At 38.4% G+C, this 288,358-nt stretch overlaps 28 protein-coding genes across 48 annotated transcripts; 15 read left to right on the forward strand and 13 right to left on the reverse strand.

Annotated features, from left to right (window-relative positions):
- Positions 1-1,682: 1,682 nt before the first annotated feature.
- RB195_008450 (uncharacterized protein) lies at positions 1,683-14,299 on the reverse strand (the record flags this gene model as incomplete). 3 transcript variants are annotated; one of them, XM_064194958.1, is made up of 6 exons in its annotated part: positions 1,683-1,766; positions 3,522-3,703; positions 12,660-12,812; positions 13,198-13,331; positions 13,398-13,532; positions 14,184-14,299. In XM_064194958.1, the coding sequence occupies 6 exons, from the start codon at positions 14,297-14,299 to the stop codon at positions 1,683-1,685; spliced, it is 804 nt and encodes a 267-aa protein (XP_064046103.1). The 3 variants fall into 3 exon arrangements, with proteins under 3 accessions (XP_064046103.1, XP_064046104.1, XP_064046105.1); XM_064194960.1 differs by having other exon boundaries at positions 14,184-14,227; XM_064194959.1 differs by having other exon boundaries at positions 13,198-13,337; positions 14,184-14,227.
- A 5,303-nt stretch (positions 14,300-19,602) lies between these two features.
- On the forward strand, positions 19,603-24,701 carry RB195_008451 (uncharacterized protein; the record flags this gene model as incomplete). Its single annotated transcript, XM_064194961.1, has 5 exons — positions 19,603-19,663; positions 19,715-19,859; positions 20,156-20,247; positions 21,459-21,605; positions 24,577-24,701. 5 exons carry the CDS (start codon positions 19,603-19,605, stop codon positions 24,699-24,701), a joined length of 570 nt encoding a protein of 189 aa, XP_064046106.1.
- On the forward strand, positions 21,597-25,132 carry RB195_008452 (uncharacterized protein; the record flags this gene model as incomplete). The annotated part of the gene is made up of 3 exons (XM_064194962.1): positions 21,597-21,605; positions 24,577-24,632; positions 24,931-25,132. The coding sequence occupies 3 exons, from the start codon at positions 21,597-21,599 to the stop codon at positions 25,130-25,132; spliced, it is 267 nt and encodes an 88-aa protein (XP_064046107.1).
- A 16,756-nt stretch (positions 25,133-41,888) lies between these two features.
- On the forward strand, positions 41,889-48,631 carry RB195_008453 (uncharacterized protein; the record flags this gene model as incomplete). Of its 3 annotated transcripts, XM_064194964.1 has the most annotated exons (17): positions 41,889-42,245; positions 44,955-44,987; positions 45,064-45,271; positions 45,411-45,528; positions 45,590-45,677; positions 45,739-45,859; positions 46,046-46,144; positions 46,203-46,323; positions 46,712-46,780; positions 46,839-46,956; positions 47,011-47,154; positions 47,214-47,355; positions 47,461-47,563; positions 47,670-47,829; positions 47,888-48,001; positions 48,392-48,466; positions 48,524-48,631. In XM_064194964.1, the coding sequence occupies 17 exons, from the start codon at positions 41,889-41,891 to the stop codon at positions 48,629-48,631; spliced, it is 2,178 nt and encodes a 725-aa protein (XP_064046108.1). The 3 variants fall into 3 exon arrangements, with proteins under 3 accessions (XP_064046108.1, XP_064046109.1, XP_064046111.1); XM_064194963.1 differs by lacking the exon at positions 44,955-44,987; XM_064194965.1 differs by lacking the exons at positions 41,889-42,245; positions 44,955-44,987 and having other exon boundaries at positions 45,076-45,271.
- RB195_008454 (uncharacterized protein) lies at positions 42,679-45,067 on the forward strand (the record flags this gene model as incomplete). Its single annotated transcript, XM_064194966.1, has 3 exons — positions 42,679-42,793; positions 43,744-43,933; positions 45,064-45,067. 3 exons carry the CDS (start codon positions 42,679-42,681, stop codon positions 45,065-45,067), a joined length of 309 nt encoding a protein of 102 aa, XP_064046110.1.
- Positions 48,632-49,286: 655 nt separating the features above from the next.
- RB195_008455 (uncharacterized protein) lies at positions 49,287-51,630 on the forward strand (the record flags this gene model as incomplete). Its single annotated transcript, XM_064194967.1, has 4 exons — positions 49,287-49,360; positions 49,448-49,457; positions 49,505-49,641; positions 51,624-51,630. 4 exons carry the CDS (start codon positions 49,287-49,289, stop codon positions 51,628-51,630), a joined length of 228 nt encoding a protein of 75 aa, XP_064046112.1.
- Positions 51,631-52,974: 1,344 nt separating this feature from the next.
- RB195_008456 (uncharacterized protein) lies at positions 52,975-54,882 on the reverse strand (the record flags this gene model as incomplete). Its single annotated transcript, XM_064194968.1, has 4 exons — positions 52,975-53,048; positions 53,876-53,977; positions 54,641-54,700; positions 54,864-54,882. The coding sequence occupies 4 exons, from the start codon at positions 54,880-54,882 to the stop codon at positions 52,975-52,977; spliced, it is 255 nt and encodes an 84-aa protein (XP_064046113.1).
- Positions 53,863-58,470, reverse strand: RB195_008457 (uncharacterized protein; the record flags this gene model as incomplete). Its single annotated transcript, XM_064194969.1, has 4 exons — positions 53,863-53,977; positions 54,641-54,700; positions 54,864-54,979; positions 58,363-58,470. The coding sequence occupies 4 exons, from the start codon at positions 58,468-58,470 to the stop codon at positions 53,863-53,865; spliced, it is 399 nt and encodes a 132-aa protein (XP_064046114.1).
- Positions 55,406-62,359, forward strand: RB195_008458 (uncharacterized protein; the record flags this gene model as incomplete). Of its 2 annotated transcripts, XM_013439909.2 has the most annotated exons (4): positions 55,406-55,426; positions 61,035-61,129; positions 62,117-62,215; positions 62,281-62,359. In XM_013439909.2, 4 exons carry the CDS (start codon positions 55,406-55,408, stop codon positions 62,357-62,359), a joined length of 294 nt encoding a protein of 97 aa, XP_013295363.1. The 2 variants fall into 2 exon arrangements, with proteins under 2 accessions (XP_013295363.1, XP_064046115.1); XM_064194970.1 differs by lacking the exon at positions 55,406-55,426 and having other exon boundaries at positions 61,038-61,129.
- A 3,712-nt stretch (positions 62,360-66,071) lies between these two features.
- Positions 66,072-75,270, reverse strand: RB195_008459 (uncharacterized protein; the record flags this gene model as incomplete). The annotated part of the gene is made up of 9 exons (XM_064194971.1): positions 66,072-66,190; positions 66,250-66,342; positions 66,541-66,702; positions 66,766-66,918; positions 67,904-68,100; positions 69,578-69,673; positions 70,424-70,725; positions 71,222-71,525; positions 75,188-75,270. The coding sequence occupies 9 exons, from the start codon at positions 75,268-75,270 to the stop codon at positions 66,072-66,074; spliced, it is 1,509 nt and encodes a 502-aa protein (XP_064046116.1).
- A 3,493-nt stretch (positions 75,271-78,763) lies between these two features.
- Positions 78,764-81,799, forward strand: RB195_008460 (uncharacterized protein; the record flags this gene model as incomplete). Its single annotated transcript, XM_064194972.1, has 14 exons — positions 78,764-78,875; positions 79,019-79,141; positions 79,211-79,314; positions 79,391-79,508; positions 79,757-79,822; positions 79,898-80,042; positions 80,149-80,269; positions 80,385-80,509; positions 80,566-80,677; positions 80,831-80,984; positions 81,115-81,245; positions 81,319-81,468; positions 81,542-81,649; positions 81,725-81,799. The coding sequence occupies 14 exons, from the start codon at positions 78,764-78,766 to the stop codon at positions 81,797-81,799; spliced, it is 1,644 nt and encodes a 547-aa protein (XP_064046117.1).
- Positions 81,800-82,106: 307 nt separating this feature from the next.
- RB195_008461 (uncharacterized protein) lies at positions 82,107-93,135 on the reverse strand (the record flags this gene model as incomplete). 4 transcript variants are annotated; one of them, XM_064194976.1, is made up of 24 exons in its annotated part: positions 82,433-82,504; positions 82,563-82,645; positions 82,753-82,792; positions 83,702-83,791; positions 83,851-83,971; positions 84,062-84,165; positions 84,222-84,283; positions 84,834-84,846; positions 85,084-85,222; positions 85,296-85,394; positions 85,663-85,772; positions 85,850-85,963; positions 86,014-86,079; positions 86,154-86,332; positions 86,461-86,548; positions 87,374-87,443; positions 87,730-87,833; positions 87,910-88,092; positions 88,312-88,405; positions 88,662-88,868; positions 91,465-91,568; positions 91,971-92,107; positions 92,877-93,027; positions 93,124-93,135. In XM_064194976.1, 24 exons carry the CDS (start codon positions 93,133-93,135, stop codon positions 82,433-82,435), a joined length of 2,442 nt encoding a protein of 813 aa, XP_064046119.1. The 4 variants fall into 4 exon arrangements, with proteins under 4 accessions (XP_064046118.1, XP_064046119.1, XP_064046120.1 ...); XM_064194974.1 differs by lacking the exons at positions 82,433-82,504; positions 82,563-82,645; positions 82,753-82,792; ... (6 more) ...; positions 92,877-93,027; positions 93,124-93,135 and having other exon boundaries at positions 84,772-84,846; positions 88,662-88,867; XM_064194973.1 differs by lacking the exons at positions 84,222-84,283; positions 84,834-84,846; positions 85,084-85,222; ... (13 more) ...; positions 92,877-93,027; positions 93,124-93,135 and adding exons at positions 82,107-82,188; positions 82,316-82,354 and having other exon boundaries at positions 82,411-82,645; positions 84,062-84,150.
- Positions 93,136-94,909: 1,774 nt separating this feature from the next.
- On the reverse strand, positions 94,910-99,229 carry RB195_008462 (uncharacterized protein; the record flags this gene model as incomplete). The annotated part of the gene is made up of 10 exons (XM_064194977.1): positions 94,910-95,063; positions 95,688-95,763; positions 96,871-96,976; positions 97,033-97,111; positions 97,227-97,305; positions 97,366-97,484; positions 97,539-97,654; positions 97,803-97,857; positions 98,717-98,851; positions 99,207-99,229. 10 exons carry the CDS (start codon positions 99,227-99,229, stop codon positions 94,910-94,912), a joined length of 942 nt encoding a protein of 313 aa, XP_064046122.1.
- Positions 99,230-110,905: 11,676 nt separating this feature from the next.
- Positions 110,906-117,808, forward strand: RB195_008463 (uncharacterized protein; the record flags this gene model as incomplete). 2 transcript variants are annotated; one of them, XM_064194979.1, is made up of 15 exons in its annotated part: positions 110,906-110,918; positions 112,089-112,374; positions 113,420-113,603; positions 113,669-113,758; positions 114,138-114,311; positions 114,497-114,618; positions 114,688-114,793; positions 115,293-115,460; positions 115,724-115,817; positions 115,933-116,032; positions 116,092-116,190; positions 116,257-116,398; positions 117,394-117,474; positions 117,556-117,645; positions 117,737-117,808. In XM_064194979.1, 15 exons carry the CDS (start codon positions 110,906-110,908, stop codon positions 117,806-117,808), a joined length of 1,821 nt encoding a protein of 606 aa, XP_064046123.1. The 2 variants fall into 2 exon arrangements, with proteins under 2 accessions (XP_064046123.1, XP_064046124.1); XM_064194978.1 differs by lacking the exon at positions 110,906-110,918 and having other exon boundaries at positions 112,091-112,374.
- An 827-nt stretch (positions 117,809-118,635) lies between these two features.
- Positions 118,636-127,356, reverse strand: RB195_008464 (uncharacterized protein; the record flags this gene model as incomplete). 2 transcript variants are annotated; one of them, XM_064194980.1, is made up of 10 exons in its annotated part: positions 118,636-118,783; positions 119,573-119,686; positions 119,745-119,903; positions 119,962-120,071; positions 120,660-120,780; positions 123,647-123,759; positions 123,820-123,938; positions 124,007-124,076; positions 126,852-126,986; positions 127,267-127,356. In XM_064194980.1, 10 exons carry the CDS (start codon positions 127,354-127,356, stop codon positions 118,636-118,638), a joined length of 1,179 nt encoding a protein of 392 aa, XP_064046125.1. The 2 variants fall into 2 exon arrangements, with proteins under 2 accessions (XP_064046125.1, XP_064046126.1); XM_064194981.1 differs by lacking the exon at positions 127,267-127,356 and having other exon boundaries at positions 126,852-127,004.
- A 9,974-nt stretch (positions 127,357-137,330) lies between these two features.
- Positions 137,331-141,393, reverse strand: RB195_008465 (uncharacterized protein; the record flags this gene model as incomplete). Of its 2 annotated transcripts, none has more annotated exons than XM_064194983.1 (5): positions 137,331-137,498; positions 137,596-137,829; positions 138,723-138,851; positions 138,926-139,119; positions 141,312-141,393. In XM_064194983.1, the coding sequence occupies 5 exons, from the start codon at positions 141,391-141,393 to the stop codon at positions 137,331-137,333; spliced, it is 807 nt and encodes a 268-aa protein (XP_064046127.1). The 2 variants fall into 2 exon arrangements, with proteins under 2 accessions (XP_064046127.1, XP_064046128.1); XM_064194982.1 differs by lacking the exon at positions 141,312-141,393 and adding an exon at positions 141,255-141,279.
- Positions 141,394-156,385: 14,992 nt separating this feature from the next.
- RB195_008466 (uncharacterized protein) lies at positions 156,386-156,616 on the forward strand (the record flags this gene model as incomplete). Its single annotated transcript, XM_064194984.1, has 1 exon — positions 156,386-156,616. The coding sequence occupies one exon, from the start codon at positions 156,386-156,388 to the stop codon at positions 156,614-156,616; it is 231 nt and encodes a 76-aa protein (XP_064046129.1).
- A 5,389-nt stretch (positions 156,617-162,005) lies between these two features.
- Positions 162,006-176,618, forward strand: RB195_008467 (uncharacterized protein; the record flags this gene model as incomplete). 3 transcript variants are annotated; one of them, XM_064194985.1, is made up of 11 exons in its annotated part: positions 162,006-162,194; positions 162,273-162,430; positions 163,315-163,419; positions 164,199-164,308; positions 166,151-166,277; positions 167,787-167,901; positions 168,821-168,947; positions 173,409-173,575; positions 173,636-173,793; positions 173,988-174,092; positions 176,588-176,618. In XM_064194985.1, the coding sequence occupies 11 exons, from the start codon at positions 162,006-162,008 to the stop codon at positions 176,616-176,618; spliced, it is 1,392 nt and encodes a 463-aa protein (XP_064046130.1). The 3 variants fall into 3 exon arrangements, with proteins under 3 accessions (XP_064046130.1, XP_064046132.1, XP_064046131.1); XM_064194987.1 differs by lacking the exons at positions 162,006-162,194; positions 162,273-162,430; positions 163,315-163,419; ... (3 more) ...; positions 173,988-174,092; positions 176,588-176,618 and adding exons at positions 165,121-165,749; positions 165,808-165,853; positions 165,965-165,992; ... (1 more) ...; positions 167,916-167,986; positions 169,386-169,483 and having other exon boundaries at positions 167,787-167,853; positions 168,821-168,858; positions 168,915-168,947; XM_064194986.1 differs by lacking the exons at positions 162,006-162,194; positions 162,273-162,430; positions 163,315-163,419; ... (3 more) ...; positions 173,988-174,092; positions 176,588-176,618 and adding exons at positions 165,121-165,749; positions 165,808-165,853; positions 165,965-165,992; positions 166,037-166,087; positions 169,386-169,483.
- A 10,585-nt stretch (positions 176,619-187,203) lies between these two features.
- On the reverse strand, positions 187,204-198,676 carry RB195_008468 (uncharacterized protein; the record flags this gene model as incomplete). Of its 2 annotated transcripts, XM_064194988.1 has the most annotated exons (11): positions 187,204-187,345; positions 187,410-187,564; positions 187,625-187,672; positions 191,213-191,318; positions 196,718-196,872; positions 196,933-196,980; positions 197,036-197,142; positions 197,988-198,099; positions 198,159-198,290; positions 198,358-198,504; positions 198,590-198,676. In XM_064194988.1, the coding sequence occupies 11 exons, from the start codon at positions 198,674-198,676 to the stop codon at positions 187,204-187,206; spliced, it is 1,239 nt and encodes a 412-aa protein (XP_064046133.1). The 2 variants fall into 2 exon arrangements, with proteins under 2 accessions (XP_064046133.1, XP_013298852.2); XM_013443398.2 differs by lacking the exons at positions 191,213-191,318; positions 196,718-196,872; positions 196,933-196,980; ... (3 more) ...; positions 198,358-198,504; positions 198,590-198,676 and having other exon boundaries at positions 187,625-187,642.
- Positions 198,677-200,583: 1,907 nt separating this feature from the next.
- Positions 200,584-209,474, reverse strand: RB195_008469 (uncharacterized protein; the record flags this gene model as incomplete). 2 transcript variants are annotated; one of them, XM_064194990.1, is made up of 6 exons in its annotated part: positions 200,584-200,685; positions 206,426-206,489; positions 206,546-206,700; positions 206,775-206,822; positions 206,897-207,003; positions 209,375-209,474. In XM_064194990.1, the coding sequence occupies 6 exons, from the start codon at positions 209,472-209,474 to the stop codon at positions 200,584-200,586; spliced, it is 576 nt and encodes a 191-aa protein (XP_064046134.1). The 2 variants fall into 2 exon arrangements, with proteins under 2 accessions (XP_064046134.1, XP_064046136.1); XM_064194989.1 differs by lacking the exons at positions 200,584-200,685; positions 206,897-207,003; positions 209,375-209,474 and having other exon boundaries at positions 206,354-206,489; positions 206,775-206,792.
- On the reverse strand, positions 202,049-203,500 carry RB195_008470 (uncharacterized protein; the record flags this gene model as incomplete). The annotated part of the gene is made up of 6 exons (XM_064194991.1): positions 202,049-202,178; positions 202,238-202,392; positions 202,453-202,500; positions 202,557-202,663; positions 203,203-203,314; positions 203,372-203,500. The coding sequence occupies 6 exons, from the start codon at positions 203,498-203,500 to the stop codon at positions 202,049-202,051; spliced, it is 681 nt and encodes a 226-aa protein (XP_064046135.1).
- Positions 209,475-214,941: 5,467 nt separating the features above from the next.
- Positions 214,942-221,851, forward strand: RB195_008471 (uncharacterized protein; the record flags this gene model as incomplete). Of its 2 annotated transcripts, XM_064194992.1 has the most annotated exons (10): positions 214,942-214,980; positions 215,443-215,522; positions 218,363-218,474; positions 218,818-218,910; positions 218,978-219,124; positions 219,230-219,337; positions 220,242-220,357; positions 220,417-220,585; positions 220,876-220,938; positions 221,681-221,851. In XM_064194992.1, 10 exons carry the CDS (start codon positions 214,942-214,944, stop codon positions 221,849-221,851), a joined length of 1,098 nt encoding a protein of 365 aa, XP_064046137.1. The 2 variants fall into 2 exon arrangements, with proteins under 2 accessions (XP_064046137.1, XP_064046138.1); XM_064194993.1 differs by lacking the exons at positions 214,942-214,980; positions 215,443-215,522 and adding an exon at positions 217,630-217,778.
- Positions 221,852-222,300: 449 nt separating this feature from the next.
- RB195_008472 (uncharacterized protein) lies at positions 222,301-223,745 on the reverse strand (the record flags this gene model as incomplete). The annotated part of the gene is made up of 5 exons (XM_013443396.1): positions 222,301-222,358; positions 222,434-222,594; positions 222,673-222,762; positions 222,937-223,014; positions 223,701-223,745. 5 exons carry the CDS (start codon positions 223,743-223,745, stop codon positions 222,301-222,303), a joined length of 432 nt encoding a protein of 143 aa, XP_013298850.1.
- A 617-nt stretch (positions 223,746-224,362) lies between these two features.
- RB195_008473 (uncharacterized protein) lies at positions 224,363-241,359 on the forward strand (the record flags this gene model as incomplete). 3 transcript variants are annotated; one of them, XM_064194996.1, is made up of 50 exons in its annotated part: positions 224,387-224,467; positions 224,681-224,795; positions 225,078-225,125; positions 225,196-225,277; positions 225,846-225,980; positions 226,087-226,156; positions 226,632-226,771; positions 227,024-227,117; positions 227,201-227,351; positions 227,687-227,802; positions 228,109-228,227; positions 228,284-228,335; positions 228,416-228,506; positions 228,823-229,055; positions 229,113-229,194; positions 229,267-229,427; positions 229,663-229,737; positions 229,812-229,880; positions 229,932-229,991; positions 230,205-230,291; positions 230,491-230,604; positions 231,019-231,142; positions 231,208-231,293; positions 232,034-232,135; positions 232,225-232,324; positions 232,373-232,435; positions 232,502-232,664; positions 232,725-232,800; positions 232,859-232,940; positions 233,016-233,065; positions 233,258-233,304; positions 233,891-234,134; positions 235,286-235,369; positions 235,430-235,511; positions 235,626-235,643; positions 235,673-235,691; positions 238,146-238,307; positions 238,469-238,582; positions 238,795-238,867; positions 238,934-239,009; positions 239,292-239,389; positions 239,451-239,533; positions 239,635-239,787; positions 239,930-240,021; positions 240,161-240,326; positions 240,388-240,496; positions 240,737-240,824; positions 240,891-241,072; positions 241,130-241,257; positions 241,338-241,359. In XM_064194996.1, 50 exons carry the CDS (start codon positions 224,387-224,389, stop codon positions 241,357-241,359), a joined length of 5,061 nt encoding a protein of 1,686 aa, XP_064046140.1. The 3 variants fall into 3 exon arrangements, with proteins under 3 accessions (XP_064046139.1, XP_064046140.1, XP_064046141.1); XM_064194994.1 differs by lacking the exons at positions 235,286-235,369; positions 235,430-235,511; positions 235,626-235,643; ... (13 more) ...; positions 241,130-241,257; positions 241,338-241,359 and having other exon boundaries at positions 224,363-224,467; positions 233,891-234,149; XM_064194995.1 differs by lacking the exons at positions 224,387-224,467; positions 224,681-224,795; positions 225,078-225,125; ... (29 more) ...; positions 235,626-235,643; positions 235,673-235,691 and having other exon boundaries at positions 235,292-235,369; positions 238,157-238,307.
- A 3,809-nt stretch (positions 241,360-245,168) lies between these two features.
- On the forward strand, positions 245,169-246,753 carry RB195_008474 (uncharacterized protein; the record flags this gene model as incomplete). Its single annotated transcript, XM_064194997.1, has 3 exons — positions 245,169-245,231; positions 245,282-245,394; positions 246,591-246,753. 3 exons carry the CDS (start codon positions 245,169-245,171, stop codon positions 246,751-246,753), a joined length of 339 nt encoding a protein of 112 aa, XP_064046142.1.
- A 6,840-nt stretch (positions 246,754-253,593) lies between these two features.
- RB195_008475 (uncharacterized protein) lies at positions 253,594-253,815 on the forward strand (the record flags this gene model as incomplete). Its single annotated transcript, XM_064194998.1, has 1 exon — positions 253,594-253,815. One exon carries the CDS (start codon positions 253,594-253,596, stop codon positions 253,813-253,815), a length of 222 nt encoding a protein of 73 aa, XP_064046143.1.
- A 1,563-nt stretch (positions 253,816-255,378) lies between these two features.
- Positions 255,379-278,559, forward strand: RB195_008476 (uncharacterized protein; the record flags this gene model as incomplete). 2 transcript variants are annotated; one of them, XM_064195000.1, is made up of 28 exons in its annotated part: positions 255,379-255,656; positions 256,838-257,030; positions 265,226-265,360; positions 265,801-265,887; positions 267,267-267,380; positions 267,477-267,556; positions 268,778-268,901; positions 268,981-269,133; positions 269,194-269,330; positions 269,408-269,522; positions 270,010-270,180; positions 270,402-270,508; positions 270,648-270,722; positions 270,821-270,917; positions 270,982-271,104; positions 271,191-271,286; positions 271,451-271,591; positions 272,371-272,472; positions 272,540-272,641; positions 272,702-272,805; positions 272,980-273,123; positions 273,179-273,332; positions 273,405-273,513; positions 273,568-273,670; positions 273,793-273,883; positions 274,800-274,868; positions 276,082-276,116; positions 278,418-278,559. In XM_064195000.1, 28 exons carry the CDS (start codon positions 255,379-255,381, stop codon positions 278,557-278,559), a joined length of 3,381 nt encoding a protein of 1,126 aa, XP_064046144.1. The 2 variants fall into 2 exon arrangements, with proteins under 2 accessions (XP_064046144.1, XP_064046145.1); XM_064194999.1 differs by lacking the exons at positions 276,082-276,116; positions 278,418-278,559 and having other exon boundaries at positions 274,800-274,895.
- Positions 278,560-283,109: 4,550 nt separating this feature from the next.
- Positions 283,110-284,929, reverse strand: RB195_008477 (uncharacterized protein; the record flags this gene model as incomplete). 2 transcript variants are annotated; one of them, XM_064195002.1, is made up of 5 exons in its annotated part: positions 283,110-283,145; positions 283,692-283,794; positions 283,865-283,903; positions 284,489-284,541; positions 284,783-284,929. In XM_064195002.1, the coding sequence occupies 5 exons, from the start codon at positions 284,927-284,929 to the stop codon at positions 283,110-283,112; spliced, it is 378 nt and encodes a 125-aa protein (XP_064046146.1). The 2 variants fall into 2 exon arrangements, with proteins under 2 accessions (XP_064046146.1, XP_064046147.1); XM_064195001.1 differs by lacking the exons at positions 283,110-283,145; positions 283,692-283,794; positions 283,865-283,903 and having other exon boundaries at positions 284,455-284,541.
- Positions 284,930-288,358: the final 3,429 nt, after the last annotated feature.

A 288,358-nucleotide genomic window follows, 5' to 3' on the forward strand; every position in this document is an offset into this window, starting at 1 on the left:
CCGACTTTCTGTGGTGTTGAGTCCTTCGCTCGCCATCAGTGATCAATGAAAATTAGTAGTAGTGGAATTTTCAACAAATTTAGAATTGTGTTTTTCTAACAACGTTTTCTTTTTTTTTTTATAAGCTAGACGAAAGACTTCGCAGTTTTCTTTCTTTTTTGCGTCACTTCTACATTCGGAGAACATTCAAACTTCAGTTTCAAACACTCCTTCGACACCAGTATAATATAAACACAATTTGAAAGCCTGATTACCCTAAGTATGGATGTTCTTCCTGTCTTTCCCCTAACAATTATCACAGAAAAATATTTTTTAACATAAAATTACGTGAACGAAATCATCCTACTGATAAAAATAACGTTGACGTCAGATCACGTAAGCTGTTCGCTACTTGTTTAAGCAGCCGGTTTCATTCCGGTTTCCACTTTCCGAGGAAACCGTCGTATCGATCCCCAATGGGTCCACAAACATTTACTTTTCTTAATCTTTTCATTGAAGTCGAATGGGTTCGCTCAGTTCAGAACGACTCATTTACTCTAAACCGCCCAATTTTCTATTCTTCAAAAAAAAAAAAATCCTTCAAATTCTTTAGAATCAGAAAAAAGAAAGACAAAAGATAGGTTGAAAATGACTGCTTGTTGTCAATTTCAGCTTTTCTCCTACTCTATTTACGGTTTAACCTTACGGTTGGAATGTAGATCAATTTTTTTTTGTCACAACCATTCTATGTCCCATTTTTTTACCATCAATTTAAAAAAAAAGAGAAAGTAGAAAAAGTAGAAATAAGCACATTTATTTCTACACTTCATAGAAAACAGCCAGATATCAAATGTACAACAGAGAACAGAATTCGGCTAGCGATCGTCACACGTTTTACATTTTCGTTTTGAGAAAGAAAAAATTGAGAATTTCCCCGTGACGACGCATGACGATGACTACCTTTATCAAAAAAAAAAAATCAAATCATCACACATGACAAATAGAAGAACTCCGAGCTGGATTTGTAAAAAAAAAATCGCTCAGTTACCGGTAATTATGCGCTTATTAGACTGAACACCGCGACTCTTTAAATATACTCAACTACATATCACTGAGAATAGGGGCAACGCGGGCAACGATAGTGGTCGCAGTTCACGTATCCTTTCGCACGAGAGGAAGGACCGCAGGAATTTTCCGGAGCGTACACACTCCGATTGAAACTGTAGAAATGGTCCAGATCTCCCTCTTTTGGGATTTGAGGCTGCCCGCGCAAAGGAAACAACCGCAGCAATCCACCACTTTCGTTGCGATGCGTGCGAAGAGATGGTCAAGGATTTACCGCTCATGAAACCAAGGATACATCGAAGGGAAATCGAATAGAACTAATCGTGTATAGGGGCATGGCCGACAAATATCATCTACAGGAAGAGCTCATTGGTAAATTCGAGTAAATTTTATAAATTGAGCAATGGTCATGTGAATTGGAATAGATGTGTGTGTACGTATGTGTACGTGCAGCTAAAATAGTTCGTTTATGGTGAGCAACCAGAGCGTGTACGTACAAAACTATATCCAGACACGCCGCCGTCGAGCACCCGGACTTAGAGAAGATGATACGGGCGATATAGAACGATCGCAGCACAGTTAGTATTAACCTATTCCTGAATGAACTAATTCCATCCGAAAGAGAAAAAGAGGGAGAGTTATTCCTCTTTCAGCATCATCACACAACCAGCACCATCCACAGTTGCACGTTGTTTCACTTTCTTATCCTTCATTCGTCGGTTCTGGAAAAAAAAACGTATAAACTATTGATAGTTGTGATTCAATATTTTAACACCAGGCCACATTATCATATTATATTTTTACAACATAATTACAATACTATGTTATTCTAGTTCTTTCCGGTTTTTTACCACTATTTACATCATTTTTTATTTATTTTTTTTACCATTATTTTTGCAACATTATTACAATACTATGTTCTATTACTTTCCGGGTTTTTTCGTTTACTCTATAGTTCTAACAGGAACGGGTGTAGCGCAGTCGGCAAGAGGTTCCACTGCGTGCACCATCGATCGGAAGTTCGAATCCGCCCTAGTGCCGACCAACCCTTCAGACTTTCATCTGGCGTCGATAAATTGGTGCCAGACTAGTCTGGGAGGATAAAAACACTGACTTGATCATCGACTGGATTGATAGTGACTTTATCCTTTTTGGAGTTTTAACTGGGGTTTGAGAGGATCCTGAAGGCTTCGGGGTGCTTTATGAAATACGCAGAATTTCTGACTGTGTTTTCATTCTCTTCACTTTCTTCCTTTCTTTTTTCGTTGGGACTGTTGAGTTAATAAGTGAAAAAAGTGAAAAATATGAATGATATATAATAAAATTTGTATCTAAGACTATTCATAGATAGCATCAAATGTGTTGAATCGGTGGAGAGCAGGTTAAGCCCTGGATTGAAGTAATGGATATTGCCCGTTAACAAATACGGTACATATATATTTGGTGGATGTAGCGCATTTGGCAAGGAGTTCCCCAGCGATTGCACGGTCAATGGTTCGGAGCCGCCCTACAGCCAACCAAGTCATTCGTCTCCTCGGAATCGATAAATTGGTACCGGACTTGTCCGGGAGGATAAGCGTACAGTACTGATATATCATCGCCTAGCCTTCGCAACTCACTGTAAAGGCTGCGCTAACGTTCATAAACTTCAAACGATTCTGAACTGAAGTCAAATCGAACTGAACCGAGGGTGACTCATCCGAAGCGGGCTCACTTGCACCAAAAACTTTAGACTATAGCTCTATTAATGTAATTTTTCAAATTATAACTATTTAAACTACCATAATTCATTTCTAACCTACTGTGAAGAGTGCATGAAAGCAGAAATAAATAGTCATATTGAGATCTTGAGAAACCCAGTAGTAATTAAAGTAAAATAAGGTTCTTTTTATAATAAAGCAATAAATAAGTTAATGAATAACTAGCACTAAATTTCTTAATGGGGCGTGTGTAGCGCAGTCGGTAAGAGGTTCCGCTGTTTGCACGATCGATTGGAGGTTCAGGTCCGTCCCAAGCTCACCAAGCTCTTCATCCCTCCGGGGTCGATCAGTTGGTACCAGGCTTGACTGGGAGGATAAAAACGCTGACTTGACCCGTCGGCGGGCCCCCGCAAGTCATTGTATGGGGCCAGTTACACGTTCGTAAACCTCAAACGATTCTGAATTGAAGTGAACGTGGTCGCGCAGGTCCCAAGCGGATTGATTCCCGCCAGATGCTTTATCCTTTATCCTTTACCCTTTTAAATTTCTTGACACTATTCAAGTAAATTGCTCATTTTCACTGAAGGCAGCACTTTACGTACGTAGATTATTGAATAATTTTCTGATCGCTCTAGAAACCTAATTTCTTCCCGTGCCAGAAATTCTTATTTTACTTTTTCAGGATAAAACCCTGGAATTTCGGCCACGTTTACAGTCGGCAGCTTAGCAAGCTTTTTTTTTTTAAAAAAATGCCGCAGATTTTTAAGTGAATCTTACCTGAAACCATATTTTCACTTGTCGTTCGGTGAGGCCAAGTGTTCGTGCTAATTCCCATCTTTTCTGTTTACTAACGTACGTATTATAGAGAAACTCTTTCTCGAGTTCCAACGTCTGATATTTTGTGTAGGGTTTTCGTTTTTTTCGCATCGAATGATTACCCGTCCAATCGAGGGAAGGTTCTGAAACAGGTATTTATGGTTAAATTACAAATTTATAAAGAAATTTCAATAAGAACACAATAAAATCTACATGTAAAACAATTTATCATATCCAGGATATAATATAATGTGTTGGTTAATTTAGGATCCCTAAAAATCTAATCGAATTGACTTTTTTCAGGAGGTCGGAGATGTAGAAGACCCTCTCCTAAGCATTTTTTTCCTCATTCATACGCCCAACTTTTCATCATCACAGTCATCCGTTCCTATTTATTCTCTTTTTCTTAACTCCCAATGTCGATAATTCTCATTTCCGTTACTTTTAAAAGCTGGAGAGTTCCCTATTTTCAACGAAAATTTCCATGTAAATAATTTACGGGGTACACGTGAAGAAAATGGAAATTCTCTATAAAAACGGAATATTTTATTTAATAAAATGATGTATATAGTACAAGTTTAGTATTGGTTTTTAGTAAAGCTTATAATGTAACAGAATTTATATATTTATTTATTTGAAAACACCCATAGGTGTGAAAAGAAAACAGAAAACAGAAAACAAAAACAAGAAATATATAATTGAAATATAATAAAAATTTTTTTACAAAAATTCTCTTTTCTTTTTTTTTTGTTTTTTCTTGAACCGTTTAAAGCGTCAATCTTGACATTTTCAGAAGGATTTTTTGATTTTAAGAAAATTCCAATAATTAAAAAATTGAAAATTAGATAAAAATTGAATAAAGTATCAAAGTAAAATTTAAAAAATACGGGAATTATGTATAAATACACTATGGACAAAAAAATTGTGCTGTTTGAAGAATACGAATCCTGGAACTACAGGATGAAAAACTATGAACTACAGGAAAAAAAGTCCAAGGACATCTGGAAAAAAAGTTGTGATGAATAGTGGAAGTTAGGAATTCTAGTTCACTGTTGCTTTTCAGGACCAATTTGAATTTGATTCTGGTCTCTCTAATTCTTTACCCGTTATATAAGTAGATCATAGCAACTTTTCACCATCTACCAGGATTTTGACGAGGTTTTATTGCCAGCACCCATATCAGACATTAAATATTAATTAATTAATTAATTGCTAAGCAATTATCTCTACATAGGACCATATTCAAGACTAACAATGAACAATTAAAGGAGGTAACATATGCCGAAAAGGCAGCTGCACTACGGTGGTGCTCCTCGTGATGGTGGCGATGGTTGCAACCAGCAGAAACACTCATAAAACCGAACCGTCTAATCAAACAGGGGGTTTACGAGTCCCAGAAGCCTGTGTGCCTGCCTCGCAAACGTGCTCCATCGCTAATTGGATCATGTTTTGCATCTGCTACCGTATGCTGCTGAGGTGGGCATAGCGAGGCGAGTGTGTACGTGGGACGCGCGAAATGAAATGAGCTCAACGAGATCCCATGCGTTACTTCTAGCATAGCATTACAGCATTGGATATGGGTTTCTGGATCTTATCGGACTCGAAACGTTCTTCCTAAGCGGTTACCCCGCTAGTCATACGTTTGAATATATCTCCTTATTCAAAAATGTTCAAGTGACATCTTGAACATTTCTAAAAAAAAATACAAAATAGTACTGTAACATCAAAAAAAATCTCAACAGCTGCTTCTAGAATTTTATGCTGCGTCTCCACAGGGTAGGTCAAGGAAAAAGTCTCTTTTACGTTAGGTTTTGATTAGGGTACTAAGATATTTGTTCACCTACATCGTACCTCCAGGGGTTATAAGAAATACAAGGCCCTTCCAGAGATTTTTTAGAAGAAATTCCTAGTCTCTAGGAAATTTTGGAAAAATATGCCCTATAAACATTACATTACTCTCGTTAGGTAAATAAAGAAGTCTCTCAAATCTCCAAATCTTCAACTCATCCTGAGAACTTTTTTTTCGGGAAAATTTGGATTAAGCCGGTGTGTTGTATATTTTTCTAAAAACAGTCACCTATACGGATGAACCATCATGCTGGATAATCGGCAGGATCTTTGCAAAAAGAAATCTACTTGACTTTTGGCATGTCTATCCGACTTCCATCCCGAGACTGTCCGAAATTTCTTAAAGCACATTTTTTTAAAGCACATTTTTTTAGCACTATTTATGTTTTTTGGGAGTTTGAAGTGCGATGAGTAGTGACGACCATTTTTGTCTCTCATATGTTTTTTTTTTAATTGAAAGCCTTAGGAATTTTTTCTAGGCGCAATGGCTTTCTCTCGCAAATAATTTTACCCGAGAGCAGAAGGAGAAGCAAGCGACCAGAAAGGTCCCAATCCTTTCCAACAATCAATTAACGCTTCGAATGAATTGTTTGCATTGAAAGAGTTGATTAAAATCGGTTTGGACGTTTCGACGGAAGCCCGTCTGGCTTCCGTCGAAACGTTGTGTTGGTCCTTCGGAATCGATTCCACCGCCGGTCGGTGAACACAACAGATAGGTGTTGTTTTGCATCAAATGTCAGTTCGAATGTAATTGTCGGCAAAGATCAAACGTTTTGATTCGTTACATTTATCAGGATGATTCAGTCCGAGCGAATGAGCGAAAAATTCAACGAACATGTGAGAAAAGATGTGAGAACAATCAATCGGTGAACGTGCACTTGCGATCAAGATTTGAGGTTCAACAAAGTGAATCCATGTTTATGATCGGGAAAATCAAAACATGTGTTGTTTAATTGCTCTGCACAAAAAAGTTAATACTCAATTAAATTGTAAATTGTTCTCAAAGAAAACTTCCAAGAGTTCCGAACCGATATTTTCAAGATTCCAATGAAATTATTCGCATTTGATCGATGCAAAAAGTCCGGGAAATAAACTTTTTCTTGTGGAACTTAGCATCATTTTCACAATGAAATGAACTTTGTTTTCTTTTTTTTGAAAAATTTAACAATTATTACCCATTTTAATAAGTGGAATTAAACCGATATAATTGGTTTTCTCCTATTATTTTATTATAATTCCTCTTCTCCCAATTCCTAATATTCTTATTATTTTAAATAATCAACAGAAAAACGCTCCATTTCTTCCATGCCCTCAAGTACAGGATACTAAATCTTCGATGACTATTCGTGAACGTCGCTGTTGCGCTGACGAATCGATATCGAGTCTTGGAAAAAGAGTAAATTATTATCCAGAAGAACCGTACCATACCCTCACAAGACCTTTAAAGGTAACGGATCACGAAATTGACAATATTGTGACCTTTCCATGGAGGTGAGGGGTGTACTTCACAATTTCGAGCGTGGCTACGCTCAAATTCCTTGCCGTAATCCAGAAAAACCCCTGTGAATCGGCCTTCTGTGATCCATCTCCTCAACGATGCAACTTATTACGCGATAGAATACGGGCAACTTCGTCGTCGTCCAATTTCACAATTCAACTAATATACACTAAACATTCAGATACAGCAGTTCCACAATTTGCAGAATCGTAGGCGCGCTGCAGATTGCTTTCATTCTATTAACCGTAGTGAGTTGCATCGTTGGGAAGAACGGATCACGCAACGGATGCTTCATACGCTTTTTATGAGCTATTGATAACAAATAGAGCGCGTTCACGTTCATTGCCGAATAAATAATAATAATAACAGCTTATCAAACTCGATATTACATTCGAATAGAAATTTTAAAAAAAAGTTAAAAATAAAATTTAATAATAAAATTAGAAATAATACGAAAACTATTCGAGTAATTTTTTTTGAATTTGTAGCTACACTCCTACCGCGAATCCACTCCTGGAAAAATCCCAGGATCGCACATTTTGTGATACGCTGCTACCTTTACGAACTACCTCCGATTACTCGGTCTCACCTTTTGACAAGTTGTTTTGACTTTGCCTGTACTCATTCACATTCACACCTACCGTATCCTAGGATATTTTATGGCCATTGGCCCGTCGGCAAGTTTCTTTGGCAACGATGCACACACATAGACACACGCGCACACCACACGTACACACACACACACACAGCCACACACATATAGAGACGGCGTCGGCTTCTCAACAGGACAGGAAAGAAGTCGGCGTCTATCTATCGCTGTTCGCCATCTGTCTTCCCATCGCTTGCAAGCAGTTTACGATCATCAAGCCCAAGGACTTCTTCTTCACTCAAACACACGCAGAGCACCCTTTTTTCAAAATCGACCGATTTCGCGGTATAATTAGAATTTAAATACGCTCCTTGAATCAGGAATGATAACGCTAATCGTGGAAGATTCGTCTGTAACATTTCGACGGGACCGTTTCGATGCCGTCGTCCCTATTGAACTGATATTGTCATCTCGCCACTTCCACTTATTTGCAGAAAAGTCATAAAATATTCGCACGTATTTGCTTTTCTTTACAGAAAACACCAGCAGAGAAGGAGCAATGACGAATCGAGGCCCGGGCGGACAGCGAATGAGTGTCTGTGACCGAAAATTTCGTAGCTATGACATACAGTATAAATTCTACAACTTTTCTTTACTAAAAAAATATTCCCTGCTCAAATTTTGTTGTCATATACCACTTCTGATGCGAAGATATGAATTTTATTGTTTATTTATATATTTTTATTTTAGAGCTTTTATTGTTTGGAGTTAATTCTATGTACAAGCGTCTTATTTTGCACTGTTTTTGTATTTTTGTTGTTTTTGTATTTATGCACTAGTTTTCTGTTGTTTCCGTCTTTACTTCTATTTTTTCATAAACATTTCATGACAGTCACTTATATGTACCTCCTTCTGATTTGTACGTTTACTTTTAACAGAAGTGATATTCACGAAAATTTACTGAGGAAAAAAAAGATATTTGAATACAATATTTGAATCTGATGTTTGAATTTGAATAATACAAAAAAGATATTTGAATATATTTGAATACAGTAAGGAGATGATAATCGAAAATAGGTTAAATCCAAACTGATTGTTACAGTAAGAACTGTGCTGATGGAATTTAATTACGTAAAAATTTGGAACTGAAAGGACAAAACGGATAATAAGAACAGCAATAACTAAATAACAACCAACATTTTTTATTACCTTTTGTTCCCATTGTTTGTAATTTCCTGAATTCATCCTTTCTTTGGGCAGCTTTCAATACATAACCTAACACCTTGAAATGTTCGAAGTCACCCGAAAAAATTCTCACGGGCAGTTAGGGATTCGAATTTGATCAAATAAGCAGTTAATAGCAGTTTTGGACTACTTAAAACAAAATTCAAATTCTATTCGTAATTTTAAAGGTCAAAATTTCTACGAATGAATAGAAGCTACATTTATATCCCCAGTCACTAATATCCTACTTGAATCAGTCAAATTTTACATTTTTCCACGTGAAGCGATGCTAATGACTGTCAGTCAAACTGATTAGGTCAAAGGATTTTGCGCATTCCTCTCTATCCAAGCACATTCCATTATTTTTCCTTCATTGTATACTGTATTTTAGACTACTTATTTACTGATTATTAACTGTATTGGTGACAAATGTGAAAAATCACTTGTAGAAACTATAGCAATTCATTTTTTGAAAAGACATGTTGGAAGGGAAGCATAAAACTACCCCTCCAGGCTTTATATTTCAATTTGTGTTAGTTTTATATTAGTTTTAGTTGCTAGATTGTTTTTTACTTTCTTTTTCCGTGCTAAAGTAATATAATCGTCAGAAATGTGTTGAAGAAAAACAAATGTGAGCGGAATTCCCAATAAATTTGCTGGATTTTGTTCCAGAAAAGACTTGGGATTAATCTCATTTAAGCAATCCAAAACGACAAAAATGCTAACAAACAAAGGTAAGAATTTTAAAAAAAGAATAATTATATGAACCATACGAAATTTTTAATGGGAAACGTTACACATTTGCAAGGTTTTTTTTTTCGAATCTAAAGATTTCTTGAGAAATTCTGGAAATAGAAGGAACTTTCCCAGGAACTTTTGGAAAATTAACAAAGCCCAAAATGACTATAGGCAATAACTTATCAAGTATAAGTCTGGAAAATACCGCTCAAGCCGATGGAGGACGTACAACCCTCTTTTTGGAAAGCTTAAAGCTCAAAAGAACAAAACTTTATCAAACAACTTAATAGAAAATCACTCTATTCATTTGTTTCCGTATTTATCGATTGGATACGAAAAATTATTGATTCGAAAAATTCTAAAGCCTTAGAATCGATTGGGAAATTTCTAAAACCGCACTTTTTTTTGCACATTTTGAAGGATTAGAAAGTTGCATTTTCCAGTAGCTGTTAGGAGGGTTTCCGCCGTTTATGGATACAAAAGACTACATAAACTAAGAAAATAGTGCAAGTAACACGATAGAGATCCCCATGACGACTATCCATTTGCCAATCTTCGTTTTATGACTATTGCTGAGCCGCATTTTCGGATTAAAAAGACACCTAACAATTAGCGCTGTTCCCTCTAATGCCTCGTATACGGTAGCCGTGGCCGTGGCCGTGGTGGTTTTTACCTCCAGCCTCCTACGTCTCCCGGTTTTCATGTCATGCGGCACCGTCCAGTCTGGATACGAAACGAATGTCAACTAATTTGCAGACGAATGCAGTGGAAACGAATACGGTAGTTGAGGAGAGTTTGGGTGGGGGGGGGGGGAAGTAGAAGCTTGTTTCACATTGAAATCGCATCGACTTTCGTGGAGAGGGACGATCCAGTAATTTTCCCGTCGAAAACGTTTCGGTATGTCGGTGCCGGATTCGCCTCGTTGCTATGCGCCCCTCGATGTCGGCTGGTTGAGAGGTTCAGCTTTGCATCCTACCGCATTCGCTGCGCATTTACAGCTTAATTAAATAGCACAGCGCTACTTTTATAGACCAGATGGCGTCTGTACGGATGCATTGCTGCTGCTGCTGCCGCTGCTGCCGCTCGTGCGGTGAGAATGAGCTGGCAGGTAGTGTACACAATCATAACTAGTTCCATCGGGGGGAGGCACCCGCCTGGAGGAGGTTGTACGCTTTTAACAAGGCAATTTCTCCAAAAAATTACCAAGAATTTCAAAGCAGACATATTTTTTAGAGGCATATCTTTTTTTCCTTTTTCTATACTAGAAATTCAACGTTTTTTTTTTAGCTTTTAAGCTTTTGCCAACTTGACAAAAATAACATTTTTGAGTTTGAGGAAAGAGGACTTAATATAAGTTCCATACATAAATGAATAGTTCCTATGTTCTCTCAATAAGAAAAGTCTGGAAAAAAAAACTTTGTAAAAAAGATTAGACTGCTGATGAATGATTTGCTCACCATGTTACTGTAATCGAATTGAGAAAAAATGCTGAAGTCATAGAACAACTGAAAATTCAAGTAATTTTTAGCAGTAATTAATTGTCTCTATCGTGAAATTACTAACAAAACCTGTTCTATTTCGCAATTACAGTACCAGCTTCCTTTTTGTTATCCGAAAAAGAAAAGATGAAGAAATAAACACAACTTAATTTGCATTCCTTAATTTGTGGACCCAAATCAGAAAATTAAAATCAGATGGAGAGCGTTTTTTTTTATGAGATTTGTCTCTCATTGGTTAATCTGAGACTTTTCTCTAATTGGTTGGAATTAGATCCGTCTTTGATTGGTTGACGTGCGAACAAAAGTATATCACACAGAACTTTTTCTTGCCTCATTTTATGAAGTCCCTTGAACAAAAATAGTCCTGTGATGGTTTAGAAAGTACTTTAAAGAGATTTAACAATCATTCTTAAAAATATTGACTTTTCCTCCTACTAGAATATACAGTTGATAACTATATTGCAGTTATAATTCAAACAGTTTTTATTTCTTCTCAAGAATGAAATCTTTTTTGAATTTATCTCCCCATTCCGACTTTTCTGTCCAAAAGGGAACGGTAATAATTACTGTAGCACTTCAGAAACATTCACCCTTATGGAAAAGCTGCCAAATGTAGTCCGCTAACCCTGGAACATGAGGGAAGTTTACATTAACAGTGAAACGCATATGCGTTCGGGAGTATATATGATTGGATGGGCGATCAGCAATGTTTTGGTATCGATTTCTGTCGAATTCAAAGGATTCGGGGGAAGAAAACCGACTATTCGTCAAATAAAACCCATTATAGAGGGAAAAAATTCTCCTAGAACTCAAAAATCGCGCAAATACAGGTAACTGACAATGGGGATGGGGACTTGAAAGAACGATGCCGAAATGTGTCGAATGTGTCGAACCCTAGACGACGACGAGACACGGTAGATACCGTAGTGTGTAGGCGAACAAAAAAAAAAGACCTTAGCACTAAACCGAACTGACTGACTAAGAATGACAGTGTGCGGTTCACGGAGAAAAGCTGGAAGATTTGACCGTGCCGCCGTACACTGACTCTGACTGACTGTGAACTTAGCCGTGTGACCGGTCAAGAACGGATACACGGATACGGTTGTGGTGGTGAGCGGTACGGATAGGTCGATGAATGAACGAATACGAACGAACGGAACCGATGGAGAACGATGGAACGAAAACACACACGTAGGCCGTTTTGATGCCTCCGATGGGCTGTTTCATGACCATCGTAAATGGTACGCCGTGATATCGATTCGCCTATTTGCTCGTCTCCCATCTCCAATGACGGACGTATGGTTTTTTTTTCTCGCCTCCCCTCCGTTTCAGGACCCACCGTTTTCTGTACTCACACATACATACGCGCATACTTCAGTTTCTGGGAAATTATGTATTGTGTTCTTGTGAAGATGGAACAAATTCCTCTGTCCTTTCTACCCCCCGTCAGTTACAGTAACCATTCTCTATTCCGACAATACAAATTCTGTATCCTGAAAGAAATTTCCAGGATCACGATCAAGATTTCTTCTCAGAGCTCAACGCTAGTTCCCCTGTCAAGTTACTACTTTACTTTTATTTCAGATATTTTTCTCTTTCTCTTAGAAATTTTAGTTTGAGTACAATTTTTGAGAAAAACTTATGGAAAAATAACTTCTTCTAACGATTTCCCTAATTTTCCTCATCGCTCATTTCTCACTAACCTGTCAATCCAGGTATATCCATCATATGTTGCGCATACGGTCCTGTAGCGAACGGATACTGTTGTCCGTATTGATATCCGGGCCACGTTATGCCGGGATGATAGAATTCTGACGGGCACATAGGGTTAACAGCGGCGGACATCATATCGAATCCTGAAAATTTTCGGGGATATTTTCCGGGAGCAGTAACCTCGGAAAACATTATTTTTCCTCATTGTTTTCTTTTTTAGAGGACACTGTAACATCTGATATAATGTTTCTTTCCTCGAAAAGGAAGAACCGCTGTTGCTAACATTGAAACTATTTCAAAATACGGTAATTTCCGAAAAGGTCCAATAAGAACGAAGTAAATCGATTTGAAATGTTGAAAAGTTCTTCGTTCGCCATAATCCCCCTGAAGTTTCAGGGTAACAGTTTATCCCCCTTAAAATTTCCTGTTTATACTTACACTTACATTGTTTACATTTTACACTTATACTTACATTGTTTATTACTTTACTGTTTACTGTGGAGTAATTTAAAGATGCTTCAGACATACCACTAGGTCCTGGCGGAAATTTTGCTCCAGCAGCCGCTCCATTCACACTTTGAGCAGCGGCGAATGCTTTTTGAGCGGCTTGCCATTCTGGATAACCTGGTGCATAATTGTGCGGCATATGATTTACTGCTGTGCTGAAGCTATATACATCTATCAATTCAATCAAACATATTTTCATCTAAAAATAATTAAAATTTTACCTTGTCGGTACTATTGGCGGCGATGCTTCACTATTACTTCTTTCCGATTGAGCATCGCTTGTCTGTTGTGGTGGTTGTGGCCAAAATGCACCGGTTGGTAAACTTCGCGTTGCTCCCGGATTCAGATTGAAACCGCTGAATAGGTTCTGCATTAGTAGAATTTGTGGAATAATGAAGTCGTGGAAACCGGGGGCATATTGAACGGCGAGGCGAGGTGGGTGATGGTGGTGGTGGTGGTGGTGGTGGTGAGACTGTAGCGGCAGATAGCACGCCACGAGTTCTGGCCGCTGGTGTCGATCTCTACGAAGTTTCATTGGCGACGGGGTGGAAAAAAATCCTACTCGTAAATAGAGCAATTACCCAAATTTGCGTTTATACTGTTCGTACTTTTTTTGTAGCGAACTTAATTTGCGTAATTGGCTTCAACTTTAGCGGCGGTGCGAGTTATTTTAAGCTTCTTAAGCGTAGAAAATCTCAAACATTCTTGCTTAGATATCCTGTCTTAAGGAATTTTATCCTGATGATTTCATGGAGGTTAAGATTCCCTCCTTTTCCCTCTTTTATATCCTCAAGGTTTCCTGCAAAGTTTTTGTGGTGCCAAACCGGAAAAGTGAGGAGATTCTGTATTGGAAAGAAGGAGAGAAGAGGAAATTCTCCTCTCAGAGAACATAAACAATATCCCTTCAGAATTTCAGGACCACTCACTTAGTTTGAACTTAACAAAGTCAAATTTTCATCCTTAAACTATGTAAATCCAGGTGAACAAAACGAAAACAATGCTCTTACCTGTTGTTTGGACCTTGGTTCATCATCTGCATCACAGAAATCATAGCATAGGGCTGTGAGTAGGTTCGGTTTCGTTCAGCAAGAAACAATCTTTTCTGAAATACATAATCATTCATCGATCGATCGACTGTTTATTGACTGATGAAATTTCCGGTCGGTCGGCGGTAGTGTTTTGACAAGATCACTCTTAATCCCGTCATAAATAGGAGGAATTGGGTGTTGGTTGAATGGGTTGTGTGCGGGGTGCGGCGGCGGCGGCGGCGGCGACAGCGGTGGCGACGACGAAGTTTTACGAGCGTCGGCGCGCTCCATTCGATCGATAACGCGCCAGGGGCGACGTCCGGTTTCTCCTGGTGGTGTCCTTTCCTACTTGTTCATTTTGATGGTACTGAAACTTCTCAGGACTATCCACATCTCATGAACCCTAACACTTGCATGAATCGCTGCTGAGCGCTTCTGGACGGAATGCGTTATCTCCTCGCTCGACACGCTTCCACCTAAGGCCAGCTTAGCAACGTCGTCAACGCAGCGAAAACTTCTCGTGTACCCCAAGAAAGCGCTGAAAAGCCGCCACAGCCGCCTCACAAGAACTAATAATTGGATCGGTTGAACGTAAATAACAGCACGTGCTAAAGAAATAGTTCGAGAGAAGTTTTACAACGTCCACCTCCCCGTCAACTACAGTAATCACGGCATTGACGCAGGCGTCGTGGGAACGTTGACAATCTACTCGTGGTAGCCGGGCACGCAGAAAAAAAATCTATCGCCGAAAACAAAAAAAAACAGTTATGAATTCGGATTAATGTGAGTTCGGGACCAGATTCTCAACAACAGAAAATCACGATCGAATTGAAAGAGCGATAGAGTGAGAGTGTATGTTCGGGAATGGAAATGGTATAAATGATGGAAATAAGGCGATTTTTGTGCAAATGCATGGAAGTGTATGGAAATATTTTCATTTTTTTAAAGGTAGATGTTTAGTATTTTTTGAGTCGGTTCTATAAAGCTGCTAATTTAGAGTTCACTAAGATTGTATTTTGAGTATTCCTACAACACTTGAACTGTCAGGAACAAGAAACGGAGGAAAACGTTTCGATGTTCAGAGTTTCAACATCTTTTTGCACTCATCCTCAGGACAGAATCAGTCCTAAGTAGTTATAAACCTTCCAAAGGACTAATACTATAATATGATTAGAATAAAGTGGTCCCATAGCGAAAAGCTCATTTTGTAAAGAACTGCGAAGAAAGTCCATTTAGTTAATATCTTTGGAGGAAATGAGTGGAAGTATTTTAGCCATTTTGTAAAAGGAAACTATTTGTAAAAGGACAATGTTTTGAGCTTTAAATTTGTTCCAACAGAGAACAAGGGTAACATTTATTTTATACCGAATAAACACAGTATTTTCTAAAATACTAAAAAAAGAAACAATGAGACGAAAACGTCACGGACATAATCACCGTGCTTCACGTTTACAATCACTAGCTGGCACCAAAATGAAGCGTTAATTTGGTTAAGATGAATATTTGACCTTGTTGTTGTTATTTAAGCATTATTTTATGATTTTTTAGACTTTTATGCTTATTTTTGAATGTTACTGGTGTTACTTATCTGCCTACTCCTCTACTATTCCTATGAGGTAGTTATCATCCTTTTAAATTTCAACAATATCGTTCTGATCTTATTAAAAAAATATTCTTATCTCGATGGCAGTTAAGTTTCAGAGGAGTTTGTAAGAGAAATGTAGCAGAATAATTATGAGACTGCTAAAATTCTCATGAATATATTCGGATGCAATTAATTCGCAAACTTTCACAATCTCTTAGAATGATTTCTATGGGTGAATAAGAGCCGAGCATATATCAATTCAATTTGTTACGTAAATCTGTTAAGAAGCGGAAAAATAAAACAGATAACAAAGATAGGTGGCGGAAATAAATTTTATTGAAGTGGTAGTAAAAGGTTGTATGTCGAAGAAATAAAAAAAAACCATGAAGCACTTAATGATACGTCGAAACGATAGCGTAATCGTTTGATTTGACTGCTCTGCAATATATTTGTAGTTAACGAGTGCCGTAACAATGCTTAATGGTTGTATGTGGGTGGTTAGATGTATGTATGCGTGTGTGTGTATGTATGTATGTGTGTATGTGTGTGTGTGTGTGTGTGTGTGCATGTGAGCCTCTCTCGTAAAGAGCCTATCAACGACGCGTATACGAACATCTCACCACCACCACCACCACTATTCGATACACGGCCAAATAGCCATACAATAAAACGCGCCACTAACAAAGTAAAATGGATAGTTAAAAAGTTTTATAAGGCCGCGCGATGAGCGTTGGGCCGTCGTGTGCGAGGCGCTTCAACGCCGGCACCGCCTCCCTGCAGCCGGCACCGCCCCACGGCTACCGTATCCGACCAATCAGTGCCGGCCACCTGCAGTGCACAGCCGCACCCCCCGCGACGAGGACATTTACCAAGGAAACGCCGTAATGCAACTATATACCATATATACGACCAACAACGATTACAACTCGACGCTTTTACGCAAACATCGTCGGGGAAGTATTATGAGATATGGACATAGTGTGTCTCATAGGTTACCGCACTCCATAAAAATGTTACTATGGAAAAATTTCAACTTACGCAATAAAACCAGAACTAAATCTCTCCGAAATCTCCACCACCTTTCTATCCGAAAAGAAAATCAATCTTTAAGCGAAATGTGTCCTCAGAATTTCTCAGATTGGTCTCGTCGTATAGAAATTGCAGCAAAAATTTCAATCATTTCAGGTAACGGCGCGTTTCTTCCAGACAATTTTCCCGGTATCTAATCATTAATATTAAGCAAACGTATAATTGCATGATTAGTGGGGTACTGAATCTGATTGATTCTCGAGAGATACGTAGAGCGGCGGCGATGGTCGGGGAAAAGTGCGCCGGAGCTGAACGGTGCAGATTTCATCCACTTTTTTTGAGCGATCAACTTTGAAAGAGAGAAATTTGCAGACTTTTCCAGGAACTGGTTCAACATTCACGAAACTTTCGAACGTAAAACCATGCGAAAGTTAGAAGTGACAAGGATACAACTACAGAAGTCACCTCAAATATGACATCATGAATGAGGACAAAGAGCAATTTTTAATTACGGTACAAATTTCAACGGTTCTCTGTGGAAGAATTTTTAAATCACCACTAAAATTTGTAAAATTACTTTGTTACCGACGAGTATATTGATTGGCATCGATTGGTTGTGCCACAATTCATTTTCCAGACCAAATTTGGTAAAATAGCAATATATAAAAACATTTTCTTCTTAAAACTTAGAGACTTACAGTACTTCCCCTGAATGAGTCAATAACGAATCAAACAGAACTTCGCAGTATTCCTTGTTGACATGGAAACGCCTTTTGAACCTTCACAACCGTCTCTCCATGGAAAATAACGATCGATTCGGGAAAAAATTGCTTGGATTGCGAGAAATCACCTCATTCTATCGAACCACAACAAAAGCAATCAGTGATTTTTTTTAATATCTACACGAATCTACGATAATTCATGCCACATACGGATATTTATACTTTTCGTGGCCTTCCGAATGAGTGTTGTTGCAACTTCTGCTAAATTCCCTCATTGTATATGCTGAAATTTGTTTTTTCTTGTATACCTTCACATTTTCTGAACAGCTAAAATCTTGTCTAAATCTAACTTTTTTTCTAATTCCCTTAAAGACACAGCGAAAATTTTTTCGAGGACATAGGAACGCGTAGTGATTCTTTGAATGGGAAAAAAAGACGAATGAGAAGATTTCTGATCGTCGGCTCTCTTTGAATTCGCTTACTTTAATGAAGTTTTCGTTTCGGTTGTTCAACATCATCTGCACGTATGTGAGGATTCGTCTTCGGTGTGTTTACATACACAAAGAAATTCTGCAACATTCATTCGTTGCGATCGATCAATAACACTTTCCATACATCCACGCTATGAGTATAAATTTAATATCGTGCACGAAAATCGTTAAATCCTCGTTATCGCCACGTATGTACAGAATTTCCCGATGATTTTCGTGGATTATCAGCTATGACGATAAACGACAGCTGACATGGTCAGCGTTACATCAAATGACAGAGAAAAACTGTCACCTATAGGTTCTGCTTGGTCCGCGTTCAGTAGAGACCATTTTTTTTTCGATTCCAGTGAAAAATATTATGTTCTCTGTATTTTCTGTTTTAAAAGTCACAAAATTATATTACATTCATCCAATTGAAATTTCCTCCAAAAAAAGTATATCCAATACCTTTTCTGAAATCAACTCCTATTTCAAGGATTTTTCGCTTCGCTTAAGGTAATTTCCAGCCGAATTTCTACTAGGAGTGATTAACACAAACACTAGTCCCACTAGGATGGAATTATTATCCCTAAAAATAAAGATAATATGAAGTCGATCAATAACTATGATCACCATTAGTCAACGTTAAACAGAGAGAATAACAAATAGTAATAAGTTTATAAGTAATCTAGCATTTTCTGCGAACACATAGACTTGAAAAAATCGTGGTGCTCACTCAAAAACGTTTTGAAAAAACTCCTAGCACCTTGTAATTTTCTGTTTCTTCAAATAGAAATAATCCAACTACTAATACATATTATGGGGATTTGAATTGATTTTCTGCCAGAGAACTCCGATTCCAATCATGAAAAACAAATTAACTTCTGTAGAATTGTTCTGTTAGTGGTTCCTGAGCGATCCAGTTCAGTATTACCTCAAATCGGGGTTTTGAAATATAGCGGACACTCTTTAAATAGATTGTTTCCGTTTTTCTGTGAGAAAATCAATGAAAAATTAAATAACATCTGTTTTCCTATTGAAAACTTATTAGAAGTATTCTTAACGTTCTTAATAATAGAGCAGATTTTTGTAACTTCTAAAATCCTTAAAGAGGAAGAAATTAGAACTAGAAGAGACTAAATTACAACATTGTGACGTAAAACGCTCACAGAAAAACAGAGAAGATTCCGGAATTTTAAGGAAGATCCTCGATTGAATAATGATGTTACTATGAGAAGACGTTAGAAGCTTAGGTAATAAGGAAATTACTCAAAAATCTAGAGAAACAAATAGATTTGACGTAAAATCGGACTATTTTCTCGGCTGAACCAAAAATCCACGAAGATTCCTAACTCTTTATTGGAATTCAACGAAAAATAAACCGAGAACAGAACGATCAAGAATTTTTTTTTCCTCAACAAACTGTATAGATCCGAAAAAAAATCCAAAGTGAAATGTGCGACATAATATATGTAATCAAGATGCCCATATAAGATAGTGAACACTTTCGGCTCCATCAACTCAAAGACATGCCGCTTCAACAACACACAAACATATGCCCATGGTGGACTTTAATAGGATCATCAGATTAGATGTATCGCTTAGCACCTGGTGCTACTCTACACTTCTGCTTCATTGACCGAATGCTAAGCGGTTAGGATCACAACACTTACAGTACTTATGGCTAGATCACCACACTTACAGTACTTATGGCTATAAAAGAAGGAGAATTTGTTGCTCTATCAGTATTAGAGATATTCCTAATGTTCGTAATAATAGAGCTGATTATTGTTCTTAACATTAGAGACCTTCTTAATGTTAGAGCAGATCAAAAAGAAGAGCTGGTATTGTGGGTAGAAAAAATAAAGTGCCGCTTTCGAATGAAAATAGCATTTGCCAGGTGCTTATCGAGTAAAATTATGGATGTAAAACTAATAATATGGGTGAAACCGTAAAGGATCAGCTCGTATTCCCATAAAATTCGCATAAATATAGATATGGGATCTGGAACGTCAGCAAGACTAATTTTATTAACTATTTTTTTTAGGTGTACGGTACCGAAAGTTTCGAATGAGACGGATCCCTTTTTCTCCGCAAACGAAGCACAAAGCAATATTTTTCGAATAGAAGACGTGGTGGTTCTAGCGATCCCGTAGAGGATACTGTACGTCCGTGGCGGAGTTGTGTGATCACAGAACGGACATGGAATCCGTCGTACACGCTTTATTCAACACTAAGTGAGTGTATATTGTGTTCTTCTCATTGTCCTTCTAATGGCAGTCGTTTAGAACACATTCTGGATGTGACGAATAGCGAACCCACGTTGGAATTCTTGTATGAGTGGTCCTAGCGCGAACGTATAGGAACTCACAGTCAGTAATTAAGAACAGAAACTCGTTAACAAGGAAGTTCTTCAGTATATTCAATACTATATTCAATATATTTTCTAGATATAATTATATATTTTGTGGAAAAAGTTGATGCTTTTAGTTTTTGAGGATCTTTTTCTTCAAATGAAGCTGTCGAAGCACGTTCAAGAAGCTTTAGTGACTGGACTACTAGGAAACAAAATATGCAGATGTGTGAAAAAAATATGTTAAAAATTAGAGCAATGACTTCACCGTGCAGGAAACGTATTAAACATTAGAACAATGACTTCAATAAACAGTATTTCTGTGACAGTAAACGCATCACTTCGGAAAACATTCAGTGATTTGGAATAAATCTTAAGGAAGAAGAAAACGGGACGGGACTTGAGCTCAAAAAAAAGTCCTGAATAAAAAAAACAAGGATTCTGGATACGTAAAAGAACAAATCAAAGCGATGTTCAGCTAAGTTCATCTAGAAAAAAAAACGATTGGATAAATTTACCGAACGTAAAAAAAGGAAGAAAAAGTATTTCTTTGAAAGAAATGGAAGAAAAACTTCCGTTCTTCCAATTGTTTCACCCATAACGCTTTAGCCTAGCTTTGTGGATAGTATTTGACGCTTTTCACGGACTTCTATATGTTCTCACCCTAAATCTAACATAAATCTACGGTTTTTTCACCACACTATTCGCGCACTCAATGGTACTTAGGCCCGGGTGACTGGAATGATGAATCGCCAGCCTAATGGCCGATTACGTTGACAGCTTGTCGTCGGGCGCTGCTGGGGGGATATTTCGGATTTTATACGTGGTTCTAGAAGTTTAAATTCTATTGAAATCTAGCAGAAATGCATGGATACGGCAGATCAAAGTAGATCAAAATGCTTTTTGTCACACAGCTGCTCAGAAATTTTTCTAGAGAAAAAAAATTCGACAAACCTCATTTGCAAATATATGGTGGAATTTTTTTCTCAAAAAAAAGCAAAAGAAGAAGAAAGGGAAGGGACTTGAAGTTTCTTTCTTTTATATATTATCTATATGTTATGTTGTTTTCGTCTTTTTGAGTTTTCTGTTCCTTAGTTGAAATCTATGAGAATTCTCAAGGAAAATTCCGATATCCACGAAGTATATCCATGAATTTTCCATATTCGCAAATCACCGCCATACAATCCGTGAAGAAAAATTATTCTTCCTCCAGAGAGCAAGGATGTAACTGTAATGGGAGCTGTGAGTTCTTTTTTTCCATTTTTGATACATCTTTGGTAATATTTAAATGGATAAACAAGTAAATAAATAGATAAATATTCACACAACTTGACAATTTGTTTTGAGAGTTATAGCAACAACATTTTTTCATGAAATTCTTTGCCCTGCTCGAGTTTGTTTACATTTTTCCTCTGTTTATTGTTTTCAATTCGTTGTATATACTGTAAGCGATGCTACAATAAAATAAGGTACAAAAATATCCATTTTACTGGTTCGGAAAATAAATAAATACTTTAAAACGTTAGGCTTCATGAAAAACGCCAACTAAATAGCTGTTTTTCGAGTTGAATGAAAGGTTATTGGTTGAAAAAAGTAGAAAAAAAAAACAAAATAAAACAAAAAAAAATTATGTGTAAAGGGTTCAAATGTTAGTGAAAATTTCTATCTCAAACAATAAAGCGGGAAATATTTGTGAATTTTACTTTAAGCTACAAATTAACCACAAAATTATTCTCTTTTCCATCAAAGATTTGTTTTTTAGTACCGATAAACCAACCGAACCGAATACCGCGCTTAGGTAGCGCCTCTTGGCCGCGCCACCTGAATAGAATTAACGACATTTGGTCGATTTTATGAGCTGTAAACTACACTTATAAAACGAACGTGATGAGGTGTTATATTTAGCCGAAAGAGGTTCAAAAGTGATGACAGTAAGCATATAAACTTATTATCGATTATTAGAAATTACCAAAAAGAAATAGTAAAAGAGTAAGGAAGTAAAAGTGTAGAACAGTAAAATGGCTGTGGGAAATAGAAGTTTTGGAAAGAAATAAATAAAAATAAAATAAAATAATAAACAAAAAATAAAGATATACATCTCATAAAAAATATAATAATAATATATAATGATATAAAATATAATAAAAATAAAAATATAATGACATAAAAATATAATAAAAATAAAAATATAATGATATAAAAATATAATATCACATGAGACTTGTCCCATCTTTCTATCAAAAGTAAAGTAAGTAAACTTTTTGCTTCAAAAAACAATTGGAGACTTTTTTGAATTAAAATGCTGCGTTTTTCTTTTGAAATTAAACTGAGAAGGACCTTAATGAGAATAATTCTAGATAAGACAGAAGAAAAGCGAGGAAAAATTAGAGAGGATACGAGTTCAGTACGTCTTTTTTATTTTAAGAAAAAATCCCAGAATGTTTTCTGACCTCCGAGAATAGTGTCAGCAATGTCAGCAATTATTTTTGTTTATTTTTTTTTATTTATTCTATTAATTACACTTTTACTTTATTATTTATACTTTAGAGGATCTAGCTAAAAACTACCGGTAAACCGGACAACTCGTCCAGTAACATGCTTCAAAATGAACTTACGAACAAGTACTCAACGACATAGCGAATGAATGAATGAATGCGTATAATGAACGTAAAGGTTCGCCGACAACGGTTCACCACTGGAAGGGGAAAAAAAAAACCACGAACACACCGACACACGGAGACAGACACACATAGACCTAAACCCACACTTCCAATTACTTCATTGTTCTTTTAACGTGAAAGCACTAACCGCTACGGCAGACGGATGGCTGAGAACACCATCGCTGCCAAAGGTGTTCTCTCTAGAGATTTTCTCACATTCCGCAAAAAAAAAGAAATCGTAAAAGAAGAAATTTGAAAGATAGACTGTATGTAGAGAGGAAAAAAGTATGTATTATAGAGAAATGGACATAGCTAGTAGAATTGGTGTGACCTAAGGAAGAAGTGAGTTCCTCAAGGAACTGTTTTTCTAGCATGCAGAGAAATTCAACTGAGAAAAAATATTTCCACGTCGAGGAAAAAAGTCGGAATTTATCCGAGATTAGAATTACACGTCCTAGAAGTAGTGGATCCAAGAATAACTAAAGGAACATTTGAAAAATCAAATTAAAATACAGAAAATTAAACGATTTCGTTCTACAAAAAAAAAACATTTGTGGCGAAGTAAAAAAGTATAAAGGTCCAAACTGTCTACTATGTATACCTGAAGAAAAATTTAACTTGATAGAAAAAAACAAGCGCAGCCTTCCCTGAATTGTCAAGAAGACACCTCTGGATCAGTTCTCCATTGAATTTAAGAATTTCTTCGTTAATTTTTTCTTCTGCAACCTTACAAATTTGCAAGGAATATCTGTTAGGGATAATTTATTTGAATATTTATTTATTTATGTCCGAGACTTCATATTTACAGTCTAAAAGTTTACAGTTTGAAAAAATGCAACATACCTACTGTAAAAGATAACATATACATAAAAGAGTGAAGAGGAAAATTACAGAGTAAAAAATATTGAGCAATAGTGTTAGTGGACAATGAAAAAAAAATTTTTTTTCTAAATAAAAACTGTTCTTCGTGAGAATTAGAAAAAGAACATGGATAAATATCGAAACTTGAAGAAGAAATCAAATGCACATAAATGACGTAAAGCATGTGAATAATGTATAATAAAAAACAATAATGTGTAATAAATAATAATTTTGTATTTTACTAGGTTTTTCGTAACACAGAGACTTCTGGTTATAGTAGTTATTCGAATCAGATCAGTCCACTGCACGGAAGATCATGTAAAGTATGCGTATTGATTAGGGAGAATTTTCTAGACTACTTTTATTGTAAATTTGTCGCGATTGAGAGCGGATTTCTGGAATAATGATGATGAATTGCTGAGGACTCAGTTCAAGATGGGTGATTTTTGAAAAACTTAACTCATTCTCATATATACATGTATTTGGATGAGGTTGAGGATTTTCTCAAAAAAAAAAAGAAAAAAAGCAGATCTTCCACTCAATGGGGTACTTTTTTTCTAATTAATAAAACACATCTTCTTCTCGTATGCAGTTTTTTGGAAATTTCCAGGATTTTTCACAACAAATTTTCTGATATTTTACAGTTATATGTACAAGCTGTATGACACACCGTAGACATTCTCTTATTTCAGATGGTACGAGATGGTGCCGGAAAACCTTTTCGTCTGCCGGCGGCAACATCAAAGATGTTTGTTTACAAGCAAAAACTTCCCCTATACAAAACAAACCTACTGTGTTGTTTTTCATTTTCAAATAAACGCCTGCTTTCTTGATTTAATATTTGAGCCTCTGTGCTGTGGAGTCTGGATCTAAATAGCTATGTGTTCCTGATTTTTTTTTTTTGGAATTTTCTAGTCATTCTTCCGGAATTCTTGATATTCTGGAATTTTCTCCCAATTACCTTTTAATTTGATACGAATATTCTTGTCGGTGAAAATTTATTACCGCACTCTTGCAATAATATTAAGATGGCAGCGGTCATATAGGCATATGTACACACACACACACCACGCACAAGGGAACGATAGCTTATCACCGGCACAAATCGATATCAACGACGGCGGTTACGGTAGGTCCAAGACTACGAAACTCGCATATGGGAAATGTGCTATAACAGGCACACCGCCTGATAACCAGTCATCTTCGCCAAAGGACGTAATCACAAGAATTTGGGAGAAATCCAGGTAGAATCTAGGTAAACCTAGAAAGATTAGTGTGATCCCAGGAAGAGAAGAGAATATTTACAACGGGGTGACATCCAGTAGTAAGCGGATCGTAAGATAAACTGAAATTGATAGAAATCGAAACGTATGAGGTGAGAGGTGAAAAGCATTCGAAAAAGAGCTGTATGTACGTCAGTTATCTTGTTCGTGGGCCCTCACTGATAGGGATGGGTTTCGCTTTGATGTTGCCGACAACTCCTGCAACGGTTGTAAATTATTCACCACATGCAAACATACATATTAATGATGTCCATACCTAACTATGATCGATATTGATCGATGAAATAAAAATCGGAAACGCATGCAATGAACCGAAGGACCTGAAATTTCCCCGAATCAACATGAAGGTATGAGAAGGTTAGTAACGCGAATGTCAACAGTGCAAGTTCACGAAAAATCAATTTTAGGAAATCCTCCCAGAAAAAAAAGAGCTCTTTTCCATTCTCAATCCCTTTTTTCAATATTTTTGTGATAATATCCGGACATTTTTGTTGCCTTCGCATATAAAAATGGCTCAGAATCCACTATATGCATTAATTAAATTAAAACTATTATATCTAATTATAATATTAAAGGAGAGACCAAATTTGCATTATCTGATTTTTTCCAAAAAATTGTTGTATGTCCAGTCTTTTCATGTTCTTGTTTATGTCACCTTTTTGGCTATTTTCAAACAAGTAAATAAATGAGCAAATAAACACATATCATAAGAAATATGCTTAACTGATGAATTTTACAAAGAAAAGAAGGTGGCGGACACAAAATTTGACTGAAAGGGGATGGGTGATTAACACGAGATAATAAAATAAATTCATGGAAAAAATTCAAAACTGACCATTTGTAGAAGAGTAATGAGCAACGTGACCAATAACTCTAATAATTTAGGACTATATTCCTCTAGTTCGTATAACTGTTCAGGATCCTTGATTCATTTTATGATAAATGAAAACTTAATCCCATCTAAACTTCTACTCATTCGCCTAAAATACTGAAACTATGTGGATATCTCTGCGAAATGAATAGAATATCTCATTTCAAGTTTAAAGTTAAATTTTCTTTTTTTTTCCCTGCTCTTTTTTCATTAGAAGTGCATAGTTGGAGGATTTTTTCATAACTGCGAGAGTGAAAAATCGAAAAGAAAAATCTTGCAGCAATAAAGCGCATTTTGAAAAAATAAAAAGATGATACATATTTACTTTTCTGAATGATGTATTAGCCCACATTTTTCTTTCTTTTTTTTTTAATTTTTCTCATATTTACCACTCTTTTCTACTACTCTGGTTCTTGTCAGACTGCATCGTTTTCATCTACGGCTATGGATTGGAGTAGTATGATGAGGAATGGAGGAATACACCCGGCAATCACCACGGATATGTTGAAGTCATAAGCTGGAGGAGTTGTATGCACAGTCAGATCCTCTGCTCAAATCTAGTCTTATTAAATTTTTCTATCAAATATTATTAAGTTAAATTATTAAATTATAAATATTAACTGATTAAATTACGATTTTTGAGAAGTTAACAAGGATTCCTGAAAATTATGCACCTTTCTTTTTATTTCAACAGTCTTTCTATTTTTTTTCAACTCTACTCTTCTACAAAGGTATCGATCAAGGAATCGATCTGTTCCTTATATTAACTAGTGATCATTCTAAGGTACGGCTAACAAGGAGACCTGCTTTCTGTTCATACTTTTTAATCCTATCATCGCTAGCCTTTTTTCACGTCACCAACCGCTAATCAACAAAGGAATGATGCATGTTATTTGCCTAGAGGTGATTGAGTAACACACGGACATGGATTTGCAGTCGAGCATCTTTTCGACGTGCCGCACCGTGTACTGTCGCCACCTTCGAACTTTGCTCAAGGGATTAACGGTTAATGAGATAACACGTGCCGCTATGCGCGATTAAACGAGACGATCGTATGTAGTATACGGTAGCCGTTCGTGTGTGTGTGTTGAAGATTCAAAAAAAAAAGATTCTCGTCGGCTGTGGTGAATCCGAAAATCCACACGCACGCAAATCATTTCGTATGTATGATGCGATGCATTTATGACATTGGCGAAAATGCGTCTGCGAAATTGTTTAATTTTTTTTTTGGGGAACGTGAGAAAATTGGTGAAAAGCTGCTAATATTTCCCTAGCTATTTCTTTTGAAACGATTATCCAGAGGGATGATGGAAAATACATATATGTACGTCTAAATTGTTCCAATTTGCAATTTCAAGAAAAAAACATTCAGAATCATTAAATCCTTAATGAGAAATGTTCATTAAATGAGACGATATCATTAAATTTAAGTACTGGGGGCACTAAAAAGAATCTGTTCACGTATTTCTTACTGCTTACGTTGTTAAATCCTTGTGATGTTTGTTTCATGGCTTGCAATTGCATGGAATAATCAGTAAGAGGTTTGGCTGCGACCGTACGTACAGTCGGTTCGAGAACCAACCCCAGACCCAACCGAGCTCTTCACCTCTCCATTTTCGATGAATCGATGCAAGACCTAGGTGCGTCCCAACCCGAAAAGAATGACTTTTTAAATTCCTTCATTCAATAATTTGATTTCAATTTTAAACTGACTTTAAACAAATAATAGAGATCCGAAATAATTTTGATATAAGGAATCACAGAAAGGGATGAAATAGAAAATTTAATATTCAGCTCAAGAGAGATCTATTTGGGTGTTTTCATAAGTTCAATTCGAGGGTGTTCATAATTTTTAATAGATTTTTTTCCTATGAGATGTTGAAAGTCTAAGAATGACAACGATTAATGAGAAAATCTCGTTCTCTAATGTACTGCAAGTCTCCAACTCGTTATTACATTACGAATAAGGAATCAAAAAAAATTTCCAGTCTTCTTTTCTTCTGGATTTTTTTTCGAAGCGCATTTTGGATTGTGTAGAATAAGGCGTAAACGCGTAAATGAATAAACAAAAAATTTTTACCGCCTGAACTTGACTGTGTAGGATAAGGCATAAACATAAATTTAAAAAGAATAAAAATGTATAAATGTGCAAAATAAACCATTACTAAATGGTTATGTGAGTAAGGAACATTTAAAAAAAATAAGGTTGTATTTTTGTCGTTTTTTCATCCTAAATTTGGAAAGATTTTCATTTAAAAATGGATCTCACATGAATGATCGGTTGCTTATTTTTTACCTCATGAAACCTCTGAAATGGGTCTTCTACCACTGTAAGGATAGTGAACATTCTGGAAGGGTTCGTCATTTTTTCAAATTGTTCTCCGCTATCATTAGGGCCTCTACAGCGGTCGGCAACATGAAAAGAATCGTGGTATCACACCGATGTCGTCGAGCACACACACACACACACACACCCAACGCTATCAGTTTGGCGCTCGGCGACCGCCGACGCTCGGCAAAAGACTCAGCACACCTTTACAAGGAGATTATCGCACGTTTATATGTGAGCAGGGGGCTACCTACCGAAAAACAATGCGTATTCTGGAATTTTCTTCGGATTCGAAGAGGAAATTGTAGCAAAAGTGTAGAATTTTCTGCTTAGCTGTGTGTCAAAAATTGTTCCTCATCAAAAATCCTAAAAAGTTTTAACGTACACTTTGAAACGTTAGAAAAATCATAAGTTGAAAATAATTAGAAAAAAAAGAAGAAATTGAGAAAAGAAAGAGTATAAAAAAACTTTTCCAACAATCTCCATGTCCTCTCTTCTTGAAACCTCAGCATTTGAGAGTGTATTTATGTTTCCTTGTTATGCTGTTATGAAAAAAGTTCATAATTTTAAAAATAGAGCGAAACTTATAGGAAATAAAATAATATAACTAAAAATGAAAAATAAAAGCAAACTAAATTTTCTATCTTTTTTAAAAGGGCTTAGAGTGAATTTATTGAAATCGAAGAGAACCGTTGCTGTCATTTTCTGTAAACATTGAATGGAATACCTTACAGTGAATAAAATGAATAGAAAAATAACTTATAATGAATAATCATTAGATCAATTATCAAAAAATAATCAGATACGATGCCAAGATTCAAAGAAGGTCGAACATAGAACTTAATAATCAGATAATTGCGTGAAAATCACTTTTTTTAAAGAAAACGATAAGGTTTTTTTACGATGTTTTTTTATGATAAGTTTTTTTTTCTGTCAACATTAAAACGACCATTTTTTCTCAACGCTACTTTACGCTTGATCTTTATATTTTAAAATTAATAAAATGAAATTTTTCACCTGAATATCTTACATAGATATAAGGGAAACGGTTAAGCTTCTCAATGTTTACATTGCCGGCAACTACATGTCGGCATGATAAAAGCATTTTTATCAATTTTTCCCTGATTCAATTGCGTTCTCTGCATCCGTTATCGTTATACTGATGGATAGTTTGCTATTATTAACTTCGCAACATTTACCGTATAACAATCTAGCGCTGTTAAGGTCAAAATCAGTTCAGGTAGGACGCTATCGCAGTAAATCATGAAAAGAAAAAAAGAGGAAAAAGTTTCGATTAAGAAAATGAGATGAGAGTTGTGAATTTCCAGAAAAAAAGTCTCGAATTGATAAATTTTCTCTCCACATATGGTATGTGTACGAACTTTTTCAGGAAGATAATTGCTACACATGAGGAATTCCTGATCACCGCATAAAGAAATACATCTTCGTCGAGATCATTTCTTTATCTTTTACATTACCTCTTACATTTACTGTTTTTTTTACTTTTTTCGTCTTACCATTTTGGAAAATGACAGGTCTACTGGTTAGATTCCTAGATGAAAGCTGAATAAAATTGTAGCATTAGCATAAGGAATTCTCAAATAAAACTGAAATTAAGTCTTCCAGAACCGGGATTTTCGTGCTTACAAGATGCATTTGTTTTTTTTTTCAGAATTACGGTAATTCTTAGGAATCCTTGGATTATAAATTATAGTGGACATTAATCGCAGTTTTATGTGTGTGTGTGTGTTCATGCGATTTCCAACTAAACTTGAAAGAACCCGCGTAGAAGCCGGCTTAATAAATTAGGCACAATAATTTTCAGTTCACTCCCTTTGAAAGGGTCAATGTACTAATTGTTAGTGGGAGAGAACTTCTTACTAGTTAGAAAAGTTTAAATATTTAGAAGTTAAACATCGATCAGCTCTCAACGTTATCCAGGAGATGAGTTACAGTACGTGGGTCTGGTTGATTAACATATACATACATATAGGGTCATCCTATGAATAATTTTAATAATAATCACTACAATAAATATTAATAGTAATTTTAATAGTACTAATATTTGTTTTCGCGAACAGTGAATGAATTTTAAAGTTGAACATCCAAGGTACACTAAAAAGATCGAAGAGAATTGTAGAATATGAAACCGAGAACATTTTAGATTGGAGGAAAAATTCCGTTTTTCTTTTAGATTGCAGAAATAGAGGAATTATAGAATAACTCAGTTTTGAAGGGATGATCCAATGCGTAAATATTCATGTCAATGGTGGTGCTAGAATCATCATAACGCTGTGCTGTTAGAAAATATTTTAACTTTGAAAGTGGACTAAATTTGAAACGAAGAGAATAATCCGAAGAATTTCAGATTTATCCAGCTCATATTTCTCGTTAACGCTAACCTTTAAAGAATATTTTCTACAAATTGTACCGAAAAAAAGCAAGTTTAACTTTTCTAGGGTATTGTTTTTCTAGAGAATATATTTCATAAATGGTACACAAAAAAAGAACAAGTTTGATTCTTCCAGGATTATTTTCCAGTAATAAAAACAGGACATTCTGATACGATCGTCTCGTTCGAGTGCGTAATCCTTTCCTACATCGACCAATGAGAAGAGGCAGCCAGAAATGGTTACGATGTGGTTCCTTAACGCATACGATTCCATCTTCCAATTCGAAATTTAAGCTTTTCATTTTTTGCGTTATTTTCATACCACTAGGGAATTTTTACAGATGGTTAACTACTGAAATTCAATCCAAAATTAGTCACACAAAATTGAAAATAAATTTATGAGCACAAATTGAGAGCTGAAACACAAAACTTCTAACTTCGGTAATAGTAACGATCTATTATTTCTTCGCATATTTTGATATCATAAGTTGGAAAATTTAGAAAAATCTTGTGGGTCTAATTTTTGTAGCTCTAGAAAATCGTTTCCTATACTATACAACATCTATTATGTGCTTTTAGGACTATACTCTAAATTTTGAAAAAAAAAAACAGCAAAAAGATTATGACAAAGTTTTTCTTTTCTTCAAACTTGATTCATTTATCGTTTAAAAAGTTTTTTTAAATCGATTTCTATCAAACTTCATAGTTACCTTTTTCTCAGTTAATTAAATATTTAACTTTCAATAATTTTCATGGAGTTCCACCATTAGTGAAGAGCTTAGTATATGAAAGTATATTATATGAATTATAATATTTAGCACAGTATGGTTGTTAAAATTTTCTATGTGCTTTCAAAGAATCCAACAACTGTTTGTGAATATCTTGAACCATTTTATTTTTCTGTATATTTATATTTTCTGTATTCAATTTTGAGGTTAGGATAAGTGGTACGGTTTCCTGAACTAATTTCATTTCTACCACCAACTTCTACATACGGTTACCTTCCAGAGATTCCAGAAAGACATATGAAATGCTACTGACCTATACCTATCGTTTCATGTAGGATCAGGTCGTTAACGAAATGTTATGACACTGTCACGGCTATTCATCGAGATTATACGAGAAGCGCTCGTTTGCACCTGCGTTTACGCATAAATCACACTGTAATGAAACGGACATAACCATAATGGTTGTGGTGTCAACCTATGTACTTCGGGAACGTTCCGAATCATCCCAGATTTGTTCTCCTGTCATTTTATCCCGATTAGGTTGCTATCAACACATTACATGATCGATCCAGTCCGAAAGGAAACGGACAGTTCTCTCTCCACGCTACCGTACCAGAAAAAGTCATGATAAGGTCAAGTGTCAAGCTACGGGAACCTTCCGAACCCTTCCGAATTTGTTTTTCTGACATTTTATCTTATTTATTTCATTAAAAATCTATCCGAAGTGAAGGAAACCAAGCTGTTTGAGTCCTGCCGCTACCGTAACCCGTCCACTAGTGGAGAAATGTCAAATTAGATGGATCAATCAGGCGCGTCGGGACGTCGTGTCTACATCGCGATGTGATGAGCGCGCGGGGAGTGTATGACGGGGCATGACAAAGAAGTGTCATAAAGATCGAATCTACACTATTGAGTGGGCAGTAAACCGAGAGCAACCGAAGCAACTGACTCCACTGTCGATGGCGGCATGTACAGAGGATGATTTCGGCTACTGATAAGGTCTTACGGTTGAGAAGAGGTCAATTTTCAAATGGCCAGAAAAAAAAATTGGCGGAGGAAAGGAATAGGAAAGGAAAGTTCGGGTCGTAAGCATCGGAATGAGGAGGAGGACAAGCGGTTAATCACCTCTCATTGCACCTCAGGTGGTATTAAACAAGAGAGTTCATTCGTGACAAATTGCTCGTTAACCCCAAGGAAGTAAATAGCTGAATCATCACCTCAGACAAACAATTACATCGTACCACCCGATTCGAAATGTGGAATTGGATCAGAGCTGCTTCCAGAAACAAAAACATATCGTAAATAACTTCTTACTTAAGTTTTATGGGGAGCGAGCCCCTTTTTTAAACTTCACGGCTGCCAAAAAATTCACAGTCCATCCCAAAGATTAACCTCCGAGTCTCAGATAGCGGGCAGCTCTTACCTCTCCATGCGAAAAAAAGGAGGATTTTGTCCATAACTGAGAAATTTTAATTTATACACGACTGATTACTGAAAAAGCTCACTAGAATACTATTTATAGGACTTCTTGGCAGGTTATAAATAAATTCTGATGGTTTTTAGCAAAATTTGGCTTAAACCAGGAAGCGAAGCCCGTAAAGCCGTGAAAATCCGTTGAACACACGCTAAGAAAATTCCTAAGAAGCCTTAGCCTTAATATTCTCAGTAAATGAATATTGCGAGGTTACGGATTGTAATTGTGCGAATACTTTTCTATCTGCGTGTGGATACCTTTCCCAAAGCGAGTAATTTCTAACAAATATGAATTTCTACAGATTCTCTATGAATTTCATTTCTGCAGTTGCCCATTTTAGACATTCCTGGAAGAAATGTAACCACTACAGGACTGAAATTACGAAAAACATTACTGTCGCCTCACGCATAGCTAGATACTTCTAGGAAAACTGAATGGTGGGAAAAATCTTAAGGTGCCCTTCTCCTATGCTGTTCTAAGTAGAATGCTAAGATTTAGAAAAAAAACAGAGGGTGATTCTTAATTGCTTCATACCAAATAGCACCTCCAGGTCGTTTCCGAATTAAAAATTAGTCAGAGATTTCAATTTTTTTCTCCTCACCTATCATTCAAGTCAATTTTTTGTCAACAGCTCCGTTTTACCCAGCGTTTCCTAGCCAAACATGCATTCCTGGAAGCTCACCATACTCACCATACTCAAAACAAAAGAACTCATTTGCCCCATAGGGTTTATGTTGAATTATGGATGGTCCTGCTGTTTTCCCCCTTCTTAGTACAAGTGAGTGAATTTCCAGCAAATATGAATAGATCTACAGATTCTCTATGATATCTATCATTTCTACAATTGCACATTTTAAACATTTCTGGAAGAAAAACCATTCTTGATAGCAATCCTTGAGCTGTAGCGTTGTAATGAGGGAATTAAAAAAAGATATATATTAATATATATAATAATAATATACTAAGAAAATATGATAATAATATATAGATATAACATATATGATATATAGAGTGAGTAGAAGTGAGTAATTTCCAGCAAATATGAATAGATCTATGTAGAGATACAATATTATATTAATATCATATTTTCTTAGTATAATATTATATATATTACTACATATATATATATATATATATATATATATATATATTAAGAAAAAATAATTCGAGAAAACACAGTTAAACGGTAATTAAGAAAATGTGCTCTAGTATTACTTATAATGTATCAATTATGTTTTCTATTGATAATATCGATTAGATTTGTTTTCTAGTTATTTCCTTAATATTTAACAAAATTTGAATTAACGTTTAAATTAAATTAATAAGTTGATTAAAATTTAATTTAATTAAAGTTTTAAAATTAATATTACAAAGATTAGAAAGGTGTGTATTCGTGGAAAGGTGTTTCCGATCGGATGCGAATTTCATCTTCAACGAGCGCGGCATTTGTCTTAGTAGCATATGTTGTGTGTGTCATAAAGTCGTGTCGTATCGGCTAACATCAGAGGGTCCGTTTTAATTGGGACCGGGCACTTAAAAGTTCTCCTCAATAGCTCCCTCTTCTCCCTCTCTTTCTCTCTCTTTCTCATACGTACACAGGCACACATGGCTCCACCAACGGAGCTCGTCATCACCCACCCGGTTGGTATGCCGACCACATTTCAACACCACTCCCGGCCGTCATCGAGGGACACACGAGGGAGTGGAATCAACAACAAATCTTTGAAAAAAAAAGTGCAGAATAAAAGTTTTGTGGAGGAAATTTTAAGAAACAACAAAAACAAAATCAAAAACAGAAACAAATCTTATGGATAATTTGAACTTATTGCTCCCCTGCAAATGAAATCCTTGAAAAATCCACAAACGGTTGAATTCAACCACATGAAATATGTACCTTTGCAAATTTAGGTCCATAATAGTACAAAAATAAGAGAGTTTATCGTCTGTTTATGACATTGTAAATAAATAAACAAACAAATTATGAGCGGCTGCACTCAATGTAACAAATAATCCTTTGAAAAAATATAGTCAAGATGGAAAAAGTAACTAATAATAACACCGATGTCGACCTGGTATAACTCCGAGGAAATGCTAAATCATTATTCGACGGATAAACCAACTCGGTGGCTCAAACATAAGGCACTGCTGCTCAAGAAAATTCTAGAAAATTCTGCAAAAATTCCAGCAATTTTAAATAGGGTATAGGTTGTTTTGCACTTGCGTACAATAATGCTTCGCTATACCTAATTTTTAAAAAAGATCGTTAGGCTGAATTCCATTTTTTCTCTTTTCTCGTTTTTTTCATTATCCGCATTGTGGAAATTGTGGAAATTTCTCCAGTGGGCTTAATATCACCTTAGCATGGATGGGATAAAATCATTTAAATCATACAATCAAGGTCGATACATCCAGACCTGGACCGCACGGGTTCAGGAATCCCTAACTACCTAAACTTTGTTATAGAAGTCAAGAGAATTTTTTTTTTCAAACAGATTCGATTTGCTCAGTCTTGTTATTGAATTACATTGCCTATTACTGTAGCGACACAAAAAAAGCCCCGTTTGTTTTTTTTTCCTTTGCCGATTCCGTAAACGTTCCCTTGAAAAGTGTGGTCACAGTATCCGCGGGGGGAAACGGTCCTTGACCATCAAACGACTGTAGTGATAGTGTGGCCCAAATTCTCGATCATCTTGACTACCGTAATATCGGTTGTTACACACGTACATATACACACATGCACATCGACACACACACACACACGTTGACAGATGTCTCCGTGCATCTGTCTTACTACATAAACATACCGTAACCCGTTGGCCGTGCACATTCGTGGCGATCTAGCGTTTCCAGAGCGCCCGTAATAAAACCGCAAGGTCGTGTACAAAACGCCCAGGTGTGACGAGTCGAGTAATAGCGTTACCGGTGAGGAAACACAGATCGTCGGATCGTTCAGAGTGTTCGTTTAAGCCGGAGGGTGACGAGGATCTTCTAAGGTCTCGCCGACAAGGAGTGCCGAACGTACTAAAACTTCCTTGCAAATTAAGTCTTCATAGACATGAGATTATTGATTGATTGATTGATGGATAATGAGTATGAGATTACAATGTGTAAAGAAATAAATGAGAGAATCAGAGACCACATTTGTGCTACTGACTGACAGAAAAAAGGGGGGAAGGGGGAAGGAAATTATTTCTACTTTACACCAAGCATAAAATCCTCTAAACACCAGAATTACACAAGAATTACTATTTTCTGTAAAAGTTCACCATTAAATCATTCTACCATTTCCACTCCTTATTTTTCCAGAAATTTACATGGAGCATTGGAATAATATTTTTTCTAGTTTCTACATCATCAGTCAATTTTCCTCTCAGGATGCATTCATGGACTCTATAGAATTAAAGAACACATTCTCCTCTCAAAACGTTCCAATGCAAACTTTGTCCACCATCCTAAAAACACTCCATACAATTGATACCGTAACCGGAACCGTGTGAAACAGTTGATTTGAGCGCTATATTTTTTGCTGTTGTTCGCAATAAACGCGTGTGTGTGTCGCAAATTTGTTATTCAAATTGGAGCAGGTTTCGGACGATCGTAAAAGAGTACGGTAGCCGGGTGCTGAGACGTTGTCGACGATGAAAACTGAGACCACGCAATTCCCTGAAGAAAAAGCCGACATATGGGGTCGGTTTTCTTAATTTTTATGAGATAACTGGTGGAGGGACGTTAACTCACAACATGTACAAGAATTTGTTATGGGGATGGAGCAGGGATGGGCAACATATGTAGTGAATATGAAATTTCACACAAATTGAGGTGCGTCGAGGGAAACCGGACCAGATTAGCTTATGGTGAAGCAGCAATCCATCTTTAAAGGACCTTTACACAATAAATTTGCTTCTGGTAACTAGAAAATTATTTTTTTCGTATAAATTAGCTGTGAATCCACAGTTTCCCAGTGAACCTCACGTATTCCATAGCGGTATCGGTCATTATATATTTTACGATGCAAAATAAACCCTTTACGGAGGTCTTTTACTCATTCTGACCCATGCTTTCCCTTCGAACTCGCATCAAGCACTGAGGTTAAGTCAATTCTTGGATTTTCATCACAACTACAAGGAATAAATAAATAAATAAATAAATAAATAAATAAAGTAGACAACAGACAGCAAGTAGGGCGAAAAAAATCGATTTCCTGGATCAATAGTGACCTCTTTGGACTGTTATTTTCTTGAGGAAAAGTTGCTTTGCTACAAATAAGGGATTTCTGGGGAAACTGACTCAAGCAAAAACGAAACGTATACCTCAACCCCAATGGTTAATCTTCCAGAAAAATACGAGAAAATTTTTATGTATGTACTTCATTATTTGTGTTATTTTTGCACTATTATTTATTTCATCACTTATTATCCCCTTTCCTACCACTTACCGATTCATTATTTAATAAAATGAATTTTTATTTCACACCAGAAAGCTGTACCCAACTACTAGCGGTGATTTTTTTCCCACTGCCCAGTCAAATTACATATAATCAAGGATTTTTGAATAAGGTAAGGACCTTTGCAGTGTTTACTCGATCCTAAAGAAGTTCCTGTTGATGTTTTATTGAAGAAACGTAAAAAAAAATTAAGAAAATGGCAACTAATATCGTGGATTAAGTTTACATATTAATTCAATAAAGTTTCGATGTATCAGCGGTGCATGTTTCGAAGGCCGGCCAGTGTTCCATGTTGAAAATTTCTAGATCTACAAGGATGCCTGGAATCTCCAAAATCTGATTTATCACCTCATGTGAAATTATTTTAATTGCCGTTTTACAATTGTTATCTCAAATATTTCAAGCAATTTATGACTGTCGTGAAAAAAAAAATTGCCAGCTGCGATCATAAAATCATTTCCTGTCGGAAATCTGAGGAAGTTTTCGACCAACAGGAAATGGAAAATAAGGTCAACTCCATAAACATGGGGAAGAGACTTCGGGGCGCACCTCTTTTTTCCCTTCAAGACCTTCACAGAGAGAGTTGTCCCGAAAAGAAATGATGTACACCTTCAAATCGAATCGCTATCGAACTCTTCCTTTGGGGATTTTCTAAGAGCTAAATTTATTTCGTAAGCTGTTCATTTACGGCTTCAAAATTTAATAATTTAGTAATTTTATGTTTTTTCAAACTTTAAACAAATTTTTTACTTGTTTTCAAATAGAATATCCGAATATATAGTACTAGAAGATGATGAAATTATCCAAGTCAATAGTTTTTTTTTTGTTTTATGGCACACTTGCAGGTGTTTTCAATAAATAAATAAATAAATAGTGTTTTTTATAATACAAGACTACTGTAGTTACTTTATTTGAAACATGCTACCAATTTCTGGAGGACAAAAAAAAACCACTTATTAAGAGAACATTCTATTGTTTATATAAGAGAATCTACAGAAGAATAGTGAAGGAATGCTAGCAAATGTTTGCGTATGATGAGTCTCGGAGTTTTATGGTTGAGCAACGATGAGTGCGATGAAATAAAAATGGATTAGTAAGCACATGAGGGCATGTGACGAATACTGTAGCGTAGTGGACGCAAAAGTTCCTCGGATAGCGGCGCTACGTACTCCACCAATGATCATATTCTCCTTGGTGAATTTTCGATCCTTTTAGGTTCGATTTCGATTTGATTCACTGAAGTTACGATCCCAGGGGTTTTCCAGGGATAAAGAAGAGGATAAGTAGAGTCATTCGGCTGCAACTGCACTATCGGATTTCGAGGACTCTCTGGATTTAAAAATTTCAAATTAAATCGAATTTAAAAATTTAGAATAGCTCATGGAATCAGGAAAAGGAGGAAATATCGGATAGTGACGTGTTGCGTGTTGAGTGGAGATGTGTGTAGTTATGGCGGACCCAGCGAGTTGTTGCCTTTTCATGAGCCAATAAACATTTCGACCGAACGCGTAAATTCCATTGATCTTCTACATAGCAGACCCGCGAACTATAGAAAGCACTTCAATTAGTTCGGCTACCAATGGAGGCGAGGTACCCAAATTATTTGTACACCGATCGTTGGGACCCATTTCGACATTCCAATACAAAGAAACAACAAAAATTTCCATCCCTCTCTGTTTTGCCGGGGTATTTTCCATAGAAAAACTGACCCTACATTTACGATGTTAGCCTAGCCGAGAAGTGATCCCGCAGAGAACAGCAGAGTAAAATCGATCCTGGAAAGAAGTCATGCCGAACACGAAACTATGGTTACTCAGTAAATGTGGTAACGCTTCATGATAATAAAAGCGGCTTAGTACTGAGGAAATGCTGGAAGAAAGTAATATTTTTCAAATTCAAAGAAACCACAAAAATTTGCATCCCCCTCTGTTTGCCGGACACTTAGGGTAGAATAATGGGATATTTTGCAAAGAAATTTCGAACACACATGTGCCCGATGTCATATTTTAACGCATGTACTGTTTGTTATGCTTTTCTCTTTACTTCTTTGGATTATTCATTATTACCTAATATTATACTATTATTAAATTGTCAGTTATTGTGTTAGTATTAAAGGATAAAGTGGATAAAGTGTCTGGCGTTAATCAATCCGCTTGGGACCTGCGCCCCCACGTTCACTTCAATTCAGAATCGTTTGAGGTTCACGAACGTGTAACTGGAGTATACAATGACTTGCGGGGGCTAGCCGATGGATCAGGTCAGTGTTTTTATCATTCCAGACAAATCTGGTAGCAATTTATTGACCCCGGAGGGATGAAAGGTTTGGTGAGCACTAGGGCGGATTCGAACCTCCGATCGATCGTGCAGGAAGGACCTCTAATCGCTACACTACACCCCCCCGTTATTATTATTATTTTAATAAATAGACGGAGAAAGTCATGAAGAAGAAAATTCCTAACAATTATTTCAAAAACCACAGTTCGGATACTCATTTACCAACGAAAATAAGTGTATAAGTCCCAAACTGATAAACCTCCTAAGAATAAAAGATAAAGTGTTCTGCGTTGATTCGTCCAAATACAATTAAGGATAGTTTATCGTTTATGAACGTCCGTTTAACTATACAATCACTTGCGGGACCAGCCGATGATCAAGTCAGTATTTTTATCCTCCCGTACAAGACTAGCGCAAATTCGTTGACCATCAAGGTATAAAAAGCATGGTCGGCACTAGGGCGGTTTCGAACCATATACCGTGTATCGTGCATCTGCATCTCTTACCGGCTGCGCTACACCCACTCAAAACACGATAATGAAAGTAATTAAACGTGAATTATGGATACTGTGGTAAGCTTTCTTAAAATTTGAAGTATTGAACACAGTAGATAGAAATGGACTCCGGTTTCCGGAAGATGACATCTAGGATTTTTGGGTCCTGAGATTTTTAGGAATGGACGACATCTGTGATTGCCGTTACCATACAGTAGATGAACATCACTTTTCGTCACGTCAGTAAAACTACATGCTGAATTTATGATCAAGTGCACGGATTCAACATAAGACGACTATTTTCAAGTTCTAGGTTGATTCACCTGACATTTATGTCAGGTAGTTGTGTTGAAGTTTGTGTTTTATGTTGAAGCAAATGGTCTCAGCATAGGTTTCACGCATTAAACGTTGCAGTGAACCCGGAACTCTGAATATTTTGCCCTACATTCGATTTCTTGAATTCCCCCATCAAGGCTAGGGTTTTGTAGCCAATTTATGGATCACATTTATGTGATTTATTATAGTAGACTCATGATTTTGCAGCCGTAGTTGTTATTGTTCCTAATGTCTATTATATATCCTCAGGTTTCTCGTGTAGACGAAAAAGCTTGAAAATCCACATTATTTTCGGATAATTTTGGCTTTTTTGCTAGGAAGAGCCTGAAAATTTAGGCAACAAATGACGTTTAGCAGCCTGAATATTTTGAGGTTTACTGAGAAGCTTCGACTTCTAGTGTTCTGTCTAGGTAAAGAGGCAAGACGGAACATCGTCACTATATATATTCTATGTCATTCTTCCATTTAAAACTTCTAATTTAACATTTCAAATTTAACATTATTTCATTATCCTCATGAATGCTGCTGAACAAGACTTTAAACTGACCAACTATAATTGATTAAAGTGAAAAATACGTGAAAAATACAAGGAGCGGGACTTACCCTCTTAGGTCAAAACCATATGAATCAACGATGCTCATTTCTTGTATTTCTGAGTTTATTGATTTAATTCAGAAATTTTCTAGATTCCTGGGTATCTAAAAGATTCAGTTTTACGAGATAGAATCTGGATTTTTGCTGCAAACTCAGCGTTATTGTATTCCTACACCGAATTCCCCATACATATCCAGAAAAACGGCCTTGTCGCTCTGAGTCCACCTACGAGGCACCTAGTAACGTGCCATGTCTGCAAGCTCACGTACCCGCATTGCGTCTGCGAGTTAGCGGACAATCAGCAAGCTGCTAATGCTGTCTCTCTTGCTCACTGATAGACGTGGCGTGTGCGTTCTGCCTACTCTCGCAAACGTGACACGTTATTGCGTGCTTCGTAGGAAGATTTGGTGCAACGTGGACGTTTCCTTCGTTCTTCTGCATAATAAGAGAGAATTCGGGAGTGATCGCGCTCATATTCGTGAATTAAACCGCTTGACTTATGTATTTGTGTGGAGATTCCAACATCCTCAATTTTGTGGTATCCGGCTTTCAAAAAGCTGCAAGAAACTATTCTCCTGTCAAGATTTAGAAGTTGGTAGTCGTAATTGGTGCTAGTTAAGTATTAATTTCAGGAACTTTTAGCACCTTGTCGACGTGCAAACTCTCTTTTGGCTCATATACAGGGGTACTGAAAATATAGTCGGGTCAAAACGACATGAAGCAAGGTGCAAGCACTCGAAGCAGCGCGGTAGAGCAGAGCGGTTACGATCGTGGTGGAAACCTTGATGGCATCATTCTTCACTGGAGTTCGCGATGGTCCCACTTCGATTCCAATCGCTGTTTCCACCGCACCGCTTCGAGCGCAACTGCTTAAGCAACTGTACCGTTCTTTCTTTGACCGTTTCTCAGTTGACCCGCCGCTTAGTGGAACGCATGATGGAATCCCACATATTGTAGACAAGGAGTGTGCTGCTAATTTAACCCCTCCTCTAGCTCGTATCTTTAACATCTCAATATCATCAGGCGATGTTCCGGAGTTCTGGAAAAGCGCCACTGACACATCCATTTCAAAATCTGATACCAATTTGCTGAACAATTGCTGTCCTATTAGCTTATTACCAACGTCAGTGAAAATGGAGAAAGTAATCAGAAATAAACTATTATCTTGGATAAAAGTTTCATCTGAATCCCACTCAACGACATGGGTTTATTGCAGCGGCTTCGACATCTTTTAACCTAATTGCTAGTGTCTTTGACTGGTCTCTAGCTCTAAACCAAGGTTAAGAGATGGATATAGTATACATTGACCTGTCAAAAGCTTTCGATAAAGTATGTCACTCTAAACTAATTGCTTAACTCCAGTACCTCCTTGAAATACGGGGCCATATTTCAGATTAGATGATTTCTTATCTTAAAATGAGGAGTATGATGGTCAGAGTTGACCACAAACACTCAGACAAATTCCCTTGCACAAGTGGAGTTCCTCAAGGGGGAGCCCTGTCCCTTCTCTTGTTCCTTATCTACATAGTCGTACTACCAAATGTGCTCAGAACTTCTTCGCATGTAAGGGTCCAAATGTATGCTGATGAAATTAAAATTCACGGCATCTACGGTGGTGACAATTACTACGAAGTACTTACTGCACTACAGACATCACCAGCTAGGATGTCTGACTGGGCTTCCAAAAGGGGTCTGCGTATTTACTCTGGTTGTGGATGTAGGTAAAGTGGGTATGGGTGAGTACAGTATGAATGGTCTTTAAACTTGCAAATCTGTAAAAGATTTGGGGATTTTTGTTGACGATAATCTCAACTTCTCAGAACATATAGTAGGGTCAAAACGGCATGAAGCACTTACGCAATTGCGTACGCAGCTTCTCTCGAGGCGTTTCGGTGGAGCGGAGCAGCTAGCAGCGTGGTGAAACCCTTGCTGGCACCATTCATCGCTGCACTTTGCGACGGTCCCACCTCGTTTCTAACTGCTGCCTCCATCGCACCGTTCCGATCGCGTACGGAAATGCATCGTGCTTCATGTCGTGTTGAGCTGACTATACTCTTCCCTTTTTCGGCTATTCCGGATTGCTCACACCACAAATAAAGCTATTCTCGGACGTCTATACAAATCATTCGTCTTACCTCATCTTGAATATGGTTCTCAAATTTGGAGCCCTTTAAGGAAGAAACACAGAGCAAAGCTCGAAAAGGTGCAAGATGCTTTTACCCGTATGTTGTTCAGAAGAATGTCAGCAAATCTAATGGTGACTAGCTACAACGATCGTCTTAGAAGATCAGGTATGATCAGCTTGAAGAACAGACGTACACACTTGATCTTCTGTTTTCGAGTACTCAGAAACGAAACCAATTTAACCCCTAGTAAATATTGGTACTTCAGACCTGCTGGCGAAAAAACCGATGATATCAACTTACATTAGGCAAAAATTCAACAAAGAAACTTTTCGCTTATGCTCAATAACCCATTCTATAGAACTAAATGGTTGGATACAACTCTTACCTCCTGATGTTCTTAAAGCCAGTAGAATATTCAAGATGAGTTTGAAGAAAAAAAATGACGGCGCCGCGGTTGCCAAGGAAAGCAAAATAAGACAAGAATGAGAATTCGACCAGAACCGTGAGCGTCTAGATACTACGCGAGATCAACGCAAAGCAGAAAGACCGCCGGCACGATGGCCAGACTTCTTCAATGGGACCTTAGAAGAAAAGTTGTGTCCTTCGCGTCTCATGCGAAAGAAAAAACCATTGAGTGACTCTGGCACGAGATCCGGACTGATGGAAGGATTACTGGCGCCCGTTCGACCACCTCTACGAACCACGTGAGTACAGGTGATCAAGGTGATCAAATTCGTTACAATGTCGCGACGTCTATTATGGGAATAAATCGCTTGTCAAGCAAATATTTCCAGCGCTAATATGAGAGGAGATTTATTTCAGCTGCGTGATAGATTTATCTGTGAATAAATCCCCATCGAAAAGCACTATTTCCAGTCGAGTAAATAATACTGGATACAGCCAATAATAGAATAAATAATATTTTGTATCTGGTTTTATGTGTTCTACATGCTTAAAACCGTCCAAACTACACTTAAAGCATGTGAAGCACATCAGACTCAGCTTCATCACCTTCCTTCTTTTGTTTTCTGTTCTCTACCTTCTTCTATTTCTCTTCCTCCTTTCTTCTAAGCAACTCGAACGTCAATGATACAGTAAGATCATTTACATGACAACTCTCACACCAGTCACAAGCACATCTTCTCATACCCTGCGTGAGTGAACGATTGTGTTCCGTTGCCCAATTTCGAACGAACGAAAGAAAACCATGCGGCTCTGGAGAATTTGTGCAACAATGCGTCCGTGACTGCAGAATTATGGCGTGATCACACTATGCTGAACTGCTGTCGGCGTACTTAGCAACGTGTTACTAGTGCTTTCTCTTCCTCATGTTGATCCAGTAGCAGAACTGCTTAGATCGTTATTGATCATGGTAGATCACCGTAAGTGTTCTAGCAATCAGTTATTGTTAGCCCTAATCCGCTATGTGTGTTCATTACGCTCTCAATTTTGACTCCCTGCTAATAAACACGGGCGTTAAAGGGCATAGGGGTACTGTAAAGTAGCTGAGCCACCTTCAAATCTAAGATCGAGGTCACCTCTATTCATCATGCTCATTGAGGTTTTCATTTCTTATTAGCTCGACTTCTCTTCTGTCTCGTTTCCCAAATAGTGGCATTTTATCATTTAATTCTTAGAAGGAAGTAACTAGCATACTTCCGGCTAGTTTCCACCGCAGCAGTTCGTTTTCCTTTGTTTCCCATCGCGAATAAGAAAAAGATGTAGATAATACGACTAATCAATATCTATGTCTACGCAGTGCGTTGATACTCTTATTCAACATACTACTTCAACATATTACTTCTCAGACTACTATTAATACTGTTATTTGCAGGTAAGAGCATCAATGCCGGTTCAATTGATGAGAAGTCTGGCAGATCTTCACGCCAAAATCAATTCTGCCGATGCAAATCGTCTTTTTGTTGTGGATTTCTTTGCTGATTGGTGTGGACCATGTCGATTCATTGCTCCTATCTTCGAGAATTTCTCAGCTCGATACACTAACGCAACTTTTGTTAAAGTAAACGTGGATAATTCTCCTGGTCAGTGAACGTTTTGCTACTTTATTTCATTTTTCGGATTGGATTATCCCCCTTAAGTTGTTTTCATTGATATATTTAATTATTTCGTTGCACCAAGTCAGTCTTCTTTTCCTTTCTTTTTCATTCCTCACATCTTTAGATATCAGTCAGTACTATGGTATTCGTGCCATGCCCACTTTTGTCTTGATCAAAGAAGGACAAGAAATGGAACGAATTCAGGGCGCTAACCCTCAGGCGCTGGAAGCAGCTATCAATAAGTTCGTTTATTTCCCTTGATGATATTGTGATCCTTCTTTTTAAACATACACTACATTTCAGATATTACTCCTCAACACCAGCAAATCCGAATGCTGCGAATGATGACGAGAAACGTTCCTTACAACAGTTCATTCCTTATACAGAAAAGGTTTTCTATCTTTTGTTGGTTTTTTTTTCTTGGAGTTGTGGTTGATTTCTTTCTGTTACAGGTTAAATTCTATACTGATGACGTTTATAAAACGTTAGCAATTAGCGTTATTCCCGCCGAAGAACTTCGACGTAAGGCTACCGATGAAAACGGTGTTTTAAGTAGGCTGCAGTTAGCGAAAGGTGATTTTTTCTCCTTGACTTTTATATTTAGCAAACTGCATAAGTATTGAATATGCAGGTAATTTATTTCTGCGGTTCCTTTTTTCGAGTTTCTGTGCTATACAATAAAAATAATGAATAATACAATTCAGTTCCAATGTATCTTTCTCAAATACAAAACATTTCGTTACAAAGTACTTTTTCCAGAACTTCTGAACTGGTTCAAGAACGACTTCTTTTCGTGGTGTGACAGTCCTTTTTGCGAATTTTGTGGGAAACAAACCCCCAAAAATTCTGGATTGAATGGTACGCTTCTGCTAACCCTTTGTTCCGTTTTCTGTCTTTGGAGTTCTTATATTCATAGGTACTCCAACAATTGAAGAACGTGAAAGTGGTGCAGATCGCGTTGAGGTTTACACTTGTGAATGTGGTAAAGATGTTCGATTTCCAAGATATAACGATCCGGCGAAACTGCTTGAGACGAGGTTTGACTTATTCTTATTCTTAATAATTCTATGTGAGGTAAAGCGAAGATTTGAACATCTTTCGAATTTCCAGTCTTCATGTTGTACACTTTTAGAGTTCTTATTTCGTAATTCACCCTAGTATTCGGCGAAAATGCCATCTCACGCCATTTTTGGTTTTCTTGTTATTGAAAGTACTACACGATATAACTTAGCCGTTCACCAGACTGTTTAATGACACTTAAGAATGGTTTTTATACTCTTCCACGAATTTTCCCCCTAATGTGTAGTCGATTAGATTAGCAGTGTTGAACGCCCGCCAACTACCTTTTGCTCATTTCATTACTTCAATTGTTACAAATGCCGTTTTTATCTCCAACTTCTCAGAAGTTTTTTTTTTTTTCTTCAGAAAAGGTCGGTGTGGAGAGTGGGCCAATTGTTTTGCTTTGATGGCTGCTGCGATGGACTTTGACGTACGGTATGTGTATGACTGCTCTTGAATTCTGGGTGTTTTGTTTCTAAGTTCATCTTTGAAGATATATCTATGATGTCTCTGATCATGTATGGGTTGAACTGTGGATCGCTGAATATGACAACTGGGTCCATTGTGATCCATGCGAAAATATTATCGATCGCCCATTGGTTTATGAAAAGGTTTGCTATATACAGGTTTTCTTTTCTTTTTTTGTCTCGGAAGTAGTATTGTAGGGATGGGGTAAGAAATTGAGCTATGTCATAGCATTTGGAACAGACCATGTTTATGATGTGACATGGAGATACACATTAGATCACATGAAGACAGTACGACTGCGCAACAGAGTACGCGAAGGAGTTCTTAGCAACTTTCTAACGGTAACAAATTCTATACTCACTTTCTCCATTAAGTTCCTTCCTAAGTGTTACTATTTTAGAAGCTCAACTCACGAATGGCAGGGAACTCAACTCAGGAAAGAGTAAAGGAATTGCGGAGGCGTCGAGTGCGGGAACTGGTGGAGTTTCTAGTTGTTGGAGAACGTTCAACGGATGGAGACAACTATGGAGGAAGAGTTTCTGGTAACTTGTTTGTTTTTGTTTTGTTTCCTCATAATAGTTTTAAGTCTCATTGTATTCATGTCACCTATATTAAAGAAAATTCTATCGAATATTACCCATTCAAAGGTGATGTTGCATGGCGTGCTGCTCGATCAGAGCTTGGATGTAGTGTAAAAAAGGATACAGTTATAACCCTCAATCAAGAGGAACTATCCAACAAGAAGTTCAGGTAGTTATCCACAAAACTTTCTTTATTCTCATCTCTGCACTAAAAACATTAATTGAAAGAAAGACGAATCATTTAAAGTTTTCCTACGATTAATAGGATCTTACAGTTTGGAATACAACTGCGCCCAAGATACGTATACAAGAGGGACTGAAACGATTAAGGGATGGTCAGCGTATGCGAACTTTTCTGGTCAAATACAACGGAAAATAGAGACAGATTGGAAAATGGCTTACCTCTGCCGTCAAGAAGGAGAAGGTGAAGCGGAAGTGAGTATCCTCTACTTATTGGAGCTCACTGACAAAAGTTTCAGCAAGGATTTTTCAGATATCCTGGTCAATCGATCTTAGCAGTGTCAGGGCGAAGATCTTTCGACTTCAGGTCTTTGGTACTGCAGTTTACGAAAATGGATCTGTTACAGTTACTGTGTGTGTGGGTGAAGTGAGTTGTGCTTTTTACTTCATTATTTTGCTTTTTTTTTACTTCATTTTTTTTCTGAGCACTATCTCTGAGTTAATACTTTCGCTAAGCTAGACTTACACATTTATGAATCATTCACAAAGTGGTTATTTGACAAGTTTATCGGTGGATGAATGCCTCATTTTTGATATTGCTTTTACATGATATCGGTGCCAAAATTCTTACCTTGATTGACCGCGTTTGCTGAAACGTTCGCATTTTCTCTGCTTTACAAAAGTCCACTGCGTACAATCGAACTCCTGTCGCTGCTGATACAGCAAAGAATCTCAGCGCCGATCGTATCTAGTTCCTATCTTTAAAGTTATTTATCTTTATAGTACCTAATTGAAAAACTACTGAATCTATGTCTAGGTGTGCTATCCCATGCCGAAAACCTCGACCGAGTTAACTCTTGATGATGTGCCTTCAGGGGTGCTGAAAATTAGTGTAAGTTACAAATTCAAATTTTGCAATATTCTGTATGTCATAGTTTCTTTTTAATAGGCTCACTTCTCTGGTGGAAAAGGAAACAACGCATTTCAACAAGCGCAACTATTCCGAACTCCCCTGGATAGTCCTGAGGCTCAAATGAAGATAGATATCGAGCTTTGAATAGAGATCACATTCTTTTTAGAAGTCGTTACGGACAGTGTTTGTGGTTTGGTTTTCCCGTTAGCCTCATATTCCCTGCAAGGGTTCTATTTCATCTAGTCAACGATTTTTCAAGGGCGTTTGCGGGTTAAAGAGGTTCTTCTCCCTCTTCCTTAGAATCTTTGAAATTATAAGCAGTAAATTATAAGTATCATGAAATTAGGCGCTTTGAGTTAAGTGAAGTATTTTAAGTGATCTTATTTCTTCCTGGTATATTGAGTTATACCCTAACAAATGTGATCAACTGTGCCACATAGGACTGAATTTGAAGAATTGGTAGTAAACTAGTGGATTTTTCAAGACAGGAAAAGCATAATAATACCTTTTTATAAACGCTTGGAGAATCTGCATTCCAATTTTTGTCTTATATTCGAAGGTGTTTCTATAATGTCTCCTCTAGATTCTTAGTTCCATAATTTGATAATCAAAATTGGGTAAAGTATTTCACTCATTGAGTTCCGCTCATGGACTGTATGTGGGCCAACAAGAGTTTAAAAAACTGATGTTATGAAGAAATAGGAGCATGCCATTGATGCTCGGGTTCTTCAATTTATTGATTGTATGTGTCCTCTCGAGTTGTGTTTCGTGGATTTGACAGTATTTTGAAGAAAAATATATGATGTGCTTTCCTATTTATTGTCGTGAATCACTTCAGAATATTATTGATTGCTCGCCAAAAAAAACTTGTTGGTACTTAATATTTAACTCGGTATTTAGTTATGCTTAGAGATAGTTCTTCAATGGATATGAATCCATCTACTATAAATCATTACTAAGGGCTTCTCAGGTGACTACAGGTATAGCCTGGTCAAGACACCTTGAATCTTTGTGCAGTTGAGTGAGCTTCTGCGGTCGAATCGGCACGAAGGAACTGGCGGTTGCGATCGAGGTGGAGGCACTGTTAACTTGATTGCATCCGACGACTTCACCACACTGCTTCAAGCACAGCCGCCTACTGCATCATGCTTCAGGTTGTTTTGGCTGGACTATCGTTCATTAGAAAAGAACGGCTCTCGTAATTTTTGAGTGCATATGTCTGGAATCCCTTAACCATAAATGTTAAGCATTGTCATAACTGATTTCGAACACCAAAGTCACTTCGCACAGCTTATAAGCATGCAGCAGCCTCGCAAGTTCTAACTACTTTTCTTTGACGACTGTCTAGCATATCATGGAATAAGCTGTAATTTACGACGAACATAATTCCACTCAAATGTATTTGCGTCATGTAAAAATTACCATTTTCTTGGTTTAAGTGTTTGTGGAGTGGAGGAAGTGTGGAGGAAGTTTAAGGTTTTTGCGCTAATTAACAATAATAAATTCATGTAATACATGGTACAATGCTACTTTATACTGCAGACTGTGTGCCCCTATAGAAGCGGAACCATTTTACAGTCTGCACTGACCAAATGAAAGATGAGCGTGGCGTGGAGTGTGATGTTGAAAAACGATCGATTGTTTATTTGCATTCATTGGAGTGCCCTTTGAGAATTCTCGGGAGGATGACGCCAATTCAATGGCGTAGAAAACTATGGACTCTCACGGAGGAGATTTTGTTCTTCAAAAACCAAGTCCTTTATTTGCTTTCATTTAAAAATTCTTTAAGCGGCACTTTCAACCATTCACTACTGTTATCGACGTCAAATAAATCCCTTTAGGCAGTTCTTTGAAGGCACCTCACGAATCTGAGGTGGTACGGATTTCAGGTGAGTATTCTTATACGGGATAGTAGATTAGAGGGGGGTGATTCCGTCCATTTCTTCCTAATTGCCATAAAAAACGGTCCGGAAGATGCGGCGCGTGTACAAGGCTGGCGCGCCGCAAACGAACTCGTTGTAGAAAATAGCGCGTCTGAACGCCCGAAGCCGTATCTTCCGGGCCGTTTTTTACGGCAAGGAAGAAATGATCTACGATCATGTACACGAATACTCCACCCGAAATCCGTACCACCTCAGATTCGTGAGGTGATGTCTTCAAATACGGAAGAAATGCACAATATTTCTCAGATACATGTGAGTGTCTGATTTTTTCATACCTGAGGGGTTTCGTTCCGTGATGCCAGATGGAATAGGACTATCTGGTCTGAGATTTCAAAAAAAAATCCAGGTTCATTTCACCAGTTCTAAACACCTTTTCAGTCTTCTTACCATACAGCTAGAGTTGACGGGAAGGGGGATGTAATTCTAGCTACACACTGTACTTCTTCTTCTACTTATCCTTGGCTAGTCTCTGTCTCATCATGAACCAATTGTAAACTCCACAAAAAATTGTTTGTTGTTTTTAACCCGTAGACTGTGACGCAGCGGGTATGCGATAGTCTCTTCCAGAAACTTACATGGCCAGCCGATCAATAAACGCTTAGAAAGACGTTATCTTCACAAGAAGTTTTGCATACATGAACGATTAATGAGCCTTATAGAATTTTTTTACACAAATGAAGACAACGCTCAAGAAGTACCGTCGTCGTGCATATGGGCTTAGCGCCTCTAAAAGACTAAGCTGTTGTTCGGCAAATAGATAGGTCCCTGAAGGAGAGAACGATGTGCCCTTAGAACTGATTTAGCCCCAGCACACATAAAATTACGAACAACAATTCCTAATCGTTTCCTAACGCACACACACACACACACACATTGGTGTAATTGTTGCATTGAAAAGGAGCGGCGATTTGCACTTTAACAGTGCCATTCTTTTCCCACGATACGTCATGAGTTTTTCTATATTATTTCAGCTAACTAGATTATCGCCTATAGTAATTGATATTTGACTAGTTATTTTGCAAATCCAATGATGATCGGTTCCACAGGAGCTGGTTTTTCGATCGCCGGTTTAATAATATCGATCGTCACTCTAATATGTCATCAATTTTCCTCATAATTCATGGTAATTGTTGCAAAAACTTCCGTAAGATAGCATTCCTTCATATCTACAAGTACAGATATTGTCGTTTCAGGGGTTGAACGAAAAGGAGGGGAACAAATTGATCGTCACTGCAAGCCCAACATGAATCATACACGGAACAGGCCAACCCTTTGCGCATTGAGATCGCTTATAAACCAATTGAATTCAACAAAGGTTTCATAGTAATGACAATAACGATATGTAACAACGATGATTATGTAGTCAAAGACTAGTTGATAAAAAAATAACATTTATCAAAAAAAATATGCTGGAAAAACCTCCCGAAATTCATATCTCGAACGTCTGGACGATTGAAACGCAGTTACAGCCGCTTATACGTATGCTAGTCGGACGTGCACGTTCAACTGGGGCAAGACAGGGGGCGCATGTGTTATGAAGAGAAGAGGGCGAGTTATTGCGGTTGCCTCGCATTAATCCGTATAAAACTAGGAAAGCAAAACAAATGAAACATTTTCTTTGTTTTTATTCGTTCTATTTCCACTATTTTTTTCTTCTATATTAATATTTAATTCACTCTGTTATTATTATTTTTCTCCTGGATTAGCCTCCCTTTTCTACCAGCGAACCTCAAGGGATGCTAATCTAAAGTGGATCATCAAGGTAGAGGCGAAACGATCCACAATTTTAATTTTAGCATCTATCCTTTCTTTTATTAAAGTCTTAGGTGTCGGAGGAACTATGCAGGAAGTGTGGATATTGATTGCAATGTTGACACCTTATTAATGAGGTGACTGTGTTCCAATGTTTTAAACCACTGAAATTATCCATTTCAACCAAATTATAGGCACCAGCACTTGTGTTTGCCCGGACATCCGCAGCAACTTGCGCTGTTTTACGTCTTGACACGCTTTTTTCTCTCTCTACCTTTATTTTGCTTTTCCTCGATTGAACACGCATAATGCGAAAAACATAAGTGCATTTCGGTACCTATGCATATGTTGGAATGCTGGTTATCCGCCAACGATTCAGAGGAGTAAAAAGACGAATAAAAATGCAAGAAACATTTCGTTTGGACACATCACATTCTTGCAGTACAATTAAATTTATCTACCATAATATAATTATTTGTGTCTCTTCGAGACTGCTTCGCATATAGCTACATACACAACACATAGGAAAATATTGCATCTATTACTATTACTGAATAACTATGTCTGAACAGTTCAAATGGAGCTCTGTAGAATGTTTTCTACCTCTAATCGTATATTTGTTTGTTTACTTATTTAAAGCACTCAGGATACGGAAGCTATAAATAAAACGCCTTTAAAAAACTAGGACTATAATATGATTCCCGTTTATCATTATCGAGATAGTTTGTTGTGAAGAAAACACAACTCCAAACACACAAAAAAGAATAGGAGACTTGGAAACTTTCCTGTAAACTAGAGAAGGCTTTTAACCGGACAAATTGCAGTTGTTTCGAACTCAAGTTCAAGTTCTAAAGGAAGGGAAATCGCTGAAAAACAAGTATAATAGAGGTTTCATCAAGTCCGTGACTCGCCGCAAACAAAGAAAATCATACATAAAATGGAATCATCATCAACAATAGAGATAAAAATTCAACTGGTCGCTTTTCTCGAGTGTTCAACACTTGCACACTCACACATGTGAACATGTTCGCATACATTATAGGCTCTTTAACACATGAATATGTGTCATAATGGTAGCCTTTGTTTAAAACGTAATGAGGCAGCATTGGAACAATGGGCGCTTCTGCGTTCACCTACAAAAAGGAGATCCTATTTGCGACACATGTTAAAGGCATCACTCCACGAATCTGAGGTGGTACGGATTTCAGGTGGAGTATTCTTATACGGGATAGTAGATTATGGAGAGGTGGGTGATTCCGTCCATTTCTCTCTAATTGCTGTGAAAAACTGCCCGGAAGATACGGCTTCAGACGTTCTGGCGCACTATTTTCTACAAGGAATTCGACTGGAGCGCGCCAGCCTTGTGCTGCGTCGCGTCTACCGACGTCTGCCGTTTTTTTACGGCAATTAAGAAGAAATTGACGAAATCACCCTCCTCTCCATAATCTGCTATCCCTTATAAAAAAATACTCCACCTGAAATCTGCACCACCTCAGATTCATAGGGTGATGCCTTTAAATTACGAATTCGGAAGATCTTTACAATAAAGGCAGTATTATGGAAGGTGGAGCTGTTGCCAAAACCTGGCAGCGGTATGGATACCAAGAACTTCGACGAGCACTGTAGAAAATGAGAAATGAAATGAATATGAAAGTGAAATCAAAAAAAAATAAAAAATAATTAGTGAGTGTACGCCGATGTCCAGCATCTCCATTCGCCAAATCTTCTGTAGATGTATCCGTTGCAGGATCCACATCTGACACCATATATTGGCAATACGTTGATTTCCCCGTTCCTTAACAGTCGTCGTAGAGCGCAGCCGCTTACGCAATAATTACACTATGAGTCAGTTCTTTTTCACCCGACTGTATGTACAGTACTGGTCATCCTATTCCAATTGAGGCTCCTGTGTAAGCAACTGCCAAAAAAGGTCATCATCACGTACCAGACAACCGTCTCCCTTTTTTCTGTTTTAACTGCGGTGCAACGCATACGCCCTCTCGAGCTTATGACGAATGATTCCACGTGGCGTTAAATGATAAATTTCAACGATGGAAGTACAAACGGATTTAGGTGACCACCACTGTGAATAGTGCAGTCGAAAAGTCTGATTTATAGTGCAATCTCACGCACGCGTTTACGCACAGCGCGGCACGATTTCCAATCGCTCGCATATGACAGTAAGCGTATCGTACAGGAAGTAAAATTCTTGGCTTCCTTCCCAAGGACGGAGTTTAATAAAGGTCCCACTGCGAAAACGTGCAACTCGAGTGAATTTTCCGCAACAAGGATATTTTAGGAAAAGAAAAAAAGAAACAAGGGAAAGACGCTTCCTCTACAGCTGCCCGACAATAAACGAGGACAGATTACGGATTTTCGGTGCCGGTTTATCATGCGGTGCAGCGCAGTCAATGGCTAGATTCTAACGAGAAGAAGGAAGTAAGCGGTATGATCTCACCGCGCATATACTGTAGTTTCGTCGGTCTTGTTCGGAGACGAGATACACCGACGTCGATTTCTTAAAAGGAGGACTGTTTTTGCAGTTTTTGAGCGGAACATATGCTGTAGTTTCCACTCTAACGCTTGTCCGCGTCTGTGAAGCGGTAGAAAGTGTCAAAGAAAGGGTAGAAAAATAAACACTACAATAACCATGGGGAGAAAAACAATCATCCTGAAAACACCTGATCTCCTGGTTTGCATTTGACTTCACATTTTTGCAGCCTCCAGCAATGATGGCAACATTCCAGATTCGCTCGGAAATAGAACGTAGCACGGAGAGCACAAGTTTTTGACTCGTCTACAACACAAAGAAATGAAAACCTTTAGGTTAAAAGAGCCATGGTTAAAAGAACGAAGTACGAAACAACAAAAAAAGGATTGTTCTGATTGCAAACATAGTGTGGATTTTTTTCTTACGACACATAACACATCAATGAAAAGCGGAGAAGCGAGGCATAGAAACATTTTGTCAACACAACTTTGGGTCGAATCTCGGAGGAGAACTGAGATTTCACCCACCCACGATCAATAACTAACGAGTATAGGAGTAGAGAAATAGAACAACTTCTACTGACAACAATCGAAGTTTACGAAGAGTGGGGGGTGAAGCGACAACATCGAATCGATTTCGAAATCCTAAATACGGTTAGTAGCCATAGCACATCATCCACGTTTCCAGTGCGGTTGTGTTCAACAAACGTATTTCAGCTCCGACTGCATCGGAATGCCCGTCACTATCGAAAAGGTTCGTTTTACATTTTTAAAATCTTTTCTATACAAACTTCTCCATTTACTTTATTTCTTCCTAAGTCAACATCTTTAGCCTTTTTTCCCCTAATTTCCACTATAACTGAGGAAATCAATTAGCAAATTTCGTTTTTTTCCCCTTTATAAACAAATTGAAAAATAGGAGAGAGAAAGAGTAAAGCTGCACCGGCTTCTCTTCCGCCACCTCTGCAAACAATCTGAAGCACGATCGTACTATTTGCTAACATAAAGGATACTTTGCTCACTGAAAGGTGAAACGATGCAAGAATGAAAACACATAATAAAGGTCTCGAGTAGAAAATAACTGGAATAGGTGTGACATAGTGGAAATAAGGTAATTGTAATTCAAGGAAATGGAATTTTCTAGTGCTCATATTTGGTGCTTATTTTTGAGACGATTAGTTGATTAGGGGTTCGTAGAACTCAGAGGGAATGAAATTCAAAGGAATGCAATGCGTTAGGATTTTTCAAGGGGTTCTTCGCGCTTTTTCATAATTGAGCTTGCTGACATTGCATAATTCCCCAACTTATCTCTCCGCAAAGCTTCCCGTCCCAATCATTATCAGCACTTATTTTTTGAAAACTTGCAAGTGGATGGAAAAATGTTGATGGTGGAGTGATCATTGGTTGCGTAAGGTTTGAAATGCGATCTCCAATCGACAATACGCAACCGCACGCTTCTCACCGTCTGCAAGTGCACTAATTGTCATAAGCATTAGGATTGAGAGTAAGTAAGCAATTATCTGGAATTTCATAAGGGAAGGAACAAGAAAAAAGGAAACGTTATACACGCAATAACGAACAACAATAACGAACACGCAATAACGAACAATAATAACAATTACAATATATATATATATATATTCATTGAACATTGAATTTCGTAGCTATAGCCGCCGAAATCTATGTTCGATCAGGCGACCGCAACGAGTTCGCAACTAGTTCGCCTTATTTTTCACGTCTATGACCCAAAATTTTGGAATCGACTGCATGATGTGCGAAAAGGCATAGGAAAGTTGTTTGTGAATGCACCACTCAAATCATAGGTTTAATTTGGGATGAGAGGAGATTTCTGCCCACAAGCTCTAATTAACACAAGTCCCAAAAGAATTTCGCTGCTGATAAACGCGTCATTAATGTGGGGTCACAAGAAATGCTAACATGTTAAATGAAATCAGTACTTTTTATCGTAAACTATTTGTTTAACCAGTTAATTTTATCGTAAACTTGTTATCATACGACTAAGGTCTATTAACTTCTATTTTGTAAAGTAAAGTAGTGCATGGATGCACTTTATTCCAACAATTTAAATAAAATTAATGAAATAACGTGACTTCCCTAGCAGATGCGCTTCAAAATGTAATTGATACTTATTTTCCATACTTCTCTCTCACAACTCGCTTGTACTGAAGATTTTCTTGCACTCCAACGTAAAGTTCCACTGAAGTTTTCGTTTTTGTTTTCCGTTGGGGACATCATAGCTCGTTATCATCTCGAACTTTTCTTATGCAAATTTCGAATAGTTCAGTCTGCATCACAACCACCTCTAACTAGAGCGAGAATATGTTTCTCAAGTGAATCTCATTGAAATGCACTTCTAAACTATCTTTGTATTTTTACAACATATTTGTATTTCAAATAGCTATTCAACAGTAGTTCCCTTCGTTGGAAATGTCGTTTGGCCTCAGTCTTCGTTTCAAATCCGTTAAGCCCATGAAGTCACAAAAACTAAGTGAATAACCAGCGATTGAAGAGCGTACGAGTATTTCTATGACATTTCTGCAAACTCCTAGATCCTGGGTTACTTATATACAGAAAAATGCGATGATATCCCCTTTATGTTGACCTTATTACAACATTTCAAGTGTTATATCTCCATCTATGGTCACACAACTACAGTATGACACCGTTGGCTCCCCGAAGGGCTGTTTTGCTGTAGGATTATTGTGAACTCTAAAGAGTATAGTGTATACTACGGTACAACCAACTCATTCTATCCAGAAGGCAGATTTCTTGGATTCACGGGGAAATCGTCCAGATATTCCTCAACGTTGGACTTTCTGTGTAAGCAAAAGGCTCCAGCACCCCCACCATCACCACGGAACCCTTACGGCGTGACGCGGCTGTGTGACGCGGCCGTGCCAGCGTGACGCGGCTGTGCGACTCGGCTGTGGGGGCGGAGCGAACCGCGCCGCCATGGCCATTCCACATGTCCTCCATTATGCCACACGTTCTCCTTGTTATTGTACTTTGTGGATTCTTTCTTTGTTTGGATTTGACTTCGTATTTCCCTATAACCTTCTGTCATTCCCCTTTTATGGGTTTCATAGTGGCCAACGACTCCTGCTGGCTCGGGTCGTCTATGTGGGACAACTCAGCAGTCCTGAAATGATGCTTTTGTGACATTTGTAGGCATACTGAGGGAAGAAATGCTCAGGATTGGCGTTGATCAATCCCTCTGGGATCCGCCAATGCCCTCGATGTCAATGAGAATCGTAGAGGATTACGAGCGTGCATGCGATGATCATGCAGTGACTTACGGGAGCAACGGATAAAGTTGGCGTCCTGATCTTCGCACAGGGATTTGGTAGCACTCCACCTACCCCGAAGGATAAAGAGGTTGACTCATTCGAGACCATTTCGAGTCATCCTGCATACGCTGTGGAACCTTATCATTGCGTTACATCCACCGCTTAATATGTGCCCGCAAGAACGCAAACACATTAACCAACCAACCAAATAGCAATAAAAAAGGCCACCGAATCTTAGAACAAAATGCAAAAACTTCAGACAACAACAACAAAGTTATGTAGCTAACCCCCGACCCTAGAGATATTTGTGCATAAAAACACCCGAGTCTCAGCACTTGATATATCCATGCCTTAATCTATAAGGTCAAGAAAGATTACCTACATCTTTGTACGTCTTGTTACTTCCAAGTTCAAATTCCAGAACTAATTCTTCACGGAAATCGGAGATCTTTCTAGGCTCTTTTTGAATATGTATGGTCATTTCCTTCATTGGACTCTCCGCGCTTTATAGATTTTTTTGAGGAGACCGTATACGTGTTGCTGCTGATTGATTTGCTCCTGGGATCGTCGGATCGAGTTCCTCCCACAAACTTCTTTTAAGCATTCCCAGGCCGATAGTTCCCATTTTGGACAGGTGCGGCCGAGCTGCGTGAAGGTTGTTTCCAAATCACACATCGGCTAAATCTGTTCACTTGATTTGAACGTATTTATTATTCCCTTCTCTTCGTTTCCATTCTTTGCTGCTGTTTTGATGAAAAAGTGAAGTGACGTGAGGTGAAGAATGCTTAATTAACTATCGAATCAGATTTCTAAACATACCTGCTTTTGCGCAGAGGTGTTTGTACTCTTCCGTGATCTTGGAAAAGTATAGATGATCTAGTTTACATATCTATGGAAAAGGGTTCTTTATATTCGATCGAATACAATCTGTCAGTTACTGCATTCCACTGACAGACACTTTTCATTTTGCAAAATTCCATTGTTTGTTTAATTTTGTGCGTGTGCCGAAAAGCTAGTCTTCTTTTTTATATGACTCACAGTTTGCTAGTGTTTAATATCTATGCGTAGCATCTATTCATAGACAGCATTAGGCTAGAATTGAATTCAGTTGCTAAAGCAAAGAGGATTCACTTGTTAAAGTTCTCTTGATATGTTCTACTACTTTAATTTTTCTGGTATTGAAGTATTGGAACATTTCAATGATTTTTTCAAAGGAAATAAGTCCATGTTTTGTGATAGAAATCTTCACACCTCGAGCGGTATGGTGTAATACAGGTACATTAGCGTCTCATATGCAAGAGAACCATACCAATACCGCAGACTGTGCTGTTCTTGGACTTCTCAAAATTATTTCAGCAGAGAGTCCATTTAACTTCTGTACTCTTAGTAGCATATCAATGATCCAACATATGCAGACAAGGTGTACACAGACCGGGCCGCGGATATGGTAATTACCAGGTTCTTGCTTGGTCAGCCAAAATTCGCTTGCTGGTCGTCCTTGACATGACTCAAAGCTACGGTGGCGAATTCTGCCCTAAATATCAGTTCTTATGGACGTTCTATTGTGTCATGAAATCGTTCATGTAACTGATTTCGTGACATTCTTCTGTTACATGAACGAAGTGGCCTATCGTTTTGCTTACTTTACTATCGTATCGTATCCTATTTTCTTCGTAACTTACCGCAATCTGCGAGTTCAAACTCGAGTGAGCCACAAAAAAAGTTTTTTTTCGAGAAGTTTCCCTGATAGAATATACTGGGCCGCTTTTACTTCTGTGCGCCTCGATGCGCCTTACTTCATACGAAAGATTTTGTCATTAGAATTAATTGCTCTCATCCTCTTTACTTCGATATTGCATGTTTTAATATCTTGGTAGCGGCTTAAAAGAACTTACTCCTCTTAATTATCACTTAATGTTACTAAATTGGGCACTCGTGAATTACTCATGAATTGCTTACGTTTATAAACTGACTGGATAATTTTGAACAGGTATCTATAGAAACTTCGATTTTTTTTTTTTGAAATAATTACCATGCTTAATCCATGTTGTGATTCCAAAAGTCTTGCTTTTTTGCTAGATTTTGACCAGAGATATGATTGAATCATAAGGTATGTGCACCATTCCACAGTTACAACTGATAGGAATTGATTGTAACTTTTTTAGTTCTGGTTTACTTGGGTTTTCAGAGGTGTTTGCCACGAATGTTACATTCATTTCGATAGATAGGATCTTTTCGTGAATTTGGAGTCGTCTTATAGGATGGAACGTATTGTACGTTACTGTCTAGACAAATAGACGTCTTTTTAGAACTTAATATAAGAAGTTCGATAGTGTCGTTAATCTGTTTGTCTTCATATGCCTCGTTTCCTTTGTGTAATCTTCCTGAAGGTGGAAAATCTGTTCTCAAGTCCGTGGAAGGTAGTCTTCAAACGGACGCACAATCAACGTCCTAGCCACCGTTTATGCGTTATCCCCAATTTTAGCAAAGGCGTAACGGACTTTCAGGCGCTCTGTGCAAAATCTCTGCCACGAAGATTTCCAATTGATAACGAACTTAAAAATCAATTATACGGGATGTGGAGATTTTTGGAGAAAGTATGTGTCAGTAGGAATAGAATAAGAATACTATAGAGATGAAATGAAGCTCCTCTTAGGATTTCAGTTAAAAAAAATTAGCATCCTCTTTAGAATGTAGCGCAAAAGGTTAAATTGAAAGACAGCTTCCAGTTCAACCTGTTCAGCTTTTGTGAGTTATTTCACTCGTGAGTGATTGACGTGACAGTGGCTTCAATTTGTGATCCGTAAAAAAAATTCTGGTTCAACTTCAGTATAGGCTGAGAACTCTCCTTACGGTAATGGTATTCGTATGCTTATCTATATAGTTACTAAACGTTTTCTGGATATATAACATTTGCTTTCTACAGCAGTTGTGCACCAATTTTCTACTAGTTCCTGTACCTGTGATTTCTTGTCAAAATATGTTCTTTTTAGTGACGTTACCGTGCATTGCTTTTTTCAGCTTCACTCCGTATGAAATCTTGGTTTTCTTTAGAAAATGGTTGATCGCAAAGCTGTGATTAAGAATGCCGACATGACGGAAGACATGCAACAGGATGCTATCGATTGTGCAACACAGGCTCTCGAAAAGTTAGTGTTTTGAGTCATTTGTAGGTGCTAACTTTTGGGGGAATTCGATGTTAATTGCTAGTTTGTATAACTAAAACAACTATAAATGTAACTTTTCTTTTTTGAAAACAACCCTGTCGTCCCATTCCGATACTTGCGAATGGTCCTTAAATTTCTACAGTAACTGCGTGTTTGAATCACTACTGTTCTTCGTTAATAATATGCATGTATTTGATCGGAACGTCGTAGCGATATTTTTTTCCATATGACATTTCTAGTAGTCGAAGGCAAAACTGGTGTAACGATAAAGCGAACCAGTTCAGCTACTGTTTTATACGTTTTCATTTTATCTAAGTGGCTGGATGTGTAATCTTGCTTTTGAAGAGACGTCGTTGCCTTTAGCGGTTCATCAATCCTCTGAAAAACTATAATCATGCAACTTAGCTTTGAATAGTCCTGATTAAGTGATATATGTGTGAATGGGAGCGCTTTGTCGTCATATATCTGCGTTGTAACAAGGAGTGGACAACGATCCCGATAGCATTTCATTCAGCAGTGTGTGAGAAGACGGGATTCCGTATTAATATTACAACGGTAGGTGTGCAAGCGCTTAGTGTATGAAATTTCCGTAAGTCCACTCTTGAAATCCTCATAATTTCATTAGGTTAAAAATATAAAAACTGGTGCTGCTAAAAAGCTCTAGATGAAGTTGCGGTGTTCTTTCATGAGTAACTTATTCGCTTGCTTGAAACTTCTGCTGTTTCCAAAGCTCTTTTGCGGCTCTTTCGCTTTTGTGAACTCTTCTCGGCTCTTTCGCTTTTACACAGTTTACTGCAATATTGGTTAACTGTGATTGTCATGAGTTATCAAATATCATATTACAACAGTGAACATCTAAGTGAACGTACGTCTTAGGTGTGCGCACATTTTGTTAGCCGGAATGTTGATAATACGCAGAAGATTTTCAGTTCATTATGCTCGTCAGCTACATTGGAATCGTCTTTCCAGGTACAACATCGAGAAGGATATCGCTGCATACATTAAGAAAGAATTTGACAAGAAATACAATCCTACTTGGCATTGCATTGTTGGGAGGAACTTCGGATCGTGAGTTTGTTATACTAATTACTTTGTGACGGAGAAATATTTACTTTAAAAATATGACTTTTCAGGTATGTGACTCACGAAACGAAGCATTTCATCTATTTTTATTTGGGTCAAGTGGCCATTCTTTTGTTCAAATCCGGATAATACATTTGAAGATGTTCTTTATTGAAGTCGCCTGTGTGAATAATTATTATGCGTTGTAATAATGATTGTGTGTTTTTGATTTTGTGCTTTGCTGATAAAGTGAAGGTACAAACCATTAGAAAGCTTTTGTTTCTTCATGTTCTTTCTCGCCATTTATGAGGGATTGGAAAAGCTTCCACAGTCGCATGAAAAACTGGCAGGTCGACAGTGTGCACTTTTCACACATTCGCAGAAAACGGTAATTACGCTGTCATATTGACGGAGACAAACGGAAAGGATGGACATGTGGGGAGAACATTTTTTCGTCGGTGATTCCTCGTTAACACTAGTAAATATTGAGTTCTATAGGTACTTCGAAATCTATAGTAAATAAGCGAATGTAACGATTGAACAGTAACGTGATGGAGCTGTGGAATTCTACTTGCTTTAATCATTCCGAATCATTCATTGAATATGTTTTTCTGGAATGCGGATGTTTTATAGTGATGAAACTGACGTCCAGTCATTGTGGGCTAGAATTGCGTCAATTTGCGCGTGCTAGTTCCAGTCTCAAACAAAAGATCCTAGTGCGCTGGACCCTTTCCGAGGGCTACTCTTGCAGTTCTCTCCTAGTTGTCTATTCTTTTTTCTTACATTAAATAGTTTATGAGTAGGGTTCCATAGTTCTAGTAAATTCCATCTTCATTGGCTTTGTTGTTTGTTTTGCTCCTACAGCGTCCTCTAAGATCCTAGTTCGAGCGGGTTGGATTTCTCTTCCATTTTTTGTGTAGCTGTGCACAATTAGTATCGTTTATAGTCGTAATACTTGGGAAAACCTCTTTTTTCACTAAATAGTTTCTTTATACGTCAAGGCATCTTCTTTAAGGGTACAGTTGGAATTGGATTTCTACCCTTTCTTTCGTGTAATTGCGAACAGTTAGCGTTCTTCTAAGACGGATCTCGGGATTTCACTACGTTTACGTTAATGCATAGAAAGAACCCCAATCATTCACAGTTCCCACGAAGAAATGGAGGAGGAATTCAATCCCTACAAACTACGACCTTAGAGGCGTTGTACGAGCGAAAGAAACAGCAAAACTAGTGGAGAAAGATTTTGCTAGGAAGAGGTATTCGTATTCATGGACTATAATATAATTATAAATTATTATTAAATATTATCTATTAAGAACAAATAAATAAATAACAATAATACATAACAATAATACACATAAATAACAAAAAATAAACATATAAATAACAAAAAACCAAAGAAACAATATAATAGAAGTAATTCAGACATTGTTTATTTAATTATTAATCTTATTATTTTAACTACTTAATTATTATCCATGGATTAAGCAATTATTGTGAAAAAAGGAATGAAAAACAGGGAGAAAAGAGCATCAGACAACTCGCGTCGCGTCCGTGTAGAGTGTACAGTTCATCGTGCACGCAATACCGATACAAAAAATTTTACGCCAACTGTATCTAGAAACTGTGTCAACATGATCATGAACATGTTTTCCATGCATTTTTTGGTGTGGAGCTTACAGCTTCAAGGAAAAAGAGATAGGTTTTTCTTGGAATTATCATTTATTCATTTGATTGTTCATTTCATTTCATTTTTCATTTATTTAGAATTCCAACCGTTTACAACCTCTAGAGTGTAGTTTATCTTAGTCAGCGGCGCTGGACAGTATGCACTATAAAGTAGTTAAATAATAAATAAACTGCTAGAATTCAAGATAGCACCTTCTTAAGATTAGCCTCTTCTTTGTTTTTATAATATGTTTTACAAGACAGTAGAAGTTCTATAGTGATGCCTTCGAAGAAAACAAAGAAGGAATAGACACGCAAAGATGTTATGTGATATTATTATGATTGTCAGCAGAAAGTGAAGAACTCGTATAAAATCCTTGAACTCAAGTACATCACGTATATAATACCGAAAAAAGTGCAAGCAAAAATCAATTTACAAGCTTTGTGCACAGGATGCGGACGTTCTCCAATAGATATTACAAATTCGTGCAAAGAAATCGGCTTAGGGATGAAATGGGGATAGCGCAGTTAGTGAATGGATTAGATTGTAATGGATCTATCACTCTATGACCTCCAACTGAGCAAAAAAATAAATCAATGACACCGAACTAGTGGCTAATCAAAGCGTTGCACCTCTGTGACACCCTGGTCATTCCCTAACACCATATCCAGCTATTCCCTTCAGTACAAATTTATGAGATCTACAATATCAATCCTTAAAGGGAATTATAACGTTCTTTCGGGTCTTCGGATATGTTATAGGAAACTGATATCTCTTCGAAACGCTTCTTTCCTTTGTTTCTGTTGATAACATTTTATCCGTTTGGACTTATCATAATTCTCTTACATTCCAGCAATGTATGTATGGTGTTCGAAGAAGTCTACCAATTTGTACTTGAAGAATTCGGTATTAATTTATTTACTGTGGAATAGTTGGACTTCTGAAGAGTTTTGGTCCGCATGCATAGCCAAACTTTCGATTTCTATCCTTATTTTATTTTCTTATTTTTACCCGTGGTCCAGTTAGCGCTTGAACATGCTCACAGATGTATTTCGATGGCCAAGGGAACAAAAACTTTGGCATTGGTTACGGTATTTGAAAATAGTAGGAAGAGAGATATTCGGATCAAAACGACATGAAGCTCGGTGTAATTACATGTATCAAGGTGGGAACAATGCAAACTGCAACATGAGTGGTGGTTCAAAGGGTCTCTCTTGACCCTAACCGCCGCGCTTCGAGCGCAGCAGATTACGCAACTACACCGAGCTTCATGTCGTTTTGACTCTTTTGACTCCCAGGTAACTCCAATTTCAGCTTCCCCATCTCAACCATCTTTCAGTGAAGAAAAGGATCTTCTCTATATGTTCTCCTTTTTCTACTATTACAATCGCAGAAAATGCTAGTTTGTACATTTCATCCAGGATAGTTAGGTCATACAAGTCACGCACAGTATCTACATGTACCTATGCATGAAAAATTTCCAAAGGACTATAGAAGCTTTCAGCTTGGAAATCAACAAAAACTGATTTTGTTTCGAAACCATTCGCCTTTAACCACCTTAACAACTAAGACAAAATGTAATAACAGGGATGAAATGCGTTGAAATTCCCAATTTCTTCACTTCTCCCAAATTTAAATCGCAGCAAATAAAGAAATAATGAAGACAAATAAACTCCTCGCTTTTTGGCATTAGTAATATTACTTCCTGCAGTAAATTGACTATAAGCTTTTGCTACTTTTTGAGAAAGAAGCATCTGTTTAATTACCATCGATTCACAAAAGACGGTATCTGTGGTGTTCGTGGGCATTGCAGACTTAGACTCAATGCAAAAAATGAGAGCACAACACCACCTCACACATCCGCTATACATCTCACGTACACTCTTTCCTAAACTGGCTGGTGAAAAATAGAGATGTCTTTATGATGTTTCCTTTATTAACCAACTTGTTCTGTAGAACATACAAAATGCAGTTGAAACGATAATGATAATAAAATACGTGAATGCGAGGCATCCTAGCTTGTGCTGTATTAATTAACTATCATTTACTCACGGCAAAAAGAAAAACTTACAACATAGAACGCGAAGAAACCACGGATGATTTTTAAATGAATAAAAGAAAAAAAAAAACTCGGCGAACCGTAGAAGTATAGATCGACAAACACAGAACTATCATTGAAATTAAGTTCTTCATTTAGCGACGCATCCTTTTCTCAGGCGGGTAGTCGCCCATTCCTCCTGGACCTCCAACAAACGGTGCCATTGGACCAGGTCCACCTGGTCCGAACGAATTAGGTCCACCAGAAGACGGGCCTTAAAATCAAATCAGTAATCTATTACGCGTGGTGGTCACAAGCTCATGATTCCCCCACGTTGTTGCCCTGACGGTTCATTTTTGAAGATCTGCAAAAGACGCTGCACTCCTTCTAACATATTGTTAGTAGCGGGTCGCTGACCACCTTGTGCTGAAACGAAAAATAGTTTATGGATGTATACAGTGAAGCCAACACACAACAGTGTCCCTAGATAATATCAAAGCACCCAACTTTTTTTTGCGAAAAGCGAAACCACTCGCAAAAGAAATGATTTAGATGGACTTTCTTTACCAAGAAAAAGTTCACTTGAGGGTAGATCAGCGTAGCACTTTTGAATTGCAAACATACCTCCGCTCTGCGGTCCTCCAGGACCACTTGGTCCTCCCGAACCAGGTGGTGCTTGTTGGAACTGTTGTGGTGGATAGTGGCCACCCATTGGAGGCCCACCCATTGGTGGTCCTCCCATGTGAGCTCCCATCGGTGCTCCTGGCATTGGTTGACCGAAAGGTCCTGAAAAAGAACATCACTTCACTCCAACTCAAAAGGGCGAAACTCCTATTAATAAGCACATACCTGGCTGGCCGAAAGGTTGCATTGGCGGGTTCATGCTCATGTTTGGCCCTCCAGGTCCAGGTAGTCCGGGACCGCCCGAGGCAGCCCTCATGTTGAGTCGCTCGCGACGAGCCGCCTCAAGTCGTTCAAGTTCCTGTTGACGACGTTGTAGATCTATAAATGGACAGCGTATACAAAGGTCATTGCTATATGAGCCATACTTATCGCAAACGTCAAAATGACGTCGACATATATTTTTCCTTTGAGGTCTGACCAACGAAGTTCTCATGACAAAAATGAGAACTGAATGAAGAGTAGGATATCTGGGAGAGGAGAGAGACAGCATTAAATGAATAAGTAGCCTAGACTCGTAAACTGCTGAGACGATCACAAGTTTGGTTTTCACTTCAAGGATAAAATGAAATAAACCATGTAGAGAAAAACATTAGATGTGTGTATAAAATTATCACAAATGGAAAACAAATTATAATTGAGAAGGGCAACACCGAAGTTTATGAAGAGAGCAGTGTTAGAAGACAGTCTGTGATGGGTTCTAAGCGTCTACTCATAATTATAATGTATTGATGAAGTAATGTCAAAATCAGGTCGCCTTCGATGTTTCAGTGTCTTGGTTAGCACTTTTCTGCTGTACAAACACAATTAGTGAAGTTCGGTTTTACAGAACGGTGCAGTTCCTACTAGAAACCTTATCTATATCACTGGCAAAAAAGACAAGGTGTTCTGCGATAACAAGCTAAATTACTGAATTTGCACACACCCCGTCTAATACTGAATAGCAAAACAAAAAATAACACAACGATGTGGTGTTATTGTGCACAGCCGAAGTTTCACTTTGAAAAACAAACTAAAAAAAAGCAAACTTCCAATCTGTTCGAAACAAATATTATGCACAGTTCAGAAGCCGTCTCTTACCGATGAATTTAACAACAAGGGGACCGATATTATACAATTATATGAACTTGTTTATAGTGAACTTAAACACTTTATATCAATTGCAACTTCTAAATATATTTAGAAACTATAAACTTTTCTTTTGTGTGCAAACTATAGAAGAACACAACCCCATCCTCTGCAGCTGCACAGCTTGAAAACAAAATTAGAGATCAAGTCAGAATACGACAAACTCAAACTAACTGACCCTCACGAAGCATTTGAGCCTGATAGTCTTGATAAGCTAACTCCATGTCCGTCTCGAGACGACGTCGTGCTTCCTTGAGCTCTTCTTCAAGCTGGGCTTTACGCTGTTTTTCCATAGCGTACAGTTCCTTCCATTTCATACCATACACAAATTCGAAACTGTTTTGCGAAGGAAAACGGGGACCGAGTTCACGCTCCCTGGATTAGTCCTATTATATGTCCACTCTACCTAACACCTGCACATCTCAATGCACAAGCACTCAGATAGTCCACTACAAATGTTCGAGAGTAATGTGCAGATGCAAATCCGTTACAGATTTTCACTGATTTAAACTGGAAAGGTCACTACAATCTGGTCAACAGAACCACTTCCAGCCACACATAGGAACAAGTACACAACTTTTTCGCAATTTTTACAGTGTCGTTCAGTTAGTATCCGACTACAGATGCAAGCCACACATCAGACATCAATTGACTGAGATCCGTTGAAAAATTATGCGATTCCCTATCAATTCAGGATTTCACAAATAGTTAAAAATACAGATTATGACAAACCTCCGAAAACTGTTTTCTTAGACTAAAGGAAGACCACGCTCTGCTTCGCAACACAGTTATGCTCATTCAGTACGCTAACTTAGAGGTAACTGTTATCTCGTTAGCAAGTAATGTAAATAGAATGTGATGTTCGTAGGTGAACACATGAGCACCTATGGCCCATGATGAGCGCAATCCAGATGATTGGCTTTTTGGTATAGTATGCAACTAGCTCGATACTACGACAGTGATGCGGAAAACCTGAAGATATAGAAAGAATAGCGGAAAAACTGATAAGAAGAGAAGAAAAGCGTAACAGCTCTGCAATGAAAGCTTAGAACATCTGCGATGGCACAAATTGTGGGATCCCTCAAACGTGTCCAGTGGAAAACAACGAAGGTTGCAGCATTGTATACATTTCTCTGGAGTGTAGGTAATCGATAAAAGGTCTAGGAGTTGCTAGAAATAGAGCCTAGTATTATTTCAGTTATGTATTAATTGTTAGTGTTGGTTACGGAAAGGAAACCATCAATTGCCAGTTCCCTTGGAACTTAAACAAAGCAGATGGTCGAAACAGTCAATCCAGAGCACTCGATTCGCTACATATGTTATTTCCTTTCTGGCATATAGTTGTTTCTTGTACTATGAATACAAGAAAAATTGTAAGAGAACCAAGATCGCTCCAGATCTTGGTTCTCTTACAATCAGATCCAGAGAAGTCCTGTTTATTGTATGTGTATTGCTAACCAACAGAGAAAATATATTACAACCTTGTATCTTGCTGGCACACAACACACCGAAGAGTTATTGGATAATAAATGTTGAATGGATACTATTGATTACATTCTGATTAAGATCTATGCTGGCAGTATCTATAAACAAGTTGATTGTTGTGAAGTACGTCTCTTACACAACTGCAGGAGTACTTTATGAGGCTCTACAACGCCTCAGGTCAGTTAAGCTAGCTTCTTGGGGAACCAATGAAGAGTCCAATTGAAGCCAATTGCATCGATAAACTGGTTTCCCACGGCTACTAACAGAACGACACTCACTATGTCAAAACAATTCAGCACTACATCATTTCACATTTCTCTCATATTCAGTTGTCGGTACAACATTAAACCACTAACTCAAAACTTACTTAATAAGCTGCGCGGTTCTAGGAATCATTCTTTCTGCAAGTCCGTCATCTTCGTCTCTCGGCTCGAGAAGCTCGACAACGAGAGGTTTAGGGCTCCTAATATGATCCTCTGTAGTTCTACGGAAATTTTACAAAAAGAATATTGTAAGGCACCCGACTCTCAGGAGATCCTCGTATAAAAGGTTAATGCAAAAAATCATGATCTTGTATGGTCAACTGGCAGTTAAACGACATAATTTCACAGTTTTGAAGAACTTTTTTGGTAACGACTATTTCGAATTGTTTCTCGTAGAGAAAGGCCACTATTTTTACATTACTGACTGTAGTAATGTAAAAATAGTGGCCAGGATTTGTCTCATTAGCCAGATCAAATCCTGTAGAGCTGAAATAATGAAGGATGGAAACAACAGGAAATTATAAAAGTTCCGATCCACAGATCGTTGGACTGCTGAAAACCAATGGGTCAGAAGGGTTTAAGAGGACGAGATATAAGGATGTGGTAGATAATGTGAGTTTTCTTTCAGACTCAAGTCCACTACTAAGCATCTCTTCAAATTTCAAATGATTCAGCGCACCAATGACCAATTCCTGCAGAATACTGGCATTACAACATAGAAAACAACAACATCCAAAACGCGGATCTCTGCGTCCGACGACACAGTCCTTAATGTTATTTAACCACCAGCTGATCCATTTGGCTGAATTCTTTCACTAATTTAATGGAATTGACAAGTACAGTTAGGGACTTGCAATACACTACAAATCCTTTCCAAAAAGAAAGAGGATGCTCCCTTACAAAAAAAGAAAAATGCGAGTGTTTCATAGAAAGGAGTCACACAAACTTACGCAGTCAATAAGAAGACTTTTTCCTTAATCGCCTGTACAGCTTCGTTGCATGAAGGTTTGCGTTCAAACTCGACAATTCCTTCGCCAGTGGGACGACCCTTCTCGTCGACTATGTGCACGGCGCGCTCTACTTCACCAAAATGCGAGAATGCATGATACAGCATCTCATTTGAGACGGTAGGCGAAAGTTCTTTTACGCGTAGAGCTGCGCCGTGAACAGCAAAACGCACGCGGACCTGACGCCCGTGGATAACACGGCCATCAATCGCCTCCTTAGCGCTCTCCGCATGAGCACGAGTATCCTACGAAAACCATTCTTAGTTAAAGATTGAAACACAGACATGGTAGAACAAATACAGGATCGTAAAATATTGCGCGCACAGTGCACCGGGTCTAGTCCATTCAGGAGGCATCTGGTAACAAATTCAACAGCGAGGAATCAAAGGAAGTTGAAGTTGGAAAGTCCCTCTATAAGACTAGACCAGTTTTCGAATGTGGTAGTTGCAGCAGAAGTGTATATTCCAGTCCACTCATTCATGGGAGCTACAAAGTCTAGAAATTGTTGAAGAGCTTTTGGAACCAATTGAAATCAGTCCACTGAGTTACGCCACATTGTTCACCACACCTACGCAAACATAAGTCACACGATGAATAAAGTAGTAGCAACGAACAAAACACCAGCAAGATAAGTACTGATAATGGTAGGTGGGGACCCAGTCTACAAAATCCAAAAATATCCTACTACCCCGGGCACTGTGCGCAACAAATCCAAAGTATAAAGCAATGACGCGCATTCACCATTCTCAAGAAGGCGAATCCTTTACCGCTGAGATAGCATTCGGCAATGTCGCCGTGGGGTGAGAACAACTCCTTGAGCTCGCTTTCCTTCACCTCGTTTGGCAAATTACCGACAAAAAGACGGCAACGGCCAGTGAACTTCTTCTTGGGCAAATCGCCCATTAGTTCAGACTCAGTGAAAGCCATGCCCGAGAAGCTGCCAGCACCACGCTGCGGCCCACCGCCCATGCCCATCGACATGCCGCGATGCATGTCCGCGCCTCCACCGTTGCTTGAGCGATGATGTTCACGACGGGAACGACTGCTGAAATCAACCTAACCTAATAGCAAAAATAGTAGAACCGCAATAAATATTACAAAATGGTATAATACATGCTCGAATTACAATTTCTGAACATACACAAAATGAATGCATACCGCTGAGTAAAGACTATAGTGAAGTCAGTTTTTTCTTCACTATATCACGGTATACTAACAAATAAACACCATAACAAAAAAAAAACTCGCCACGCAATATTTTTCTCTTTACGACACGAGTTTGTGATTAAACGAATCCGTATGACTTATCGACAACGATAAAGGATTGGAAAAAATCATAATCTATGTGTTCCGCCCACTAACTCGATGAACCAAGTAGCAAAGTCAAAACTAATCCAATCTTCTCGTTCTAGTAAGAGGATTTACTTAGTTACATAGCGAAACTCTCTTCAAACGTAATGCTGAGATAGCTATCGATTCAGTTCGTCCTAAGTATTTTCTTCGTTGGACGCAATCTCGTGATCTTACCACGGAATTCCAAGATCAGCATATGATCCAGAAACGAGGTCATAACCATTTCAAAACTTATGTCCAGGATACATAGAGAGCGTGCGAGCCAACAGCCTAAGTGAGTTTTGGTAGAAGAAAAGACGATAGAAGTGACTCAAACGACACTGCTTAGACAATGAAGCATTGGGAACTAGACTTTGGGAATTGAGAAAATTCGCTCTGGACTTGCTCCTACCCATTCTCCTCCAATTCTTCCACATCGGCTGCGTATTCTACTTCCTCCACAAAATCCAGAACTACGACTCCTTTCATTCCTCGTTTATAGACATCTTGTCAACAATTTTCATTTTCACACATGCGTTTTCACGTAACAGGACGGAAAAGGCCACTTGACACAGTCCCGCAACGCAATCTGTGAAAAAGCAGATGGAAGGAAAAAATCACCAAACGAATCAAAAAGCATCCAAGCGCTAACTCAAAGTGCGCTTCATTAACTAGACTGTCGCTTGTCTTTGAACAATTCTATCCTACGCTTACATGTACTCTGAACATAACCTTAGGCATGGTTATGATCTAATCTCTGGATTGTGACAGATGTTGATATGACAGAGTTCCTCGGTTAGCGCACATGTACAATGAAAAGTGAACCATAAAGAAAACTCGAACTGTCTGTACAGTTGCACTGGATAAAATAGAACGACCCATGAAAGAGTAATGTTTGATAAGAACTACAAGTTCGGTGCATATTCTTTGTTTACGACCACAATGTAAACTCATCTCATTACACTGAAGACAATGACAGTAAGAAGTATTCGAAGAAGTAAAAAGGAAAAGTTAGACCTCCCTCACACCTGTATTCATTTGTAAAACAGAATGAACTTTCAAGTAATTTACCTCATTCCACCAATAAACATATTTCCCTGAATAGTTTAAGTTGCATACGTATGTAACGATGTTGAAGCTTCCACCCTGTCTTTAGGCTTCATATTCAGAAGAACCACTAATTGACTGTACAGTTCTGCATTTTAAACACCCAACACTTACAAACACATTAATTTACACTGAGTGATGAAGTTTATCTTACAAACTCGTCAACTAGCTTCCAAGTTGTCTGAGCTGAATCAACGAGCCACAAAATTTGGTACTACTTCGGTTCAACATCAAAAAAAATTTCATTTGCAACTTACTATCTCCAATAATTGTGTTGTTTCTATATCCTTAAATACAAAGAGGTGCTCGATGACATCCAATATTGTCGTAAAACACTTGCATGTGGGTTCTGGTCGCAGATAGTTGCCAGGCATATAGGGAAAACAACTCGAACGATGTTTCCGTAAACGATTGATTTTGTTATGTTTGCAATGAGAGAAGAATACTAGAGAACTTTAATGACAACAGATAGACGCGTCTGAAAATCGCTGATCCATACACAGCTAATATATCCAAGATTTTCCACGCATGAGAATTCACTAATACACTCAGACCAAAGCGACTTGAAGGCTACTGCAATTGCGCAAGCAATACCTCTCAGAGTTGTGCGGGTGGTGGGACCTCCTCTCATCTCGAGTCCGTCTGCTGCTGCCAGCGAATGACCTACTTCGATCGCAGCTCCCAACGCTATTACAACGGGGTTATGGTTGTGTACAGTCGGGATTAGTCCTCGGGATTAGAAAAAAAAACCGTGGAATGGCTGACAACGCATAACTAATAACGCAGGAAGATCTTCAGAGATTAGTAACTCTTTCCAAACAAACAATAAGAAAACTAAAAGAAAGAACAGTACTCTTAGCCGAAATTACTTGGTATTTGAGTGAGTTACTGACTGTCGATCGATACTACAAGATAGAAGTCAACGCCGAACTCAAGCCCCAAGTCGGATTATCACAATGCCATCTCCTAGGAGATAGAAATCTTGATTGAGATCGCAACCAATTGCAGTTGTAATGGGATGACTTCGCATAAATGTTTGTCATTATTTTCAGAACAAAGACACATAAACTGCTACAATTAATGGGATTTTCCATTAAAGGCATCACCCCACGAATCTGAGGTGGCGCAGATTTCAGGTGGAGTATTCGTATACGAGATGGGAGACTACGGAGAGGGAGGTGGTTCCGTCCATTTCTTGCTAATTGCCGTAAAAAACGGCCCGGAATATGCGGCGCCGCACAAGACTGGCGCGCTCCAATCGAACCCCTTGTACAAAACGGTGCGCCAAAACGAATGAAGCCGTATCTTCCCGGCCGTTTTTTACGGCAATTAGGAAGAAATGGACAAAATCCCCCTCCTCTCCGTAGTCTCCCATCCTGTATACGAATACTCCACCTGAAATCTGCACCACCTCAGATTCGTGGGATGATGCCTTTAATTTCCACTATTTCAAAATAGATTTGCAGCTTGCAAAGACAACATCATCCGTAAAAATTGTCAAATACTTATGTGTTGTGAGTTTTATATCCTAAAATATGTGTTAACTCAGGATTCGCTGCCTACAAATGGATCCAACAAGCAGATGTTGAAAGGTGACCTGATATTCCATATTGTAGCATTGTATTACGCTGAAATGGAACTTGGGGATTAAAGATAAGATGAAATACGAAGGATTGCTTAAGGGCCCTGAAAAGCTAAACTATCAGATAGTGTTAGAAATTAATGCAAACACCGTAATTGGTAACACCAAACAGCCTGTAGTATTGACAGTAACTAAGAAGATGTAGGCGAGGATTGCAACCTTTCCAAGGCCAAAAGAACGCCGTTAATATTCTAAAATGAAAGTATTGGTCCAGTACTGGAAGGCAACACAAAATGAGCTGGGAAATGAATAGGTAGCACAAAAGCTATCAACAGTTATCACTAATTTAGAAAAGAAGACATTGAGGAAATGTTGTTGTCGGAAAGAGTTGAAATGAAAGTTGAAAAGTTTTTTTTTTTTGTAAAAGAATGCACCAAGCAGTATTTTTGATATCCCACTACGAACTACAAGAAATGAGAGGGATATTGACTGCCGCTGTCTGGAAAGTTAGGTGATCCAATCTTGTACGGAGATCTCTCAGATACTGAGTTGTACTCTCAGAAGGTAGCTAAACGATAGGAGAAGAAATGAACTGAAATTCCACAAAGTTCTAATGACCGGTTGTCTGTCCAGAATGGAATTGTTTCATGTACAATAGAGCAGCTTTAAAAAATTAAGGATCGTACCCATCATCTTCATCGCGTCCACTTCTACGGCGATCATCGTGGCGGCGTTCATCGCGTTTGCGGTCACTGTTGTGGCGAGACATGTTTCTTGCCTTGAAAAGGAGCATGTAGGTTGGAGAACTCCAATGAATTCCTACGTTAGCACCAAAAAGGATACGGAGAAATATATGATACAACATCGATTTGTGGTGACCAGAACCTAATGATCGCTTTATCATAGATGCGATAGTCGGACCCGGTGCTCTGACCCCCTTCACTTGTGGACGGTTGGAGGAGGGACCCTTCACTTTGGACGGTTGGAAGAGCGACCCCTTCACTTCTGGACGGTTGTACGAGTGATCTCCTCACCTTTCGACAGTTGGCAAAAGAACCCCTTCACTTTTGGACGATTGGCGAAAGGATCCTCATCACTTGAGCCTCACCCCATGAGCTAGACCCCTTAACCTGAGGAGGGTCTTTCTCTTTCCTATCGCACCTATGCTCTTTATAGCGAATAATAGGAACAGTCCTCTTACAGTCAGTGGACGTAATCCCACCGCTAAAAGTATTCATCGGGTAGGCGCCGTATCTACCTCAACCCAGATTATTCTCTAATGGACACGCACTTCTTTCCCTCTAATCCGCCCCAATCGAAGGCGCACACCAATCATCGACTCATCCAGTGCCGACTACAGATATCTGGACGCCCAAAGAACATCCACTTACCACCAAAAGGGTAACTCATTCATCGGCTTCTCAAAAGGATTCCCATAGAATGTCATAACCGCTGCTCGTATTAAAGACAAGCTATCCTTGAAAGGTTTGCCATGGACAAGAAATAAATCGGAATTGGATTTGGACACTGGACAAGAGTTGGTCGGATTTTCTATGCGTTAATTATAGTCGGGCCAAAACGACATTATGCAGTTGCGCTCGAAGCAGCGCGGTGAGATGGTGGTTGAAATCGACGTGGGACCATCGCGAATCGCAGCAGTGAACGCTGATAGCAAGGATCCTCACTCCCAGCCACTGCGGATCAGTGCGCCGCTTCGAGCGCAACGGTTTACGCAGCTGCACAGTAATTCGTGTTGTTTTGACACTATTATATAGAGGACAGTACGACAATGTATGGTATGCCTTGTCTTAGGAGAAATGGCTGAAATACCAGTTCTTTAGGGCGAAAAGCGGATGACATATCCTGTTTCCGAACGTTCTGAGGACATATCCCTGCATTAGCGTTCTTAGCTGGTCTACATGCGCATCCCGAAACTACAGAAACAGGCAAGACAATTAGTTGGACCCCGCGTATATGCCGGTATATGTTGGTTATTCTGAAAATAACCACGGCAAACGCACTTAATTTCTCACTCTTTTCTTTTTCATTAACCCTTATTTCTCGAAGCTCTCACTTACTTTTTCCTCTTAGTAACTTTACTTAACATTTCATAGATCCTCTAGGACTAGTTTTTAGGCCTTAGGGTCCCGATTAATTTAATCATTTACTTCGAGAAATAAGAGTGTCACTGCCTGCGAGTGCCCTCCAATTGCATTATACCCAACAGCTTCATCCCTCGAGGGAAGGCTCAGGGTTACTTTAACCCATGTCGCAATAAAACAGAAACGTAAAAAGGTAAAGAAAAATAGGCTGTAGTTGTCATATCAGGCCGGTAGTGGGGGAAAATGTAATTGAAGAGGCCACACACTGGCTCCTTTATTTCCGGACGCTCTATCTTACTTTTTTCTCTTAGTAACTTTAGCTTACATGTCGTAGATCCCTAAGGCTAATGCTTAGATCTTAGGGTCCCAACTGATCCGGTTATTTACTTTCACAAATAAGGGAGCCACTGTGTGTCGCACTCCAACTACATTTTACCCCCATGGTGTTGCTATAACGTAACTAACCTACTGACACTATTACTTTCTACTACTATTACTACCTGATTCCCCCGTAGGAACCCCCCTAAAACCTTATAAGGCAAGAGGAACACTCTAGCGTCCCATAAGGAGAAAAAAAAAGCAAGCAAAGATATGAGCGAAGAGGAGGAGACGACGAGCAACCCACGCCGATACACGTGTTCGAGTGGTGAACGCAACGCATCACGACGCACATCGATCCGCGCGCGCTCTCTCTCGCATCTCTTCCACTCCGTCGCTGCTTTGTTTTAATCTCTCGTTTTTCTGTGCTATTCTATTCACTCTCGATCTTCGCGCTCTAACCCTTCTTGATTGGATTCTCGTAGAGCGGCAACTTGAACGATCATATTTTGTACCGGTGATCGTTGTCAAGTAATGTTTTCCTGAAGAGTCTAGGATTTCCCCTAAAAGCTTCTAGCGTAAGATGCGTACCGTAGAATAAGTGCTACCATAGTACTACTACCATACTATGGAACTTTGGAATTTTCATCGTATATTCCCTGTACCATTCAATTTTTCGATGCAATGAATGATTCGCAATGAAGAACAGACGAGAAAGGACGATCATATACGGGGAGTACAGCGGTTTTTTTTCCTAAGATTTTTTACTAAACGTCAGCTGATATAGTCTTATTTTCGATGAACGAATGAAATTCACACGAAGCAATAATTTGAAGAAAAAAACTTAAGGAATAACCTTACTAGGGAATTTTACTAAACACAAGAAATCGAATCGGTTTTTTTCTTACTTCAGTTGACGTTTTCAAAATCCTATCTCCTAAGGTGCCGTGGGTGAAGAACTCAAATCCTATTTATCCAAAAGATATTCTCTAGTTCCACAGCACTACACTACTTCATCGTATTCATTTTTGTCTGCTTTGACGAAGAGACGGGAATGGTATGGGAACGTGTAATAACCGCTAGTGGGGTTTCTATGTATTCAGGAGGGGTTATCGTAAGGATAGTTTTTGATGTTAAATACGAATTCTCCGTTCATCCTGACCAGCGACATGATTTCAAGCGTGGTCTGTGAAAAATCATGGTGGCAAGCTCAATTTCCCATTCTCTTCTGTGTGTAGATGATTATCCACTGAAATAAAATGTGCATTGCGGATAACATGAACCACAAAAATCAGTATGTTCCTATTTTGGCGACTTATACCGTTGTGTAATCAGTAAATGGAATAAATGTGTCACCTGTTTTTCTATACTTTCAGTATCCTATCCTGAAAATAATCCTAATAGTCCTCTCTTGAGAATAAAAATGTAATTTTATCTTCTTAACAATAGTGCTCCTGCATAACGTGGAAAATATACATAGATAGCCAGTGCAAAGAACCAATTCAATATCTTAGATGTTTTTCTTGAGAATTGTTCTGGATCCTAACAGAACTTATGCATATATTTAAGTTGTATGAATTGGAAATTAAGGACGACTTTGCGGTAAAAAAAGTTCGCGGATGTAATATTTTATTAATGAAGCTGCATACTTAAAAGAAACGGGAAAATCTGACCCAGAGTAGGAATTTTGTTTAGATCTTTGCTCATAGCACGTGCTGATGCCGGGAATAAATTCTGAAGAATTCGTTTAGGAAGACAGGATTTCTGAAAGTTTTTTGTCGTAACTCTTCATTCTAACAGATACTTTACATATGTTGAATAGGCAGTGATCTATGAATTCAGATGAATCGCCGCTTCATTTTATTGCTACGGGATGTCTTATCGAAACGACGGTATGGGTGTGAAGCCGCTGCTACCACTGCTAAACAGGAAAATCGACGTAGATTACCGAATGGTATGTCGCTCTGTAGTGGTTTTTGATCCGTACTGTATTTATAACTCATATTAACACTCAATTATTTTACATGAGAATTTTTCGAAGTGCTTTTCTGGTGCTTCTACCGATCAATTTTGTCTGATATCTAGTCTCTGGTTTAGATGGACTCGGTCTTGATCACTTCATTCAGCGAAGCAGTAGGACACGATTACCAAAAATCTCTCCTACAATAGAGGAGACAAGCTATCTGGCTCCAGAAGACATTTCTGGTCTTGGCCGTAAAGGTAACTGCAGTATTCCTTGTGTCTTACTTTCGGATATCACCCTCACTCATGTCTATTCTAATTGTTTAGTAAAATATGTCACTTATGGATGCCAAATGAACGTAAACGATATGGAAGTGGTACGATCACTCCTGAAGACTAACGATTATGTAGAAACAGATGACCTACTTGCTGTGAGTTAATTTTGTATCTGATAGCCTTTTCATGAGAACTATATGAAGTTTTGCTCACGAATATTACCTCATTCAGGCTGACGTTGTGGTTTTAATTACATGTTCGATTCGTGAAGGTGCTGAAGAAAAGGTATGGCGAGAATTGAAGCGGATCAGACATGTAGCACGGCGAAGGCCAATCGTTGGCGTGCTTGGTACTAAATTTAGATCATTGTCACTTTCAGTTTGATAGCGATATGAATAGTTTCACTAATTTGTTTTTTTAAACTGAATTTCTGTTGACTCTCTGAGATCTGTTACCACCTGAGGATCTGAAGAGTCTGAACTGATGCACTAGTGCTCTATCGTAGCTATAGTTTTGCTTTTTCATCACAAAATGTATCCGCTGGAAAATAGTTTGTTTTTTGTAGCTGTTTGCTAGCTTACGACGACTATTTTCAAGGTTGCATGGCTGAACGCGTCCGTCACGGACTACTATCGAAAAAAGGACTCGTCGATGTTGTAGCAGGTTTGTGTCAACATTTCCCGTCGTGTCTTGATTTGAATTACTAATTGATTGCTAGAGTTCACCTTTAAAATTAAGGTCCCGATGCTTATCGAGATCTTCCGCGCCTGCTAGCAGTTGTTCGAGCAGGAAGTAATGCAATCAATGTTCAACTATCCGTTGAAGAGACTTACGCGGATGTGAAACCTGTTCGAGTAGATCAAAACGCTAAGACTGCTTTTGTGTGAGTTAAAATTAGTTTGACTTCGTCGTCGATGCTACTTGAAATATTGCGCATTTACGATGTTGGTTCCGTTGATGAGCAAATGTTGACCATCCTTGCGTTTCAGTTCAATCATGCGTGGATGTGATAATATGTGTACATATTGCGTTGTACCTTTAACTAGAGGTCGAGAGCGAAGTCGTCCTATTGATTCGATCATCGAAGAAGTGCGCCGACTGAGTGATGAGGTGAGACTAATACGCGTATGTTTCTTCCTTTGCATAGAGGGTTTAATTTAATTTCGAATTTCATTTTCGAAGAAGGTCTCTCACTAGAAATCACTTGAAACTTTGAACATTCCAGGGTGTCAAACAAGTAACCTTGCTTGGACAAAACGTGAACAGTTACCGTGATATGTCAGAATCTACACATTTCATGCAAGAACCAACTGCAACCACTGCTGTTCCAGGTTTTTCAACAGTATACAAGTACATAATCTTTCCGGCATTAAAATCTAAGTTTTGCCACGATATGTAACGTTCAGGCCAAAAACGGGTGGTCGTACTTTCGCAACACTCTTGGAAAAAATTTCTGATATTGATCCGGAAATGCGTGTTCGATTCACATCTCCCCATCCTAAGGATTTTCCTATTGAGGTAGTGTGAAAGCTTCAACGTGGTCTGTTGCATACCTCTATCTTGAAACAAAACAATACAGAAGAATGAAACCCGGAAATATTATATTGAAAAAATTTTTCCTATTCAAATGTTATTTCCAAATCTTTCAGCTATGATGCACATCTATTTCAGCTAATTCGGTTAATAAAGGAGCGTCCAAATATATGCAATCAGTTGCATTTGCCCGCTCAAAGTGGCGATGATGCTACACTCGAACGAATGGGAAGAGGATATACACGAGAGTTGTACCTGAAGCTTGTGGATGACATCCGTCAAATAATCCCAGGTACGTGAAAGAGAATTCCACCCTTGAAGATGTTAGGAGACTTTGAAATGATGTAGTAAAAATTAAGGTAAATTAATATGTAGCAAAGAATTCTCTTTATTTGGTGAAAATTCATGATAGTATGTTTCAGACGTAAGCCTCACGTCCGATTTTATTGCCGGTTTTTGCGGAGAAACAGAGGAAGCCCATCAGAGGACTGTTGAGTTGATACGTAACGTGAAGTACACGTTTTGTTACGTGTTCCCATACAGTATGAGAGAGGTATACATTTTTTTACTGTTATTACAAAATTTTCTATTCCTGCATATATTCGCATGTATTTCAATCTATTCAGAAGACTCGTGCTCATTACCGTTTGGTAGATGACGTGCCTGAAGATATAAAACGACGTCGACACGAAGAGTTAGCAGCTGTGTTCCGCGAGGGTTCACTTGCTATTCACCAATCACTGATTGGAACAGAACAGCTTGTACTTGTCGAAGGCGTAAGCTTTACACAATTCAAGCAAAATTGCATTTTTTTAAATGTTATTAAGCACTACATCAAATCCGTTCTAGAATTCTAAACGCTCACCGACAGCACTTCAAGGTCGAGCCGACAATGGCACGAAAGTGATATTCGAAAACACCTGCGGTTATGAACCTGGAGACTACGTAGTAGTGAGAGTGAGTTTAGACACTTAATCAGGTTCCATACACTGCGTTTTCCGTGTAGATTTTGTACTGCAAAGTGCTGTTCAGATAAGTGGTTGCACGTCTCAAACAATGAATGGAGAGTCTATACGAAAAGCTACTCTCAAAGAGTTCTATAACTAGGTTTAAAAAGTAGTAGATTGGTTGATACTAGGTTTTTTTTTTTTGTCGTGTTGATGCCTTTTTGTTTCGTTTTAGTTTCAGTTGTTAGAAATGTTGTTGCAGAATCTTCTATGATTGTTCACAGCTACCTAAAAACATGCACATCTTCGCTTTTTTTTCTTTGCTGTACTGTAGACGAGGTAGCTTTTGCTCAAACATCACATTTACGATAAAATTTATGCAAAATAGCACACCACTTTATTTCCAATTTTGCGTAAAGCGTTTGCTTCAATCGTCTAGCGTTTAGTCTCACAGAACAAAACGCTAGTTATTGGTGCCTCCAGCTCAATATAGCCCTTCGAATTGCATCGACGGGAAAAGGAGGAGGTGTAGTGTTGATCTCGAACAATCTAAACTATAGTGCTTAGTTAAATTGGTCATTCATGTTGTCTTTACTTTTTATTTACTTCATTACTGCACGGTTAATTCTAGACTACTGGTGGTAGTAGCCCATTGGGTATTTAATCTTGGGCTTACCTATCTCTTGTCATTTCAGTTTCACCAGTAGCGTCCTCACTGAAGATTTATGTATCAAGGAATACTTTCATTTGAAAAAATCTCATCTGATTTACCCCATGGTTTTAACATTCCTGGTTACTTCATGTTTAGAAGTCTTCGAATTTGTGTCAGAAGTTCCTTCCGTGAGCACATGCGTTGTTGTAGATTCTATCATCGTTGTGCTACTGGGGACCGACGATATGGGCGGAGCAAAGGGAGTGCTTACTGCTTCTCGAACATTCTTGGTTCGTTCTCGTCCAACCAGTTCTTTCAGCGACTTTTTTGTTTCGGGATGATTGTGCAAGCTTTCTTAATTGCATCAGTGTTATAGTAGGGAATAGTGGAGTTCAAAGGGATATTGGAAAACAATTAGAAAGAAAAACTAATCAACAACTAGCTATCAGTGTAGAACTCACCGGCAAATGACTTTGTTTTAGTGAGAGGGAACGATATGTACTGAAAAGGAACATTCTTAGACCAGGCTAAACAGTTTTTTGATGATTACAAATGCGATAATGTTATGGTCTTCATTATTGAATATGGATGAGCAAAATCTTCTGGATTATTCAAGTTGGGACCATTACCGAAACTCTGAGACAAAGATAGGTATCTTTCAAAGCAAGTCAGAAGGAATGGTAGTGATAAAGGCGGAACTGACGTCTGTTAGAATTCTCAGAACCATACAAGCGCTTGCCAAAAGCACCGATTCGTTGCGTTTTATTCTGGACGTGGGCATGGGATCTTATCTTTCTCACCCTTCGTTCACATCTTAGACTCTTAGGAAGAAAAGTTCCAGTAAAACAAGTCTTTAGAGATAGAAGAATTGTAGCTACACAAATGTACTCTAGAAAACAGCACAAGCTTCTATTAATTATTCTGTATTCTCTTTATTACTGGAAGAGAGAACATTCCAGCAGTTTATCTAAGCTGATTACTTCCGCAAAAGAGTATCGCGAGAAAAGTACAAAACACAAAGGTTGGTTTATAGTACTGTTAATGTTGGTTTATGGCAATATTGCGTAGGTGGTTAGATCTTTGCAGAGAAGTATTAGTGCAAACTCGTTCGCACAGATGGAAATTGATCCCTTTTGTCCTGGTGAACGTCATTCAAATAGCAGATGGGTCTCAGCCTCAGTTAAAAGACTTGCGAAAAGGACTCGGAAAAGCCGAGGTCCACGGCGCACACATAATATAGAGGACACAAGTTTCAATTTGTAAGTGTCTATAAGAGATACATGAGGAAGCTAAATTAGATTTAGGAACTCTGTTATGGATACAGACCGCGTAAAAATTACTTTCCCGGATGATTGCGACATATACACCGTAACACACGTACTCAGCGCACAGACATTCAATTTTTCTCACCGCTTTTGGCACCACCCCTTTTGCTCGCCATGCTGAATGTATTGCTAGCATCATTGTACCATAACCGTAATTAGCACACATTTTGAATTTCTGGAAAATAGTGCTTTCCTTCGAGAAATGTCCTGTTTCCAACAATTTCTATGTCAAACCAAACAGAAGATGTTGTTCTTTGGTGTTTCCCTCTGAAATCCAAAACCTTCCTTAAGACCGTACTTAGTTTTTCCTGTACATCTTAATGCAGTTGATGGATCCTTCGGATCGCATTGATATCTGGAAAGAGTTATTCTTCAACCGTCTGGATTGACTGGTTCTATATTTTGCAAAGAAAATTTTGGAGGAACACTGCTAGTCTAATCTTACTTGATCTTTGGTAGAGAAACTCGTACCGATGCTGCTCCGCTGATTTGTAAATTCAAGGCGATGACAGCCAGAAACAGAAATGGACGCATTGGTGTAGAGCTGTGCTGTGGTGAACGTTGAGGAAAACACTTGTAAGTGGCATTTATACAGAGCGACCAACCTCATGCCGTGGAACCGGAATCCACTGTGAGATAATTAGGTAAATTTGATGAAGAGAAGCTTCTACAATTATGACGTAATTCGTATGAAAAGGATGATATTAAATTATTGAATTGTTCTCGACCATATCTGTATCTGGAATTCTGACATATCCTGGAACCTTTGCGATACGTTGCTTCTAAACTTAAGTGTGAAACGTCGCGAAGGATCCAAGAAACCCGTATTTTAGAACACATCCACAATTCCCCTTACTGCAGTCGCGTTTGTCCCATCTACTTGTACTTTTTCGATCGTGCAAAAGGAAGATATGTTAGAGAGCAAATCATTCTTGGCAGCTATCTCTTCGAAAATGAAGGTTTTTTTTTCCAATGAGTCTTGCCTTTAAGGGCATTATCTCAAGGAAAAAGTAAGAGAAATGAAAATGTACAACCTCTATAGCTTTTATCTTAGGCTGTCTTTATAACGAGAAGAGTTCGGGCAACGGGAATAAAAATCACATAGAAATTGAAGGTTTATTGCGTCTGATTGAAAGAAAACCATTTATCAGTGTTTCAATTCCTTGATGAATCTGATTTTTGTATCCACTTCTTAATGTAGTTCTTTTCCAGCTGACGAACTTCCTTTACCTAAAAAAAAGAAACAACGTAAAAAATGTAGACACCACCAATAGTCGTCGGTAATTGCGTCTGCATAAAGGACCGCGTCGCGTTCGCAGATGATCACGCAATTTTGCATTTAGCGTCTTCTGCCCCTCCTAATTTAACGGGTAGTGCGGTCATCTTGGCAGACATAAGGGCTAGTGTCTATATAACACATACGTGCATGATTTACTACTAGAACCTAGACAATTCATTGCTACGTACCTCTTCCGTGTCTTCCGGATTCGATCCTCGAAGGTCGTAATGGTGTGCACCCTCTTTCAGAATGATTGACACTAGTGAACCTTGGATTTTTGGTTTCAACGACCAGCCACCTCCAGACCACGGATCGAGAAAACCGTTTCTAAGGAAAATAAAGGTAAGAACACAGAGGCTGCTGCTCTAATAGCTGAACAAAATGTTTGGAAGAAACATACGAGAACACAATATTACTAGCAGATGGAAATGTTGTGCCATAGTTCTGAGTAGCCCAATGTTGTCGAAGCATTGAACGATCGAATCCCACCTTTTGGAACCTGGATTTAATTTTAAAGTTTCACTATTTTAATTTGACCAGCTGAACTTGAATAATTATTGGAGCATGCACAAATGTTGTCTAAGAGGCTTCAGATGGTTAAATTCAAACGAGACGACTCGGAATAGGAGGAAATGCCGACCGTGCATTACTGCAATGCTCCAGCCGAGGATCTCTCAGAGGGACAGGCTCAACAGAGCCTGTCCCTCTGGGCAAGAAATAGTGATATATGGCCCTGATAAGATCTACGGAATGCAGTAATTGCTGACCATCTTCTGCAGTTTTCAATTGCTCCCTCGACAGTGAAGGGACAATCCTTCCAGAAAAAGTCGTTTGGCCATCCGCTTCCACATAATGGCATTACCATTTCGGTACAAGACTAAACAATTAGTTGTTACCCAGTTATGGAATACTTGTACGAAAAAAATAATCCGAATTTTTCCGGCCTAAACCTACCTGCCAAGGCCATCCCATGGGATCCCCGAGTGCTGCAAATGCACCAGCACAACGTGCGGCATTTGCACAGAAAGACGCGGTTGTGCCAGTGTAGTTATAATATAGGTTTGTAACCTGAAAAAGGAGGGAACCTTTGGCTGTTCTTCGTCAGTACGGATTTATACCTCATACAACTGTCTAGCAGCTTCTTCATCTGATTTTGGAACGTTTGCTAGGAACTTACATGCTTCCTAAAAACGAGAACATTGCAAGAACTCTCTAGTTTATTAAAATGTTTGAACCTCTGTCACTTCCATAGCATTACCTTAACAGGCCAACCGGGCAGAGGTGCCAGAAATTCCGTTGGATAAGGGTAGTTCACCATAGCCATGCTTTCAAAGACTTCTTTAATGAAATCTGCAAGGAATCTGTGGTCATCCTGCGTTGTCATCCGAGACTTCTCTTCCAGATGGAACAACTCATTGAGAAAAGTGCGACCTTCATCTGTAAATAAAAAATCTTTTCTGTTGCCGCACAACCAAATTTCATACTATAGTATTACTACTATTATTGAAAAAATGAACATCAACACATCAAATATGTCGGTCATTGAGGAGAGCACAGTTAATTACCAGTTTGTGCAAGGTTCTGAAGTGCCCTCCAACCCTTCTCGACAGCTTTGCGGCTACAACCAGAGTTAACGAAGGATCGAGTGACAATCTAAAAGAGTGCATGATAAGCGACGCAGGGATCTGGAGCACATGAAAATATATATGGTACTTCCTACCTCTAGGATTAACCACCTTTGTAATCAGTTAATAACAAAAAAGTGACTTACAATTGCACTCAAGTAATGAGCAATTTGTGGTGCAATAACACAAGGAGGAGCGTTTCAAATCGTTGCGGGATCACACATTTTTAAACTACACTTTTATACAATTTTCAACCGCTTGCGTATCTCTGTGAGGAGGCTACAAGCGAAAAGACAAGGCTAAGATAGTTCATTTGCACGAAATGGTCATTCATTCACTTTTTTTTCATTTTGGTCAATGCTGCGAATGTTTCACTTTAAGACGTTATTAATCTCCTATATAAACGGTGTTTGTCGAACCTGTAATAATTAATGAACAGCTGACGCAGTCAACTGAAACCAGCTGTTCAGAAAAGTTGTTTGGTGTACAGAAACAGAAACGAAAGACGTATTTGAATTTAGGGGTTCTGATTTTGTTTCTGGAAATCTCCAGAGAAGAAAACTGATGAATTAATGTCATAATTTCATTGTCAGGACGTATTGTAAGAATGTGAATGTTTGTAAGATCCTATCTTAAGCTTAAGTGTTATGCTCATGTTGAGTTTGGAAGAATTTTATATAGTGCTCCTTAAATGTCGAGATCTGCTATTCCATAAAGTAAGACCTTGTAATAACTCGAAAAATATATAATATAAAATATAATACAGTGGAGATAATTGCCGATAAAACCTTTGAACCCCTTGAATAAAAGTCGTATAAATTTACAATGATCTCTTTTATGGTAGTAACGATACCTTGTCATAGATATCTTCTGGGATATTCGAGTCTATGAACCAAAATACAGGAGCTGAAGCTGCGATTGCTCTGAAAAAATGTTGATGTGTATGTGCATGAAGTAAAAGTTTGGAAATAATGACATCAAATATTTTTGGAAGCTCTGCCAAAATTTAAAATGAAAGCAGACTAATCTAGAATTTGGCTATTATTATACCATTTCACCTGTGGTCGCTGGTACTTATGTTTATCCGACACAGCCACAACACGTTCGTTGAAACGTGAGCACTTTTCCTGTCCACAATCACCTATTGTGCCAGCAAACATAAGTACTAGTAAACATTATGGAATAATGCCACTTATATTGCTTACATACCCGTCAACCTTATGAGGATATTTGGTTCGAATCCAAGCCGCCAACATTCCACCGTAGGATCCTCCAAAAGCTATCACAGGTGAGTTCTGCGCTCCTTGTAACCTCTAAACCAAGAAATACCATACCAAACAACCAAACAAATTGGATTAATCTAGAAATCTTGACTATTACTGGGCGTACCTTCTGTTTCAGATAGTCGATGAGCAACACAAAATCAGCCAGCGCCTGTTCGGAACTTAAGTAGCCAAGATGGTTGGTAGTATTGTAGCTGGTATCACCGTACGGCTGAGTTTTCCCATAGAAACGATGTTCAGCAAATACAACAGCAGCTTTGAACTCAGGCGCGATGTCCCACATGAAGCCCTGAACATTCCTCGAATATCGATACACCATAGAATTTGAAATAAAAAATAATAAAGAATTTCCTCGTGTTAACCACTCCATCGGATACCAATGACAGCCAAGTACACGGGATGCGTATTGATCATCTATGCGTGGCGGACTCCAGCGAAAATCAATGCGCATCTAGTGAACTCCATTGTCTTTAGCATCATATAGAGTATAAACACAACTAGTACTAACCGTATTCTCAGCAAATCCCTCTAGCTTGCCTTCGTTACCCGTATAAAAGAAGATTGGACCACCTTTTTCATAGCTGTCGGTATTGATGAAGTATCTGTTAAGAAATATCAGTACAAAACTGAACAATAAATCAATATAAATCGACAATAAAGGATAAATCAAATAAATTATCAATAAAACGACGACGAATAAAGCGCACGACGTTGATCAATCGCTGTAGGGATTCGCCTACGCGTCCGACTTTCATCCGTCATCGACAAAATAATAATGTAATAGTAATATTATAAAAGAATTATAATATATAATATTAACAATGAGATACATCCGAGTCAAGTAAAATTATAACTCACCTAAGTTTAAAACTGTCCTTGTTGGCAAATGAAAAATGGTCTACGGGCACATCTTCGAGCCATTCCTCTGACCATTTGTAGGGCGACTTGCGAGAACTGCTAATCCATTCGAGACCATTCCGATTCCTAATTGGCTCCCATGAGCTGGGATCGCGGATATGCATGAAAGCCTCGCCATAGGCAAGCAAGAAGAGGAAGATTAACATCCTAAGATTTACGACTGACATGAATCAACGAGCGATATAATATCTTTTCATTTCATTGAATAGTTATTTATCTCTGAAGAGGAAAAAGAAGGAAAAAAGGAAAAAAAAAAGAAGAAAAATAGTCACGAGAAGGTAGGGAGAGAACTAAACCAAGAGCAGGAAGAGAATTCTATGATAAATAATGGTTTTTTTTTTGGAAAAAGATACCGTGAAGACAGGACGAAAGGATCCCATCGATATTTGTTTTAAACTGCCTCCATTTCTTTTTCACATTCTCATTTTGCAGAAATCGGCTCTGAAATCTTCTTAGTCAACGCACACTTCAGCTGAGTAACAGTTCTTGAAGTCAAATTTCTGGATTTTGATCCGATCTTCAGCGAATAATTCGCTACGCTTTCAGAACATATATCTCGCTAACAATAATGAGACAAGTCCGAACGTCAAATGTCCATGTAAATCTTCAGGAATTAGATGTAACCTGGTTGTAAAACTAAATGCAGAGATTTGATCCTTATGTCTGCCGGGGTGACCGCGACGCATTCGCGTCGCGCTCACTGAGCAAAAGTAAGTACCAGTGTCTATTCATCACATGATTCACCGAGAGGAAAAAAGCTGAGCGAACTGGTAAAACGAGGACTTCTATTCCTCGTCGGTCAAACTTTAGAGCCAGATAGTGACCATTAGTTGAGGTGAATAGCTCAATCTCTACGTTCTCGGATGATAATGAGCTTTTGATTTATATTCTGGTCAAAATGATATGCAGTTCAGCGCGATTTCGTATGCGGCTGCGTTCGATGGTGGGTCCCTTAATCACCCATACAGTATAATTGCAACTAGTGAGGGTCCTGCCTTGATCGTGACCGCCTCAACTCCACCGCGCCAATTCGAGCACGGCCGCTTACGTAATTGGACCCTGGTTCAGGTCGTTTTCACTTCAGCATAGCTTTTACCACAATTTTCGAATGGTTTTAAGTCAGTTTCTATTTATTTACTTATTGTCGTTATTTCTTTCTATTATTCCATTCATTTGACTCTTATTCCCAATTAACACTAGTTGTAAATAATAAACTAATCAATTCCGCTTAGCGGGTTTTATGTCTTAATGTGTACCACACTTGGAGAATCCTAAAATTATTTCTGTCACCGCAGAAACTCTCGATCGAACAACGTTTACTTCGTTGAAAGCCATTTACTGCGGTGCCACACCTGCAGCAGTAAGGTACATGATCAATAAATGATGGTGACTTCATACAGTTAGAAATAAAATCAAATAAAAAATAAGAAAACTCAATTATACACACAAAGCTAGTAGTCCAAACTAATCGAAGTAGAATTAGGAAATAGAAAAGATAAATAAATGAAGAAATGTAGGTGGTCGACAAGAACAGTATCGAGAAAAAGTCAAGATCGAGTGCCGTGCCGACCGATGACCGCCAGCATTGATCGAGAATACTCTTGTGACAGTTGGCGATCATCTCATCCACTAATTGCATCGGCCAACAATTTCTTTCTTTTCAATTCAGTGAAATTAATTCACTGGTTTTTGAAGTATCCAGCTAGATTCTATTCTCAGATAGAGGTAATCACTAACTTGCTGAGACCTATTCCTTTGAATTAATTCCGTAATTTGTCCAGACATCAGTTTAAAAAAAAAAGAAAATTCAAGTGCATCGCCCCACGAGTCGGGTGTGGTGTGGGTTTCCGGTGGGTTATGCTTATACGGGGCCGTAGATTGTGGTGATGATGATGGTGGGGTGATTCTGTACATTTCTTCCTAATTGCCGTAAAAAAAACGTCCCGGAAAGTGCGGCGCGTGCACAAGGCTGGCGCACTCCAATACAACTCTTCGTAGACTACAGCGCCACGGAATGCTCGAAGCTGCATTTTCCGGGGCGGTTTTTTACGGCAATTAGAAAGAAATGGACGGAATCACCCCCTCTTCATAATCTACTATCCCATATACAAATACTTCACCTGAAATCCGTACCACCTCAGATTCGTGGGGTGATGCTTTTAACATTTCCCAAATAAGAATCAGTACATGAAAGTACAGCAGCAGAGCAGGACTTGGGGCTAAGGGAATGATATGTGGGTAATTGAAGATTTTTATTTATTATTATTATTTATTATTATTATTATTACTTATTATTATCACAGTATTATTAATATTTTATTATTATTATTTACTAGTGATTTATTGTGTACTATTTTGTCTATTATGGCACAGGAGAAAACGTCTTCTCCTTTGAAATTTTTCTGCTCCCCGGGATTTCTCTAAAGAGTACCTAGACATTTTCATGATAGTGATGCGAATCTCCTTATTTTACATACTATTTACTGCGTAGTGATTTTTTAAAATTTTCCGAGGAAATTTCAAATTAAAATGTATTTTCTATTACCTTTGTTTGATTATGGCGGTGCACAAAGACGCAGTGGTGTTAGAATTTGTTTACTTGTCTTTTCATCAGAAAACTCAAGTGAAACATATGCGAAAATGAAATTGTGTACAAATGGCAGAAACAGAAAAATCCACCAAAAAAAAAAAAGAGAAAATCAGCTACGCCCTATGAAGACAATCTCTTTCCTCAGATACGAACTGAATCTGCATGTTAACTTGACCGATATTGAAGAATTGCTTCGGCTGTTCACCTGACGAAACAAAGGACTTTGGAATGTTGAATGTGACCTTCCTTTGGCATGGCTGAAAAAAAGATCTAAAATATGATAAGAAACAAGAAAGATGAGAAATATAGAAATGAGAGACATGACAAGGCAGAGTGTAAGAAAGATTTCAATGGTCTTTTTTACAGTTGCAGAAGAAAAAAAAAACTGGTTTGTGGTGCAAGAGTGCAGGTGTGTAGGTAGCAAATGGTGTAGCGATTCCAGCACGTTTTTTTTTTTTGTGATTAGTCACATTTCTTCGCAACATCATATGCGTGCAAACATCTTCGCAGCCAGATGATCACATTAAAAGGGTGTCCCACGCTGAATACTGCATATCCCCCTAATCAAGATAACTAACGAGGGAACGCATCATTTGTAACTCTGCTAGGCGATCTGATTTTGTTCGACTGATTTTGATATTCTAATTCTGAGTACTTACCGTTAGTGCATCGTCACAATCATGATAAATGTTCAACTTAGGATCAATCGTCATTATTTCGGAAGTATGTCCATAAAGAAGGAATTGTCCCATTGAGTCTGTTGTGCCTTCAGCGAGTAGATCATCAAGATCGGGTCCTTAATAGGGAATCTTTCATAATAAGGAATGCTTGATAAAGGGAATTTCTAGGGATCCTATTTACTTTTGAGCAGAAATATCCATAATTTTTTGCTATTCCAGGGACTAAAGAGGGAAAAAAGAACTTATTATTTGCGAAAATTCAGATGTTCTAGTGGGATAATCTAGACATTGTCAGAATAACATTTCTTAGAATCAGATCTCAGATGCTGAACTGTCCCCAAAGTTATCCCTGAGTTACTTATGAGTTACTTAAAGGCATCACCCCACGAATCTGAGGTGGTGCAGATTTCAGGTGGAGTATTCGTATACGGGATGGGAGACTACGGAGAGGGAGGTGATTCCGTCCATTTCTTCCTAATTGCCGTAAAAAACGGCCCGGAAGATGCGGCTTCATTCGTTTTGGCGCACCATTTTGTACAGGAGGTTCGATTGGAGCGCGCCAGTCTTGTGCGGCGCCGCATCTTCCGGGCCGTTTTTTACGGCAATTAGCAAGAAATGGACGGAATCACCTCCATCTCCGTAGTCTCCCATCCCGTATACGAATACTCCACCTGAAATCTGCACCACCTCAGATTCGTGGGGTGATGCCTTTAAGATAGCTACACCCACTAACATGGTCGCAAATTTCTATTCGGAATCGAAGAATTCGTTCTACGTAAAATTTTCGTCCAAGTGATAACTTCCAGGTGACATTCTGGGATTCTGATTTCTTTTTTGATTTTCTGGTTCAAAAAAGTTGTCACGACAGTAGGCTGGGACACTTACCAGAGTCATCATCATAAAGTTTCACTTTAGTGTTTGCTAACGGTCTGTCGCCACACATAAGTGTTCCTTTAACGCCAGCTGATTGGGTGAAAAGCGTCTGAGCCAACGTGGAACAGGAAAGAACCAAGAGCACAGTGGAAAGTGTGGTCATCTGAAATTGTTCATCATCGAGTAGTCGTTTTTGTTTTGCTCGTACGAAAAAATGTGCACGAGTATTTCGGCCGGAAAACGTGAAACAACCGCATACCATTTGTTGCATGACGCAAAATTACGTCCTCCTTCTATGGAGAACAGAAATCGACGTGGAGTATACCTAAGAGGAACCTAGACTTCCTAAAAACGAGAAATATATGGATGTCCTTGAGAAAGAGCTTGAAGAAGCTGAAAAAATTAACATATTCTCCTATGAGAAATATTTTCCATAAAATAAATTGAAAAAATCGAAATAAATATAAATACATAAAATAACAAGATATACTAAATACGAAGTAGATTGTATGTAAATTTATGTATTATCATAAATAAATGCACGGATATTCAAATTTACGGGATAGTAGCTATCGTCAGCATGATGATGGCTAGAACTTCTGGAAATAAAAGGAAATTGTGACGAAACATGTGCGAATTATCATGTTTTTAGTATTTTCGGTGTTTTTTTTGTAGACATTGCAAACTAGTTTTCGCCAATATTGACGCATAATCCAATTTTGGGACAATTTCCCGGATAAAGAGTTGTGAGGAGGAAGCATTTAAAAAAATCTCTCGGACTAGAAGATCAAGTTCAAGAAAAAATCACCTGGATCTTGACTGGATCCATCATACATCAAAGGAAAAGTTTGTATAGGTTAGGCGAGATCACTAATGTGTGAGAAGCTTTCTAAGGACGTATTCATTATTGGGTTTACTTTCGCGCAAACTTATTGATTGATTGCGTAAATTGATAAGATTATTGATTTACCTCTGCTAACCTCATCATCCAAAGCTGAGAAAGGTGAATTTTTGCCTGTTTTATCTCTCATGGATAAATTCAACTATGAATGGTTTTTCGAAACGAAACCCTACAAGCTAAAGGCGTCCACGGTCACGTTCGACCGCGCCACCGCAGTCCTCATGGGACTATGGCAAAGCAAATGGGAAAGGGGGCGTGAATCAGGTAAAATTTGTCCAAAGGTTGTGACATCGCTGTCAGAAGAATCAGCTACATAAGTACCAAGAATTAACTTCTGTTTAGAATGTGTTAAGGAGCGGACGTAGCGCAATCGGTACGAGGTTCAGCTGTCTACACGATCGATGATCGGAGGTTCGAATCCGCCCTAGCGCTCACCAAACCTTTCATCGCTCGGGGTCGATAAATTGGTACCAGACTTGTCTGGGAGGATAAAACCACTGACTTGACACATCGGCTGGCCACCGCAAGTCATAGTTATCCACTAATTTCTATTACATAGACGATCGAGGATAGGAAATGTAGTGGGAATGGTAAAAATTCAGTAATATCTGGTAGACTGAACACAAGTTCCAGGAACAATTCTAGGATATGCACTTAAAAAGGAAGAATAATTGAGAGGTTCCAGACGTTTTCCTAGAGAAAGAATAAATAGGCGGCTTTGTGAAAAAGTTCTTTATAAATTGAAAATTCCTAAACGTTGTTTTAAAAGAAAGCAGAAATTGACCGCCTTATAAGAAAGTCTTTTATAAAAGGAAACGTTTTAAACGGTTGTCCTAAAAGAAAGAAGAAATCGACAGTTTTATAAAGTGGTTGTGTCGCTGTTTGTTACAGCGTACGATTGACGGCGACAGTAAGAACAGGTTTCTTTTGGTACTTTATTGTCTTAGACATCGTTAGGTAAACGGAAACGCCGCGATGACTCATGGATCATTTGGTCGACGGCAAGGTTCACCCGAGTGTCGAGTCGTAGGCTAAAAATACAACAACTCTCGGGAAATCTCAAGCAAACCATTTTATTCGATCAGTGTAGAGGTTTTCGATAATTATTGTATAGTTCGTCTATAGTCTGTCGACAGTTTGAATTCTAAACATGAACAGCTTTCTTTTGATGTAGAATCTTCTCAGCCACTCCTATGTAGTAGACAGTTTGAGCGATTGCAAATAACGGTGCTATGACCATTACTCGACAGGCGGCACCTTTGAATAGTGCTTGTGGGCCTTCTTTTCGGAGAATTTTCCTGAGAAAAAAAAATGAATTGCATAACAAAATTGGGCTCTTAGATGCAACCAACACCTCAAAATCGCCTACCTAAATTACAAAAATTATTCGACAAGATAGTTAGTGTGCGCTACAAATTACTGTCGCACAAAATATGCAAAAAAAAAACTTCAAAAAAAATAAAAAAAAATGAATAATGATAAACAACAAATAATAAATAATAAAATATGGTTGCATTCCACTCTGAGGTACAAGTCAAAGAAATGCAGTGGTTGAGTTTCCAGCTTTACTGCATCACAACATATTTATATAATGAGATCCCGTGTGCTCGTGTTGACGTGTACAAGTAAAAAGAGACGAAGAATAAATAAATAAATAAACAAATAATAATAATAAATGAAAAATAGACGAGCGCTGTAAACTCGTCCTCATACAGGTTGAGACAATAGGTCTTTGACAGTCATTCTTTAAAGCAGTCCTTAATTTTAAGTGACTTAAAATTGGTATTTATTCTAAGTGAATTCATGCTCTTAGAACTCATAGAAACTTAGAAGGCACTATTTCTGAAGGTGTGGCCTTTAAATATAAACAAATTCTACAAGATAATTCCAATTTAGACCAAAAAGTTTAAAAAAGATCTTACACAAATGCTTCCGGCATATTCTTGCAAGTCATATCATGAGGTCCTTTTTTAATTGTTTGTATTCTGGTCTTTATTACTGAAATAGGGTACTATTTAGCGAATTAGCTACATCACTGAACTTCACGACAAAGTGATGTGTCCTTACAATTACATCAAGTTAAAAAAAGTAAGTACTTAGTGCAATAGTGCGTGGACCATTTCCTGTGTACACAGAAGAAATGGCGAAGTTTTTGGACGGCGGGAAGTTATAACGAGGGTACTGTTAATCACAGATGAGAGGTTGGTGATTAAAGTCCGAGGAGTTTAGGAGCAGGTACTTCCAGATCTACATAGTGATCTGATTCCAACATAAAAGAAATATCGAGTTCTTTTCTTATTCATTTTGCATCTCTTATCCAATAGCACTTACAGTTTACATATTATGTCACCAGTCTTAACTCTTACAAGAAATTTTCGACAAAGACATTCTCAGAAACAACGTGCATGCTTTTAAGTGGTAAGATATGAATTAATTTGAAGTTATTGGCTACTTACTCCTTACATCTGTTTACCAGCCATCCTTTAACAGTTGTTTTACAAGTATGTGCCAAAAACAGGCACGAACGAATGGGAGTTTTACGATCTATGGCACATGTGCAGAATTGGATTGATCAGACTGTGCACTTCTTGGTGTTAAGATCGCTTGATATCGATTGAAAATGATCATATTTCATCCGCTGTTAAAGTGAATCACGAAGTAAAGTCGTTTAAGGTACAGAGACGCTGAAGAATTCAAAGATAGTATACGAAGACGCCAACAGGTTTAAGAGTTGCAGGGATCAATCGATGAGAGCAAAAACAGATCACAGCATTTGGCTATTGTACTGTATAATAGTATCAATCTTGCTAATTTCAGCTGCTATTTGAAAATTATTCGGTGCTGCTGAAAGACTAGAATAAGGCCTTTCTCTGCACCTGAACCATCCGTAAGAAGTAGGTCCCATGACCGACAACCTATGAACTGCGTTGTATTAGCTTCCCCCTTAGATTCTATCTTTGTGTGATCTTTCGGAAATGATTTCACAAGTTAGCATTGCTTCTGAGGCATTACAAGAGTGTTTCTATATCAACGGGAAAGAAACATAACATGAAACGTTGTCTTAAGGAATAGGATCCAAAAAGAAGAGGAATAATAAACGCCTACCATCGAGTGGAGTAACCATAAACGATGAGAATGCTCCAGCAGCCAGTCCAGCGCAGAATGATGTCCAGAATACAGCATCTCCACTACCGTCTTTCTTCCGTGGTCCCTAAATCAAACCTGCATCGCTTCTGTTCTTCGATCTTATTTCAAGAAGTAAAATACCAGCGAATCTAAGTAGGCAAACAACGGAAAGTACATCGAAGAAAACGTGACGTCACGAGCAAAAGTTGGACCGAGGCCTCTGGAAGAAAGAAACGCGCGAATGGTTATGATTTTCACCGAGGATTTCACGCTCGAAAGGTTCCGAATTTCAGACATAGTTGATCAATCAGCAGAAATTTATAAAGTCAGCTCACTTGTACAGTCCAGCTATACCATGTTTTCTTAAAAGCTGCATCGATACGCCGAGCGCTGTCATCTTTCTCGCACCTTTTTCTAAAATTCCAATCAGACCTTAAACTTTGAATACGCTCTTATCAGTAATTTTTGTCTCACCATGAGTCCTTCCCTGATCCTGTAGTTGGATTTTCAATAATTCCATAGGTGTAGTCACACTAATCTGAAGCGCACCTGCTAGCCCTCCAGCAATCATCCCCCGAGAAGTCGAAAGCTTTCTGAAGACCTCGACAAGAATTAGATCATCTTTAAGTAATAGCACTACTACCAACTTTTGTCCAGGAACCCCTAAATGATAGCGGAAGAAATCATTCGCAACCAGCTTGATTGCTTTTTCTGGAGTGATTAAGGCGATATTTACGGCAGATCCCGAGTAGAGAGCTCGAACCTAAGAAGAACCATTGAGGATATATTCATTACCTGCGGAGAAAGTTAGAGAGTTCAAACATATTTTAGATCTATGAGGTTCTTAATTAAAAAAAAAAACACGTACACACACAAAGTGGTGAATGCTGCGACAACAGTACATTACGTACCTTCGAAAACACTGATCTTCCGCCGGACTTCCATGTCTGTTTCGCACAATCCATTCTAAAGACTCAACAAGACATCGGAGGTACGGGGGTCAAACCGACTCGAAGCTCAATGCAGCTGCGTAAGCGGCCACACCCGAAGCGGAGCGGTAATGCGTTGCGGTTGTAGCCGAGTTGGGACCTTCGTCTAGCCAGCTCCGTCCGAACTGCATAGATGAGTGGAGTTAGCGAGGCTCCCCTGTCGATCCTAATCCTCCACCGTGCTGTTTCGAGCGCACCCGCTTACGCAAATTGTACCGAGTTTCAGGTCGTTTTGACCCGACTGCATTTCATATTCCTATCCTCGCCCAGATGACTGCAACGCATACGTCTGAGCTACAACACGAAAAATATCAGCGACGATTACCTCATTTTTCATAGGAATTTATTGCATAGGGATCGGTCGTATACTAGGATCATACGACATGAAGTACGGTGCAGTTGCCCAAGCCGATGTGTTCGAAGCGGTGCGGTGGAGGCAGCAGTTGGAACCGAGATGGGACGGTGGCATACTTCAGCAATGGATGGTGCCAGCAAGGGTTTCACCACGCTCCTAGCCGCTACGCTCCACTGAAGGGGCTCAGGAGAAGCCGCGTACGCAATTGCGTACGTGCTCCATGTCATTCTGACTCTACTATACTGTAGGTAGTGCCACTACTCCCGCTTACAATTAATACGTGTTGAGAATGGGACTTTGCAAATTTCGCCAAAAAGGAGGGAGTATAGCGGCAGTCTTGGACGAGGTGTACATGCTAAGCAACACAAGGAAATCATTTTAAAAAAAGCATAGTTTATTCGCGGCTTGTCGGAATGAATGCGTTTTTAGTCTAAATGCATGTCACATCTCAAATGGCTCGAGTTCCAAAAACTATGCTCACATTCCATGATAGTGTAGCTCGCCATTAGGTCCAACCCGTTGATTTTGTAGGCGAGTTTTAACGAGGTCAATAGGGAATACACAAGTAACTCCAGCAATACCAGCAAAACCTGCATTCAGGATTCTCGGTAGACCCCTGAAACTCAGTTAATCCTTTATGATGTCAAAAAAAAATGAATTGGAAAAGATAGAAATTTCTTGTTTTTGGTGATGCTGAAAGACACGGCAACACAACAAACAACGCAAAAAAGAAGGCACCCAGTTCGGCTCAAGCGGTTACTGGATCTATCGATCGTTATGGCGATCACATAGAAACGCATAAAGTCCACAAGTTTGCGAATTCTTGCAAAGAAGGCTATTATTGTAGCACCGCTATATTTCCCTGACGTTTTCTTTTCGATACGTATTGATTAACAGCCATATCGATCACTACGGCGGAACGTGACTTATTGAGGCCTTATGTTGCCAGAGTACACTACGAGACCGCTTACGAGAACTGCTTTTGATCCGACATCAATTCATTGGCCTGATATGTGTTGGCGCAGTGCCGAACTGCAAAATTCTAACTTTATCTGACAAAGTTGAGTACATTATGAACCTCAATGAGAGAACTGACCTCACCACGAGTTTGGTCAGTAGGATGGTCAGTTAGTAGGGTCAGTAAGATGGCAAATAGCACTTTCGATCCTGCCCCCCAATCTTTTATACACCACAGAACTCTTTTCTTATCAATCTCTATCACTCAATAACAAACTCCTAAACTTCCTCATGTTATGCGCTTTGAAACAACTTAGCAGCCGTAAAAATAAGTCCCTGGAAAACATATATGTATGTTTTCCAGGGACTTATTTTCGGCTCAAAACGACAAGAACTATGGTGCAGTTGCGTACGCGGCAGCAATCGAAGCGGCGCTGTGGACACAGCGATTGGTATGAGGTGGGACCATAGCGAACTGCAGCGACGGATGGTGCAAGCGAGGATTCTACCACGATCCTAACCGCTACGCTCCACTACTTGATGTAAAGGGGGGTCAAAGCTAAAATACGGTGCTGTTGCGCAGGCGACTGCGGTCGAGGAAGTGTGATGGAACGAGCCATTGGGGTCGAGGTGGGACCTGGATGAGTTCGAGGTGAGCTACCGATAGCTCCACCTCGAACTCATCCGCTCGTTCCACCGCACCGCTTCGAGCGCAGCCACTTACGCAACTGCACCATGTTTCATGTCGTCCTGACCTGACCATACGTATGCCCGCTGCTATGTCTGTCTACCTAGGCGACTGCGACGCATACGCAGCAACTTACACCCTTCACCAGACCCTCGGTGCATTCTGTTCTGCTCACGAATATTGTTTAGATGTTTGTCCTTGAATCTTGAATACGTATAGTAGAGTTAAAACGACATGAAGCACGGTGTAGTCGCGTAAGCGGTTGCGGCCGAAGCGTTGCGGTGGAGCGTAACAGTTAGGATCATGTGAGGACCCCTTCTATCGCCGTTCATTACTGCAGTTCACGATGGTTCCACCTCGACTCCAACCGCTGTCTCCACCGCGCCGCTTTGAGCGCAATCGCTTACGCAACTGCATCGTGCTTGATGTCGTTTTGATCGGACTATAGCTTTTGATTGATTTGCTTCGGCTGCAGCCAAGATAGGAATTGATTTCTTTAAAATTAGCTGACAGTTAACGTTTCCGTGTTATCGCCTTCGTCAGAGCCTGGAAAATCAATGCGATCGTGACTTATCCTCCCGAGCGCCTCATCTCCGTACAGAAAGCATTCAAACAATAGGTGAACTCAAACAACAACACATCGGTCAGTGCTTACCTCATTTGCTGATATTTGGTAACGTAACAAACCACCAAGTACCACAACTACGAGTCACAAAGCTTTTTGCAAGGGTCCTGGTGACCTCCCTCGTAGGTTAAAACTCGCACAGATCTTGATATGGGACTAGTTCGTTCCACGGTCTGTGGTTTTACGGTATTTCAAACTGTCTCATAATAACCTCCGTTCCACACAAGTCTCAAATATTAGTTGATGAATTTGAATTTAAGAATCCAGAGAAATAGTTACGGGATGTTTTCAACTAGCAATTATCCCATTGATTGTTTGATTGTTATTAAATTCTTCACTTCATGGAAACTGGTCGTTGACCGATCGAATAATTCATTGGTGTGACATCGTAACGAATGTAGGCGGGGGAATATTACATCGATATCTTCTTGTCACTCTATCCATCTTACAAATCGTCTCCATAATCATTTCTACCTATATTTCATAAACGTAAATCCTAAACTATTCCGTGTGTGAAGAAAAATTCCTTGAGGGAATATCCATTATAAAAGTCTGATTTTCGTTTATAACGTTGTGAAGAAGACGTGATTTTGAGCAGCAATTTTTTTCACGTGTTGGTGCATATATTGTTTGTACTAAATCCTATTATTATCAAAAGAAATATTTGACGAAACTTTTTGAAGTCGTATCCAGAAAATATTTGTAGCACTACCACTTATGATGTTTATCCGATCGACCGCGATGCGGCCGCTGCAGTTCATGCTCTCTCTCTCTCTCTCTCTCTCTCTCTCTCTCTCTCTCTCTCTCTCTCTCTCTCTCTCTCTCTCTCTCTCTCTCTCTCTCTCTCTCTCTCTCTCTCTCTCTCTCTCTCTCTCTCTCTCTCTCTCTCTCTCTCTCTCTCTCTCTCTCTCTCTCTCTCTCTCTCTCTCTCTCTCTCTCTCTCTCTCTCTCTCTCTCTCTCTCTCTCTCTCTCTCTCTCTCTCTCTCTCTCTCTCTCTCTCTCTCTCTCTCTCTCTCTCTCTCTCTCTCTCTCTCTCTCTCTCTCTCTCTCTCTCTCTCTCTCTCTCTCTCTCTCTCTCTCTCTCTCTCTCTCTCTCTCTCTCTCTCTCTCTCTCTCTCTCTCTCTCTCTCTCTCTCTCTCTCTCTCTCTCTCTCTCTCTCTCTCTCTCTCTCTCTCTCTCTCTCTCTCTCTCTCTCTCTCTCTCTCTCTCTCTGTCTCTCTCTCTCTCTGTCTCTCTCTCTCTCTCTCTCTCTCTCTCTCTCTCTCTCTCTCTCTCTCTCTCTCTCTCTGCTCACTGGCGCCCTTCATAACGATATTTGGGCTCATAATCTATTTAGTCTTCATTTCACAGCTACATAACAATATTCATACACACAAAATCCATATACACGATTTAAATGCGTTATTGCACTCGTACGTACATAAAAAAAGGATAAAGTCACTGGCGTATCAATCCACCTGGGATGCGCCATCACGGGTTTTACGGCATTTCGTGATCGTTGAGGTTTTGGAACGCGTGTTGCCATATACAATGATTTACGGGGACCAGCCGATGATCAAGTCAGTGTTTTTATCCTCCCAGACAAGTCTGGTACCAATTTATCGACCCCGGAGGGATGAAAGGCTTGGTTTGCACTGGGGCGGTTTCGAACCCTCGACCGTGTAGCTACAACGGACCTCTGACCGACTGCGCCACACCCGCCCTCGTACGTACATAAAATTAATAAATTAATTCTTTTTTTTTCGTAAAAGAGTGTCCATCGTTTAATGAGAGTGAACGTGCAGTTTTGATGATACCACCCAAAGTCATACTTCAATATGACATAACCATTTTTCGAAGCCATCAGAAATTGATAGATTGTTCCCAGGCAAACAGTAACACTCCTATAGTGTACGGTATCACGAATTGCGTGCATAAAGAACAAATTTTCATCGGTGTTAACTCGGAGTCACTGAAAATGAAAACGTTCTGCTAATTCATTGGTTAGAAGTCAAACGTATTGAATCAACAGAAAGGTGTGTGAGAGGTATGAACGCATTTGCAAGCGTCAGTATGTCTTACTGCTTAGATTAGCCTGGGGGACCGCGATGAGTGTTCGATTAGAGCAGGACAGAGCGCAGAGAAATCGCATGAGGTCTGCGAGAATATGGCTATCGCAAGACAACCATAAATATCAGCGACAACAGGTGTTATTTTATTCCATCATTCACACTATACGTACCATTTATTGAGTGTTAGAGGTTGAGAATGTACGGTACATTTACATGGATGAAGTAAGAAAATCTAAGCTGTTCCCTTTCCGTCTAGTAGCGGTAATCACATTCTTACCTCGTTTCCAAATTATGTTTACAATATTTGTCCAAATAATTAACTTAACCTTTTCAGACTAAGGCACGGATCTAATGTGTGTCCTTGGAAGTATAAGTATTGGAACTATGTGAATTTTATTCTAACTTTGCAATCTAATATGATTTGGGTGATTTCTGCTGACAAACACAACGCAACGGCACATGACTGCACACTCAGCTGTTCTTCGGATGTAAATGTCCTACGTTGAAACTGTTGGATATGAATGTGGCTTAAAAGGACATTTAACCACTGATAAATCTCTGCTGGAATGCAGCATATCAAAATCACGTGAAATAACCTGAGACTTTTTTTTGAGATGACAAACTCTGACCAGGCTCATCACTGAGTTATAGTCGGGTGAAAATGACATGAAGCGCAAGCGGTTGCGGTCGAAGCGCTGCGGTGGAGCGTAGCGATAAGGATCGAATGAGGACCCTTGCTAGCACTATTCTTCGCTACAGCCCGTGGTGGTCCCACCCAGATTCCAAACTCCATCGCCTCGCGTCGAGCGCAATCGCTTACGCAACTGCAACGTGCTTCATGTCGTTTTAACTCTATTATGCTTTGGATAAGACTGGCTACACCCACTAATGGATACTTTCACAAATTTCTAAATTCGGATTTGAAGAATTCGTTCAGTTGAGTCTCAGTCTGTTATTTATGGTCTCACCTCGATCTCAACCGTTCGGTCCACCGCGCCGCTTCGAGCGCTGCCGCCTACGCAATTGCGTCGAGCTTCAGATCACCATCAGACCATAGCTATTAACTATTTTTCCCTCTGTTGTGGTCTTCCTTGCGGAGAACACCTGCTAGACCTGATTGAGCTAGTTCGGTATGGTTGCGAAGACTTCAGAAAACAAATGAATGACCTTATTCTTTAGTATTTCCTATGAGATCATCTTCAACGTGGATGTATTTCTCGTTGGGGCCACAGCGACCTCGCCAAGACGAGGAGGATACTCAGCAGCGTGCTAATTTCTGAAAGTGAATAACTAAGTTAATCGAAGCCCTTAAAGGCATCACCCCACGAATCTGAGGTGGTGCAGATTTCAGGTGGAGTATTCGTATACGGGATGGGAGACTACGGAGAGGAAGGTGAATCCATCCATTTCTTCCTAATTGCCGTAAAAAACGGCCCGGAAGATGCGGCGCCGCACAAGACTGGCGCGCTCCAATCGAACCTCTTGTACAAAATGGTGCGCCAAAACGAATGAAGCCGTATCTTCTGGGCCGTTTTTTACGGCAATTAGGAAGAAATGGACGAAATCAGCCTCCTCTCCGTAGTCTCCCATCCTTTATACGAATACTCCACTTGAAATCTGCACCACCTCAGATTCGTGGGGTGATGCCTTTAAACCTAAGGATTAGTCTTAGAAGATCAATGACCCCCCTTCACTTCATCCTAAATCTCTTCTCTGGCCCATCACTGAGGACCCCGCTATCGATAACAGCTCTCAGTCTTCTTAGATTCGAATATACCGTAATGATTCTTCCAGTGATTTGTTCAATGTGTCTACATACGTTTCTGTGGATTTGCTGTTTGTTCAAGATGTTTGCAAAGGAGTGAACATTAACATCAAACATCAAGCACCAAGGAATGATTGGTTCTCTCAACCAACCCAGCAGGAAATACTATTGCTTTGCTGTTTCTGATATTCTCCGTATCGATCTTTGATATTAAAATACACTGAGAATAACTTTAAAATCCTTCAAATCAATTCTTAGAGTTATGTTCACAGAAAATTGTAACAAATTCTAGTCCTGGCCAGAATTTGAACGAATTTGGCACCTTCAGAACGTGAAAACCTAGAATCGAGCGTGAGGTACACGACATTGCACCTCATCTACGTCATAGTAAACTTCTGAGATAAACTATTCAAAAGAAGTAGCAAGTACTGTATTTTAAATCCACTAGAAGAGATGCAATGGCTGTCAGGGATGTAGCCGGGTCAAACCGACACAAAACACGGTGCAGTTGCGTAAGCGGCTGCGCTCGAAGCGGCGCGGTGGAGCGTAGCGGTTGGGATCGGGGTGGGACCAGCGGCAACTGCAGCGATCGGTGCCGCCAGCAAGGGTTTCACCACGCTCCTAACCGCAACGCTCCACCGCACCGCTTCGAGCGCAGCGGCTTACGCAACAACAACGTTGCGCTTCATGTCGTTTTGACCCCATTATAGTTTTCCGTGTAACGATGAAAACAGAGAAACCATGAATAAAAAGGTCTTTCGAGAATCGAGCAGCGATGACCCTCCCCCAACACGATTTCCTCCATAAACAACCTAACCGAGATGAAGCATTACGGTAGTCCCTGATATTCATATTGACTGCCGCTCGACCGCAACAGGTCTTGCACTTTGCTTTTTCTGACCCATTCTTTAGCCTTCACCCTGCAACGATCCGTAGCCGCATCGTAGTCGTTCGGGTAAACATCAGTGCAAGTGTCTATAAGTGCATGAGAGGGAAAATAGGATTCGGTTGTAAAGAAATGGAGTTGTTGACTGTGGATACGGCTGGCCTCCGCATTGCATCCTGTATTTCACAGGGTTGGAATCTTAACCTCTCAAGGCTGTATGTGCGGATTTTTTTTATTTGATATGATTGATTTGAGTGATTATATTCATCTTAATTCGCCCTCGTTTCATCATCTTATATGTATGTAAGGGGTTGCTTCGTTGGGGGGACTGAGCCGTGTGAGTGCCCGCGAGATTCCATACCTAACGGATTTGTAACTCACACACTCTCCACAGTTTCAATGCAGTTCTTGTGATTTACATCCCACATTCTACCTCCCATTGCAAGCAAAAAAAAATATTGAGAGTGAACATTTCCGTGAACAGCGAATTGGGCATAAACTCCTCCTTTAACTCATTGCTCGTCCAGCATAAAAACACTCACGCGATCATTCTGCAAGGAAATCCTATCTAAGATTTCGTGCAAATTCGAAAAAAAAGAACAATGTTAGGAACGATCCCGGATTAATGTTCCACTCGTTCACTGTTTGTGCAATAGTTAGTGGTGGCAAAAGATCGCCTGCGCTATGCTACGCAAATATGCACACATAATGCGCGGTGATGCGTTGCAAATGCTAGCGAAAGAACTATAATCGGATTAGCATGAGCAATGCTGTACTAAAAGAAGTGTATGTGAATGAATCAGTACCGTAACCTTAGAAATTCTCTCATTCTTACTAGTACTAAGATTCCACGCTCTTGCTATTGAAATATCCCTCAGAAATTTGCGATCATCGCGTATGCATGCTGTATATCCATGAGGAACATCTGTGGATACACGCGGTGGGACACACGTCGATAGCCATTTTATTGTTTGAAAAAAAAGTTGAAAATCCTTTTAATACGCGCCAAACGATAAAAGTACCCAGTCGCGATGCAGGAGAAAAAAAAACAGGGACAACAAATGTTGCACCTTGTAAATAATCGCTACGGCCACAAATAAATCGCATTATGTTTCCGGATAATGATCAACAGACATATACATACATGCACGCTCAAATTCTCCACAAATAACTTCTTGTGGTTATTTTGTGCGCAATTATAGTATTTGCGACAGATCTTTTTATTACTATTTTATTTCTCTATTTTAACTATTTTAACGACTTTATTTCTCTGACTTTTTTTTATAAATTCCATTAAATAATTGTACTAGTTCTTCGTTGTATTGATCCATCATCGAGAACAACGGTTCGATCCGATCTACAAGGGGATTACATTCGTTCGTGGCAAATCGATACGGTCATGATCTTCGGCACTCATCAGCCAACCAGATGTGCTGCAACCGGTTCGGATATTTCCCCCCTCTAGATCACATCCGGTTGAAGGATGATATGAATTGTGGGGTTAGGAACCACATAAAAACGATCGGAGTACGTGTTGTCCAATGTTCTGAAATGTGCCCGTTGTCCACGTTTTTTTTTTCTCTTCTTCTTTTCATACGTCCTAGATTTAATTTAGTTCGAAGATGTTTTATTATTGTTTGCTTGCTTTCTGATCTTTCCGTTTTCGTATAGGAATTCCCTCGTACTTATGTAATACCATCATCTATCGTCAGTGAACGGAAACGATGTCGTTATTTAGTGTGGGGGTTTTTTTTCAGATTTATTGGGACGATACTATTCAAAGACATGTCTTCATGTTTGTCCCGGAACGATCGTGACGCGTATGTGGACAATTAATCTTTTTCATTGCCACTTAGATGCGCTTTTTCAATCTCTTGCAGTGCTCAAATTGAACATGTGTCACGGTTATTCGCGCAAGCATAAGTAGAAACACCTGTTTGTTTGGGAATTTCACCACTTGAGAAGTCTAATAACTCATTAAGATCTTACTGTGATGCTTACTTACGGGGAAAATGTGGTTGGCTGAGGAGCGCTCAATTGTGCCTCTATTTCTCGATGCTCTAACTTACTTTTTCTCTTAGCAACTTTAGTTTACATGCTATAGTACATCTAAGACTATTGCTTAGGCCTTAGACCCTCGACTGATTCAAAGGCATCACCCCACGAAGCTGGGGTGGTACGGATTTCAGGTGGAGTATTTGTATACGGGATCGTACATTATGGAGGTGGGTGATTCCGTCCATTTCTTGCTAATTGGCGCAAAAAACGGCCCGGAAGATGCGGCGTGTGCACTGGCGCGCTCCAATCGAACTCGTTGTAGAAAATAGTGCGCCGGAACGCTCGAAGCCGTATCTTCCTGGCCATTTTCTACGGTAATTAGGAAGAAATGGACTGAATCACCCCCTCACCATAATCTACGACCCCGTATTCAAATACTCCACCTGAAATCCGTACCACCTCAGATTCGTGGGGTGATGTCTTTAACTGTTTACTTCGATAATTAAGGGCGCCACTGAGTGGCCCCACCTCAACTACATTTTACTCCTTACTTGTACGTTATAACTTTAACTTAAACTTTTCCCTGACTATTATCTTTATGTTGCTGCTTGCTTAAGAAGTGTTCTCTTTTCTGCACTTTTCATTAAACTTAGTTGTTTTTCCCCCTTTGTTTTTTTTTCTCGTATAATAGCGCTTTTCTGCGAACACAGCGCAACGAGGAGTCTTTGTCTCCTTCGAAACGCTCTATTCAAAACCGAAAAAAAACGTAAATTCATTCAAAATTAAACCCGACAGAAGCTACATTTTAAAATTTGAAAGTGAGCAAAGGCTAGAGAAGAGAAACGAAAGAGCAGTTGAGAAAAAAGTGGGATTGAAGGGATTATTGAAAGGTAAGAAGAACAGCACTTTGATTTCCCTTGAAATCCACAAATCAGTATAACTGATTCTAATCGATGCAAGGAAATTTTTGTGTGAGAACTTAAGAATCTGTTCGACATAACAAAACCTTGGTGTGATTAAATTTAAAAATCTAATCGACATAACAAAACCTTGGTGTGATTAAATTTAAAAATCTAATCGACATAAAAAACCTTGGCATGATTAAATTTAAAAATCTAATCGATATAGCAAAATTTCTGTGTGAAAATCCAGAAATCTAATCGATATAACGAAACTTCAGTGTGAAAATTTAAGATTGTCAACAGATTCTCTAGGCCATTCTTTTGATGATGTTAGGATTGTAGTTTGGAACCACTCAGCTGTTGTTTTTCACCTCATCCAGCCCCACACCAGTACACAATTCTCAGTTCATTCGTAGATCTCTTTGCAGTTTGCAGTGCAGTGCAGTGCAGCGCAGTCTGTTACGGCAATTCTCTCCGTCTTCCCATCGTCATTTCATCGACGTGACGGCAGCTGCACTCCTACTCCTCCGTGAATCCCTGTTGTTCAGGATACTATTACAGAGCGGTGCAAAATAGATTGGAGATCAGATCAGTGCTGTAAAAATATGAGAAAAATGAAAATATCCACTTATTCTGGTTCATGGATTTGTATCAGCATGTCTTTTTTTTTCTTTTCTCCTTCACAATTTCTTTCTGATCACGAAGTCTTGATTATGTCCTTCAACTACTTTGTTTTGTTTCTTGCTTTGTTGCTTGTTAAAGAGGTTATCAACTAATAAGTAATTGTTTGTTTCTAACTTTCTGTCCTGGATTTGTTCGTCTCTAGATTCCTAATACGTGCTTTAAATGACCACCTGTTCTTACGAGCTTTTTTTTGGTTCCAAACAAAAGATTCGTTGAGTTGCGTAGAGATGAAAATATAGAAAGCAATTATTTTTTTTCCAACAGCTTATTTTTCCCCGAAACAGCCTCTACCTCGTTCCATTGGACGCGCATCGCGGTCGCTTGCTCTAACATGGGCGCTTTCGACTATAAACCCATGGATCTAGCTTCCTTGACTGTACAGTTTCGCCCATGAACTGACGTGTTCGATATCACTACACAGTCTTGGACGCGACATCCATACGAATAGCAATTCCTAAGATTTTCAGTGTTTTTTTTTTTTGTTGTTGTTAGAAATGAACAACAAACTAGAACTAACAAACTAGAATCTCTCAAAAAATACTGAGATTCTCCAAAAATCACAGTCAAAATCGTGTTAGGTGTCTCAATTTTGACCTTTGCGTGTTAGTTCAAAACATTACTTCCAATTTGCACACTAAGTACAAACTAGATATTCACACGATGTCCATATGGTGTACACGGACATTTCACGTGATTCGAACGTGAAACGAGTGCTAGTCAGTGCTGCTCTAAATTTCTACATATTCCATTGGCAAAGCATGTTCAGCCGTGTGCACGATTCTCAACAATGGAATTTAATCAAAGGGGAGGATATTTCTAATGTTATAATACAATATTTTGCATAATACATGTCTGTGAGCCATAAAAATTCAGATTTAAATTCCTTATGCCTTACACATATGATATTATGAGATTATTACGGTTGTTGGTTTTATTAAAATTATTTTGAGAACGACTAGGATGTTGATGAACGTTGTTGACGTAGTGGAGTGCCGAAAACAACGTCGTTGTCGTCGGCATCAGCTCATCATGGAGACATCGTTCTATTTATACGTTGGATTAGGGCGAGAGTTCTGTATTGGTCCCTGGAGATAATCCTCTTTTATTCTAGAGTTTTCCTCGGGTTCGTCCGCTCCCTCTTTTCCTCCCTTCTGTCAATAATTGTGTGTGTGTGCGTGTGATTGATAAACGAACGAATCGTTGGACGCACATTTTTATGGATGTAATACGATACCGATGTTTGAGACCGATATGCGACCATGACCATTTTGTTTTCGTTTCTTGTTTTAAGTTAGGAAGAAAATGAGCCGCGATCCTCGTCATTTTGTCACCTTTTTTCTTCAGGAATCATCTCGATCATTCCGTGGAAATCACTTTGAATTTTTCTTTACTGATCAATCAGTGGAAATTACTCAGAATTTACTTTACTTTGAATGGAAAAAAGTTATATACTTTGAATTTCTCCCAAATCTACCAGGATTTCCTGTAATTTTTGCTGGAATTGATTTGAATTATTCAATGTTTGACCTTCTTTGAACCTTTGAATTTCTTGATTCTTTGAATTTGGGATTCCAGAGTTGAATAGTGCACCACTTTTCAGGAGAAGAACCAAGATTATTATTGCTCTATATTTTAACCTTTGAATTTCTTGATTCTTTCAATTTAGCATTCCAGAGTTGAATCGTGGACCACTTTTGTTGAGCAGAACAAAGATTATTATTGATTATAATTCGGGTTAAATTCCGTCGTCCTCGCCTTCTTCAGAGAAAAAATCAGGGACATATGTAATCTATTCATTCGAATTCAAAAGTTTGAATTGTGTTGGTGTAGTTGGTTTAATTTCAATGCATTTCCTCGTTATATGTACTTACAATTTACAGTTTTTAGTTCCATGTTAGTTAATGCAGACTTCCTTCGTTACGCTTCCGTCGATAAAATATGACTTCTATTTTTCCCGTAGACGATTTCTTACGTTTTTTTTTTTCAGCGGACTCCAAGGTGTGTGGGGTTTCATTCTTTTCGAGGTCCTGCGCTGTCTCCTATCGATTTTTATGCTTGTGCATTCAATGAGCGTAACTCCGTAGTTGGTTTCTCGGATCGGTGGCTGGAACAATGCCTTTTAGTCGTAAGTTTTCATTTTTCGCCTAGAATTTCCATTTGTTTACCTAGAGTTTGAAATTCGAACAGTTCGGTCTTTTTCTGTTTCTGGATTCCATGTGAATAGTGCTCTAATTCTCAATAAGAAACTCTCTTAGGATGGAAATCTTTCTTATGGGATGTTTTCCTAACGGTTTTCGTTCAAGGAAATGATATTTTTCTGCGAATTTCCTTGTCCGCCTATGATGTTATAATCCAAAAAAATGATTATTACATTCCTGCTGTAGTTGTTTTCCTTTTCATAAATTCATTTTCCCTTTCATACTTCATTTCCCTCTTCCTTGATGTTTACTAGAAGGATTTCCTCTGAATAATGTTAACATAATTATTAACCAAATGATGTAACAAGACAAATGATTGTTTATCTAACTATGTAAATGCACTAAGGACATAATCTTTCTAAAAACTTCAGCAAATAGTTAGCGAATAGGATTTTCTGCACTTTTCAACCAGTGTCGCCGCTGCAAACCGTACGCTCGATTGTGTGAATGCACTCTTTTCTGTGCAGCTTTTTTTTCCGGATATTTTACGGATCATATCGTTCTGTGGATAGCTATATGTAAATTTTGCACTTTTAGTTTGTTGTTTTCAAATAATTTTGAACTTTTTAACTAGAGAATGTTGACCTTTTTTTCCCTTTCCTTCAAAACCGATTTTCAATGTCTGACATACAGATATACAGGTGTTTCGTGATGAATGGGGCGCACTGTTTCGATTTTCCGTTTACGACACTTTTTTTACCTGAGAATCCATGACTATAACGATCATAATATTTCTGATTAGATTCGTCATACTTTCGATCTTGTGCGGGGTTATAGAATCTTGTTCTTGATCGGTAGTTTCCCATTTATTTTCTTCTCCTTTCACTTGTAGGAGCGATTGCGGTCTCTATTGTCTCCCCTGTGTCATTGTACATAGGTTACCTCATTGTTATTTTCTTTTACTATTGCAATATCTTACCTTATTCATTTATTTTTACTCTTTCAACTATCTTATCATAGTCTTTTTGCAGTTGAATGAGGTAAAGTTTGCAGTTCTCTTCCTTTGATGTTATGGGCTTCTTTTTTTATGAGTTATTGATTTTGATTTCATTTTATTCATTATCACGTAATTTTCCTCTTCTGATTTACTAATTAAGGCATGTCCACCGTCCATGAGCAGGACGAGACGGTGCGAAAAATCATTCTGCCGGAGTCGTACAGTTACAACGGCGAGAATGGGCCATTGCCTACAACTAGTCTTCGACCGCTTGAAAATGAAACGCAAACACCATGCTCGGCGAGTAACGGCAATGCAAAACCTTCCGTAGAAAATGGGACATGCTTTGGCCTACTTGACAATGAAGAAGAAGAACGACTCCTCGGTGATTCCTTGCCGTTACCACCTATCGAAGAACGACGGACGTTCGCCGCAGGTAGCCAGAAGTAAGTTTAATTTTTTTTTCTGCGACCCAACTGTTTCCCGGTTAAATTACTCGTTCAATCAAACCTTTATCTAATTCTACTCGGTAAATTCTCGTGCACATTTCGTGTGAACATTCGTTGTCGCTCGCTTTCGTTTGCGGACACGCAACTGGTGCCGGTTACTAAGGAAGTAATTGCTCTGCGTCGCTCTGAGGAAAACTTGAGACGCGATGTTCTGATTACGATAGTAAGCTGATTTACAAGAACGTTGATGCTACGATGACTAAGATCCTCTAGAATTTATCCAGCCCTGCAATGCCAGAAGATTCTTTAGAAAACGAAGAAGTGATGTGGGTTTTCTTTTCACATTTTTCTGCTTGCATATATGAGTCGAATTAGTTGCTGAGACTATGTTTAAATCTTCCACTGATTTTGTTGGGGTCTTTTTTTGGGAACAGGTTTTCTGGAAAAGTCATCCAAATTGTGGGTGTTCCCAGGTTGAAACTTTCCCATCAATCAAATACAACTATTATTTGATTTAAAGGATTAAAATGGTTTGTAATTGTTTTTTTTTTCATTAATTTTGTTCTCATAACTGCTGCCTGTCGTGAATACGGGTTCTTTTTTTCGGGGTACAATTTTTTCTGCGATGTAATTCTCTTCAATAATTGTTTATTTTTCTGCTCCCGTTACCACGCGCTACGATAACAGATGTTTCTGGTGTCATGGTCACGAGTAATTGCTTGCTTACAATGTTCATAAGCTCGGTAAACTTCGCCCTTCTTCGTCGAATGTCTATTTTTTCGCTTTAAACTAGTTTTGTACGCTAACCTGAGACAACGTAAGTGTTACCTCGATTTTATCGCGGAAACATTCGTCACCAGCTTATCTTCTGCATTGAAAGTCTTGAGAACTTTGGAAAATCCTGAGCGTGTTTTAAAGACTGAAAAGGAAGGGGGTTATGTTTCGAATTACAAAACTACCGTTACTTTGAGTTGGGATTCCACAGGATTCGACAGTTCCATAATGGATCATTCAGGTCGTATTTTTAAATGATATATTGCAGGAGCTCGGACATGGGCGCAAAACATGTATCAACGGTGCCAACTTTGCGGACTTCATCATTACCTAAAGGCCTTAGGGCTTCTTCTTACACTGTTAACGATCTTTCTCATGCATCATCAGCAGCAAATATACTACTACCTTACCATGTTGGTTCACCACCAAGACCACCACTTACTATAAATGAGGTGGAACCTCTTATTGATCGTTGTGTTTTTTTTTACAAAGCTTGGGTAGAAATCCAACTATTTAGCTGAAAAAGCCTAAGAAGGAGGTGTCCGATTACTACAAAAAACAAAATGAGCTCTTGGAGAACTTCAAGAATGACAGTGAACAGATCCAGGTTATTATTTGATACATAATAGAGTGTTTTAATTTGTTTATGCTTCTATTCTTCTTCGTCCACAAACAGAATCAAATTTAATGTCTCAGGTATGAAAGCATTGCTGATCTCATGTATCGAGGTAATTTGAAGCATTTTGCAGAGAAATCGAAATTACTGGCAATACATCGATAGTTTTTGAGTTAATAATTTAAACTGTCGAACTGAAGCTGACTTTCACCCATATTTCTCTTACGAAACTGGTTAAGTGTTTGATGTCTCATGTTTTTATAGAACGAAACATTTTCTTGAAATTTGAGATTCTTGCATAGATTTATGTCTCTCCACATACATTTTCAAGTGTTTAATGAAAGACTGCTTTGTGAGGTTCTATTCACAGGTTTTTCAAAAAGCCCGAACGCGGCAACGGTTACAATCCTCGACAAGCACCGATGCAGAAGGAATAAAGGAAGAGATAGAGCAGTTAAGAAGAAATTCCCATAAAGACTCAAAGATCAGCAACGATCTTTCTTGCTCGTTGGAAACTACCACAGCTCCTTTACTGAAAAACACGGTAGGTACTTGATTTGATGGTGTTCCTCTTTGAGTTCGTGTTTAAATCTGCTGCTTTCGAAGTAATTGGTGCTCGAAGTAATACTTTCGATCTAGTAAATGCTTCTTAGTGTCAAACCTGGTTTCAACATCAACATCTAACTCTTTTCTTTGTGTAAATTACATCATTGAATTAACTCTCTTCAGGATGGTGAGTCTGATTTGGAAGTCAGTAACTCCAACAAAGCTGTTCAAGATCTAAGTGAGAAACGGTCATTCGTCAACGTACATGAACGGATGCCCTCACAATCTTCAAGCGTATCCACGTTGTGAGCGGTTCTGTTCTACTTCTACAGTTTTCTATGTTATGACCTTAAAACTCTATACTAAGGATTCAGAGCGAAGCACGAGGCAGCTTTGGATGCAGCGAAAGCTTCTACAAAAGCAGCGGTTCGGCTGGCACATGCAACGTTAATAGTGAATATTTCACTTATGTTGGCGAAGGTATGGGTTTTATCAGAAAGTCAGCTAAGGACGAATTTCTTTGCTAGTTTTAACTGATTTCTTTGAGCTGTAGCCAAGATTGGTATTGATTGTCTTTATTTAACAACGGCTAACGTTTCGGCGTTATCGCCTTTGTCAGAGCCTGGAAAACTCAAAGCCATTAATGACTTATCCCCTCAAGCGCCTCATCACTCTACAGAAAGCACTCAAACGGTAAGCAAACTCAACAGCAACACATAGGCTAGTACCTACCTTATTAGCTAGACTTGTTAACACAGCAGACCACCACGTACCACAACTACGAGTCACAAGGGTTACTAATGGCTTTGAGTTTTCCAGGCTCTGACGAAGGCGATAACGCCGAAACGTTAGCCGTTGTTAAGTAAAGACGATCAATACCAATCTTGGCTACAGCTCAAAGAAATCAATTAAAACTACGTTTCAACATGCCGAGATTCAAAGATAGTCGAACATGGGCGAATTTCTTTGCTTTTTTTAGGCGGTGGCATCGTATCTTTCTGGATCGCTTTCAATTTTATCGTCTCTAGTTGATTCATGTGTTGATATCACATCGGGGCTTGTCATATCGGTGTCTGCTCGTATGATCAAAAAGAGGGATCCATACCTGTACCCACGAGGACGAACGAGGTTGGAGCCGCTATCTCTGGTGAGTGCGCCTACGAATTTTTCAAAGCATTCGCTTGCTGAATTCATTTCATGTATAAGGTACTTTTGAACATTCTTTTTCGTCCCCTGGTACTGAGTAGCTCCGATTTCCTTTTTTTTCTGGAGCTAACTTGCTGTTTGCTAACCTTTTCATTCTCAGAGTTCTGTAATGGTTCAGCAGTATTCTTTTATATCTAGATTATATATAATCTTACAATTACAAATAGTATTACACAGTTTACCGACTACTTCGTTACTGTTAAGATAATTATAAGCGTCGTGATGGGTGTTGCTAGTGTGCAGTTGATTTATGGAGCAGTGAAGAGGATTGTGGCTGCATACCAGTTTCATAACTATGGTTAGTTTTGCTTCTTCAGGTGTTCGTAATTTCTTTTTTGGTTCATGTTTTATTATATTTGTGGAAAATTATTTCTGGAATAAGGAATATTGTCACAGTTTTCGGTGTTTTTCAGGGATTGGCGAAGAGCCTGAGCTGGACGTATCAGTTACCACCGTAACTATTATGGTAGCCACTGTTGTAGTGAAGTTCACACTTGTTATTATATGCCGAAAGTAATTTTTAAATTCAAGATTTGAGAGTTGATCTCATTTTAAACTAACGTTGGTTTAAGGTACAAGTCAGATCCTTCGATTCAAGTGTTGGCCATGGATCATCGTAATGATTGCTTATCGAATACGGTAGCGCTTGCTTGTGCCTGGTTAGCCACTCTGTAAGTGTTTTTGCTTAAACTAACTTCACATTCATTCTTACTTTTACTTTCATGTTGTTTCTACAGGTTTTGGTACTATTTCGATCCTATTGGAGCGATTTTGGTGTCTATTTACATTTTGTACACATGGGTAAATACTGGTTGGGAACATCTTTCGAAACTTAGTGGAAAATCAGCAAAACCGGAGTTTATTAATAGGATTATCAAGGTGAGAATGATTTCATAGTGATGTTTACTCTAAAAGAAGATATTTTTCATTGTACTGTAATGCATCACAACCATTAGTGGGAAACCTACGCCGACAATATCTTATGAGAACGGAATCAGTTTACTTTTTTGTGCTGCGTATGGGTTAAGGTTCCTCATGTAGGACTCTTTCTTTATTCACAATAGCTATTTGCGCGTTTAACGTAGTGGCAAATGCCGTATTGGAAGCCACTACAAATTTACTTCTTTTTTTCGAATTTTTATTTTGATTCTGTGAAGTACAAAAGTTCCCTTTGTCTAACATTGTCTAGTTTCACTCTCGTGTTATCAAAAGTTAAGTCAGATGACAATACAACATTCCTTATACACAAACCTTTTTTTTCTGTTTGGAAGCTCTGCTGCACTCTGATCCATTTGCTCGCACCCGTCTTTTTAGTCGGTTTACTAGCGGTATCGGAGTTGGACTAATAACGGTACGCATTAAACCCTAACCCACTATTACCGCACTAGATTTTCTACTCATATTCACATTTGGCACTATTACTTATGAAACCTGAACAAACTAGTAACCCCTGCAAACCTTATTTGTCGAAATAGTTGATGTGTTAGTGAAAACGAAATGCTTAATGCATATAGAACCTTAGGGCACATGAACTTTTTTCAGTTCTTCTTTCTTTTCTTTTCAATTCAGGAATTTTCAGTTCGATATGTCGGAATTACTTTCATTTGAGGTGTCATTGCCCTCCTGTTTTCAACTAAAAGAGGATAACCGTAGATGGGAGTTCTTATGTCGCTGAATAAACCTTGATGTATTAGTCTAGAGGACAATATGTCAAGATTTATTCATTGACAGTCTTTGACAATCAGATTGCACCGCTTTATACAGTCAGTCAGCCTTGCAGTCTAGCGGGACAAAACAAGTGACGATGCCCATTTAGCACATACAGGCGGTACATACGAATGGCGTGGTTGTTACTAATAAGTTTTTGTTTTCAGGTGTGCATTGATCATGATCCGCGGATTTCTCATTTGGATACGGTCTATGTTTATCATTTCGGCACAAAGTTTTTGGTAGAGGTGATTATTTGTATTTCTTTTCGAATTTTTAGATTACTTTTTTTTTGTACTTCTTCGTGAAGTTTCACTTGAAATATTTAGGTTCATATTGTGTTGGACGAGGATATGCCTTTAAAAGTAGCTCACGATATTAGCGAAACATTACAAATCAATATAGAAAGCCTTCCTGAGGTAAGATTTTCTACTCAGGATTTTCTCCTTCATTACTATGGATATATCTTTTTCGATCCGGAAATCGGTAATCTTCTGTGGTAAAATTCAGGTCGAACGAGCTTTTGTTCACACCGACTACGAGTATGAGCATCAACCTCAAGATGAGCACAAAGTTGTTTAGAATTGTAAAGAAAAAGTCGTTGTTTTAGTTTTAGTCGCTCATTTTAACTTCTTTCTTGAAAGTATATATAGATGTTTATTTATTTTTTTAGTATGTTACAGTTGATTTCTCTTTATTTTGCATTTCATTTATTCATATTATTCTGACCTATTCATAGATACCCCGGCGTTTTAATACCTTTACATAATAATATTACATGTTAGCCTGCATAATAACTCACAATTGCCTAGATGTGCGAAAACCTCATTGATCTGTGTTTTAAGCATTTTCATCTTCCGTTGCTTCTCGTCTTTACTTTTACTTTGTTGTTTTCCCAACCTTAGGTTTAGAGGAGATGAACGGTTTTATGCATTGTTTTCTGACTTTTCTGACTTAGATTATTGTTAGAAATAGTCCTTTTACCGCACTATGATGCGATGCTGAGAATTGATTGAATGATTTTTTTCTAACTTCTGTGCGACGTCAGATTCGGTAAGGCCATGACAGTAAGCTTTACATGCAAGTAATATGATTCATGAGCAGTTTTATAGATCATTGTAGGATAATTAGATATTCACGATTCGGGTAAATAGTTTTTGTATCTGTTTTACTTAAGTTTCGTAGGATTTACAAGTGTTAAGAGTTAAACCAAGTGAGCTTCTTCTCATTCCTCTACGTATCTACTGATGATAAAGGAAAATAACTAAAAATGTGGTATTAGCAAGTACCTCTTTATTTAGGATTGAACTTGTTTCTTGGAGATAGGTTTTCTTCTGAGTATAAATTGTTTTTTTTTCTGGATTTTATGTTGTGCGTGACAGTGAAAAAAATATTTATGAGCATTTTCCTCAAAAACTCGTTCTTTGCTGAGGATATTCCAGAGTGGGCGCTGAGGCGATGGTCGTGGAATGACTTCGAATTGAGATAACAGTGGCGATAAATTGAATTGAGATCACAAGTAATAGTGCTATGAGGAAGGCATAGAGGAGCACAACACTGAAATCAGAGGTTCTTTTCTTTTGAAAATCTTGTTTGTCCTTGTTTACCTATATCAACCATTCGTATAGTCGTCGCAATTCTATTCTACAACACCGTGACACACGATACGTTTGCGGTTACGGGAGGATTTTCTCTTTTTGACTCTTTCCTCCGGCTGCCATAACCTAATCAAACCCGTACCACCGCCCGGTTGAAGAATTATGATCAAATGTATCAGCAACAGTCTTCATTACGGTTCGGCGTTGTCACCTTCGTCAGAGCCTCCGCCCAACATCTTAGGGGATAATTACTTGTTCTGGATGAGGCATTTTTGAGGATACGTTGCAAATGTTCTGACGAAGGCGACAACGCTGAGACATTACCCGTAATAAAGACTGTTAACAATCTTGACATTGCCCACGTTCGACTGTCTTTGAATCTTGGCATGTTGAAACGTAGTTTTTAATTGATTTTCTTGAGCTGTAGCCAAGATTGGTATTGATCGCCTTTATTAAACAACAGCTAACGTTTCGGCGTTATCGCCTTCGTCAGAGCTTGGAAAAAATCAAAGCCATTAGTGATTTATCCTCTCAAGGGTCTCATCCAGAACAGCTATTTTAAAAAAGAAGATCAATATCAATCTTGGCTACAGCTCAAGAAAATCAATTAAAAATCATGGCATTGTCAATCGAATGCTAGCAGTCATTATGCCATGATTCACAGAAGCTCGACCTTTTACACTTCTGTATCAACAACAGTTAAAAAAGATTTTTTTTCCCACAAAGTTTGTTATAAAACTGAACTTACTTGACTTGTGCTACAGGATATATGCTATTATCAATGGAAAGAACTCGTGAGTTGATAAGCACTGCCGCAAAACGAGACGGTATAAGCAGCTGGCTGAGTGCTAGTACACAAATCCTGAAGAAAATATCCTGAAAATCCACTCGAAAATGCTGTTAAAGAAAGGGAAAGTTACAGTTGAATAATAGCGGCCGCAATCACCAGACTTTGATTACGCTGTACAGCGGCGACGAAGAAAAATACAGATGCTAACAACACGTAACTAGCGACAATAACCTCCTTCAGGGCAAACGAGTAGAGAGCACTCTGATTGGCGATAACCGGTGATGCTTTCCTGAAAATTTCCCCGGGAAATTTCATAGGGATTGAACGTATAGCCGGAGAACTCGTACCATTGGGTAACATTGGTGAGGGATCGCGAAGTTGCGTAGCCGGAAAAACAGCATACACTGGCTGCAATTAGTGCTGTGCCCAAAGCCAGGCATACTCCTATGACGTCACCCTGGAATCTTGGAAACGTAGTCGAACTCTATGGTTGTTCAAACGACTGGGAAGTACGATCGCGATTAGGGCAGAGATTCTATCAGGGACGAGAAAAGATCCGCGAGTTGCAACGGACGCTCGCATGAACATAAGTGCCTGTGACTTTAAAACAGTTCACTGGACTTGATTGATAGAGCTTCGATTTCTAGGATGTGCAAGGGAAAAGGGACTTGCTTAGTCTTAGAAAATCTTGCAAATGAAATCTACAAATTTGCTTGGATAGTAGGAAACACTACTCAGGTACGAAAATATTAGCTGGATGATTTTTGTTTGAAAAAAGACTGATGTAAATGAAATAAGTTCCATGAAAAAGAGATTGTGGGGAGAATGCAGTTAAAGGAGAGGGGGTAACTCAGTGGCGCCCTTATTTCTGGACGCTCTATCTTACCTTTTTTTCTTCGTAACTTTATCAGACATGTCATACATCCTCTAAAACTAATGCTTAGGTCTTAGGGCTTCCGACTGACTTACTTGTTCACTTCCAGAAATAAGGGCGCCACTGAGTGGCCCTCCAACTACATTCTACCCGAGATTGCAATTCACAAACCTTTAATTGCCGAGAATACGGTAGCAATTGTGTTGCGGCAATACAAAGCGTTATAGATGGAAGGATTATGGCTCCAAATGCTGCAGCGCACAACAAAATCACGTAAATTAAGTACGATGACCTAGAAATAAATGCGTTTTTCTTTTACCGATTCCTTGAAATTGCTTTATTATTCAATTCTAAAACTAGAAGTACTTGCATAGTTTAGTTTTGCATTTCCAAATACTACAATCCAGAACTTGAAAACTGGAATGTTTAAATTTTAGAAGTTCACAGGGAGCACAGTACTAGTACACATCAGTGTTATAGTTTAGATGAATGATAGAGTTGAGTGTCGAATAAATCCTTCCTCACTTTTCCTCGCGTACTTTGATTCGTTTGCGTTTCTGCCATCTCTATAATTTTCTTTTTTTTCAAACTTAAATTTTCTTCATTTTCACTTGTTCGCGTTAGTTACCGAGAATATTTCGATGCTCTCATTCAAGGAAAGTCCAAATCCAAGCTTTGGACTCTTTAGAGAAACCAGCTATCAATTTCTTGATTCGAATGTAATGTAAGCTATTGCGTTGGTCCTATGTTGAAAAGCAGAGCTTACGTTATAAAATATATGACAATTGGAAATAGAGCCAATGGAGAACGTTCGGGAATAAATTCACGGATAGGTGCTGCGATCTGTCGCTCGTATCCGAGCCGATCTTAGAGGGTTAGCACTGAGGAAAAAGAGGAAATAATGAATAATTTCAGCTATGTTGGCAATTTTTTCTGCACAATTACTCTCCAATGTGATTTGAACCACCTTCGGGATTTCTTTTTTTCAAATTAAAGAAAGAAGGAAAATTAAAAAGAAGGAATATTGAGTAATTCCAGTTAAGTTTTCTCAGTTATTTTTGTGCAAATTTACTCATTAAGGTGATTTTTATTTCTTTTGGGATTTTTTATTTTTTTTTTGCGTGAATTTTTGGTGAAACAGTGCTAGAAGTCCTCAATACAGATGATGCTGAATACTTGCAAGTAATCGTATTTTTTTATCGTCCCTCACATTTCCCGATGTTCTACGTAACATCGCCATGCTGGCGATGACCATTTCGGAGGATTTTGTCCGGAGGTTAGAACTAGTTACGAATCTCCGTATGACACCAACCAAGTGCACAGCAAATATGACTAGTCACGCGTAAGTAAAAATAGGATGAACATAGGAAAGCACATATCCACCCTATTTTTATTTACGTAAGTAAAAATAGAGTGAATATTGGAAATCTTCTGCCCTATTTTTACTTACCAATTTCCCATATGCACTCTATTTTTGCTTACTCAAGTAAAAATAGGGTGGATATGTGAAATTTTGTGAAATAGGAAGTTCACTTTAGCATCGGAGGGGAAATGCGCAGAAATGACCGTTCCACAATTGCGATTGTCAGAGAATTTTCTGGAATTCCACTACTGTCCCTCATTTGGGCGATAGGATATTAGAATAAAAAAAAACTACAAAGAGGAGTGATTGCACCACGCGGATATCCGCTAACATCACCGCAACGCGGCTACTGAGGTAGGCACAACGATTTAGGCTTTTTTGGTTTTTGTTTCCGAGTGTAATGTCCTAGAGGATGATGACTTGTTCTGGATGAGGCATTTGAGAGGATACATCACAAATGATCTGACTTTCCAGGCTCTGACGAAGGCGACAACGCCGAAACGTTAGCCGTAATAAATTTTGTTAACAATCTTGGCTGTTGCTTAAATTTGACTATCGACAAGTTACAATTTCTATGCGAAGATTCAAGGAAGGTCGAACTATCGCACTTCAGAAAAACTACAGTTTTAATTGTTGTATTTCTATTATAATGAAAAAAAAACACGGACTATTTCAAAGTTTAAAATAATGCAACCAATACTCGATCCTCTAGCTACCCTCCCTTCTTCCTCAAATCTCTTAAAATAAAGTTAATAAATAATCAGAGCTATAAAATTGCGGATAGAACACATCGAAGGTAAAAGGGTACAGGATACAATCAGAAAAAGCAAGTAACATGAACATGAAGAACTATCGGCGAAAAATGGAACAATAAGAAAAAAAATTGCGTGCCAAGTTATATAAAAACATATAAAAATAAAAATATAAGGTATATATGTAAAAATAAGTTGAACAAACAGGTCCTTAACCCTGGATTATTGAACCCGTATTACTAATTTGTTACGATTATCGGTAAACTCTGGTTGGATATTCAGAACCCAATCACTCGTCGCGCGTGTCTATGTTCAACGTATCTACCGTAGGTGACGCACGGTGCGACGCTCACCTCACACTGCCGCTGTGTACTTCCAAAGCATAGTAATGCACTTGAAATTTGCTACAAACTGTTAAAAGAACATTTTTTACGTAAGCTTTGAATGGTATTAGGCGATAAGTAAAATTTCTTAGCGAATGAATTTAGTGAGTTAGTAGCGTTTCCAGGAAAACATAGAAAATCTGTTACGACGAAGGCTTGGTAAACATGCGAACCATTGTATGAGGTTGAGTGGTAGATTTTCGCGACACCACACCACTGATTATCGAGTAATGTCGATCGATAGATCACAAATGATCGATCTGAGTTGTGAAAGACAAACGCTTAGATATAGAACAAATCCTAGTTCGCGTAACTTTGACAGGATTTTTTCTTTGAAGTCGAGTCGAGTGGACAGGAAAATCTATGGTGTGTAGTGCATTTGCACAATCAGGCGCAACAATGTGCGATTCCCTACACTGAGATTTCCCGATATCGATTGATAGGGCTTCTCGTAGAGCTTGCAGCGTAGAGCGATAGTGTCCCTACCACCACGCGGTGATTATCGACAGACGCCGCCAATTCACAGCGCCCAATCGATAATCACCAATCGGTAGCGTATGTGACGACTGTGCCACGTCATCGCTTCTACAATCTCTGCGGGCACATTAACGCGCACTTTTTCGTCGCTGACGTCGCTCCCAAATCTAAGTATAAACTCACATCTGATACCATTCGTGCATTTGTACAAAAGTTTGATTTAATTCGATGGCGACAGCGTGTACACTAGGTAACCATTGTAAAACAGCCAATGAACAGAAAACAATATGAATATACTGAAAAGATAGAGTTTGTAGGTAGATCGTATCGTAAAAATCGATAAACGCATCCCGTACCTTGTAACGATTAGAACTTTCTTTGGCAAGCGGCCAAAAGCCGGCAATCGCAGCCACACATTGAAACGCGGCCGGAATCAGCACCGAAATTGCGGAACGAATTTTTAACGTTCGCGAACCTGAAATGCATGGGTTTTTAGTGTTGTTAAAAATTAATAACACAAAAATCCCTCGACCATCAACCCACTTTCATCGTCCATTGGAAGATGTGCGTCGGGCTTGTCAAAATCTATAAGTGAATTCGATGAGAGGGGATCCTGAAAAATACTTTCTATGGAGGATCTCGAATTATCTTTCGGCACAAAATAATATTTGTTATTGATGATATAAAATATGCTACAAATTTGTACAGTTCCATTATGTGTTGTTTATTTCGATCTTCTACTGTTGGGTTGGAGGAGGGTGGGGGTGTAGCGCAGTTGGTAAGAGGTTCGGCTGTTTCTGCATGATCAGTCGGAAGTTTGACTCCGCTCTAGTGCCAACTAAGCCCTTCATCCTAAAGCGTAGGCCAGTTACACGTTCGAAAACTCCAAACGATTTTGATTTGAAGTGAACGCGGTGTCGCATCCCGAGCAGATTGATTAACGTCAGACACTATCCTGCACTATTGTACGAAGATTCTGTAGAAAGTGAGGTGTTGTGAAGAAAATACAGACTGTAAATGGTAATCCATAATTTACTTGGACATAAATCGAGATCACTTCTCTAGTTAAGAGAAAATACCGTTATCTGCACTCAGCATTATTAGAAATTCAGCATACTCCACTACAAGCCGTTGTCGCGTGTCTGCATGCAACGAGTCTACCGTAGACGTTCGCGCGGACACTCGCCTTGCTACTACATCCGGATTCCATTGATTAAGGTGTTCTGAGAGAACTACATCACTATGATAACTGGATAACTTGCTCGAGGAAGAATGGTGGACAATTTAGATTGGCTTGAATTAAAGGATAAAGGATAAAGTGTCTGGCGCTAATCAATCCGCTTGGGGCCCGCGCCACCACGCTCACTTCAATTCAGAATCGTTTGAGGTTCACGAACTTGTAACTGCCCCATAAAATGACTTGCGGTGGCCAGCCGATGGGTCAAGTCAGTGTTTTTATCCTCCCAGACAAGTTTGGTTTTAATACTGGAGGGATGAAAGGCTTGGTGAGCACTGGGCCGGATTCGAACCTCCGATCGATCGTGCAGGAAGCGGAACCCCTAACCGACTGCGCTACACCCGCCCTTATAACTTGAATTAGTCCCTGATTTTCTAGTTGTTACTTCTAGATGGTGTATTTGTTCTTCTTTTGTGTTCGCGACTGCTACGCGTGTTATTTCTTTTTCTTTGCTTAATTCATGATCGTCTAAAGAAAAAAAAAACCACATTGGTGCTGGTGTGGACTGTTTGCTGGGATCACTTGTCAATTTTCCATATTGGAAAAAAAAATCAGAATAACCTGAAACAATTCTCGAAGACGGAGCACAGCTAGAAAAATGAGTCCAATCGATACTGTCAATTGAATAAGTGGCAGTAAGCAATAAGCAATTAGCGATGGTGTCAATCGTCTTTTGCTGAAAAAAAAGACTTTCATTCGACATATTAGTTTAAACTCATTATATTTTAAATTTTAATTGAGCGCCGGCACCTGTGTTCTCTCGAGCAGCCGCGACGCGTGAGGCGGCGCGCGTGGCGTCCATCCGCGCAAACATAGGTACCAGCCATGGCACACACACACACGATTTTACCGAAAAATATTATTTTTTCCCCGCTTACCTAGCTATAGATTGAGCAGGGGCGGCATGAGCGTTTACAATCGGATGACCACTAGAGGCAGGCGATGGCGTGTCCGATTCGTCCAAGAAACGAAATTCATCGTAGATCAAAAAACGAATCGATAGAATTCACTAGCTTCTGCGCATATTAATGCTTCACCTACCGTTTCAATGGCGTTTTCTCGAAAAGTGTCCAGCCGGGTGATGGTTCTTTTTTGTCGCTGCAATGTGGTTATTTAGAAGAATTTGATGGGACCTCTAAGACAATAGAAATATTTATTATGAATAAAAAAATTATTAATTAATAGCTCACAAAAAAAACCACACATTCGCTTTTCTGATATGGAAAGAATTCCCAAATATTTCCCTACATTTTTTCAGTATTAAATATTTTAAAATTATTTTACAATAATGTTATGTTTGAACTGCTGCATGTTTCATTATTCATCCGGAAAACAGTGGAGCATTTAAAACAATTAGTACTAATGGTGGTGCATCCGTACCAAAGAGAATTTTCAGCGTTGACATTTTTTCGGATTATCTTAATTTAATTTCAGAATAGCTTATATCAGAAATTGATGTTTTTGCCAATAAATTTAGCTATTTCGACAGCAGCAGAAGGCAATCGAGCTGTTAAAAATATTTTTAAAAAAATAAAAATAATACGATTGAGAAGGTTCAATGACAATCGAAACTAATAGAAAAAAGGATTGAACGTTTGTAAACATGAATTAAAATGGAAGTAAAATAAAATGTGAAATAGAAAATATAGTGAATGATAATAGAGATATAACAAGATGGCTAAAAACATGCAAAGAAAAAAGAAAAGGATTTCAAAGGCTATAAAACTACATATTTGGTGAGAAACAATGGTAACGACGTAAAAGAAGGGAAAACCAATTGTCCTCAAGAAAGCATAAAGAAAAATGTTGTTTTCTTCAAAAAAAAACCCAGATTAAAAAAACGAACGAAAATCCCGTTAAGAAAAGTAACCAAGGTATCCACGAGCAAGAAGAAGTGAAGGGAGAAGAAGGATTGAAAAAACAGGGAAGCGGAGCTGGGGAAAAGAGAGAAGAAAGAAATAAAGAGAGAAAGAGAAAGAGGAGGATAGCAACTAATAATTGAACGAGAAGAGTATAAGAAAAAAAAAAACCCAGAGCTGATGGGAAAAAAAATCTGACGAAACTGAACTAAATTTCTGGGATCGAGTTGAAGTAAATTCAGGGTTTTTTTTAAATGAAGGGAATTTTTTCTTTTTTCTCCGGAAAACTTACCACTGTCGAAGAACAATCTTCATATTGATCGATGGCCGTGTTGGTTGGATTCACATTTTTCGAACGTATCCGTGGAATTGGACCCGTATATGGTCCACGCATTAAATGTTCACCGGGACGTCGTTGATAGCGTAACTGTAAGCCGATCATCATTGTGTTAGATGGTCATATACGGTCACAACACACACACCACGTTACGTTACGCGGCTATTCAGGTGTGTGTGCGCGGTAAGCACCGTAACGGAATACTGTGCTGCTGCTGCTTGTCGTATTCGTGCGTGCGACGATTAATAGGGTCAACTAGAGGCGCCGGGACACAGCTTCGAGCGACGAATGTTTGTTATTAATAGAAAACGATGATGAATAGAAGTATGAAAATGAGGGGAAAAAAAAGAAGAAAAGAGAAATTGCTTACATTCCCATCCATGTTCAAATTTGTCGCCTGGATACTGTTATTGGTGGCGCTCGTATGCGGTCCACAATACCCATTTGGTTCGTTTGGCATCTGCATGAATATGTGAATATTTTCGAATGATATGGAACGAGGCACATGGGATCCAGAAGCACCAGCCGTGGGGGGACAACGACAAAGTTCAGGTGCGGATCTGGGAATCCATGTGGGAATATTTGGAAGTGATGCTGTCATCGATGATGGTTAGCTGGGAGAGGAGGAGGGTGGAGAGGGGCGAAAAAGGAAGTTATAGGATTTGTGGAACGGTCGGTTGAGCAGTCCGCGGCCGGTTATAATCAAACGAAATATGGACACAGCTCGATTGATATTTACAATTTGCACGATTCGTTTTTCATGAGTACATCGATGTGAATACGATTCAATTTGAATAGGCATCAAATACGGATATACTGGATGCGGATAGCGAACATATCAGCTGCGAAGATTCAAAATTGAGGTTCCTGCATGATCCTAGAAGGAGGAGAAAGCCGAGGACTCTACTTGAAATGTTCTTTTCTTACTTCAGGATATCATACAAATTTAACTCAAACATATTCTCAAATTCTCAAATTTTTCCATTTTCTCTCTGTTCTCTATTTTTTCTTCTTTTCTTTTCTTTCTTTCTTTTTCTCTATTCTCTATTTTCTCTATTCTCAAATTTTCGTATGGGACCTTTCTTGCTTGCTTAGCTGCTTGTCGTTTTGTCTCTCTCTCTCTCTGTCTTTTATGTCTTTCCCTAAGATCTGGATGTGTTAATCCCTTCCTTCCTTCATTACTTTGGATTATTCTAATATTTCCTATCATTCCAGGAAATCTATGTACTGAGGCTGCTTATTGGGACCCGGAATTCACTCGCAGTTTCAATCAGAATTTTAATATGACAATTAATTTAAAAATTGATTTGTTTGAGCTCTAGCCAAGATTGGCATTGATATTTATTGACAGCTAACGTTTCGGCGTTTTCGTTATATTTTATGTTCGTAAAATATAAGTAAATATTCGTCATATTTATATTCGCGTCGTATTTATTATATTTATTTATTTATTTATTTATTTATTTATTCATTCATCCACGTTCACGTACACCAGTTGTACACCAAAAAGGATGAAAATATGAAGTATGTAAATAAAATAAATGTACAAAATACAAATGAAATGTAAAAATATACAATTCCACATAATTCTCAAATGGAATAGGCTTTTATTTTAACGTTTTCCTGGGATAGAAAACCCATATCGATGCTATCGCTCAATGTGGTTCTGTGAGTGTAAACCGTACCCAGTCCGGTCGCTAGGTTTGCGGTTGGAAGCCCCTGAGGACTTTTGGGAAAACTTTTTTAAAAAATACCTATATATTTTCTCTATCTACGAAGACTTATTGGTAAATTAATTAGCAAAAATCTACTTGAAAAAGAAAAACAATCTAAAAAATTAATTCAATTAACAAAAACATTTAAAAAATATCCGGTTCTATTAAAAAAACGATAAAAAAATAGTGAAAAATACTTTGAAAACAGTGATCTACAGCTTATATAACGATAAGAGCGGCAGGGAGTTGGGGTCATTGGCTAAGGGTCAACCAACCCTTTTGGACTGGCCACGCTCGGATTTCGCCGAGAAATCCAAAATGACGATGCTGGATCTTCTCATCGCCCACTACGATGATGTTCATTGAATCGAACCATCCGATTCTCGACCTGTTTCTTCAACCGCTACAGGGTGTGACGTGGTGGCGAACAGTTGACATCGGCTATACTATCCATACATATACTCACAACCTTGAAGGCATCACCCCACGAATCTGAGGTGGTGCGGGTTTCAGGTGGGTTATGCCTGTACGGGGTCGTAGATTATGAGGAGGGTGATTCCGTTCATTTCTTCCTAATTGCCGTAGAAAACGGCCCGGAAGATACGGCTTCGAGCGTTCCGGCGCGCTTTCTACAAGGAGTTCGATTGGAGCGCTCCAGCTCTGTGCGGCACCACACCTTCCGGGCTGTTTTTTACGGCAATTAGGAAGGAATCATACCCCTCTCCATAATCTACGATCTCGTATACGAATACTCCACCTGAAATCCGTACCACCTCAGATTCGTGGGCCTTTAAATGAGTCCAGACTGCCGAGGTTTCTGCTGTCTCCAGACTGGTTTTTTTTTGTTTTGGAATAAACGAAATAGAACATGACCAAGTCATCCTGTACGCCAAAAAGATTTGCTTTACTAAGATCTTAAAAAATACACCTTTAGAGAGGTGCTAAAGTCTGGAATTGATGGACGGAGCGGCATTTGTTTTTCCATAAAAGTAAACATGGGGATTCTATTGCATGTGTAGCAGAGTCAGAACGACATGGAGCCGCGGTGCAGATGCGTAAGCGGTTGCGCTCTATGCGCTGCGGTGAAGCATAACGGTTGGACCACTGCTATCACCGTTCATTGGTGCAGTTCGCGATGGTCCCACCTCGATTCCAACCGCTGCGCTCCACCGCACCGCTTCGAGCGCAATTGCTACGCAGCTGCGTCGTGCTTCGTGTCGTTTTGATCCGATTATGGATTGTTTATGAGTGAGAAACTCCAGAAAAATCCAGTCAAATTATCTAATTAATTATTAATTATTATTTGAATCCTAATTTCGGAAACAAGTGCGGATAGAGAACATCTGAGCAGAGTCCAGGCTTACTGGTTTTTCGAGTTTCACTAGTTTCGAGCTCGCTGGTCGTATTTCAGTTCAATACCCAGCAATCAGGCAGAGAGAACTGGATGGGGGTCCCGCCGCGCAAACGTTTACGGTACACACGTCGTACCCAGGCACGCCACAATGGAACGCAACGTGGCCGGCTCGGATTGTCCTACTTTACGACAAGCTTTAGGAGAGTACAGAGAAATTAAGCGAACGAACATTGTTTGCAGAGAAAATAATGTCGGATTGTACATAAAATTGCAGCTGAACATACAGAAGCTATTGAACGAGAGAAAAAATTTAGGGTAAGTGATTTTTTTCTCATTTGTTCGTGCGAATGAAAACACAACGACAAAGGGCATATAGGGTTCTTTTCGCACTTATTTATTTATTTATTTACTTATGTATATGTGATTTATTTGAAATAATCGCATGAAAAGCGGTAGTTTCTAATAAATTTTGTATTAATCGTAGGTTATCAGAGTGATTAAATAATTTTTGAACTGTAGGTGATATTTGTAGGCTAGTAATAATGCATCATAGACTTCTGAGCACTCAATGTAGCGCTGAGTAGGAAATTGGTGCAAGATGAACATAATTATGAATGGTACAAATATAATATATATAAGAGTTCCAAGTCAAAAATGGGTAAGAAAGACAGGTTTAAAGAAAAGGCAATCTTTTTCAGCTACGATGCTTCCTTGGAGGGCATGGATATGATCATATGGGCGGAGCGATGTCGTTTTTGCGGCGTGGTCACACATATGAGGTGTATAGGTACAATTTCTTCCTTTTTTTAGATAACTCATTCGATAAAAAGTTATACCTCATGCAAGAGTCTAAAAGAGAAGCGAACAAAATAAATGGGAAGAATGAATGCATAAAAGAAATTATCAGAAATAACTGGACAAGAATATTCAGGATATCCGATATAATGGGCAGAAATTCTTTAATAAGGGGAGGATTCTTTGACAAGTTTTGGAAAAATTTCCATGAAATGGCACCAAAATCAATTTGATAACAGACGCAGCGCCTAGCGGCAGTTCCACTCCCGAAACGGTTCCAGTCCAAATTTCAGCCAGAAATGACGTATAGCTCACTTTCTAGTAGTTCTATCGAGTAAAAAAGTACGCTTTCACTGAGAACAGCGTGACATTTTCCACAGTAACAGTCGCATTCGCTGAAATAAAGGACTTTGAACATGAGCGCATTCTTTATTCACCCTGATTTTCCCGATCTGGGCCTATATATTTTCGTCTTGAAGGAATAAAAACACGAAAAATTTGGTTTCGAAGAGAATAAAAAAACTTGTGTGGAAATCGAACGAACAGATACGTTTTTAACGTCAAACGTCAACGTTTAACGAACATCCAGAAACTACGAATTGTAACCTACGTATCACTTTCAGGTAGGTGAAAATTTTTCTCTAAGAATTTGAAGGTGAAGTTTTGCAGTCGTGATCGAATAGATTTCAATTGCATCTGATAGAAAATCACCTAAATTTTCAAGCGATGCTCGTATTCCACAAAAAATAATAGTGATAAAAAAATAGAATAATAATAACAATAACAATAACAATAAATAATAATAATAATAATAATAATAATAATAATAATAATAATAACGTATTCCACGCTATCAGCAAAATGGGAGACAAAAAGCCTCTTAGCATCTCCTCGGCCCTCTTTTTTTTCTGAATTTTGCAACTAATAAGAATTTCATCGAAAGCATCGCAAAAAAATCAGCAAAATCGAAATTTTTGAGTAAAACAGAAGCGAATCTCAGCAAAAAAGAAGAAGAAAAAAAAACGGAAGAAGGAAGCATCTCCTCGGTCCTCTTTTTTTTTCTGAATTTTACAACTAATAAGAATTTCATCGAAAGCATCGCAAAAAATCAGCAAGATCGAAATTTTTGAGTAAAACAGAAGCAAATCTCGGCAAAAAAGAAGAAAAAAAAACAGAAGAAGAATGAGAGAATGAATGAGAGAATGAGGAGTGAGATGAAGATATGTTGAAATGAATAATAAATGACTTAATTGATCATTTAAAATCACGAAAAAGCGGTTTTTTTTTCTTCCAAATTAGTAAAACCATTTGATAGATCTTTTTTAATCCCTCCCTAAGATCTACGAGTAAAAATATAAACACGGATTTTAAAGGCCCTAGGAGTGAAGCGTTTGAAACAATGACAAACACCGCCACGATAACGTCGTCCCTAAATTGTTTTTATGAATATTCTAACAACTAACAATGAGAAATGTTGTTTGTTTTGTTTAGCGGAATGACTGGGAAGCGCTGCGCTGCCCGAGAAATATACACATAGAAGTCCATTGAATGATTTTTTCGGCAAAAAAGCAATATACAGTAAAATATACAGTATACATACAGTAACAAAGCTACCGCCTAAGCGCAGCGTCGTGCGTAGTACGTAAAATATTCACTACGAATGTTGAAAAAGTGGCGATGATCCGTGGCGAATCGGCATGACAAACATGGATGCGACGAGTTGTTGGTACGGCCCGAATAGGATCAGGGACAACGTGAACCGGACACATTTGCATAACCGCGAGCGATGAGTAACGGTAAAGTGTGCTGTATGGGAAGAATTATGGAAGAGCGACGAAAAAAGAGAGTTAAAGAAAAAAAGAACGGAAAGAAAATGCTAACACGAAAGAAAAGAGAGTAAAGAAAAAACGGAAAGAAAATGTTGACACGGAAAATTTTTTCATAAAATTTACATATTTATTGCAAAATTTTTATATTTTTACAAAAAATTTATTTTCTACACAGGAAAATACCTATGCAGGTGTTTACCTTTAGCTACTTCTTTACTTTTTCTTTTTTTGACTTCATGGATTTAGAAAGGATTCTTTCTCGGAAATAATTAGAAGATTTAAGACTGTTAAAACTTTAGAAAAAAAAATGAAGAAAGAAGGAAAAGAAAATGGATCAAGGTGGGAATAAAGCCTAGAATTTTTTCTGATGTAGTAATGCTTGGGTTTCTTTTTTCCTTTCTTTTCTTAGGTTCAAAGTTATTGTGATTACGCTTCCGAAATGTAAGAAAAATTCTGAAAAGTTTACCAACAAAAAACTAAAAAAAAAACAACAAAAACATCAGAAAAAGAGAAGAGGAAAGCGCACATACTGCCTTACCATTTTTAAAATATCATTTCTTTTTATTTCTTCATTTTCAAAAATGTCGTCCTCTCTTTTTTTCCTTCCATAGAACAATCGTTCCTATCTACTTGATCAATTAATTAGTCACAGTGTCGTTGGAGACGGGTCTTTTATGCTTTCTTATCTTTCAAAATGGTCTGGAACCGTTAATGCTACGAAATTAACGTGAAGTGAATAGATGAAAAAGGTCCCATACGTGATGTAGATTGTTCCTTCTCTTTTGCTGTAACCTACATACAAAACGGCCATAATTAAAATAGTAAGAAAAAAAATATTAAAACTACTAGTAGCAATAATAATGCAACAATAATAATAACATAACAGTAATAACAGTAACATGACAGTAAGAATAGTGATAATAAATAGTAATGATAATAAAATGAAGTTATACTCACTGAACGTTGCGTGCTAACAAAATTTTCAAATTGAACGAGTAAACAATGACAACTTGTGAAAGTTTTTTTTTTCACGAGAAAAAAGAAAAAATTTCCTAACAAATTCAGCACTAAACACTTCGTAACGAGTTAAATTTTGTAATTAATTTAGTGTTTGTTGAGAAAAAAAAAACCCGACTGACGCCAATAAAATAATATTTTTGGTTGAACTTGTGTATTTAAGTGCTGTTACAGTGCAAAATGTTGAAAACCGTATCCCAGACATGGTTTTCTTTTCTTTTTGAGTTTTTTTTTCCCAAGGAGAATTTACTTAATTGTGTCAAAATAACCTAAAAAACGGTACCAGTTGCGTGGGCGGCTGCGTTTGCAAAGCACGGAAGTGCACGTAAGTGTTGCGATCAATGTGGGACCCGCTCTTGCTGCAATTCGGAGTTGGAGTTCGGGGCGAGTAAGGGTCCCATTTTGAGGGTTACTGCTTTCGCAACTGCACCTGGTTTCAAATTGGTTCAACAACAGGCAGAAATGTGTATGTTGAGGGCTTCAGTAGAAGTAGTGGGTCCCGCAACAACTTGCAGTATCGACATGATCTTTATCTTTTCTTTTCCAGTTCAAATTTTTCGTGCGATACAGATTGTTATCAGTTGGAACCTCTAAAACATAAATTTTGTGCACAATTGATTTAAAAAATCATCAAAAATTATTAGTTAAATATTAAAATTAAATTTACTAAAAAGTGTACCAGTTCTCAAAATTATATGCGTCTCAGAGTAATATTAAGAAGTGGGGCACTTTTAAGAAATTGACGTGGAAAAATAGAGATAATAGATTTATCCTGGAGTGTTTGCGTACTTTAAGTTTTTTTTCTACTAATGTTGAAATATAATATCCATCTATTTCGAGAGATAAGTGAAAAAAATCCACGATTAACTACAGTCTAAAGCAGAATCCCATAATTTCAAGTTTGCATAGTTTCAAAGGAAAAAAATCTTTTGATTCCTGTGCTTCTTTTTGATTCGTGAGTCACCGGTGGGTCACGGCACTCGTCGTGCCCAGAATGGGTGACCCATCGGTGGATCGCAGCAATTATTACTGGATTATAGAGCTCTACTGAATTCTTACGTTCGGCTTCATACTGTTTTTAGAAGTCTATGGATCCGAGGGTTCAGGATTTTGATTTCTCTGCTCTAAACCTCCAAATACCTCCTATAACTGTCGGTTCGCTGCTCTCAGCTCGTTTTTTTTTGCATATTTTCCTGAAATTTCTAGTCGGGAGACTCCTTCGCATGTGTTTCAGCGACTAATCGCAGAAATCTGCTTCTGGATCTAAAAATGGATATCACCTGAGATTGTATGGCTCGTTCGTTTGTTTATGTTTATGTTTGCCCTACGGATGTTGTTGGTTGCACAACCACGTAGTATACGAGCAGTTCTACAGCTTACACAACTAACTAGGAAGCATGATATCATTGGTTATCGATCGATTCTGCCGTTCTATCTTCATTACATCAGAAATGTTTCATATACACATTTTTTACCAACTAAATCGTATCCTTTTATCCTATGATACTTTCTATTATTTATTTGCGAAGACCATAATGCAGTAAATAAACAATAAAATAAATGAATAAGGTTATATTGAGCCAAAGCGTCTTCCGTATTATTCTTGCCTCAAAGATCATGTGATCTACAGTACACGTGATCTACAATAAATTTGCTAGAAATAGTTGCTGTCAATTATAATTACAAATATATTACTGTATTACTATAAGTAATTATAAAATTAGAATACAATAAAATTCTAAATTAGTTAAATAAAAATAAAAAATTTTAAAAAATTTTAAATTAAAAAAACTAAAAATTAATTAAATAAAAAATACACTTAAATCATTATGATCTTCTTATCGGAAATATATCATATGAAGACAATTTAGGATTGATTAAATGTGGACTTAAATCCGTAAAAGAGGAGTTCCTGTAGGGTCCGAGGTCGTGCCGACTAAACAAAGTGCACAGCGTTTTATCATCGCCTGACTCATACGTACATACATACGTATCACGTTCACCAAGGAGGTCACGACAAGACCACTCATCGGAACTCATCGGTACCAAAATTATGGAGACTGTAGTCATCGATTGTGTGTGTGTGTATTTAGCGAAATGAATGAATCACACTGATTTATATATGTATGTACGTAGATGTGATGGTTGTAGTGATAATATGTATAATTTAGTTCGAGAATTCTACAATGTTAGGTCTAATTCGGGGAAAAATATAAAATATTGCAAAGAAAATAATTTTAAAAAATATTGCAAATATTAGAAATACAATTTACAAAGGTAAATATGGAGATAAGAATTTTTGATAGTAACAGATAATGTGGAAATAAAATTTTTAATAGAAGCAGATAATGTTAGTGTTACATTATCTGTTACTATTAAAAATGTTTATTTTTACATCATTCACTTATATTTTGTCTTAAATAATTAAAATAAAATAAAACCTAAATTAAATTTAGAGATTAATTATTAAATTAAACTAAATAACTCTAAATTAAATTTAAATCTTTAGATTTCTTAAATCTCCACGTTAGTTTTTACTTTGTTAAATGCGTTTATCTTATCATTTCGTATATATGCAAGCAATGAAATATTCTTAGAAATTCGTCACCGATCCAAAAAAAAACAGTAGTTCGAATGCTCGACACTTTCGAATAATGCCACACTCGAGGCGATATTCGATTCGACTTAGCCATCCACGAATAATCGAATTCTAAGCTGTATTCGATCAAATATGATGTGGAGCAAATTTACACTTCTCAAGAAAACCTTAATCCATAGAATCGATGAGTTGTGCGCAAGTTACCGTATCCATGATCATACGACGTGGCTCACGTGACTTTCTGGATCATTCGATTGTCGACAACGGTTCGATCACAAGATGTCCAACTTCTTTCTTCTTCCCAGGAATTCTTTTTCCAGAAATTTTCCCTTTCTAGTCCTCTTTTCTCCTCCGATGTTCATGTCATCATCTATTTCCACTTTATGAGCTTTATTTTGTGTATTCCTTCCTATTAGTAGGACGATATTTCAATGATAGTAGGAAAAAAATGGTAGAAAATAAGTGAATTTTAAAGTGGGACCAATCTTGACCCACCGGTGAGTCACGCAGTGGCTAGCTAAGAACTTCATGATCGTTTCAACTCTCTCTGTTTTTGAAATGCATCCATTGAGGTTTTACGTTCCACTGAATGGTAATCCAAATAATCGATTACGGCCAAACTGCAACCCCTTCACTTTGGCAGAAGAGGAATTTCTCGGGAATTTCCAGCATTTCTACTGTGATCAACAAGTTTAGGAATATTTTATTAGCAAATTCAATGATAAAACATCAAAAAACGAGGAAAAAATCGATAAATTTCGAGTTGGATGGTTTAAAAAAGAGGTCCGAGTTGGAGTTATTGGATGAAAAAAGAGGTCTGTCGCATATGATGGATTTAAAGGTCGGGATCAAACATCAGTAAAAAAAAACTTCATTGAAAACCGTACGATGACAAATATCTCCAATTTTCCCGTGGCGATTTCTTGCCTATGGCGTTGCTATAAAATTTTCCGGAGTGAAATTTCTGTGGCTATCTCCGAATTCTTCAGGAAATTCTTCGGAAAAATTGTATTCTTCGCCGCCAACTCTTGAGTGGAATCGAGGTTATTCACTTCTCATCAAATTTCATTCGACAGAAATTCGAATGAATCATTCATTCATTCGTGTGGCTAATAAGATCCGAGATCACGTCCACATTCGTTGTAATCCTTCGAAATAGAGTACTGTCGTTCTACTTGCGTCATCGTGAACATAATTCGTTTTCGTTGCGATTCGTTTCGAGAATATACCGGCAAGCCTTGGTTGTCGAATAATAAGTAGTGCAGGTGTGAGAAAAACACTTAGCGCCAATGACTGGAATATGTAGTTATCAGTTATGTAATGAAACTGTACTGTTCCATGGGAAAAAATCCAGGAAAAAACTAAAAATAGACAAAAAAAACCCACTCACAATATTATACATATGGGCAAGCATTCGTAGCAGAAATGCTCCCAGCGATAATCCCACGTAGTATGTGTAGATCCGGAAAGCGAATTGACAGAATCGTGTGATGAATAGCAGAATACAAACGGGTGAGATCAGCCGTACAGCGTTCAAATTTTCCCGACATTGATAGCTTTTCGATAGTGCATGATCGGAACCGGTCAGATATCGTTTAGAAAGATATTGAGTGATTCGAAAAAACTGAACGATGTCGTTTTTTTCCCCCGCGAAAATACAGAAAAAGCAACGATTTTGATATTTCTTTTATCAAATGAATATGTTTTTTTTCTTGATATTTCTTTTATATTTCTTATTTCTATTTTATATATATATATATTATTTTGATATTTCTTTTATATTTTATTTATTTATTTTATTTATTTTTTTTATATTATTTTGATATTTTTGACATGTATTTTGGTACTTCTTTTATCAAATAAATATTCCAGCAAAAAAAAAATAATGCGACACAAAAAGAGATAAATTTCTTTTCATTCCATTTCATTTCTTTTTCAATACCCCCAAAAACTCCGCCAAAAGTTCCCCAGTAATGAGAAATTTTGCTACAGAAAGAAGGGGACAGCGCAAGATGCGATCGGCTTTGTCGCGACTTGCGGTATGCATAATCGCGGGATGCGGCAGGGATAGTCGCGGTCTGCGGCAAGCGTAATCGCGTCTATGCGGAAGTACTTCTCATAAATACCTAATGAATACGTAATAAGGAATAAGGGATGAAAAATATGTACCTTCTGTAACTCCGCCAAAAATTCAGAATAATGCAAAATGTTGCTACAGAAAGGGTGGGACAGCGCGGGTTGCGCAGGCTTCATTGCGACACGCTTCGTCGCGACTTGCGGCAGGGATCGTCGCGACTTCCACCAGGGATCATCGCGACTTGCGGTGGGCATAGTCGCAGTTTGCGACAAGCATAATATAGTAATAATAATAATATATAATGTATAATAATATAAGCATAATATAATAATAGTATAATATAATATAATATAATATAATAATAGTAGCATAATAATTGTTCACAAGCGCTATGGATTGAGGGATATGAACCGCTTTGAGTGCACAAACTGAAAACTCACCAAGAATCCCGTAAGATTCGTCACTATCATTGCATATCCTATGTACATAAGTGTATGTGAGCGTACTTCTTGATAAACATCCCCGTGAGCAATAAATAATTCATATGAAGAACCGTATAAGGCAATCATCTGTAGAGTTAAAAAGAAAACAAGCGCTATCAAATCGAATAAAAATAAATATCGATCGAATATTGGAAACGTACCAATACGACGATAAGAATAATCTGATGAACTGTCAAAGCGAACATATGCTCATAACGTCGGATATACATGGTGGCGATAAGACGTTCGATTGAGATCAAAAATGCGGTGCAATCGATTTGTAGGATTGCGATCAGTTGACCGGTACGACATACGTTATCGACTGATAGAATCCAATCCACCTGATATTCGCGACCTAAATTCGATCAATCGATCAATCGTTCCGAATAGTGGTAATCATTTCACAAACTGCAAGTGAATAGAAAAAAAAATGAGAAAAAAAATCGATTCAGGTCAGAAAATTTCGGTCATTTTGATCTTTTAGCCCCTTAAATTTTTCCAATTGCTCTCACGACTAGTTAATAGTTCAATAATTCAATCGCTAATCAATAATCCTATCATTCAATAAGATAAGAATGGGAAATGTCCAGTAATAAGGACACAAATATGTAGTCTGTTTCATCCAGCTGCACAGTTTTAAGGAGATCGTTGCCTTTCTAACAGAGATTCCGTATCGCTCGGATTTCTTCGTGTTGAACAGTAAAAAAACAAAAAAACAAATCCACAGACATAAAAATATCGCTGAATTTTCGAGTAGGATGTGTTTCTAACAAGGAAAGTCAGAATATCAACGAGAATCAGCTCATCTATGGCAACACTACTGCCATCCGTCTACTCAACTCCAAAAACAACATTATTGAATAGTGGATCGGAGCGAATTTTGAGGATTTTCTCGAGGATCGAGAAAGTGTTGAGTTTTGCAATCATTGAATGATGAAGATTAGCACGAGGTTTCGTAGTGCTCGGATTTCCCTGCATTAAATAATGTTAGCCACAAGATACGGATTTTTCATTATTGTTTCCTTGTTTTGTTTTTCTTTTTTTTGTTTTCATTTTTTTTCTGAAAACACGGTAATTGAACAGAGAGAGAGGAATGGAGATAGAGAAAGAAAAAGAGAGGAAGGCAGAAAGAGGAGGAAAAAGTGGAGAAATATATTAGTTCATCATTACCTGCTGTTTTACATCTTTACTCGAACTACATCCATACGTTTCACTCTCTATCCTCTATATTTTTAGAAAAAAAGGATATAATTAGGTGTTTTTCGAAATATACGCACTAGAGTAGGCATATGTTCCTCGCCACATGTTTCCACACTCGACGAACTACCTCAAATCTTAGCCGCCCCCTTTTTTTTCTGGATCTGGAGGGAATAGACTTGCTGCCCGAGCTTTGGGGCGATAGACGGGAATGGTGCATACCTCTTTTCTCCGCGCCCTGCGCTCCTTTCAAAAAAAAATAATTTTAAATATAACAAAAAATAAAACAAATTACATCAAATGTGAATATAACTACAAAATATTCACAAAAAAAAATCGTGGCAAAAAATTTTTGTATCAATCTAACAATTTGCATTTATTTTTGCTTTATCCTGGTAAAATAAAGAGAAAAATTAAGGTGAAATAAGACACTATGTAAATAAATGAAAGAGCAGAATAAAAATAAAATACGTGATAGAAGTACTCGATAACTATGTAGAGATATACACTATTAGAAAAGTCCAAAAAAAAAAAATCGGTATTATATGTCTCAACGATAGCGAAATCACTGTTCTTGTTCTACACTTTCTGGGATTAACCTCTATATCCATGTCGTCGAAAATTATAAGCAAATTACGATCCTTCCGAACAAATCAGTATCTTCGTAAGTGAAATCTCTGTGCTAATTCAAGCTTTTCACCGTATTTTTCCCTTAATTAAGATCTCATTTGATTCCGTTCCGTTCGATGAAATGAGTTTATTACCACCAACTCTATGTTAATCACTGTCCACACGAAGTGCCTCGTGAGGAGAAAAAAATGAGTTCGGCGCCTAATTTGAGCCTTAAAGAAATGTAATTGCTCGTTGCACAGCTAGCAATCAAATCGAGTCACATTTGAGCGGAAATCAAAAAGGCGACACGATTTCCTATGGCCTAGGTGACACTAAAAAAATTCAGTAAATAGCTGAGATCAGATGTTCGGGTTGCTTAGTAAAGAGCAGTCCAGACATTTGATCTCAGCTATTTACTGAATTTTTTCTTCACAAAAAAACCCCCCGACAATTGGTAAAAAAAAATCGACGTATGAAAATGTGTTGTTACAATTAGTTTTTAGTGTTTTTTTTTATGGTAGGAAACTGAAAAATGCAAAAATCTTCCAGATCTTCCCATCTTTTCACATCTTTTCTGACAATCAGCAGTTATTATGGAAGATATATAGCTGCAGTTTATAGAGGTAAATATAAAAATGGTAAATTTTCGATAGTAACAAATATTTGAAAAATATTCCTTACCTAGAAGTAATCGAACTGGTACCATAAAAGTTCGAAAAATAGAATTTATAAGCATACCGACGCACATGAAATTCATGAGAATCCTGAAACCGAGAAGAAGAAATCCTGGAATCAATTTCTCATATTCATAGATTCCCATTGGAACAGAAACCGATAGCTCTTTTTTTTACTTTGGTGAAAGTCTCACAATATTTTCAGAAACCTGAATGTTCGTTATTACGTAGTTCCTTAGTCGTATTCACAATTCAAAATTTTTTTGAATAATTGAAATTATTTTGCTTTTAATGGTGTTACGATATAGTGTAACGGTTAAAGGTTCCGCTTACTGCACAATCGATCGGAGGTTCGAATCCGCCCTAGTGCTCACCAAGCCCGTCATCCCTCCGGGGTCGATAAATTGGCACCAAATTTGTCTAGGAGGATAAAAACACTCAGCTGGGTCCCGCAAGTCATTGTACGGGGCCAGTTACACGTTCGTAAACCTCAAACGATTCTGAATTGAAGTGAACATGGGGGCGCAGGTCCCAAGCGGATTGATTAACGCTCAACGAAACTTTACCCAAATTTAACTTTAATAGAGTTACGCTAGTTAGGTAGTAGTAGTAGTGCCAAGGAATTAATGCGCCCAATGTACAATTTGTTGTTGTTGATGTTGTTGTTGTGGTTGCAAATATCAACAACACCAGTATGAACGACGTACTGTACCCTGTTAATTGTACGTTTAGAATTCTCCCTTTAGCATTGTAAAATATTCCGGCGTAGATCTTAGCTGTAAATTTTAGGAATAATACGTCTAGGACAGCATTAATCAACTATTTCTGTTGATTAATGCTGTTTCCTGAGAAAAAAGTATACCCTAGGTAATTGTGAGTATGAAATTAAGGATATCGTAAATCTCTCCACAGTAGTACTCACTCATTAAAGAAATAGGTTTATAGGAAATGATACGTGAGGACAGAGTGGTAAATTATTACTAAGTAACTAACTAGTGCAGACGTAAGCAACAGCAGAGAGGACATATGAAGGATAATGATCAATCCGCTTGAGACCATCGTCACTTCAATTCAGGATCGTTTGAGGTTCACGAACGTGTAATTGATTTCTAGAATTGAGGCTAGCCGATGCGTTCATTCAGTGTTTTTATCCTCCTGGACAAGTCTGATAGCAGTTTATCGATCCCTGAGTGATGAAAAGCTTGATTGGCACCGAAGCGGACTCGAACCCTTGATTGATCGTACAGCAGTAGCGAGATCTCTTACCCACTGCGCTATACCCGTCCCCCGACAGGAACTATCATTCAATGAATAAAAAGCGTTTAATCGGTCAACAATAACCCTATTAACCTTTTTTTTAATGAAATGATGCTTGTTGAACTGTTTGATGCTTGAACGGCCTAGGGCGGTTTCAAACCATCGCCCGTAAAAACGCAGTCAAAGCTCTTACCAACTGCGCTAGAACCGTCGATGGAGTTATAATCAGTTTATAAATTGGTCAAAAAAAAATAAGGACATACCTTAGCATGCTATGAAAACGACGATTCATTCGAGAAATCACCAAATACGTGGTCATAAGGAAAAGTGACGATAATAGAAAAAGTAATTCCAAAGCGTAAGCGAACGCGTTCAACAATATCATATCGCTGCCAAGATTTTGTGAGAAACGAATCGTTTCAGCTGTTGCATTGAAGCCGGCCTAAAACAATTATTTTATTTATTTTTCTACTATTTATACGTATTTTTACTTATTATTTGCACATATTTTGTAAACCTTACAAACAATAAGGATCTATTGGCTGAAGATAATCTCTTTTTTTTTTGAGTCTAATTCTAAGATAAAGTTGAAATATTTGTGTGCATACGAAGATTTCCCATGATCACAGAAAACCCGTACAAAAAACTGAAATCAGCGGCACTTATGCCGGCTCACGTGACCGAAACACGCTCGCCAAAACTTTTAAAGAATACTTGTTTAATATTTAATATTTATCACTTTATATTTAGTATTGTACTATATGTTATGGTACATGGTAGATGCACTAGTTCAAAATAAATACAACGCGCTTTTCAAGAGGAATCTAATTTTTTTAGCCAGCCTAGAAACGTAGAACGTATATTTTAGTAGAAATGATTTCCATCGCTTTTTACAACCGCCATTTATTTTTCCACTACGGTATATAGACGTCACCAATCGTGTTCAACCGGGCGGGTGCGTACGTACGCGACGCTGCCGCAACGCACCGCCCCTGCCGTAGTCGTAATTAAAAGGGCTGAACACATCCTGCCATGTTCATTGTTCCACGGCAAATCGATTCAGCGAAAACAAAATGTTTACTTTTGACCTTGTGAATAATTCCTTTTTCTCTTTTCTTCGTATTCCTGATAGGAAATAATGAAGAGGATAATATCAGAGATGTGCCAATCGAACTCTGTAAACTACCACTTCCAGGAGGCACGACATCTATCCACTTATAAAAAATGCTAAGAAATCTTAGTAAGAAAAAATACAAAGCGAACACAAAAGCAGTGCATTTTTTTTCTCAACCGAGCGTGACTGAATATTCCAGTGCAAGTTTAGAGACACATTAGTTTCTTTCCTGCGGAACAATTACAGAAATCTCCTTATAAAAACAAAGAAAAACAAGATCTCTTACCATTTTGACTAGGTCCTTGATGGAAATGTAGATCAAGGTGTAGTTCTGTTGGGCGTAAATGAATCTCAGCTGTACCACTACCTGAAAATGTATGCAACGAGCCATTGCTGCGTAATTGTAGCGTTACGGCTAGAAAAAGCGGCTTGAAATAGTCTGATGGAATCCGAATCGCTTGATAATCCTAAAAAAAGAATGAATGAAGTGTGTCAGGGGTTAATCAATATGTTTGGGACCCGCCACCACGTCCACCTCAATTTAGAATCGTTTGAAGTATACGAACTCGTGTCTACCCTATACAATGACTTGTGGGCGCTACCTGACGATTTACCCCTCTCAGACTAGTTTGATGCCAAGTTATTGACCTCGAAGAGATCGAAGGCTTGGTTGGCACTAGGGCAGAATCGAACCTTCGATCGATCAGATGGCAGTCATACCGGGAGTTGGTGATCTTAATAACGATAGTTTTTCAGAGTTTATAGGTAGGAACTTTCTATGCACTGTGTTAGGAGAGAATGAAATAAACAGAATGAATAGGGTTAGATTGACTACGTTTAATAATTATCGACATATTTCACCAATAGCAAAGTTGTCAGTGGTAGGTGTGGTGTAGCGGTTGGAGGTTCTGCTTCCTGCACGATCGATCGGAGGTTCGAATCCGCCCTAGCGCCAACCAAGCCTTTCATCCCTCCGGGGTTGATAAATTGGTACCAGACTTGTCTGGGAGGATAAAAACACTGACTTGACACATCGGCTACCCCCGCAAGCCTTTGTATAGCCCAGTTACACGTTCGTGAATCTCACGCGATTCTGAATTGAAGTGAACGTGGGGGTGCAGGTCTCATGCGGATTGATTAACGCCAGGCACTTTATCTTTTAATAAAGGTGTCCCAAAGCATAGGAGCATGAAAACTGTATCTACAGAAGTGAAAGTGTTGCTATTGACGTAAGTGAAGAAAAATTTCAGTTTTTATTCAATGCTTGAATTGATCGCACACGAAAATAGTCTAATAAACTTGCAATTGTTGTGCTGTTTAAAAACATTCTATTTCTGTAATGCTTTTATTTCATTTAAATGTTCAAGAGGCTACATTAGATGTTCCTAGCTATCAGATCGTAAAAAAAAGGAAATTAATCCAAAAATAATAATAAATTTGGAAAAAAAATGAAAAAGATAGATATGACAAGTGATGGAAAATGAGGTAAATTCTAGTTGGATGTAAAAAAGAATGGAAAAAATTTCTTAGTGAATGAGATACAGTTGAGATGATAAAAATAATTGATTCCTACAAGTCGTAAAGTTGCAAGAATGATCGCTTATGAGTAATCTTAAAAAATCAATAGAAAAATCGATTGAATGAATATATTTTGCTTCCAGAAGTCGCATAATTTATGTCTTAGAGGAAAAAAAATTACGAAAAAAATAAAATATGAATGAAATGCTAAATTTGTTACATGTTGTTCATCATCATGTTCAGCTAATCAGTTAAATCTATTAAAACACTATTATAACACATTTAAGGTTTTTTTTCCAAAACCAAAAGATTTTGATGATCCTGAACTTTGTCGGGAAATAATGGCATTACTTTAACAAAGAGTTCTCATTAATGCACTTATTTAATTCAATCAAAAAAAAAAAACTCAAGAGGAACAAAGAACTTTTCTAGAAGTTTTTATATTTGTGTCACAAAACAAAAATTGTATTAGACAACGGTATACGGTAGGGGACCTAAAAAATGCTACAAAATACAATACTTTGTATAAATTGCTAAATTGCACTTAATGGGAATAATATGGCGGAAAAAAAGCATGGCTCCTACGCCGATGAGTACATTGTCACCCGTCAAGAAATATAAGGTGATTATTTCTCTATAACCGCATCTAATAGATTACAGGTGTTACACATTGTATACTGTATTGTAAATATCGTATAATACTTCCTTAAAGGCATCACCCTACGAATCTGAGATGATGCAGATTTCAGGTGGAGTATTCGTATATGGGATGGGAGACTACGGAGAGGGAGGTGATTCCGTCCATTTCTTGCTAATTGCCGTAAAAAACGGCCCGGAAGATGCGGCGCCGCACAAGACTGGCGCGCTCCAATCGAACCTCTTGTACAAAATGGTGCGCCAAAGCGAATGAAGCCGTATCTTCCGGGCCATTTTTTACGGCAATTAGGAAGAAATGGACGGAATCACCGCCCTCTCCGTAGTCTCCCATCCCACATACGAATACTCCACCTGAAACCTGCACCACCTCAGATTGGTGGGGTGATGCCTTTAATGTAAAACGGGATTTACAACTTTTTTTTCTAAGTAAAACATTTACCACATTTACATTCGGGGAAAAAACTAGTATCCTTTAGTTTTACTCTCAAATCGTGCCTAAAATTAATGAAATGAAAACAATGAAAAAAAAGAAAGTAAAAAAAAATAAAAATGAAAATAAGATGTAGTTGATTTGGATTGAGAAAAAAAAAGAACTTAGTGTCTGCTGCAGGAACGTGAACGACCACGGTCATTTCCAAGAATCAAAAAGTCAATTTTTTAAAATTTGGTTTTCGAGGAAATGTGCCAAAATTTCCTACTGGACACGTTACTTTGATAGTGGAAATATGGAAGAGTTCCAGAATTTTCGATAATTCTACGAATAAACGGTTTATACAAAAGAAAAATGCGAGGAGCAATGATCATTGCTGCATCGCTTCAGAGTTGTATAAGTACAGAGCACGGGGCGATTGGGCGTGGCTTAGCTTTGAGCGGTGAGAGACGAGATTTAGAAGATTTCCTGCGTGGGAGGGATCGGCTGAAACGAACCGCCAGTTACCGAACCTCCCAGCAGAAATTTTACCATGAATTTTTCTAAAACTATGACTAGGAAATAAGATCTCTCAAAAAAATTACACAGGCTGCGATTTAATAAAATGAATAAAAATAATTAAAAAGACACGTAAATCATTAAAAAAATATAAATAATTCCCAAACCATAACCACATTAGGCAATGATTAATCCGTTTTTTTATTTGTTTATTTACTTATTTATTCATTCATTCACATACAGTAGAATCGCTAATTCTTCGACAGAATACGAAAAAGACACGGATTTGTTATCGGATATGTTATTATATATATATATATATATATATATATATATATTATATATCATGATGGATAACGGATGAGAGATGCTACTTTTTAGACGATTTCCTTAAAATCTCTTATTCTTCGAATGTAAGGCTGGATGTTTTTATGGTATTGAGTTTTTTTGACAACTTGGCAAGCTATCTATCTCTGCTTTTTATTTGAGTCTTGTAATTAACGATTCGCGTCTTTTTCGTCTTTTTTTCATAACTCACCCCAGTTTGATCTTCGTTATAAGATCTACACATCAATAGATTCGTGAGCGCGAGCTCTAAAGTGTAACAAGAACTTTCAAAACTTGGAAACTTTTTTCAGAAACCATGGAAACAGTTTCTGAAAAAATTACCTGCAGGTACACTTTAACAAGGCTGACTCCGAGATAATTGCGCGCCAAGGATATATGATTTTTGACGTGAACATATTTTTTTGAAAAGTGAAATGATAGTTACATATTCGTAATCTACATAATATTGCGAACATTTTGATATCTCTCACAGCTATAACTCCATCGCTCTGAAGATTTTGTAAATTTGACTAAAATGACATGTTTGAACTCCAGAAAGGACCGACATTGTTTACCAGCTTAAAAATTGTTTTCTTGCAAAATATGCAAGAAAACTATTTGTTGTAGGAGCACCGTATCTCTTGGTTTTCCAGCTCAACAGGATTCTCTGTTTTTCGCAACTAAAATTACAACTTCAGTATTTTGCATATTTTACTGGGATTTTTGACAGTTCATAAATCGCTGACAAACTAGGCTGGCCATCTGTTGGCACAACCCGATAGAGAACAGTTCTTGTCCTCTGAATTTTTCCGATTTCTTCTTTAATATGTTTCAACTGCGGTCAGTTTTGAACCTGCAAAGGTATAGAATTTTTCATGTGTTTTTACAGAAAGCTCATTTTTTTTTTGGAATTTATTGGAAGTTTCTTCACATATCACGTGGATATGTTTAATCAGGAAGAAGGGATCTACTGAATGGTGGTAATTTCAAAAAATTCTGTATCATTCGAATTTTCATCACAAACTACTTCAGCCTCTATGGGAGGTTATTGTCATCCAGGGACGCCGACCCACCAGATACCTAAGGACACACAGCGAGCTACGGCTCTGTTACCGCATTGATTATTACATTTGAAAAGAATAGAATAACTACAGAAAAAAATGTTCTTTTTACAAAACGAAATTTTTCGAGATAGTCTGCTTTATTTGTGGGAATTGCAAAAAAAATCTTTGCAAACCCTAGAAATTGAGAAAATCTGATAACGATAGTGGGGCTCTGTCTTTTTGAGCTGCTAATCCATGACGCAATTTTGAAAAATATGTTCACGTCAAAAATCATATATCCTTGGGGCGCAATTATCTCGGAGTCAGTCTTGCTGATGTGTACCTGCAGGTAATTTTTTCAGAAACTGTTTCCATTGTTTCTGAAAAAAGTTTCCAAGTTTTGAAAGTTCTTGTTACACTTTAGAGCTCGTGTTCACGAATCTATTGATGTGTAGATCTTATAACGAAGATCAAACTGGGGTGAGTTGTGAAAAAAAAAGACGAAAAAGACGCGAATCCGTGTCTTTTTCGTCTTCTGTCAAAGAATTAGCGACTCTACTGTACACCAATGGTGCACCGAAGGAAAGAAAAAAAAACCACATTTGTCAGAGTCAGAGCAGTTAAAAAAAAAGAATAACCGCAACTTTGTTGTCGGTGGAACATGGCGACGTCTTTTTCGCTGCGGAATAACACGCTAAACAGTCGCGTATTTGATTTTAACTCAGAGTATTAGTTGTTTTTCTTTCTATTGCTTTTTCTATGACACTAACCAGCTGAAATTCTGCCTTGATACCGTGGTTTTCCATGTTCATCCCTCATTAATTCCTCCATAATCTCACCTAGTGTTAGTGTTGCCCGTTTAAGGATGGCAGAGTCAGTGAGCGCTTCCCAGAGTTCGTCCAGAGCTCCTGATCGAATCTCGTCCGTTTTGGATTAAAGGCATCACCCCAGGATTCTGAGGTGGTACGGATTTTAGGTGGATTATTTCTATACGTGATAGTAGATTATGGAGAGGGAGTGCTTTTGTTTGGTTGTCTTCTCAAATTAAACAAAACACAAAGTTATTACAATTCTTTATTCATTTATAATGTTTCATTATCATTCAATTGAAAATCAGAAAAAAATATTTATTTACTTATTTACGATATGGTTGCGTACTCTCACGTCTAAGTATAAACAATTGATGAATAAATATCAAGTAAATATGATATAATAACTATAATAAATGATAATAAATATAATAATGAATAATAATAAATATCAATTATCACTGTATCAGTGCAAACATGGATATTAGGCTTCAAGAAAGAGAGGAAAAAATGATTGGATCATGAAAGGAAGGAGGAAGTGACGAACTGAAATGGAAGGCGATTGACGGTGACTGACCGGGGTTCCCAACGAGGAACAACAGAAGTCACCTGCGTTCGGCAGAATTTGACACGTAGCCGCCGTTAATTAAAAATTGCATGTTAGCTCTAAAAATTTTTAGAAGAAATTTACTCTGATAGGAGATCGTTATCCAGGTGCTGCTGGAACAGATGAGAAATTACGATGCAATTTCTGGATTTTTATTCCCCAAAAACCATGAATAAATAAAAAATCAGTTGTTAGACAGTGGAAATAATTTATTAAAGGATTCAAGGATATTCTTAGAACATGAGATCATAACTACTTCGGAAAAACAATCGACTATTCCATCGAATCATATTTTCAATAATCTCAAACTGTTCTGTACTGCTAGGATACCGTAAGATTTATGAAGAGAACGTTTTATCCGAATCTTGAAGAAGATCCGAATTATTTTATCGGTTTTATTTTATGAATTGTTTTATAAATGTAAAAATACGAGAAATATTAATAAAGGAAAGAGAATAGAAGTAATATGACGGTAAAAAATAAATACAGAATACGTGAATAAATAAATTTAAGCGTATACGGTAGAAGAACTCGATTTCGTTTGGAATGAGTCGAAAATAGGTGACGTTGAGGTGCGTGGGAAATTGGATACGTTACAAATTTCTACAGGATTTTTTTCAGATGGGCTCGATACAATGGTATTTTCCTTGAAATGTTTGACAACTTAAAAATAGATGTTTTTTTAAAATACACTTTTTTCAGGAGGAAAAAAGTTAACCCATATCTGCTACAAATTTCATTCAATTCTCAAAGTTTTTCCTTCTACAGATAAGAAATTAAGAGAGAAATCAATGAAATTCTGGAAGTTTCTCGTTTACCACTAAAAATTACAGCTGTTTTTTTTTCATAAATCAGAAGTATTTGGAATTTAAAACCTGCTTTATTCAAAGCTTCGTGCAAATTCCGAATAATCCTAGAGATTTGCTAGGTCCCACTTTTAAAGTCTCGTCATAACCACTGTCTGGATGCTATTTTTATTCACATTTTCCTTGTCTCGTGTCTGACTTCAACCATATGTGTAAAAGTTCCTAAACTATAGGCTTTTCATTATTTTCTTGTTTTGTTCTCGAAAAATTATGTAAGAAATATGAAAATAAATAAATCAGCTAATCAATTATGTAGATTAGTGGCTCAACTTCAAAATAAACTCTACGTCATGGCACTCCAAGCAGATCCGAAAAATCCATAGCTTCAGCCGTTGGATACGAAAAGTAACAATTTTTAGAAGAAGATCATTATTGAAAATTCGTTACGTACGAGAAGTTGAAGAAAATTTGAGAATTTCCCGTAAATACAGTTCTACAACAGCCTCTTGTACATAATGTTGGTTTTTTTTTTTGTCTTGAAAATTTTCCATGATAATTATGGAAGTAGAGATAGCTCGAAATGATTGCTAGTATTAATCTGCATCGTCCACCCTGTTCCGTTGCAGAACAGACGACAGGTGGATTTAAAGTCTGACCATAGTCTACGGATATGGAGTCGATGAGGATGTAGTTGTGTGGATGACATTTACCGCAGTAAATGTTTGTAGTTTTTTTTTTTTCAAATCTCTAGCTTCCACGATAGTTCCGGATAAAATGAAAGGCTAGGATACGACAACGCCTAGATCAAAGTAGAATCAAATTTGGGAGTCCTTGTTTTCATCATGTACAAATTTATTGTTTACAGTGTTGACAGCGAATACGTTAAGCTGCTACAAATATTCGATTAATAGACATACATAACAATAACAATTATTAATTAAAATGTTCATTGATGATGGAAAATATTTATGGATAAGAGTAACAAATAATAATAGTAATAGTAATAGTAGTGGTAAAAATAAGCATAAATCTCTAAGAAACAGTTTTATTCGGAACGCTTAGCTATAAGAAAGAAAAATCGTCATATTCCCCTCATCCAGGAGATACTAATCTTGCCCTACTTCTAGCAATATGAAGGGAAAGTATGGGTGCAAAACGTCCAGCCCTGCTTCTTGGGTTCGCATCCAGAATTCGTCGCTGACTCCCCAGCGCTGCAAGGGAACCAACAAGTGAACTGTGAAGTGGAAGTCAGGTCTCACTGCAGTTACAACCTGCTCCAATTCTGTTGTCGATTAACAGCCCTCTGATCTACTTACTTCTAACTGTAGCGGTCTAATTGGGAGCATTGTAGCACGTATCAATAAAATAATTTAATGAAATAAAACAACAATTTTGCTTAGTTGACGATAGTCCAATTTAAGCAACAGCCAAGATTGTTAAGATCGACAAGTTGGAATCTTTATCCTGCCAAGATTTAAGGAAGGTCGAATTTTCGCATTTTCCTTAGTCGTTTTAAGACGAGTAAAATAGCGATGAAAAGTCATTTCAATACAGTACAAATACTGTTTAAAATAGACTATTTATTTTGTAAGCTTTGTAAGCTGACAGTTCGCTGACTAACTGCATACAAATTTATTGTGTCGCTAATGACTACTTTTTGCACATGGAATACTACAGTCCGGAGTCCAGAACACCTCAAAAAATGATACGTTGAAGTCGAAGTCGAACTTTCTCGTATGAAGTTTCGATGTAATAACATATGTTTCTTCCTGGTACTTCAAATGAATGAGTAATGTTTCAACTGCGTTACTGCGTTTATTTACACTTCTTATCGATAATGGGCGGATATAGTGTAGCTGTAGGTTAGAGGTTCCTCTGCTTGCACGATCCCCGGAAGTTCGAATCCGCCCTAGTGCTTCACCCCTCCGTGGTCGATCGATTGGTGCCAGACCTGTCTGGGAGGATAAAAATACTGACATGACACATTCGCTAGTCCCCGGAAGTCATTGTATAGGCCAGTTACAAGTTCGTGAACCTCAAACGATTCTGGATTGAAGTGAACGTGGTGGCGCATCCCAAACGGATTGATACGCGGGAGGATTTGCCCTTTATCCTTTAAAGGCATCACCCCACGTATTTGAGGTGGTACGGATTTCAGGTGGAGTATTCGTATACGGGATAGTAGATTATCTCGAGGGAGTGATTCTGTCCATTTCTTCCTAATTGCCGTAAAAAATGGTCCGGAAGATGCGGCATGTGCACACGGCTGGCGCGCTCCAATCGAACTCGTTGTGGAAAATAGCGCGCCGGAACGCTCGAAACCGTATCTTCCGGGCCGTTTTTTACGGCAATTAGGAAAAAATGGACGGAATCACCCTTCTCTCAATAATCCTTGCCTTTAATCTGACCGAAAATCTCGACGTTCTCTTCGTTTCAACGTTTGTCCGTTGCCCAGTTAGCAGTACAGTTCACTAGGATGCTCAACGGTTCGTTCAAGGATTTCAAGGACTGCATTAATTTGAAGCGCATATTGATATGTAATACGACAACTTCATCTTAAAGCAACACTTAGAAGTACGTTGATCAGCGGTCTTTGATTCAAGGCAGTTGAACCAAGCTGTTGTAGTTTCAACAGGGTGTAACTTCTACTGGAGAAATGACGTCTTGGCTGCTTTCCCGCAATGACGAGGTCAAAATTCAATATTTTGAATTATTGGATCAATATTTTGTGAAAACTAGCGTTTGACCATTTAAGACGTAACGCTCCGCTGAGATAGCATTCACCTTACGCATTCCGTATGCTACATACTAACTCAAATGTTATTTTTTTTTCAATGATATTAAATAATGTAGTTAACAGGAATGTATCCAGAAAGGAACAGAAGAACACGGTGATTAATCAACGGTTAGAAAAGAAAAAGTTGTACTAGTCATATTAGGGCCATTTATAATGACAAATGTAGTTTGAGTACATAGTATTTATTTATCGTTAGATAGGCTAAGAGTAAGATTAAATTCACTCTTATTCTGGTATTATAAAATGGATTCCATGAAGTAGTAAATATAATTCACCACCTACAGTTATATGTACCTGGATATTTGCGATGGTGACTGGATGAAGGTTTCCATAAATAAAGGGAGGTAACCTAGAGTCTCTTGCGAATTTCCATGAAGTAATAAAAATAATGCACAATCCAGAGTTAAGGACTTTATATACCTGGATATTTGCTGACTATGATGATGGCTGGATGAGAATTCCGAGGAATAAACGAGGTGGCTTATGGTCTCTGGTGAGGTTGAAAAGAGAAATGAGAATTTCAAAGAAGATTGTAGAAGTGAATTTTGTTGCATCAGAAGGTCCCGTTTTCGGTAAGAAGATTTATTTTTTTTCCTTTCATCTCTTAAGATAATTTTTGAGAGCTTTTCGTAGATCATCGGCATCATAAAAACTTTATTTAAAGGCAGATCACCCCACGAATCTGTGATGGTTTCAGGTGGATTATGCCTATACGGGGTCGTAGATTGTGATTCCTGTCCATTTCTTCCTAATTGCCGTAATAAACGACCCGCAAGCTGCTCGAGGCTGGCGCGCTCCAATCGAACTCGTTGTAGAAAATAGCGCCCCGGAATGCTCGAAGCCGCATCTTCCGGGCCGTTTTTTACGGTAATTAGGAAGAAATGGACCGAATCACTCTCCTCGTCATAATCCACGACCGCGTATAAGCATACCCCCCCCCCCCCCGAAATCCGCACCACTCCAGATTCGTGGGGTGACGCCTTCAACTTGCAAAACTTTTCCGTGCAATCAAAAACGGTTGCTTATTCTCAGAATTGTTCTTCGCTTACGTTCTTACATACTACCACAAACTACGTTGTTGAACTTTTCTATTTTTATTATTCCATCCATTATTATTCCAGCACACAATTACGATGTAGTTGCACTTTTGTACAAGGTATTCCTAGAAAATCCCTGCAGTAGCAGCTTCTGAGGACCAAAAATGTGCAGCTTTTATTACAAAAAAAAGTAAGATACATCTGAAGGAAAAATCTCGGAACTGGCTATGATCACGTCATCTCATGATAGTTTATAAAGCTAAAATTTGTATATTTGGGCATGACACGAACTCTCATGTGCACTTAAGGCATGTGTTCCCTTCAAGTTTTCAGATGTAGTGTGTAATTGTGTAGAACGGGTGGATATAGCGCAGTTCGTAAGAAATTTACTTGCGTCTTCGTCGTCTTCTTGCTAATCGTCGTCTTACGACGATTAGCAAGAAATGGATGGAATCACCCTCCTCTCCATAATCTACTATCCCGTATAAGAATACTCCACCTGAAATCCGTACCACCTCAGATTCATGGAGTGATGCCTTTAATCGGCTAACTGGTGTCATCACCTGCCGCGGGTACCCAGATTTTCGCTGAGGAGTATCGCATATTGTGTGGGAATGAGCAATGTCCAGCAGTTCTTAATAACGAAACGGAAAGCTGTTACGAAAGATACGGAGCCCCTATTAGTATTTGACGTATTTGGGTCGAGCACAGGCAGTGTGCTTACCAACAGCACCCTTTTGCACTATCTGGGTAACTTCCGCCAAATAATTCTGGAAGTTGTACACCTCGTACGTGACAAGATTGGCCGCGTATACGAGTCTGATTGCTACCTGCACGTGGAGTCCTTGCTTTCGCTAAACACTGTCATTCACTCAAGTGTGCTCTTTGGGAACGTACGAACTATGTAATGTACACCAGTCATATTGCGCAAGATTCCCATACACAAGTGGTGCTGTCATTCAGCGCAGCGCCAAGTCGCGTAACCTGAAATATGAGCTGTTTGAAGAGAGCGTTAAATCTTCAGGGACAGAGACTTTAGAGAGATCACGCATCAGAGACCGCCCCATTATCAATACTACACTATCTACTGCAGAGGTGCTGATGAGAAGAAGTTAGGAGGCAACGCGATAGCTATTAGGAACTATTGCGTGATGGAGGAATTTGGCTCAACCCCGTTCAGCTGCACCTTTTTGGGACTGCGGTATCCCACACGTGTAAATTCTTTAATGTGAGTTCCCGTATACCCATGGAAACCACTGGAGACAACAGCAAGGACTCCTTCAGATGATAGGGTCAATACGATGGTCTCTAAAATATCCTGCCAACAAGTAGTATTTGTGATAATCGAAGCAAATGTGATGATGAGACTTGAACAACAATCCCATGTGCTAGGAAAGTAATATTATCCAGCAGAGCGGTTAACGGTATCACTGCATTGATGTTTTTCACTCTGACCACCGTCTGGTCACATGTAAACTTATGACGGGCAGACGGGATTCATCATCACTTTTACGTTCAACAGAAACCATGAACGCCACCGGCTTACGTGGCAAAGATTCCTTTTGATGCCCGAAGACCAGCGCAAACAAAAGATAAGAACTCTGAAGCTTTGGCTGGACCACACTCTAAGGAGAAACATTCCTCAGTTAGGAGTCAGAACTCTTTAGTTGTTTGATACGCCGCATTTCATTTTGATAGCCGTCCAGTTTTTCGTGTATCTAAGACTTTGTAATTAAAACAATTCCGATTCTATTGCCGCATAAAAAGTTTCTCTTCGCTCTACGGAAATAAAAACAATGTATAATTCTATATCTGCCGCCATCAGCACTGACAGTTTCAACCAGAAAACCGGTCCAAGAGGAAGTTGCGTCGCCAGCTGCAAAAAGTGAAAACGAATGGTCGTCAAGAGCGAAAGACTTTGGGAAAGCGTGGGAGGACAAGAACCTACGGGAAGCTTTACAGAAACATTAAAGCACCAAGTTGAAAGGTGTTCATTTGTCTTCAACACTAACAATGAAGTAGCTACCGGTGAAGTAACCGTACCAGTTTAGATAAGATAGATAGGTCCTGATAAGTGCAGGCAGACGCGTTTCTGTTTGAGAACTTGAACAGGAATCGAATTGAACTTGTAGACGAGTTTTGTTATTTGGGTTGCATGCTGAAAGACGAAGGCAGCTACGAGAAGGATATTCAGCAAAGATGCGTTAAGGCCACTTCTGCATTCTACTCCCTCACAAAATGCCTGTTATCACTAACGAAGTTAAGCTGCGAGTCTACCTATCCAAAGTTCGCCCCATCATGATGTACGGATCGGAGACTTGGGCAGCACCGTCAGCGGTGATAGAGAGGCTTGATTACATGGAAAGGAAAGTGCTTGAAGACCAAGAAAATCGTCTTCGCTTGTCTTGTCATGTGTTGAGGAAACGCCTCCTTCTATATGGTCTAGGGATTCTCTTGGATTCAAGCTAGGAGAGACCACCCGGTCGAAAACGGAGCTTCTAGACTGAGGTGGTGAAAGAGGACGTGAGGATGCTCGTCATGGAACCTCAGTCTAGAAGCTCCGTTTTCGACCAGGTGGTCTCTCCCAGCTTGAATCCAAGAGAATCCTTAGACCATGTAGAACGAGGCGTCAGGAAAACGGTCCAGGCAAGATATTAAGTTTCGCGAGGTATGGAATAGCGACGAATGGATTGATTTGGTGCAAACCCTTGTTCAAGATTGAGAAAATTGGGCACAGCAGTGTGCTGATGGAAAATGCCAGGTACGAAAAGAACGACACAGTATGTCTAAGGTAAGGGCAGTTGCGTCAGGTGATAATGGTAGAATCACGTCACGTGCCTGTGTCGTATTCTCGTCTGATTGCGTTGAGTACAAGCAGAGTTTCCGTGAGCAGGTGGCAATCGGAGTTTTATATTCTGCAGCTTCATTTCTGCATATACTCAGAAAATCCCGAACTTTTCGAATATTCCAGGACAGCCAACGAGTTCCTTCTATAGTTCGATTGCTAGATTTTTTTTTGAAAAATTTGATGTACTGCTTCCTTACATTATTATTTCTGCTGAAAAATGACCCGGTTAGGCAGCTCTTATCCTGGGTATTTGAATTACACCTTGTTTCCGAAGGGTTATCGTCGAAATCGTGTAGCAAAGGTTAAGAGGGAAAGGAAGGTAGAAAAAACTAGTGTGACGACAAGAACTCAAACAGGAAAGTTCGGTCTGCTGCAAAACTTGCGGCATCAGCATGGATGATTGGAGGATGATGCTTGGGATCTGAGCAATCAGATTGAAGTTTAAAGCAGGCATTTCTGATGTAGACAATTTTTGGCAAAGTATGATCCACGGGATGCAGGATGCGCCAATGCGTTTTACTGAATCCATGGGAGTAGGGTGTAGTGTAGCGGTCAGAGGTTCCGCTTCCTCCACGATCAATCGGAGGTTCGAATCTGCCCCAGTGCTCACCAAGCTTTCATCCCCTCCGGGGTCGGCAAATTGGTACCGGACGTGTCTGGGAGGATAAAAACACTGACTTGACACATCGGCTAGCCCCCGGAAGTCATTGTATGGGGCCAGTTACACATACGTGAACCTCAAACGATTCTGAATTGCGGTGAACATGGTGGCGCATCCCGAGCGGATTGATTAACGCCAGAAACTTTATCCTTTATCCTTTATGATCCACGGATTGATCAAGAAGTGAGGGGAAGTTGTAAACAACAACGAAGAATATATAAATAACTGATTTCTTGTTACATTTTTTGTAATATTAAATAAAAATTCCACTGAAAAAACAAAATATACGCTTTCATTATTACATTCGAGTACGTCGAAGTTTTCTTTCCTGGAACAATGCTAGACGTTTACACTTTACGTCTCAACGACATCATTCCAGGATATCACCGATTTAGTCTCTACCTGCCTACAATCCATCTAAGTATGTATAAATACGTTATCCTCACGTCGATCACGTGTCCGTGTCAGTGTTAATGTGTGATTCTTTGGAACGTAGCTTATTCCAGAAAATATGTTCCCACGTACCAACTACAAATCCCTAAGTGTGCAACGCAGCGGGGAACAGCGAATCGCCTCCAACTTCTCTTTTTCCCATCAGACTTTTATGAGATCGAAATAAACGCAAGTGTCATTAGGCTGAGAATGTCACTCCTATATCACATGCTTATTATTGGCCTTAAATGTAGTTTTTTCTATAAAATCTATTGTTTAAGTGTTAATTAAAGCCTATTTGCACAAATTGAAATTTTCAAGACCTCAAGATTAAATTTTTTGAGACTTGGAGAACTTCAATCCGGCTGTTTTTTTTTCTTTCTACTGGAAAAGTCAAGAACTGCATAAAACGCCTCCTCGGTGCCTGCTCACCAAACATGCATTCCGTATTTGTTTTAGTGAGGTTGTGAATAAATTTCGAAAAAATTTCAATACTAATTGATAGTCCCTTCATTGTTGCTGTATTTTCTCGCAGCACCTGAATTCGGTGAGAATATCGTTTAGATGAGTTTGTCGTTTGAAATCCTTGCTCTCGTTTCATTCCTTCATTCCTCAAAGGGCCCAGAAGATGAGGCGCCGCACAGGGCTGGCGCGCTCCAATCGAACTCCTTGTAGAAAATGGCGCACCGAAACGCTCGAAGACGTATCTTCCGGCCCATTTTCTGCGGAAATTAGGAAGGGATGGACGGAATCACCTTCCTCCCTATAATCTATGAACCTGTATACAAATACTCCACTGGAAATCCGTACCACTCCAGATTCGTGGAGTGATGCCTTTAAGAAAATCAGTCTCCCTAACAAATGTATCTTGTATTAATCTACAATAAATTTTTTTTTCTGAAATCTAATCCAGAATCTTAAAAAACTCTTTTGTTAGTGAGATTTTCTTTCTTTTTTTCCTTTCTTTTCTTCCATTGTATTCACGAATAAATTATGGAAAATAAGTAAAAATGAGGTTATCATATTTTCTAAGGCCACAAAGAAATAAAAAAAAACCCATTTAGTTTTCGAAAACCAAGCCTATTCCCACCAAGGTACCTTTAATCCACCATATTTGCTACCATATATCCCTTTTGCGCTTGAAATCATCCGGAATACTATGCAATCCAGAAGTCACTTTTGGGAAATTCTGCGTTCTTTTTCATGCTTTCTAAATTTTAGGATGTTTTTTTGTTTCATTCAAAAAACATAACATAGCATTACACATTAAGGAATGTTTTATTAAGGGATGTTTTAAGGTAATTTTATGTATTTTTTTATTTCTCCATCGATTTCTATCATCATCCATTTATTTTCTTGATTTTCCTTCAATTATTGTCAACTATTGTCGGTTATTTATGGTCATCCATAAGTGAATGAACGGAAAATACAATGAGTTTTATTTATTTATTATATTATGAGTTGATTATTATGAGCTTTATTTATGATTTATGATTATTATGAGTTTTATTCACTTATATTTATCCATGTAAAAATTGTTTGTTTATTTTTTGAAATTTTTCAGAGTTATTTTTCAAATGGTCATCCATGTATTTCATCCATGGATGGAACATTCAAGAAGCAATTTACACAAATAAATAAATAAATAATATAAAAATAACAAATAACAGATTAAAAAAATAATAAAAACAAATAACAAATAGAAAATAACAAACAGATAATATAAAAATTACTATTAAAGCATATATTACTCAATACACACAAAATTTCACCTGTTGGTAGAGTTATTTATTTGTTTTTCTCGATATAAAAGAAGAAAAATAACCTAATATTTCCACTGTACATCACTTTTTTCTTTGTTAGCACCTGTGTAACTCGATTTTTTTTTTTGCGATATCACATACTGGCATACATGCCATAATCGTTAATTTTCACCGATAACTTGCATAACTAGCTGCTATGCTCTTAACTATGTGATATCGGGAATTGAATTGGAAAATAAATGGATATTGGTCTGTGCACGTCGTCTACAACCTACTGGATATACACATACACACCACCGGGCGTTGAACAATGATCAACTGCAAGTATCCGTGTGAATAATAATCACCCATCTATCGCATGTTGAATATTATGCCGCGTATCTGAAGCGGAACGTGGATATCCGTGGATTGACTAAGTCCTGAAGCCTGAGCGATTCATTTAAAGCCATCACTCCACGAATCTGAGGTGGTACGGATTTCAGGTGGAGTATCCGTATACGGGATCGTAGATTATGGAGAGGAGGTGATTCCGCCCATTTCTTCCTAATTGCGGTAAAAAAACCGCCCAGAAGATACGGCTTCGTGCGTTTCTGGCGTACTATTTCCAACAACGAGTTCGATTGGAGCGCGCCATTCGTGTGCACCCGCCGCATCTTCCGAACCCTTTTTTACGGCAATTAGGAAGAAATGGACGGAATCACTCACCTCTCCATAATCTACGATCCCGTATACGAATACTCCACCTGAAATCTGCACCACCTCAGATTCGTGGGGTGATGCCTTTAAGTCTTAATCCAGAACCCTTCCTAACGTCCACCTGCTCCTGTTAAAAAACATTTAAAGCACAATCCCCAACCATTCCTATGTTTTCTACCGTTTTTCACCTTTTTCTTCCCTATCCTAAGGAATTTTCCCTGTTCCTCCCTAAATCCTTATCAACTCCACAGTCTGTGTGCTGTTCGTGTTTCTATCAGAGAAAAAACACCATAAATAGAAAAAAATCGAAGTATCTGAATTAAAAGATCAGTATAGAAGATTATATATGAAGATCATCAATATAAATCTTAAAAATATCTTTCAAAAGATCTAGGAGAGAAAGTTCAGGCGCAAAATCCGCTTCCCACATACTTAAAATCCTGAGAACATCTGTAGATACAGGTACACATGTTTATTTATTTACGTAAATACATTTACAGGTGTCCACGTCTTTTTTTTTCGAAATTTACACTAATATTAATTTGAAAAGTTACAAATAACTCTGTAATATTCAGCTATTTTAATTATTTCTACACTTCCTCACGCCGCTCCCTCAATGACAAAGCAAATAATTTGAGAATATTTTTTTTCTTCACATACATATTATACTTTTTGGAGCGGTGATTTGTATTTCGGAGAAATCCAATTTTTTTCGATGTACTTCTTGTTCTTTTGTTTTTTTTTTGAGGTTCGTGAAGAAGTTCCGAGTAGACTCCGCCTGTTTTCACTCGTCGATCTCTTTTCTAGAAAACCTACTGCAGTCATGTTGTGCCGCGAAAAAAAAGGCAAATGAAATTTCGGTTTTTGTTCTTTTGAAGGAGCGAAAGCGCCTGGAAGATTTTCTGGACGCATTTAATCTCTATGCTTGTTCTATACCGTACTCCCGTACCGTAAAATATTAAAAAGACGATTTTGGGGGAAACGTAATAAAGCATAGAGGGAAAATAGGAACGGTTCAGGATTAATTAATAATAATAAGATAAAAATTTTCATGAGAGTTCTTGTTTTTGTGATTACTTTAATAGTTTTATGATTTTATGATTGTGCAGTTTCTTTTTTTTTCTTTTCTAAGAAATGACAGATTTCTTTATTGTTATGCTGAACAAGTTACTATTAATAATTAATACAAAAAAATAATAATTTATGATAGGATAGATTCCACCTAAAGCGTCCTATCACATAATTATTTTTATTTGATTCTTTTCGGTGAAAATCCTAGTCCGATTTTTTTGTGTTGTGTTGTGAAAATAATTCGATGTGGATAGTTTTTAATGATTATTACGCTTACTGAGAATGTTCCTCTCTTTCTCATTATGTTATTTTTAAATCTATGGCCGTCAGTTAAAATTACTAACTAAAAAAAGCATACCGTTCATACTTTTGACATACAGTTGTCGAATGGAGAATCAATCCACCACCACATCGCCAAACGGGATGACGCCAGCGAATCCAGAAACGATGGCGGCAATGCTTGAACTACTTTCTGCCTATTTAGTATTGTTTATATTTGGTTTTATATGTGCACTTATAAATATACCGCTTTTATACATTCTATTTTCTTCGAAAAAACTTCGCGACGATTCGAAGGTGATTTTGGATCTGGTTCCTGGGTACCGACCGTTTTTACCAATTTTTTTGTGATTCTAAATGTTTCCGTTCGTTAAGCTTCTAATTTGTCTCGCATTCGGAGATCTTCTAAATTGTGCCGGTTTATCACTTATGGGTCTCGATCGATATCTATTGTTTACACGATCTATTCCGACTGGAATGGTACCGCTTGAGACATCATTGTCGTGCGCATCTAAGCCATATATGTGGTTCAGGTAAGTGCCTAAAGTTTACTGGATTCTTCCTAGAGGTTTTTATGGCTATCTGTGACTATGGTCCATCGCAGAAAATACAAAAAAAAATTAAAAAATGACTAAAAAATAGAAAATAAATAAAACAAGAAATTGAAAAGTCAGAAAAGGAGAATTTCAACGGAATGAATTGAAATATTTGCTGTAGAAAGTGGTTTTATAGCAGAAATACGCGTAATTCACAGTTTTTATAATAATTATAGTAAACTAGTGGATAGTCTGTGGATCATTCCACGGGAGACTGAGAGAATTTCAAGGGGGTCATCAACATAGATTTCTTATTTTCTACTTTATCTGACGGTATTTTTTCACTATTATTATTATTATTATTATTATTATTATTATTATTATTATTATTATTATTATTATTATTATTATTATTATTATCTATATTATATTATACTATATTATATTTGTATTTATTAGGTGTTATTGGAATTTTGTAATACTTCAGTAATGTTATATTATGCTGGCAATTAAGTCCCCGCTGTTTTTAGAATTTCTAAAAACTTCTAATTCTCCACTTAAATCAATCGAGCGGATAATTAATTAATTAATATATAATAAATATAATGTTAATATATATGTGTATACAACAAAATAAATAAAAATTTCAATAAATTTGATAATTAATTAATATATCTAATATAATTGATTAATTCAATCATCGAGCGGTTTTTTCAACCATGGGACCCTCTCCACAAAGATTACAAATATCGCGATTAGCTTTTGTGGCTTTCGCTTACGAACCTTGAGTTAAATAATTAGTCCTCAATGATTTAAATCCAGGAAGCAATAATAATACTGTTTTGATGGAATATTACATAGCCTAACCTATCAATTTTTAGAATTCTTGGTAACCTATGGCCACCCACGGTGCTGATGATAATGGGTATGGAACGTGTTTTTGCTACATTGCTACCTATAGCATATATAAGACATGTCCGCGATAGGTATTTTTTTGTAAATTATAAATAAATAAATAAATAAAACAGGTAGATATTTTTGTCAGTCGTTTGAGATTCGTTTGAGAAACTGTTTCAGCCACTTCAGGATCGACTACTAATTATTAAAAGAGTTCAAAAAGAGTTGCAAGGCGTTGAAAACTCATAAGGTCGTCGAGAAACAGGGAAGGGCATACCCTTCCTTTCTCATTTTTTTTTCTCATATGTCTTCAAAAACCTCTCTATTATTATTATTATTATTATTATTATTATTATTATTATTATTATTATTATTATTATTATTATTATTATTATTACTATTATAATATTATTATTATTATTATTATCATTATTATTATTATTATTATTATTATTATTATTATTATTATTATTATTATTATTATTATTATTATTATTATTATTATCAAACTTCTTAAATTAGAAACTCTCTACGGGTGTTCTAAGAAGATTTCGGGCGAAATGGATTTTTTCTGCTCCTCAAATTTTGTCTCTCAGTAAAAAACGTTTTATTCTTTCTGTAGAGTACAGTAATAAAGACAGTAGTAAATAAATTCGAAAAATTTCATTGTTGTATTTATATAGAAATTTTGCGCCAACAAAAACCTGACCACTTTAATAAATCGATGAGGAAACGACAATCAGTCTGCCCTATTGATCATCCTAATAACAGTTGATAGCATAATATTATGATATGGTGATTGGATTAGACAAGCGCTGAGTTTTGAGGTTGCATATTTTGCTAATTTTATAGTAAACTTCATTTTCAGGGGTATTCATTTAAGTTTGATCAGTATAGTCCTGGTTTTGATGTTTTGCGCGATTGGACTTACACTTTCTATCACGAATCTAACAAAAGGATACGTTAAGTTTGACTGTGGTAAGTTTTACCAACTTTTCATTCATTCATTCATTCATCCACTGAATCATTCAGTCATTCAGTCATTCATTCAAACATTCACTTGTTCATTCAATCATTCATCTATTCACTCATCCATTTACTCACCAATCCATTCGTTTATTCATCCACTCGTTCATTCATTTCGTCGAACGTTTATTTATTATTATTTATTCATTCAATCATTCATCTTTTCACTCATTCATCTACTCATCAATCCACCCGTTTATTCATTCGCTGATTCGTTCGCCGATTCATTCATTCATTCATTCATTCATTCACCATCCCATTAACTCATTCACTCATCCACCCATTCACCCATTCAGCCATCCATCCGCTGATTCATTCATTCATTCATTCATTCATTCATTCATTCATTGTGTTTGTTATCTCCTGCTTAGATAAAAACATTTTTTTTAAACAACGACAAACAAATTAACAAAGACAAAAACAAACAAACAAACAAAAAACGAGCAGAACTAACGAAATCGAATTTTCCAGAAAAGAAAATTCCGAGTATTCGAGTATCGAGTTCCATAATGTGAAATTAGTAAGGAATCAAGCTTAAATTATTGCTACTGACACTACTAACGTAGTTTTAACTGATTTCCTTGAGCTGTAGCCAAGATTGGTATCGATCTTTATTAAACGGCGGCTAACGTTTCGGCGATATCGCCTTGGAAAAAAGAAAAAAAAAAGAGCCTGGAAAACGCAAAGCCATTAGTGACCTAACAAAAAACGAGCAGAACTAACGAAATCGAATTTTCCAGAAAAATGTGGCCCATAAAGTAGCAATGTCCAATGGGTACCCAGCTGGAGATGGTGCTACCCGACAAGCACGGTATCCCTCTCGAAGACCCAACGTAGTGGATGGCCCAGAGAAGATCCCTTTCTGTTTACCTTATATATCTGATGATATGAGCAGAGCAGTACGGGGCTGTCTACGAAAAGCGGGTCTAAGGAATGACGTGAGGGTTGTGGAAATACCTCCAGCAAACCTCAAGGCGATGCTGGTACGTAACCGTGTGTATGATCGACTCTGCACAACTCCCAGCTGCGTGGTTTGCCCGTATGGCAGAGAGGGTGATTGCATGATATCGGGAGTGGTGTATCGTATCACGTGCAGGTTGTGCGGTGACGATTATATAGGGGAAACGGGACGCCCATTGTGTATTAGGGTCAAGGAGCATCTAGACGGACTCGCAAAATCAAAAACCTTCACCCCACTTGGAGCACACCGTAGAATATGTCATCCAAACTCCGAAGTAGAGGTAGAAGTTCGTATATTATCCTACGAGTCCGAAATCACAGCACGCAGAACGCTAGAGGCCTTTTGGATAACCGCCAAAAGTCCAAAAATGAACAAGAAGGATGAGTGCATTGCGATCACAAACGAGTTATCCCCGTATCAAGACTTATGCGGGTTCTGATCTACGGGGCGGGCCGTGAGGTCCCTATATAAAAACTCTTGTGACTCGTAGTTGTGGTACGTGGTGGTCTGCTGCGTTAACAAGTCTAGCTAATGAGGTAAGTACTAGCCTATGTGTTGCTGTTTGAGTTTGCTTACCGTTTGGGTGCTTTCTGTAGGGTGATGAGGCGCTTGAGGGGATAGGTCACTAATGGCTTTGAGTTTTCCAGGCTCTGACGAAGGCGATATCGCCGAAACGTTAGCCGCTGTTTAATAAAGATCGATACCAATCTTGGCTACAGCTCAAGGAAATCAGTTAAAACTACGTTTCAACATGCCGAGATTCAAAGACAGTCGAACATGGGCAAACTTACTCAAGTACTACCGTATTTAACATTAAATTAGTGTTTATTCAGGTAGGAAAGCCACATTTTCTGTGTCGTACGCTTACTATATTTATATGTGGGAGATGTTAGGATATCTTGCTGGTCTCGTACTGAATAGTTTTGCGTATATTCGTGCGATAGCGATTATATCAAATAAGTAAGCCATTTATGTGTTCCTGTTGTTGTGTGCGGTCCTCGCATAAATACATATTGCAATATTCCAGTAGTACATTTCCGAATTTTTTCAGGATTAAGGTTAGGAGAAAAAAAAACGATTTTTTTCGACCTAAAATATATTTTTCTCACTTCATTCGTCTAATATCCATCTTTCGGCTAGGATTTCAATGTGTCTCTTCTGAAATCTCGCGTGGAATTTAGAAATTTAGAAAAAAAAAACCTGAACTATTTATGGGATGACCTAATATTCGTCTAGAATATTCGATATTTTGCCTTGTAGACATTTGTAAGTGCTATACAGTTGTGCTTTCTAGTCCAGGAATACTGTAATATCCCACGGATAAGTCCATAGGAAATGTACGAATAGAATATTTAGGTAGGAGAGCTACATTTAGTATCGCCATGGATGAGTCCCATACGTAGAGACCCTCTAAGTGACCAAAAAAAATTATTTAACACAGTTGTTTTTTTGGTGCAATTTTTTACTACTTAAAATATTGGAAGAAAAAACTCATTAGAAAACCAATCAAGCCAAAAAAAGGCGGTGGTAACAAAAAAAAAGCATCCGTCTTCTCGCAAAAATGGAAGATGAAAAATGATGAAGAAGATGACGATGAAGATGACTGGAAGCGGACTTTATTGGAATCTGTTGAGTCCGCTTTCACTCATCTTCACCATCATTTTGTTAATTAATTTATTTTTTCTTAATTACTCCAAATGATCAATAAATGATTTTAATTCTCTATTCTTTTCTTCTACTAAGACGAAGACTAGAATTATTCATTTAATTATTAATTAGAGAAGACTAAACTACGAATTAGTGATGTGAAAAAATTAAATGGAATGGACTGAATTATTACCGACTTTTAATGTTATGACCTATTTTTTTCATAATTTTCTATTCTTTTTTTTCAGCTAAGACGAAGACTAATAATTAACATAGCGATGCATTTAACGATAGAGCTGCTCCAATTCATTTACGAGTAGAATAATTTCTTTGTTGGACGCCACTGAAGCGAATTAAATCAGCGAATTTGTGTGTGTGTTTTTTTTCAGAAGAATTGTAAACAAACAATAGCAGAAGGAAAGAGCAGAAGCTGTGATTTCTCTGAACTAGAAATGGTCACACGGCAATCGTTGAGAACAGTTTTTTTTCTACTTTAAAACGACATTTGCTTTTTTATTTGCATTTTTATTTATATTAATTTAAACTTATTATTTATTTATTCATTTATTCATTTTTTTTAAATATTATTTTATAAAGGATTTTATAGAGTAATTCGATGCAGAAGATGCGAATTTTGCATTCAAACATTACATAGTGGTGATAATCAACAATAAATTCACATCATTTATTGATTTTGGGGTAATTAAGAAAAAAACAATGGCAGTGGTGGTCCCTTTAGAAATTATTATCCCTTGAACAATTACGTCTTGTAAGTTACATATTGGATATGTCGATATTTTCAAAACATGGTGTAATTTCCAGAATAGTTCGCGATCAACTGAAAAGAATTCGATACGGCTTGGTCTTGGGTGTTCTATCCTCGTTACTGGTATCTGTTCCGAATATGAAATCATTATTTCTTGAACAATTACGATTTGTAAGTTATTACAGATATTGAGCATTTTGATACCGTGTACGATGGTGAAGCGGAAAAACCCGGAAGTTCCGGAGGATCTTATGAGGTTGGGGTTTGATGTGGTGTGATTGATGGGAAAAGTAGCCACTTAGTGATTTCCACGTTCTGCACAACATTTGAAAAACATGGAAATTTAGCAATAATCTATGGCTGGCGAGATTTCGTCAACGAGGCTTATTTTGAAAAAATAAATAAATATCGAAATTAAATCGTACACAATGTGAATTTCGTCCACATTTTCATCCTCACTTTTCAACAGATACGGTTAAAGGCATCACCCCACGAATCTGAGGTGGGTACGAATTTCAGGTAGAGTATTCGTATACGGGGTCTTAGATTAAGGACAGGGGAGGAAGGGGGGGAAGGGGGAGGGTGGGTGATTCCCGTCCATTTCTTCCTAACTGCCGTAAAAAACGGCCGGAAGATACGGCTTCTGGCCCACTACTTTCTACAATTCCCATGTTTTCGCTATTCGATTGCAGCGCGCCAGGTGTGGCGCAGACGGTTAGAGGTTCGCTGTAGCCACACGGTCGAGGGTTCGAAACCGACCTGGTGCAAACCAAGGCTTTCATCCCTCCGGAGTTTTCTAACCAACCCCGCACAATAACTCGCTCGGCTAGTTCTAATTTGTCGACCGCGGAGGGATGAAAGGCCTTGGCTGCCCTAAAGCGGAATCGAACCAACGATCGATTATGTTGCAGCCAGAGCGGAACCTCTCTCCGACTGCGCTACGCTCACCGCTCCCCATTATCCTTTATTTACTTCATTCCCATTAATTTATCCTTTATTTGTCAGGAATGTCAGGTCATTCCCATTAATTTATCCTTTATTTGTCATGTACGATATTTTACGAGAAAAATTTAAACTCTAAATTTCCTAGGCTGGTATGGATGAGTGGGTCTCACAAATGTTCAATTGGTTCAGCTTGATCAATTCCTCTATAAACATATTTGTGTACATTTGCCTGTTTAAAGATTTTCGGGACGAATTTGCACGACGTTTTCGTGGTGAGTTATTTTAAATAGGAAAAAGAATTGATTTTTATTTATTGATTTTTGATGTTAAATAGGAAACTATTTTTAAATTATATTTAGTTATATAAATCGTATAAATTAATAATTAAACAAAGAACAATCAATTTTCTGTATCTACATATTTGTATTCATCCTTGCCGCATCCTTTTGGCACGCCATCGAGTGAATAAATAAACAAATAATAAATAGTAATAATAATGAATTAATAGTAATAAATAAATAATAATAAGTAATAAAAGTAAAAGCAAAAGTAAGTAGTGAATAATTAAATAATAAAATAAGTAAATAAATAATAAATAAATAATGATAATAAATACTGTTAAAATAATAAATAAAAAATAATAAAACAAATGTGGTGCTTTTCTAGAAATACAATGTATACAATGTGATTAATAATTACTGTATTTACAGTCCGTCGTTTGTTGCCTCGTTCTCCAACCACCGCCTTCGATATGGTCACCACAGTTCATAAGGCGAAAAGTTCAGCAACGTCAGTGTTTCCTGCGTAGGGGGCGAGATCGTGTCCGTAGAGATCAAATGCATGCATATCCTCGAGAAATTGTTGTGTTTATATAGTCGTAACTTTTTCAAACAATTATTATTATATTCAAAAAAGATTCTCACAGCTATGTTCATACGAATAAATATGATATAGATGCAATGAAAAAAAATAGAATGGGTTTTTTTTACTTTTGTGCCGTTCTTGACAATGGATCTACAACGGCAACCGCGTCCACGATTGGCCTGGATTAGGGTCCTCGGTTTACGAGCAGCGTAACCGTACGAGCTAGGGTTGCAGCAACATTTCCGCTTTTCTCGCGAATTGAAGTTCAGGTGCTGCTTCGACAAAACGATAAAATCTTTTAAGAGGAAGTTCGCTGAGCTTCGATTTTGGATTGAGCACGATCTTTAAGCCACACTTTATCGTTTTTCGCAACAAATCCAGAATTTGTGCTAGCTTTTGTGCAGTTTTTGACAATGGATCTGCAACAATGGCAACGACGTCCACGACTGGCCTGGATTAGGGTCCTCAGTGGGCAACCAACGTAGCCGTACGAGCGTGGGTTGCAGAGCAACATTCGAACTTCAATCCGACCGTAATCGGCCAGTCGTGGATTTTTTTTAACGTTTTCCTGTTTGGAGTTCTTGAGTGGTGAACTCACGTTGATATCGAGGCTTGGCAAAGAGAGAGGAGGAGTTTGACAAGGAGAAAGGAGGAGGAGGGATATGCGTGGCCTGCAGAAAACCTCGAATCATTTTTAGGCCCATTTATGAAGACGAAACCGTCGAAATGTCAGGTCAGGAAAAAAAAGTTTCCCCAAAATTTCATTGGCAAAACATGACAACACTGAAACGATAGATTATTTTTGAAAAATCCTCGAAAATCTATTCAATCTTAGAAATCAAGGTTTAGAGAAAAATAAAATTCAATTAGATTTAAATCTAATTAAATTGAATGGTTTCCAATATCCCGAAAGATCCAAATGCACTGTAAAATGGGCTTTTGTCCTTGGAGGTCACGTATCACGAAGCTGATGTAGTTGTGGAGTCTGCGGGCAAATATTGGGTTTAGGGTGTAGATTAAGTTACGAGTACGAGCGTGGCTCTGCACAATTCTGCCTAGTCGTGCTGAAAAACAGCGTGGGAAACTGTGTTTTTTCCTACGAGGTACGTTAGGACGCGCCACCTCCTAAATCTGTTTGCGCCGCATCTCTATGAGCAAGAGATTGAAAATCAATTAGGTCTCCTCACCAGCCTATTCACGTGAATCCAACGAATACGGTGCTGAGTGGAGTGGAACACGCGCAGGAGTGGCGCGTTCTGACGTTCTGACGTAGGAACAAATGCCGTTCCCACGCCGGTTTTTGAGGTGGATTAAGAGGAACGAAGTGGAGCCACGCTGATGTTCGTAATCTACAGCCTGAACTCTATATTTGCCCCCAGTTATCCTAATTACGTAATTTCGTGATATACTGTCTTTGAATATTGAAAAAACCGTAGAGATTTATTCCAGTCATTTATTTTCGTTTTTGTTCCAGTGCTGATAATTTTACAATTTATGTTTATTTATTTTTTATGCCTTTAATTGGCTTTGTTGTTTGGTCCAATGCTTGTCAGTTGATGTTCGTTTTCCGTCTGAAATCGTATTTATTTATTCATTGATATTCTCGTAAAAGGTAGAAAGAAAATTTTCACTTTTGTATTAATTAAAATACAACATTTTTATATAGTGTTATTGGTTAATATGGTTTTATTTTAATAGAAAAGTCGACTATGCAAAATGCAACTCAATGACATTCCCTGATTCTTTTACTTTTTAAGAACTTTTTTTTGTCTTTTTCTTTTTATTTTTTTTTTGTTCTTGTTTTTTATCTGCTTTTTTTTGTTGTTTTGTTTTTTTTTTTAAGAATTTGCTGATTACCACCACTATGTAATGCTCAAATGCAAAATTGTTTCATTTTCTGCATTGAATTATTCCATTAAAATATTTTCCAGAAAAGAAACAAATGTGGTTTAAAAAAAAGAACAATTCCTAGCCACAGTGAAATGTGTTTCTATTCCATTAATTTTAATTAAATTAATTTATTTATTTTTATTTCATTTTTTTAACAACAATGAAATGTGTTCTATTTCTACTTCAGAGAAATCACTACTTCTGCACTTTTCCTCTACTATTGTTTGTTTACAATCAATTCTTCTTAGAAAAAAAAAACCAACACAAAAAATCGATAATTTAATTCGCTTCATTGGTGTCCCATGTAGAAATTATTCTATTCACAAACGAATGGGAACACCTGTATTGTTAAATGTGTCCCTATGGTAATTATTAGTCTTCGTCTTAGCCGAGAAAAAAAAAGAATAGAAAATTATAAGAAGAAAAAAATGAGGGCATACCATTAATAAAAGTCGGCAATAATTCAGTTTTCCAATTAATTTTTTTCACATCACTAATTTTTCACATCGAAAGAAGAGTACTTAGCATACAGTAGCAGAAAATGGCGCTAGTTAGTTACCAGAATGTTCTTTTTATCATTGTGCGCGCGTTTTTGACGTCCGTAGGGGATTACGTTGTGTTGAATTCCACCGTATGCGTCGTGTTTTTTTTTTAATTCCACAGAAACATTGGAATTGTATGGAACCTCTTATTTGGAGATTTTAGGGGATTTTTTTCTAAGGTTAAGAGTTAGCTAAGGACAAAATCCAGTGTTTATACTCCTTTTAGGGATCCGTAAGGATGTCATTCACAGTGAAGTCCTAAGAAAACACTTTACTGATTGCTAAAACAATAAAACAAACTTCAACAAGATTACTAAACAAGTTTATTTGATGGCGTACGTTTTCGTTATAACGAAGTCAACGCAAACTTACGTACCCTTTGTTATTTTTCAAAAAATGTTCTAATTCCTCAATATTTTTGTTATTGAGTGTTCTTTTAAGGTTAGGAATCATCTAGGGATCCAATTCAGCATTTTTTTTTTATTCGCTCAATGGAACCGGCATAACAGAATTATCTACAGTGGGTGAATTTTGATCCAACGTACAGTGATCATAATTTTAAAAGATCGTTAGCAGAAATTACTCAATTCTCCTCTTTTCTTTTCTTTTTCTTTAGCTTGAAGTTTTTTTTTTCTCGTTTATCCTCTAACATTCTTCAAAATATTCAAAGTAATCGTTAAAAATCACAGGAAATTCTGTTCAAACACCACTTCTCCGCTTATAAATATAATTCGTAGATAAAAAGTAGATAAATAAAGACAGTAGATAAAAAAGTAGCAGGCGAGTTGAATTTCCCTGAAATTCTAAGGAAAAATATTTGAGCCAGAAATCTCGAGTAAAGTAAGCTGCTTCTTGATTATTTCTTGCATTTGAATATGTTCAAACCACTGCGGTGGTCCTTAGATGAGAAGAACTACAGAGTCCTAATCGAGTGCAGTGCAGAAAAGGGAAGCGCGCGAATTTCACTGAACGCGTTGCGGTCGTCAGAGTGAACCTGAAGGTTCAGTGAAACTCAACGCAATCGTCCTTCGATGATGTTCTTCCAATAAAACCACTACAGTGGTCTTTAGATGAAAAGATCTACACAGTCCCGGTCGAGTGTACTGCAGACAAGGGAAGCGCGCGAATTTCACCGGACGCGTTGCGGTTGTCAGAGTGAACATAAGTGCTAACAATTAAATATTTAGTGAAATTAAACGCAATCGTTTTTTTTTGATGATGATGATTTCCTTCCGACAATTTCACCGATAGAATTTTTTCTTCCTCACTCAGAGTTCAAATCACCGTCAATTATCGTTGCTCATTCAAAAGTTTTTGTTTAAAAAATCCATTTGCTATCTCTTCAATTTTTCTTCTCTTTCTTCTTTTTCCTAGTTTATTTTCACTTTTTTCTTTTTATGTTTTCTGTTCCTTTTTTCACTCAAATAGTTTTTTCAGTCATGCCACAAACTATGTTACCAGCAAATGAGACAGAAATCGAAGTGATGTCTCAAGGAATTTCCTCCTATCTGGTGTTGTTTATTATGGGTATCGTGTGTACGTTTCTTAACATCCCGCTACTTTATGTTCTACTTAAATCATCACGATTTCGTTCGGATTCCAGGGTAATTTATTTTCTGTCCCATGTGGAGCACATCTACACATCCTAAAATCATCGTTTCCAGTTGCTCATATGCTTAGCCATTGGAGACATGATTAATTGTCTTGCCTTATGCTATTTGGGATATAATCGACATCGTTTATACATGGAATCCATAAAAACGTACATGGTACCGATGGAAACTTCTCGAACATGCGCAAAAAAAGCGTACATGTGGTTACGGTACGTGGAATATCGCAGGGAATCGGTGTGGAACGTGATAGAAAATCCCAGGAATAAGCGTTTTCCTTTCGATAGACGACTATAACGTCATCTACTTGTTTATCCACCCCGACCGTGATCCGTGTGGTTATCGCAGACAAAAGTGAAATACAAATTTCTATGTATTTGTGGAGATTATATGTGTGTAATTTCAGACTAATCGGAAACGTTTGGCCGCCTACAGTACAACTTTTGATGGGAGCGGAAAGAACGCTCGCTTGTTGGGCACCAGTATTTCATTTAACGTACATACGTAAAAGGTACGGTGTATGTACGTAGTAAAAAAAGTTTCTAATGTTCCCGTTTAACGACATGCAACATCGAAGAGAAAAAAAAAATTGCTGCAGCACTAAAAATTTAATGTCTTGCGGTCTCGTTAAAGCATACCATGAATCTGAGTTAGTGCAGATTTCAGGTGGAGTATTCGTAAACGGGATCGTAGATTCTGGAGAGGTGAGCGATTCCGTCCATTTCTTCCTGATTGCCGTAAAAAACCGCCCGGAAGATGCGCGCGTGCACAAGGCTGGCGCGCTCCAATCGAACTCGTTGTAGAAAATAGCGCGCCAGGACGTTCGAAGCCGCATCTTCCGGGTCTTTTCTACGGCAATTAGCAAGAAATGGACGAAATCACCTACCTTTCAATAATCTACGATCCCGTACACGAATACTCCACTGGAAACCCGCACCACCCAGGATTCGTGGAGTGATGCCTTTACGGTCTCGGTCGCTGCAGCACTAAAAATTTAATGTCTCGCTGTCTCGTTACGACTTCTCGCCTCATTTAAGCGCACTTAAAATCATTTATTTAATTCCTATAAAACAAAAAAAGTTGATAAATAAGGATTACAGGGGGGAAAATCATACTTAATACACAAACGCTGATTTACTTTTAACAAATAGAACCAACTAGTAAATCAACAAGTAATTAACGGTGTTTTGTTGTTATTGTTGTTATTATTATTTGTTATTGTGTTTGTGTTAATTTAGAAAAAAATTTCAGCAATTCCGGAACGTAAATCATCAACATTCATACGAAGCTAATTTCTTGTCACTGCGCCTAACATTGACAGTTTGGGAAAATTTATGAAAGCATTGAAAAGTTTATGAAATTTGAAAAGTTAGAAAAAAAGGAAAAAAATAGAAAAAAGGAGTCAGAAAATGATTCTAGTTCAGGAATAACCAGGAAATGTTTTTATTTCGCATTTTTTTGCATCTCCAATGCTTAAGATGAAAAAATAAATAAAAATATAAAATCGATATATGGTGACGTATTTTGTTTTAGATCACTCCATGCCTGTATATTCAGCGTCTTTGTTGTGTTGTTATTCTGTTTAGTCGGGATCGTGTTTATATTTACGCGACAGGAAAATGTCGTGAAATTTGATTGTGGTAGGTGTCATTTTGAGATTTTGTTGGTTTTTTTCTGAGTTGAAATACTCTTGGACTCATCCTGTATGGGGAATATCCTGGCTGATCTCATCAGTACAGTTCGATCCATCGTTGATCTGAGAAGGAAGGTGGTGGATTGCAGAGGCGGACCTCTATGTACAGAGTTGGGGCGATTTTGCTTTGAAAACTATTGTAAATTAGTGATCGAGCGATTGATTCTCGAACAGGGAAGAGAGGGTAGATCAAAAACAGCTGACAGATAGCTGTCAGCTATTTTTGATCTACCTAGCGTTCAGTTACGGCTGCTCCTCCTCATGATCGCTCCAATTCTGGATAAAAATCTGTGAATCCATCGAATTTTTCACTCAGTTAGAAATGTCCACAGCCAAAAAAAAAGATTTCCAGGACGTAGAGCGACATTTTCAAATATTTATGCACAAACAATCTATTGTTACGAAATTTTCGGCTATTTTATTGGCTTAATATTAAACGCGGCTGCGTACTTCCACTGCCTTTCGCTATTACGGAAAACGTGAGTTTCCAACTAATGGAAAACTACGTAAAATGACGTTGTGCACAAAGCGATAGCACAAAAAAATCGAATTATTAAGAAAACTGGGGTTTTTTTTGAGAAAAAAATTGGAAAAAATGAGCGATATCATTAAAAAAAAAGTGAACGCACATAGTAGGCGCAAACCTTCTCCACTGTCTCGACCGCGACGCATCCGCACGCGCCGTGTCTTTTAGAGGACATTAGATTCTTTTAGAGGATTTTGCCGCTTGCAATTTATATATGTGAAGAGAAGAGCAGCTTTTAGAAGCTTTTAAAGATTTTAGCTTTTTAAAATTCCGTTAAACGCTAAAAAAAAAAATTCTATTTAGTTATGTTTGTGAGCAGATGAAGAGGGTTCGATACTACTTTGCGATAGCTGCAATATCCACCCTACTAGTGGCTGTACCGAACTTTAAACAATTATTTATTTTCCACCTTAAAGAGGTGCGTTTGGAATTTGTTTACGTTTCGAGTGACATGTGACCCGACCGATTCAAAACTTTCTTTTGGCTGCTTTTTTTTACTCTATACTTTCTGTATTTGTTTGTATATTCATCCTTACCACATCCTTTTAGCACGCCTGAGCTGAGTGTAAAGAATAAATAAACAAATAATTGAATGAAGTGTCCAATCGCTGAACTTCTGTGATTTGTGAATTTGCATCGAAATCAAGTGATCATTCCAACGATATTCGGAATTTGTGAACTTCATTGGACAAATTATATTATTAATCAAAAGTTCCTGACTAAAAGAAACGGATTTTCTTAAACGAGCCTATTCCTGTTTATTATTTATTCAATTGTGGTTATTCAGGCTGGTCTACAAGAATGGATATCTCAATTAATTTATTGTTTAAGTTTAGTGGCCGCATCCTTGAACATATTCATTTATCTCATTTTCAATCGGGATTTCCGTAACGAGTTCTGTAGCGCATTCTGTGAGTTATACGTGATTGCATAGCACTTTTTCAACTTTTTAAAAACCCTAACGTAATTTTTTTTCCATAAAATCAAAGGCATCACCCCACGAGTCTACGGGTGGCACGGATTTCAAGTGAGGATCCTTATAAGGAATGATAGACTATGGAAAGGAGGATGATTCCGTTCATTTCTTCCTAATTCCCGTAGAAAACGGACCGGAAGATACGGCTTCGGGCGTTCTGGCGCGCTATATTCTGCAACGAGTTCGATTGGAGCGCGCCAGCCTTGTGCACTCGCCGCATCCGGATTCCGGACCGTTTCTTACGGGAATTAGGAAGAAATGGACGGAATCATCCACCTCTCCATAATATACGATCCCGTATACGAATACTCCAACTGAAATCCGTACCACCTCAGATTCGTGGTTCACAACAAAATTTACAAGTTATCTATGTAGTTACAAAACCTAAGACTATTAACAATATGTAATTTCAGTACCGAAAAGGACCACACAAATAAAAGTGATATTTATTCAAATAACTGCTCCTGTAACACCGATGTCGATCGCCTTACGTCGAAAAAGCTTCAGACTGTGAATTTTTAATCACATTGTAGAATTAGAAAATACATAGAATTTGAGAGTCCTATGCAGTATCGTTGTTTTCTAAAATCTTTGAAAGAAATGCTTGTTTAATTAGTCTTTATAGATGTCATAATGACAAAAATTTAGTAGATATAGGAATATTCTTGCATAGAGGACCGACTCATGTTGACTCTTAACGCTGCAACCTTCTGAAGACATCTTCCTTCATCTTCCTTTTTTTTATCTATTTTGGTTGTATTGTTAAACTATAAACATTGTTTACGATATACAGTCGATGCCAGCATCGTTCAACCAACTGACCGTGACGCGTCTGCCACCGCGCGCGCATGCCCTCTCGCATTAACACACACTCGTTCTCACCTCAATGTTGACGGAATAAGAGGTGAATAATTTCAATGTCTACGGTATTAGGTGACGTTTATCTCTTCCGATGTTTCTTAGAGAGTTTTTTTTTACTTTCTTCAGCCCCTAACCGTAGAACACAAAAGTACAGATATCGATTGAATTTAAAATCGATGGATTCGAGTGGCCGACCGCTGCTACAGCTAGAAAACAATTTCTGGAATTTCAAATCAGACTAATCCAAGTAAGATGAACGAGACCTTAGCCTTGCATCTGAAAAAGCTATCGGATATTACGGTGAGAGTCCCTTACCGGGATCTTTGTTCTACAAACAGTAATCACCATGTAATTTGATTCTTAACTGTTATTTTTCAATTTTTAATTTTTGACGCCTTGTAATCAGTCGCAGCATACAAGTACACTGTAATCGAATTCGTTTATTTGTATTGATTTTGAATTTTAAAGGATTTAAAATGCTTTAAAATTCAAAATCAATACAAATAAACGAATTCGATTACGGTGTGCTTTAACTAAGCTTTGTGAATTTGTTAATAAATCTGAAATACATCGTCGTGAAGTTACAATGCTGAGATATTCGGAGTTTTTTTTTTTGTCAGTACTGTTTTCGTATATCTTAACTCGTGTAGTTCTTATTATTTACACCCATAACGGTTTCCCCGTTATTAATTATATTCACTCACTCACTCTCTGTCTCTCTCTTCCTCCCTGCCTGTCTCTCTCTCTCTTCTTCCTTTTACCATCATAATTAATACAACAGTTTTTGAACTTTCACTCACATTTGCGCCCTATTTTCTATTGTGTTGTTCATTCACTTGAAACGAAAATGCTACAAAAATACTAGAAAAATATATAGAAATAAGTTTAAAAAATAAAATATAGTTGATTTCTTACGCAAACATTCTCGGTCGTGGCATCAATGACCGTCATCCGTAGCTGTGGTTGAAGAGTGTTGATTCCCATCGTCAGGAAACAACGTAACAAAAAAAAAGTTATTTTATTATTATATTTATTATATTCATTACTGTATATATTATAATATATTTATTATATTCATTATTATATTATTTATTATATTATGTATATGTTTATTCTGAATTATTTATAGAACTTTCTAGTCCTTGGTGAAATTGTGAAAACAAGGCGTGTGACGAGAAAAACACTTCAAACAGTCCACATGGATCTGGATCTCGCATCACAACCATTCCATAATAAAAGCTAATGTTTATTTGTCAATATCATATTATTGTGTCATGTTTGTCAATATCAAATTATTCAATAATTTATATTTGTCAATATCATATTATCATGTTTGTCAATATCAAATTTGTCAATAATTTATTGTTTTTTTTCACATTTGAATTTGTATCTATATTATATCTATATCTATCATTTTTTCACATTTGAATGTGTATCTATATGGTTCACAAGTACCAGCATATTCACATGCGGATCACGAACACAGCAGCATCCGTTGGATCGAATCATTGCCATCAGGTCCTGTCGAAAGTTGCTGAAATCGATAATAGTCGATAATAATACCGTAACTCTTCGGTTTTATTATCGATTTTCTAGTGAAATAAATTCTAGTGAGCTCTCTTCCATCTTGTTTTTTTTATGGCACACCTGCAGCTGTTTTCAATGAATAAATAAATAAATAAATAAATAAATAAACTCACACGCTAAAAATCATATAAAGTACGGCGCTGGCACCGTTCCAAATCACCCACATGATCAAACTCAAACATCCCAGATAAACATTATGCTCGAAAGCAGGTAGAACGAATTCCCAAACGATAAAGCAGAAAAGTTGATACGCACAAAATGTGAACACCTGCAATGAATGAATGAAAGGAATGGATTTGGAGGGGTGAATGGGGCCTAAAATAGAAGATCTCACCAACAATGTTATCCGAATTTCACGAATTCTTTGGGCATGTGACTGCCCCTGAAAAAGAAACATGAGAAAAATACCTCGGGTATAAATAAATAATAAAAGAATTCGAAATAAACATACATGAAACAAAAATACGAACACCACTATGTAGAGTAACGTAGTGACTATGGCCGACGCATAGTTGCTGATAGTGTCCAGAAGAGAGCAAACTTTAGAATAGGGGAACTCTAAACGAAGTACAAAGCAGAACAATTTGTTCAGCAGCTGCGGTTGCAGCAGATCGCGGAGCTGTGACCACGGATCTAATCATTCTAGGAATCTTCGACGTAAATCGAGGACATACAGTATAGCGGCACAATTGCTCTGGTCAAAAAGGTGATAAGAAACTTGTGTCTGTGAAAAAAAAACCACATCACATTTCCAAAAACTACTCATTGTTTGAACGATGCTTAGATGTAATTTTCACTGATTTCAGGTGAAGTATTTCAGTAGTATACGTATACGGGATCATAGGTTCTGGAGAGGTGGGTGATTTCGTCCATTTCTTGCTAATTGTCCTAAGAAACGGCCGGGAAAATGTGGCATGTGCACGCGGCTGGCGCGCTCCAATCGAACTCGTTGTAGAAAATAGCGAGCCGAAGCCGTATCTTTTTTCATGGACGTTTTTCACAGGAATTAGGAAGAAATGGACGGAATCATCTCCTTCTCGGTAATCTACTATCTAACAACAATCGACACGAATACTCCACCTGAAATCCGAAAACCACCTCAGATTCGTGGTGTGCTGCCTTTAAACTGAGTTCAGATTTCATGTGTGGTGATTATCTGGATTTAGATTATTATTTGATTATTAATAATAAGAGATTTTGACTGCTGTTGTTGGAATTTTACCCCGGAAGAATTATTTGCCCCATATGACTAAAATGTTCCGCTTATTCATTTTCGTTGATTCCTTTCCTTTTAGATCAGTATAATCTACTTTGGAAAAAAACCCTCACAAAAACGTAAACCAAAACTCAAAAAAAAAACCCCAAAACCTTGTTCCTCAACTCATTATGTATAGAGCGAAGACATGTCAACTTTAACTCTTTTTTTTTAGGATACGAAATGAGTAAATAAATAGAAGTCTTCAAAAATAAAGTGTAGATAGTTTTTAGCTTTTAGTAGTTACTTTACCTTCACTATAATACCACGATATATACTTTTTACTGAAGCGTAGAGATGAATATGGTGTAAGGTTGACCACCAACATTGCAAGATAAAAAATTAATATTGTCAATAAAAGCATCTAAAGGCGGGAATATTAAAATTACAAAGACATCACAATAGTATAGCGATCACACTTACCTTGGAAATATTTCGGGAAAAAATCCGTTTCGCCTGAAATGGCCATACTGTCCACACTAATCGATGAATGGTGAGCATCACCGTAGTGATCACCATCGAGCACCACGATGCTGACATAAAAGCTCCAACAATCTAGAAAATTCTCAGTATCGCCGTTGAAGTTGAAGATCCATAACCACATCAAAGCATGTAGAACCTACGAAAATATAAGACGGAACGTTTGGTTGGAAGGCCAGTACATAGCCTATCATAAGGTGAATGAGTAGTTGTACGCAATCCAGGGCGCTTATAGAGCACATAAGCATGAACGCGAAGTCAGATTCCCATCCGCAATTCTTTGAACACACCTAAACGATGGAGTTGTGCACGGTTACGCCTACATTAGCACGGTTCTAGTTCGATATTATCTATATAAATATATATATTTATTTATTTATTTATTGGGCGGGTGTAGTGTCGGTTAGAGGTTCCGCTTCCTGCTCGGATCGATCGGAAGCAGTTCGAATCCGTCCTAGTGCTCACCAAGCCCGTCATCCCTCCGAGGTCGATAAATTGGCGCCAGACTTGTCTGAGAGGATAAAAACACTGACTTGACCCGTCGGCCAGGCACCGTAAGTCATTGTATGACCCAGTTACACGTTCGCGAACCTCAAAAGATTCTGAATTCAGTAGTGAACGAGGGGGCGCAGGTCCCAAGAGGATTGATTAACGCCAGAAACTTTATCCTTTTATCCTTATATACTTATTCATTCCGTATTGCTAAAAGATATTATTGGCTTCAATCAACAACGTTTTATAGTGCGGGCACCCTTTCGTCGTGCTCGCTCCTTTTTGTTACCTGTCGCGGTTTTCTCTGAATACACGGGCGGCCATTTTGCAACCTCACACATATTGACTGAGGGAATACTGTTGAGAGGCGCATACGAGTTTGACTGCTACCTTCTCGAAATGGTCCTGCGGGCACCGAATGCAATCAGATATTTGAGTATACGATCTGGACACGCACGAGCGTGCACAGTTATATGACGGTAGTTACCTGGATATTCAAAAATGAGCTGTTGTCTGGCACGCGGCTAACCCCCAACAGAAAATAGGATAGATGCCGGATAGCCGGAGTTTGGAGTCTATGGTAACCACGCGAGCTAAACACGGCTGGACTTTTTCGACCTGAAGGTACTTAGGTCGTTCGGTATCGATAGGCAATTCACGCGAGAGTTGTTTGAAACACGTAATGAATGGTCATAATCCTCTAACAGGCGACCACAATAAGCATTGGATTGATATGGGTTTTTAGCTCACAGTTCTAGTTCCTCTTTTTCGGTTGTTCATTATGACACTAGCTAGCTGGAATTCTTCCTTGATATGCTCCTTTTCAAATTCGTCCCTACAGTTGTTTCTTATTCTCTCCGGGTGGTGGAAAGCCGTTCATGGACAGCAAAGTTGGTGAGCCCTTGCGCTTGAGGTCCCCCACCCGTTCGCCCAGGGTCCTTGACGAATTCCTCCGTTCGAGGTTAAGTTAGGTCACCCAAATCCTGGTACCCGTTTATCTACCGTAGCGTTCTGGGTCTGGGAAAAGGATCTCGCGTGAGGATTTCTCACCTTCTCTCTTCTCCTGGAGAATGACCTGCCAACCCATCACTCCTCATGCCTTGAAGGGCCAGTCTTGTTGTGTAAAATTCAGGCAAAATTCTAGTGAGCTCTGTTCCATCTTTTTTTTGTTTTATGGCACACCTGCAGGTGTTTTCAACGAATAAATAAATAAATAATGAGTGAATTTGGAGTTTGAAGAGAACTGGCAATGCTACCAGAACAAATATATTGTGTTATTCTAAAACTATTGTACAGGTATTTGTACTCAATTGAAATTTTTGAGCGAATTCCAATGATGAGATGGAAACAGAAATAATTAGCACGTACAGTAGTACTAGTAGCATAACTGATAGTATCACAGAGGACATCCTTCCTTCCTGAAAGGCGTAGAAACCAATGACTTACCTTGATGAATATTATTTGTAATATAAGAAATAATACGGACAAGGACATCAGTGTAGCACCGAAAGCATGTAACTCCACTGAATCCATGTTAGTAATGGCGTTCCAAAGAATAGAAACAATACTTCCAGTTAGATGAAGATCTTAAAAAAGACCCGCACTTTTTAAATCAGAGTTTACTAGAAATCCTGATCATATCACGACAAAATAACATTTAAAAATGAAAATTGGGTCCCATGCAGGAAGTTAGTTCATGTGAAACATGTGGCTTATTGAATAACACTGTAAACACACAATGAAGGCGTGAGTAATTTCTCAAGAGAATTATTTTCTTAATAACGCTGTAAACACACAATGAAGGCGTCTAAATGAACAGGACGATCTTCCAGGAAAACTCCCAAAATGTCAACACGGAGCATCTTGTGCTGCTGCTGCGATTCGTATTGAAGCAAAAAGTTTTAATCACAGATGCTTCGCGAAGAACCGTCATATCTATTTCGGCATTAGCGCCTGCCTTAAACTAGAGGGAAGGACAGCAGGCTGGGTCGGAGCTTCGTCGTCAGCTTCAAGACATCACCCCACGAATCCGAGATGGCACGGATTTCAGGTGGAGTATTCGTAGGCGGGATCGTAGATTATGAAGAGAAGGGCGATTCCGTCCATTTTTTCCTAACTGCCGTAAAAAGCGGCTCGGACGATACGGCTTCGAGCGATTCGGCGCGCTATTTTCTACAACGAGTTCGATTGGAGCGCGCCAGTCCTGCGCACGCGCCGCCTCTTCCGGGCCGTTTTTTACAGCAATTAGGAAGAAATGGACGGAATCACTCTCCTCTCCATAATCTACGATCCTGTATACGAATACTCCACCTGAAATCCGTACCACCTCAGATTCGTGGAGTGATGCCTACATGATGTGATAGAGTTGCCACTGTTCCTCTTAAGAGCAAACTCTTGAGCACGACAAGGAAATCCGTGCACGTGATTGGAACGAATGGGCGCCCGTGGGAATTTCCAAGCTTACAAGAGGGGAGCTATGCATCTGTATCCAATGGATCACATATTCACCTACATGCGTACATATAAACAAGAAATTTTATGAAGACTAGTTAACAAAATCTCAGGGTAACGAGAAATTGAGTTGAAGACCAGTCCTCCCCCCCCCCCCTCTTTTTTTGAAATGAGTAATTATGAGGAATTTTCTAGGGAATTTCTCCACTATAAAGAACGAATAAACACTACAAAATGTCACGAGACATACGTCATGAGAGCCGAAGGTCGAAGTCGATGTGCTAATGAGCGTATCAAATTGATAACAATACTCATGAGAATTTTTTAAAGTTCAGCGTTCACCTTTTCATCCACACAGCATTAGGAATGAATGAACATTTCGAGGAAAAAATGTAGACCGAAGCGAAAAACGAACGAACAAAAGAAGGACATGAAGTCAAACATCGCCCATAAGCGTGTTCAGAATCCACATTACACTATAAGAGGGGATTTGTGGATCAGCAGACTATTATTTCGATTACAAACGTTGTCCTGGAATGCTCAGCGAATCTACGTTGTTATAAAACTAAAGGAATAAGAAAAACATTTGTCGGAGATCTTGTCGTCAACGCATTAATTAATGTCCAAACCCCGTACTACAACAATATTTTTCACGGTTGGCTTGGAAATGTAGTCGTATTTTATCAAAGCAGGATATTTGTTTTTCACATTTATCTTTGTCCGCTGAAGTAATTTTGAGTTCTTAAGTAAGCTGACTGACAGCTTTGATCTACTGTTGTTTGTTAAAGGCATCAGCCCACGAAGCCTCGAGTGGTACGGATTTCCAGTGGAATATTCGTATACGGGATACGGGAGATTGTGAAGAGGGGGTAATTCCGTCAATTTCTTTCTAATTTCCGTAAAAAAAACGCGCCGGAAGATGCGGCTTCGAGCGTTTCCAAAACAAGTTCGATTGGAGCGCGCCAGCCTTACGCACGCGCCGCCTCTTCCGGGCCGTTTTTTTACGGAAATTAGGAAGAAATGGACGAAATCACCCCCCTCTCCATAATCTACGATCCCGTATACGAATACTCCATCTGAAATCCGTACCACCTCAGTTTCGTCGGGGTGATGCCTTTAACGGGGCCGTTGCGTTGCGAGAGATATGTGCATTACGAACGGGGAATTCTTTGAAGAAAATCATAATAAATGTATGTTATACGGATAAATCCTTCGATCTCTCGTACTATGTAGATATTCATATGGTAAAATCTCTATCTACGTAAATAAATGTTAATCTTGCATGCATGCTATGCCATAATATCTTTTAAACAATAACTTTTAAACAAATCTCGTGTGTAGATAAGGAAATAAATATTCACAGCTATTAGCGTGAAGTTTAAATCATTTAAAGCTAATATCCGCTTGCTTGCATCATTCTATAATTATTTCACATCCTAGTATCGGTGTTTTATATGCGAATATATGAGATAGAGGATAGGGGATAACTCTCAACAACTTCACGCATAGAAATCTACCTGCAAGCACTGTGGTACCTCCATTACTAGTTCGGACCATTACTAGCGGATATATTGTATTTATGAGCAGCTTTAGAATTGTATTTTACGAGATGACAGCTGTGAAAAACAAACATGGCAGCGAATAAACGCAACTACATTTCCAAATTCATTTGTGAAAAATATTACTGTAGCACAATTTTTTTCTTTAGACATTCCTCCCAGACAAGTCTGGTGCCAATTTATCGACCCCGGATGGATGCGGGGCTTGGTTTGCACTGGGCGGTTTCGAACACTCGCTAACTCGTGTGGCTACAACAAGGATATTTACTTCCTATTCTCGTAAGTTTTATAGTTGCTAAGGTTGCTTGAGCAATCGAAGATTGTAGTTGCCAAATGATGTTCCCAACTACAAATGTCGATCCACAGATCCTTTTGGAATTTGAATTGATTTTAATGTTACCAAAGGTCAAATAGAGTCGAAGTAATAGAGAAGAGCTTTTCAAAGAATATAAACGACACGTCTTTCTTTTGTTGTTGTTGTTTTTTTCCTATTTTTTTTTAATTGCATTGATTTGATGAGCAGCCGAAACTGGTAGTGGCGTGTAATGTTCCCATATACTTGATCGTTTGTCCGTTTACAGCTTATGTATGTTTAGACTTCTTCGGCTATGCTGCTACTACATAACCGTCTACATAACATATAGGATCTTCAATGTTTATTGGGCTACATTTGAATCCTGTGTCATGTAAAATCCTTCATAATACACATAAAAATACGAGTAGTTTTGTATTACGATAATTTTTAACTCGTGATAATTTAGGTATGACTTTTAAGTTAACTATGATTCGAACAATTGTTTTCGTCCAAACCGCGTGGGAAAAAGAACACAAGGTTTGCTTAGAAAGTAAGTCGAAATTATAGCATGGAATGTATCCAGAAATACATTCATTCCTCTAGGAATATACTTTAACACATTAATAGTCACGTTAGAGAAGGATTTTCTCACATAACATTCACTTATTGTAATCTGTTCCGAAGAATTCCCGCTGATAATGCACATAACTCTCCTGACAGATCGCAATCGGTCGAATTGAACTCTCCTAGAAAGCACATCCTAGAAAGCACATCCTAGAAAGCACATCCTAGACCGAGTATCGATCAGTTTATCATGTTACATACATATTTTGTGTTAACTGAAACTGAACGTCTCTTTCAAGGACGTCTTCAATCGGTGGAATCAAATAGTGTCGTTTTCTAGTGAGTCTAGAGAGAGCCTCACTGAGTGAAATTTGAATCTGATTCAAATAGTACGATGAAATGACTGATGCTCTATCGCAATGGAATCTAGGCGATGTTCATCCGACATCAACATTTTTATTTGAACAGTGGTTGATTGTAATATTTGCATCTGTCCACAATGAAACACCCACGCATTTCTGGCCGCGTAGCTTTTATTCCGATCTTTTGCTTTAGCCGAGATATGGAAATGAGTTATAGTACGAATATGTGTGCGCTATGTTATACGATCACATGTTTATTGATATCTAGATAGAATATCAGAAATATGTTCTGTGAGAATCCAGTTCTCAAATTTATCGAAATTACAAGTAGAATATTTCAGCAGGAATCTACATAACCGTTGTCGCATCTCTTGCCTACTAATAAGTGTATGTTATGCTGTAGGATCATATTTTTGCACAAGTATTGTCAGATCAAGTCTCAGAGACACGTGCTGGGAATAAGTAAAATTCTACAACTTAAATATTACAAAATAACAGCTAAAAGATTGTCAGCTGTCAGGCTATTGGGTCGTCTTCGTTCGATTCTTCGTTACGATATGTGTACTTATATGGGAAGCGACCATCGTGGTCATCCGGGAGTCATTACCTATCCTACAACATCCCGTAGATTGAATCATGCTCTTCAGATCCCGTCGAAAGGAACTGAAAAATGAAATTTTAGAGAATTATAGAAAACCGTACCACTTCAATTCTTATTCTGACTTACACGCTGAATGTCATATAGAGTACGGCGCTGGCACCGCTCCAAATCACCCACATGATTAGACTCAGAGATGAAAGATACTCATCGTACTCTAGCGCTGGTAGAATGAACTCCCAAATAATAAAACAGAAAAGTTGATATCCGCAAAATGAAAACACCTGGAAATAATCAGCAGAATAGACCAAGGAAAGGAAGTATGAAATAAGAAAAGGACCTACCATTAACGTCATGCGCATCTCACGACTTTTTCTTATTTGTGATTTTCCCTGAAAAAGCTAACATGAGAGAGACATATAATATAAGAAATACGAGGATAAGGAAGACCAAATAGTCCTACATGGAACAAAACTGCGAACACTACTATATAGACCAATGTAGTGACAATAGCTGATGCATAGGTGCAACTAATGTGCAGACGAAGACAAATAATAGAATACGGAAGATCTAAATAAAATAAAGATTATCAAAGTTTGCTCATCAGAAAGTATAATTCTGGGTTACATTGCGTCTATGCGGTCGATCCTTTGAAACTGCAAAAGAACTTCTCACTCCTAGGCAAACGAACCAGTCGTAGATTTTTGTAGAAGTATTAATATACCGATTTAACAGTTAGCTCATTAACCTCCCGATGATTTTTGAATTCAGCTGAAACGCGTTGTCGTCGAACAATTTGAATTCTATCATTTGCTTTGCTTTCAGTCGCGAGTGATCCGGATTCTATTCGTTCGGGAGGAAATTACCCCTTTAATTTTCATAGATTTCTATTGGGAAAAGAATTACGTGAAAAAAAGTCCGCAACACTTCTTGCGGGATCTTCTATCTTCTTTTGAGTGCAACAAACCTCCGCCCGCTGCATTTGTTGACTTCTTCCTCTATAACTTCTGCTTTCATTTTTATTTATAGGACTAGTAAATCGTTTTAAGCTGTATTTCTTTGCTGGTAACCCGGCTACAGAATCATTCTAGGAATGTAGTATCGAGTTTGATAAGCTGTACACGAGGTTGTTAAATAAATTTATTGGCTAACGTTTCGGCAATATCGCCTTCTTCAGAGTCTGAAATGGGCGATCCAATCTACAATTTAAACGACCAGCCTCTCCACAACTAAACTGATAAACTCCACGCCTACTTTCAATCACCAATTTAGCGACTACACTGAATGCTCACCTTAGATCGGAGACGCCTAGCATGGACCGATTACTGATCGATCACGAGGTTGAATGGTTCGAATGTCACGTTCGGATCGGAAGAACTATTCGAGAGATGGCGCGAATTCCCGTGTTATCGACAGACATTAGCCCTTGCGGTTCATTTTAAGGTGTTTTTCTTGGATCCAAAATCCCTCCAGCGATTTTCGAGGCAACGTTTTAGATTGGTACGCTAAGATTTGGACCCTAATTTCAAAATCGGCTCCGTCGTGTCTTTGTGTTCTATGGGCACCTAAAGGAGTCCATTCTCGTAACCTATTCTTTCCGTTCACGTGCTCTTTGATGCGGACATACAGCGGTCGTGCCTTTTCACCGACATACTCGTCGCCACAGTTCGTGCAAGAATTCAGGTAGATTAACCCTGATCTCAAGCAGTCTCCTGGTCCACCTGTGGGATAAATAATACAGTTACAGGTGTTGTACAGATAGTATCTAGGAATGCTATCAATTAGAGAGCCCAATGAACTCTTCCTCTCATATTATCGTTGAGCTTCACAACTTCTCACGCCAAACTTGCCTAAATTTTTATCTGTTTCTAAAACTAAGAGGTTCAAGGCTAAAAATTCAACAGGCGATAAGTCTGCGGTATAAATAAATGAGGAAAAGTCTTCGGGAGACAAAAACATCCTACCTCTGGCATAGTACCACGAGATCCAGTCCTTCCTAAAGCGGAGGGAAGAATATGGTGTAAGGTTGAACGCCAACATCACTCCAAAAAAGATCCATAATATCGATAAAAGCATCTACAACTAGTAGCATTAACATCAATAACATCTCTTAAGAAAGTAGTGAAAATAACAATCCTACTTTGGAAATGTTTGAAGATATAATCCTTCCCGCTCGAAATGGAAATGCTGTCCATACTAGACGATGAAAAGTGAGCAGTACTGTAGCGATCGCTGTGGCACACCACGATGCATCCATAAAAGCACCCATAACCTATAAAATTGTCGGTACTGCGCCCAGCTGTCGCTCGAGTCATGCAACTATGCAATGCACATGGAACCCACGGAAATATAAGACGGAATTTTTAGTTCAAACGTGTATACATAGCCTATGATAAAGTGATTAACAAGCTGCACACAATCCATGGTGCTAATAGAGCACATAAGAACGAACGCAAAATCGGATGCCCACCCGCAATTCTTCGAACACACCTAAAGAAGAACTTATATACAATTGCAGCTATGTGTATTTTTACGTACCAACGGACAAACAAAGAAATCAAATTAGAATTAGACTTCAAGATTAGAAATTAGGAATTTGTAATTGGATCTTCTTTCCTTTCATTTTTATCATTTTCTGGACTCAATGAATTCTTACTAGTCAAATTTGGCTCTGAATTCAATAAGCAGGGTTCCAGAGGACAAACCCCCTTCTCACGGCGCATCCTGCCCTCCTTCTTTTTTGTGTCACGAAATCTACCTTTGAATGCTACAATTGTCGTTCTGGGACCACACGTGCTGGTAGTCACAGTATGGAGTTGAGACTAAAAGTGTTTTTGATAAGGAAGGCGGATCGGACTACTACTTTCCGTCTACGATACCAGAATTAAAAGCATCACCCCCACGAATCTGAGGTGGTACGAATTTCAGGTGGAGTATCCGTATACAGGATCGTAGATCAAGAAGAGGGGGAGGGGGGGGGGGGGGGTGATTCCGTCCATTTCTTCTTAATTGTCGTAAAAAACGGCGCGCTATTTTCAACAACGAGTTCGATTGGAGCGCGCCAGCCGTGTGCACACGCTCCATCTTCCGGGTCGTTTTTTACGGCGATTAGCAAAAAATGGACGAAATCACCCACCTATCCATAATCTACGATCCCGTATACGAATACTCCACCGGAAATGCGTACCACTCCAGATCCGTGGTGTGGTGCCCTTAAGGCGTTTCAATTAGCGAAACGAAAAGAAGTTCGAAGCTCCACTCTTGGACAACGATTTGAAATCAGGAACGTTTCTCATTTGCCATTGAAAGTGAAATTAATTTGGATGTGGTTGCAACGTATTTTTCGGATAACTGCTGAAAATTTCGACAAGATTAGGTTCTACAACATACAGACGACACATTATGGAGTCGCCACGATGATTATATATTTTTTTAAATGAAGTATTTATTATTTACTTATAAAGTAAATAAAGTAATAGTAGTAATAATATTTTAAATAAAGTATTTATTATTTATTTATTTATAAAGTATTTATTATTTATTTATAAAGTAGGAATGCAATGAAATATGTTTTCCTGTCTCTCGAACGAGCAGGTGGCATTTTCTACATAATAGAAAATGAAGAATTTGCTAGTACTCAATCAGACTAAATTGCGATCGATAAAAACCAGTTCAGCACAGATATGAACGACCACTTACAAGGATAACTTATGCTTCAGCGCATTGGCAAACTTCTTTCCCTACATAACTCAATTTATAAGCGAGAAATTCCTATTAATTGTAATGTTAAAGAAAGTGTTCGGGCAATTTTTTAATTACACTTTGATGAGATGAAAAACAACATAATTAGTAAATATATTAAAATAAAAATCAACCCGATCGATACCATCACAAAAACATTTTTGTCTTAAAAGGAAGAATCAAAGCCTTACCTTGATGAATATAATTTGCAATACAAAAAACAACACAGCTAAGCACATCATTATGACACCCAGAATGCGTTCTTCCGCTGAATTCATCTCTCTAATAATGAAATATCTGAAAACAGCTAGACGTTTTCTAATTTCACGCCGATGTTTGAAAAGAATTCCTGCTGTTTGGATAGGGTACATGCTGTATGGATAGAGTGAACTCGTGATCGTTCTATCCGTCAAAATAAAAACTATAAGAAAAAAAATTGCTTACACGTCCACAGCTATTTCATATGAAATATGACTTATTTGAGATAGACTACAAAAATAAAAAAATGAGGGAACTCTTCCTACCCGAAGCGGTGTCGCGCAGTCGGTAAGAGGTTCCGCTATGGTTACAATCGGTTGGAGGTTCGTATCCGCCCGAATGCGAACCAAGGCTCTCATCCTCCGATGTACGATAAATTGGTGCCAGAGTTCAGCGGGAGGATAAAAACCCGGACTTAGCACATCGGCTAGTCCTACAACTCATTGTAGGGCTGCACGAACGTTCATAAACCTCAAACGAAGTCGAAATGAGGTCGAACGCGTAAGCGCATCCCCATAGGGATTGATCAACACCGTGCACTTTATCCCTATCCCCAATTCTTTCAAAAGAAAAAGATTCAGATCCTGCACATCAGTTTCAGTTCTGCGTCTAAGCGAGCACCAGTACATAGCGGCCCTTCTTATAGTTTACCAGATACGGGTTCATTTCCCCAACGGAGAAAATAAAACAACATTTCGCGCTTCTCCGAACTTAGAAAAAAATAAAAATAAAAGCTTAAAAAAAAAGCATCATCACTGGGAGATCTTTAGGTCAGCACTTAGTAAGGATTCTTTTGTGCCATCTATCTCGACAATGCGTTTTGTACCTACCCTAAGAGATGTGGCAAAAGGAGAATGCTTCTCTATTACGCGAGAAATAAGCCATATTAAAGGCGCTAAAAGGTGCAGTACAACTTTTGATGGGAATTGAAAGAACGCTCGCTTGTTCGGCACCAGTATTTTATTTAAAGGCATCACCCCACGAATCTGAGGTGGTGCAGATTTCAGGTGGAGTATTCGTATACGAGATGGGAGACTACGGAGGCAGGGTGATTCCGTCCATTTCTTCCTAATTACCTTAAAAAACGGCCCGGAAGATACGGCTTCATTCGTTTTGGCGCACCATTTTGTACAAGAGGTTCGATTGGAGCGCACCAGTCTTGTGCGGCGCCGCATCTTCGGGGCCGTTTTTTACGGCAATTAGGAAGAAATGGACGGAATCACCCCCCTCTCCCATCCCGTATACGAGTACTCCACCTGAAATCTGCACCACCTCAGATTCGTGGTATGCTGCCTTTAACGTACATACGTAAAAGGTACGGTATAGTAGCACGTAGTAGCAAAAAGCACGTAGTAAAAAAATTCTAATGTTCCCATAAACGTCTAACGAGCTGAACTAATTGCACACCCGAAAAAAAAAACTCGCTGCAGTACTAAAAATTTAATCTCTCGATCTCGTTAAAGGCATCACCCCACGAATCTGAGGTGGTACGGATTCCAGGTGGAGTATTCGTAGACGGGATCGCAGATTATGGGGAGGTGGGTGAATCCGTCCATTTCTTGCTATCTGGCGCAAAAAAAACGGCCCGGAAGACACGGCGTGTGCACACGGCTGGCGCGCTCCAATCGAACTCGTTGTAGCAGGTAGCGTGCCGGAACTCTCGAAACCGTATCTTCCGGGTTGTTTTTTACGGCAATTAGGAAGGAATGGACGGAATCACCCTTCTCTTTATGATCTACGACTCTACGAGGACTCTATAGGCACAACCCATCTTAAACCCTAACCATCCCAGATTCGTGGGGTGATGTCTTTAATGTAGATGACATGAGAGATTTGAGAATATGATCATTGTTTTTGCTTACTCAAGAAAACTTTGTTGTTGCAAAAGAAACAGAGGAAAAAAAAGAAAAGAAAAGAAAAGAAAGAAAAAAAAAACACTACAGTCGGCGTAAAAAATGTTGTAACATGATCAGGCCACGCGTTCCCGCAGTGTGAAGGCGTGCACTGTGCTATCTCTAGAGTATACGGAAAGCTCCCCGAACCTCTTTTTCTTGCTTTTTAGGATTTTCTATTATTTCCTTCATTTGACACTGCATGAATAGAGCTACGCAGCTGTACTGAAATCATTTTCCATTACTTTTGTTTTGGCTCAAATTTGCTTAGTTTGTATGTCGTAATTTAGTTCGTAATTTCTGTGCTACTTTGTAATGATTGCTCACAATTTGCATTCATCGTTTTTGGACCACAAGGATTTCTCGCTCGTGCAGAAGTTTCACCAGAACTGTCCTCAAAGGCTTCAGTTGTCAGGAATTAGATTTCTACTCCACTTCAAGCGGGATAGAAATTCAGTCCATGAAAACCTGAGATCTAAGTTTAAAGGTATCACCCCACGAATATGAGGTTCCGGCGCGCTATTTTCTGCAACGATTTCGATTGGAGCGCCACCCTTGCGCTGCGCCGCATCTTCCGGGCCGTTTTTTTTACGGCAATTAGGAAGAAATGGACGGAATCACCCCCCTCTCCTCAATCTACGATACTCCACCTGAAATCCGTACCACCTCAGATTCGTGGGTTGATGCCTTTAAGTGTAACTGTGACCAGTAAGCCTTCTTTTGGAACGGATTCTGAGATTCTACTATGACTCCGGTTGCAGCAAACTCTAATCGTGCACATGCCAGCAATCATACTACAATACGTTTTACGAAGACTCTACGATAATTAGTGGAAAAGGACTCGTTAAGACTATTTACACCTATACCCTATTATATTATTAATGTACTATAATACGAAAATGGTTAAGACTATTTACACCTATACCCTATTATATTATTAATGCACTATAATACGAAAATGTAGTAAAAAGCTACATAAAGCAGAAAGAAAAGATGTTTTGGGAATTCTCAGCCAACTGTGAAGAAAACTCTCTGCAGAGCTCCTCCGAGAAAATAGCGCGTCGTCATACTACAATATGTATAGCACCGACTGTACAATCTATCTTTTTCTCAATGGCCACGCCTTAATCGCTAACAAAACTGTGCTACAATAATGTTTTTTACGAATGAGTTGAAATGTAGTTGCGTTTAGTCGCGGTACGTTTGTTTTTCAAAGCTGTCATCTCGTAAAATACAATTCTAAAGCTGCTCATAAATACAATATATCCGCTAGTAATGGTCCGAACTAGTAATGCAGGTACCACAGTGCTTGGTGGTAGATTTTTATACGTGAAGTTATTGAGAAATACCTATCCTTTACCTCCGATACTCCCTTATAGTACACCTATACTATAATGAGAAACATAGAACAATACAAATAAGCGGATACTAAAATGATTTAGAGCTCAGTGCAATAGCTTTAAATATTTATTCCCTTGTCTTCACACACTAGCACTAAAACTACACTCGAGGTTTGTTGGTACCGATATTATAGGATAATTTGTATACAAAAATGCATAAATTCATGTAGAAAGATACTTTAACTTACGAATCTCTATATGATACGAAGGATTGAAAAATTTATTCAATATAGCTGACATTTGTTATGATTTTCTTCAACGAATCTCACGCTAATAACACGCAAATCTCTCACAACGGCTCGTTAAAGGGAACTTTTCTAGAAGACACATTTTGGGCCGGATATTGACTAACTCGTCACGTTACATACAATGTTTTTTTCTTGATTCAAACTGATTCCCTTCATTCTCAATTTAAAGGCATCACTCCACGAATCTGAGATGGTACGAATTTCAGATGGAGTATTCGTATAGGGGATAGTAGATTATGCAGATGGGTGTGATTCCGTCCATTTCTTGCTAATTAGCGGCGTAAAAAATGGCCCGGAAGATACGGCTTCATTCGTTTTGGCGCACCATTTTGCACAAGAGGTTCGATTGGAGCGCGCCAGTCTTGTGCGGCGCCGCATCTTCCGAGCCGTTTTTTACGGCAATTAGCAAGAAATGGACGAAACCACCTCCCTCTCCGTAGTCTCCCATCTCGTATAAGAGTACTCCACCTGAAATTCGTACCACCTCAGATTCGTGGGGTGATGCCTATAAGAATACTAGAGAAGAGCTCCACAATAGCTGCAGATTCTTCAAGATTAACTTGTATCGAATGAGTGAAATGAATTAAACAAGTGTTAGTATTAATGACAGTGAAGTTGGCTCCAACTTACACCACACTATGAACTTTGGTGCACATCGTGCTTCATTTCAGTTTACACGAATTAAAAATGAGTAGTGAATAGCCTATGAAGGAGTGTTTTTTTTAACTATGGAGAGCTACAGCAAGATTATTGTTAGGAACTCTTTCCTATTCCCCACTCACTAATATTTACTAATGTCATGTAGTATTTTTAGCTGTCTAATACTTGCCACAAAACCAACATCAAAGCATTTTGCTCCTTGATAACACTACCTTTCTGCACCGTTGACGATTTCTCTACCCTACATATCTCAGCATTTTTTGCGGCTAGACTGTATTTACTAGTTGGACGCTCTCAATAATAATAGACGTATCTGTCCACAATGTAGCACTGCCACTCCTGGACCACGAGAGGTTCATTCAGATTTTTCGTTTCATCCAGTTCCATTTATTCCGTGTAGATTAGTTCTAATATAAATAAAACTGAATTACATAATAGGAACAAATGTTTTAATATTCATTTTTAGGCTGATTTTCGTAGATGCTTCCAGCCAATGATTGAGATCCAGTATTTCAAATACCAATAAAAATGGTAGGTTTGTCATTAGAAAGCTAGTCAATCACTGTCGCTAGTCCTCTCATTTCAGTGCGTGCACTAGCAGGAGGCACCGCGTTCACCGTCACATCACTCCCGCAACATCCTGTGGATAGAATCAATTTTTTCAGGTCCTGTCGAAAGGAACTGAAAAAACGAAATTTTATAATTAAACCCGTACTTCTTTAATTACTTTTTTAAAGGCATCACTCCACGAATCTGAGATTGTACGGATTTTAGGTGGAGTATCCGTACAATCTCAGATTCGTGGAGTGATGCCTTTAAAGATTATAGAGAGTCATAGGGGTCATAGATTATAGAGACGGGGGTAGTTCCGCTCACCTCTGCCTGCATCACTGTCAGCAGCCGCCAGAATGCTGTTTTGTACGACCTCATCTATTACAACGCTCCGCCTCTTGCTCCGCCTCCGCCCTGCGATTCGTCGAAAATCAATTCGGACTGCCCCGATAGGCAGCAAGGGACGCTACGCGTGCAAGGGTGGCGCGTTGCAATAGAAGACATCTTACAAAACAGCATTCAGGGGCTGGCTGTTTGCGGTGATTCAGGGAAAGATGAGCGAAACCACCCCGGTCTCCATATTCTACGACCCCGTATACGGATACTCCACTTGAAATCCGTACCACCTCAGATTCGTGTGGTGATGCCTTTAAAGCCGTACTTCTTCAATTACTTTTTTAACTTACATACTGAACGCCATGTAGAGTATTGCACCGGCACCGTTCCAAATCACCCACATAATTAAGCTCACATATGAAACATAATATTCGTAATCCAACGCGGATAGAACAAACTCCCAAACAATGAAACAGACAATTTGATATGCAGAAAAGGGAAACACCTAAAATAAATCAGCAGAATAGATCAAGAAAAGGAAGCATGAAATAAGACGAGAATTCACCAATAATGTCATGCGCATCTCGTGGGTTTTCCGAACATAGGATTTCCCCTTAAAAATTACATAAAAAAAGCACATGAGACATAAAAATATTCAGTAAACCTACACGGAACAAAACAGCGAACACCAATGTGTACACCAACGTACTAACAATTGCTGATGCATAGGTGCAGACAACATGCAGATGAAAAAAATACGTAGAGAATGGAAGGTCTAAATGAAATGTAGATCACAATAATTTGCTCATTAAAAAGCATAGTTCTCGCTTCTGCTACCCCTGTGCTGTCGTAAAACCTTTGACTTTTTCAAGATTTATGAAATCTACTAGACTTTTTCTTACCATGAAAAGCACTGAATTAGCTGGTGTAGGTTGCATACACGTCCATTAATCTTCGTGTTTTTAAATTGAAGTGAAATGTGGAAGAATGTGGAAGAAGAATGTGGTAGAATCCCGAAGGGATATATTGATTGACGCCAAGCTTATATTCTATCTTTTGCATTGGTTTTCTGAATGAGAGGGACTCCACTTGCTCTACAAAAAATTCGGATATTGCTTCTGGAGATTCCAATGTAAAGAACAACAGAAATCAAACGAAAGCTAATTGTGCATTCTTTCAAGTTGTCTCAATTTCAGTTTTTGTCAACTTATTTGAATGCGACAAATTTTGACAGCATATTTTAACTGCTTTCTCGAATAGTCTTTCTTTTATAACTAACTTTTTCTTTTATAACTTTTATTCTCTTAACTTAACTTAACTCTTTTATTCTTTTATAACTTTTATAACTTTATAACTACTTTTTAACTACGAAACTGTCTCAAAAGACATTTTCTTGCTGCTAACCCCATTACAAAATCATTCCGAAAATGTTTTGAATTGAAAAGACGAGTAGACTTCTCCTTTCATATGATTCTACCTTTTCACGCCGAATTAACTTACTGAATCTGTGGTTCCACGTAGAACGTCAAGGTTTTAATTTAATTCTTTCAGTGACAATAAAGAAATGATCTACGATATAAGTAGATGAATGGAAGTCTTTAGTGGATCATATCATTGTACCTGTGTCATAATACCACGTAATCCACTCCTTTCTAAAGCGTATGGCTGAATAGGGTGTAAGATTGATCGCCAACATTGCTCCATAGAAAATCCATGGAATTGGTGCAAGAATCTACAATTACCAGTATAAGATCGCGGAACATCTAGCAAGAAAGTCTCTAGTAGCCTTACTTTGGAAATATTCGGAGGAAGAATACGTTTTGCTTGAAATGGAAATACAGTCCACATCAGACGATGAAGTGTGAGCAACACCGTGGCAAGTGCCGTCGAACACCACGATGCATCCATAAAAGCGCCCATAATCTGAAAAATTGTCGCTATTCCATAAGTAGTTTCTTGATGGCTCCCACAGAATGCACACAGAACTCACGGAAATATGAGACGGAACGTCTAGTTCGAACCAGTATACATAACCTATGATAAAGTGAATAACCAGCTGCACACAATCCATGGCGCTAATGGAGCACATAAGTACGTAGGCAAAATCAGATCCCCAACCGCAATTCTTTGAACACACCTGAAGAATTTAATGAAATTAAAATTGTGCATGTCTCTAAACAAAGAGAATTATTGTTTAGTGAAAGAAAGAACTGATAACCTACTGTTATGAATATTACTTGTGATATAAAAAACAATACGGACAGAAACATCATTGTAAAACCAAGAACGTGTGCATCAACTGGGTCCATGTCTTCAGTAATAGCGTTATGAAAATAAAACTAGAGTTTTTCAGTTGAATACAAACTTTTGAAAAAGGCACATATTACGTATTTACATATCACACTATTGTATTTGGAATAATAACCAGAAATAAAAATTGGCGACTATGCCCATGGCTGCTCCAAATGAAATGTACCTTATTTCAATACTACAAAAATACAATAAAGTAACGGATTAATTCCTTGAAAGATTTTTCCATTCACAACAGGTTCCGAGAGTACAGCATACCACAGAATCGACTTCGTTGCGGTGCTTTCAGGAAAGGAGAGGGCAATAAGTGTAGATCACGAATTACGGAAGCTAAAAATTGAAATTTCTGATTATACATAACAAAATTATTGCGAACTGCACTTACACATAATTATTGTGGTTATAAATAACATTCAGTCGTAAAATAACAACAGTGATAATAGTAAACTGGTAAAAGGTACAACGTATAGGCGCCTGATATGGAATAAAGATGTCATAAAAATATCTGTTTGCATTAGTATATTATTATTTATTATTTGGACTAAAATGTAATAAAGCATATCATGAACTCTTAGCCAAAGTCCTGCAAAAAAAACCATCCCTCTTGTTCATGAATCTCTTATGAATCTCTTAAAAACCTCTTATTTGAACTAGAATCGTTGAGTCTTCTGCTGCTCAACAAATGTGTTTTGTTGTTAAAAAAACGGATAGGAAAAACATCCATTTGGCATCATTTTGTGAATGGTTACTGTTTACTTAATCTCGGCAAACCTTGCTACAATAATCTGTCCATGGATTAATTGAAAATGTGTTCATATTTCATAGTAGCGTGTTTTTCATATTTGCCTTTTGCCAGCGGTGACAAATTCAAAGCTGAAAAACTATGCTCTACCTTCTTTTAGGTTAAAGGGAGCACAAAACCAACATTGTTATCGACGCTTCATTTCGGCTAACGTCTCCACGTAGTCGCCTTGTTCAAAAGTTTGGAAGGTCAAGGACGTATTTATGTAGACTGTCCTCCAAAACACCTTGTCACAACAAAAGTTACCGTTCAACGGCAGAGAAAACTAAGAACAGGATTAGAGGATTACTACCGTAATCAAAATGTAATATGTCTATTCAATTTAAAAATTCCAGGTTTATTCAAATACATTTTTTTCTTATGTTGGCGCAACCTTCACTGACATCAATGTCTAATTTCGTGAAAGAGGCCTCAGTCGTTAATGATTTACGCCTGTTGACGCTCGTTTCCAGAAGTGAATTCTTTGATTTTCAACATGAGTGAAAAAAATCAGCAAAGAAGTTACATAAAATCTTGTTCTTAAAGTAAGATTAAGATCGTTTGTGTGATCCAATACGAATCACATTGTGATTTGTTTTGCCTTTGCCAGATTTGTGGGCAAACAACTCTTAGTTTTTTTTTCATCACGATAATACTCCATTTCACACTGCTTAGGCTGTTCGCGACTTTTTCATCAGAAATTTCACTCACATCGTTCCGTAACCGCTTTGCTCATCTGACTTCGTTCCTCTGACTTCGGCTTGTTCCCGAAACTCAAAAAACCCAACCCACCCAAAATCAAAAAACCCACTCTTATAGAGGAATTACTACAAGAAGTCGTCGATGAAATCTTCAATCAATGTGCGTGTGTTTTTTTAAGAGCGAAAAAAATTTCGTTTGAAAAAAATATTAATTCAATAGCAGAAAATTGCGGAAAGTGTTCCTGCTTTAAATCTTTACAGATAACTAAGAGCTAGCGTGCAGGGAGAACCAGAAGAAGTCTAAAGTCCGGAACTTGCCGAAGTTGCAGCCTGGTGATGAATAAGAAAGTGTGAATCTAAGGCAACGAAAGGGCAGATGCACTATTGGAGAGGAGTACAGAAATCTTCTTTTCTTTTACTTAAGTCATATGATTGGGTATTTCTTCTCTTGAGTTGACATGGCAGCGACCTTGTTATGATCGTCTATTCTTGGCCGATGCTTCGGCGAGTTCGCCGTCTTTGAAGTCTGAAAAGGTAAAATCGAAAGTAATTTATCCAACCAGATGCCTTTTTCGTGCCCCGCACGACTTTCCCAGCAAGCCGGCACCCTTTCTCACGCGGCGTTCGGGAAACATTGCCATTGGCAATGTATTACGGTAACGCTCCCACGCCGGCCGCAGCACATAGGGGCTGGCTCCGAGCACTCGGGGTTCCAGTTCCCTTTTATCGTTTCTTGTGGTGTCGTGATTTCGTGCTCGTGTTTTTCGATCGGTTATCGCACCACCACCGCATGTCCGCGTATACCATCCAACCCTGGCTGGCTGCTTCTGGGCCCGAGCTGCAACCACATACCATCTGCGGCCGAGAACCACAACCACTGAGCCGTTGACGGGCCCCTATGTTATTCCGCCGATCATGTCGTGTATTTGTGCATTGTCGTGTAGTGTCGTTATAAGGATAAACCATGTACATATAACCACTTTTACTACATTATAACCACAGGGGAATAGGTTGAAGGGTGGGGTCAGGGGGCAGCCACGAAACCCCCAGAGGGGGAATCGAGGCAGGGGGATGGGACCTTGGGCGCGAGCCCGCAGGGTTCGGAGAAGCTAGGCAGCCATTCGGTGGCTCGGCCCCAGGCCCTACCACCGATGCCGCCGCTCCTTCTCGGAGCCGACCCGGGGCACGACAGCTTTATCCGCCCAGCAAACAAAATCCAAAGTATAATTTGGATGTCGTAACTGAAAGTGGAAGCGTACCTAAACATTTGAGTATTTTCCCGTCTCTGGTATCCGTGGTGAGGTGACTAGCGCTATCAAATAACTGCTTTCCATATGCGCTACCTTGCGCCCACCAGTGTAGGGCAATGGTGACTACGAATGATCCAAACGGTCGAGCTCCGGCATCGCTTTAGCAGTACGATCGCCAGCGAAATAGTTCGAGACTATCATCCTGAACATGCCTCAGCACTAGAAATTATAGTGGTTTTACGGTTCAATCTAGCCCAACAAGGCTGTTTAGACAACGACATTATTCTGCTTGACAACCCTGTCCTCCTGCACCGCTCGTTATTTCTGTTACACAAATTCAGTCTCTTCTTACCTAGACTGTATTTAGTGCTTGGACGTTCTCAATAGTAATAATATCATCATCTGTCTATAATGTAGCACTACTATGCCTAGACTACGAGAAGTTTATTGTGAATTTTCGGTTTATCCGAGATGAGAAGATTATGATAATACTAATATAAGTGAGAATGAATTGCATAATAGGGACAAATGTTAGAACATTTATTTTCAGGTTGATTTTTGTGGACGTGTTCTTCCGATGGTTGAGAAACAATAAGTCAGATATTACAAAATGAGAGTTAGAAGGTTGTCAGTGACAAGCTAGTCAATCATTGTCGCTCGTCTTGGCGTTTCAATGCGTGGACTAGCAGGAAGCACCACGTTCACCGTTATACCACTCCCGCAACATCCTGTGGATAGAATCAATTTCTTTAGGTCCCGTCGAAAGGAACTGAAAAAGCAAAATTTTAGAATTAAAACGATACTTCTTCAGCTTCTCTTCTTGCTTACACGCTGAACATCATGTAGAGTATGGCACTGGCACCGTTCCAAATCACCCACATGATTAAGCTCACAAATGAAACGTAGTAATTGTAGTCTAATGCGGGTAGAACAAACTCCCAAATGATAAAACAGACAATTTGGTATGCACAAAAGGAAAACACCTAGAATAAATCAGCAGAATAGATCAAGAAAAGGAAGCATGAAATAAGACGAAAATTCACCAATAATGTCATGCGCATCTCACGGAGTTTCCGTGCTTGAGATTGCCCCTAAAGAAAATAATATGAAAGGGCACATGAGGGATGAAGATATTCGATAAACCCACTTGCAACAAAACTGCGAACACCACTATGTAAACTAATGTACTGACAATAACTGATGCATATGTGCAAACTATGTGCAGATGAAGAAAAAAGGTAGAGAACGGCAGGTCTAAATGAAATGTAGATTATAATAATTCGCTCAACAAAAAGTATAGCTGCCGCTTCTGCTACTCCTGGACGAATTCCGAAGGGGTTTATTGTCGACGCCAAGCTAGTATTTTTCCTTTCTTGGGTTTTGAATGATGTAGACGCACTTGCTTGACTAGAGATTTGGCTACTTTGCTTCTGGATTCTCAAATGTGGCAAACGATAAGAACGATATGGAAGCTGATTGTGCCTCCTTTCGCGTTTTCTCAATTTCAGTTTTTTTCTCAACTCATTTGAGTGCGACCTATTTCGACACCATATTTTAACTTCTTTCTCTAATTGTCTTTGTTTTATATTTATTTGTAGATCATTCTAAGTATGCTTTGAAATAATGAGACCAGTGAACTCCACCTTCCAAATGATTCCACCTTCTCAAGCCGAATTTACATGCTAACTTTGTATCTGCATTTAGAATGTGCAGATGTTAGTTTAATGCTTCTACCAAACGATCCACGAAATAAATACATGAGTCAAAGTCTTCAGTGGATGATGTCATTGTACCTCTGTCATAGTACCACGAGATCCAATCTTTCCTAAAGCGCATGGCTGAATACGGTGTGAGGTTGATCGCCAACATTGCTCCATAGAAAGTCCACAACATTAGTGCAAACATCTACGAGTACCAGTATCACATCACTGAACATCTTGCAAGAAATCTTAACAGCCTTACTTGGGAAATGTTGTGAGGAAGAATACGCTTTGCTCGAAATGGAAATACAGTCCACGTCAGACGATGAAGTGTGAGCAACACCGTAGCAAGTGCCATCGAACACCACGATGCATCCATAAGAGCGCCCATAATCTGAAAAATTGTCGCTATTCCATAACTGGTTGCTCGATGGCCCGTGAGCACAGAATGCACATAGAACCCACGGAAATATAAGACGGAACGTTTAGTTCAAACCCGTATACATAACCTATGATAAAGTGAATAACCAGCTGCACACAATCCATAGCGCTAATGGAGCACATAAGTACGTATGCAAAATTAGATCCCCATCCGCAATTCTTCGAACACACCTGAAGAATTTAATGAAATTAAAATTATGCATGTCTCTAAACAAAGAGAATTATTGTTCAGTGAAAGAAAGAACCGATAACCTACTGTTATAAATATTACTTGTGATATAAAAAACAATACGGACAAAAAGGTCATTGTTGCGCCAAAAACGCGTGCATCAACCAGATCCATGTCTTCAGTAATAGCGTTATGAAAATAAAACTAGAGTTTTTCAGTTGAATACGAATCTTTGAAAAAAGCTACGTGCTACGTACATATCACGTTATTGTATTTGACGGAATAATAACCAGAAATAAAAATTGGTTCCCATAGCTTTGTTATGAACATTTCCATAGCTGTTCCACATAATAATATAGCTGATTTTCATAACACTACAAAAATACAACAAAGAAATGGAGTCATTCTTTGAAAGATTGTTCCATTCACAACAGGTTCCAAGAATACACCAACCACAAAATTGACATTGTTGGGATCATTCCGGGAAAAGAGAGGTCAACAAATGTAGATCACGAATACGAACGCTGTCACATCCAACTCCGCTTTTTCTCGGTATTTACGGAAGCTACGGAAATCGAAATTTCTGATTATACATAACAAAATTATTGCGAACTGCACTTACACATAATTATTGTAGTTATAAATAATATTCAGTAGTAAAATAACAATAATGATAGTAATAATCCAGTAGAACTTTGAGATGTACTAAAGATATCGTACGATTTTCTAATTGAACTAGAATGTAATGAAGATTAGCATAGAGTCGTAGCCAAAGTCCTGCAAAAAAGTCACGAAAATTACTGGGATTAATGCCGCATCCCATTCTTAGCGGGTTATCTGATTGAGCAGATAATTAGCAAAAATTATACGATTTATGAAAAATATAAAAAAAAGATCAGATGATTTCCTCTTCTCGCATGAACATTATGCAAATATGCAAAAAGTAAATAATAATTCTAGCTTCTCCGTGCATCACACTAAGGTAGTGAGGATCCTTTGAATGTGTAAGGACTAAAAACTGACTTTACTGGTTAGTAGAATGATTAAGTTCATATAAGTTTATAAGTAGGTAACATACCCAAATTATCACTAGCATGAGAATTACCTCAAATCATCTTTAGATCAGCACTTAACCATCCACCATATTTATGAATCTCTTATGAATCTCTTAGGAATCTCTCATAAATCTCATATTTGAACTAAAATCGTTGTTCTCTGCTACTCAACAGTTTTGTTGTGAAATAAACGAATAGAAAAAAAATATACATTTGGTATTATGTTGTCGCTTCGGTCACTGTTTAATTAATGTGTGCAACCCTTACTACAATAATATTTCCATAGATTAATTGGAAATATGCTCATATTTTACAGTGGCGTGTTTTTCATATTTGCCTTTTGCCTGCGATGACAAATTCAAAGCTAAAAAAAAAACTATGCTCTACTTTTTTTAGCTAAAGGGAGCACAAAACCAGTATTGCTATCGACACTTCATTTCGGCTAACGTCTCCACGTAGTCGCCTTGTTCAAAAGTTTGGAAAGTCGAAGACGTATTTATGTAGACTGTCCTCCAAAACACCTTGTCACAACAAAAGTTACCATTCAACGGCAGAGAAAACTAAGAACATGATTAGAGGATTACTACCGTAATCAAAATGTAGTAAGTCTATTCAATTTAAAAATTCCAAATCCAAATGCATTGTTTTTTTTCGTATGTTGGCATAACCTAATAACATAAAAACGTGAAAAAAAATCCCATCGTAAGGTGCTGTAAATGAGATATCTGTCAACACACATATGCAGTGATGTTTGTTTACACTTAAACGTTTGCTTATCTGCAGATTGCCAACTATTCCACAACATATCTGGTCTCTATTCCAAAAATTCTCAAATGACTCAATGTGCTTGTAGCGTTGAATAGACGTGCACAACAATTGCGACTGAGCACCAATGGTGTAGCGGTATCATTGTACCCTCCCACGGTACAGACCCGGGTTCAACTCCCGGTTGGTGCAAACGTTTTGTATTTACTCCCTTTTTGGCACTAATCAAACATCCAAAACTAGGAAACAAATTCTTTCATTTTGTTCTTCGCTAAGACGATTTAACATTAAAACAAAAGAACTTTATAGAGAAAATAATGCAGCATTGTAAAACACGAATTTCGAATCTAAGATTATTTCATCAATCAATCTTGAGCTGCTGCAATATTTTCTCGCTGAAAATGAAAAAAACTCCTTATTAAGTTCATCAGCGAAAATACATCGCAAAAAAAGCCAAAGAACTTATCCACAATTAATAATATAATTAGCTGTTTGATTTTCGACACTACGATAGAAAATATTTCGCAGCCTGCTTCCCTAATGATTTCACCACCGATGTTCAAGATTGTTTTCCAGAAGACTGTATGTAATGTTTATACGTTGTCATAAACCGTAATATTTGCATCTGCCGATAAAATAAATAAATAAATACTATATGGGTTGGTTCTAATACTAATAAGTGTAAGTTATGCTGTAGGATCACATTTTTGCATAATCATTGTCAAATGAAGTCTCGGAGACACGTTTTGGGAATAAATATAATTCAACAACTCAAATATTACAAAATAACAGCTGAAAGATTGTCAGTAACGAGCTATTTGTTCGTTTTCGTTCGATTCTTCGTTGCGATATGTGTGCTTAAATGGGAAGGGACCATCGTGGTCACCCGGGAGTCATTACCACAACATCCCGTAGATCGAATCATGTTCTTCAGGTCCCGTCGAAATGAGCTGAAAATCGAAAAATTAGTCTTAAAAACGGTACTTCTTCAGCTTCTGTAACTTACACACTAAAAGTCATATAGAGTACGGCACTGGCCCCGTTCCAAATCACCCACATAATTAGGCTCACCAATGAAAGATAGTAATTAAAATTAAACGCGGGTAGAACAAACTCCCAAATGATAAAGCAGACAATTTGATATGCACAAAAAGAGAACACCTGGAAAGGGATGAAGGTGATTAGTAAGTATTGATTAGTAACGAGGAAGCATGAAATTTAAAAAAAAAACTCACCAACAATGTTATGCGCATCTCACGGCTCTTTCTTATATGAGGTTGTCCCTAAAGAAAATAGCGTAAGTATGTACACATAATATACATACAGGAGTAAATAAGTTCTAAAAAACAAAACTCACATAAAATAAAAATGTAAACACCACCACGTAGATGAATGTAGTGATAACAGCTGATGCATAATTGCTTATTCTATCCAGAAAAATAGAAATGCTAGAGTAGGGGAGATCTAAATGAAATGTAAAACGTTTTCTCGTTTTCGCACGAAATTAGAGCTAGTCGTTATTGTGAGGGGAAAAATTCGTCCTTAATGTTACAAAGTGGTTACAATAAATCTACTGAAGGAATTTTTTTACAAGTTGACAGATATGAAATATACAGCACAGTCAAAAAGACATGAAGTTTGGTGCAGTTGTGTAAACAGCTGTGGCGATCAATGACGTTAAAGGCATCACCCCACGAGTCTGAGGTGGTACGGATTTCAGGTGGAGTATTCTTATAAGGGATAGTAGAATATGAAGAGGAGGGTGACTCCGTCCATTTCTTCCTAATTGCGGTAGCAAACGGTTCGGAAGATACGGCTTCGGGCGTTTCGGCGCACTATTTTCTACAGCGAGTTCGATTGGAGCGCGCCAGCCTTGTGCACGCGCCGCATCTTTCGGGTCTTTTACAACAATTAGGAAGAAATGGACGGAATCACCCACCTCTCCATAATCTACTATCGCGTATAAGAATACTCCACCTGAAATCCGTAGCACCTCAGGGGGAGAGAAGGGGGGAGGGGGCAGGAGGGGTGGTGATGCCTTTAATTCTTTTACACGAGGTACTTCTACAATAAAATAAATAAAAATAGGGATAAAAAACACCTGCTTCTGTGAGTGATATGATCTTACCTATGTTGTAAAACCACATATATTTTCGAGAAAAACACATGGACGAATATGGTGTAAGGTTGAACGCCAACATTGCACCATAAAAAATGAATATTAGCAATAAAAGCAACTGAAAGCAACTGCATTTCGAATAAATGATATTACTAAATACATCATAACAGAATATTAACCACAACTACCTTTGATATTTTTGCAGAAAGAATTTTTGGTGCTTGAATTGGCCATACTGTCCACAAAAGGCGATGAAATGTGAGCAGTATAGTAAAAATCACCATTGAGCACCACGATGCGGTCATAAAAGCGCCGATTTTCTGAAAAACGATTGATTCTCGCCACGAGATCCATAGTAACTCCAAATGTACATAAATAGAACGTACGCAAATATAAGATGGTACTTCTAGTTGAAACGTTAATATGGTGCCTGCTATAAAGTGATTGATCAGCTGTATACAATCCATAGCGCTAACACAGCACATAAGTATGAACGCAAAATCGGATCTCCATCCGCATTTCTTGGAACAGACCTAAAGAAGTATCCTTACTATTGCAGCCGTGACACGTTATTAGGTGCCTCGTAGGGGATTCCGGTACGACAACGCCGTTTCCAACTGCACAAAATAAGATTTTGCAAAATATGTTTAAAAAAATAAAATAAGATTTTTGCAATCCACAGTCCAAAGTGATGAAAGGGATAAGTGTACGGAAAGTTATTAGTCAAAAAATTAAAAAAGAAATTTTTACTGTTGAAATAAAGTACTTTCACCGAAACTGTGGTTCTCAATTGACAAAATGCACATTAAGAGTCCATGGCACTGCAGTTACTGGTATTTTTTCCGGACCATTCCTTATCTGGACACTTTGCTGTTTTCAGTAAGGGGAGAATTAAGCGTAACCGCACTGCTACTCCTGAACCACATCCCTAGCTTAATTTTTTCGAGATATTCGAGCCCCATTTAAAATCCAGGCCTCTGATCTCTGATAGAATAAAGGGCATAGTAGTAGAGTACAGTTTTTTTTTAGAGCGGCGATAAGAAAAAACCATGGAACTTTTCGAGCAACGAATGGACATCTGTGTGTCTGTGATTTAATTCTTGAATGTTCTGTATGGATATATCGTTTCTCATAGTACAACATGACGTAATGTAAAATATATATATATATATATTTGAAGAAGTAATTATGCGTAACATCCGTACATTTATAGTCGGGTGTAGAATGACATGACATATGGTGCAGTTGCGTAACCAGCTGCGATCAAAGCGGCGCGGTGGAGATACTGGTTAGAATCGACATGGGACCGAATCGCGAACTGTGCAACGGTGGATGGTGCCAGCAAGGGTCCTGCCGCGATTCCAATCGTCGCGCCGCCGTCGTGCCTCAGTGCGCCGCTTTGAGCGCCGCCGCATACGCAACTGCACTGTGCTTTATGTCGTTCCGATCCTACTATAAGGATCAGAAGCCGAGTCGTAGGAGGAGTCGCAAAATTAGACTGATTAATAATTTGCAACTGCTTTGTTTTTTATCCTCCATTTCTTTGAAATAGTTTTACTCGCTTCGTATTCACTTTTCAAAGTCAATTTCGATTTCTTATGATTGTAAATCGATTTTTCCGTGGTTATGCTCGTTTCAGCGCACTTCTTTTCTCTTTTTATTTCGTCGCGAGGACCAGTTCGCGGTGTCTGCCTCTGAGTATTCATCCAACAATACCAGGCCCTCTCTTCTGGCCCAATGAGTGTTCTTTCTTCATCAGTACACTTGTGAAGGTATGGGAAACCACCGTACTAGCACCGGCACCAAGATTTTGCATGCACAAACAAATTGCACCATGCGGATGGTAGACGATGACTTACCGTAATGAATATTATTTGTAACACAAGAAATATTGCGGATAGACTCATCATTATAATACCAAAATTTCGTAACTCAATCGCATCCATGCTTCCCAGATGAGAGTTCTGAAAACAACAAAATTTGAAGAAAAAAAGTTGTTTTTTAGAAAGCGATACGATATGGTGGATATATCTGAACGAGAACCTCACTATACATTGTGTTAAACCAACTAATAATTATAAGCGTTAATCCTCATGCCTATGACTATTTCACACGAAATATGACTTCGATTTCCCAGCCAACAACAAAACAACAAAACAATATCGCAGAAAGGCAACATGACATAAGTAAAAATATATTGGGAACGAGGAAGCGTTGAAGTTGCGGAAGCAGAATTTCCTGGTCGGAAATCCCCTCATTTATTGCAACTATTGACACCTAGGGGTACTGCATTTGAAAGCATCACCCCACGAATCTGAGGTGGTACGGATTTCAGGTGGAGTATTCGTATACGGCATAGTAGATTATGGAGAGGGCGGTGATTCTGTCTATTTCTTCCTAATTGCCGTAAAAGAAGGCCCGGAAAAAGGCTACGAGCGTTCCGGCGCGCTGATTTCTACAGCGAGTTCGGTTGGAGCGCGCCAGCCGTGTGCAAGCACCGCATCTTCAGGGCTGTTTTTACGGCAATTAGGAAGAAATCGACGGAATCACACCCCTCTCCATAATCGACTATGCCGTATACTAATACTCCACCTGTAATCCGTACCACCTCAGATTCGTGAAGTGATGGCTTTAAGAGCATTAAGTGCGTTTTGGTCTGTTTCAAACAAGACGAAATCTTCACTCGCTTTCGCTTGGGATTTTTCCGCGCGTGAGTGTTCTCTTCCTGATTTTTACCTCAAGAACTCATCACGCATTTACAGTTGTTCCATGCTCCTAAGTAAGGTTGAATGAGCCAGCGAAGTGCCGCATTGATAAACGATTTCTTTTCTTGATTTTCTTGAGCTGTAGCCAAGAGTGGTATTGATCGTCTTTATTAAACAACAGCCAGCTAACAACAACAACAACAGATTTCTTTTCTGCTTCTCTTCATTTGCGCCACTGACTGCAGTAAATAATGAGTATTTTCCGTCCTACATGCCTTCGACTTTTTTTCCGTTGAGTACAAATAAGCAAGGAGAAAAACAAAGAGAGATTCATACAATGCTACAAAGTCACGCCCAAGGGGACACCCGAAGCAATCATACCAAAGGTAGATCGAATCTTCGAAAAATATCATACACTTTTGTTTCCGGTACTTAGAGTTAAACAATATTATTACTATCAATGTCATGAAATGCAGATGCGAAGCCTAGCACTTGAAGAGATTTCCCAATCGATGCTGTGACTTGAAAAAAAATTGCTCACTTCCTCTTAATTGTCCAGAAAAACGGCGTGGGAAACGAGATTGTCGCACCGGATCCCCCAAAAATTCCCGGATCCTGTAAATGTCCCACGTATGGGAGAGCTGGCAGGCACAGACAGGCAGACAGCTGCTGACGTCACATGTTCCGGCTCGCTAATAGACGTCGCACGTATCCCTACTCTTGCAGCCCTGACACGTTATCAGATGCCTCGTAGGGGATTCTGGTGCCGTTTCCCACGCCGTTTTTCTAGACAATTAAGAGGGAGTGAACAATTTTTTTCGAGGAAACGACGTTTCCAACTGCACAGTTCCGGGGAGAATTGAGCGTAACCGCACTGTTACTCCTGAACCACATCCCTAGCTCAATCCTTTCGAGATGTGCTCCATTTGAAATCCAGGCCTCTGTTCTCTCATAGAATAAAGGGCATAGGACAGAACACAGTTTTGTTACAGCGACGATTGAAAAAAAAATCATGGAATTTTTCGAGCAATCAGTAGACATCTGTGATTCTGTGACTTAATTTTTAAATATTCTCTATGGATATATTGTTTCTTATGGAAAAATCGAATTAAAGCATGACGTAGGATAAAAAAAAGTTTATATATAAAATACTGCCAACGGGGCTGCTACCTAATAAAATCCTTCTGGAAAATCTGGCGAATTGTCTCCAATCTTTTTTTTTTGAGAAACCCCAAAAAAAAATACCATTCAATCCAATGTATTCAGTTACACACACGCACGTACTTACAAGGCAATTTTGGAATGGAATATTTATAAAAATAAATCGTAGGTAACGAGAAAATGAGCCAAAGTGCACCCATTTTTTCTGCCCTGATGACTTTCTTTCAAAGGAACTCATTCAGGACGAAAATCATAAGAAATTATGAAAAATGCATAACGAGCACTGATATCAAGGAAAACTCCTACGACTATATCCATTGAACAACATTATTTTTATTTATTTATTTATTTATTTATTTATATTATTTATTTATATTATATTATTATATTGCTTTCATATTATCTTATTATCCTTATTCATATTATTATATTTGTTATTGTTATTGTTAATATTATTTTGTTTTTATTTTTTTTTTATTTTAACAAAAAGTTCTCAAATATATAATCTCATTCTAAAAGGTGACCTACGATCTGTTTTTCAGCCAGTTGAGAATGCATGTACACTCCGTAGAAGAGAATAAAAATAGTCGCGACAAAAAAATATGAAAAAAAAAATGAGAAGAATACGTGACGTGTGGAAATCTTCTCTACAAGATTCTTCCGAATCTAGTGATCCTTCGATAAAATTAAAATCACTGAAAAGTATTATGTTATATTGAAATTTACGAATCAACATAATTAAGAAATAAAATTTCTTAAATAACCTCTTTAATCGATTCGATCAATTATGTACGATCATCACCACATTTTTAGCACCATTGCTACTCAGAAGACGCGTTTCGCTTAGAAATGACTGGCAAAGGACGGTCAAAAGATTTGCTACGTATCCTGTTTTTCACGCCTTCGCCAGTTAATGGAACGGAATTCCGTTTTTTTAAAATCGATTACACAATGCACAAAAAGTGTGAAATTTATGAAAGAAAAAAAAAGCAGAAGGGAAAATGATAGTTTCTAGAGAAAAAAAAGTGGATTCTAATGCCTTAACTATGGATTCAATACGGTAGGGTGTAGATCAGGTAGGGATTATGCTCTAATTAGTCTCTATAAAACCTCACTACAGTAGTGTTTTTCTCAAAGATAAACTGAAAAACAAGGTAGCATGCTTGTTTTTCACGTTTGTGGTATCTCATGCGGTAAAAATTAGAAAATTAAGAGCTACGATCTGTTGCTGATAAGGGGTTTTTGATAATGATGAAGTTACGGCGCCTGATATCCAACAACGACTTCCATTGTGAATCGAATGTATATCGAAAAAAAAAGTATTTCATGAAAAACCCAAAGAAAAAACGGTGGTTGTTAGGGAACAATGAATTCGCTAATCCAAACGATTTCTAGGAAATAGTCCAGAAGGGTTTTTTTTTTCTCCTCAAGTAGAATTCATTGGTAAAGAACATTCACTCATTATAAGCAAAATGTATCACGGACCGTCGAAAAGTGAAGGAGGTCCCTACCCGCCAACCGTTCAAAAGTGAAGGGAGTCAGAGCACCGGCTCTCCTACTATCGCATCTATGATCACACTCGTTTTCGCCTAATTATCCAGTAAAATCCGCGCTGAACAGTATTATGTGATCCGGTCTCCCTGACGATGCAACTTTTTACGCGATGAAACGCGGGCAACTCCTCCGTCATTCAAAATCCGTGATGCAACTGAAATTACTCAAATAAGCAGTAGAAACTGTCCTATCTGCACATCTGCGGGCGCGATGCTGATTTCTCACGCTCTGTCACCCGTAATAAGTTGTTTCGTTGGGGAAACAGAAACACGCGTTTAACATGACTATGAATAGAACTTGAATAGTCTTCTCTGACAAAAATTGGGTTCCGGTTTAGTAATGTTTGTAATTTTTTTCTGTTCGTAAAATCCTCTGACTCAGACAAAGTGTGCTCCATTTTTTATCTTTTTTTTCTGGTGCACCATTGGTGTATGTGAATAAATAAATAAATAAATAAATAAATAACTTACACAAACAGAAAGAAACACCAAAAAATATTCCTTCTTGTTATGGAAATGATAAGCTACTATTAAGGATGAACGTTACTAAGATTAGGAGCTTTAAGATGTGCAGTTGAGCGCAAAGTAAAAATATTTCATAGAAAAAAAATGAAGTGCAAATGAATAAATATGAATTTTAGATCTATCGAATGTTTCTTTACACGGATCTCTGCGATGAACCTTCAATTCGGTCGGGTAGAAGACAAAGAGGCTGAGAAATGAGAATGAAAAAGAAAGAGAAATAGGATTACAGGATTGTCGCTGTTATCCGATCAAAAAAATTCAATATCAATTAAAGTTTTTGCTCTAGAATAGAGTTTGGATCAACGTATTGCTTAGAAAAACAAAAGAAAAGTGAGCTCGAGTCGAACAAAGTACCTTTTTTGACTGTGATACTTTTTTTCCCCCTCTTGGTCAACCTAATAATCCCAGACTCATTGGATATTATCCCCACACATACATTCAATTATCTTTTTTTTTATTCTACAACTATTACTTTCCTAGTTACACATTTTCTTTCTAGACAAACTTCAACCGTAACGGGACCCCTAAGACGTACTCGGATGATACGACGAACACCATATTCTAACACAGAAAATTAGCCATATTGAAGTGCGTCTCTAGATTAGGATAATTTCCAGCAGTCGCCTCATTCATTCCGCAACATTATCTGACATTATATATCTTTCTCTAAGCCAGATTCTCGACTCGTTTTCTAGGATTTTAAAAAAATTCTTTTTGATTCTTTTCGGAAAAATTCTTTTTTATTCTTTTTAGAAAAATTCTTTTTGATTCCTTTTTAGAAAAAGAAATTTGGTTAAATAATTAGGTAAAATATTTAGCATTCTTTATTACTTTATTTATGACTCTTTACTTACTTTATTTACTTTATTTCTTTACTTACTTCATTTACCTTATTTGCTTTATTTTCTTTACTTTTATTCATTTAGAAGCACTTAGGTGGCATAGTATGTGAACTAGAACTTCCCAAGCTCCAATTTACTGTAAGATTTTTCTTTTGTTGCTGTGTGCCCACGCCATTTCAGCCGTTTAGTAGGACATGTGGTGCAGTTGCGGCTGCGCTCGAAACGGTGTGGCGGGGCGTAGCGTTTCGGATCGAGAAGAGACCCCCGTGCTGGTACCGCACATCGCTGCAGTTCGCGATGGTCCCGCCTCGATCCCGACCGCTCCAACCGGTCCCACACCGATTCCAGCCGCACCGCTTCGCGCCGCAGCCGCCTTACACAACGGCACGGTCATTTTGACGCTACTATACCTATGGAATTCTATAGACACACGGCAGCAATGAGCAATTTACAGTAATTTCCAATTTCAACATGTGTGTTTAAGAACGTGAGAAACAATGGGATCGATTTTCTGGAAAACAACCAAGGATGGTCAGGCAGGTTTATTCACTCTACCTGCTTTTCACTTGCTGAAGCTAGATTAGTAGAAAACTTCCAAAACAAAAAAAATGCAACTGAATAGTTCTTCCCAAGTTATTTTGATTACTATTACTAGTTTTTTTTTTTTTTTTTTTTTTTTTTTTTTTGAAATGGGGCAAAGTGAGTTATAGACGGGTCGGTTGTGCGTAAGCAGAGTGGAGCAAGCAGCTGGGATCGAGATGGTACCGTAGCCAGCTTCACTCTGATTGCTGCAATGAGTGGTGCAAGCGAGGGTCCCATCGACATCGACCCTTATCGCGACGCTCGACCGCGCCGCTGTGAGCGCAGTCGTTCACGCAACTGCACCAAGTTTGAGATCTCTTTGACATGATTTTATCTTGGGGGATTAATGAATGGAAACTGGAACACTATTGAAAGAATCTATTGAAAACTTTGGGAACCATTGATTCACTTTTCAGCAAACGACAAACATTTCCTACAATTGCGTTGATCGTCATATCGCTGTGATGGAGGACAAATACGAAACAGCACTCACATGGTAAACAGAGACCTTCATTTTATTGCAATTACAACATTTTTCAGGAATTTTGTCCTGTGCTTAGAGATAAAATTGTATTTTCCGGGTTAGAATTGTATTATTTATTTTAACCGAGATCCTCGGCATCGGAAAGGTGTAGTGTAGTGACAAAATGCTACAATCACGTCTGCACGTTCAGTAGTTCGATCCCGTTCACGATCAACTAACGTTTTAATTTTTCCGGAAACCGATGGATCGGTAGCAGATTTTTCTAGAATTATATGGTCACTGCCTCTCCATATCGGCTGGTTCTCGCAAATCGTTGTCGACAGATCGCACAGCTGTTGACACATTCTGATGAGCGAGCTGTTTTTTTTTTAAGATTTTCTTGGACCCATATCCAATGTATTTATTCTTGGAATAATAAATACGATGCAAAAGAGACAATCTTCATCTTTTTTTTACTACCATGCAATCCGAAAAAAAAAACTGATTCATTTCTTGGCGCAAATTCGATACCATGGTAGATCAGTGCGGGCGGGAGACATCCCTCCGCCTAATGGGAATTTCCAGTGCAACGACGGATCAATATGTATATACATCATCTGGTACATTTAGACGTGGACAATTTCTTACTGGATGCCAATATATCCAGCTCAGGCTCATTTACACGTTAGAATATCCAGTTGGACAATAATTTTGGACACGGGCGGCTCTGAACGTTATTTTTGATCTCTCGCACACGACCGCCCATAGGTTGTGTGTTCTTCCTATCGGCTACTTTTGTAGATTTTCTTGGACCCGTCCAATATATTTACCCTTGGTTGACCTTTGGTTCGCTCTTTTCTTTTTTTTGTTTTTGGTAGTTTTTCTTCTTTTTCTCAAATAACAATGCATAAATGGGATTGTGTACATAGTTACGTAATGTCAATGCGCCTAAATGCACACGGTCACGTGTTGTCGTCAATTAGTTAGTAAACAATAACAGTAACAGTGTGTAACAACAGTAAAAACTGAAATCGAAAGCATTGTAGGACCAAAGAGTCACTGGTCAACCTTGTCTCATCATCACATCATACTTTATTTCCATCTCATCTTCAAATTTCATCTCATCAATTCTATCTGTGAAGATTTCGTTGACTAAATAAATAAGTTTACATCTATCATTTTGTTTCTTGGATTTATAGAGGCTGCGCTATGAAATTTCGCTGAAATGTTCCTCAACACACATGCACATTCCTTCCCTTTTCGGTCCTACCCAAATAGATGGTCGCGATGCGTTGGAGGCAGCGGAATCGAGGTGGGAACATCGCGAACTGAATCGATGAGTGGTGCTGGCGAAGGTCCCACTTCGATCCTAACCTCTACGCATTACCGCACCGCTTCCCTTCAGGGCATAGCCGCTTACGCAACTCATGCACCGAGTTTCATGTCGTTTTGTAGTCAAAAAGAAGGAATAAGAAGAGGAATAGGAGCAGGGAACAACAAAAAAAAACAATATAAACGTTGGGGGCTTGTAGTGATATTTATTATTTACTACTTTATTTTGTCAACAGAGAACTTCTTGCCGACTATTTTGAAGTCCTAGCTTGATCCTTATCATGTTGTTATAATAACTGGCTGAACTCTCACGTTGACGGCAATATATCTAGCATAAGTCCTGATATGAGGAAGGAATCCGTGCTTACAAACTTTGAAACGAGCAAATTCTAAAAGGAGCAAATGAATCATTAGAGAAAATTCGAGAAGGTTGGGAGATTTCCCAGCGTTCAATCATAGAACTAGATCTACACCATGGGGTTTTATTCTTTTACGACTGCATGTATGTACATGCCTGTTCACGCTACGTTGAATATTTCAAACCATGCGTATTGGATGAGTTGAGAAAACACTGGGTATCCTTTTATGTCTCACATGATATGAAGAAACCGAAAAGAAAAATAATAACATAGTCGGAAAACAACAAGATTATGTGGATCGAAAATCTGCTATAACTATATAGTTGGGTTACAACGACATGAAGCACGGACAGTTGCGCTCGCGGCTGCGCTCGCGGCGGAGAGGTGGAGCGTAGCGGTTCGGATCGTGTAAGGATCCTCGCTACCGCCATCCATCTCTGCAACTTGCCATGGTCCCACCTCGATTCCAACCGCTGTGTCCACCGCATCGCTTCCGTGGGCAGCCGCTTACGCAACTGTCCGTGCTTCATGTCGTTTTGACCCGACTATACAGTCCGGTCAAATCGTGGTGGTGCAAACGAGTGGCAGAATGTAATTGGTAGGCGGAGGGCACTTAGTGGGCCCCTTATTTCTGTAAGTTAATAACTAAATCAGTCAGGGGTCTAAGACTTATGCATTAGTCTTAGAGTATCTATGACATGTAAGCTAAAGTTACTAAGAGAAAAAAAAGTAAGATAGAGCGACGACAAGAAATAAGGTCGTTATTGAGTCCCCCACCTCCTCCCCTCCTACTCCCCAACTAAATTTTCCCCATAATGAGTAAGCGGTGCGATCCTCCCTAGCTCCAATAGAACTGAACTGAGCAAGGATTCCACATTGCTCCAGTGTGACTTCTTACGCAATTGCACCACATGTCAAGGCGTTTTGTCTACGACTGTACCGCTCCGCACTTTGCGCTACCTGATTCTTTGAAATACATGGGATTTGTTGCCTGTGTACTCGGCGACCAAGTAAAATACCTAAGGCGTAGAAAATCAGTCTTGAGTAGAGACCACAAATTTCAGGACAGGTGGCAAAAAAGACAACAAGCAATCACGGGATAAACCACATAATATTCTCGAGCCATGGGACCTTTGATACTGTTGTTATATTCTGGCTGATGTATGAACTGAAGTCGTTTAGGGAAGGAAATTACTGGGACGATGGAGTGCACGACTATGCCGATCTTAATTGGGACACGGTGGATGTACTCACGCAGAAAATTGCAAACATCTTCAAGGAATACTGTGAAATGGTGATTCATTCTGATTATGATTGCGTTTTTTTTCCTTCATCTGCAAAGAAATAAGAAACGAAAAGATCCACTTCTTTAACTTTAGCCTCTATCTTGTTTTTGTGATTTTTCTGTTTCCACGGATGACCGCAACATGTGAATTGAGAAAAGTGTGGAAGATTTGGGATCTTCTTAAATCATTTCGTTATTTAATCTCTATGTTAAACGCTTCTACTTGATTCTAAAAAAAAAGAAGAAAATCTCCCGGATTTGGAACATTTCCAAACTTTTATTCTTCTCAATCTCTTTGAGTCTCGCAAAATCGTCAAAAAAAAAATCCTAGGAGAACATTCTCCAATTACAGAAAGACAATGTTTTCTTATTTCTACACCATACTATCCAACTTCCGTTGTCAATGCTGGCTGCAAGTAGAATTGGAGTCGTTTCTGTTATAATGGTAAGCGACCATCTTATGTTTTTTTTTTCTGTTGCATAGACACAACGTCATCCTTTAATTGTCTTAGGATCCCGCTATTTCCACTAAAGAAGAAATTGCTGAAGTTCTCAGGAAAACCAAACCGAAGCTCGTTGTTACTGTCGACGCTTTCTGGCAAGGACATGAGTTGTTAGAAACGAAAAAACTCCTTGATGAGGCTATCGATAATGCTCAGGTTGATTACTGGTTTTTTTTTTGCACGTTATTCAAACCACATTTTAAATCTGATGCCCAATTCCGCTTCTGTGGGCTAAAAGCAAAACTGTTGATTGTTTTTTAGGTGTCTTCAATCAAAAATGTTCTCGTAATTCGCCATACCGCCCCTAATCCTGGTATTCCGCCTCCAGATCAAATTATTCCTGGAAGAAGACCATGTTATAAGCTTGAGGTGGTTTTTTTTTTAAACTTTGTTTTGAAGGTTAAAACAGCGCCATTAACATTAGGTGCGAAGTGTTATTTTAAAGTAAATATAAGCCTCGGTAGCTGTAATAGGGTCAAACGACATGAAGCACGTACGCAATTGCGTACGCGGCTTCTCTCGAGGCGGTGCGATAGAGCATAGCGGTTAGGAGCGTACTGAAACCCTTGCTGGCGCCACCTATCGTTGCGGATTATGATGGTCCCACCACGGTTCCAACTGCTGGCTCCACCGCGCCGTTTCGAGCGCGTACGCAAATGCACCGCAACCAAACTCGTGATACATGTCGTCTTGACCCGACTATATACATGTACACATGTCCACTACGTGCGTTTGATTGCAACGAGGCAGGTGGTACAGAAAGTGTTTTCATTTATTCGCTTGACACATCTGTGGAATTAAATTAACGCATTTAAAGGCATCACCCCACGAATCTGAGGTGGTGCAGATTTCAGGTGGAGTATTCGTATACGGGATGGGAGACTACGGAGAGCGGGGTGATTTTTTTTTTCATTTTTTCCTAATTGCCTTAAAAACGGCCCGGAAGATACGGCTTCATTCGTTTTGGCGCACCATTTTGTACAAGAGGTTCGATTGGAGCGCGCCAGTCTTGTGCGGCGCCGCATCTTCCGGGTCGGTTTTTACGGCAAATAGGAAAAAATGGACGGAATCACCCCCTCTCCGTAGTCTCCCATCCCGTATACGAATACTCCACCTGAAATCTACACCACCTCAGATTCGTGGTGTGATGCCTTTAATGGCGATGCATCTGTACGTATTTTCAAATGGAATATCCAATGTGCTGTGATCACCAAGACAAATAAATACAAACGTGAGACATAGAGAAAAAGATGCATTTTGGCATACAATTAAGGTGAGCTTGAACGACTCACGTGACATCCTTTGGACTACGTTGGTCAGGAAGGCAGAGCAGAGCTGCGACATCACATGGCTGCCAGCAGAGCATCCGTTTGTCATTCTTCCTAAATGGTACGATTTAAAAATGTCGATTATGCTGTTTAATGAGAACCCATAACGATTCTCTTCAGGACTCCCACGTTGCGTCTACGCACAATATCAACAGGACAACTGCTTCGTGCTGCAAATGAATACTCGAAAGCAGCGATTTCTTTCTGCCTTACATTGGCTCATCCACAAACTCCATTGGGTCTAGTTGGATATTTTGCACCGTGGCTAGGTGGAAAAGTACTCTCGACGGTAAGTTTTTCATGTAGCGCATCGGTGCTTAGAGCTACTGTGGTCGGATTTGCGGAAATCGCGCATTACTGTCTTCTTCATAAGCGCGGAAATCTTAAACTTTCGACTCAACCGCATCCAGCAATGGGACGTATCTCGGGACAATAAAACTGATAAACCGATGTCGAAGATGATCTTGTCATAGACTTTCTTCTTATGACTCATTTTCTTTTGTACATGTAGAAAACAACTAATAATTGTCTAGTAATCGAATACCACAAGCCCTGAAAATTTCCTTTTTGTTCTTGCAGTTCGAAGGCATCTTGAACCATCCGGATCCTTCCCGTCTCAAACATATCATTTCAAAATATGAGGTGATCGCTTTTTTTTCTTTCAATAAATGAAAGGTAAACTTTTTTTTGTTCATTCTTACTCCCCTTTTTCCCTTCTTTTTTCCTCCCTCTCCACGGAGGAGACTGAAAAAGGAGAAAGACGTCAATATGGAAAGAATGGTCTATTGTTACTGCCTGAAATCCACTTTTGTTAAAAGATATTTTGGAAATTTTGCGTGATTCGCTATCTACAAAGAAACAAATATTAGAAAGCAGGAAAATGGAATTTTCTTTCTTCACGTTAATTATTACGAAAGTGTGAAACTGCATTTAGCCATTAGCAGCTTCATAACTGGACAATTTTTGACGCGGTAGTTTTTTTTTTGTGGATTTCATCGTTTTCGTTTGTTGGACACATGAACAAATACTATGCTCCACCAATTGGTGGAGTTATCTCTGATCACGTTGTTTTTTTAATACATAAGTAGATTGAAATATGGAGGATGATCAAGTCCTTGTAGTATATTTTGGAGAATTTCTCTACAAATCTGCAGTTATACTAGATACGATTCCAATGTATTATTGCTCTACCTCGCTTCTTATTGCCCACATGACAGATATCCTTTACTTAGCTTTTAGGAAAGTACTATGACAGAGCGTTTTCCTTTGTCGCAAATTCTTAACTAGTAATCTTCATCCAGAGTCTGAACAATAGTATGTCTGTCATAATATTTTTTGAAAATAATCGTGATAAACAGAAATCAACCAAACTGCTTGCTTTCAGATCAAATCCGCTATTCTCCCCAAACTGGAACTTGACGAAGAATACATGAAAATAGTTCCCGTTCCTACACTATCCAGAATTATCACAGAAGCTGGCAATGCGGCAATACTGACTAGAGACTTCCCTGGCGTTGAAATTATCGAAATGGACGTAGAGAAATTATTGTTGTGAAATTTTTTATTGTGAAAATGCTATGTATTAATAATTTCTCATCATTTAGTTACTTAATTCCAAAATTAGAGTACAAATAAACGAGCATCCCAGTTACTATCATCAAACCGGATAGAAACTAAGAAGCGTGAGACTACCGCAGTGCTATTTGTTCCTCAGAAACGCTCTGGAGTTCATCGCTTCAAATAGTACCCTCAAAATGAATCCTAGAAATGGTGGTAAGAAACTTCATTCAATAACGAGAAAAACTACTTGTATACAACATAGCAAAGCTAAATAACTAGCATATTACAACAAGGATATAATTAGTCGCGAGATCATATGCACCATACGGATCCACGACAAGAAAAAAAATTTACCAGTTAACTTCAAGTGGTAGTGGACACGTCCAAAATTATGAGGAATGAGGAAGACTAAAAGAAAAGAAAGGAGTGGATTTTGGTATAAGCTCAGCGGGTTTGCAACTTCAGTCTCTCCTCATAGAATCGAATTACTTCCTGTGGATACCTAGAACACAAGAAAAAAAAAACATATACATGAAAGTTAATATTACAATATCTAATTCCTTGGAAACCAACTAACTTTACATTCGCTTCTTTGGCTGGAACAAGATCAGCAGTGTGGTCTTTCCATTTAATCAAAAAATGAAGTTCTCCTGGGGAATCAGTGAGGCCGATAATACGATGTAGCTGTTTCTCCTCACGCTTCTCAGAAGACGCCGTTGAAGGCTCTTTCTTTTCCACCTAAGAAAAAAGTAACAAAATTGCTGTTCTCTGTATTGAAGTATTCTAGACCTAGTGAATTTTCGTTTTTCTTTATACCTTGCCGCGTTTCCGCTCAAACTCTGCAATCAACTCATGGCACGCGACGTTTTCCTCTGGTTCCCAAGTACTTTCTTCGAGAGGAAAGCCCTATAATAAAGAAAAGAACAGAAATGTAAAAAAAAAAAAACATGTAACAATAGCTGAACGATTAAAAACATCACACAAATATGCAAATAAATAACAATTTATACACACAGGTAAGTAAATATAGCAACCAACGTAACTTGAAGTTACAAAGATAGTCTGAAACACAAAACACACCTGCCATTTAAGAAGGTACTCAACTTTTCCGTCTTTGGCTTTACGCTTGTTGATCACAGCCTCCACTACATAAACATCCTAAAGAATATTTCTATTTAGAACATTCAACAGACTTGATAGAATCAAAATCGAAGCTGACACTGGAGATATGTAGGACACATGCAGTAATAATCCAGATGTTATAATAAAGCCAATAAACTCAACACAGAGTATATAATATAGTACTGGCCGGTTACGATCAAAATAATCACCTATTTTAAGGCGATAACCTTCCCAATTTTCACGATAAAATGTTTGGAAGGGATAGACAGAGTTTGCCCTCTCCCCCTCCCCACGGTTCAAATACTTTGCTCCAAACGGTTATCATATCTATAACTACAGTGTGCGAAAACAGTTCATTTTCAGTTTTCATTAAACTCCATAGAAATATTTAAGAAAACCAGCCTATCAATACTATCTGTTTTTTCGGACAAACAGTTCCAACTAACGTGATTAGCCAGAACCACAGTTACTAAGAATTTACTGGGCGTAAATCAAAAGTACGTCTAGATCAGTAAAACCACATCGCAAAATAGGATCTAATCTGTGCCCTCTCTCGAAGTGTCTTAATGCAAATTCGGAATTGGTTTTGGTCGGAATCGATCTATAAGATTTGTGCGGAAAACGGGAAACACAGACTCGGATTAATACAAATGCTCTACATTTGAAGGTAAGAATAAGCTTTAGAATAGAATCCAGTCGTGTTCAAAATAATGTGAACTCACGTCTCCAGAATCGTCATCATCATCCTTCTTCTTATCTCGACCCATATCTGAACACAACAATCTTCACAAGATTATAAATTGACGTAATAAACTTCCCAGTGCACCACATAGTTGTGAAGAATGAAGAAACATTAAACCACAAAGTTGGACCAGTTATACTCACAAGGAGAAGAAAAGCGAATGAACTAATAGAACCACCAGACATATTTCAAAAGGAAAAGTTGAGAATAGTAGGAAAGAGGAGAGCGAAAACAAAGAAAACAAACGGCACAATCGTCGTCGTCAAATCAAACATTTCACTCGTAAATTAGAAGCGTTGGCGTTCCATTACGTACCAGCAGCTGGGAGACCGTAAACAAAATTTGTGCAGCGCTTGCAGACGACGCTCCACCCATTATCGAATGGCGAGTCCGTGCAAATTTACACAAAGTTCTCCTCAATTACATTGTTTATTTTCCATAGTGTACAAATATTTTGCTTCGATAATGAATACAACTTTTTCCTATAAACGAACTTAAATTATCGAATAGATTTGTCATTATTCGGTGTTATTCCTGTGATAATGCTGCAGCTTCTGATCGTAGACTTTTTTTTTTACTTTCGTTGCAGACTCCTCTTGACTACCGTAATTTATGTGTACTGTATTGTGCTTCGCTATTTAAATGCTCGCACTTCCATCTTTAGTAATGCCACCTAAGAGAAAATCACGTACTGGAGCCACGCCTGTTCGTGGAGAAGGTCGTACCACCCGTTCGTCAGCGAAAAAGGTGATTTCCTTTATTTCCAAAAATTAATGTTGTTCATCATCATAGGACGTAAGTAGGTCGAGGTGTTATTAATCTTCGAAGAAGAAACGGTAGGTTTTTTGAAATTAGTTTTTACTAAATAACTGCATTGATTTCTTTTTCCTTTTCTTGTCGAAATTTCCTGTAGATCCATTTTTCTTAAGCTGAGCACTCTGTTTAAGCAAGATTTTGTAGGCGAAAGCAGATCGTACCGATTCGGAAGGGTCTGTATCTTCTGACGAGGAGAAACCGTTCGATAAAGGAAAGTTTATGAGCGTGATGAGATACGATTTTGATGATCTACTTACCAGTAAGTTTTTTCCTGACAAATGTTGTTTTATAACTTTTTATCCACTATCCTGGCTTTTTTTTTATGTGTTCTTATTATTATAACGACGTCGATTGGCTATTTTTCTGATAGCGTGTTGTTGATACATGCAAGAGGCTGATGATATCTGTTCGAAACTATGAACGGTAGGCGGCAGTAGCAAGCGAGCGTTACTATAAATGCGTCTGCTTTCTTTGGTTGAACTTTTCGCTAGCAAATCTTATTAGCTGTTGTTGTTTTTACCTAGAAATGTGCTCGATTCAGGTGATCGCTTTGAGCATCCGGACTTGATGGGCAGAATAGAACCTCACGGTAACTTTGAATAGCACTTTTACCATCTTGTACTTTATTTTGTAAATAATGGCTTGTCTTTTATCTCCAGAATTTAATCTCGAATACTACGAACAATCTCGTCTAGCAACACCACTCGTTTTTGACTGTGATCCTCATGAACTGGGAATGAAGTGAGCCTTTTTTTTCTCTTGTTTCGTTGTTTGCTTTGTTATTCGCGTTTCCATTCCTGTTTGTTCACCATTTTTATTTTTTTTGTTTAGTTTCAACCTTTTTGTGCAATTTTACCCTTGGTATATATCATTTTATGTATGAGCCTTTCCTTAGAATAATCTTAAGACAAAATTGCCTTGTGGGATCTAGATTTCTTCAGCGTAACTTTGTCATATAGACTTACTTAGTTATGCTGCGTGATCGTTCTTTAGCGTCTTACAGGAAAAGGTAGATATGTTTTCTTTTTCTATTCTCACTAATCTGCGAAATGTGTAAGAAGTCACACTAACAGTGAGGGTCTTTTATGGCGATTGTGTTAAGCTGAAGGCAATTCGACTCTTTTCTTGTTGAAGTAGTGGAGGAACTGCACCATTTCGTAGTGAAAAGCTTCTTAAATTCACAAGAATTGTCCTAAATTCCGTTGAATCTCTTGCCATCGCGGCCATATTTCACCTTTGTAGTTTTTGTACCTTCTTATTTCTTCCTTACTTAAAGCAGGCTATGCAGTCAATTTTACTTCCTATTAAGAGTGCCAAAAGCCGACGAGTTTTCCGTCGATGACGTTCTACGCCTCGTTGGTGGTGATCGAATGATTGAAGTGGTTGAAGTTAGCGGTCAGACGAGCGTTAAAATGACGTTACAGGACTTCATTGATTACTACAAGTGGGGTCTTTTTCTTCGCCACTCATCAATTCTCTGTCTTGTTTATGTGAAATTGGTGAACTTTTTTCTTACTGCATTTGGAAAAGGATGGAATTTTCTTGCTTAGAACTCCTAAACCCGAGCGAAAGACGCTGTATAACGTGCTGTCGCTGGAATTCTCCAACACGGAAATGGAGGTGAGCTGAGTTTCTTGTTTTGAGTACCTTCTTCATGTTTTGAGTATCTTCTTCATGTTCTTCATGTAAAAGAATGTTGAAAGTGTTGACTGCATAATCATGAGATCATACATGGAAATGCATATCGTTATTCCGTTTCCCCTTGATTAACATCATTATGTTATTCACTTTACTGATAAATAGCTTCTGTGCACTAAGTGTACATAAAAGTGACAGTTTTAATTTTTCGCGATTTTGTCTATATGGTATGCTTAAGATATTTCATAGAAAGAACCCATTAAGATATTATACGAATATTCGAATAAATCGAAGCATTCTGTTTATTGGATTCATCCGCTCATTAGACATTCGATTGAATTCTTTCATGTTTGAGTTAACATTGAGTAAGTTGAGATAAGGCATTAAGTTCTTTTTATTAGGAGGGTATCAGTAGAATATTTGGAGGGAAATTTCGAATACAATTCTATATTTGTAGGACATTATACAGTCACCTGAACTTGTTCGTCAAGTGGATTGGGTTGACAATCATTGGCCGGATGCTCTACGTCAACGATACATTACTTTCAATAAGAAAGGCCATTACACTCTTCATCACACTTATCCAAAAGTGCAGAAGTAAGTCCTGAATATTAAAAGTTCTTAACTTTGTTTTTTCTTTCCAGTCTTTTTTAAACAACATTCCTATTACCTTACGTTTGGTGATTTTTACCAACGATTTCGTTTTGTCTGTGTTTTTTTTTTCGTTTTGTTCTCGATATTTTCATGATTTATGCATCTTAGAAAATCCAGGAGTACAGTTTCAAACAGAACGTAGAACATCCGTTCCAATTATCTCTTGTAGTCCATAATGCAGTGTTTCAATTCTAGCTACTGCCTCATGAGCGTTGAACGTTGCTACACTGATTTTCATGTGGATTTTGGTGGTACATCAGTATGGTATCATGTGCTAAAGGGTCAAAAGGTGAGACATCATCTCATTTTAGTTTTTTTTTGTTACTTCTTACTCTTTTTTTTCACAATTTTTTCTTCAATCTTTCTGTTAAGATTTTCTGGATGATCGAACCGAGCCCTACAAATATTCGGCTTTATGAAGAGTTTGTGAAAAATCCCGAACAGACTGGTTTCTTTGGGAATGTGGTCGATAAATGCTGCCGAGTTGTATTGAATCCAGGTACAACGACGATAATTCCTTCAGGTTGGTACCATAAGCGTCATGTTCTTTGTGCTTACAGTTTCGTATTTTTAAATTTCTTATTTTTTCATATTCTTCTTGGATGTAGAATGTAATAATAATGGCGAGTTGCATTAGCTAAGTTTAACATTTAAGCTGTGTCGGGCAACTATTACCATTGAACATTGCAGTTTTCAGGTGCAAAAATTGTACAAAGCATGCTACAATGTCCTTTTTCATTTCCTTACACCTCAAAGTTGCTAGTAACTTTTGAAATCGATAGTAGTTTCTCCTTGGCATCGCTTGCTCAGTCATGGCTAAGATAATACTTATTATCCAGTAGCATTCAGTTTTTTAAGGATGGATCCATGCAGTCTATACTCCATCAGACAGTCTAGTTTTTGGTGGAAACTTCCTCCATTCACTCCGGTCTGAAATGCAAATCCAAGTCTATCTCAGTGAGAACCGTATCAATGTAGGTTTTTTCATGCCAATTTCTTCACGCTTCTTTTTCCTTTTGCAATTCTTCTTACATTCTACAACTAGTTTGCTTTATTTTCTAAAGTTGTACTTGCTCAAGGACCACTGCGTAGCTATTTTTCCTTTTAAAACTGAGTTTTTTTTTTCATACTTCCTCTTGTTTTCTCAAACACTCACAAGAAATTGTTTAAGAGTTCCCTAATTTTTCCTCTCATCACAAACTTTTTTCTTCTCTCAGTATTTGAATTCAAATAGATCAATCTTCCTACATGTTACGAAGGTTTTTCATCGCGCTGTTTAGATAACGAAAAAGTTTCGATTTCCGTACATAGAAGAGCTCATGCTATATGTAATTGCGGATTTTGTCCTGAAATGCACAGGACGTCGCTACGTTCGACCGGCTCGTCTTGATAATGCGAGGTGAATTAAGATTGATGAACTTTATTGCAGAACGTTGTAATTGTAATCTCGTTTAGGTTTGACTATGTGGGTAAAATCTGGAAACAAAAAGGAAACCACAGGAAAGTGGTACGTGTGTTGCTATAGATGTAGTATATACAGTTGTTTGTATAGTATGTATAGTTGTTTCATAAATACTTTGATTTAAGATTAATTACAACGATTATATGAGCGGTGGCATCCAGCTGGAGCCAAAAGATCTTGCGGCTGTCGACAATCAATCCGAGATACAAGATAATGGTAGGTTGAGCAATGCACACAGGTGCAGTGGTCAAGTGGTTATCGTGTTGATCCGTTGTGCGCATAGTCTCTGGTTCAATCCCATGAGTAGCAATTCTGCTAATGATGAGAAAATCATCCTTGCTCTGCGAGCTGCGTGTGGAATTCGATGAAACCAGTTATCACCGGGGTATCTGGTCAAATTCGGAGATAACGCTGCAGCGGTGAACAGCGTTGGCCTCTGAAGCAGAATTTTGCTATAACTATCTGTCATTCCATTTTTCTAGCTATAGGAAGTTTGTATGTATCTCCTAGCCATTTCCACTCTTCCATTCAGGCGTAGTCAACGTGATAGCCATGCATGCTGAAAACACTTTGCTCTACAACACCGCCGCTGCTGCCACTGCTGCAGCGACAGCGGCATCTGCACAAAAAATACAAGCGGCTGACGAAAACCTTGAAGTCGAAGAAGAGAGCCCAGACGAGAAGACCGACCAACAGACTAATGACAATACAAATACATCCCTACCTCATCATACGGATCCAACCATTTTTTACCATGAAGCGTCGGTTAGTACATTTCGAAATGTTCTATCACGAATAACTTAAGCTATTTCATATCTGCAGATTTTCCACGATTTATATGGAAGATCAACTAGCGATCATCGCAATCCAATTGGTGAAGAACCTGTTATAGAGTACAATCAAGGTTTGACTATATATCCTAACATTTTCTTGTCAACATTCTTGTTTTTTTCTGCCTTTAGCACCATCTTTTTAGCTGAACTCGACCGAATCTCACATCTACTTCTACCGGAATATGAACGTCTCTGTGAATATTTGCGTAAAAAGCGGCTTCTTGATGTCGCTGAAGGCATTACGCAACCGGCCAGCCTACTGAACTGTTTCCACTGTATTCTGGAAAGGAGGAGACAACAATTGGTTAGTAGACGTTATTTTCAGTAATTTCAGAATCACTAAATTTACTTTTTTCATATATTTAAGTATCTCAAGACTTTTGAAAATAACAGAAACCATTAGGTTTATAGCAGAAACATTTTCGCAGCGAAATATCATCTTTGCTCTTCTTTTTTTTCTTGTTTTGTGGTTCTTATTGGTGTCAGTGAGTCAAGAAGTGAGTCGTTAACGATAACGGCGCTACCAGCTTATAATTTAGGTCGAGATGAACCTACTACCGGCGGTTACACCGAATGAGAAGAAACAAAAAAGAACGTACAGGAGACAGTCTCAAGTGTGTGCTTATTTCGAGTGATTTTTTTTTCGATTCAACTGGACATTTTTACTTCAATCATGCAATTTATTAAGGGCACTCCAAAAACACCACGAACTGTGAAATCACGCCAAAATAGTGCCAGAGCAAGCGAAGAACAAGAGGTAAGAAATAAACTTAAATTTACTTCAAAATAATAACTTACTAATCTCTAGGATCACGATGAGTCGCACATCGATGCAGCAACAGCAGCAGCTGACAGTGAAGGAAATATGGTGAGCAGTCTTTGGTTATCTTTAATTGTTGCCGCCAGCTGCTTATGTGTTTGTATCGTTGATGCGAATTATAAATTCCGTGTTGTAACGTACGGTTTTGATATTTTAGGCAAACTATTTCAAAAACGATCTAGCATCCTACTGATTATGCACTCTGTATTTCTGTCGTTTATTTCTTCATGCTGTCTTTTTTTTATATATTTCCTTTTACAGGATATGGCAGCGAACATTGTAAAAGATGAACAAAGCTTTGAAGATACTGAAATTAAGCAGGAAAACGATGGTGACCTGGAGGATGAGGTGATTGTAACTATACATTTTCAAGGACTACTTTTTTAAAGACATTATATAATTTTTTGAGTCAGCGATTATCTTGGAAGCATGGATGTTTTGTTATGTTGTGAAGTGCTTCTCTTTCCTAACTTTTTGATAGAGTATTTTGGCGGAAAACGAAGAAACGTGAACTGCGTTGCGAATTTGCTGATATTGGCGAATTCAGAATATCACGAAACCATCTACTTCATCACGAAAGCGTGAATTAGATGAGGATTATGAAGAAGCCGATGCTCAGGCTGAAGCGGAGGATGATGACGACGAAGATTATCAAGAAAAGGTGTGTCGTGTGTGATCCCCAACTTACCACGACCTCTTACTAGGTCGAGAGCATGCAAGAATGCGTATCTGATTTGATCATTCAACCTTTCACTCACTGCAAGCCGTTTTCAAATAGATTTTTTCCATGAAAACAGGGTATTCCTTGAGAGGAAGGGTGAAGTGGGTGGATTACCTATTGGGGACATCCTTTTCCTATTGGAGAAATCATTGTCCTATTCTCATTCTTACCTCACAGTGCTCCTCCACTCTTTTCTGCTTTAATGTCCTGCATGATGTGTGCCGCATTTGTTGTTGTATGGTTGCTACGGTAGTTGAGTTTGTATAGACGTTCCGCTTCTGGCTATACAGTTGTTTCCTCGCGCAACATCACTATAATGATCCTATGATGTGATGTTCGTAGAGTGACTTTCAGCCCAAGAGGAAGTCACACAAGGAGAAGAAAAGGAGGGAAAAACCTGAAAAGAAACCGAAAGAACCAAAAGAGAAGAAAACGCCAAAACGAAGGTCTTCACTATCATTTGAAGATGCGCTGGGAGGTGAATCAACATAAGTTTTTTATTCAAATGATATTATCCCAAACTTTTCTTCTAACCTCTTTTAGGAACACCTAAGAGCTCGAAGAAGAAACATGATCCGAAGAAAGACAAGCCAATGTTTGTTGGCGGTTTGCCAATGGCTGCAATTCAGGTACCTATATTTCTTAAAGTACGGAAAGCTTCTGCAATGTATTGTTGGAAATTTAGAAATAGAGCGCAGACTATCGCATAATCATGATGTTACAATAGCGTTTATCTCATTTTTATGACCACAAGCTCTAGATCCCTTTTTCGAAGAGTTAGGAATTAGTTTTATGAACTTAGAAATTGATTATCTAAACGTTTAATTAATTGAACATGAAATAACCTAGAAAATTGATTATCTGAGCGTTTAATTGTATATGATCATAAATGCTGAAGACTTTGGTCGCTATGATGATTGGAATTGCCTTCACTGTAGAGAAAGATGCCTTAGAGTTTCAGGATAAGCTGTTGGTTTGTTGAAATGAGCTCAACATTTTTTAAAACCATAATCATAGTTCTCGTATAAAAATATCTTATTGTAAATAAGCATCAGTAAACCTCCACCCATCTTTCACGATAAGTCCGCATTTAATATTTGTTAAAATTCTGAGATGAAGGGATTTCTTGTGGTCATGCCATGGAACTCGTTTGTTTCACTTAAAAATCATGTCATCCCAGCATGCAATCCAAAAAAAGAGAGGACCCAGCCGAATCATTTCGGATATATGCTTCACGACTATTTGCATGCAAATAGTTTTTTTTTTCTGATTTAGTTTACATGCGTTTCTATAAGCACCACACCCTATTTGAATATCTTTGATTAACTGATCAGATTTTCTATTTGGTTTGAAGAAATTCTATATTTAGGAAGGTCCAGTTGTGCCAAACGCTTATAATTATGACCCCATGGCTGAAATAATGAAGCTAGGAACTGGTCAACTGCAGAGTGCCTACAGAAAGTCTAAGATGGTGAGATTATTTCATGAGTATATTTTTCTTGAATACCAAATATTGAAGTGCAGTTCTCCTACATAAGTTGGTTACCAAAAACATTGCAGAATATTTCACCGCCGAAAGATAAGAAAATTTATAAGTTGGAGCCGAAGCACCATGACGAAGATAATACCAGCAACAATGTGGAAAAGGAGAAGAAGCCAGGTAATTCGATTTCGTTTCTTTGTCAACCGTGTTTCTATTCACATTTAGAACCTCCTCGACCACCCGTGATTTCGCCACTTAGTGTAAATACGCGACGTCTCAGTGATGGAGGTTTGAAATATACGTTTTTTTTCGAAATCTTGTATTATTCTTCCTTCTGATGTTTTATTTATTAAGCCCCACAGCGACCTAGCCCCACTCTCGCACCTCCTCCTCGTGTTGGTTTTATGCCACGACTTCATGACGTGAGCCCTTCCACTGCTTCTGCATCATCAAAATCTCCGATGACTTCACCAGCACCAAGAAGAATTCATACAGCCAGCGTAGATGGGGTGCAGAGGTTAATTTTAGATAGGCATTCATCTCGTATTGATTTCGATTCTCGAGATTTTTTTTGCAGATCTCCCGCTGAATTCAGCCCAGCTCTAAACCGTCCATCTCGTGGATCATTCAGCGAATTTGGTCGAACTGCTGTAGTGAGTCTCAAGAAACAGCGCTCACCATGTCTTATGAAAAAAAAGAAGATTATTTCAGCCCGGTCAGGTTTCTCCATCGGCACGAAACGGTGCACCACATCCATCACCACAACCAAACCCTGCGCCAATCTCGTCGTACGGTAAGTGTTTGCAGAAATGGGACGTCCTTTTCGTTATATGATCTTCGCGTATAATTATGGGCTGTTCCTCTTCAGGCTCGCCAAGACTGTCCACAACGAAGCCTCACATCTCTCCTGATTCCACGGTATGAGGAGCATATGAGAAAATCTATTCTTAGACTTTTTCAATCCTTTGTCTTTTGTTTGTTTGTTTGTTTCAAGGTTTCTCTTTTTAAAATTCAATCCACCAACAATCTCCTACAACAACTTCACTAAAGGAAATTCTAACGAATATTGACTATTTTGATAGTAGTGGTATTTTGATTGATATTTTTCAGCTGCGCGATGAAGGACGTGCTCCCGCCAGGCCTCAGGACGTGAGGAAGTAAGCTGTCTTTTAGAGGAGACTTTCGCTTTTTGAGTTCAACAATAGGTATTTGAATTAACATTCACTTTTGGAAACTGTCAGCTCAAATTTAGTCTTCGTTACATGTGTAATTTATTGCTAAATTTGTGTATCGTTGATTATTTGTCTCACACTAACATTTACTTTTTCACATAGTTCATATTCATGTTATTACAGTCATGGTCAAACATTTCCGAGGAAAAATCATGTCGCCATAATAAGTACACTTAAAACTTAATAACAGTACTAGTAAAACTCACTGAGGTTTTTTAATAGTTGGACTTCATTCAAGAAAATCCAACAAAGCTTTGTTGGAATCGATTTCCCACGACCCTTTAGAACTTAAATCCAAATTGTTGCTTTGTTGGATGAAAGCGAAATTTTTGTGAAGAATTTCTCGTTCAGTTCGGTAGCATATTCTTAAGCGGTTTTGCACAATCACATGGAACGCAATAACATGACATAAAAGTTGTATTCTACAAAGCGGTAGAGCAGCTGAGCAGCGAATTTCGCCGTGGCCGATGCCTTTAATTTTGTGGTTTCAGTACTACGGTATATTTTTCAGAGCGCGATTTGCGGACAATCCTGTGTCGGAAATATCACCACCACCTGCCTCCACCACTCCACCGTTCATGCCTTCTCCTGCACCAGTACTGAGATCTCCTGATCAACCGCCGGCGTTCAATGCTACGACTCCAACAACGTTATCATCGTCGTCAACAGCACAGCCGGTAGCTGTGACTGCTCCGCGAATCCCAATGAAACAGGCCTTGGTTCAGTTGGGGCAAATAGTCAAGGAACTAAACGAGGTCAACGCTCTCTGATCCTCATGGATTTCCATTCAAGCTTTCGTCACCTCTCTGCTTTTCCTTGCTGTAGATTGCTACAGAAGAGGAGCAATCTTGTGTCAAGTGTACGGTAATCCTTTCTACATTTAGTCGTGTCAGTTGTTACTATGTGACATATTAGGAGTATCGTTAAGAGTTGTATAGTAAACTAAACATTTGTTTTCTTTTTTGTTAATGGATGTTTTATACTTCATCTTAATTTATATAAATGATTTTGTAGCTTTTGAATGAAGTTCTCTTAAAGGATCTCTGAGAGGTTTGTTTTTTGGTTAATTAGCAGCACATTTCCTGTTCTTCGCGCTTTTGTTTAGAGCGTTCGAAGACTTTTAATTTGTTGTTGAGTAAAAGTGTAACATGTATGACCATTGTTGTTAATCAAATAAATAAGTTCAAACAAATAACATTTCTTACTCATGAACCTTCAATGAATGAGGCATTTTTATCCTCTTTTGTAATATTTGCAAAATTCTTGGAGAATTACATTTAACTGGTTGAATTAAAATGAGACAATAAGAAGCCGCTACAAGTGTTGGCTGTTGCCCTAGCAGTAAATAGTCATTGCCAGATTCGTACGAATGTTTCTTTTCCCAACAGCGTAGGCAGCGGAAATCGAAAGGGTTGGATGGAGCTAACGGTCGAGGAAAGGGACCACCGTTAGTTCCACCCGGACTGCAGGGGTGAATAGAGATAGAGAGAGTCCCACCTCGTTCGCAACTGCGAATTCCAGCGCGTCGCTCAACGAGATTGGATGGGGATGTCGTTGAGAGCAGATTTGGCCTTCAATCTCCACAACAAATAAAGTTTCCGCTGTCTTGTTTCACTACTCGGCTTCACTTTGTACTGATTACAAACTTCCTCGATTTGTTTGGTATGGGGTTTTGGAAGGGGCTGACCAAGCTTATATATTGACTCCATAATTGGATCATAGTACTTTCTTTAGGGCACTATGCATACAATTTGTGACTGTTTTTGTGAAATTGATTTAATAAATACAAGATGGTAACCCAAAGTTGGACGCGCATAGTGGAAACCAAGGCCAAGCACTCAATCGCTTGTCTTTCGATCCGAATTGAATGAAGTAGGATGAATTGTCGAAATCAATTGAATTGCAGTGGTTGATGAGCCTAGACCTTTTCCGAGAACTGACTCCTGTGGAAGAACTCGAAATACAAGCGAAGTATCTGGATAGGTGTAAGGTATGGAATCTTTTATATTAACAGATGTAGACACATTATAATACGTTGACTTTTTTCCAGGAAAAATTCGTCTACAAAAAGCCAGTTGGCATTGCGGTGTACTTTCGTGAGCCGCTTGCCTCAGCGCGGGTTGAGAATAAGAGTTTGTTCAGTTATTTTGTTGTCTCGATAGATAACTGCAGTTGACTCACTTATTTACTGTACTGACAGCTAATTAACGGTGCATGCTTCCTTTAAACTAGAGAAAGAAATTTAGAGGAACTAGAAGAAGCTCGTGAAGCCGAAAAAAGAGATTCTCAAAAGCCCAGCAAACCATGAAAAGGTAATTATTTATATTGACTCCTAAATCAAAAATCTAACGATAATCCCATCCTTCTTATTAAAACAAACGGAATTGCATGTGCTTCGTGAAGAATTCTGAGAAGAATCGGTTTCTACGGACGTGGTGCTACGCGGCAATTTTAAGCATTGAAGGATCTTTTATATTTAAAAATCAAGCAAGAAAATAAGAAAAGATAAGAAGAAAATTTTCTGAGATGAGTACGAACTGCTTGTTCGAATGTGCAACGGATGATCGCCTTAGTTTCCCGCCCTTTTTGATATCAAATGATCTAGATACACCCCAATATTGATCGAGCAACGAATAATACTTCTTCTTTGAACTTCTTTGAGGGATAATGTGTACCTCAGATGGGTTCGGTGTTGAGTTGAGTTCTTAGTCGATCATATTCGTTAACAAAATCATTCGTTCTGTCGAGAATTTTCCCCTAGTCTTGTTCTATCCCACGCTCTTGTTGTCAGTTTTACCAATTTTACCCTATCGTCCTTTTAGTAATTGCGACCATTCCAATTGTTCCATTATATTATATATCATGTTCCATTTCATTGATACCATGATATCTTAAAGGCATCACTCCACGAATCTGAGATGGTACGGATTTCAGGTGGAGTATTCGTATACGGGATGGGAGACTATGGAGAGGGGGGTGATTCCGTCCATTTCTTCCTAGTTGCCGTAAAAAACGGCCTGGAAGATGCGGCTTCAGGCGTTTTGGCGCACTATTTTCTACAGGGAGTTCGACTGGAGCGCGCCAGCCTTGTGCGGCACCGCATCTTCCGGGCCGTTTTTTTTACGGCAATTAGGAAGAAATGGACGGAATCACCACCCTCACCATACTCTTCCATCCCGTATACGAATACTCCACCTGAAATCTGCACCACCTCAGATTCGTGGGGTGATGCCTTTAAATACACGTCATAATTGCAACAGCTTATTAAAACAACCATTTTAGGACTCAAATGTTTGTGAAGTCCATCTTCGGACTTATTTGAGCCGCAACGTGGTCAAAGAAACTAGTCTTTAGTTTGAATAAGGACACTTTTCTTTCTGACTGTGAAGAATTGTGATCTTATGATGCACTTCTCTCATATGGAAAGTTCTCGAATACTCAACGGTTGTCATTATCCGCAGTATTTGCCTCACTACCGCCAGCTGTCTTGCTCTTACTAGTTGGAAGCCTTCCGTAAATAACTAGTGTTCTCTATATCAGAGATTCTAATACAAATTTTTTTTTTTACTAAGTTTTCATAATCACTGATTAGTGCATTCAGCGGTATTTTGGCTTTTTTAAACTATGTTTTCATCACAAGCAGTATTTGTTTACCTTGCGTCCTGACCATGCACCTCTGGTAGACAAACGCATAGGAATCAACTTTCCAAAAATGAGACACCGTAATACTGGAGCGGTTGGGTTCGAAATGTGTTGTTGCCGCACAAGAAGTCACGACACCATGAACTAATGTTTTCAGATTCTGATACACTTTTTACGTCACAGTATGTTAAGATTAAGTGTTTTCCCTTTATCTATTTTTTTTTGCTAGAATGTTCGTTGGTTCAGCAACATACATTTAGTGGGATCGAAACGACATGAATCATTGTGCAGTTACGTAAGCGGAAGCGCTCCAACAGAACTCGAACGTACTGGTTAGAATCGAAGAAGGACCCATGCCAACGCCGTTGTATCGTTGCGTTTCGGGATTTTTCCACTTCCATTTCAATACCTTCGATCCTCCGCGCCGCTTTGAGTGCAGCCGCCTGCATATAACTATTTCATGTTGTCTTGACCCTACTATATATGTGAATATAATGTATAGATTGTTCCCGCGCTGAACGCACAGTGGATTTCCCTTCAGGACATTCAAAAGTTTGCATGATCACGTGTATGCGAGGGCAGTGGATAAGAGAAGGCGCAGAGAGCATTTCAAAGTAAAAAATCCGAAGACAAAGTGGAAAATTAGTCATGCGGACAATTACATGCACCACAAACAAAACAGACATAAGAAAAAGCAGCAAACAATAGAGATATTACGAAAATGTACACAGCTCTGTTGATTGTTGCTGAACCAATAAACATTCAAGCAGAAGAAGAAACAAAACAAGTACCTTTACGCATACTGCAGCGTAAAAATGTGAATATCAGAATCAGAAGTCGTTACTTCATGATGTCGTAACTGCTCGCAGTATGTGAGATCGCTAGCCCAATCGTTCTAGGATTACGGTGTCTTACTTTTAGGAAGTTGATTTCTGCATTTCTCCCAATGGGAGTAGTGCTACAGTCTTTTAAAGTGACAGAGTAACGTTGAAACGCGATGAAACAGTATTTTCTTCCATGGATTAGCGGATAGAAAAATTGTCGAAGTGAGTAGAGCAGTTTGAATGCAAAAGGAAGTTTTGGATTCATATTTCGCGACATTCCACTTTAGCAGAAGTATTTAGGAGGTATACAGCTGCTGTCGTGGTTCTTGGTGACATTGGACGAAGCCCACGTATGTGTTACCATGCATACTCGTTAGCAACACAACTGAACTACGACGTAAAGCTCGTCGGATATTTGGACTCCATCCCACATCCGTTGATCCACAGTAATGAACATATCAAGTACGCTCTGATACTTCATTGAAGCTGTTGTTTACGATAAACGAGGAAGGGGAAGTATTTTAGGCTTTAAATAGACTTGGACTTGCTCCTTCTCTCTGCGATTTATTTTCTTCTCTCTTGGTGTACTAAGTAGTGTAGTTTGTTCAAATTAAACTGCTCAGATATGTTCCTCTGGCACCACCACCTGATCGTATCACGAAACTTCCCGAGATGTTGCAATTACCATTGAAATTTATTTGGACTTTCATTGTTTTATCATGGGCATTATTATTCAGGTGAACTGATTTTATTTTTGCTTTTTTATTCAATTTTTTTAGAACATTCTTTCAAAATTATACAGACAAGGTTGTTAAACAGTTACTTGTACTGCAAGTGCTTTAGTGATGTATCATTTCGTGCTATATTGTCCGAAAAAATTGACTAACGTGCTTCTGGTTTTTTTCTGGTTATAAAACTATTCATACGTCATAGATTATCTTTCTTAAAGGACTGGCTGGGACGTCAAGCTAATACTGATGCAAAATCCGCCAGCGTTGCCGACAATGTTTGTTTGTTGGGTGGTCAGTGAGATGATTTTCTCTTCGGTTGTCCAGCTATCGTTTGATTCCCTTTCATATGGATTTTAGGTTGCCCGTCTAAAATCCGCGAAGTTTGTCATTGACTGGCACAATTACATGTGGTCGGTGATAAAAGATAAAAGTGGTTAGCTATTCTTAACACATTCCTACAAATTTTTCATTGATTCTTAGGTGAAATCTAAGTTTCATGGCGAATTTTGAGGCCACGTGTATTCCATTTTTCCACCTAGTGATAGCGAGAGAAAATATGCTGGATGCTAGCTTTTTCTTTAAAAATTGGAGGATTTTGGTTAGATGGTTTTCTTTTCCTTCTCCTGCAGAAAACTTCCAGGAACTTCTCTTGACAACGGCAGTCTCTACTCTTTCAATTTTTTACTGTCCAACACATATTTCTTCCAGTTTATAGGCATTGATCACTTATCTCTACCACGACTCATAGACGATGGTTCTGAAGGAAAGGACTCCACCAGAGATAATGGGGTTAGACGCAAAGCGACTAGAGAAGTAATGATTTCCCCTGATTTTCTTTCCGCTCTTTTCTTAAATGTTTAGGTAATTATTCTAGGAAAGAGACGCAGCAGCTATAGCGTCCAGAAGAAAACCCCATAACAGTGGTGAAAAGAAAGAACGGAAATCTTTTAAAAGAAGGTAGTCATGCGTTTGATTTGACGTCCTTCTTCTTTTAGTCTTAATTCTAAATACTTGTCCCCAATAAATCAGTTTCTAGTAATCTTCTGTAGTTTTTACAGTTATATTGAATGGGTATACCGGTGGGAAGGAGCTTGTGGGCGACGCGCTGACGCTGGCCTCTGTGTAACTCGAGCAATGCGTGAAGATCTGCAACGTGCCTGGGGTGTACATGCGGCTGTGTTCTATGACAGACCTCCTAGTTGCACGTTTAAGTAAGTTACAACGGTTTCAAAATTCATTTTTGTCGAAATTATTATGGATTGAGAACCAATTACTGTGTATAATAGGAGCAGTGTGGATCTCCTTACAATCTTGACTTTATTAAGAAATTCGAATTATATTGTAATACTTTAGGGAGTTTACGGTAAACGATAAACACGAGCTGCTTATGCAGCTTGGACTAGGTGAGAACGGACACATTTTCGGCGCTAATCCTGCAGAAGATAGTGAGTTTCCTTTCTTAATTGTTGCCAGCTTTAACCGTTGTCTTGTCTCCTTTTCAAAAGCCTACTGAATTTTTAATACTACATTTCATCTTTTTCCAGAAGCTTTGAAAAGGTATTGAACGTCTGCTTATGTTTGCAGCAACTCGCTTCTCTATTCGTGATCCATCCACGCGTGAAGTACACTTTCGGGATGATCGCCCTCTGCTTGTCATTTCATCCACTTCATGGACACCAGATGAAGATTTTCAAATTTTATTGGATGCTGCGAAAAAATACAATGATGTGGCCGCGATCAGTAGAAGCACGTACGTCACAGTTTAGTATCTAAACAGAAATCCCTTTAGTTTTCATGAGCTGCTGTTTTAGGTCACCGGCTACTCGACTGCCCATAATAGTGCTCGTAATCACCGGACGTGGACCATTGAAAGAGTTTTATATGGAGAAGATCCAACGAATGAAAATGGACTACGTTGAGGTTGGTTAACTAGATTCTGAATAGATAAACTATTAAGAGTATAGGGATTCTCTTTCTTTGCTTCACTTTCTATTTTTCGATTTCACTTTCTTTAATCTCTGTGACGGTCCTTCAAATTAAGTTAAATTATTAATAATAATTATTAAAATTACTAATTAAGTTAAAATTAAAAAATTGCTCATAATAGCTTAAATACCTAAATGTGAACAAAGTCTTTCTTCTTACAATGAAGTATTATAGGTTCATACACCATGGTTGGAGTCCGAAGACTATCCACTAATGATTGCTACAGCTGATCTAGGGGTGTCGCTGCATACCAGCACTTCCGGTACACATGCTTCCGAAGTTTTTTTTTTTCAAATTCTACCTTTTCTATTTCAATTTTCATGTAAAGGTCTCGACTTACCAATGAAAGTGGTTGACATGTTTGGAGCTGGGATTCCAGTGCTAGCTAAACGATTTAATTGTATTGGTGAGCTGGTACAGGATGGCCAGAATGGGCATTTGTTTGACACGGCGACAGATCTTTTCCAGCATCTGTACGCATTGGCTACAGGATTCCCCACTCATTGCAAGGTATTTCATGGGAGAATGCATTGTTTCGTTTAGTTTGAATCAGTTTTATTGCACCAGAAGTTGGATCAACTGAAGCAATTCGTAACGGATGATACTTTACCGTCATGGGAAGAGAATTGGGCCACAGTAGCAAAGCCCATCCTAGCACCGAATCTAGATCCTCATTTCGAGCGTGTAATGGCTAGGTAATCTTTCATTCAGTGGTTTGCATGGGTTATGGATCTTTTGCAAACGTTTTTGTTTCTACAAATTACCTATTTTTCAGAGAACCTGCAGAGCAAGAATAGCACCATTCCGGAAATTTGCAGTTTTTTCTGACTTTTTTGTTTCTTTTTATAGACCGGTAGTTGTAATTGTGATTCTTTTCGCTTTAATATCACTGGAGATGGGTTTTATCCAAACATTCCGTTGCTATTTTTCTCCATGTTATTGATGCTAATATTTCTTAAGTGAAATAGGACCCTGAAGATGTTTAATGATAATAACACCGATAAAGCAAATGATATGATATATGGATAACTGAAGTGTTGGGCAAAAGTAAGAATGATGAAGATGTTGCTTTTATTTGGTTTTAATCCAAATTCCTACTAATCGATAAAGCAACAGATTGCCTTTGTAGTATAGTTAAGAAAATTGCAGTGTTGTGGTGAACAGGTTTATTGTTGGGAAAAATATCAATTTGCTAATAATCTCCAAAGTCAGATCCTCGCCAATAATGTGAAAGCACAAATTTAGCGCATCCCAAGCATATACTAAAGATCCACCGACAGCCCTGTCTGTGTCGGTTGCGCTTATGCTTAGTTGAGAAAGGCCCGCATGGGTCTGTAGCTGTGCCAGCTGTGCCAGATGTTGATTTTGGTGCCAATCAAATAGTGTGAATAGTGTGAAAGCGAAGGATAGAAGACGCTAACTATCAGTGTTTACTCACCCGGAGAAACACTGCAAAAACTTCTCGTCAGCTCAGCTTCGATGAAAGAAGATAGGCTTGTTGTATCAAGTATCCAAAGGTCAACATCCTTCCAGTTTCTTTATTAAGCGGAAAAAAGTGCACTAGAAAAAGTATACGGAAAAGAATGCGATCCGATTGGAAAACTTGGCGCGGGAACCAATCTGAAATCAATTCGAAATTTTTACCTCACTATTCGTTTGTTTTTGAACCTTTATCGGCATAAGCCCCTCTATAGAGTATTTTCTATTTTCTAATCTTTGTTTTTTTATCCTTTCTTTCCTCTCTGTTCAGTTCCTCGTAATTTTTTTAAAAGATGCCTCTCTGTTGTGCACACCTTTTGCAGTGCATTTCATAAACATGAACTTCTTTTACTTATATGAAAGGTTTTAAGATTTGGACTACTCTCTGATGATGGAGTTGTAATGGGTCGAACATAAATCAGCACAGTTTTTCACACTTCACATTTAATTTGTAACAGAATGTGTAGAAGAAGAAAGAAAAAGAAAATGAATAGAGCGAGCCAGTAGCCGTAACAAATAAATTAGAGGATTGTGACTTTGTGACGGATCAACACTGGACAGCTTAAGATCCTGGAGTGTATGCTCGCTTTGCTTCAATCAATCAACAAAAGTATAAAAAAAAGAATTTATAATGAAGAAAGAATTCTACCATATAGTTCATCACGGATAAGACGCTAACTCTCCCAAATGAGCGAAATTATTGGTGGTACGTGTGTACTTCCAAAAATTGCATATTCTTCTGGAACATTCGTTATGTGGTTGGGGCACTCTGTAATTTCAGACACTCATAGCAATATAATCATTCATCAGCGATAAAATATAAGATGAAACAACACGAATATTTGTAAGAACGAACCGTAAACCTAAACTTTGAAATCGAGTATTTGTAAAAGGGAAACGTGAACCTTTATTAACTGAGATTTCTTTTCAAATCGAAGTTTCGCATTCTTATAATTCCTTCAAAACAACGTTGTGCACTTTAGCGCATCTTGTAAAAACGAAGAAACAAAATAGCCGAAATATCGTTCACATAGGATTCAACAACGACAACGGACGCGCTCCATAGTTGTCAAAAAGAAATACAACCTCAGGATATGATCACCCGTAGATTCCAGGGCTCATCGTGACACCAAAAAAAAATGGTCATGAGGAACCTTGGCCTACCAATGGATAGCGTAGTCGTCAATTAGTAAAATTAGTTGTAGTTTTTTTTTGTTGTATTCATTAGAACCTTTAGTATATACAGTATTTGGTTTCTTTAATTGAGCCGAACATGAGTGTTGTTATTATTCTTTATTCTAGGGGCTAACATTTCATCAATATCGCCTTCTTCCAGAGCCTGAAAGGATGAGATCGGATGTGATCGATCCGATCGATTCGATCAAACGGCTCGCGCGCCCAAACCTCGTGTCCTCGGCTCAGCTAACGGAACCATATACTGAAACATCACAATGCCAAGATTTATTGAAAGTCGTACTTAGCAGAGACTTTAGCATATAGAATAGAATTTCGCGTACAGTGTGCTAGGTTTCTATGACTTTCTAGGTCCTCTCTGGAAAGTGTTTCGCTTCTGTGCGGTGACGAACACGTCAATGTGAAGCTATGACATGAACATCATGTGACAGGGACATGTTCACCGGGAGGAACGTGCATCAGCAGCAGGTTTTGTTTTGTTTTTTTTCGTTTCTTTCGGTCTCGTGTTCGCTTTTCATAGTTCGATTTTGCATTTTCTTCATTAAAGGAGTTCATATGAGTCGTAAGTAGGTTATTTTCGCTCTTTCTTCACTAGAAGGTTATCTTCTATTTACTTCTGCTCTGAGGATCATAAAATGGGATTCTAAAAACTGATTAAATGTTAAGGCGAAATCATCTAGTTAGAAGAAAACAGCTCCAGTTTTATGGTTCTTCACTACACAAAGCTGTAATTCGTTACATTTTATTTTTTATTTTTCAAGGCTACCGTCTGTAGCACATATATTTTTTGAAGATTTTTGCTTCTTTTGAATAGACATTCGTTCGACATGGCACCGACGAACCGCTGGACAGCGCCGGTGTGAACTCTACTAAGCAGTTTTAGGTATGCGGTATTTTGCTACAACTCATAAACTGTACAAACAGTTACGACTTCATGAAATAATACTTCCTAATCCTGATATTCATATCTCTATGTCGCAATATGTGTGGAATTAATTGTTTTTCTTTCTTTTTTCTTCTTCTTTTCTTTTGTTGTGCTGTATGTTCATTGGTTCAGCTACATATAGTAAAAAGGTGTACGTTTCAATACATATCCTTCAGTGCGTTTCGTAATCGAATATGAATCAACCTGCACATAGATGGATAGGATGATAACATCCAGAAGTAGAAGAATATTGTTCATATGCATCAAAAAGACACTATACATCCATAGAGACGGCATATAAATACTGTAACGATTTGTGAGTAGAATATATTAGTTGTTTCTCTGCTGGACACATACTGGCTTCCTATCCAGCACATCCAAAGTTCGCATAACCATGTATATGCAACAACAATGGTTGATAAAAAGCATAGTAAATAGATCGAAGGGAAATCCGTGAAAAAAAAACGAGAAAAAAATATAACGGATAAAGTGTAGTTGCGGGAGGGGGTCACTCAGTGGCGCCCTTATTTCTGGAAGTAGATGACTAAATCAGTCGGGGCCTTAAGACATAAGCATTAGTCTTATTGGATCTAAGACATGTAAACTTTAGTTACTAAGAGAAAGAAATAAGAAAGAGCGTCTAGAAATATTTTATTTTATGTGTTGCTGAAACCACTGAACATACCTGTTAGAAAAAAAGAAAAAAAAACTTTTTTTTGTGCATTTTGCTAAATAAAAATGTGAATGTCAGGACCAGACCACGTTTATTTGATAACTGATTGGATAGTGTGTGAGAACGCACACGTAACAACATACCGCACCCACAACTGTTCTAAGATTCCGGTGTTTCACTTTTGTAGGATTGATTTATTTTAAAAATTATGAACTGCCCGTGATTTATTTCTTGTTTAGATGCGCATAAAAATATGAATTGCCGTGTGTCACCACCTATCTTTAATATGTTCATTTAGCTTTAGCAAAGGCCAGTGATGCTAACCAAAAATTTCAATGAACAGCGAATTAAAGACATCTTTTCCTATACCCACAACCCAGGACCGTTCAACGCAATATGTAAGATTTGTCTTAATATTTGATCTCTATTTCGGATGAACTGCATTAAGGTTCAAATTCGGCTCACAAATGGTCAAGTGCACAAATTTTTCTTTCAAGATACCCGTTTGGGATTGGGGCAGGGCAGGAAGAAAATGGAGCAAGTGTTAGGCGAAGCAAATAGGTGTGGTGGTGACTAGGAAAACTGCTGTTGACTGTGGACCACATAGTTTCTTGTGTTTTTACTCTCATTTATATATATATATATATGTTATATTTATATTTATATTTATTTTCTCTTGCTTATTTTATTTATACGCTAGTTCATTTATCAGTTATCGCTTTCACAGTGAGCTTTTCGACACTTTGACGTCTCATTTCGGGCGATAGTGCATACCAGCAACTTCATTAACCATTTCAAATTCGAACAAATGAAATTCTGGGTGAAAAAAAACTTGTTCGCAAGGTTCCTGAGAGCGTCGAATATACCGTTCGGTCTAAAATTAGCGTGTTGCGTCCGTATTGCTCTTCAGACGAATTCACGGTAGATTCTAGTTCTGCTTGACTCTCCCTTCGCTTGAAGGCAGCAACTAACCGATGCTGACTAGCTGAGCTGCGTTTGCTGGTGGTACGAGTGGTTGAGAACGGCGCCGCATTGTGAGTAACTGCTCGATCCATCCCCCTCACTCGTATCCCAGAATCAAAACGGTTTCACCGAGTTGTAGTCGGTCGCCAGAAGCAATACTGTGTGTTGTATCTTGAATCCTAAAGGCAACATACCACGAATGTGACGTGGTGAGAGAATACGAGGGAAAAAGCCGGAGATGGGGTTGTAGATTGCGGGATTCGGGGTGGTTCCGCTCATCTCTCTCTCTCTCTCTCTAATCGTCATAAAACTCGACGTGGACGGCGCCGTTCTTTCCTACGAAATCAACTGCAACCACCCTTGTGCACGTGCCGCATACACATGAGAGCATCACTGATCCCTTCCCACCTATTCAAGTAAAATCAATGGATAGGCTGGTGATGAGACCGAAAGGGGTAAATAGAGGCGCGTTCTAACGTATCTCGTAGGAACTAAAACAATTCTCACGCCGTTTTTTACGACGATTAGGGAGAGGTGAGCGGAACCACCGCGGATCCTGTAATCTACATTCCCACCTCTAGTTTTTCCCGCGGATTCCCTCTCCACGTCAGATTAGTGGTATGCTGCTTTTGAGACATATTGTTTTTTTTTTATAAACGAGAGTTCAGGCGGTCTCTTTTTTTTTCTAGTGAAAGAGTAGTAGTTCCGGCCGCGAAAATATATACCTAGCTGTTTTTTTTTAAAGAGAACTTATGGCTCCGCTCGCAAATGTGTACTTGTGCAGCTGCATTCAGTAACCAGTTCAAGGCAGCCATGGTGAAAGAAAGATCTGGTACATGCTGCCCTATTGACTGTCACGATGTTGGCTGGCATGACGACCACGTGCGTGAAGCCGCTCTATATGTGTTTCATAAAAAGCTGATGCAGGAATTCGAAATAGTCGGAGCAGACGCATAGGCGGTGACACGCAACCATAAAATATATCCAACACTCCATGTTAAAATAAGCGATTCCAAAGAAGTCAAAAGTAGAAGAGATCTCCAAGGTAACATTAGGACCTTCAACATCGTAGGTCTTTTCGTTGTAGTTTTTTTTTTTTTTAGTTTATGCTTTGTTTCAAATTATAACACAAAATAGAAGCCCGTATTGCGTTTTTTTTTCTCCAATTTCCACTTTTAAAGTATTGAAATTATCCATAATGGCTACCAAATGGTTCTTTCAAATGATGCGAATATTCGTTGAATAATCCCATCTAAATAACCGATAAAGTAACATGTCGGTGGGTCCCTTTGGGACCCATTGACATGTCCAGCACCAATTAGTGTAGTCTGGTCAAAATCAGTTGAAGGTTGGTCTAGTTGCGTAGGCGGCTGCGATCGAAGCGGTGCGGTGTGGTCGAGATGGGACCTTAGCTATCTCCTTTACTTCTACTGGGCATGGAGCGCACCCGCTTACGCAATTGCACCAGGTTTCAGGTTCAGATTTTGATCTGACAATAACTTCTGCTAATATACAGGAACAAAGAAAAAACTTTAAAGTTGAAGAATAATTGATGACTTCAGAAGTTCCTAGTTATTTTTCCTACTCATCTTATTGATCTTATTTTATATTTGTATGAGATTCTTTTTTTCCCTCTTCACTCATTGAATATTTGAAATCTGAGCAGAAGGGATGTTGATGCATTGAAGAGTAGAAAAAAAGTGTTGATGAATGTATCGTCGGAGCAATATCGCCGACATAGTTCACATTACAATCTGGAACTTTCCAGAAAATAAAAATTTCTCTAAAAGAGTAATAAAAGTTGAAAAAAAAAACGCGAGTGGAAAATTAGGTTGAAAGTCGATTTTTGCGTTAATTTTTTTAGATTGCTTTCAATTTCGAACACAAATCCATTGCTTTCTTTTTCATTTCTGAGTACGGAGAAAAAAATATGTCCTATATTCAAATTTCATATTATGTGAGTGCTGGAAGTTTGTGGGCCCGCTACTTTTTGCACTACGTCAATAATTTATCAAATTTCAACTCAAGGCGCACCCACAGCGCTGTAGTTTGTAACTGTATTAATAGTATTTCAAAGTATTTTGTTTTATATGTCCATATGAGGCTTTTAAGTGGGAATTGTATGGAAGTGCGAAGACGACTTTCTGGTTTTTTTTCTTTTGCCGTCCCCGGAATATCTCCAGAAAATGAGCATGTGAGGACTACAGTATACAAATGCCTCTAACCTATTTATACAAGAAAATTATATTATACTTCTTCTATGTTGTTTATAACGTGGTTATTAAATTAAAATGTGTTCCAATGGGAACAAACAGGGTGGTGCTCAACATTAAATGAGAACAATTAACCTAAAGCTTAGAGCACTGTCACGGCACCGCATAGACGTTCTGGAAGCCGATCCAGGAAGACCCAATACACAAAGATTCCCACGAGTACATTTCACAGAAAGCTTGGACATCGGGTGGATGTAGCGCAGTCGATAAGAGGTTCCGCTGTGACTACACGATCGATCAGAGGGTCGAAACCGCCCTAGTGCCAACCAAACTCCTCATCCCTACATGTCCGATAAATTGGTACCAGAATTGTCTGGGAGGATAAAAACACTGACCGGGCACATCGGCCAGCCCCGGGAAGTCATTGTAAAGATGCACGCGCGTTCATAAACCTCAAACGATTCTGAACTGAGGTCGCGAACGCGTAGGGACATCCCCAAAAGGAGGATTTATCCCCGTCCTGTTCTTTATCCTTTATCTTCTACCTGCTACTATGTTCTAAAATTTCACAGCTCCATGAGAACATTCAGGAGATTGCTCGGAAATAGACATTTACGGCCGATTGAGCGATCTGTTTACCAAACAAATTGCAGCACAGGCCTGCACATATGACTAATACCCCACGTGCATGTTCTCCGGCACTGAATGATGCACTGAATGTTCGTTCAATCTCATCACAATCTTTCGAAATCACAGACAATTTCCCCTGTTCGATTATGTAACGACAGTATTTTTGGACGAGTGCCAAGTTTACGCCAAAGTTCTCGGGAATGATAATGCACTCTTATGAAAACAACGTCTATGCTTCTGAACTCAAAAATACCGTAATGAAAAATTTTTTTCTTAGGGAATGGTGGACTTAAACTAAAATATCCAGAAATTGAAGAAATGTCTAAACTCTAATGTTGCTAATGTTGACATGTTTATTTGAGCGTCGTACTAATATTAATTTAATAATGAAAATAACTTAATATTTAATAATATAATTTAATTTTTTTTCTTTTCATACATACCTTCATACACATCTTTTCATAACTTAATATTTAATAATATATAATATAACTTAGTTAAAAATAAACACACATGTATTGAATTAATTAAAATTTAACAAATAACAAATTAATAAACATATTAATTTGTTATTTGTAAAATCTATCTGTTTGATATTACCTTGCATTATTTTATTACTACACTATTTTTATCTATTTGTCTTATTTGTGCTGGGAATCCTAATCTCCCACTTCTCCCCCCTCCGCCTCCTCCTCCGACTCCTCCTCCTCCTCTCATCCCCTAATCCCCCTAAAAAAGAAACCTTCCTCCTATTCAATTATGATTTTAGTTTACTGCTTCGGAAATGTTCACTCGCACGGTTGCGATGCGCGTTCGATTGTGGGGCGACGCGATAGGAAGAGAAAGTATGTACGTAGTCAGAGAAGACGCATGCGTCGCGACCATCGGGCTGTAAAATTACGATGTCGGCTGTACGTACGTCGAGTTCGGGGATTCACACATCTTTTCAAGCGTTTAGCGTTATGCATGTACTCCTAGAAGATTTGAGAAGTGACTTCATCCTCAGCAGTCTATTTTACGAGTTTTTTTTTTTACTCTTTCCGTTGTCATAACCATTTATTTCTCTGTTTTTTTTCAAGCAATGACTTTCTTTTCTTTTTCTTTTTTCTTCTCTTTCTTGACTTCATTCTTCAGATATCCTATGCAGAAGAGAAGCGAGATACAACTAATCGCTAGAAATCTCTTAGCTAATGGTATTTTGATCTAATTACTACCTTTTTTTTACTTTTTTCTTGGAATTTCTTAGTTTACTGGATCGATGCATAGATTTTTGTGGTTCTCTGGAAAAAAAAACATATTCAAAGAGAAGAGGCTAGGTAAAATAATCTTTGAATTTGTTTCTTGGGTAAGGAGGATATGTATATTAGTATGAGCAAAAGGAAATAAAAAAGAAAACCATAATCCCAGAGATTTTTTGTGGTAAATAAATTTGATTATATAAAATTAATGAATGCATCTTATCATTCTTACTATTTACATTTTACACATATTATTTTGAATAGTTATTAAGTTATTATGGAATAAATGATAGTAAAATAAATAAGGTAATAAAGTAAATAGAATAAAATTTAAAATAGAATAAATGATTTCCTACAGTGTCTTAGTACATACTTATTTACTTATTCGGCGGCCTGGTGTTATCGCGCCTACAGCGGTTCCACACCGTTTTCGCACGAGGTGTATTGTCCTCGAATATCGCTTTATCGTTCTAGAGCTTGCACAAGATCCATCCATTCGTCATCGATTCACATCCTGCGAAACGCTTCCTTGATGTGCCTATCCACACCCAGTGACCAGGGCACCTCAACTTTGTCCTGCAGTTAAAGGCATCACCCCACGAATCTTAGGTGGTACAGATTTCAGGTGGAGGATTCGTATACGGGATCGTGGATTATTGAGAGAAGAGTGATTCCGTCCATTTCTTCCTAATTGCCGTAAAAAACGACCCGGAAGATACGGCGCGTGCACAAGGCTGGCGCGCTCCAATCGAACTTGTTGTAGAAAATAGCGCTCTGGAACGCTCGAAGCCGCATCTTTCGGGACGTTTTCTACGGCACTTAGGAAGAAATGAACGGAATCACCGCCCTCTTATTAATCTACGATCCCGTATACGAATACTCCACCGGAAATCTGTACCACTCCAGATTCGTGGGGTGATGCCTTTAAGCATGACGAAACAAAGAGTTGTTACCAAAAATCCCTTCGCTTCCCCTGGGTATTTGACCTAGTTAGATTCAGCTCTGGCAGTGCCTTGGACGGTAGAACCATTCGGGAATATCTGGGTTACTTTCTCCATATAACTGTGCAAGTTATTTAGTGCCTCCATATTTTAATAATCCAAAAAATCCCCATATCAACCCTTTTTATGCTGAAGTTTCAGCTTTAAAAAAGACGAAAAAAACTGCTGCAGCAGAACTTTTTGCTTGACCTGTTACGATTCACTCGCCTATGAGATAATTGTCCACGTAAATAACCGTGGAGAGTGAAAAAAAGCATTTGATGATAGGTTAATGCGTGGAATCCAATTACTTAGGCGCACTTGCATTTTTTTTCTTTGCAGGGAACGAGGTAAAAAAAAGACGGGGAAAAAACATTTCTGTCGTACGGAAGCTGAGGAAAAAAATGCTACTACTAATTCCAGAACAAAAACTCCACGCCTTTTCTTTTCCGATCCGTCAACGTCTTGATGCCAGATGACACAATCCGACATAATGATGATCGTTTTTCATTAATCCTTGATTAATTAATCTCTGTAAATAAAGTTATTGATGAGAAAAGTTATTTCTAGGATATTTCTAGGGAAATCTAGACCAGGACTACTTTTAAAGAAAAGAAACCTATCATAGGCGCTCTCTAGTTCTATTTTTTTTTCTTCCGTGAAAAGAAAGAATAGATTTCTGTTTTTTTTTTTTCGTTTTTTTTTCCAAGAAGAGAGGACTTGGAGATTGGAAGAATGGGTTAATTAAATATTGTTATATTTTATTTCATTTTTTTATTTCTTTCTATCCACTGATTTGAACCATTATTCTTTGCAAATATATTTTATCACAATTTTTAATTAATTAAATTAATTAGTTATTTTAATTTAATTAATTTTTGCAATGAGCTGTATTCGGTTCGTTGGAGTTTTTGTTCACTACAACACCATGCTCTTTTTCTGGAAAGTACCACCGAAAAACATAGTTATAGTTATTTATATTTGGATGTTGCCTGAATGATTATCAAATTAGTTTCTTTTAAAAAAATTCGATTGTTGGAAAATAGTCGATTTCAAGCGTTGATGTAGATCACTTGTGAATTTCTTTGGAATTTTACTTATTTCAATGTTGAAAATATTTGAATTGTCCTCTTCACAGGAGGAGGAGCAGTTCAGATTTGGAATTAAGTTTTTTTTTTCCTCAAAATACAACCATTTTTCCGAATCGATTCAAGTTTTTCTCGAATAAATTTGATTTAAAATTCGTCCCAAGTGGTCAAATACTTAAATATACATATTTTTAGACTTAGTGTAAATTTATATATTTCTTATTAATATCAAAAATTCAGTGCAAGTTTGAAAACAGACAGCGAGAATAGGTGGTATTTGATCCTGCAGACGACTTCGTGTAGTTTTCTGACGCTGCGTAGTTTCATTTTTTTTTCTGAATGCAGTCCTTCTACAGATCTAATCCTTTTATGTACGGTTTATTTAATTTTGAGTGTTTTTCTTCTGCTGAAAAAAAGAAAGGAAGCATTCGACCGTTATAACGCATTACAGATGCTGGTAATGTGTATAAACTTCTCAAAGATTTCTCTTTTCTAGCAAATTCCAGAGGTTTCAAGGAAAGATTTCAAAATGAGCTTACTTGAAAACTGGACTTATTCGTTTGTAGACTGTGAAAATTACGAATGATTTCGAAAAATTCTGTTATTCGAAAAGATAAATTTAAAGATTTTGGCTAAATTTTCCATACGCACTCTCTAATAATTTTTTCTCGTGCTACTACACCCTTCCATGCGTTCTCTGGTCGTTTCTTTTTATGTTGCCAAGTCATTTTCCAAAAATCTGTGTCCCTACGTTCAAAATAAAAAGAAAAAAAATAGATTTGGATTCTTATCTGAGTTTGTCTGTTTTTTTTTTCCTCGGAAAGTCTTAACAGTTCTGGATTTATCATTTTTATTCCGATTCTTTTCTGGATCATTTAACATTCGAAGCGTTTGGAATGTGTGGTAGTCAGCTGTTCAGATGATTTTTTTTCGGGGAAAAATTTTTTGAAAAGTAAACGATGAGTAAACGAACGAACTATCAATTTTTCTCTCAAATAGGCTTTTCATTTATTTCATGGGAAGTGTATGACAGTATATTTAGGTGAGGTTCAAATGGTGGTAGTAAATAATAAATAAGTAAATATTAATAATAAAATAGTAATAATAATTAAGGTAATAGTGATAATATAATATAAATAGTAATAATAAATAAGTAAATATTAATAGGAATATATAGATCATGTTACTACTAGTATCGTTGAATAAACGGCAAACCAATGAGAGTTGCATTATTCTAGGAGCTAAACTATAGATTTCATCCTTAGAAAAAAATTAAAAAATGAAGTAATCATGAACCATAGATTTCAAAAATGCTTAGAAAAAATGGATTGAAAAAAAGGAAAAGCATGGATTAGAATAGTGACGATATCCGTGATGAACGTTTCAAATTTGACATGAAGAGATCTTTAGCGTAGAGATTTCCTTTGCGTAATCTACCCTATCTCTAGTCTGAGCTGATCTGAACTTACGATCTACACGTTGAGGTCGTTCGAAGGAGGTCAGCACCCAGTTTCAACCTCTCCAACACCTAAACACACTGATTACCCATCACAGTGTGGCGGGAATTTTTTTTCCGGCGGGGAAATCCATCCACAGCTACCATTGCCCTAAGAACGTTTGTGAGAGCGATACCAAGTCGACCTCGTTGATGTCCCAGGCAGGTGCTGGTGGTCTCGTTGTCGAAGTGTGGGCGTGGCCGTGGTTGTGGTACGCGCGCGGGCTGCCCTGTGTGTTCGTTCGTATCGCCGCCGCCGCCGCCGCCACCGACGAGGCCTCTGCTGCTGCCGCCGCCGCCGCTGCTGCTGCTGCTGTTGGCGGTGGTGGTGGTGATGGTGCGCCGTCTCCTCAATATCGCTCTCCTTCGAGGTAAATGCTTCGTCGGCTCGTCGGCTTCTCACCCGAACGTATTCCTCCTCCATTATTGATTCGATCCTGAAACCATCTGAAGCGAATTTTAGTCCTATAGATCACATAAGACATCTACTACTGTATCGTATACGGTCTATTCGTGTGTTGTCTATTTGAGTGTTCTTTGATGCATCCAACAATTCATTAAACTTCTTTAACGATCCACAATCCCTTTCACTGTATTCCCTCCATAGTCGAGAATTCTAATCTCCTTTCTAATCTATCTCCCTCACTTCCATCACTCTTTCCTCTTATCCACACATCGTCCTCCTCCTTCTCTTCCTCCTCCTCTTCCTAACTCTTTTCCTGTCTCTCATCTTCATTCCTCATCGTCATCAGTAGCTTGTATCGTCGTAGCTCGGCCCGGCCGTTTCACATTTGCCGTTCTCACACGTTGGTTATCGTCGCAGCGCAACGACAGCGGCAGCGGCGGCGACACATTGCTGCGTTGTCATCGCTCTCGAATCGTCTCGACTGCTTGATGCCATCGTTACATTCCATGATGGGAACGTTACGGATCCTAACTGTTCGCTCTAAGTTCATCCAGACTATAACCACACATTGCTGCTGCAGGAGTGCGGGGTTTCTTTTTTCTTGTGTCTCAGAAATAAGCCGACAGACCTGATTGATATCAGGAACCGAACTTCGATCTCCTCCTAGTCGATACATATCGCACGCATAGCGCATAGGTCATTTGTGATTTTCTTTCGACGGATGACGTCATAGAAAACTTTTAACCTAGTCCCTTAAACACATAGTTTCAAAATGTTCTTTCATTTTCCAGACTTTAACTCTACTGCTGTACTTTATCTGGATGGCTTTAGTTTGGGGCTTTAGTTTACGCAGCACTTTTTCCTTTTTGCATTAATTTGTTTTTTTTTTCGGTTTTTCTTCTTAGATGAGGATGGTGAGGAGAAACTCCTCTTTTTTGCTAAAAGGAATTTGTTGTATTGGAATACTTGATGACGCAATCAACATTTCTGGATATGATATTAGAGCGGACCTTAGTCCGAAAAATTATCATAAAGTTTTCAAGCGGTCGTAGAAATTTCTATTCGCTCAAAAACTACATCCAGATCTTAAGTTTTGTAACCGTGAGACTGTTGTAATCTCGTCAGTGGTCGGGTATTATGGTCTCTGGTCAATAAACGACATCTCTCTGATCTCTATTGATATGCTAATTGTATCCGCTAGTGTCAGGAGGAGTTGGAGCAGGTCATGACCCAGCCATTTGCATCAAACAACGTTCAGAATGTTTGCTAGTTCTTATCTGAATGCTCAACGAATGATTAAGCGGGAAGGTTTGATCAATAATTTTTGCAGATATAGGACTAATAGATCCGAGAAGTACTTTTAACAGCAGATTTTCTTCACTATTTTTTCGAATTTCCTGGATTTAAATGTTTCGTTTTTTAAATGCACGTATGTCACGTATGTATGTACGTAATTCAAAAGATTTGGAATGCTTACTTACTTCCTCATTTTCTCTTTTTTTGCAGAAGTGTACCGTATAAAACCCGGTTGAATGCCGTTGGTTCCTTGTCTGCTTTGCTGCCCGACAAGCAGTAACAGCAGCAGCAGCAGCAGCAGCGGCACGGAATCGGCAGTATCTAACGAAGAACGTAAACCGAGGAATGATATAAAGGAAGAGATAGAAAATGAGGTGAAACGTGATGATTGCAAGAAATACTCGGATGTGAAGAAACCATTTGAATCCACGGATGATACCACTACCGCTTTAATAATCGACGAACAAGAAGAAGAGCAAAAAAATGTTATGTACGGACAAGGAGAAGGAATTCGGTGAGTGATAATAATTCCCAGAGAAAATCGGATCAAATGAAAGTGAACAAGTTTGGTTGTTAGTGGGGGCGGGACGTATATGATGTATGAATGCGTGAGACAATTAAATTGTTGCAAAATGTTTGCAAAGGTTGCAGATTTTGATTGCGTGCAAATTGTCGTGCAGAGAGTTCATTTTCATCTTTTATTCCATTTAAAATGTTTCTTTTTCTCGATTTTGCTACTCCATTGGGATGTTTTTGTTGTATTCGTTATAGAAAATTATACTTTTCCTCTAGTCGTGGTTCCGTTTTTTCCCCATTTTTTATTTCCCTCGCTTTATTTCTCTTTTCCGCAACTTTTTCTTTGAATTTAAGAGCTTTTCGATGACCATCCAATCAGTTACGATCCCCTTTATAACCTAATATTGTCACTTGGACGTCCAATTTCACAAGGGAACATTCCTCTCTTTTTTTTTCTAAATCAAATGTGTTGTTAGCGCGATGACATTTTGAACGCTCTCTAGATTCGTGCTTACGTATTATGGTTAGGAACAAACGGTTACCTGGAAACTCGTCCAGTCCCAAATTTTTGATGTTGATGATGATCACTATGGACCGGGTTTTTACGGTGTAATTGAGAAGAAAAGATGATTGTCACCTCTTTTTTTTCGGTTTCTTCTCCAACAACTCTGAATTCTTTAGCGTTCTCACGTGCAAACAGTGTTGTTATTGCAGTTTCTCTGGAGCTGTGGATAGCAACACGCACATATACACACATTCACCAAGAATAGCTATAGGAATTATCATAACAAGTTACGCTTGTTGTTAATGGTGCTTTGAGTTTTTTATTCCACTTTTTTTTTCTGCGTTCTGACGTCTCGAGCAAGCTTTCGCTGAAATGGATTAATATTTCAAGAAATTTATATCTTATCGGATAAAGAAAACTACGTCAAAAGTTTTATTTTCCCTTTGAACTTGAATATTCAGATGAAGAGCAAGGATTTAGGTTACTGTAAAGAAATTTGTGAGCATCGTGAATAAGTTGTGGAATGACACGTGATTGCTGTTGCTAAGTACTTGACAACTTTTTTTCTTCTTACCATGCACTAAACGACATTAGAACAATATTTTTGTCATCACATGGGATTTAAAAATAGAGCACATTTTATGAGCTAAGAATGTATGAAAAGATTTTTTCAGGCAACATTTAATAGATTCACATTCGACATTTGTCGCAAAAGCATTTCTATATCCGGATCTATCAAGTTCAATTCATTATTGGTTAATGGCATGTGTGGAATATGGGACCCCTCCGAACGATCCAATGGTCACTCAAATCTATTCGACAGTTGATGGTGAAATGATGACCGCCGGCGTCGCCGCCGCCGCCACGGTGAGTCAATCCGTTAATCATTCGTTTCTTATTGTTGTTTCTGCCATGTTTTCGTTGATTTTTCATCGTTCTTATTTTTTTTTTCTCTCTCTCTCTCTGCTTCGTTGTTCTTGTGAACACATCTGTCCATGTAGCATGTGCATGCGACGTTTGATCGCCGCTTAGACGCACACACATACACACACAGCTGTTTTTTTTTGTTTTGTTTTGTTTTGTTTTTGTTTTCTGCTGCTATAACGTTGTAATTGCACCAAGGATGACCGTTAAGTAGTGGGAGAGAGGGCACTTGTCACATGGGAATTTAGTCGATGATCCGGTGCCCACATACATACTTGTTTCGCTTGTCGGATGTTTACATTCCATTCCATGTTTTTATTTGTTTTCTTTCTTCACAACTTTCTTTTTCCGACGCTGTTACAGAACTTGCTACACTTATGCTCGAAAGTTCCTTCATCTACTATACATTAAGATCCCTATTTCCGTCCTAAGCGTTTTTTTTTCTCTATCGTTTGTGCCAACGAATCTCTCCTCAACTTTGCTCGTTCTTTAGATTTTTCTCTGCACGTTAACGTTTTTGCACGTGCTGAATCAGCTGTTCGGGCGAAATTTCCAAAACTAATTCATATATAGGGTTGTTGAAAAGTGTGTTTTTACTTGTTACTGTAAATGTTTAATTAACCGATGAAATCATAGCTAAGGATAGTTTAGTTCCTGTTTTTTTTATTCATGTTTTTCTAAATCGTTGATGAAATTCTGGATGAAATCTAACTATTGTCCAAAAGCGTATTTTATGATACAACTCATCATTTGAACGTGATTTTGTTATAGTACTTAACTTTGACTGTCTGTTTGCAGTTTACTTACATTCTGATGTCCCTGTTGCTTTTTTTTGCGCAGACTAAAGACTGGAAGTGGCAAAAAAAAATCCCCGTAATCTTTCTCCGTTGGCGTTTAAATAAAGGTTGAACGGTCATTCATGATAAATCCCACGGTGGTATTATTAAGAAAATCGCAATAGGCTGTAATTCCTGGCTGTTTTCACCTTATTTGTGGGAAATTTCAAAATTCATGAAATTGTACCATGTTCACGTTTTCTTTATGAAAACGCCAACAAGCAACGAACTCTCGTTCAGTTTCTCTTTTCGAAAAAGAAATCTTGAATTCTCGAGATCGATCGTTGTCTGCTGGTTATTAGCATTCTTCCTGAGTTTCATGAATTAATCTCTCTTTTAAATTCATCCTAACATTCCTGACATTGTTGAGATTCTTCACAACGATTCACATCTTACATTCATTTCGAACTTTCACTACTCGCTCGTATACGTGCGTGTACGTGTTGCGTGTATTTCTCCGTCTGTCTTTCGCATGCGTTCGCTAGCAATGTAGCAGTTCGTTTTTTTTTTTTGCTCCCTTTGCGTTCCGTTCATACTTTTTGTAGCGTTGGCGGATTTGCACGCTCTTGCTGAATGTTGAGTGTTGGAGTTCTAGTGAGGAGAGATTTGTGAGAATACTAAGTGCATCGCTGCAGTGCGTTGTTTACTAGAGGTGTCAGTCAGTTTATTTTTGAAATTTACATATGTTTGTTTATGTTTTGCCGTTTATCAAGTGTTAACAATGCACCCTCGAAATTTCCATTGATAATAGTTGGATCCAGTAGTAGTTAGGGAGTTTCCTTAAAAAAAGAACAATCCACAAATACAATACCAGGTTAGTTGTGATGTGAAAGGGTTTAGCAAATAACTCTTGAAATAGTTAACCCCATTAAGTACAACTTCTATTTCCAAGGATACTGAATCATTTTAAGTGTGTACAAAGCTCTTTAGCTCCAAAATTGCATTTTTCATTGATATTTTGATTTTGTTATAAATATTTATGCACAAGTTCCTCTCGACTGCGTCGTCGAGGGGAATTTATGGATTTTTTCCTCTCGTTTTATCATTAGGAACAACGTGTACAACTCGATTTTTCCCTTTTATTGACGTTCATTCAGTTAAATAACCAGTTAGTTGTCAACAGAATGATCTTCTCTTTTCTGGAATCAGCACCACGGATTGTGATTAGCTGCGATGCCCTTTTGGTTGACACCCTGAATTTCAATGTGGAATGTGAGAACTTTCTAGAGGATTATGAAAAAAGAACTAGTTCAAATCAAGTACGATTTTACTCTATACGTTGTAAATTTGTCATATAATATGCTGTAATTATTCCTGTTATCAAAGTCTACTTGGAGAGCTGTCTAGCTTGTCCTTTGGCATTGTATGACCCAGGATTGTTCCCGCGACACATCCTAAACAACACCGACAACAGCAGCAGGTCGTCGTGAGAGAGTAAGTGGATTGGCAGAGCACCAGAGAGCATACGACCATCTTCCAGCACAGGCTGATGAATAAGGCAAGGCTAACACACTGGATAAGAGATACCCTCGAGTAGGGACATGATTTTGAGAAATTCCCTGGATTTTGCCCTTCTGGTTCATCTGGGAAGAGCAAATAAATGAACCGTTTCCTTCCTTGTCCTTACGACTTTGTTAGAAATGTGGCGGTATTTTTGTTTTTGTAGCCGCACTATGAGTTTTAAACGTGGAAATGAAATACGGTATTTCACGGACTATGGATCTTACCGTACTAATTTGCAAATTACTTCTTGTTTCCGCCTATGAACCGGTGACAATGAATGGAACAGAAGAGAACTGACACAAGCTGACACATTTCTGCTATCGAATCTAATTTCTTTCTCTTCCAAACGTCCTCATAATGCTAACAACACCTAGTACATATGTATTGAACTGTCCTTTTTTATCACCAGGTATTCTGAATGAATTGTCGACGAAATTCTCGGTCACATGCTCTTAAGGACATTGTTATGGTCCTCCCAATTTTGTTTGCCCTCCGACTGCACTAGACGAAGTTCGGGATCAACCCCTCATATCAGCTAACATTCCAGCTCCTCAGATTCGTCCGCGACAGTTCCGTTGCAGATGTATATTTTTGCACGTTCTTTGCTCCCCGCTTTGCAAAGTGCCTAATGTTGGGAGGCATGGCTCTTCTCCAGCTCTCCACGCGAATCTTCTCCAACCGTCTCGTCTCCCTATTCTCTCGCGCTATGCGCTGCTCCATTCCCGATAACGGCGAGCTGTCAGAGAGACATGGAAGAGGAGGCCAGTCGGCCGGACGAGCAGACGATGAACGAGCGCGGCGGCGGCGGTGGCCAGAGAGTGATGCAGCCGGCAGCAACATCGGCGAGTTGTGCAGCGACAGTCTCGAGGTCAGCGTTCAGGAGAGACGCAGAGCGAGCGCCGAACCCTAGGAGACAATCAGCAGCCGCCTGCTGCTGCTGCTGCCGCTGCTGCTGTCGCTCGGGGAACCGTCGGCGATTGCGCGTCATGCCGAGCAGGCAAACGAGAATTGAGAATCGGGGAGCAAGATGGAGATGGGGGAGAGGGGATGGGGAAGAGGGGAGGGGGCGAAGACAAGATTCCGGTTGGCTATCTGATTTATTTTCATTCGGTTGGTGAATTATACTGTAAATTTCAAATAGTGGAATGTCCACACCTACGGTAATGAGCGTGAACCTCCATTTCTCTTAGTCAAGGCCAGTGTTGACCTCACGGTTATTTTGTTTGTTTCAAAAAAGTTGGATATATTTTTGATACTCTGCTGGTTCTTCGTTCCCCATGAAAAATCTACTATTTTCTCCCTTCTACCTGTCTTATTTCACTTTCATCCGCACTTTTTCTTTTATTTTTTGTGTTCTGACGAAGAAAAGAAAATAGAGATGTTTTACTGCCAACTAAACTATCATATTCATTGTAGAGTATAAAGTAGAGTAGCGTCTTGTAGTATTGAAAATTGGGGCGGTTAGAAGTAGTTGTACTAGTTTTTTTTCCTCTCTCGAGTAGCTTTACGATGTCTTTGATGTGTTTCCGCCGTTGCAAAGTAGCTATTTGTTGAGGTTTGCGGTAGATTCTCAACTGTTTCGTCACCGTGAATAAATCATGAGATTTTAGAATGCAAAAGATCCAATTCCTACGTGTTGATTGCAGTAGCGGCCGCGGAGACGAGATGGCATTCAAATGGATGTGCGTGTTCGTGGTCTCCGTTGGTGGTGGTGGTGATGATGGTCGGTGGTTGCTAGCTAGCTAGCCAGCCAGCCACCAACCAAGCCAGCACAGCCTTCGCTGCGTCTCTGTCCGTTTTTCCTCCGCACATCGTACGTGAGGGACTCTGCCATCCTGACGTTGTCACCTTCTCCGTGTTCCACATAAACACTGACGGCTAGCTAGAGCGCGTCCAGACTCGTCGGGGCCGTCAACGATCTCATCGAGAAGAGCCTGATGGACTCTATCAGATTAGTTGAAAAGCCCTTCTAGAGATGTGGTGAGTTGAGAAGTGGGGGAGGATTTGGGCTTACTTAAAGAGAGGTAAAGAGAGAGAGAGAAAAGAAAGGAAAAGATGTTGAGAGAATCACAACCATCTCCAGAAGCTCTATTCTCATTCGGTCAATGGAGCCATAGGTTCATGATATTTATGGAAGCTTGAGAGGAAGAAGAACCTAAGCGTCTTACAACTCTTTAAATGAAGGCCTTCTTTGGGGCTGGAAACGACGTTGCAAACTTGGAAATCCAATTTTTTTCTAAAAATGTCTCTCCAATAGAATCTAGGGAATCTGGGAAGGATTCAGTTTCAGTTACTCATTTTAAGATGGATGTTTCGGCTATGGTGACTTCGTTGACCTTGGATAAAAATCTTGAATAAATTCGACTTTTTTTTTTGAAAGATGTAGGTGTACTTTCATTTTTTGAGTTGAGATAGGTGATATTCTCTGGATTTGATAGTAGAATGGAGCGGGAAAAAGTGAAAAGGATGATAAAGTTAAATTTAGACCTTTTAAGAGCAATTACTCAGCCCCTCAGCACTATTCGTCTTTCATCATCAAGACTCCCTAGTTAAACATTCACCGTTGCTTCATCTGGTTGTTCTGTTCCCGTGGTTGTGTGCAACCTTAGACCTCCATCGTTCCCGTGTGTTGAATGACGTGTTTTCCGTCGTTGATGGCAATACGTCTTTTTCTCTGCGGCTGCGGCCCCGTATCTCGTCGGCCGGCCGGCCGGCGATGTGGCGATGGCGGTGACAGATCGGCAGCCGTCGAGGCGGAGTCGGTCGGACGGCCGGCCGGCCGTGCGGCCGGCTCTTCGGTGTCGGCATGGCTGTATGGTCGATTGCACTCTCTCTCGCTCCGTCTCACAGCTACTGCTGTCGCTGACGACGATGATGCTGTCGGGAACGTGAGTGGAGGGGATTTTTTGGTGGTAGCTGGAACATTCCGAAGATTTAGGGATTCGAATTTCCGGCTCGAGATATGGGAATTCTTCCAACAACATCGGAAAACATATAGATTACTGTGTACTGATTTTCTCTTTGGAGCACTTGATCACCGTGGAATAGTTGCAATACAGAGGAAATGTGAATAATTGCCGAAAATGGAAGAATATTCTCCAAAGACAGGAAATATGTGGTGTCCTACAATTTAAATCTTTCGTTCTTTTTTCGTGTGATGTTTGACTTTCATTAATTTTAATGGGCTCAACTCAACATTAAAAATAAGTTAAGTGAGAGGTATGGAAGCGGTGTTACTCCAAATGACTCCAAGTGTTACATTTTTCTCGAAATGAGAATCCTATCAGAAAAATAAATAGTGAATTTTGCAGATTTTCTTATCTGAAATTTGTTTTATTGCCGGCGGTATCTTTTGAGGTTCAGAATACGTCGCCACCGCACAGCTTCAGCTTCTAATCTGTTTTTTTTTCAAATTTCTAGTCAACCTAAAAAAAGCCTTTCAAAAGTGGATTTATAATTATGATATGATTATAAAAGAAGTAGTAAAAGAATTGAAATTACTCGCTTCATTAAAATGAGACCACGGGGTGTCAAGTTATGTATTTGAGTACAGGAAGTTTCTTTTAAAATTATTCCTGTGCTACTCGTGGCCAAAAAGGGAGAAGAGCTAATTTGATCCGTATTTTGGGTGGATTTTTGTCGTACTTATTGTGTAATTTTTATACTTATTGTTCTTTTATTACTGTTTTATAGTAATTATTTATTCATTATTTATATTATATATACTACTTATACTATATAATTATATACTATATACTTTATGAACTATTTATTGTTTATTCACTACTTATTACTATTCCAACTATTAAAATTATTCTAAGGAAAATATTTTACACAGAGGTCATCTCGTGTAATCTATTCCTACTCGCAGGTCATTTTTTTCCGACATGAGAAAAAAATGATGAATAGAAGACACTTCTTAATGGACACAGGAAATAGTGTTTATGGTCGTGTGCTCGCTGAAATGCATTGAATATTCATTCGCTAAGCGGCCTTAATGATCATGCTCTTCGTGATGATCCTATTCGCTTAACGGTTATACTTAATTTCAAGGATCTGAGAGCGTTTTCCTCAAACCGTTTACGTTTTAATTTTCTTCTTTTTTCTTTTTGTTCCACGAGGAAAATCACTTTGCATTGATTTTTTTAAAACTTATCTTATCTTATGACTGCGCTAGTCTGGTGTCCATATGTCCTATATAGGAAATATGTGACATTACTCGCTTACTTATCGTGCCAAGACCACATATTGTTCTTTTCCTGCATCACGATGCATTGAGGAGAGGGTGCATCTCCCCTCCACCCGTCATGGGCATGTATGTTAGTGGAGGCGGAGGGGGAAGGGATGGTCGACGTGCGTGCATAACTGACTGACTGACGTTCTGCATGCATGCAGACGGGGGACCTGCTCGACTAAGGGGGGAAACACGAGAAAAGATTCGAGATTAGTCCGTCATAATGCTCCTTTGGCGTTGTTCTAGCTGTAATGGCGGGGGTCCGATGATCCCAGACTTTTCAGGAAAGTAGAGTGTGAGAGGTTCGTGTAGTTACATCTAGTGATAGTTTCCCGTGTAAAAATACTGATTAATGATTTTAAATTGGTAATATGAAAAATAATGGTGCTGGCGAAGTCCTAGAGTGGACTGGTGCCAACCGAATCGACATTCGACCCTGCCGTCGATCTGCGATCTCTGCGCAACAGATTAGAGATGCGGTCGGCCGTTAGGTGTCGAGATGGGTTGGTTGGTTGGTTGGCTGGCTGGTTGGGTCTGTCCGCGTTGGTGTCCGAGACGGACAGCTGCCCTAATGACCGTCCACACACACACGCACACCACACAGACACTCATCATCGCCATGTGCCTAGGTGGTGGGATGGGGTTGCTTGGTGGCCACCATCTACTGTGGTCGTGTGTTGGCGGTCGATCGCAGAGGCGCAGTCCTCTTCTCGTGTCGTCCTGAGACTACACAGGATGGAGTGAAGAGAAAAATGAGGCTCAGATCTATGAGGAGAAAGTGAGATGATCAAAAGGGCAAGGATAGATAAGTAGCCAAGATAAAGGATGTTACCAGCTTTAGGAGAATTGGGGATTTAAAGGAGTAGGTACTGTAGGTTTTCGAACTCCTCTTCCAACTTTGAGCATTTTATTTGTCTGGCACCTTTAGTTTTAGAAATTTCTAATTTATGGATGCGAAATCTGCGAAATTCAGACTTTCTACTGCAAACCGTTGTAGATATTTAATTAATTAGCTGATTTAAGGATGCGAATCCTGGAAAATTTAGACCACCTATTGGTTACAAAACCACAACAAATCCATCTTTATCTATTTCTTTGGAACTCGAAATTCAGACTTAAGACTTCAGACTTAGGCTACTGTAATCTTTTCTACAAAATTTATAAATTTTATCACCAACTTTTGTAGCAAAACATCCCATTGATTGCTGCTCATCTTGTTCTGGCCATATGCCCTGTGTGTGCCGGCCCGAGACCGACCCGACTTGTCGTCGTTGATCACGCGCACAGCGAATCGGCGAACGATAAGACACAGCACAACTTTTGAATAGGCGATGTGCCGTTGCGGCATTGCTTGCACAAAGGGGATCCGAACCGTTAAGGCCCCTCCTCGCTAACCCTCATCTCTCGTCCACTCCTGTCTCGTCGTTTTTGTGGTCCTCGTCAGCGATTGCATGCTGTCCTGTAGAAATATGACTCACTCGAGTCGATGTCAACCTGAGAAATGTCTTCAAAAAAAAAAAGGCTGAAGCATTGGAAAGATAAATCGGTAGCAGTAGCGATTTCAGGATACAAGTCCCGATGACGATTCGAGTAATGAGTCCTCGACGTCACCCGATCCGCTCGACTTCGCCTCGCTTCTTTCTGCTTTTATCAACAATGGCAGCCAGTTGTTGAATGGAAACGGTGTGGATAGAGAAAAGGTAGGTTTAAAATGAACATTTTCGAGATCGGTTATCGTCGCTCACTGACGAATGACTCTAACTTTCGTAAAGCTCTTCAAATAGCACGTATTCACTTAGGGGCCCAAATTTTTATGGAATTTTTGAACTAGTTGCGAAAAATTTGATGGTACAGTCATCTATCCCAGTCCTTGAGGGGAAGTCTTCCGAGTAATTATGAACAATTATACTAAAACTACGGTAATCTGCCGTGGGAAACGAAAGCGATCTGCTCACTTGGTTTTAGGATCTTTTTTGGTCAGAAAATCCTGAAGTTTTTCTATTGCGGCCAAGATTTTTTTGGAGGGAATTTTTGTAAAAGATTAAACGATGTAAACTTCAGTATGAAAAGCAGATATGTACTGCAAGGTCTAAAAATTTCGAGAATTTTAGTACACTTTTGAAATGTTCCTTTTTTCCAGAAGTCAAATAGGAAACGATGTGGAGGCTCATACGATGGCAATAATGCCAAACGTAGAAATGGTTGGCACGAGAATGGACATTTGGAGGTAACATATCTGTTTCTTTTATGGTTTCCTTCGGGCATATAGTTGTACGAAAAACATGGGTATTGATTGCAAAGGTACTGATGATGGTATGTAGATGCGGAACTCAAAAATGATGCTTCAAAGTTTCCATAGAATGTTTATGTCCAAGTTTTAGGAGAAATAAGAGCTTTTGCATAAAAAGTCATAATAATATATAACAATAGTAGTAGTACCAATAGTAACAATAGTAATAATAATAATATTAATATTAATAGTAATATAGTAATACCTAATGCCTCAATTTGATAAACAGACATCTTTAGTTTTGAATTTTGTGATTGAGTTATGTATGCGCTGCTCAAGTAATCTACGCCCTGAGGCAGAGATTTCCTCCTTTTCCTCCTCTTTTTCTCACTATTTTAACACTTTGAAGAAATCGTGACTCACCGGTGGCTCATACATTCCTGGAAACGAACCAATAATGTGTGATCCGTCAGTGATTGGTCGTACTTTCAAAAATGATTTTCCAGAATTATGAGATTTTTTTCAAAACTAATCCTCTTAGTTAATGCATTATGGTAGCATGAAGGTGGCAAAAAAATGTTCTGTTATCTCTGACAATTCTATTACCTCTATTTTTTTTTCTGTAAATCTGTAGTAATGAAAAGTGCGGTTCTGAGGGTGCTACCATAGATGCGATAGTCGGACCTGGCGTTCCGACCTCCTTCACTTTTGGAAGGTAGGCGAAAAGACCCCTTTCACTTGAACTGCACCCCCATGAGCTAGACCCCTTCACCAGAGGAGGGTATGTCTCCTCGCTATCACACCTATGGGTGCTGCTCTTCGGTTTAACCGAAATCCTGAAGTCCTTTAATGGAAGAGTCGTTTTTTTTTTGATCGAAGAAAATATTTATAATATCAGTAAAACATAGCTAATAAATATACAAATAAATAATTATATAAATACTACAATAAAAGATATATGCACTTTTACTACTTTACTTTCAAACGCAAACTAGTTGTGACGCGTTTTCGAATATATTGTTACCTATTTTGAATATTATTGTATTAAATTATTGAATATTATGGTATTATTTTGAATATTTTGTTTATTTTGGATTTGACTTTATTCATTATTTTATTTATTTTGAAGTTTCATTTAACACTAAGAAATTTTATTTTGAGTTGCGGAATAACAAGTTAGTCGCAATGATGCACTGCTGCCATACAATCTCTTTTTTCTTTTATTTTTTTTTCGATTGTTAAAAATTGAGATCAATTAAAGAGCAATAGGTAGTCAATTAAAGAACAATTGCATGGGGAACGAAGTGTATTTTGAACTCATGGAGCTTTTCGATGCTCTCGTTAACAAATCCACTTTAACTGCATCCGTTTTTCAGATTAACGATGAGACATCATTGATCGATCCTCAATTGTTCTTTGAAAATGGAGAAGATGTAGCGTGTGCAAGCGGTTTAGTGGATAGTAAAGCGAAAAATAAGGTCACATGCGTGGTAGGTCTACTTTTTCCTGTTTTTTTTTTTGTCAATCACGCAAATTTGTAAAATACCTATGTACAATTTTTTTTCTATGTTTAATATGAAATTCAGGTATGTAAAGTCGAAGTTTGTAATACGGCGCGACAACGACACGTGTTCATGGTCCATGTGAAGAAGGAGGATATGTATCAGTGAGTGTTTTTACAGAAATCCTTGAAATAATAATAATAATAATAATAATAATAATAATAATAATAATAATAATATCAATAATAATAATAGCATTAATAATAGTAGTAATAGTAATAATAGTAATAGTAATAATAACAATAATAATAGGAAGATAAGAATACAGTAAATGTAATAATAACTATTTTAATATAATAAGTAATATAATTACATATAATATTACATATAATAAGTTAATGTGATAACATAAGTAAAAGTTAAAACATGTAAATAAAAAATAAAGAAGAATAAATATAATAGGGATAATAGTTCAGTAATATTGTTGCCATCGTATGTTGGTTTAAGATTCTCTACGGAAAACAAATGTAAATATGTCCTGAACCTCAATTCCTCCGAAAAAAACCCTCTGCTCAGTGTTTTTCTTTTCAAAATAGTTACGCGTTTGAGTGTCCAGCCACCGGTGGTTGTTACTGATTATCAATTAGATTTTTCCAGAGTCTAGAAGAGAAATTTTCGACGTTTGTCTCCGGCAATTTACGACCAAGCTTAGGGTTCATGTTATCGTCTTCGGGACCTATTAATTGCCAGGGTTAAAATATGTTTAATTTATTATTATATTTAATAAAACAAAATAGCTAACTAAACATAAAATAAATTGTTTGAATAACTTGAAGTAATTCAACTTCTTTCATTTTTCCTTCTATGTTTTTGTCTTTCTCTGAGGAAACTCCACTTTTGTTTATGAATTGGTGAAAATTCAATGAGAATTCAACTCGTTACACTCACTTATTTATTTATTTATTTATTTATTTATTTATCTCAAAGGCCAAAAGCAAGAGGCAAGGAATGAACACAAATAAATTATTATTTATTTATTTGTTATTTATTATTTACACTCTATTAGTCTTTGTGCCCACAAATCCAAAGAAAAAACTGTAAAAAAAAACTTAAACGAGCTCTCTTGGAATGACCTGACACAGTCTAAAATCCAAAATAGTTCTGGATTGTCATGTCATCTTCCTCTTACAGTAGACCATCTAGTGTGGTGCCATTTTTGTCAATGAACGCAAACTGATAGCTTTAAGTTTTAGGAGAGCTTAAATGAGCATCTTACACCATGACGAATGATCCTACGTCAGCAACTGTGCAGTGGATCTTTTTCTTTCAGCGTTGCTTGAATAATGATCGAAGAATAAATTTAATGGAATTGGAAATTCTTTTAGATGTCCTGAATGTGATTACTTAAATTCAAATTCTGTGTGGGAAGCGAAAAAACACTGTACCAGTCAACATGGGAAAGGTGTAGAGCCGATAAGCAACGAAGAGAAACACAAAGCTCTTATATTGGTGAGTTTTTCTTCGTAGTCAGATCAACTGATTACGATTTTTTATTTCTGGATGTACACCATGAAATTTTGTTGTTCAGATGTGGAATAAGCGATGTTTTCCCGACTGGAAACAAAAACGACCGCAATGGTGGTCTTCGGATGAGAATGCGAACGGATTGAATAACTACAATTCCGCTAAGGAGTTTAAGGATTTAAAAATTGATAATGACGAGGTTACAGCTATGATTAGGGTGAGAAAGGCTCTGAGGTAGTCTCTAATTACCAAGTAGTTGATAATAAGTTGATTACAGGAAGCCATACTTCGCAGAGAACCCGGCGATTCCATTATACGTGAGGAGGATCGAGACGATTCTGAGCCACGAACACCAGCACCCGAGGGACTTCATATAGACGATAGGACGTGCCACCTATGTTGGGAAGAGAGCCGGTAGGAAAACTTCGTGGTCCTCTGCTATCAAGTTGCAATTGTGTGGATTGTTTATTATTTACCCTATTGTTTACCAGATATCCTGGGCGACATATTGCACAAAAACATCTAAGGAAACCCCTGTACGAATGCCCTGTATGCGAAGGTTTCGGCAGTTATGAAGGATGCACCGTTATGAAACATATTCATAAGGTGAGCAAATTACAACATCGTTTTACCTGGATTACTTTTACCTGGTATACTACTAGTATAAATACTAAATAATTATGAGTAAAACTATAAATATTACCATATTATTGTTACTAGAAATATGGGCGGGTGTAGCGCAGTCGGTTAGAGGTTTCACTGCCCACACGATCGATCGGAGGTTCGAATCCGTTCTAGTGCTCACCAAGCCTTTCATCCCTCCGGGGTCAATAAATTGGTACCAGACTTGCCTGGGAGGATAAAAGCACTGACTTGACACATCGGCTAGCCACCGCAAGTCATTGTTTAGGCCAGTTTCACGTTCGTAAACCTCAAACTATTCTGAATTGAAGTGAACGTGGTGGCGCATCCCAAGCAGATTGATTAACGCAAGAAATTTTATCCTCTATGCTTAATAATAAATAATATTGTAAATACTATGCTTGGAATACTATTGGTATACTGTAATCTGTACAATTACTGTCTTTCTTAGGTCCACCCGGACTGTCCAGATGCTCAACCGATTAGTAATCTTGAACGATACGCTGATGAAATACGTGATCTACAAAATAGATGTTTCCCGAATCGACCGATGAAACTCGTCCGACCGAAGGAAAGCACTCGACCACGAGAACGACATCATTGTAAGATGTGTGGGACACAGGTAACATCGTATTTTGAGAATTTTTCTTCTTAAATTGAGCCGGACACGATGTTGCTATAATTTTCTATCCTTGGCTAACGTTTTGGCGAGTTCATCTTCAAAGAGTGTAAAGGTGGAACTGAACGCGATTTATCTGATCAAATGTCCTATATATAAATATTGAATCATTCTGAAAATTTTCTTCCCTTTCTCTTTTTTTTTCCAACTCATTTCGTCTACAGGTAGCTCAATCGGATCGACAACGACATGTATATCATAGACATTTGCAACGAACTCGTATATTTGAATGTCCATTGTGCAACTTTGCGTCGAACTACGACGTGCATAGGTGAGCATTCTGGATATTGTTTTCTTTCTTGTTTTTTTTTTATAAAACTGCATCCCTAGCAGAATTTCCTCTCATCCTTCCATAAAATTTGGAAAGTGCACCTTATCAGAACACAATTTTTATTCTGGACGTTTTGTAGGGTGAAATGGCATATTAAGTGGATGCATAAGGATGATAAGGAGTTGGAGCCAATTTCACATGAGAATGAGTATAGGTTGGTTTGAAATATGAATATTCACTGAATAATATTGAATTGAATATTTGTATGTATATAACTGTTATGTCAGTTACGTAGATTCTCATTTATTTAAGAAAAGAAATCGATCAGCTGAATGAGGAATGTTTTCCCGGTTGGCAACATCGACGAAAACCATTTTGGTGGCTGGATAATGATGACAAGAAATCGGAGGTATGTGGTTGTTTATAGAAAAGTTTTGACGTACTTTTTTTCTACATAAGTCCCCTAGTTTTAGGTTGCTGAAGATGGAATGAACGGACATATAAAAAATGAAGATCTCGATCCCGATACGGAAATAATTGAGAATGGTTCAAATTGTGTAAAAGAGGGATCACCTAGCTCTACGGGGAATGATTTGGTTAGTCGTGGTTGTGTTAAGTAATAGTTTTAGGGGTTTGTTAGTAGTGCGACTACAGGATTTATTGATCGTTGAGAGATTTTCAGGATGAATATGACGATTCACCGGACGGAAGTCGTCATAGTAAGGACCGTGATCATGTTGGTCAGCCGATGAAACGCGTAAGCGAATGGACGTGTAGGGTAGGTGAATTCTCTGTGGTTCTAGGACTAAAATTCTTTTTAAACATATCTTATTCTCTTTAAATAATAATAATTCTTTCTAAATAGTAGTAATTCTTTTTGAATGCTTCTTTTAAACATGAGAGTTTTTTTTGTTTTGAGTCAGAAGTTTTGTTTATTTTCAGCTGTGCTTAAAAGAGTTCAAACCGACATCAAATTTTCTCCGACACGTCGCCAAAGATCACTTGGATATGCCATTGTTTCAGTGCGCATTATGTGAATGGGGTGCGGCGGATGCTTACGAAGTCAAAGCTCATATGGTCAAGGTATGCGTTAACTTTATAATGAGGTGGTTTTTGAAAGGATACTTCTACCCGAATACAATATACTTTGTCGGAAAAAAAATGTTGAAAATGCAATGAATTTGATGGAGTGAGTTTTGCAAAAGTTGCCGCAATTACTCGCCCTGTTGTACAATTTGAGAGTAAACTGCAGATTGCACCACATTCGGGCAGATATTGTTTATCACCTGAATACTGTACACATAAGTTGTTTTCACGTTTTAGTCTGCCTAGCAACTTTCAAGGCTGGTAACAACAACTGCAATAAAATTGTTATTGCTTCAATTTTCATGCAGCTTTCAATACGTTTTTTTTTCTTTTTTTTATCGTCTCCTGTCGTATAACGCTATTGTTTCTCATCCTCATCCTGTGAAAATGGAAAGTAAAAGGAGAATTCTTTTTGCACAGAAACAAGATTATTAACGACAATTAATAATGAACTACTATGCAGCATTTCTCTTGTTATTTAAAGAATAAAAACACATTTCTTTTAAGTTTTCTTCGTTTTTTTTCTCTTAGAAACAATCCGTCTGTATTCATTGAGGACTAAAAACAGTGATTCTGTGTGGTAATGGCGGTCTCTGTACTATAGCAGGTTGTTATTCGCAGTGTTTACTTCCTGTAGTTAGAAAAAAGCCCAAATAGGGAACTTGTTGTGTACCAGCCATTTTTTATCACATAGGGAACTTGTTGTGTACCGCCCATTTTTGATCACTTAGACATAGACGATGATACAATCCGTGCTCACATGGTCATACGTTTAGGTGCACAGTAATGCCGATCTCGATCCAATATCCAATCTAGAGCTTAATCCAGAACATGTACAGCAACGGTTCTCAGAGTGTTTCCCGTCAAGAAAGATGAAAGTGCGTATAGTACATGCATATCGATTTTTTTTCCGACGTACTTATGTCTCGAAATGTACACTTTTAGCCGGGCACATTCGATAAGAAGAAAGAATCGACGATGCTCAGTGATGAGACAAAGGTCACATGTCAGGAATGTTTCCAAGAAATGAAAACAGAAGATCGTCAAGTAAGAATCCACACTGTACATTGCGAAGGCGATTGTTGATCTATTGACTATCGATTGCAGATTCATGTCTATCGACATCATTTGAAGGAGCCACGACTATACGAATGTCCACTATGTGATTTTTCGCATCATGCTTGTTCAAGTGATGTTAGAGCTCATATCAAGTTAGTTTATCCTATGTTATATGCATTTGTTACACAACTAGTTAATTTTTCTAATTTTTATTCTTCTGTTTGTTGTTTATTCCATTGGAATTTTTTTAGTTCTTATAAAGTTTTTGTTTCCGCCAATTCATTATTGTTAGCTGTAAATGAGAGAATGTTTTCTTTGTGTTAAAGATTTACCCATCGTGATAACGCTGATGTTCTACCACGAGCTAACCTCCTACAGTACTCCCAACAAATTGCCGAATGGAATGATCGTTGCTTCCCTGGCTGGATCAATAGAAAGTTACCAGCCAGTGTTATGGAAGATTTCAACAGGTAGCAAGGAATGATCAGTGTGTTTTAAAGGAATTGATCATTATTGGTGTCTAAGGTGTCGACTTTGTGACGAAGACGTACGACAAACGTCAAGACACATTGCTGAAGCTCATCTAATGATACAGCTGCACCAATGTCCTCTATGTGAATACGGAGCGCCGGAATCGCGCCTGGTGAAAAGACATCTAAAGAATAGTCACGATGAATTGGTTAGTTTTACCGTCGAATTGAATGACACCTGATACTTTTTGCTTTGATATGCAAATCAGCTCCCATCGCAGGAAATGGAGCCGATTGCGAATGTGGTGGTGCGGCGAGCGGATTTCTCTGCGTTGCATGATAAATGTTTCCCGGGACGACCGAAACGGTTATCGAACATTACCATATCGGGTGAGTATTAGTCTATCGAATGAAAATTTGTTTTATCAAACCTCTACTGTGCAGATGATGGGCGAAGGACCAAATGCAAACTCTGCCTATCGACTATAAGCCGTAAACGACGTTTGACGCATACGTTAGAAAAGCACATGAGCACTGCTTTGTATGGGTGAGTAAGCGTCTATTGTTTAGCGTTAGTTATTCGTAACATTAGTTATATAATTATATAATTATAGGTTTTGTAATTTTCGAATGTTAACCGCGGTATTATAAGTGTTGTTTGTATTACAGATGCTCTGCATGCCAGTTTACTCACAATTGGGACGAATCAGCTGTGGCGAGTCATATAAAATCGGCGCATTCGAAATCGTCCAATGCAAAGGCAAGTTTAGTGATCCGATTGCATGGAAGATTAAAATACCCAAGTCCATTATTGCTTTTTGTAAATTGGAATTGGTAATAAGTTTTTTCTTCTTTTTTTTCTTCTTTTTATGAATTAAGTTTCTCAAAAAAGGCGATAACTTTGCCGACATTGTGTTCTTTCCTTTCTGCAACTTTTTCTTCCCATCGTTAGACCAACTTATTGATGTTTATTTGAAATAATTTGATATAGACGAGGTGGCCCACCAAGTGTTCTTCTTTGTTTTTACCTTAGTTATATATAGCACAAAGTTATGCACCCCTAAAGACTCAAAGAAGAAAAGGAGATGTTACAAGGATTTTTTTGGTAATTTTGTACAAGAGGCTTTACCGGAAGTAAACAAACTTGCGTGGAAAATTTACATAAAAAACGAACGACTTTCTCTTCAACTATTGACAACTTATAACAGTGTTCCCTTAAAGAGAGAGGAGTCGCGAATTTTCCTCTCTGAGAATTGGCTCCAAGAAAGAGTGGTGCAACGTGGTGAAACACTTGTTTAGCATAAGTTCAAATAACTGAACAAAAATGGAGCATTAACAGCGAGCTAGTACAAATTCTCGAGCAATTTACGAGATTTTTTTTGGGAATTTTCTATTCCTATTCCAAAGGCATGCTGCGCAGTCCCAACCAATAAGTTCTAGTTGACAGCACGCTGCACGTTATACCTAAATGACTTAATGGTCCTACAGGTGAGCTTTTTTTACAATTGATTCCTCATAATTTGGCAATGAAGAGTTGTGGGACGGAAATAATCAAATTTTACTCTTGAAGAAATTTCTAAATTGAGATTTGATGTTTTGATCACATGGAGATATTCAACGTTCAGTTGAATATGGATTACTAATTATACCCTTTTTCCTTATGTACTTGATTATAGGTGCTCTGCCTACTTGCTCAATTCGAAGCAGAACTTCGTGAACGAGGTCAGCAATGCTTTCCGGATTGGGTGATAGAATCCAGTTACTTCGAGTAGAATACGAGAAAGAAAAGAAAAGAAAAAGAAACAGCAATTACTAAGTACGTAATTACACATGACTTGCTTTATCATATGCTTTAAAAATTGTTGCTCTCTATTTTTTTAGTCTTATAGATTTCATTTGCGCTCGCATACATTGCCATAGTTATACGGTAAGCTTTTTTTCCGCCAGAGAAGCCGCTTTCAGAACTCTTTGCTGTTTCATTCTACTTGTATCGAAATCAAGAAATGGATAGTTCCTACCAAAAGTATTCGATCTCTTCAGTATACCGTAGCATTTTTGATGGCTTAAAAACGACTTGATGTGTGAGAGTCGATGGAATTTTCGTCAGCAATTCATGAAAGAAAACATCGGAGTACTGTAAGCATGTGGACGGTATTTTAATTATTCTGCAATTCAAAAAGTCCAAATATATGAAATTTCAAAATAGACAACATATATGGGAATTGTTGTCAGCTAATAAGAATGAAATAGCTGATAAAGCTGAACGAGGCTATTCTGGCAGAAAAAAAGAAGAATGTCGTATAGTTCCGTTACCCATTCCCGGTTACAGAATGAGTTTTTCGTTCACGTTTTTATTGATCGATTAATCAACATTCACATGACATCATATAATTGTTTATTGTTATATGTATTCCTGTTATTTGCATTGTTTGTTTGTTTCCGTTCTCACATCCCCATGAGTGCTTTTTTCCTATCTTCAGGGTTTATGCTATTTACAAATACTTAATTCTCTTGTGAAATTGATACTTTCCATGCATACATATATACAGTAACTTTTAGGTGTCATTGAATATTTACTATTGATTGGTTTGTTGATGAGAAACGCTATTCATTCATGCTCATGTACAGAAACACTTTGCCATGTTGATATCTGACTCCGTTGGTTCTTGCCACACCAGTGTTGTTACTGTATGCCATTCCTTTAACTGAGAAGTCTACTGTACTCATTCTTTATCTTTATGAAAATGATCTCGGTCATGAATTGTTCTATTTTTGATGTTATATGAAGAAGTGAACTGTATGGTTTTGCTTTGCATCCCTGAGCATGCTTCTGCAAGTAGTTCAGAGAAGTTGCGAGTGAAAATTAGAGGATTCAGTTATGTCTGACTGCCTCTTACAGGGTGAATTTCATATTCCCCTCTCAACCAGAATTAGCTATGAGGTTTGCAACGGCTGAAGGCTTATACAAGAAATATTGATCCGGTCCTAACTAGGTCAGTTTTGAATAAATCAACTCTTCCGATTACTCGAGAGAAGGGAAGTCCAGGATGGGATTGTTGAATATGATGCGAAAGATGTCAAAGAGTGTGGAGTAACTTTGACCAATGTTTCCTTGTTTCCTCAGAGTCAGCGTAACACAAAGTTGACGTTGTTGGGATCAGTGCACGAATGGAAAGAGGTGGAGGTATATGTAGTCACGAGTATCAGTGTGATCGCGCTCAATTCTCCATAGTAATCCAGAGAAACGGGCGCGGAACAAGCTTTGTGTGGTCCAGTCTCCCCGACTATGAAACTTATTACGCGATAGAATGCGAGAAACTCCACCATCGTCCAATGTCGGCAGTCCAATCGGTGTATCTCAAATTACTTTGGTTACGTTGATTACCGTTGTTCTTCGAACCTGTAGGGCGGACAACAGTAATTTTTCCATTTGTCCCAATTGCGTCCTACAGTCGTCCAGTGGTTTCTCTTTTCGCGTGGGACACGAAGAGTATCGAAATTTTAGTTGAAGGAAGTCTGACTATTGTGTCGGCGGTCTTCCTGTAGTGCGCTTAACATCGCGTGGAACCCAGTCGCTAATGGCTCCGGTCCAACGGTTGTCGTTAAAGCGCATCACGTGTACGCGCCTTATTTTACTTTCCTTGGCAAACGCGGCGGCGTCTCTAATCTTCGATCGCTGATGTAGGAGAGAACTTCGACTACCGTCCCTTACTTGTGTGAAGCGGAATACTCCTAGCCATCACTCATTCAATTGAGCGTTCAATGACACTCACCGCGTTTTCTTCCTGCTTGCGAAGTGCCCAGGTTTCTAAAGCATAGGTCAAAGAAGGGAGTACTGTGATGTTGAAGAGGAGAGCACGGAGCAGGATGTTCCTAATCTTCTTCACTACATCATCGATACTCGGGGATCAGGACATTTTTGTTGTTTCATGCTTATTTCCCGACACAGATAAACGTAGCTGGTGCATTCAGATATGTTCGCCCGTTGAACGTGAACGGGGCATTGGAGATCTATCCTTTATGCATGAACATAGTCTTTTGCAGATTCAGCTGAAGACCGATGCATCTGCATGTTTCGTCGAAAAATTGCCTAGCGTAGCGTAGAGACACCAGTTAATGATAGTTCTTGGACTTCGCTCTCTGCACTTAGCTGCTTTCTCTTCTCTCCGTGTGAAGGAAAATCTCCATGAGGCGATGGTCCTATGCCGCATAGAGCTTTGGCACAACAACGAAATCTGTCAGGCAGAAGCTTTTACTGATGGTGATGTGGCCAATTTCATTAGGGTTCGCTCCACTGAGTGACTGCCACGTCCAGCGTAGAGAAGAGGGCTTCTGGAACTGGGAGTTCCCATTGGTGGTCTTAGTCGACATTATGAACTTCCTCTTCCACCGTTCATTACGTTGTTGCCGTGGTTTTCGATGTGAAGTTCCTCAGGTGTTCCTCTCTCGGGGCACTTTTGGAATTGAAATCACCAACGAAGACCTTGTGGAGGGTATGGCCGTTTCTGTGGAACTTTTCTAGGTCCACATAGAAAGCCTCGACTTCAATGGTTGCATCCGTTGCAAGCGTACCTGCCTTACAAGTACAGATCGCCCTCCTGGTCTTTTTTCGTTTTGGTAGCCTGGATGGCTCCTGCAACCCAATCCTTCCTGGTGCTACCGTACCATGGCTTCCTCCCCAGTCAGGAGTCTCTTTCTTATTACTGTGAGATGCGTAAAATTTTAAAACCTATGGCCAGGTTGGAAGCCCCTAGTCCCACGAGTTTGTGGGACAACATTGGATCCTCCCAGAGCGGACAGGTGGACCTTATTCGTTGGAGGCGACTCCAAACCGTCTCCTTTGCACCTCCCGGTCGCTTGACTGTAGGCTTTTGGCCGGGCCAACGTGCGGGGTACAAAGGTGTGATGAGTCAGTTCGGACACAGCAGAAACAGGGAGTTCATCTCAGGGCAGCCATAAGGTCGCTTTTGGTCCGCGATTGCCTCCTTATCCACCACTTGGGGACGCGCCACATAGTCTCGCCACTAACCGGCTGTGATCCCTCTGATGTGGGATATTTGTGGATATTTCAAATAGGCACCATAAGTTCCTCTACCCGCACAATCAGAGACGATTCGGGACTTCTTCATGAATAGATAGTGGTAAGCGTGCAGTTCACAACTAGGAGCGTGATATTTTAAATATTACTACTGTCACTTATCCCGATCCAATCCGCTCAATTTTTTGACTCAGTCTCAATTGGAGATTGTGTTGGAAAACTAGAGGATATAGTTGTATCCAACCTTCTCTTTCAGGATGTATTCCGCATTGACGCAGATTTGGTTCATGTATTCTACAGAGTTAGCGGATGGGCTCTGCAGCAATCCAGGATTACATAGGATTCAATTGTGGGCTGCACCATTAGCATTCAGTTATGGGATGACCTCGGTTGATTGAAATCTAGGTGAGTTCCGAATGATCCGCACCTTTAATTGCATGACCTAGCGGCTGATTGCGAAAATTTTGAGATTGAATTATTGGGGATTATAACAGTTTAAAGAGTATGGAGAGTACAGTAGTCAGAACGGCTGAAAAATCTTCCGAATTTTCCGAAATCTCATCTGTTTCGTGATCTTCTTTGTCACTTTCTTACCTTTATTCTTATCTCTTTGAAATCTTTGATGAATTATGGGGATCGAATCGAGCACTGGTTAATCCTCACTCTGTTTTGCTTCTCGAGCGTCTGATTGTTGGTTGCGACTCTGTACTTCTGAATAACTTTGAAATTTCGAATTTTTAAGCGTTTAAATTTTATAGGACAATCAAAAATCGTCCAAACTTAAATAGAAAGTCTTCAGTCAGCAAAAAAATGATTTGGCTCTTGTCCAAATGAAACCACATTATAGTTAGAACATTCTTGATCACTTAGTGCTTGTTTTTCTCTATATTTGATCCGATATTTTACTGCTGGTTGATGGATTACAGATTTGGGATTTTTGCTCGGAAGATATCGTAAACATTTTTGTGCATTGTGCATTATATGGGACACTATTTTTCAGTTTCATGGTACTTTTGTTCTTTTTTCCTCGCTTTGGAAGTTTATTGTAATACGGTAGCACGATATGAAACGATACTGGTTATTACCGAGAACCTCATTATCTCTAATTCTTTTTTTTTCAAATGTTAAAAAGTGAACCAAAAGTGCGTATTCATCAGAATTTACATTCCTGCAATGGTGAAGTTAGTTAAGGCTAGCATTTAATTAAAGTTGGTGATGGGTGGGCAACTTTTTTTTCAACAAAATTGTTCTTTTCGTCTGGTCTAAAATGCTAAATTCTGTGATTAGCATTCATCCGGCTTCGAAAATTCTATTCCATGCCAGCAATTTTTATCCATCAAAATTAACCGACTTATCAGTGATCACTAGACTAAACACCCATCGCTTCTATATTAAAGGTATCACCTCACGAATCTGAGGTGGTACAGATTTCAGGTGGAGTATTCTTATACGGGATAGTAGATTATGGAGAGGGAAGTGATTCCGTCCATTTCTTCCTAATTCCTGTAAAAAACGGCCCTGAAGATGCGGCACGTGCACACGGCTGGCGCGCTCCAATCGAACTCTTTGTAGAAAATAGCGCGCCGGATCGCTCGAAGCCGCATCTTCCGGACCGTTTTTTACGGCAAATCGGAAGAAATAGACGGAATCACCCCCTCTCCATAATCTGTGATCCCGTATACGAATACTCCAGCTGAAATCCGTCCCACGCCAGATTCTTGGAGTGATGCCTTTAATTATTTTGAACACCAATTTTGCATCCTGGTCTGACGTATGCACGGAAAGATACTGTAAGTAGCGAATATTCCTGAAAATGCTTCTTTCACTCGCTACTCCCTTATTTCCAGCGGCTATAGTACTCGAGGATGCGATATGTTACTGTATTTTATTCTGTATACCATGTCGGTCTAGAAAAACAGGGGCTAGTCATCAGAACAGAATAAAAGTAACCAAATTTTAACCTAAATGCTAAAAGTAAAGTAGAGTAAAATTAAAATCAAACCAACTTATTAATCAAATTAATCAGCCAATTATTTAATCAAAATTTTCTAAGATTAATTAAACTTAATGGTAGGAAATTTTAAAAGGGTGAAAACAACATACAATGCAACAATAAATAAAATAAATAGTATACAAATAAGAATAAGATGTCTTAATAAATACTTCTTTCTCATGTTTTTATATAATAAGAACTACAATGTTTTCTGTTTAAAATTGTTTTTGGAAGGACTCTGGATTTTTTTAGTGCTTTCGAAATTTAATATTAGGGTTCATATTGCCTGGGGCATGTTACGCGATTTACCGAAAGAATTCTTGGGAATAATCTTCCTGACACAATTTTATCCACCTATATTACTGCCTATTATTACTCTACGATATCGTATACATATGTGTACCCCTCTCCAATAACTCTCATTTTTCATTTTCCTCGTTTAAAATTCTTCACCATGTTTCATTTATTGCTCATAAGTTTTTCTTTGAACAAGCATACATTTGATAAAGTGGATATTTTTTTGTACTTGTATTTTTTTTTGTTTTAGAGTTTTACAATTTATTCACGTACGTTACGTTGAATGTATGTAGCGCAGTGTTAAGTGGTGGGGCTGCGACTGTCTTTCCTACCTCTGGGCCGATAAATCTACTATCAGGCTTGTCTGAGAGGAGACGAACACTGAATTGATAGAAATATTTGTGAATTTGAAATTTAAAATCATAATAGAATAATTAATAATAATCATCTATCATTTTCGTTCCACTTTTCAACCTCAAGAAAAAGTTAAAAGTTAAATTAAAAAAGCGAAAAAATTTGAAGGGGAGCAAATTCTCGAATACTTCTCGAATTATTAGTATAGAAGTAGAGTTTCATGTACTTTTTTTTCTTATTTCAAAATCTTTACGGAGGGAATGAAATAGGAGATCCGAAAAAGAAATCCGATTATCTGAACGACTGCCATTCAAGCAGGGTAGGGCCAGATTTAGCAGGTGTGGTCAGAGGAAATGCTTGAATTTTTGCTGCGGTCACCTCAGGCGATTGTAAGAATCAACGACTATATAAGCTTTGAGCAAAACGCTACAGCTGGTCGCAGCTCCATTGTTGTTTTGTCAAGTCCTCGAAATTTTCCTGAGATCTCCATGTCAACAAGTTATTTATGTGACATGAGTACGGAATAGACTACAGCGTTCTAATTTCCAGACCTCCTCGAGCGTGTAAATCACATTGTTAGTTTGCACCGCAAAGTATCGTCGTTTACTCGTCCACAATTGATTTTTCTTCTTATTTGGCCTTTAATTTACATATTATTATATATAGATATTATACTATATGTTATTATATTATATATTATATTTATTTATACAATGATGATTTTCCAGAAAATTCATCCTAGACACCACACTCTGACCTCCATCTTAACTTCTCTCTAGCAATTTCGAGAAAGAAAATATTCGAAGGATAATTTATTTGTTTATTTGTTTACTTATTAATGCTCAATAACGTGCCGAAAAGAATATGGCAAGAACAAACACAAAAAGCAAATACAGTAAATAAATAGTGAAAAGAAAAAAGAAAAAGAAAGAAGAAAAAGAAAGGAAAGAAGAAAAGGATACAATGAGCAGAGATCAGTTTTGGGCACAATTTCGGCTATTATCTCACCGATCCCTCATTTTTTATGCCTAAATGCTTAATATATAGTTTTGATTACTCAGTAGTAATAGGAATTAACATTAGAAATAGAGGCTGAATAAAGTAATAATAATAAGGTGAAATAATAATAATAATAATAATAATAATAATAATAATAATAATAATAATAATAATAATAATATAAGGGACATGAGATCACAGCTTTTCGATACAGTATAACCACGCTTTTTATGTAGAAGTGTGCTTCTCGAAATATGTAACAGTAGTAAAGCTTCTTTCTCAAAAATCCGATTCGCCGACACCACACTTTTTTTTTTACTCTTTGAGCCTTGATAAAACATTTCACAGTATTATTCCTAAATGCATCAGATATACATCTGGAGAATATTCATACTTGATTTTACACCTAGACTCTTTTGATAGCGCTGCAATTTGAAAACATTATTCAAAGCGTGGGTTTTCCTACTGTTTTTCCCAACTGTCAGCAAAAAAAATGATGTGAACGTCATGAGGTGACACTGATAACGTACTGTACGTCAGTTGACGTAAATGGTTGGCTAAAGTTAAAGCAGCCGCTTGCATTCGTGTTATCCCTTTCTGAAGAAACGATGTTTGAGTCAAACGTCCAGGGAAATAGATACGTTGGGAGTACATAGCGCAAATTCTGCAGTGGTCACAGTTATGAAACGGTTCACAACGTCTCATTTACTCTTTGTCAAATCCAGATGGAGTTAAAGGCATCACCCCACGAATCTGAGGTGGTACGGATTTCAGGTGGAGTATTCGAATATGTGATCGTAGATTATGGAGAGAGGGGTGATCCCGTTCATTTCTTTCTAATTGCCGTAAAAAGCGGCCCGGAAAATACGGTTTCGGGCGTTCCGGAGCGTTATTTTCTATAAGGAATTCGATTGGAGCGCGCCAGCCGTGTGCACACGCCGCATATTCGGGCCATTTTCACGGCAATTAGGAAGAAATGGATGGAATCATCCTCCTCTCCATAATCTACTATCCCGTATACGAATATTCCACCTGAAATTCGTACCATCTCAGATTCGTGGGGTGATGCCTTTACTGCGCGATACTACTCTACAACGGCACAATAATTCGAATTGGACCCGAGCCATTTTCCCGCGCACTAATTTAATGGCGTTAAACTCCTCTCTCTTCCTTCTGTAATTATTTTCATTCATGCGCACATGACAGTATACGCCGACTAATATACAACTTGATGATGATATACCAGTATGAACGTCTGGTTTACGTCGAGCATCAGACTTCTTGCGACGCTTGCCACCCTCACTTTCACTGACCAATAGGAATAAAAAGCTGTGGCAGTTTCTGTAAAATTAAATTTGCCTTTCTTCTAACCATACTTCCGTTTTTTGAAGGCATTGAAGAAATGATGATAGAATAATGATTCCGTAGTTTTTTTTTTCTTAAATACTGCAGTGCTACCTTCGGAGAGCACCAACGGAACTTATTTTTACACCTATGTTTTTAGCTACATCTCCAAAATATCATTCGAAGTATGGTTTTTTCTAAAGTTATCCTCAACCATTAGCACAGGATGATGTGCTAACATGAAATGAAGCGTTAACATTATCATAGCGCTGATAAAGATAAGGCTCGTCTCAGATCACGCAAACTGTTAGCTGCTATTTAATTGACCATTCTTATGCGTGGTCCCAATTTCTAAAATTAGTCGCAATCTGAGCAACTTGATGGAGGAAACGTGCGGAGAATAAACATAAGGAAGAAACATATAGAGAGAGGTGACACATGCACGGTTAATAAATGGTTCACAACGTCTCATTTACTTCTTGAAAAATGTACCTAGAGTTATTGCACGGTAATATCGCGCTACGACACACAAATCCGACTCACTGGGTCCCGCCGTTTCCATTTTATATCCTTCTGGCATCGATGCACCAATTCGCACAGATTCGACGCCGCTGGACCCGTCTCACTGCTTTTTGGAATTTCGTGACTGTAACACACACTTTTCAGAATAACCCAGTTATTATATCGCATGATGTTTATAGAATCCATTGACCTACTTTTTTGTTCCTCTTGTGACTTCGATATTGTCGGATACCCTGGGTTAGTCGTCTGAAGGTGATGGAAGTTAGTGAATTTTCCTATTTGTGGTCAACCGTTCCGCTTATCCAATTGTTTCGGACAAATTCATTCCTCTTGGATTGACTTCCCATGCATTATTGATAGGAATCTTCGCTCAACTGTTCGGGGTAAGGGAGAAGATTCCGTAGGAGGAGTTTTCCATTTTTAGTAGTAGAAAAACGACTTGATTTCCCATCAAATGAAGAGACCAAATGCAATCAAGGAGAATTTCAATGGTTTCAATGAAATTACATTTTGGATTTTTTTATAGATATTGTTAATTTCCCACATGTGTTTGGATGTATTTGAATGAAAAAAATAATGGTAAAGTAAATAACCTCTAAATACCACAAAATAGGTTTGTTCAAATAGTCATTAATTAGAAGGGCGTGACGCAGTCGGTTAGAGGTCCGTTATAGCCACATGGGCGATGGTTCGAAACCGGTCTACTGCAAACCAAGCCTTTGATCCCTCTGGGTTTGCTAAATTGGTACCAGACCTGTTTGGGAGGATAAAAACACTGACTTGATTATCGAATCCCGCAAGTCATTGTATAGGCCAACACGCGTTCCAAAACCTCAACGATTACGAATTCCAGTGAAAGGCGCCGGCGCATCTTAATTGGATTGATAAATATTAATTATGTTTTATCCTAACATAATTTCTAGAGTATTTTCTCGTTGATCTTGAAAAATTTCCAAAACGCAGTGTCACTGCTGGCGAAAGGTAAATTTGCATTTTTTTCTACATATTCTGATTTGGAATTTTTTTTTTGAAAGCCGATGTCATGGAATAATTCTATTAGGAGTCTTCAAAAATATTTCCACATGAATCTGATTTCAGTAACTATGACTTACTACATTTGTTTTGACCGGCGGATTGTTAACATTGCTTGACGAGGTTGTCCATGTCTTCGCAGAAGTGTATCGCCCTTGAACATAGCCTTCGCTCTGCCCAACCTTCTCGATGTACAGCAGCTCGCGAAGAACCCGTCCACTCGTCATTGCTCCACAGCCTTGGAGAAATGGGGTTTCACGTGAACTGCGTACCGACACCGAATGCACCGGGTCCTACCTCAAGCCGAAAGTGTCCAGCAGTTCAGCATAACGAAACAGGGAGTTGTTACCAAAAGTTTCATGATTCTATGTATTTGACTTATTTAGGAAGAGTTCCGAGTTTAAAAAAACAAGAAATCGCATACCCTTGCGTCCGGTACTCGTGGATTGTGTTTTCCCCAGTGGCAATGTTTTTATATAGGCTCCTCTCAGTTGTTTTGGGTAGATTTCCGTTTTTTTTTTCATATGGTAAATCTTGGCGTACATGTCTAACTATATTAGGGTCAAAATAGGAAATGAAGCACGGTGCAGTGCTGCGCTCGAAGTAGTTTGGTTGAGTTAGTGGATGGGATCAAGGTGAGGCCATCGCGAAGTGCAGCGAAGAATGATGCTAGCAGGAATCCTTCCTGGATCCTAACCGCTGCGATCCACCCCTTCAAGCGTAGCCGCTTATGCTACTGCGCTCTGCAGCAGTACAAATCGTTTTGAAATAATAAAAAAAAAACGCTCTGAACCCGTATCATTTATCCAGCTTGAAAATTCCGCATGGTGGATAATTAGGCCTGGATTGAAAACATTGTTATCCGTTAGAAATTCCCCCGCGGATAAATGCATCCCGCCACGGGAATACATATCTACTCGCGCTAGCGCTGGAAATATTTATCCAGCAATCCGCTAAATCTCGCAACGAAATACCACTGCACCAAGTTTGGACCAACAAATCAACCAAATAGTACTGGATAGCATGATTAAAGGCATCACCCCACAAATCTGGGGTGGTACGGGTTTCAGGTGGGTTATGCCTATACGGGGTCGTAGATCGTGAGGAGGAGGGTGATTTCGTCCATTTCTTTCAAATTGCCGTGAAAAAACGTCCCGGAAGATACGGCTTCAAGCATTCCGGGACGCTGTTTTCTACAGCGAGTTCTATTGGAGCGCGCCAGCATTTTGCACGTGCCGCATCTTCCGGGCACTTTACGGCAGTTAAGAAGAAATGGACGGAATCATCTTCCCCACAATCTACGACCCCGAATAGGCATAACTCACCTGAAACCCGTACCAGCCCAGATTCGTGGGCTGATGCCTTTAAGAAAAGAAGTCGCTGATTGTTTCGCACCCACCAACAATGGATACTGCTACTGTAATGGAACATCATTTATGTATTGACGTTATTCCATGGGCAAAAAATCTTACGTCATTAATCAAATTTTTCTTGTTTAAATGACAACCTCAATTTTCGAGCGCCTAAATTACGAAGCAGACGTCAACGTCACAAATACATCAAGGCTGTAAATGATGGTTAGATGTGGCACATAAGCATGTCTTTAAGAATTACTGAGAAAAAAAACTAGTGGTTTTCACAAATCTTGAATAGTATAATCAAGCAGGACAAATGTCAGTTGGTTAATATGTGATTAATTTCTTGCCTGTGAGACCAGAAATTCTAATTATGAAACTGATGAATCCTTCCATTTTCATATTAAAAATAATTCATATTAGAAACAAATAGAAAGGAGTAGTATTGAATATAATAATTATATATAATAGAAATTTAGTCCTGGTAAATGGTAATTTAATTAATTGTACTTGTAGTTTAACTAAAATTCTTACAAATGATAATTTAATGCTAATTTGTCTTTTTGAGTGATTTAAGGGATTTAGTACAGATCCAACTATGGAATAAATAATATGTGTAGAAATAGCGTGAACCTTTTGAACTATATGCAGATTATACTAGATTAGTGTGATTTTAGTGTCGTTTTGGGATCATCAATAATCTTGAGTTTTGTAGGACCTGAAAATCCTGAAAATGAAAATTTCCCTAACTTTTTTCAATGGCCAAATCACTAACTGTAGTATTGTGAGGTGAAATTCATCTGGATCCGTCATATGTGTGCGTAGACCATAACAAGAAATAAATGTTACTGATAAATCACTGAAAAATTAATCATATGTTGTAAAAACGGCATCTACGTCAGTATTTCTTAGCGAAGAAGTAACAACACTGCCAATTACTCGGTTGACTTGAAAAACATCCATATTCCTAATAATTTAAGTAATTATAGATATTATCGTTCTTGTGTGTCGTCGCGTGACCATATTAGTAACTTCAGTGTTTGACTGTAACGGTCTTCGCTCAGTCATATGAGCCAGTAAAATCCCAGGCAAATTGTACTTTCAATGAATTATTTGACAGTATTTGTACAAATGTAGGTACAATTTCTGGGTTTGACAAGAAAAACAATTACTTTCAGCATGTTTTGTAAGTTATAACCATTTCAATGACTGCATACATATATCTAGACATTTTATCACTAATCTTTTTTTTTGTGCTAAAATTGTAAAAGGCGAGGGGCTCACAACACTGCCCTAATCGAACTGTGCTCAAGGTGGACTTGGTGGACAAAAAAATTGTTCTTAAGTCACAAAAATCGTTTTTAATTGTCAAATGAGCGGTGAAGTCTGTGGTTTCAGTTCTGTTAGAAGCACTAAATGATATGACTTAGGTTCCGTTAAGCCTATTTAGAGAGTTTGGTGAGGTTAAACAATCAGTAGCTTTAAGTCTTACTTCCTTTTTTTCTTAGTAGCGTTAGCGTAGACGATATGGGTCCTCAAAGATTTATGCTTAGATTTTTGGGACCCCGATTGACTTAGCTATTCATTTCCAATAATGAAGAGTCGATTGATGAACTATCACTTCCACAATGAGGGAAGTCATTTGTCATTTAATGACGGTTTTTGTGCCCCATAAATGTTCTTGCGCCCAAAAGTACAGTTCGATTAGATCAATGTTGATTGGCTCCCCTCCCCCACCTTTGCAACTTTTTTTTTTGCTGGTAACAATGTCATCGGCTTTTATTTCGTTCATTCACATGACGTCATTAATCTGTAGTTTTTATATTTTCTGTTTTTTAACTACTCACAGTTTACGGTTCGTATTTTCATTACTCTTTGTTTCTCTCTTCGTTTGTGGATCTGCTCCATGTTTCATTTGAAGAGTGTACATCTAAAAAAAGAATGGCGAGCCGCAATCAGCTGCAGAATTGATGATCCTTGCGAGGAGTCCTCGATTTGCTACCGCACTGTGACATCAAAGCAGTGTACCACGAAACACGATATTCGGATTTCACTACGGATGGAATAGACAGGAGTTGGGCTGCAGTTCATGAGCATTACCACGCTCAATCCAATCTTATAATTTGGGAAACAAGGCGTGTGAAACAGATTGCTTGCATCGGTGTCCCCAACGATGCAAATTATTACAGGCATAAGACCGATGGGAATCCGCAAAACGCCCATGACCGGTACAACCAGGTATTTCTTGCGTCTTTTTCGTAGATTACTAGGTTGAGTTGACTGTGATCACGTTCCTAGTAG

This window comes from Necator americanus, chromosome III (assembly GCF_031761385.1).
Source record: "Necator americanus strain Aroian chromosome III, whole genome shotgun sequence".
In the NCBI taxonomy this organism is placed as follows: domain Eukaryota; kingdom Metazoa; phylum Nematoda; class Chromadorea; order Rhabditida; family Ancylostomatidae; genus Necator; species Necator americanus.